The following is a 288,358-nucleotide window of genomic DNA, read 5'->3' on the forward strand; positions in this document are numbered from 1 at the left end:
GAAAGGGATGCAAAACTATCTGAAATACTCGAAATTATCTGCCACAAATGAAAGCGAAGTGAATACTGCCATGAGGGTAGAAAAGTCACCTGTATGGCATCTGAAGGGATGGGTCCTGAAAGATCTGAAGGGATGTACGCAAAAAGACTGTTGTAAAACACAGCTACTTTTTGTTTCAGAAGAAATCCTGAGCCTCTCGGATCTTTAATAACTTCTTACTGATTAATCATAAGTTCAACTTAGTCTTTCTTCCTTGAAAGAAAAGGTCAGCAACAGTAAATTCTATATGTATGAGAAGAAAAATCATACATATACACAAGGGGAAAAAGTCAGGTAGAAATGAATTTAGAAACCTGTGTAATCAGCCACGTTAACCGGTTAAAAGAAAAAAAGACTGTCTCAATAGATATGAAAATGTATCAGGTAAATTTTAACATTTATTAATGATTAAAAATATTAACAAATTAGGAAGAGAAGGAAACTATCTCAATCTAACAAAGGATAGGTGCAAAGGCAAATAAGTTTCTGTAGGGGAACAGGCACCTCTGCTGTTGCATGTCTGGTGACCTGTAGCATTCTGAGTCTAGGCAGAACGCTTCTGACCTCCTGCCCCCCATGCACCATCCCCACCCCCGCCCCACGGCCCAGAACAGGAGAGGATGGGAGGCCTACAAGAGGCAGCTACCAGGCCATCTCCCACAGTTCCCCTCTCTCCCTTGGAGGCTGTCATGAGAGAGTTTCTCATTGCTGCCTGGATTCTGATGAGGCAGGAGACTTTCAGCCCTACCCATCTCAGAACAGATCTGTAGAATATGAAACCACGTAGGCGCAAATTAGAATGGGCTCCTTAGCAACAGGGCATCCCACAACTCACTGTAGTCATCAGCAATGGTTTTGTTTTGGTGTCATCCTTTTTGGCCTGTGGGACAAGAGTCATAGAGAGCTGGCACCTTTGGATCCACTGCCCATGTAAGTGATAAACTGCCTAACCCTGAAGCGTTCACTGTATCTCTACCAGTCAAATCAGTCAGGCCTTGGTCTTGGCCTTGGCCTTGCCTTGTCTTGTGTGTGTGTGCCTGACAACACCATACTTCACAGCGAAGAATTAGCTGCCCCAGCAACCACTGATTTGCCTTTTCTAGAAATTTCATGTAAATAAAATTATAAATGGCAGTTTTTTCCCTTAGCAAAACATTTTTGAGGTTCATTTATGTTGCTAAATGTATCAGTAGTTGTTCCTTCTTATTACTCAGTAGTATTCCATTATATGAATATACTGTATTTTGCTTATCATCTCATCAGTTGATGGACATTTGGATTGCTTCTGAGATTTGCTATTAAGAATAATGTTGCTATGAATATCTGCACATAAGTCTTTGTGTGGACATATGTTTTCATTTCTCTTGGCTAAATACCTGAGTCGAAGGGTTGAGGACACACAGTAAATACATGTTTAATTTAAGAAACTACCAAACTGTTTTCCAAAATGAGTGTAATATTTAACATTCTTACCAACAATGTATAAGAATCTCAGTTTCTCCACATTCTTGCTAATACCTGGTACTTCAATCTTTTGACTTTACCATTCTAGTGGGTATGCAGTGGCATCATACTGTGATTTTAATTTGCATTTTCCTAATGAATAATGATGGTGAGCATCTTTTTCAAGTGCTTACTGCCATCAATATATCTTCTTTGGTGAAGTGCCTATTCAAATCTTTTGCCCATTTTGGGGGGGTGATGTTTATCTTATTTTTTTGTAAGAGTTCTTTAGATATTCTGAATATAAGTCCTTTACCAGATATATGATTTGCAACTATCTTCTCCTGATTTGTCTTTTGTATTTTCTTAATGAATTCTTTTGAAAAGCAAAACTTTCTAATTTTGATAAAAGCCAATTTATCTATATTTTTCTTTTATGAGTCATGTTTTTGGTGTCATATCTAACCCAAGGTCTCAAAGATTCTCCTATGCGGTGAGGCTTGAGGGTCACTTTTTTTTTTTTGCATATTGAGATCTAATTGTTGTAGTACCTTTTGTTGAAAAGTGTATCCTTTCTTCCACTGAATTACCCTCCCACCTTTGTTGAAAATTAATTAACCATATATGTGTGTTTATATCTGGACTCTCTACTTAATTCCATTGATGTCTACATCTGTCTCTATGCTGATACCACTCCTGTTACTGACAATGACAGTCGCTGACAGACAATGAATGTCAAGACATTCCTGGAAAAAAACAAGATGGGGGTGGGAGCACTTACTCTACCAGGTATGAAGACTTACTATAACGCTATAGTAACTAAGACAGTCTGGCACTGGACCAAGATAGAGAAACCAGTAGAACAGAACAGAGAGTCTCCATTTATTACAAAGCAGTTGAAAAAGGAAGGAACTGTCAATAAATGATGCTGAGAAAATCAGGAACCAAACGGGAAAAAAATAAACCTCACAGCATATGCAAAAATCAATTATAGGCAAATCATGGTGCTATATGAGAAAGGTACAGCAACAACACTTCCAGAAAATAACAAAAGAGTAACTTCATGACCTTAGGGTAGGAAAAGATTTCTTAAACAGGACATAAAAAGCACTAACCATATAAAGGAAAATATTAACTGGACTACACTAAAATTAAGAATCCAGTTCTTCAAAAGACACCATTAAGAGAAAACAGCAAACCACAGAGTGGAAATATTCGCAACACAAATAACCAAAGAAGGGCTCATTTCCAAAATACATAACTCCTATAAATTAATTAGAACAAGAAAGAAAATCCATCAGAAAACTGAGCAAGATATCTGAATAAGCACTTCACGAAAGGTTCTCCAAATGACCAAAAGACAGAAAGGTATTTAACCTCATTTGTAACTGGTGAAATACAAATTAAAACTATAAGATACCACTATAAATCAATCCACCAGAATGGCTGAAATTAATAACACTGACAATAATGGCAAGGATACAGAACAAAAGAAACTCTCAAATACTACTTCAGGGCATGTAAGTTTGTACAACTACATAGGAATAGTTGGCACTTACCTAGTAAAATTGCACATACGCATACTCTATCACTGAGCACTTTTATTCCTGGCTATGAAGGCATCAAAAATACATGCACCAAAAGACTTGTGTAAGAACGGCCATAGTGGCATAATTCATAATGCCCCAAAACTGGAAACAACCTAAATATCCATCATTAAAATAATGAATAAGTTGTGATGAACAGAATACTATTTAGCAATGAAGATGACTAAACTACAGCTACACACAACAAATCTAAATCTCACAAAATGTTGAGTCAAAGAAGCCAGACATAAAAGAATATATACAACATGATTCTATGTATATAAAGTTGGAAAACAGATAAAACTAAATAATAGAATTATATGAAGAAAAGCAAGAAAATGATTCCCGTGAAAGGACAGTAGCTACCTTTATGGGGGAAGGAATGGGTTGTGATTGGTAAGGGGCAAAGAAAGTTTTTAGAACGCTGGCAAGGTCCTAATGTTTGACCTAGATGATGGTTATACCAGTGTTTATTCCATAAGTTATCAAGCTATACATTTGTTTTATACACTTTTCTAAATGTGTGTTACATTCAAGAAGGGCTTCAAGAGGGAATTAATTCCTTCAATTGATAAGCTATATTCCCATAATAAAATTATGTTTAAGGTCCAAACTTCTACTTCGTGAAATGTTTTCACAATTTCAGAGATGTTTAACTGAAGTTCAGACAATGAGTTACCTAATTTCCATGAAAAGGGCTTTTAAACAAAAAAGAAAAAAGAAGGAAAAAACGAAAAGAATACATATACACACACATAAAGGGGCTGTCAGATGAAAACCATTGTCTACTCATCTCGCAGCACACCATATTAAAGAAAGCTAAAAGGAATACAAGGTTTAGTTTCATTCTGGGTGAACCACTAAAAATGAGAGTTCACATGGACTTCAGGTGACAGTGATGTGTTAATGAAAGTTCACCAGTTATAATAAATGTCCCACTCTGGTGGGAGACTGATAATGGGGGAGGCTATGCATGGGTGGGGGCAGGGATTCTATGGAAAATCTCTACCTCCACTCAATTTTGCTGAAAACCTAAAGCTGCTCTAAAAAATAAACTTCTTTTTAAAGTGTTCAAGAGTTGCTGTATCTCTAAAGCACAGCTCTGATCATGTGTCTCCTAATTAAACACCTTCAATAGCTAGCAACACAGTATCTCAAGATTGGAAGGAACCTTAAAAATTACTCATTCAATGCCTGGAACACAACAGGGGATGCAGTACCTCATAAAAACATTCACACCATCACTGGACAACAGTGACTTACAAATTCCATAGGGAATAGTAAAATGGAAGGTTGCAGGAGAGGGAAAATCAAGAACACTACATGTATTTCTGGCTTGAACAACTGGTAGTGTCATTTAACAAATTAAGGGACACCAGAAAAGAGAGGAATCATCCATTTAGTTTTGGATGTGCTGAGTGTAAGGGGCATCCAAGTGGAAATACCGGATAACGATAGCCCTTAGACACAGAAGAGAGGTAAAAGCTGAAGACAGAAAAATGAATACTCAGCATACAGATGAAAAATGAAATAGAAAATGAGATGAATACGACCCAACAATCCCACTACTGGGCATATACCCTGAGAAAACCATAATTCAAAAAGAGTCATGTACCACAATGTTCACTGAAGCACTGTTTACAATAGCCAGCTCATGGAAGCAACCTAAATGCCCATCGGCAGATGAATGAATAAAGAAGGTGTGGCATATATATACAATGGAATATATTACTCAGCCATAAAAACAAAATTGAGTTATCTGTAGTGAGGTGGATGGACCTAGAGTCTGTCATACAGAGTGAAGTCAAGTCAGAAAGAGAAAAACAAATACAGTATGCTAACACATATATATGGAATCTAAAAAAAAAAAAGGTTCTGAAGAACCCAGGGGCAGGACAGGAATAAAGACACAGACGTAGAGAATGGACTTGAGGACATGGGGAGGGGGAAGGGTAAGCTGGGACGAAGTGAGAGAGTGGCATGGACATATATACACTACCAAATGTAAAATAGACAGCTAGTGGGAAGCAGCCGCATAGCACAGGGACATCAGCTCGGTGCTCTGTGACCACCTAGAGGGGTGGGATAGGGAGGGTGGGAGGGAGATGCAAGAAGGAGGGGATATGGGGATATATGTATACGTATAGCTGATTCACTTTGTTATAAAGCAGCAACTAACACACCATTGTAAAGCAATTATATTCCAATAAAGATGTTAAAAAAATAAAAATAAAAGTAAAAGGTTTGTACTAAAAAAAAAAAAGAAGAAAGAAAGAAAATGAGATGACCCAGAGAAATTTAAACATTTAATGAATGGTAGAAAAAGATTCAACAAAGGTGACTGGAAAGAGAGCCCAGAGAACCAGGAAGGAGAACAAAAGCATAATCTAAAGATCCCAAAAGAAGTGAGTTTTACAAGAGAAGGAGAAATCAACTGTGTCAAACACAGCTGTAGTGGGTAATCTTAAAAATGGCTCTGAATGATGTCTATCTCTGAGTACTCATGCTCTTGTGGAATCCTCTCTTGCCTGTGCTGGACCTAGTGACCCCCTTCAAATGAACAGGATACAGCAAAAGTGACAGAATGTCACTTCTGAGGTTAGGTCACAAAAAGACTGGCTAGTAACTCCCCTCCTCAATCTCCTTGATAGAGGGCTCGACCCATGTTGTGAGTAATCCTATGCAGAGACCCAAATGGCAAAGAGACCGATTTCTCCATCAAACAGCCAGCAAGGACCTCAGGCCTGCCACGAGCCACATGACGGAGCTGGACTCAGACCCTCCCCCAGCTGAGCTTTGAGATGACCGGTCCTAGTCAACACCTGACTGCAGCCTTATGCGTGACCCTGAATCTCACACACCAAACCCAGATGCCTGCCCAAAGAAACTGCGAAACAATAAATGTTTGTTGTTTTAAGTTTGGGGGTAATTTGTTACATAGCAATAGACAACTAGTACAGATGCTAAGAGGTTATATAAATGGATAGAAAAATAGCCAGTGTATTTAAAGAAAGCCATTAGTAATCCCAGCGAACATTTCAGTGAAATTGTGGCAACAGAAACAAGACAAATAGATTGAGAAGAAAATTACAGGTGAAGAAATGGAAACATAAAGCAAACGTAGACAACTCTCTCAACAAATTTTGGCTGTAAAGCAAAGAGCAAAGCAACTTAAAGCAAAAGGCAAAGAAAGTATGAAGTTGGAGAAGAATCTGTTGTCAAAAATGAGAGACTTTACTTAAAGTTTAAGTGATGATAAAAACAAGCCAGTTGGGGGACTTCCCTGGTGGTCCAGTGGTTAAGACTCCGTGCTCCCAATGCAGGGGGTCCCAGTTCGATCCCTGGTCAGGGAACTAGATCCCGCATGCCACAACTAAGACCTGGCGCAGCCAAATAAGTAAATAAAAAAAAAAAAAAAAAAAAAAGAAGAAGCCAGTTGGGTGGGGAAATACACTCTCAAGGAACTTCATTCCATTACTAAGAAACTCCTCTAAAAGTTCTCAGTACCTCTCTGCCTTCACTGAAAGCTGGCTTTCCCAGGATGCCTCTTCCCATGCAGCCCTTTCAAGTGGAGGCTATGAAGTCTCTCACGTGGCACACCCAATATTGGGAAACGAGGCAGGAACCCTTCTTTCTTCCACTGCCACCTCCAGACCACTATTCCTGAACCCTCATATAAAATCCTGGTTACTCTGATTTTCATGCTACTCAGCAACACAGTCTTCTACCTCCACCTCTTCGCTATCAGCTAGTGATGACCTGGACACCCTCCACACTCAGCGAGGATATGCTGGCAGCTAGTTTACATCGCCACTATCTTCTACGCCACTATCTTCTACGCCACCACTCCTGGATCTTTCCAATACTATAAACCTGGATGAGGCAGCTAACACCAGTTCCTCTAACCCAGAGGTCCCCAACCTTTTTGGCACCAGGGACTGGTTTTGTGGAAGAAAATTCTCCCACGGCCGGGGTGGGGGTCGGGGGGCTGGTGGATGGTTCAGGCGGTGATGCAAGCGGTGGGGAGCGGCAGATGACACTTCGCTCGCTCGCCCGCCTCTCACCTCCTCCTGCCGTGTGGCCCAGGGGTTGGGGACCCCTGCTGTAACCCATCATCTGCAGTAAGCAGCTCTCCATTCTCTGCGGATAGCCACTTACAACTAGTTGTGACTTCACTTAATTGTACCATTCTCCATTCAGTCATCAAATATTTAGTTAGTATCTGTTATTTGCTTAGTAGAGAACACATGACAATCCCTGTTCTCGTGAAATCTAGGACATAATTTTTCATATTTTCCACAAAGACAGCATGAAAAGATCTAACTGAAGTCTAGACACATTACAACTACTAAATTTCCTTTACTTATCAGTCTGGGAACCATGTCAGTTCTAGAAAACTAGAATTATTGTCTGATGTGACCTAGTGAATCCATGCTGTATCCCAGCAATCATCTTTCCCCTGACAAGGCTTCTAAAGCTACTTTTTAACTTTTTAAATAATCTGTTCTAAAATATTGCCATAATTCAATTAGATTCCTCCATCTATAAGTGTGTAACTGTGCTGCCCAAAACAGTAGCCACTAGTCACAGTGGCTATTTAAATTAGTTGCAATAAAATTAATACAGTTTCTCAGTCACACTGGCCACATTTCAAGTGTTCAAAAGGCACATGTAACTAGTGGCTACTGTATTTGATGGTCAAGGATAGAACGTTTCTATCATCACACAAAGTTCTATTAAACAGTGCTGGTCTAAAGTTTTTGGTATTCACTTCCTTCTTCCCCAGAAAAAGTTAAAATGACAGATCATTTTCCAGTCTCCTGAGCACTCTCTGGGGCTCCAAAATATCCTACGGAATTCCATACTTCAGGATCATTATCACCATCATCAAAGTCACCATGATCAAAATCACCACCACCGCCACAATGTCATCACCAGGGCAGCTGATTTTTATTGAGTACTTACTGTATTCCAAGCATTTTATTAAAAGCTTTATGAGCATTAGCTCATTTATTCTACACAACAATCACATCAGACAGGACTATTATTCTCATCTAATGAGAGTTTAACTGAGTTTTAGACAATAAAGTTTCTCATCCAAAGTTATATAGCTAGGAAGTGACAGCAATCCACAATTAGTTTAAGCAAATTAATCATGTAATTATTTTGCCTTTTTAAGACAACACACTTTTTCAACAGAAAGGAGAAGTGATGCCCACACCTCACGCTAGCACGCCACATTCCAGTCAGACCAAACTATCTTCAAATCACTCTACCTGCCCTACAGCTTTCTTGCCTTTGGGTCCTGCACAGGCTGTTCCCTCTGCTTGCATCCTTTTCATCTGGCCAAATACTACTTATCCTTAAGATCTCATCTCAGATCTTCCTACAATCCATCCTATGAGCCGATGTAGAACCCTGTATATCACCTATTGAAGCACTTATCACAGCAAACCACAAAATCCTGTTAACTTTTCCTCTTCTCCCACTAGAGCGAAACTCCTTAAGAACAAGGGACCCTGTCCCTTATGTATCATGGAATCCATCTGGCCTAGCCCAGGACTTGTTGGAACACAAAAGGTACTCAATAAATATTTGATAAAGGAAGGAATAATGAAAACAGGACACTTAGGTAATCAAATCAAAGTATTCATGCAACTAAATAAACCACTAACTAATTTGACTTTTACACAAACCTATGCTTCTATTCAATCAGAGAATATTAAAAGTAACACTAAATGGCTTCACTACCATTTAACTGGAAACAAAGTAATTCACAAACGTTTTCCCCACATAATACGCAAAACAATACTTAACTTAAAAACCAAAGGTCGGGGCCTCCCTGGTGGTGCAGTGGTTAAGAATCCACCTGCCAACTCAGGAGACAAGGGTTCAAGCCCTGGTCTGGGAAGACCCCACATGCCACGGAGCAACTAAGCCCATGCGCCACAACTACCGAGCCTGCGCTCTAGAGCCCACACACTGCAACGAAGAGGAGCCCCTGCTCGCCGCAACTAGAGAAAGCCCACGCGCAGCAACGAAGACCCAACGCAGCCAAAAATTAATTAATTAATTAATTTTTTTTTAAAACAAGAGAGCTTTAAAACCAAAGGTCAGGGGAACGGCTGCTAATGAGTTTGGGGCTTCTTTTTGGGAGGATGAAAATGTTCTAATATTGATCGTGGTGATGAATGTACCAAAAGAATTTAATTGTACACTTTAATGGGTGAATCATATGGTATGTGGATTGTCTCTCAATAAAGCTGTTATTTTTAAAAAAAAAAGGTCTGCAGGTAGCTAGACTTAAATTATAAAAACAAATATTAAGCCTGCAAAAAAAAAATACATAGGGGATAAAAATACTTGTTATATTTATGCAATTTTAAAATAGCTAAATGCCGTGTTATTGCACAAAATTTCACTGGTTAGGAAAAACAACAAATTGGAAACAGTGTCTGCCTTCAGGAGTAACTGGATGGGACAGAAGAGACTTATTTTTTTCCCGTATACCTTTATAACTTCTGATTTGATACATGTATTAAAAAAATAAGTGTACATATAATTAGTAACAACAGTGTCATACCTCTCCTTAGTACAAGGATAAACTCCCAGGTTGCATATTTTGTTCTGAAAAGAATAAAGAATGAAATATATATGTTTTTAAAAATCAGTCGAACGAAGTAAAAAACGGAAAGATTCTTACATTTGTCTCATCTCACACTAAAAAGCATTTAGTCATTTCTCTGTTATTAGACATTATAATCAGGCAGAATTCTTTCTTACCCAACAGTCTGACACATCTTTAAACAATGACACAGTTAACCATTCCCTCCTCCTTGAAAACTTCCTTTCCTTCATTTCTAGTACATCGCACTCTCCTGGTCTTCCTCCTACGTCGATAACCTCTTATTAATCTCCTTTGCTGAATTCCTCTTCATTTCCCAAGGTGTCCAGAAGGTAAGTTCCATGAAGGTGGGAATTTTTGTCAGCTTTGTTCACTACTGTATTCCCAAAGGCTAAAAAAAGTACCCAGAACCATACTCAATAAATAACTGTTGAATGAATAAATGAATGAATCAGCACCTCCAGGCTCACATTTTGAAAAGCCATAGAAGTAAACTATATTCCACATAACCTTTATGCTTAATTTACTTTATTACATTATATTTCTCTGAAAACTGATAATCAATACACTGTTTATTATTTGATTAGCCAAAATACTTCATTTCCTGCTCTTTCTCCATCAATGTGTTTTACACAGTATGTGCAAAACGCACATTTAACAGCTCTTATACTACTTCTAAAAGCATAAACGTAGCATAGAAAAAGAGCAGCTGTTGCTATGGGAATTTTCACTTTTGTTTCTAGTATTAACGTTGAATTAACACAATGACATACTTTAGTAATTAAAAAAAAGGGGAGGACACCCCACTAGACTTAACTAAGATATCACAGTAACGACTAGCAAGCCACATTTCTTGAAAAATAAAACGTACCAGTTTTCTCAGCCTTAAGAAATTCTAAAGAGAAATAGAACACTTCTACCCTACATTTTCCCCAAATCATATGATTGCATTCCAACAAGGAGAAGAATCACATCCCACTGTCAGCCATGGAAATGTCATTTTAGCACTATACAAAGTTTTACCACTATTTTAGTTCACATTTGTCCCCATGTGTACCCCATTAAATCAAAGCATAATTTATAAGCCAAAACCAGATATGTGAACTTTAATCTTTCCTTCTAAGTGACTAATTCAATATCAAAACTATTATTGTACCAACTTATAATTTGACCTGTCAGAATACAATTAAATCTTTAGTTTATAATTAGAAATTGGACCACACCCTTTCTCACTTAATAGCTATTATATCATCTGTTTCCTACAAGTTTCGTCAAGCAGAAATATTTGCTAGAATAGTCTGCTCATTAAGTAGGCATGTTAAAAAAGGCACCTACTGACACTCACTCTGTATATTTTTCTCTCGGGTTATGGGAAAGCACTTCCCTGGCTATGTTCCCAAATAAATTGAGTAAGCCTTTGGAAAGTCACTGCTTAAACTCCATTTCATGACGGTTTCTCTTCCTCCATAAATGAATTACTGAGAGTCATGCCTACTTCCATCCATTACATAACAAATGTCAATCTCAGGGCCTGTTTTCCGAGGAAGAAATAGCTTAAATGATATTAACTGATAGGTAAGGCCAGTGAATACTGTAATTTAATAGGGAGCAGGAATCCAGAAAAGAAGATTCTGATTTAATGTGCTAGGTTGTGAAACACTGAAGTGAAGAACGTTGAACACTGTTAACTCTTAGTAACATCTCCCTATACAATGACAGACACATGCCCCCAGAATGTTACTAAAGAGCATTTTAAAAGCACCTGACTCCAAGAACGTTTCTGAGAAATTGAGGGACCCACCAAAAAAAAAAAAAAAATTATTCCACTTCACTTTTTTTTTTTTTAAGTATTTGTTTATTTATTTATTTATGGCTGTGCTGGGTCTTCGCCTCTGTGCGAGGGCTCTGTCTAGTTGCGGCAAGCGGGGGCCACTCTTCATCGCGGTGCGCGGGCCTCTCACTATCGCGGCCTCTCTTGTTGCAGAGCACAGGCTCCAGACACGCAGGCTCAGTAATTGTGGCTCACGGGCCCAGTTACTCCGCGGCATGTGGGATCCTCCCAGACCAGGGCTCGAACCCGTGTCCCCTGCACTGGCAGGCGGACTCCCAACCACTGCGCCACCAGGGAAGCCCCCACTTCACTTTTAAAGTGTCTAATAAAGACATGTGCAATTGAGAAATTTTAGAAATCTCCAATAATTGTTAATTAAGTGTAAATTTACAACAATTAAACACAAAATAGCTGTCAAGGTTTACTAAAACATGAGTTGCAAAAGACAGTTGCGCTTCAAAACATTTAAGCATGTTTCGCATAATTAGCGCCAACAGAACTGTTCAAATTGTTCATTGTATCCATCCAAAGCAGTCAACCAGAACCACGTGCGACTACTCCTCAGAAACGTGTCTTCCAAAGCAACCACCTGATCCTCAGGCCCTCTCTTAAGGGGCCAGGATAGAGCTCGGAAAACGAGGTGGCACAGAGATCGTTCACGCACAGAAGAAAGACTGGAAGATAACGCCTTTAAGGAACTAAGTGTACTAGGACCTATTCCCCAATGTTGCTGCCAGAAGGAAGTTGTCTAATCCAAGATCTCGCTCTTCTTGAACGGTGTAGAACTCCAAACCCATCCACGCTCACACCACGAGCCAAAAGCAGAGGGATTCTCCCCCGCCCCTCGACGCCCCACCCGCTCTGCCTGGAAGATAAAAAGAAAAAAAGACCCCAAATCCTAAAGTAGAGATGTGAGACCTAGTGCAATAGCTTCTCCAACTGCCTCAAAGGCAACATCCACAGCTCATCTTCCTTCTGGAAGCCAACCCTCCATCTCCTACCTGACCACTTCATAGCAGGAAAAAAACCACAATCCTCGTCTCTTTCAACGCTGTACATCAATACCCAAACCCCAGACCCAGCCGACCGCACCCCAGCCTCCCGGGGCTCCGCGAGGCGTACACCTCCCCACCTCGCGCGCAACATCACGCCTCAGAGGCCGGGCGCCCGCAGCCCCCGCCGCCGCCGCCGCCACCGAGCTCGTCGGTGGGCTGGGTGGGGCCGCCCTCCCGGACGTCCCATCCCCCCCGCAGGGCGCGGAGGGGGAGGGGTCCCCGCGCCTCACCTACGGCTCCGCCCTCCCCGGCAGCACGCTGCCGGGACCCAGCCAGGGCCGTGAGGAGGAGCGGGCGGAGGAGAGCCGAGGGGCCTAGCGCCAGCGACGGGCGGGAAGCTCCAGGCGCCGCCCGACCCCGAGCTGCCGCCACCGCGGCCGTCTCACACTGCTCAGGGCTGCCGCTGCCGCTGCCGTTGCTGCCCGGGCGCCGTCGCCGCCGCCGCCGCCGCCACCACTACCGCCGCCGCCGCCGCCGCCACCACAGCCACAGCTCGGCCCTGGCGCCCGACGTCACCGCGCCCCGCCCCCTGCGCGATTTCCCAGTCCCGCCCCAGGCCGACGTCAGCGCGAGCCCCGCCCCCGCTCCTCCCGGGAGCGCGACTCGGGCGCGCGCGGGCCTCGGGCACTTTCCGGGGGCTGGCGGGCGGGCTGGGCGGCCGTCCCGGTCCTCGGGGGCGGCAGCTGGCCCGGCGTCGGGCTCCCCAGTTTCTGGTACCGAAGCGCAGACGGGTTTCCTTGTCGGAGCCACGCACCGTTAATGTAAGGCCGTAGGTAAGCTATCGCTGCACTAAGAAAGTAAGAGTGATTTGAATTGTGTTTATTCCCGGCTGGCGATTGTTTTATCAGTAACTCTAAACGCCCCTGAGAGCAGTTGAGTCACCGCCAGCGTCCACGCCCTCGTGGCCCCACTGTCACTCTCCCGTCCCTCGTCAGGGTTCTCGTCCCTTCATTCGTCACCTCATCCCCATCCCGCCCAGCGTCCCCCCGCCTGCTGTACAGTCGCCCCGTTCCGTAGGGTGAGCACGCGGCCGCCGCTGTCAGGACCGCTGCCGGGGGACGCTGGGTCCTGCCAAATGAAGCATCCTAAAGTGTTTCATTTTCTCGGGCACCCGACTTCACTCAGGAATAAGCCAGCTTCCTTTGACTGTTTCTCACGATCCTTCTTATCTGACTGCTGATCCGCTCGTTCTGCTGCTCCCCAGCGGTGTGGTGAGATGAAGGGAAAGCAAAGTGGACTCATCTTATCTTTCTGGTTTCCATTCTGCCGGTGTCTACGTGTGTGACCTTGGGAAAGTCCCATTACTCCTGGGTCCTGCTTTTCGTAACTGTAAAAGGGGGTGTGAACGAGATGTCTCAGATCTATCCCATCCCTGAAATGTGGGGATCTGAAGAGTGTGAGGTGCTAAGCCTTGTTATTCATGCACGGGAGTACTGTCAATATCACAGACTCAGAAATTTTTTTGGTTTCTTTTTTGTCATTCCACTGTTCTTTTTTCTTATTTCCTACTCTGCCCCACATATCTTTTTTTAAACCTACACTTAGGATTTTTTTTTTTAAATTAAAACTGGCTGAGTGCATGCATTCGTTGCCTCTTCTTCCTGGAACCCCATTAAAATGCTAATAAAGGAATGAAAAATGATACAAACCCGTACAAAACAGAAAATGGGAAGGGAGCCACCAAGAGTTGTTTTTCTTTTTTTTCCCCTAAATTTACACACAAAGTGAGTGAGGTCTGATTAAACAAAATGGAAGAAACCATAATGTGGAATAGGCATGGGGGGGGGGTACTGTAGGTGAAGAAGGAGGCCTACCTGCCAGAAGTGATTTAGAGAAATTGAAATTTGGAGACACTGACAAGACAGAGCAAGAGTGAGAAGCAGGGCTGAAAACAAGGACACTAAATAAAGGTCTCTATGTAGAACAGCAGAACCCTCCCTATACCTCAGATACAATAGCTAGGCATTTATCCCAGGCTAAGAGTCAAGCTTTTTCATCATCTCTGGGGAGCATTTAATGACTAAGAGTAAAACATTCTTTATTCTGGCACAATAGCCAGTTTCCTACCCACTCACCCTAGAGTGAAGTTGTGCAAGTTGGCAAGACCCTCCCAAGTTCTAAAGATGCGTCATCAGCATCCAACTACTTCATCTTAAATATGAACGGACAACCAGGGACTGTTAGGTGTTTAAGGGAAGTCTCCAACTTGGGGCTGGGGAAGGGAGGGAGAGGATAAGGAGAAAATGTGACCACAGAGGAAAAAGAAACTTCAGAGAACTTAAAAATATGCTCACAAACTTTTATTACAGCTATGAAACAAGGATAATGTACTCAGATAAGTAACAACCCAAGAACAAAAAGTAAGTCTTGAAATTAGAAATAGGAAAATGCCAAAATTATAAATTCACTGGAAGTGTTGAAAGGTAAAGTCCGTGCAATTTTAAGGAGAATAGAAGAAATACGCAAAGAGATGGAAATTGCAAGAGAAAATATAAGAAAAATAAAGAGTCAATCCAACAGGACTAATATTACAAGAGAAAAAGAAAAGAGAGTAAATAAAAGATGGAAAATTACCCCAAAAATAATGGAACAAAATTTCCCAGAGCTGAAAATGTCCATTAGTGGAGAGCAAAGACAACTTTGTGAAATGTTAAAACTCTAAAGCTAAAGAGAAAATCCTGAATTTCCAAAGGAAAAATGTGACCCATAGGGACCTCCCTGGTGGTCCAGTGGTAAAGAATCTGCCTTCCAACGCAGGGGACGCAGGTTCAATCCCTGGTCGGGGAACTAAGATCCCACATGCTGTGGAGCAACTAAGCCGGTGTGCCTCAGCTAGAGCCCACATGCCACAAACTACAGAGCCCACGCGCTCTGGAACCCATGCACCACAACCAGAGAGAGAGAGAAAACCTGCACACCACAACTAGAGAGAAGCCCGCGCACCACAGAAAAAAGCCCGCACACCTAAAGGAAAGATCCCGAGTGCCGCAACTAAGACCCGACGCAGCCAAAAATAAAAAAAAAATAAACAAAAAAAGTGACCCGTAAAAGAGTAAGACTCACACTGCAATTAGAATTCCTACCAGCAACACTAGATATGAGAAGATAACAATGACCTTCAAGTTTCTGAGGGAAATATTTCTTGAACTTCAAATTCTAAGAATTTTTTTATTAAAAAAAACCTCTATTCCTAGCTGAATTATCATTAAGAGAGCAAAATGAAAACATTTTCAGATATGCAGAGACTCATAAAGTCAAACTCCCACATAGGCTTTTTTTCAAAATTTAAAGATGAGGTAGAAATGAGGTTTCTGACAGCATCACTATCCAGGATTCACTAGATCTAATTCAGTAGTAAAGGGAAGTCCCAAGAGCTAGGCTAGATTCGGATGGAAGGATAGGAGTTCTGGGAGAGAATTCAACTGAATAATTACTATGATAAAAAGCTTAGAAAAGGCGGGTTTCTGGTGTTCAACTTTTAGACCAAACCTGTTAATAAATTATAATCTTGCTGTAGTTAAAGCAGAGTTTATAAATTATACCAATGTTGACAACATAAAGGTAAAAATACAGCTGACAGTTTAAGATGTGAAACATAGGAAAGGTAGAGGTAAAGGGAAAAGCACTCAAGAGACGATGTGTGTAGTTGGCAGAATAAGAAGCGGTTGCTAAAGTGTACTGTTAGAAGTAGGAAAAGTGCCCAGTGGAGGAGCAAGGAATTATTAGGCTTACTGAGAGGATAGGAAGACACGAGGTACAGGGTTTATAATTAAGCTAAATCGTCATCAAGAAATAATAGAAGACTTAATATCGTTAAAATAAGCAGTACTTCTCCATTTGTTCTGCACATTCTTTGCAATCCTATCAAAAATCCCAGCTGCCTTTTTTTAGTTCTAGAAATTGACAAGCAGATTCTAAAATTCACATGGCAATGCAAGGGACTCAGAATAGCCAAAAGAATCTTGAAAGAAAAAAGAAAAAAGTTAAAAAACACTCATTCTTCCTGCTTTCAAAACTGACTACAAAACTACAATAATCAAGATAGTGTGTTGTACCAGAATAATGATAGACGTATATATCATGGAAAAGAATTGAGACTTCAGAAATAACCCACACATTTATGGACAGTTGATTCACTGGGAAAATAATAGTCTTTTCAACAAAGGGTGCTGGGACAGTTGTATAACCACATGCAAAAGAATGAAATTGGACCCCTACCTCACAAACGCAAAAATTAATTAAAGGAACTTCCCTGGTGGCGCAGTGGTTAAGAATCCGCCTGCCAAGGCAGGGGACATGGGTTCAACCCATGGTCCAGGAAGACCCCACATGCCACGGAGCAACTAAGCCTGTGCGCCACAACTATTGAGCCTGCGCTCTAGAGCCCACGAGCCACAACTACTGAGCCTGCGTGCCACAACTACTGAAGCCCGCGTGCCTAGAGCCTGTGCTCCGCAACAAGAGAAGCCACCGCATTGAGAAGCCCACGCACCGCACCGAAGAGTACCCCCGCTCACCGCAACTAGAGAAAGCCCGCGCGCAGCAGTGAAGACCCAACGCAGCCAAAATTAATTAACTAATTAAATTTTTAAAAAATTAATTCAAAATGGATCATAGACCTAAATATAAATGCTAAAACTATAATACTCTTAGAAAAAAACAGGTGTAAACCTTCATGACCTTGGATTAGGCAATAGTTTCTTAGCTCTGAAGCCAAAACCGTAAGTGACAAAATTTTAAAATTGGACTCCATCAAAATCGAATATACAAAACTTTTGTATGTTCAGCTTTAAAAAGTATGGTGAGCCTTGAAGACATTATGCCAAATGAAATAACGCAATCACAAAAGGACTGTATATTGTATGATTTCATTTATATGAGGTACCTAGAATAGTAAAATTCATAGAGACAGAAAGCAGAAGGGTGGTTGCCAGGGGTTGGAGGAAGGCAGATGGCCATTTGCAAGCCAACCAAACCTGCCAACACCTTGATCTTGGATGTCCGGCCTCCAGAAATGTGTAAAATAAATTTCTGTTGTTTATGCTGCCCTGTCTGTGATATTTTGTTACGGCAGCCTCACCAGACTAATACAGATTTTGGTACTGAGAAGTGGGGTACTACTGTAACAAATACCTTAAAAATGTGGAAGGGGCTTTGGAAGTGGGTAATGAGTGGAGGGGAAGATTTTTGAGGTGCATGTTAGGAAAAGCCTAGATTGCCTTGAAGAGAGACTCTTGGTAGAAATGTAAACGTTAAAAGGTGACTGTAGTGAGATCTCAGAAATGAGGAGCGTGTTACTGGAAACTGGGGGAAAGGTGACCCTTACTATAAAGTGGCAGAGAACTTGGCCAAACTGTTTCCTAGTGTTCTGTGGAAGGTAGAAATTAAAAGTGATAAACTGTGATATTTAGCTGCAGAGATTTCTAAGCAAAGTGTTGGTGGTGCGGCCTGATTTCTTCTTACTGCTTATAGTATGCAGGAGGTGAGAGATAAATTAAAGGAGTTGTTAAGCATAAGGGAACCAGAACCTAAAGATTTGGAAAATTCTTAGCCTATCTGCAATATTGTAACTTGCAAGAAATATATACTGGTGAGCGTTTTGTAATATGTTTAAATGTCAAATCACTGTGTTGTACACCTGAAACTAACATGTACATATCATACAATACATCAACTATACTTCAATTAAAAAAAAAGAAATATACATTTGGTCATTCAGATGACCAAAATATATCTCATATTTGGTCTTCATCCAAGGTTCTTGACTCACAGCTCCCAAAACCCTTGGAATTTCCTGAGGGATAAGACCAATGGGAACTTCTCTTGTCATAATGTTTGGTCTCTACTCCTCAGTTCCTGAAATCACTTTCAGAGTCATAAAGGTAAAATGGATGTCTCGTTATTTGTAACAAGCCCCTTTCTACCACAACAGGATTTATGTTAATGAGGTGACTTTTGGAAAGCCCTAAGTATGGGGGCTGGTCAGCAAAGAACCCAACCATGAATACAGGATTGGACCTTTCAGTCCCACCCCCTGACCTCCAGTGAGGGAAGAGAGGCTAGAGGTTGAATCAGTTGCCAATGACCAGTGATTTGATCAATCATGTCTATGTAATGAAGACTCCACAACACTCAAAAGGGCAAGGCTCAGAGAGCTTCCGGTTGGTGAACACCTGGATAAGTGGGGAGAGTGACACACCAGGAGAGGGCGTGGAAGCTCTGCGCCCTTTGCCCATACCTTGCCCTATGCATCTCTTCCATCTGGCTCTTCCTTTTATAATATCCTTTTATAACAAACCAGTCGTCCAGTATGTAAAAATGTTTCTCTAAGTTCTATGAGCCACTCTGGGAAATTAATCAAACCCAAGAAGGGGGTCATAAGAACCTTTGATTTATAGCCATCAGTCAGAAGTACAGTTCACAACCTGGGCTTTCAATTGGCATCCTGAGTTGGGAGAGATTGTTGGAACCTCCAGTTTGTGGCCAGATGGTCAGAAGCACAGGTAACAACCTGGCTTGCACCTGGCATCCTGAGAGGGCAAGAGGGGTGTACAGCAGTCTTGTGGGACTGAGCACTTAACCTGCAGAACCTGATGCTGTCTCTGGGTAGATAGTGTCAGAATTCAGCTGAGATGCAGGACACCCAGCTGGTACCCAGAGACTTGCTCCTTGGTGATGTTGGGAAACCACCCCAACTCCTCACGTGTTGGAATTAGGTGTAGAACCCAATTACTATCCATATTACAAAAAAAGAAGAAGTATGTTCTGGAGAATACATCCAGGGTGTAGCTGGACAGTCATTTGATAAAGAGGTCATGGGTGCAACTCATGGATTTAATCAGTCATCTCATAAGTAACCAGGAATAGAAATAAGATTATACCAGTAGAAACACTGCCAGTCTGGACTAAGGGGCATAGAGACAACAAAATGGAGGAATACTGTCAGACTTCTGGGAGTCTACAGGACAGGACAATAGAGCTATCTGGCTGCCAATTCACATCACCCTTCAAGAAAAGTGAGAAATGACACCAAAAGTGATTCAGAGATCAACAGGGCTGCTACTCCAGCCATCAGCCCAGAGAGTACAGGTCTGGGGGGCAAGCTGTCTCCTTGGTTTCAGTGGAGCCTGCTACCAACCAGTGCCTCGGGAATAAAGCTGATGCCCAGGGCTGAGGGGGTGGAGCTACCACCCAGGGCCAAGGGGATGAGGTTGCCACCCCAGTGGGCCTGGAGGGCAGAGCATTGAGCCCAAAAGGATTACTCTTGAGCCTTAAAATCTAATGAAATGTGCCTTGCTGGGTTTTGTACTCGCTTTGGACCCATTTCCCTTTCTTCTTCCTGATTTCTCTCTTTTAGAATAGAATATCTCTCTATGCCTGTCTCACCAGTGTATTTTGGAACCACATAACTTGTCTGATGTCGCAGGCTCACAGCTGGCAAGGCATTTTGCCTTCGAGTGAATCATATCTCAAGTCTCAACCATACCTGATGATATTCAGGTGAGACTTTGCACTTAGAGTTGATGCTGGAATGGGTTAAGACTTTGGGATGTGGGTGAATGTGTTTACCTGTGAGAAGGACAAGAATTTTGGGTATCCAGAGGGCAGAATGTTTTGGACTGAGCTGCGTTCTCGCAAAATTTATGTGTGGAAGCCCTACCCCACAATGTGACTATATTTGGAGACAGGGCTTTTAAAGAGCTGGTTATGGTTAAATGAGGTCATATACAGTCTGTGGTATTTTGTTATGGCAGCCCTAGTAGACTAATTCAGACACCACCAGGAAAGTGAGAAGACAATACACAGAATGGGAAAAAAATTTGCAACCACATATCTGATATTATATCCAGAATATGTAAATAATTCTTACAACTCAACAATAAAAAGACAACCCATTAAAAAATGGGTACAGGATTTGAATAGATATTTCTCCAGAGAAGATATATAAATAGCCAATAAGTACATGAAAAGATGCTCAACATCATCAGTCATTAGGGAAATGCAAATCGAAACCACAGTGAGAAACCACAGCCACTAGGATGGCCATAATCAAAGAGAGTGTAACTGTTAGTGAGGATTTAGAGAAATCAGAACCCTCATACACACCTGGTGGAAATGTAAAATGGTGTAGTCACTTTGTAAAACAGTCTGACAGTTCCTTGAAATGTTAAATATAGAGTTACCATAAGACCCAGCGATTCTACTCCTAGCTCTATACCTAAAAGAATTTAAAATATCCACACAAAACCACAAACTTTTGTATATGAATATTATAGCAGCATTATTCATAATAGCTGGACAGTGGAAACTAAATCATGAATAAGTTCAGAAAAAAAAATAATTTTTAACAAATTGCTGACCTGCAAGAAAGTAAAGGAATTGCCCTCAAAGACTCAGTGGCTTATAAACAGCAAATATTTATTTCTAAGTTAGTTGGGATTTGACAGCTGGAGGGAGGGGCAGTCAGCTGCTGTGCTGTGCTCGAGGTACGAATCAGTTCCACACGTCTCCCATTCAAGGAACCAGACTAAAGGAGCAGTAGTCACCTGGGTTGTATTTTCCTCATGATGGAAAACAAGCATACAAGAGGCTAAGCCACAGAATCACTTGAAGGCTCTGCTCAGGTGTGTCACATGTCCTGTGTGCTCGCACTTCATTAACCAAAGCAAGTCACACAGCCAGGTCCAACATAATGGTGCGGGAAAGTATACTCCTTTCATGGAGTAGAGGAAAGGAAGAAAAAAGGGAAGGAAAAAGACATGCCTTTCCCTTTAAGAAAACTTCCTAAAAAAATTGTGCACACCAGTTCCTTTTATATCCCATGGTAAGAGCTTAGTTCATGGTCATTCCTTGCTGAAGGGCAAATTGGAAATATAGACTTTATTGTGGATGGTCATGTACCCAGTTAAAATTAAGAAGTTATATTACTAACATAAGGAGAAAATGACTATTGAGAGACGACTATCAATCTGCCACAAACTTCTAAAACAATTAACTGATATTTAAAAACTTAACAGGGACTGCCCTGGTGGCGCAGTGGTTAAGAACCTGCCTGCCAATGTAGGGGACACGGGTTCCAGCCCTGGTCCAGGAAGATCCCACATGGTGAGGAGCAACTAAGGCCGTGAGCCACAACTACTGAGCCCACGTGCCACAACTACTGAAGCCCGCGTGCCTATAGCCTGTGCTCTGCAGCAAGAGACGCCACTGCAATGAGAAGCCCGCGCACCGCAACAAAGAGTAGCCCCTGCTCGCCGCAACTAGAGAAAACCCATGCGCAGCAACGAAGACCCAACGCAGCCAAAAATAAACAAATGAAATAAATAAATGTATAAACAAATAAATAAAGACAGGGAGGATAGAAAAGGCAGTCTCCTACTTTAAATCTACTTAGAGTCCCTTAAGGAGAATCTAGAGAAAGGAGGTAAGCATCTGTTCATATAATGGGTTCATATAATGGGTGAGGACTTTCCAAACCAATAAGAGACATAAATCTGTAGATGAGGAATCACTAAGAACAGGACCAGTAAAAAGAAATCCAATCTAGATACAGTGTAGTGAAACCGAGAACATAAAAGGCAACGCATCTTAAAGTCAGTTGCATTAATTTCCCAGGTCTGCTGTAACAAAGTGCCAGAAACTGAATGGCTTAACATCACAGGAATTTATATAGTCTCACAGTTCTAGAGGCTGGAAATCCAAACTCCAGGTTGTCAGCAGGGCCTTGGTCCCTGTGAAGGAGAGGGGAGAACCCTTCCCTCCCCTCCCTAGTTTCTGGTGATTTGCGGCAGTCCTTGGCATTCCTTAGCTTGCATCTGCAGCGCTTCAGTGCCTGCCTCCCCATCACATGGCATTCCCCTTTTGAGTGTCTGTGTCTCTCTTCCTCTTCTGATAAGGCACCCAGTTATATTGGATTAAGGGCCCACCCTTCTCCAGTACGGCCTTATCTTAACTAATGGTGTCCACAGTGACGCTCTTTCAAAATAAGGTCACGTTCTTAGGCACTGGGGATTAGGGCTTTAACCTATCTTTCTGAGGAATACAATTCAACCCATAACATGAGACAAATAAATATCCGCTTACTTACAAAGGAACAGTAATTGACTGACGACAAACTTATGAACACACAAGGGAAGCTGGAAGACAGAATAATCTCTCCAAGTGCTGAGAGACAATAACTGTCATCTCACAATTGTGTACCCAGTAACACTAATTTATAAGATCAAGGACAAAATAAAGACATTTTCAAGTAAACAAAAGCACATGGTTTATTACCAATTGATCTTCATTAAAGGAAAATCTAAATGATACTTCAAAGGAAAATAATCCTGCAGATGAGGATCCAGAGGCATACACAGCTGCAGTCTGTGCCAACAAAAGGGGTACAGGGGGACTTAAAGGGGCCAAAGCTAAAAACAGAATCTGACTACCAAGTGGGAAGCATGTCCGCACTGATAGGAACCCAGGGTTTTTCTTCCCCCTGGGGGTCTCACGATCATTAACCATCTGTGTCAGCAAAATGCAGTCTTCCAGGTTTCATATCAGATGGAGGCAAGGGTAAAAGTTGATAGGAAACTTGCATGACTTGGGTGCATTCCTGTGAGTGGGCTATAGCTCAGTCATGCAAAAAGGGGAGGGGTAGGACTGTGGGCCTAAGACGGGGCTGACAAAATGGATTCAGTGCGGTTCAGCCACACAGCATCACTGGGGACCACGACAAGAGCAGTTTATTCAGGTGGTTGAGTTGAAAGTTTGATTAATTGGTTCAGGAGAGAGTGGGATGGGTGGAAGTACAAGTTGTGAGTATTAGCAATTCTTTAGAGAATTTCTGTTATAAACAGGAGTGGGGAAATATGAGGTCAACATTATGTTCCCCTGTACCTTTCTCCTATTCCCAAATTCCACCTGACGTCATCCACTTCTGGTCACTTCTGGTTTGGGATACTTGTACGTGGAGGCATACTGGCTGGTATAATAGTTTGGGATTCCCCCTTTATTACCTATTTTATTTGTATAATGAGAAGATAACTAAACTTACATATTAAGTGTTAAGTATCTCTTACAGCATTTTAACTCCAAAATTGCAGAGAGGAGTATGAGAATAGTTTTTTCATCATTATTTCACCATACACAATATTATCTAACTTTACCTCTTATATTTGAAGTTTTTTATACCTGATTAATGTCCATATTTATGTGTAGGTGAAAAATAATTTACCACAGTAAGGTTTATAGTTATAGTTTTATGTCAAATTATATAACCACAAATACTAGAAGGCAGTATAGCAGAGTCTCAGGGGCAAGGGCTCTGGAATCTGACTGCGTGGGTTCATATTCTGGCTTAACCTATCCAGGCCCAATTTCCTTATCTAAACTGGAGATAATAATTGTAAAGGTATTATAAGGATTAAATGGGGAAATACATGTAAAATGCTTAGACTAGTAAACACTAAGTATATAGTAAGTCCTTGATAAAGTTAACTAGTGTTATTACTAAGCAGTGAATCAACTGTCAGTAAGAGAAGACCTGACTTACAGTGGCTTAAATAAGAAGGGTTTGTTCTGCTCACACAGCAGGCACCCTGAAGATAGGTGGCTGCTAAAATTTGCTCATTTCTACAATGCCAGGGTTTGGCCTCACTTCAGTTCCCTTGGACTTTTCCCTCATGATTACACCACCACCAATCACCACATTCTCAAACAAAGGCATTCAAAGGCAGAAAGCAGGAGGCAAGGAAACAGAATTTCTGCCCCTGCGCCTTTCTCTTTTTAGGGAGGAAACCACCACTCTGTGTGTTGTGTTGTGTTCTTCAAGATTTTCTTAGTTTGAGAAAGCCCTCTGGCTAAACAATGGAGGTGCTGGCTTTGGGTGGTCAGGCAGTCCTAAGTGCACTGATGTGGTCCACATGAGGGGCACGGATGGGCGAGGCACCAGCTTGCTGCTACAGCTGTCTAAAGGGCATCTGATGTGGTACATATATACCTGGAATACTGCTCAGCCGTAAAAAAGATTGAAATAATGCCATTTCAGCAACATCAATGGACCAAGAGATTATCATACTAAGTGAAGGAAGTCAGACAGAGAAAGACAAATACTATATGATATCACTTATATGTGGAATCTAAAATATGACACAAATGAATTTATCTACAGAACAGAAACAGACTCACAGCCATAGAGAACAGACTTGTGGTTGTCAAGAGGGAGGGGGTTGGGGGAGGGATGGATTGGGAGTTTGGGATTAGCAGATACACACTACTATATATAAAATAGATAAACAACAAAGTCCAACTGTATAGCACAGGGAACTCTATTCAATATCCTATAACAAACCATAAAGGAAAAAAATTTTTTTAATAAAGGGCATCTAAAATCTTACACATTCAAGAACACGCTTCTAATTTCTACCCCCAAACCTGCTCTTCCCACATGTTCCCCATCTCAGTAGGTGGCAGCTCCATCCTTCCTGTTACTCAGACCAAATGTTGGAGTCCTCCTTAATTCCTCTGTCTTACACATCACATTCAATTACACTGTAGTTAATAAATCCTGTCAGATCTGCCTTCAGATTCTGTCCAGAATCCAACCGCTTTCATCACCCCTGTCATCACCATGCTGACCCAACCCACCATCGTTTCTTGCCTGTATGATTTCAGTAGTTTCCTGACTGCTCTCCACTTTCTCCCCCACCATCCTTTTAAAAGCTAGATCATAATTATGTCACCTTCTTGCTCAGAACCCTCCAGTCTCACTCAGAGTAAAAGCCAGTTTCTTCTCATGGCCTGTAACTCCTCTAAGAGATTTGGTCCTCTCCAACTCTGCCCTTGCCTGCTACTCGCCCTCTAGCTCAGGCTGCCCCAACTGCACTGACCTACTTGCTGTTCTTCAGTCATGCCAAGCATGCTCCCACGTCAAGACCTGCCCCTTCTGATGGGCACAGTCTTCTGTCACAGAGCTTCCAGGCTTGATTCCTCACTTCCTTCAAGTCCCCGATGTCACCACCCTGAAGCCATCCCTGCTCCTCTCCGTACTCCCTGCCCTCCTCGCTGTTTTAGTTTTCTCCATCTAACATGCTATACATGTGTATTTATATACATGGATGTACTATGCTTCTTTATTTATTTTCTATCTCCCCCACAGAAATGTAAGTTCTGTGAGGGAAGGGACTTTCTTTTTTTCCCTGTTTTACCCCTAGTGCTTGGAACCTAGTAGGCACTTGGGGGGAAAAATGCTGAATGAGTAAATGAATGAGCAAACAATATTATTAAAAAAAAAAAAAAGCTGACTGCCTGATGACCAGACTGCAGCCGTGACACAAACTGCTCCATCTTTTTTTTTTTTAAACAGAAACCATTCTACGTTTAAACTTTTCCATAAATTTTATAGGAAAGACTAGAAAAATTGATTATTTTTCCATATTTATTTATAACCATCAATAGTACTGTTACTTTTTTCTTTTCAGTTTTATTGAGATATAATTGACATACAGCACTGTATAAGTTTAAAGTGTACAGCATAATGATTTGATTTACATACATCGTGAAATGATTATCACAATAAGTTTAGTGAACATCCATCACCATATGTAGATACAAAAATTAAAGAAAAAGAAAATTTTTTTCCTTTTGATGAGAACATCAATGTATTTTTAAATAAATTAATTAATGTAATATAAATATTACTTTAAAAAATTAAAATCTCACCCACAGGCTTTCTCAGGTTCTTTCACCTTTTTGGTTCTGACCTATCCTTAGCTGACCTTAATTAAAGGTGAACTTAGTAACCTACTTAAGACAATGCTTCCTATGTTCCTCCACTAAGTGTCATACTGGCCTCACAAGTTCTGGATTCTAAGTCCCGTTTATTAGCTTTTATCGTGGTTATAGATTCTCACGCTGGAGGGAAAGGCTGTTTTCTCTGCCTCCATGACTATATGCCCTTTTTAAAACTACCATGCCCCTGTCCGCAATACATTCTCTATCCTCTAATAATATGAATACAAGTATAGCTTATATACGCACACTTGAGTATACTTTATACAGCTGTAAATATTTACATAGAATGAGAGTAGTTATATATAATCATACATGTATTTTTTGTGGTTCAAGATCTCAGCAAGGGATGTACCTGGCTTTGGTTATCGATGAGAAACGTAGCTAATAGAACATTCAAATTACTCTGATACCCCATCCAAAATAACTCGGTTGTTAGTTCACTTTCTTCAGATACCACCTTGTCTCTTGAGCCACCTACTCCCAGATGTTATTCTAAATTACCATTTGCAGTCACTTCTCACAGTGCCCACTCCCAGCTGCCTTTCTAAATCAACATTTCACAGTTCCTGCTTTGTTGCTGTTCTTTCTAGTTGTCATTTTAATCTGAGAGCTAATTATCTTTGTCAACCACCATTCCTCATAGGCCAGACTTTCAAACTGCAAGGCTTTCAGGAAGTCATTTGGTTAAATATTCCCTCATTTTTGGTTATAAATGCCTTGCTTTTTATTTTAAACTATGGAAAGCTTCATGACTGTATTAGATTGTGCTAAATAAGAGTCCAGTGACCACACTAATCAGCAAAATGATTGTGACTCTGGAAACTAAGACTAAATTGCAGTTATATCACTGGAAGTATAGGTGGGATGTATGAAGACCTTTCTCAGTGCTCACTGATGTGACATTTAAGTCAATAGAATGGAGGTAACAGTTCCTAAATTATCATCTATAGATAGATAGATAGATAGATAGATAGATAGATAGATAGATAGATAGATAGATAGATAATTGTGCCTAGTAAACCTTTCTACATAGTTTCTTCATTTTGCCCTTTCGAGATTTTGTACTTCACACTTAATATTGTAAAAACATACTTGTTTTTTGCATTCTTGTAATGCAAATAACATGTTCAATTGTGAATATATATATAAGTGAATATTTTCATGTTTTATCTAACATTTGACATGTATAATTCAATTAGTGCAATCCCACCAAATTCTCATTTAAATAAAATTATTGACCATTTTACTTTTGGTATGAATCAATTCTCATTGTTGGAATGTTAAATGATTCTTTGGTGTTGCTTGGATGCAAAAACAAAACAAAACAAAAAACCCTAAAAGCATGTATTTTTTTTCCTACAAAACTCACTAATTCTTCATTTGTTCAACAACTATTTATTGAATTTCTGCTGTGTGCAAAGTATAGTTCATGATAGTGAGGATATAGTGGACAAACTCTCTGCCCCCACTGAGCTTGTATCCCTATAGGGGTACTATATTACTAGTATATTACCAGTATTTACTATTAATATAGTTATACTATCACTATATTACAAAGCTATAGTAATCAAAACAGTACGGTACTGGCTTTAAGACAGGCACATAGACCAATGGAACAGAATTTGGAGCCCAGAAATAAGCATATACAGTCAACTAATATTTGACTAGGGAGCCAAGAATACTCAACAGGGAAAAGATAGTTTCTTCAATAAACAGTGCCGGGAAAACTGGATATTCACATGCAAATAAATGAAACTATATCCCTATCTTACACCACTCACAAAAATTAACTCAAAGTGGATTAAAGACTTAAATGTAAGACCAGAAACAGTAAAACTCATAGAAGAAAACGTAGGGTAAAAGCTTCTTGACATTGGTCTTGGCAACAATTTTTTGAAACACAAGCAACAAAGCAAAAATCAATAAGTGGGACTATAACTGGGAGCTCCCTGGCAGTCCAGTGGTTAGGACTCAGTGTTTTCACTGCCATGGCCCGGGTTCAATCCCTGGTCAGGGAACTAAGATCCCACAAGCTGCATGGCATGTAAAAAAAAAAAACAGTGGGACTATGACAAACTAAAAAGCTCTGAACAACAAAAGAAACAATCCAAAAAATGAAAAGACAACCTACAGAATGGGAGAAAATATTTGCAAACCACATATCTGATAAGGGCACTAATATCCAAAATATATCAGGAACTCCTACAGCTCAATAGGAAAAAAAACAAATAATCTGATTAAAAATTAGAGAAAGGAGCTAAATAGACATTTTTCTAAAGAAAACATACAAATGGCCAACAGGTACATGAAAAGATGTTCATCAGGAAAATGTAAGTCAAAGTCACGAGATATTGCCTTACAACTGTTAGAATAGCTATTATCAAGAAGACAAGAAATAACACGGTTGGCAAGGATGTGGAGAATGTAAATTGCTACAGCCACTATGGAAAAAAATTAAAAATAGAACTACCATATGATTCAGCAATTCCACTTCTAGGTATTTATCCAAAGGAAAAAAAAACACTAACTTGAAAAGATATGTGCACCCCCATGTTCATTGCAGCATTATTTACAATAGCCAAGATGTGGAAGCAACCTAAGTGTCCATGGATGGATAAATGGATAAAGAAGATGTGGTACATATATACACAATGGTATATTACTCAGCCATAAAAAATTAATGAAATCTTGCCATTTGTGACAACATAGATGGACCTTGAGGGCATTATGCTAAGTGAAATAAGTCAGGCAGAGAAAGAGAAATACTGTATGATCTCACTTATATGTAGAATCTAACAAAACCCTCAAACTCATGGAAACAGAGAGTAGATTGGTGGTTAGGGAGTGGGCGCGGGGAAGGATGTCTGAAAATGGTCAAAGGGTACCAACTTCTAGTTGTAAGATGAATAAGTTCTGGGGGTGTACGTACAGCATGGCAACTGGTTAATACTGCATTGTATACATCAAGTTGCTAAGAGAGTACATACTAAAAATTTTCACCACACACACACGCAAACACACAAAGGTAACAATGTGAGGTGATGGATGGGTTAACTAACATTTTTCTGGTCATCATTTCACAGTACACGTGTATATCAAATCATCACATTATACACCTTAAACTTACATAATGTAATAAAGGGAGAAAAAGAAAAATGTGTAAATATATATTGGTCTCTGTCCCTGCTTCCTGGCACAGAGCTCCTAAAACTCTTGTATCTTCCTAAGTGGTAAGAGTGCTAAGAGCATCTTTTGTTCTAACATTTGGTTGTTGACCCTGGTTCATGACACAGAGATTTAGGAATCCTTTGGCATTTCCTGCATGATAGGAGTGTCTTTTGTTCCATTGAGGTGACTCTGGGTGGGCTTCTAAATAACTTCAGGATGGGGCAGGGGAGGTGCTGGTCACAGGAAAGACCAAGCCATGATTAGAAGGTTGGAACATTTAGTCCACACCCCCCATCCTCTGAGAAGGCAAGAGGGGCTGGAGACTGAGCTAATGATCGATCATGCCTATGTGATGAAGTCTCCATAAAAATCCCAAAATTGGGGTTTGGAGAGCTTATGGTTGGTGAACATATCCATGTATTGGGAGGGTGGCACACCCCAACTCCATGGGGACAGAAGCTCCTGTGCTTGGGACCCTCCTGACCCAGTTCCTACATATCTTCTCATCTGGCTATTCATCTTGTATCCTTTATCATATCCTTTGTTACATAATAAACTGGTAAACCTAAGTAAGTGTTTCCCTGAGTTTTGTGACCTCTTCTAGCAAATGATCAAATCCAAGAAGGCCAGTAGTGGGAACCTCTGATTTGTAGACAACTCAGACAGAATTGGTGGATAGCTTGGGGACCTATTATTTGCAAATGGCGTTTGAAGTGAGGGGCAGTCTTGTGGGACTGAACCCTTAACCCGTGGAGTCTGCCTAACTCCAGTTAGTGTCAGAACTTAATGGCGTTGTAGGACGCCCAGCTGGTGTTGTAGAGAATTGCATATGTGGAAAACCCACACATTTGGTGTTGGAAGAGTGAGTGTGTCAGTATTATGAGAGTAAAGGAGAAATACACAGGAGGAAGAGGGTAGTTTTTCCCTTATACCTTCTCACTCATTTCATTTCGTTCTTTGCAAAGTCACCTTATCAGAGACGCCTTCCCCAAATCATCACTCGCATCTAAACAGTACCACCATTCTCATCATGCTAGCTCCTGCCTCAGTCTTCATCATAGCCCTTTCTTCTACCAGCCATACCGTATATTTGTTTGCTTGCTCACCCTTTCTCTGCCTTCTAGGATACAAGCTCCATGGGAGCCTGGACTTTGTTCTTTGCTCCATCCTCAGTGCCTGCATTGGTGTCTTTCACATAGGAATGGCTTAATAAATATTTATTTGATGAAAGATGAATAAATGAATGAATGAGAAATACTAACCATTTACTGTACTATGGGAACCCTTGACTGGTAAAATATTTTGAAGTGACATGTTATACAGCACTCTACACAAAACAGAAGAAAGCCACACATCTCACATGGAAGCTTAAGACCATTTTAACTACATAAAGGAACACTTTCCTTTAAAAAAAATTGTTCTTCTATGCCCAGCAAAGGAAAACCATCAACAAAATGAAAAGACAACATGTGGAATGGGAGAAAATATTGGCAAATGATGTGACTGACAAGGGGTTAATATCCAAAATATACAAACAGCTCATATAACTCAATATCGAAAAAACAAACAATCCAATCAAAAAATGGGCAGAAGACCTAAATAGACATTTTTGCAAAGAAGACATACAGATGGCCAACAGGCACATGAAAAGATGCTCAACATTGCTAATTATTAGAGAAATGCAAATCAAAACCACAATGAGGACTTCCCTCGTGGCTCAGTGGTTAAGAATCCGCCTGCCAATGCAGGGGACACGGGTTCGAGCCCTGGCCCAGGAAGATCCTACATGCCGCGGAGCAACTAAGCCCGTGCACCACAACTACTGAGCCTGCGCTCTAGAGCCCACGAGCCACAACTACTGAGCCCGTGTGCCACAACTACTGAAGCCCGTGCTCCTAGAGCCCATGCTCCGCAACAAGAGAAGCCACTGCAATGAGAAGCCCACGCACCACAACAAAGAGTAGCCCCCGCTTGCCACAACCAGAGAGAAAACCTGTGCACAACAACGAAGACCCAATGCAGCCTAAATAAATAAATAAATAAGTGTATTTAAAAAAAACCCACACAATGAGGTCAGAATGGCCATCATCAAGAAGTCTCCAAGTAATAAATGCTGGAGAGGGTATGGAGCAAAGGGAACCCTCGTACACTGTTGGTGGGAATAAATTGGTGCAGCCACTATGGAGAACAGCTTGGAGGTTCAGTATAGAGAACAGTATGGAGGTTCCTTATAAAACTAAAAACAGAGCTACCATATGATCCAGCAATCCCACTCCTGGGTATATATCTGGAAAAAGTGAAAACTCTAATTCAAAAAGATACATGCACCCCAATGTTCATAGCAGCACTGCTTACAGTAGCAAAGATATGGAAGCAACTTAAGTGTCCATCAACAGATGAATGGATAAAGAAGATGTGAGATTTTATATATATATATATAAAATTGGGTATTACTCGGCCATAAAAAGGAATGAAATGATGCCATTTGCAGCAATGCAGATGGACCTAGAGAATATTGTGATTAGTGAAATAAGTCAGACAAAGGCAGATACTGTATGATATCACTTATATGTGGAATCTAAAAAATAATACAAATTAATGTATATGCAAAACAGAAACAGACTCACAGATATAGAAAACAAACTAGTGGTTACCAAAGGGGGGTGGGGGGACAAATTAGGGGCATAGGATTAATAGATACAAACTACTGCACATAAAATAGATAAGCAACAAAAATTTGCTATATAGCACCGGGAATTTTACCCAATATCTTGTAATAACCTATAACGGAATATAATCTGCAAAAAAAAAAAAAAAAAAAACCTGAATCACATGCTGCACACCTGAAACTAAGGCAATATTGTAAATCAACTGTACTTTAATAAAAATTAAAATTACAAATTGCTCTTCTGTTTTTGTTAGGGTCTCTCATTCATGCTCTTTAAATCTGGTTTGGTTTCTCCTGCGGACTCTCTCCTTGGCTTCCAGATGGCCACCTTCTCGCTGTGTCCTCACATGGTCTCTGTGCTCCTGCATCCCTGGTGTCTTGCTGTGTGTCTCAGTTTCCTCTTCTTATAAGGACACCAGACAGATTGAATTAGGACCCACCCTAACAGCCTTATTTTAACTTAGTCACCTCTTTAAAGGCCTTGTCTCCAATCACAGTCACATTCTGAGGCACTGGTGTTAGGGCTTCAACATCTAAATTTTGGTGCAACACAAATCAGTTCATAACAAGTAACTTCCTGGCTCTCTTCCTTACCTTACTGGCCATTCTTTCAATTTTCTTTGTTCCTTCTCTTTTGTCTTGCCTCTACATGTTAGAGTGCTCAGGACTCGGCCTTGGGATTCCTTCTCCTTTTTGTCTACACTTTATTCTTATTATCTCATCCACTCCCATGGCTTTAAATATTACCTACATACCAGTGACACCTACATGTACGTGTCTAGCTCTGACCTCTCCCCTGACTCCTACTCTGATACTCCCTACCCTTGCCAATTACCTCACCTCTCTAAAATGCAATTTTCTTAACTGTGAAGTAGCAATAACAGTGCCTAGTTCTTAGAGTATTTTTGAAAATTAAATGAGATAATGCATATTAAACACAGCATGCTGTTTAGTTAACAATTAATGTTAACGTTATTTTGATATCTTTGGAATGTCTCTGTGAAAGGGTTACATCATACTCTTAAATGCTTCTTTCTGTGGTGAGTTGAGTGGCAGTGACTTGATAAGCAGCAGAGCTGCCATCATACAGTAGCCAAGGACAGGAAACAAAGAACACTCTATCCCCTGGAGATCACGGCTGAATTCAAATGAACAGAATGTTATTACTGGATTGAGAACCTAGCTGAGTCACTCACACCAACATAGTGATGCTTGAGGAAAATGCCTCCCAACCTCCAACAGCCAGACTCTATTCTGTCACTGAAGCACCTACTCTCTCCGTTTTTACATAAAGCATTAATAAAAGGACCTGTGAATCACCACACCAGTTCCACACCACCCAGATGGTTCCATTTGCAGCCTGCGTTAAATGTAAAGTACATATAGGCCAACCACTTGCCGACCACGTCATATCCTGTTCCAAGTTTGCTGTGGCAAAAAAAAAAATCAAAGAGGAGAGAACACTTCCCACCTAATTTTATGAGACAAACTTTAACCTGATACCAAAACTAGACAAATATAAGAAAATTTCAGACCAATATCTCTCATGAGTATACATGCAAAAATGTCTAGCAAATTTTAGCAAATCTAGCAAAATAAAAACCATCATGACAAAGTGAGTTTTTTCCCAGGGATGCAAAATTGATATAACATTGGAAAATCAATCAACGTAATTCATGTTAACAGACTAAAAAAGAAAAATCATGTGATCATATTAATATATGCAGAAAAGGCATTTAACAAAATTCAACACCAATTCATGATTAAAACTATAAAAAAAGTAGTAATAGGAAGGAACTTTCTCAATCTGATAGAGTACATCAATTAATAAAAAACAACCTACAGCTAATTTCATGTTTAATGATGAAAGACTAAATGCTTTTCCTCTAAGATTGGGAAAATTTTAAGGGTGTCTGCTCTTACCAATCTTCAGAAGTCTAGTGGGAATCCTAGCCAGGGCAAGAAGACCAAACAAACGACCAGAAAAGCACACTGATTGAAAAGGAAGGCATAAAACAGTCTTTATTCACAGGTGTGACATGATTGTCCTTGTAGAAAATCTAAAGAAAGCTACAAAAAGCTATTAATAAATAAGTTTAACAAAGGAACAGGAAAAAAAGTTCAATTACAATATGTAGACCAGTAACAAAACAATTGGAAACTAAAAAAAAAAAAAAAAGCCATTTCAACAACAGCAAAAATATGAAATAACAGGGATAAATTTAACAAACTTCAAATATTGCTGAGAGAAATTAAAGAATACCTAAATAAATGGAGAGATACACCATATCTATGAACCAAAGGACTCAATATTGTTAAGATATCAATTCTCCCGCAAATAGATCTATAGGTCAACATAATCTCAAGAGACATTCCAGCAGGATTTTTTGTAGAAATTTACATGCTTATCTTAAAATTTATATGAAAATGCCAAGAGCCTAAGATAGGCAAAACAATTTTGAAAAAGAACAAATTGTAGAACTTAAGCTACCTATTTCAGGATTTATTATAAAGCTAGAGTAATCAAGACAGTGTGGTATTGGTATAAAGATAAGCATATAGATCAATAGAACAGAATAGAAAGTCCAGAAATACATTCTCAAGTATCTGGTCAATTGTTTTGTTTTGTTTTGTTTTGGCCATGCCGCGTGGCTTGTTAGATCTTAGCTCCCTGACCAGGGATTGAACCCTCGCCCTCGGCAGTGAAAGCGTGGAGTCCTTACCACTGGACGGCCAGGGAATTTGTTTTTTTAGACAGAGGCGCTAAGGCAATTCAATGGGGAAAGGATAGCCTATTCAATAAATGGTGCTAGAACAAATATGTATATTCAAAGGAAGAATCTTGACATTTATCTCATACTATATATAAAAATTAACTTGAAAAGGTACATAGGAGCTAACACTAAAAGAGTTCTTGAAGAAAGCATAGGAGAAAAATTTTCTGACATTGAGTTAACCAAAGATTTAAAAAACCAAAAAAGCACAAACTTAAAAAAATGATGTTGGGCTTCATCAAAATTTAAAACTATTGTTCCTCAAAAGACAAACCACAGTTTAGGAGAAAATATTTGCAAAACATATCTGATCAAGGAGTTGTAATCAGAATATATAAATAACTCTTACAACTCACTAATAAGACAATCTGATTTTTTTTAAATGAACAAATAATTTTACAGACACTTCACAGAATATATGAGGACAGCAGAGGCACATGAAAAGATGACCATCGTCATTACGGAAAAACAAGTTAAAATCACAATATGGAACAACCGGCTACATCCCTACTAGAATGGCTAAACTTAAAAAGATTGATAATACCCATTGTTTATGAGAATGTGGAACAAGAGTGACTTCAAAATATCGCTAGCAGGAAACCAAAATAGTACAGCCACTCTGGAGAAATAGTTTGGCAGTTTCTTGTAAAGTTACCCATCAACATAGCCATTCCATTCCTAGGTAATTATCCAAGATAAATGAAAAACACATCTACACAAAGACTTGTTTTGGAATGTTTCTGGCAGCCATACTTATAATAGTCAACTGGTAAATGGATAAACAAACTGTGACACATCCATACAATGGAATGCTGCTCAGTGATGTAGAGGGACAAACTCCTGATACATGCAGTAACATGACTGCATCTCAAAAACATGTACATGAAGGAAGCCAGGCACAAAAGACCGTAAATTCCATTTGTTTTCAGTTCTAAAAAGAGCAAAACTGTAGTAATAAAAACTAATCAGTAGTTACCAGGGGCCAGAGGGTGAAGGAGGAGTATAAGGAAACTTATGGGAGTGATGCTTGCAAAGGACATAAAGTAAGTTTGCAGTGATGGAAATTTTCTACGTTTGGATTATGGTAGTGGTTAAATGGTTGCATATAATTTGTCAAAACTCATTGAAACTAATATTTCAAACTGGTAAATTTCCTTGTATGCAAATTACACCTCAATACAGTTGATTAAATAAGCAAATTAAAAATACACAATTTGCAAGAATTTACCAAAAAAGAGATATACATTAAACACATCAAAATGATTGCTGGGGTGGAGGAGGGAAATAAGGGTGGTTTATTTAAAGGGAATAAACAGGGTCTTCCCTGGCGGTCCAGGGGTTAAGACTCCGTGCTTCCACTGTAGGGGGCGCGGGTTCGATCCCTAGTCAGGGATCCCTGCAAGCCACGTAGCCAAAGGGAATAAACAAACAATTAAATAAGAACAAAAGAGACCAATGCTGTTAATGTGTATGAAGTGGAGAGTATGTATGATTAACAGATCATACTATATGATTAACTCAACCTTATACATCTGAGCTTACGAGAAAGAAAAAGAAAAAAAACCACAATTCTTACAGGGCCAGCCTAAATAATTTTGGTAGGCACTTCTAGATGTATAACCAAAACCTATTCTGGCCTTCTTTCTTACTACCAGAATCCTGACTTCATTCAGGATGGTAATATGCCCGGATGGAAATACTCAACTTCCCAGGTAGGGGTGTCCATATGACCTTGTTTTGGCCACTGTGATACAAGTGTAATGCTTCATGGGGTTTCTACAAAAGCTTCTAAAAATCGTCAGACTCAGCTCACATGTCCTTTGCCTTTTTACTGTCTGGAACATGGGTATGAGGCTGAGGTGGGACAGTCACACTGTGATCAAGAGGCCCACATGGGGTGAAAGCCACATGTTAAGATGATGAGTCCAAAAGAGACAAGGAGCCTGAAGAATTCACGACTTTATGAGGATACTGTACCAGCTTTAGACTAGACCTCTAGACTTCTTACTCTGTGAAAAAAATCTAGTTCCACTTGGTTAAAGCCACTGTCGTGGGGTTTCTGGTGTACACAAACAAGTGCAGTCCTAATTGCTAGAATAGCTGTAACATTTCAATGACATAAATCCAGTTGATTCTTTTTCTTTTTATTGAGATAAAATTGCCATATAATATCATGTAAGTTTAAGGTGAACAAGGTGGTGGTTTGATACACTTGTATATTGCAGTATGATTACCACGGGAGCATTAGCTAACAGCTCCATTACATAATTATCATCTTTTTTTTGTGATGAGAGCATTTAAGCTTGAGTCTCTTAGGAACTTTCAAGTATGTAAAACAGTGTTTTAAAAAAATTTTTATTGGAGTATAGTTGATTTAAAATGTTGTGTTAGTTTCTGTTGTACAGCAAAGTGAATCAGCTATACATATACATATATCCACTCTTTTTTAGATTCTTTTTCCCATATAGGTTATTACAGAATATTGAGTAGAGTACCCTGTGCTATACAGTAGGTCCTTATTAGTTATCTATTTTATATAATAGTAATGTGTATATGTCAGTCCCAATCTCCCAATTTATCCCTCCCTGCCCCTGGGTAACCATAAGTTTGTTTTCTACATCTGTGACTCTGTTTCTGTTTTGTAAATAAGTTCATTTGTACCACTTTTTAAGATTCCATATATAAGCAATACCATATGATATTTGTCTTTCTCTTTCTGACTTACTTTACTCAGTATGGGAATCTCTAGTTCCATCCGTGTCACTGCAAATGACATTATTTTTTTCTTTTTTATGGCTGAGTAATATTCTATTGTATATATATGTACCACATCTTCTTTATCCATTCCTGTCGATGGACATTTAGGTTGCTTCTGTGTCCTAGTATTGTTAACTATAACCACAAGACTGTACGTTAGAGCCCCAGAACTTATTCATCTTCTAACTGTAAGTTTTACCCTTCGACCAACATCTCCTCATTTCGTCCAACCCTCCAGCCCTTGGTAACCACCATTCTACTCTGTTTCTACAAATTCAGGTTTTTTAGACTCCACGTGTGATATCGCACAGTGTTTGTCATAGAATAATGCCCTCAAGGTCCATCCATATTGTTGCAAATGGCAGGATTTCTTTGTTTTTTATGGCTGAATAATATTCCATTATATATATGGACTATGTATATATACATTTTTATACACACACACACACACACACACACACACACCCCACATCTTCTTTATCCATTCATCATTCAATGGATACTTAGGTTGTTTCCATATCTTGGCTATTGTGAATAATGCTGCAGTAAACGTCTGAGTGAAGATGTCTTTTTGATATCCTGTTTTCATTTCCTTTGGATATATATCCAGAAATGGAATTGCTGGATTGTATTGTAGTTCTATTTTTAATTTTTTGAGGAACCTCCATACTGTTTTCCATAGTGGCTGCACCAATTTACATCCCCACCAGTAGTACACAAGGGTTCCCTTTTGTCTATACCCTCACCAACACTTGTTATTACTTATTTTTTGGATAATATCCATTTTAACAGGTGTGAGGTGATATCTCATTGTGGTTTTGATTTGCATTTCCCTGGTAATTAGTGACGTTGATCATCTTTTCATGTACCAGTTGGTTGTTTGTATGTCTTCTTTAGAAAAATTTCTATTCAGTTCCTCTGCCCATTTTTTTAAAAATAAATTTATTTATTTATTTTTGGCTACATTGCGTCTTTGTTGCTGTACGTGGGCTTTCTTTAGTTGTGACAAGTGGGGGCCACTCTTCATTGCAGTACGCAGGCTTCTCATTGCAGTGGCTTCTCTTGTTGCAGAGCATGGGCTCTAGGCACGTGGGCTTCAGTAGTTGTGGCACCTGGGCTCAGTAGTTGTGGCTCGCGGGCTCAGTAGTTGTGGCGCCCGGGCTTAGTTGCTCTGCAGCATGTGGGATCTTCCTGGACCAGGGCTCGAACCTGTGTCCCCTGCGTTGGCAGGCGGATATTTAACCACTGCGCCACCAGGGAAGTTCCCTCTGCCCATTTTTAATTGGATCACTGGGGGGTTTTATTCTTCTACTATTGAGTTGTTTGAGTTCTTTATAATTTCGCCTATTAAGCCCTTATCAGATACATGGTATACAAATATTTTCTTCCATTCCATAGGTTACCTTTTCATTTTTTTAATTGTTTCTTTCACTGTTCAGAAGCTTTTAAGTTTGATGTAGTCCCACTTATTTTTGCTTTTATTGCTTGTGCTTTTGAAAGCTGATTCTTTTAAATGAAACATAAAAACTAAGGCATTGAAGGGACAGTTTTTGAGGGCTATCTTAAAGATTCTGGACTGAGAGATAGAAATGCTTACATTGAGTCATTCCCAATACCCTGTTCCCCTGCTCACACAACAGGCATTTATGGGTCTCCTGCTCTGTGCCTAGCATTGTACAAGATGCCTACTAGGAATTCAGTCTTAAGGAGGATGCATACAAGCTAACAGATGAATCATGGTACAGCACAGTGAAAGCCTGACATAGATAAGGAATTTTTCAGCTACGAAGACTGAAGTGATGCCAGGCACAGAGCCCAGATTCTTGCAGATTTCCTTCAGAACTTAAACAAAGGTGCCTAAGTTTTTCTTTCTGCCACTGATATGCAAATTATTTCTTCCAAACTTTCCTTAGCTCAAGAACAATTGCATACAACCAGCTCCTAATTTTACTTGGGAGAGCTGATAGTTCACGGACAATCAAAGTCTACAGGAATTTCCAGATCACCATGAAAGCAATCATGTCAACCTAATCTACCTATTGTTTTACAATGTAAAACAATGTAGCAAAATAAGTTGGAGTTCTGTGCCCCCTTTTTGGCAGAAATATTAGTGAGTTGTGAAAGGACCAAACTAGTCATTCAGAGGTGAAAGGAAGCAGCCTGAGTGATCCAACACTACATAAATAAATAAGGATCACCACCTAATATGTGAAATAGATCAGCTCAACTATAGATTCAAACACAAGAAATTGCTGATATTAGACCATTTTTGACCTGTAAAAAAAAATGACTCTTTCTTATGGTTCAAACTAACACGTCAGGCCGAAGAAAAAACACATCAGAAACAGAGAGGAAGAAAAAGTCCTAGACCAAATTTGCAGAAGTCCTGCCCTCTACCGTCTAGGGTTTGTTCATTCAGTAAATATGATTGAGCACCTACTGTGTGCCAGCCCACATAGTGCAGTCAATTGGCACAGCATCCTGGTTCATCTCTGGGATTATACAAGGACAAGAGGACCAGTTCTCACACCCAAAGCTTTTCTGAATTATTTTTTTTTAATCATGAAATTCCAGTGTTGGAAAGAGACTTGGAGCCCATTTAGTCTCAGGCAGAAAATGCAGAACAAGAGACAATTTTTCAGGATATAGATTTACTGTAATAAATGAGGTAACAAAGTTAGTATTGATCACCGAACCTTCTAAAACAATGAAATCAAAGGGCAATCCTTTTTGACTGTAAAAAGCTTTTTCTCGGAGGAGAAATAGTTGAGTTAATGGATACAGAACTAGACTTATTCTCTGTAGAAGCCACAAAAATGCAGTAAAAATCATTGTTTTACGTTTGTAGAGAGCCCTGTCACTTATAAAGCTCTTTTCAGTAGTAATAACTATGTTTTACATTTGTAGGGAGACTTATAGTTTACAAAGCTCTTTCACTCACAAGATTTTATTTTATTTTCCCCCAAATTCTGTGATGTTCATAGGCAAGTATTATCTATTTTAAAAGCATTTCATTTTAACATAATTTCAGTCTTAAAGAAAAGTTGCAATAGTACAAAGGATTTCCACATACCCTACACTCAAACTCCAACTGTTAACATGTTACCACTTCTGCTTTATAGCTGTCTAACATGTTTTTTTCTGAACAGTTTGAAAATTGCAGTCTTTTACCTCTAAATACTTCAATGTGTGTTTTCTAAAAACAAGTATATTCTTTTACATAACCATCATGTAAATTTCAAAATCAGGTAATTATTATCAATATAATGTTATTAGCTAGTTTACAGATATTATTCAAATTTTGACAATTGTCCCAATACAATCATTTATAGAAACAGAAAATTCCAAATCACAGGTTGCATTCAGTTTTCATGTCTCATTAGTCCTCAGTCTGGAACAGTGCCTTAGGTTTTTCTTATCTTTCATGACCTTGGCATTTTTAATGAGTATAGGCCGGTTATTTTTTAGGATTTCCCTCAATATTAGTTTTTCTGATGTTTTAATTCCATTTAAAAAAAATATTTACTTATTTATTTATTTGGTTGTGCTGGGTCTTAGTTGCGGCAGGCGGGCTCCTTAGTTGTGGCATGTGAACTCTTAGTTGTGGCATGCATGTGGGATCTAGTTCCCTAACCAGGGATTGAATCCGGACCCCCTGCATTGTGAGCATGGAGTCTTAACCACTGGACCACCAGGGAAGTCCCTAATTCCATGTTTAAATTGTGGAAGATAAGACTCAAAGTTTGAAAGATGGACAGTAAATGGCATAGGTAGGACTCAAATATGGGTCTTCTGACCTCAATATGATTGCCCTATACCTTCAAAGTAATAATAATAATGAACTTATATGTATGTATAAGTTACTTTTGTATATATCATAACAATCTATCAGCACAAATGTTCAAAGATGAGCTGCTTGACTATTTGCCAGTTAAGTTGAACCTTTGGATGGGGAGTGGGGACTGATTTTCAGATTGCTCTGCAGAGGTGCTTCAAGCCCAGGAGGGCTGGGCTGCAGGTTCCTGTCCCAGTTTCGCTAGGACAGAACCACTGTGTTTTCTCTGTTGGAGTTATATCTACAGTTTCATTTTTTTTTAAAAGGATACTGCTGCTAAGATTTTGAAAAACATTAAAGGAGATGATCTTTAATTATACTGTTAATCAAGAGAAAGAAAAACAAACAAAAAACCCACCCACAAATGACTACAATTACTCTAGAATAACCAATTTCTAAAAATTCAGTAGACATTAGGGGAATTCCCTGGTGGTCCAGTGGTAAAGAATCTGCCTTCCAATGCAGGGAACATAAGTTCGATCCCTGGTCGGGGAACTAAGATCCTACATGCCACGGGGCAACTAAGCCTGCATGTCACAACTACTGAGCTCCCACGCCTCAGTGAGAGAGCCTGCGTGCCGCAAACTACAGAGCCCACACACTCTGGAGCCTATGCGCCACAACTAGAGAGACAAAGCCCGCATGCCACAACTAGAGAGAAGCCTGCGCACTGCAACGAAGAGCACGCGCGCTGCAACTAAGACCCAACGCAGCCAAAAAAAAAAAAATGAAATAAATAAATACATACATACATACATACATACATACATACATACATACATACCCCAAGGTGATATCTTTAAAAAAAAACTTTAAAATAATATTCCTAGGTTATAACATCAGGTGTAGTATCTATCATTCTACACCCTAGGTTCTGCTATCAGTCCAGATACTGAATTCCAGTTCACCTGTTGTTTCCTCCATGAAGTCTTCCTGATGACTCTTTAGAAGTAACAAATTCATTCATCTAAATTCCATTATCTAGATGTCTCATCACCCACTACTTTTAGTATGTGTTATGTCTGTGTATGTCTTATTTCCCTGCTCTACTGTAAGTTCCTTAAGAGTAGGTGCTGTGTTTTATTCTCTTTGTATTCTCTATACAGGCATAGCTCAGGGATATTGCAGGTTTGGTTCCAGACCACTGCAATAAAGTGAATATTGCAATAAAGTGAATATTGCAATAAAGTGAGTCACATGAATTTTTTTGGTTTTCCCAGTGCATTTAAAAGTTTACACGATACTGTAGTTTATTAAATGTACAAGAGCATTACGTCCTAAAAAACTATATACATACCTTAATTTAAAAATACTTTATTGCTAAAAATGCTAACCATCTGAGACTTCAGCAGGTTGTAAACTTTTTGCTGGTGGCGCTTCTTGCCTCAGTGTTGGTGGCAACTGACTGATGAGGGTGACGGTTGCTGAGGGCTGGGGGGACCACGGCAGGTTCTTGAAATACGGCGACAGTGATGTTTGCCCCATCGATTGACTCCTCCTCTTACAAACAGTTTCTCTGTAGCAGCGATGCTGTTTGACTTCATTTTACCTACAGTAGAGCTTCTTTCAAAATTGGAGTCAGTCCTCTCACACCCTGCTGCTGCTTTCTTTGTTGCCATTTCAAGAGTCTTCACAGCATCCTGACCAGGACTAGATTCCATCTCAAGAAACCGCTTTCTTTGTTCGTCCATAAGAAGCAACTGCTCATCCATTAAAGTTTATCATGGGGTTGCAGCAGTTCAGTCCCATCTGCAGGCTCCGCTTCTAATTCTAGTTCTCTTGCTGTTTTCACCACAATCTGTAGTTACTTCCTCCACTGAAGTCTTGAACCCCTCAAAGTCATCCATGAGGGCTGGAATCAACTTCTTCCAAACTCGTGTTCGTGTTGATATTTTGACCTCTTCCCATGAATCATAAATGTTCTAATGGCATCTAGAATGGTGAATCCTTTCCAGAAGGTTTTCAATTTATTGATACTTTTCCCAGAACCATCAGAAGAATCACTATCTATGGCAGCTATAGCCTTATGAAATGTATTTCTTAAATAATAAGACTTGAAAGTTTAAATTACTCATTGATCCATGAGCTGCAGAATGGATGTTGTGTCAGCAGGCATGAGAACAACATTCATCCCACTGTCCATCTCCATCAGAGCTCTTGGGTGACCAGGTGCATTGTCAATGAGCAGTAATACTTTAAAAGGAATCTTTTTTTTTTCTGAGCAGTAGGTCTCAACAGTGGGCTTAAAATATTCAGTAAACCATGTTATCAACAGATGTGCTGTCATCCAGGCTTTGTTGTTCCGTTTATAGAGCACAGGAGAGTAGATTTAACGTAATTCTTAAGGGCCCTCGGAGTTTTGGATGGTAAATGAGCATTAGCTTCCATTTAAAGCCACCAACTGCATTAACCCCAACATGAGAGTCAGCCTGTCTTTTGAAGTTTTGAAGCCAGGCACTGACTTCTCTTCTCTGGTTAGGAACGTCCTAGATGGCATCTTCTTCCAATATAAGGCTGTTTCGTCTACACTGAAAATCTGTTGTTTGGTGTAGCCACTTTAGCTACACCTTCTGGGTAACTTGCTGCAGCTTCTACTCGGCACTCGCTGCTTCACTCTGCACTTTAATGTTATGCAGGCGGATTCTTTCCTGAAACCTCATGAGTCACCCTCTGCCAGCTTCAGACTTTTCTTCTGCAGCTCCCTCACCTCTCTCAGCCTTCATAGAAGTAAAGAGCGTTAGGGCCTTTCTCTGGATTAGGCTTTGATTACAGGAATGTTGTGGCTGGTTTGATCCTCTATCCAGACCACTCAGACTTTCTCCATATCAGCAATAACGCCGTTTTACTTTCTTATTAATGCTGTGTTCACTGGGGCAGCACTTATAATTTCCTTCAAGAACTTTTCCTTTGCATTCACAACTTGGCTAACTCTTTGGTGTAAGTAGTCTAGCTTTTGGCCTGTCTCGGCTTTTGACATGCCTTCCTCACTAAGCTTAATTCATTTCTAGCTTTTGATTTGAAATAAGAGTGCAACTCTTCCGTTCATTTGAACACTTAGAGGCCAATATAGGGTTATTAATTGTGCCCCATGAATAGGGAGGCTCGAGGAGAGGGAGAGAAGTGGGGAACAATGGGTCAGTAGAGCGGTCAGAACACACATGACATTTATCAGTTAAGTTCAGTATCTTACATGGGCGCAGTCCATGGTGTCTGCAAACAATTACAACAGTAACATCAAAAGTCACAGATCAGGGCTTCCCTGGTGGCGCAGTGGTTGAGAATCTGCCTGCCAATGCAGGGGACACATATTCGAGCCCTGGTCTGGGAAGATCCCACATGCCGCGGAGCAACTAGGCCCGTGAGCCACAACTACTGAGCCTGCGCGTCTGGAGCCTGTGCTCTGCAACAAGAGAGGCCGCGATAGTGAGAGGCCCGCGCACCACGATGAAGAGTGGCCCCCACTCGCCGCAACTGGAGAAAGCCCTCACACAGAAACGAAGACCCAACACAGCCAAAAATAAAAATAATAAATAAATAATAAATAAAAAATTTTTAAAAAAAGTCACAGATCACAGATCACCATAACAAATATAATAATAATGAAAATTTTTCAAATATTGTGAGAATTACCAAAATGTGACACAGGGCCACAAAATGTAACAGCAAATGCTGTTGGAAAAATGGTGTCGATAGACTCGCTCGATGTAGGGTTGCCACAAACCTTCAATTTGTAAAAAGAAAACAAAACCAAACCGCAGTATCCACAAAGCGCAATAAAATGAAGAGCAATCAAATGCGTAGTTCCCTGCCCAGTATTTTGTACCTAGTAAGTGATCAATAAATATTTGAATCAGTTCTTTTTTTATTTGGGAAAATAAAACTAAACCACTGTCATGAGAAAGAGGCATTCAGCTTGTTCTGTGTAGTCCCAAAGCATGGATCAAGAAGTGTAAAACTGATATAGAAGCACTTTCTTCCAGTTACGGTTGTCCAACGATAGATTTACTGACTTGTGAGGTGAGGTTTCCACTAGCAGAAATGGGATGATTATTGAAGAAGCATAGAGTAAAATCTTATTCAGTTCTGAAACTCTCTTAGTGGCGAAAGCAATAACTCTGAAGCCAGACCACCTGAGTTCAAAGTCTGGCTAAGCCACTGAGTGCCTAGGTGGTTTTTGGCAAACAACTAAATCTCTCTGTGCCAGTTTCTGTGTTTGCAAAGTGGGGATGATTTCTTTGACTCTAAGATACAATTATTTTATCTTAACATTTCTGAAATCAGGATGCTTATTACAATCATTGTCAGCCAGATGGCAGTTTTGATATAGTTGTCAGTTCATGTTGTTCATACTTGAAATGAGCTATGTGCAATCTTAGTACATCATGTGTACTGAGTTTGACTTTCTTTTAAAATGTCTTTCGAAAGATTGTGGCATAGATTGGTATTGAAAATAAAACGTTTTTGTGTATGCAGAAAGACAAGGGAACAGCAGTGGGTGTAAATTTCAGATTAGTGAACAGTATTTACTGTTGATTAGAATTTTTTTCTTTTCTTAATGGTAAATTACATAATGGTAAGTCTTGAACTCGACAACGTCTTAGATTCAGTGAATCTGGTATCTCATTGGTTACCTCATGAGGTTATTATAAAGTGTAAGGATTAAATGAGTCAATACCTATCTGGAAACTGCTTAGAACAGGGCCTGGTGCAAAGTTAGCACTGTGTGAGTACTATTGTTATTATATTTTTATATACTTAGACACAGTTGATTTCAACAGTTGCAGCCTCTAATCTAGCTTCTAATGGGGTGCCATAAGCAGTAAGGTTATGGAGATTGCAAAAGGACAATTAGGGGTTTCCCCAAGGTGAAAATATAGCCTTGGGAATTTGGAATCGATGCCACTGAAGTTGAGGAAAGCCTCTGACAATACAGGAAGTTCTTGTAGAACCAGACTCTTTAAACTCTTCTCAGTGAGACTGAATGCAAATGAAAAGACGCTGGAAATAAAAAATCAAGGTTATGGTGGCAGCACCAGCCTTCTCTCTCTCTTACTCTCAACAGTTTCTGTGCTGACCCACATTTCCATCTGCCACGTCACAGCCTGGCAGGAGTTCCACCATTCTGAAGATAAATCACTTATAAAAGACTCACTTTCATTTTGAACGCTGACTGAGTCTGCAGCAACAGGAGGAGGGCCAATGCTTCTCCAAACTTCCTTGCCTGCCACTGCCTCAACTCCAGCAAGACTAACTTTTCCCAGGGAGTAGATTAGTTGGGGAAAGGTGTTTTGCACTGAAGCAAGGTAGTTCTGGTCCCAGCTGGCTCCACCTCCCAACACTTGTTTGGGTGGGTGGGCTTCGTGGAATGATAATTATTGAAAGAATGCAATATGGAGATTTCCATTTGACAACTGCTACTTGTATTCTCAAAGCCTCTTACTCCCTTGTTAAGAAAAAGACAGTAGAATGTACAGGAAACCAAGGGAAATTGTGTGTATTGATTGGGCTGAGACCCACATCTGTATATTAAATGTCTCCTAGTGTGTCAGCTCCTGCTTTTCAACAAACAATAGTTAGCCAATCAACTATTAAGATGTCACCTGTCTTATTCCAAGCACTATGTTCACTTCTGCCTTAACTTCAGTAGGGTCAAGCAATGGGGGGAAGGCTCTAGGATTCGGGGAAGGTGTTGAGGGTCTAGGGAGACATCCTGCCACCTCTCTCGCTCCAGGATACCAATGGACTACCGAAATGAAGGATCAGTAAGCTCTGAAAGCATTTTAGATTGCTACCCACTCTTCTCCAGATCCCTCCTTTCTGGCTCCAAAAGCATGAAGGTATTCACTCATTACACCAGGTTGACAACCCAGGTAAGAAAGATGGATCAATTTTCCAGTATGGCTGATTTAAGTGTGTGCTTGAAGGCAGATTCACAAAAACAATCAGCAGTACTGGAAAAGCCTAGAATTTGCACACCTCACTGCAGTGTGCTCTAAGTTTATGAAATAACGCCCTTGTTTTGAGGTATGACTCAACCTGACCTGTCTCTACCACAGAGAATGAGGCCCAGGATAAAGTATAATTATAAAATCCTGGAGCATCTTAGAAGGAAGTCATTTGATAAACACCAGGTGTTTTAATATTGCTAATTCAGTCATTGTGAGGAAACTTGCAGAAGCTTCAGGCTGTCGATCTGCTCCAGGGTGTAGGTGGTACTGAAAGCGTGTACCAGGAGAAACAAAGAATGCCTCTGCTGCCATATAAACCATATATTTTTTGTGGTCATAAAAAATAATACCTGCTTAACTAATAAGAACCTGCTATATAAAAAAATAATAATACCAGCTTATTATGGAGGGATACAAAAATGTGTAAATTTATAGAAAAAATAAAGTCACCTATATTCCCATTGCCCAGAAAAATTTGATGTTTCCTTTTCACCTTAAAAAGATTAGTAGGGACTTCCCTGGTGGTGCAGTGGTTAAGAATCCCCCTGCCAATGCAGGGGACATGGGTTCGAGCCCTGGTCCGGGAAGATTCCACATGCCGCGGAGCAACTAAGCCTGTGCGCCACAACTACTGAGCCTGCGCTCTAGAGCCCGCGAGCCACAACTACTGAGCCCGTGTGCCTAGAGCCCATGCACCCCAACGAAGCGTAGCCCCCACTAGCCGCAACTAGAGAAAGCCCGCGCACAGCAACGAAGACCCAACGCAGCCATAAATAAATAAATAAATTTATTTTTTAAAAAATAGGACAAGGAATACCTGTATACCCTTTACCCAGATATGCCTTACAGTTAACACTTTACTCCATTTGCTTTATCTGTGTTCTATCTATCTATCTATCTATCTATCTATCTATCTATCTATCTATCCATCCATCTATCTATAATTAAAGGGTGAGTTCCATCCATTGTGGCTCTTTAACCCTAAATACTTCAGTGTGTATTTACTAAGGATAAGGGTTTTTCTCCTCTAACATAACCATAGTTGTCAGCTTTATAAATTCATAAGATTACATTGATTTAAGAATTTAATCTATCATCCATATTCCCATGTGATCAACTGAGCCAAAAATGTCTTTTATGGCATTTTTCCCCTCCAGCACAGGATCCAGTCTAGGGCCGGGTACTACATTTGGTTGTCAAATCTCTTTACCCTCCCTGATCCTGGGACATTTTCATAGCCTTTATCTTTTCTGACACGGACATTTTGAAGAAGGCAGTGTCTACCACCCCTGCGCCTAACACACACTTTTTCCCGTGTAACTGAACGTTCCTCATTCTGCATTTGTCTGATGTTTTTTGTGATTAGACTGAGGTTATGCATTCTCTGCTGGAACGTGGCGAGGGGATGCTCTGTCCTCCTCGGGGTATCGCATCTGGAGACAGTGTCCAGTTTTCCTCACTGGTGATGTTAATTTGATCACCTAGTCAAGGTTTGCCCAATTTCTCCATCGTACTATTACTGTTGGTTTTTTTTTTCCTTCCTCCTTTGCAGTTTATGTCTATGGGGAGACAATTTACGATCATGCCAGTATTCTCCTCATCCAAATTTCCCCTCAGATTTAACATCCATTGATGATGCTTGCCTGATTCAATCTTTACCACGACAGTTGCCAAATGATAATTTTCCAACTCCAGCACCTCCTCAACATTTGCCAGTTGACCCTTGTCATTCTGCTATTTTTTTTTTAATGGGGAAGGACTCATCAATTCTTCTCAGTACAATTTTCCACATATCCAAAAAGTCAGATAATCTCTCAGCACCGTTTTTCCCCCTGTAGACATTCTATCTGGAGCTCTTCGTCCTCTCCTCCACTTCAGACTCGTGGTCCCCTGGCTGCTGCATAGCTGCCTTCCTGAGATTTTCACTTCTTATCATCTAAGGAATTTCATGGCCTTTTTTCTGTGTTGGATCCTGTTTCCTGAATCCTGTGCCTTCCTCTTTCTTAGTTTCCTTTTATGTTTTGAAGAGAAGAGACATTCTTCTCTAGCTTTCTGAGAAAAGGTAGGCAACAAGTTAATTTTCTTTGAGCATATGTGTGTCTAAAAATATCTTTACTTATTCATTCACTTTATTGATAATTTGGGTATTGAATTCTAGGTTAGAAGTTATTTTCCCTTGGAATCTTTAGTGTCTTTTAGCTTCTGTTGCTGCACAGAGGAAGTCCAAATGCAGTCTGATTCCTGATACTTTTGATGTAACCTGATACTTTGTATGTAACATACTTTTTTGGTTTTCATTCCACATATTTTCATTTAAAATATTTCCTCTACCTCTTATGGTATAAAATTTCTCAGTGTAGCTCCTTTTTAATTCATCATTCTGAGCCCTGGGGTGGGACCTTTCAGTATGAAGACCTATGTCTTTCAGGTCTGAAGAGTTTTTTTGTGTTTTCTCTGTGTTAATTTCTTCCAGGTGTTTTCTTATTCTCTCTTTCTGGAATACCTATTTGTCAGATGTTGGACTTGATTGATGCTTTAATTTTCATATTGTTTCTCTTTTATTATCCATCTCTTTGACCAACTTTCTGAGAGATTTTTTTTAACCTTATCTTCCAAACTTATTAGTGAAATTTTTATGTTAGGTATCATATTTTAAATTTCTAAGTGCTTTCTTTATCTAATACATGTTTTTTCTTTTTTCTTAGAGTATACTGTTTTGTGAACCGAATACATATATCTTCTTAGCCTAGAATGTTATTTATGTTTTCTTTGGAAAAATGTTTTTCTGTTTGCCTTCTCTCTTGGGTTCCTTTTTCATTTGTTTTAATAGCTTTTATCTCAAAGATATTCCCTGTGATCCTTTACCGTCTTCATATTTAAGAATGAGGTATTAATCAGCTCATTGGAAGATTTCTGAGCGTATGGAAGTTCTCTGATTTGCCTCATTGTAGGCAAGCTTTTAAAAATTATTTTATTTTAATGAAAAAATTTGAAATTGCAGTAAGATACACATAATATTTACCATCATAATAATTTTCAAGTGTACATTTAAGTGTACATCTCAGTAGTGTTAAGGACATTCACATTGTTGTGCAGCCAACCTCCAGCTCTTTTCCTTTTGCAAAATTGAAATTCAATATTCATTAAAAAACAACTGTCCATTTCCCCCTCCCTCCAGCCCCTGGCAACCACTCTTCTACTTTCTGTCTTTATGAATTTGACTACTTTAGATATCTCCTATAAGTAGAATCATACTGTGTTTATCTTTTTTGACAGGCTTCATAATGTCCTCAAGCTTCATCCATATTGTCCCATGTATCAGAATTTACTTCCTTTTTAAGGCTGAATCATAGTCCATTGTGTGTACACACCACATTTTGTTTATCCATCATCTGTCAATGGACACTGGGGTTGCTTCCCCCTTTTGGCTATTGCAGATAATGCTGCTATGGACATGGATGTGCAAATATCTGTGGGTGTGCTATGGACATGGGTGTCTGTAAAGACTCTGCTTTCAATTCTTTTAGGTATATAACTAGAAGTGGAATTGTTGAATCATATGGTAATTCTATTTTTAATTTTTTTGAAGGCCCACAATTGTATTTGCACCATTTTACATTCCTATCTGTAGTGCACACTATTCCAGTTTTTATACATCTTTGTCAACATTTGGTATTTTCTGTTCTTAAACGGTAGCCATCCTAATGAGTGTGGGTAAGCTGTTTTAAGTGTATAGTTTTGGGCCCTGCTTTTTCCACAGAAAATGATCTTGAAAATTCTTTTTTCCATGTCAGTAGGGTTTTTTTGTTTGTTTTATTTTTAGGCCATGCGGCATGCAGGCCAACCAGGGATCGAACCTGGGCCCCCTGCATTGGGAGTGTGGAGTCTTAACCACTGGACTACCAGGGAAGTCCCCTCAATAGGCATTTTTTTAAACATGATTTTTAATGGCTGTACTATTTAACAGATTCCATAATGTAACATTTTAATTAGTTTCCAGTAATTTTTCAGGGTATAAATAATGTTGTGCAGAATATTCTTATAAAGAAATTTTTGTGTACATCCCTGATATTTTTCTTAGTTGCTAAGGTCCTACAGGTTGAATTCCTGTATCAGAGGGTATATGTTTTTGATATATATTCCCAGATTGCTTTCCTGAAAGGTTGCATCAGTTTGTATTCCTACCAGCAGTATGAAAGTATCATCCACACTGAATATTATCAGACAAAATTATTTCAATGTATGATCATAAATACAAGGTCAGTAAGACTATATACATCAACAGATAACAGTGGTCAACTCTGAGAATAGTTCTGGTTTTGACATATGAGTGGTTATGTAAAATGCTAGATTAATTTTTATTGTTTGTATTTTTCAGTAAGAACATATGTAATAATTATATAAAAATAAATATTTCAATTTCCTAATTTAAAACGGAAATGGTTGAAATTATATACTTATTTTATTTTATTTTTTTTATTTTTATTTTTTAAATTTATTTATTTATTTTTATTTATTTATTTATGGTTGTGCTGGGTCTTCGTTTCTGTGTGAGGGCTTTCTCTAGTTGCGGCAAGCGGGGGCCACTCTTCATCGCGGTGCGCGGACCTCTCACTATCGCGGCCTCTCTTGTTGCAGAGCACAGGCTCCAGATGCGCAGGCTCAGTATTTGTGGCTCACGGGCCCAGCTGCTCCGCGGCATACGGGATCCTCCCAGACCAGGGCTCGAACCCGTGTCCCCTGCATTAGCAGGCACACTCTCAACCACTGCGCCACCAGGGAAGCCCTATTTTATTTTTTTAAATTTTTATTTATTTTTTTAAATTTAAATTATCTATTTCTAAATGACAAGATCGTGTAACTCTAATATGAAATTTTCTCATAACTTTTTCTGAGAGCAGTGCCACTTAAGCAGTGCAAGAAACCTTGAATTTTACCTTATTTTTTTAAATTTTCTTGATTTAATTTTATTAATTTTTTTATACAGCAGGTTCTTATTAGTCATCCATTTTATACACATCAGTGTAGACATGTTAATCCCAATCGCCCAATTCATCACACCACCACCGCCACCCGCCCCCCCCCCAGCCGCTTTCCCCCCTTTGGTGTCCATACGTTTTTTTCTCTACTTCTGTGTCTCAATTTCTGCTCTGCAAACTGGTTCATCTGTACCATTTTCTAGGTTCCACATATATGCGTTAATATACAATATTTGTTTTTCTCTTTCTGACTTACTTCACTCTGTATGACAGTCTCTAGATGCATCCACGTCTCTACAAATGACCAAATTTTTTTCCTTTTTATGGCTGAGTAATATTCCATTGTATATATGTACCACATCTTCTTTATCCATTCATCTGTCGATGGGCATTTAGGTTGCTTCCATGACCTGGCTACTGTAAATAGTGCTGCAATGAACATTGGGGTGCATGTGTCTTTTTGAATTATGGTTTTCTCAGGGTATATGCTCAGTAGTGGGATTGCTGGGTCATATGGTAGTTCTATTTTTAGTTTTTTAAGGAACCTCCATACTGTTCTCCATAGTGGCTGTATCAATTTACATTCCCACTAACAGTGCAAGAGGGTTCCCTTTTCTCCACACCCTCTCCAGCATTTGTTGTTTGTAGATTTTCTGATGATGCCCATTCTAACTGGTGTGAGGTGATACCTCATTGTAGTTTTGATTTGCATTTCTCTAATAATTAGTGATGTTGAGCAGCTTTTCATGTGCTTCTTGGCCATCTGTATGTCTTCTTTGGAGAAATGTCTATTTAGGTCTTCTGCCCATTTTTGGATTGGGTTGTTTGTTTTTTTAATATTGAGCTGCATGAGCTGTTTATATATTTTGGAGTTTAATCCTTTGTCCATTGATTCGTTTGCAAATATTTTCTCCCATTCTGAGGGTTGTCTTTTCGTCTTGTTTATGGTTTCCTTTGCTGTGCAAAAGCTTTTAAGTTTCATTAGGTCCTATTTGTTTATTTTTGTTTTTATTTCCATTACTCTATGAGGTGGATCAAAAAAGATCTTGCTGTGATTTATGTCAAAGAGTGTTCTTACTATGTTTTCCTCGAAGAGTTTAATACTGTCCGGTCTTACATTTAGGTCTCTAATCCATTTTGAGTTTATTTTTGTGTATGGTGTTAGGGAGTGTTCTAATTTCATTCTTTTACATGCAGCTGTCCAGTTTTCCCAGCACCACTTATTGAAGAGACTGTCTTTTCTCCATTGTATATCCTTGCCTCCTTTGTCATAGATTAGTTGACCATAGGTGCGTGGGTTTATCTCTGGGCTTTCTATCCTGTTCCACTGATCAATATTTCTGTTTTTGTGCCAGTACCATATTGTCTTGATTACTGTAGCTTTGTAGTATAGTCTGAAGTCAGGGAGTCTGATTCCTCCAGGTCCATTTTTTTCCCTCAAGACTGCTTTGGCTATTCGGGGTCTTTTGTGTCTCCATACAAATTTTAAGATTCTTTGTTCTAGTTCTGTAAAAAATGCCATTGGTAATTTGATAGGAATTGCATTGAATCTGTAGATTGCTTTGGGTAGTATAGTCATTTTCACAATATTGATTCTTCCAATCCAAGAACATGGTATATCTCTCCATCTGTTGCTATCATCTTTAATTTCTTTCATCAGTGTCTTATAGTTTTCTGCATATAGGTCTTTTGTCTCCCTAGGTAGGTTTATTCCTAGGTATTTTATTCTTTTTGTTGCAATGGTAAATGGGAGTGTTTCCTTAATTTCTCTTTCAGATTTTTCATCATTAGTGTATAGGAATGCAAGAGATTTCTGTGCATTCATTTTGTATCCTGCAACTTTACCAGATTCATTGATTAGCTCTAGTAGTTTTCTGGTGGCGTCTTTAGGATTCTCTATGTATATTATCATGTCATCTGCAAACAGTGACAGTTTTACTTCTTCTTTTCCAATTTGTATTCCTTTTATTTCTTTTTCTTCTCTGATTGTCGTGGCTAGGACTTCCAAAACTATGTTGAATAATAGTGGTGAGAGTGGACATCCTTGTCTCGTTCCTGATATTAGAGGAAATGCTTTCAGTTTTTCACCATTGAGAATGATGTTTGCTGTGGGTTTGTCATATATGGCCTTTATTATGTTGAAGTAGGTTCCCTCTATGCCCACTTTCTGGAGAGTTTTTATCATAAATGAGTGTTGAATTTTGTCAAAAGCTTTTTCTGCATCTATTGAGATGATCATATGGTTTTTCTTCTTCAATTTGTTAATATGGTGTATCACATTGATTGATTTGCGTATATTGAAGAATCCTTGCATCTCTGGGATAAATCCCACTTGATCATGGTGTATGATCCTTTTAATGTGTTGTTGGATTCTGTTTGCCAGTATTTTGTTGAGGATTTTTGCATCTATATTTATATACTTATTTTAATATATATGCTTTTTGGTTTTATTAAAGTTAAACCTTTTTTCCTATTTATCTTTCTCCTTTTGTGAAATATCCACTCACTTCATTTGTCTATATTTCCTGAGTTGTTAGAACTTTTTATATATGAATTCTCTTCACCATACATGTCAATAATATTCCCCCTTTTTTCTTGTTTATTTTCTACTTCCAGAAGCTAAAGAAGTTGAATGTAGGTAGCTACATTTATCCATCTTTTACTTCATTATTACTTTATCAGCTTTTATAGTTAGAAAGCTTTTTTCTCCGTTCTGAGGTCGGATATTCATCTGCATATTTTTTTTACTTTGTTTTATGTGTTTCTGCGTGTATTTAACATTTCACCCTTGAATTCAGCTGTAATTTATTTTAGTGCATATTTTGATAAGGAATCTAACCCCAAACAGTAACTAAGTGTCCCAGCACCATTTGGAAGCCAACATTCCTTTCTTTACCAAATGCACTGGGGATGGGGGGGGGCGGGGGGTGTTCCCGGGAGGAGTGAGCAGTCAGCCCAGCAGGAAGTGACTTGCCCGGGGCTTTGCTGCTCACATCGGGGTCCGCGCGGCTAGAAGGGCGCCGGGGCAACAGCTGGAAAACGCAGGGACTGATTTTGTCGGAGTTTTCCGCAATCAGCTCGGAGTCGCGATGACAACTTTTTAATCTTGCTTTGCTCGGTGACGTCCCGAGCGCAGGTCGCCACGCAGCGTCTCCCTCGACGCGAGCGCCTGGGAGTCCTGCAGACCCGGGGGCGGGGGTGGGGGGGTGTGCGGGGAGGTGGGCGTGTGGGGCGGTGACGGGCGGGCGTGTGCGGGGCGGTGGGCGTGTGCTGGGCGGGAGCGGGCGCGGCCTGGGCCGGCGGGCTCCTCGGCCTGCGATCCAGGCCGCGCTCTGACGACCGGCCTTAGCAGGATGCAGGGGGAACGGTCCTCTCCCGCAGCAGCCTAGGGGCACTGAGCTGCGCCGAGCGGTCCTGCCGCCCCTCGTCGGGCTCGGGCTGCCGGGCTGGGAGCGCTGAGGGCGGCGCCACGAGGCCGAGCGAGTTCGCCGGCCGCCAGGGGCAGCAGAGATTCCCGGCGGCGCAGGGCCCGCGGGAGCCAAGCGGAGGGAGCGGCGGCACTGAGGTCAGGTTCGCGCTGTTAGCTTGCTTTTGCGACTCTCGACAGACGACTCTGCTCCCTCTCCGACTTGACTTGCGGCTCCTCTTCCTGTGCCCGGCAGTGGCCGACACGTTTTCGGTCGGACCTTCTTCCGAGGGCCCTTCCGCGCGTTCAGGCAGTTATGGCCCGGGGTAGAGCGGCCCGGACCTTTTCCCCAGCGTCCTCTGCGCGGTCGTGCCGGAGCGCCCTTCTCCGCGTTCAGCCCACCCCAGCCAGGCGCGCTCTCCGGCCCGGACCTTTTCCCCAGCGTCCTCTGCGCGGTCGTGCCGGAGCGCCCTTCTCTGCGTTCAGCCCACCCCAGCCAGGCGCGCTCTCCCGCCCGGACCTTCTTCCCAGCGTCCTCTGCGCGGCCGTGCCCGAGCGCCCTTTCCTGCGTTCAGTTAGGACGGAGCTCCGTGCGCGCGGCGTGGCGGAGGCGCGTGAGTGGGGTCTCCGCCGGGTGGGGAGCTCGTCTTGAGAGTCCCGGCTCAGTGGTCCCAGGCCCAGTGGCGTGTGCTGAACCGCGAGGGCGCTGCGGCCCGAGGGTGTTGGGACGGGCGGGGCGGGGACTGGGCCGCGGGGTAATCGGCGCCCGCGGGCGGGGACGGAGGGTGTCCGCGGCTGGGCCGCCGGGCGGGAGAGGCTGCGGCGGGGAAGGAGTTAACCGTTTAGGAGGAATTTGACAGGTCAGCGCGTCTTCAGCCTTTCTAGACCTTTCTTTAAAAATTGAGAGAGAATTCACATACGACTAAATTCATCCTTCTAAAGAGACCAGTTGAGTGGTTTTTGGTATAATCAGGTGATTGGGCCGCCATCACCGCTGTCCAATTGGAGAGCGTTTCATCGCCCGGGAAGGAAATCCCGAGCTCGTAGCTGACGCTTCTCCTGTCCCGCTGCCCAGCCCCACCGGGCCGCTTTCTGTCTCTGAGTTTGCGGGGCCAGGATAGTTCACCTCAGTGCAGTCAGACGGCGTTTGTCCTCTCGTGGGCGGCTCCTTGCGCGCGGCACAGCTCCTCGGGGTTCGTCCGCGCTGTTAGCAGTGGTCGGCACTCGCCCCTTTTTACGGCCGAATTATCATTCAGCGGAGGGAGAGACCATGTTGTGTTTCTCCGTCAGTCGATGGGCATTTGGGTTTTTGCACCTTTTGGTTTCTGAGACCTTTTGAGGTCTTTTCCTCCACGGAACTCACAGTCGGAGGCACAGTCAACTTAAAACTCTTCTCCCAACATTGAACTCTGGGATCGGATCAGGTAGTGTTGCAGTGGCGTCGGGTCAGCTGTCTTGCAGGAGAGTTTGCCAGGGTTTCTGTCCTCGGCTCAGCACTTGCTCGGCTGTCGGCTGCGGTGGTCACAGGCAGAGAAGCGTCGGTGTGCGGGTGTCATCAGCGATGCCGGCAAGACCTGTTGGCGCGTGATAGGAACCGGGTGGACTCGGAGATGAGCGCATGAAGAAGGTGGCTGAGAGCTGTGGGAGACGTCTGACCTCCGAGCACGCCCAGCTCATCTCCGTTATTTGCGGATGCACGGCCCGGCTAAAACACGGCACGAGCCGCCAAGTAGATAGCAGGGCCGACGCGCCCGTCCCCAGCTCAGGTCCAGCAAGGCGTCCCCCTGCCTTCTTGTCTCCGCTCACACTGTAAACCTGCGTCCTTGTTGTGGCATGTTTAGTGCCACAGTTTTATGCTTTTCGTTAGTGATTCCACTTTCTTTAACGCATTTTAAAAAATTGAATGAGAGATTCTTTAAATTCTAGAGTTCTTTACAACTTTCAGAAGTACCACTGCCCCGCTCTTGCCCCTCCCTTCTTCCCTCTCCGCACTGGTAACCACTGGTTTGTACTCTATATTTGTAAGTCTGCTTCTTTTTTTGTTTTGTTCACTAGTTTGTTGTGTTTTATAGATTCCACATATAAGTGATATCATACAGTATTTGTCTTTGTCTCTCTGACTTACTTCACTTAGCACAATGCCCTCCAAGTCCATCCATGTTGCTGTGATTTCACGGTTTAGAATGTTCTCCAAGCTTAGTGCTGAAGTGCTGTCTGGTGTTCCTAAGAGCAGGGTGGCTGTGATGTGCCTTACAGAGACACGGCAAGCTTCTCTTAGATGAGCTTTGTTCGGGCCTGAGTTATGTGCTGTTGGCTGTGAGTTCAGTAGTTACGCATCAACAATACATACTAAATAGGGTGCCTTTAATAGAAACAGGCAAAGCAAGCTTTTGTACTGACTGGTCGATGAAAATGTAGTGACTGGAGGCTCGCAGGAACCTAGGCCTGTATTTCTGCTAGGGGTAGTGTCTCGGTATTGGATTATTGAGTGTTCATGGTAACTGTAGAACATGAGTATCATGAATAGTAAGAATGGACTATGTAACCAATTTAATTATTCAAGGGCAGAAAGCCTAGTGGGGATATTGATTCAACTTCTGTGACTTTTAACATTTTTCCACTCAAGGTATTCATTTTTAATAACGTTCTGGCAGTTTTGAAGCGGAGGGGAGCTAAAATAAAGCTAAAATGCTCTTTATTCTGCAAGCTGGGTAGGGACTCTGCTCAGTCCTGGAGATTCGGTAGTTAGTACACGGCCCCGCTGTCCTCCAGCGGCAGAGTGTGGGTTATGCTGTGCTGTGACAAATGTCTAAATGCTATGGGAACATAGGGTTAATTCTGTTGAGAGTGTAGTGAGGTGTGTAAGGCTTCAAGGAAGAGATGACAATTTGAGATCTGTTTCCTTCTTTTTACTTAAATAATTCTTTTTCTACTCTGTTGCTAAATTTTGAAAGAAGTATTACGAACATGAGAGTAGCATGTACATAAATGAAAATAAAGAATTTTGATACCCAGTCCTGTTCATCTTGATCTGCACAGTCAGAACTTCACTGGTCACTGAGCTTGGTCACTTCTGCCTGTGTCGCAAATCCAGAGTCCACCCTTTCTCTCCGTGGCTGTTACCTTGGTTGAGCCTCTGTCGTTTCCTCTCTGGACTGTTGTAACATAGACTCCAGCTGCTCTCTCCATCAGTTATTCACTGCTGACACAGACCTTTGATTCTCAGCCTAAAATTTCCATTGCTCTCCCATGTTTACAAACTAAAGTTTTAAGCTTTTAAAGGTGGCTTATTTAACCCTTCATGATAATGCCCTGCCCTGTCTTTAATAAAGATGAGGTCAGACGAAAGAGGAAACTATCCTTATGTAGCGTGCCTTCTTTCCTCTTTACTCTTTCCTTCCTTTCTCCCTCTCTCCGCATGTAATTAGAAACGCTTTTAGGTGATAAGGAAATAGATAAGAATAAAAACATTTTTGCTAATCTTTTTAATATCTTGAATTCATCAGTTTTGTGCTTACAGCCACTATCCTAGCTCAGGCTCTTACCCCTCACCCCCCAAAAGTCTTTTTTTTTTTTTTTTTGGTCATATGTTTTTATTTCTTTGGGAAAATACCTATCAGAAGAATTCTTGGGTCATATGGCAAATGCATGTTTAATTTCTGAAGAAATGGTCAGATTTGTTTCCAAAATTATAAAACCATAAAGCTTCTAGAAGAAAATATGGAAGAATATCGTCATGATCTGGAGGTGTGCAAAGGTTTCTTAGACAAGACTCAGAAAGCAATAACCACTGGGGGGGAAAAAAAGATAAATTGGATTACATCAAAATTGAAAACTTCTCATTTAAGATAACTCTAAGAAAATGAATAGGCAAGCTCTGACACCTGTTTGACAAGGAACTGATATCCAAGGTATATAAAGAACCATTAGGGTTCAAGGCCTGGGACTAATCCTCTGTGGCCTGCTGCTCTAAACTCTGGAATGCTGGCTTCATCCTCAAGTCATTCTTTTTTCATGAAGGTTACCATGTGTTTATAGCTGAGTAGTTTTATCAGCCTGTTTCCTGCCAACAGTGTATGAGCATTCTGGTTGCTTCACATCCTTGCCAACTTTTGGTGGTGTCAGTTTTTATTTTTAGCCATTCTAGTGGGTGTAGAGTGGTATGTCATTATGGTTGGTTTTAATTTTAGTCCTTGATTACTAATGATGTTGAGCACTTTTTCCTGTGTTTATTGACATTTTTATATCTTCCTTTGTGAAGTGCCTGCTCGAATCTTTTGCCCATTTAAAATTGGGTTAATTGTCTTTTTATTATTGAGTTGTAGGAGTTCTTTATATGTCCTTTTTATATCCTGGATATCAGTCTTTGTGGTTGCCTATTCATTTTCTTAGAGCTGTTTTTGATAAGCAAAGTTTTACATTTTGATGTAGTCATATTTGTCATTTTTTTCTTTTATAATTATTGCTTTCTGAGTCCTAAGTAAGAAATCTTGGCTACCTCCAGGTTGTGACGGTATACTTATGTATTTTCTTGTAGAAATTATATAGTTTTAGCTTTTATGTTTAGGCCTATGATCCATCTCTAGTTTTTGTGAATGGTGTGAAAATTATTTTGTGAAGAATATTAAATGTTCTTCCCATACAGATTTCCAGTTGTTCCAGCATCATTTGTTGAAAATGCCATTGTACTGAATTGGTACCTTTGTTGAAATTCAGATGACTGTATACATGGCAGTTGATTTCTGGACTCTTCTGTTCCATTGATCAGTCCTTATGTCAGTACCACCCTGTTTTAATTATAGTAGGTTTTTTTTTTAATAAATAAATAAATACATTTATTCATTTGTTTATTTATTTTTGGCTGCGTTGGGTCTTCGTTGCTGCGTGTGGGCTTTCTCTAGTTGCGGCTAGTGGGGGCTACTCTTCTTTGCGGTGCACGGGCTTCTCATTGCAGTGGCTTTTCTTGTTGCAGAGCGTGGGCTCTAGGTGCGCGGGCTTCAGTAGTTGTGGTTCGCGGGCTCTAGAGCACAGCCTCAGTAGTTATGGCGCACGGGCTTAGTTGCTCCATGGCATGTAGGATCTTCCCGGACCAGGGCTCAAACCTGTGTCCCCTGCATTGGCAGGTGGATTCTTAACCACTGCGCCACCAGGGAAGCCCTATAGTAAGTCTTGAAGTCGTGCAGTGTAGGTCAACAACTTTGTTGTTTTTCAAGTTTGATTTGGTTAGTTTAGATCCTTTGCATTTTACACATAAATGTTAGAATGTTACCAGTTTCTAAAAAATGTCTCGTAGGATTATGATTGCAATGGCATTGAATCTTTAGATCAATTTGGGAAGAATTAACATATTAACAGTATTGAGTCTTCAAATGTATGAACGTGGTACATCTCCTGTTTAATTTAGGTCTTTAATTTCCTCTGGTACTGTTTTATAGTTTGAAGAGGTCTTATGCATTGTTCATTAAAATTACTCCTAAGTATGTTTTTTTAAATCACAGTGGAGCCATCATTCACGTTGTTACTCTGTATACAGTGTGCCATTTTTTTCTGACTGCTTTAAGGTTTTCTCTTTATTTTTGTTTTTTAGCATTTTACCTGTCGTGTGTCTAGGTGTGATTTCCTTTGTGTTTATCCTGCTTTGAGATTTGCAGATCTTCCTAAATCTATAAACTTATGCCTTTCACCCATTTGGGAAAATTTGAGCCATTATTTAAAAAAATTTTTTATCCCCGTTCTCTTTAACCTTTTCGTTTGGGACTTTGATTATATGTGTTAGCCATTTTGATGTTTTCCCCCAGGACCCTGAGGCTCCTTTGTTATTTTCAATCTTTTTTTTTTCTTCTTCTTCAGATTGTTTAATTTCTTTTGAACTATCTTAAGTTCACTATTGAACTATCTTAAGTTCTTTTTTATATCTAATTTTGCATTTTGTGAACAGGATTGACAGTTTGGGGTGATTTACAAGATTCCTACTTTGAGTATTTCCTATTCTTTTTTTTTTTAGTAATTTTATTATTTATTTATTTTTTGGCTGCGTTGGGTTTTCGTTGCTGGGTCCCGGCTTTCTCTCTAGTGGTGGCAAGCAGGGGCTACTCTTCGTTGCGGTGCGCAGGCTTCTCATTGTGGTGGTTTCTCTTGTTGTGGAGCATGGGCTCTAGGCGCTTGGGCTTCAGTGGTTACAGCACGCAGGCTCAGTAGTTGTGTCTCGTGGGCTCTAAAGCACAGGCTCAGTAGTTGTGGCGCATGGGCTTAGTTGCTCCGCGGCATGTGAGATCTTCCCGGACCAGAGCTCAAACCCGTGTCCCCAGCATTGGCAGGCGGATTCTTAACCACTGAGCCACCAGGGAAGTCCCCTTATTCTTTTGTAAGTGTAGTGAGTATGTTTCTTTATTAGAAGGCATTTGGGGGGAGATGGTTATATATCCTTTGACTTTTAAATGTTCTCTTGTCTTATAGCATCCTAAATTTCCCCCTTTTTGCCCTTCACAGGACAGTCTCAGAGGGCATCCGTCATTCCTTTTTCCTTCTTCTCAGAAGCCCCGCCTTGCCAGTTCTGCCTCACCGAGTTCTACATACACTTGTCTCTTTCTCCATAGGCTGCACTCATCTCCCAGAATGTTTCGTCGGTATCTTCATACTTAGCGTGGGTCTTCTTTTTCCGGGAGTGATTTTAGTTCTATCTTGGGCTCTCCATCGTCGTCTTCTCCCTTCTATGCATTTCTCTTCCCATCTGGGTCCCACCTTGCTCTCCTCAAAAAGTCGAGATGAGAGTTCGAGATCTATCTCCACCAGAAATTGATATATATATTTTTTTACTTCCAGGCAATTTGAAACTTCCATTTTCAGTCTTCTAATTATGTTAGGAGATACAGGATATTTGTGGTTTTATTTGTTCCTTTTGTTGGTGCATATAGTTTTTGGCAGATGTATTGGGATATTTGGATTTATGTAGCTGCCATAACTTTGGCTATCAGGAAGTCTTTCCTAACATTTTTTTTTTCTTTCCTAACATTTTATTTTGAAAAATTTGAAGCCTCTAGGAAAGTTATACAATGAATGCCTGCATATGCTTCACCTAGATTCATAGGTTTGTTACTTTATCTCTTTCTCTCCCTGTATTTACACATGCACACATTTTATTAGTTGAATGATTTGAGAGTAAGTTGCAGAAAACATGACAGTTTATTCTAATACTTCATCATGTATCTCCTAGTAACAAGTTCATTCTCCTATATGACCATGATAGAGTTATCACACTCAGTATCTGTAACAGTGATGCAGAACCATTGTCCAATATGCAGTTCATCATCAGATTTCCCTCATTGCCTTAGTCATGTCCTTTACAGATTTTTTTTTTTTTCTGATCTAAAATCCTATAAAGGGTCACACAGTGTGTTGTCCTGTCTCTTTAGTCTCCTTTAATGTAGAAGAGTTCACTCTCCTTTTTGTTTTGCTTTGTTTTGTTTTTTGAGGCACTGATATTTTTGAAGAGTTCAGGCCTGCTAGATTTCAGCTTGTCTGATTATTTCCTCATGATTAGAGTCATGATTAGATTGGTAGAGATGTTGGTGATATTATTATGTTTGACTGCTTGGTTAAGGTGGCTGCCAGATTTCTCCATTGTAAGGGTGTCTTTTGCCCCCCTCCATTTTTTCTCCTAGTGCAAGTAGTTTATTTGGGGACTGACCTCAGGACATACTGGGAGAACAGAGAGGCAGTGAGAAGGGACAGAAAAGGCAGTCAACAAAAGGTGCAACCCAAGCTGATTCCGCCGGGAACCTGGAGCCAACGCAGAACTCACGGCTTAGCTTACCCCACGGAAGGGGTGAGAAATCTAGGGTCTTTAAACGCCAGCTCGTGTCAGCCACTGTTTGAGGGCTGCTCCCAGGCGTCCGTTCTCTGGTACTTGCGGCTCCCCCTGAACAGGTGCAGAATGGGCCCGATGCCAAAGCAAGCCCGCAGGTAAAGAGATGCAGGTGTTGGCATGTGGAAGTTAGGCTGGGCGTGCGCTGTCGCGGTGAGAGCTGATGGGATAGTCAGCACAGCACCCCTAGTGTCTGCTAGGCCTGGGGACCCCGGGACCTAGAGCTTGAGGCAAAAGCTTATGTGCTGTTATTTTTTAGGAAGTGCAATTCCAGGAAGCAGAAATGAAGGAAAAGGGGATTGAGGAGAGATGGAAGATTAAGTCAGTTCAAGCATGCATTTCCAAGCTGGCCACCCCTTGGTAACAAGGACAGCTGATTGCTTGGTTTCCTTAAGCTGTCTCCCAGGAGGAGGTATAAAGTGCCACACCCCAGGACAGCCGCCTAAATGAGGGGAGGAGAGGATTTACTCTTCAGCGCCTTTGTCTCCCTGGTAAAAGGTTTGCCCCGTGGTACATCAACTCCCCCAGATGTGCAGGTTGTGCGTGTGTGGGCATCAGGTGGGTCCTACGGGTTCTCACACCTCAAATGCAGGAGGGAGGCCAAGGGTGGGAGGAAAGAGGCATCCCTGTGAGCAGGAAGTAGGGGCCATAGCGTTGTGCCCGTGTGCTGCTGGTCGGGACCCTCGCGTATGTGGTCCTCCTAATGGCAGCCAGGGTGGAGACAGTGGTCTGAGGCCTCAGAGACAGGCAGGGCCAAGACTTGAGGTCCCGTGTAAGATATGCCTGATACATTGGGAATCTACTTTGGTTTAACAGATACGCATGTACCTACACATAAAACACACATACACAAGCACAGTCATATGTGAAGAAGATAACAGCTATCTGTTGCTGGTGGGGATCCAGCCACATTTTACTTCTTCCCATATTTTTGATATGTTTAAAGCTTTCTACAATAAAGACATTTTAATTTTATAACAGGAAAATGGTTCGTGGACAGTTTTAGAAAGGGAGGCGGAGCAGTGAACGTTTTTTCCAAAGTTAAAACTGGCATAAAGAATAATTCCAGGGCTTCCCTGGTGGCGCAGTGGTTAAGAATCCACCTGCCAATGCAGGGGACATGGGTTCGAGCCCTGGTCCAGGAAGATCCCACATGCCATGGAGCGACTAAGCCCATGCGCCAGAACTACTGAGCCTGCGCTCTACAGCTTGTGAGTCACAACTACTGAAGCCTGTGTGCCTAGAGCCCGTGCTCCGCAACAAGAGAAGCCACCACAATGAGAAGCCCGCGCACTGCAACGAAGAGTAGCCCCTGCTCGCTGCAGCTAGAGAAAGCACGCGTGCAGCAACAAAGACCCAACGTGGCCAAAAATTAATTAATTAATTAATTAAAAAAAAAAAGAATAATTCCATGTTTTAGTCTGTGGGCAGAGACTAGTTGTCCTTTTTTCAATATATTGAATCTTATAAGATTGTTTAGAAAAGTAGAAGCAAATTGCTTTTTAAATATGAGAAGTGTAACTGTTGCCTTACAAAATTAGTTTCTAGAATTAAAAAATATACTTTGTCTATATATCCTGCATTATGTATTTCTTTCATTCACTGGTGTATCCATTCACTTAATATTCAAACACTTCCCTTCCTGACCACCTACTATGAGCAAGGTACTATGCTAGGCCCTGGGGCTGCCACAGAGAGTCAGGAAGAACCCCCCACCTTCTAGGGGCTTCTACTGGAGTGGGGAGAAATGGATGTGGCAGAGACAGTACTCACCAAATATTTAAATGCCTTCGTACATTTCCCAGCCTCGGGGGCCATGTGACTAGTTCTGTCTAGGGAACTGTGACGGGAGTGATGCATGTCACAGCTAAGGCAGCTATGACTGCTCAGCTCTGCCTACCCCTGCAGCGATGACCTCAGGGGTCACGCATGCCAGACAGCACAGCTGTAGGATGGACAGGGCCGCCAGACTGCATTACATCTTCCAGGAGTGAGAGAGAAATCTCTTCTGTGTTAAGCGATTCCCCTCCTTTTTTTAAAATTGTGGTAAAATGTACATAATGTAAAATTTATCATTTTAACCATTTTTAAGCATGCAATTCAGTGGCATTTAGTACATTTGCAGTGTATACCCTTGTTTTTAACAGATAACCAGATAGGCTCTCATTTGAAACTTTGTGAATATCCTGTTCACCTACAACTTTTTAGTATCCCACTCTGCGACCTATGGGCCAAATCTGCCACCTCTTTTTGTAATAAAGTTTTTGTTTGTTTCTTAGTTTTTATTTTATTTATTTATTTTTGGCCATGCCGTGTGGCACGCAGGATCTTAGTTCCCTGACCAGGGATTGAACCCATGCCCCCTGTAGTGGAAGCGCCGAGTCTTAACCACTGGACCGTCAGGGAAGTCCCTAAATTTTTTTTTTTTTAATTTAAATTTATTTATTTATTTATTTACTTATTTTCAGCTGTGTTGGGTCTTCGTTTCTGTGAGGGCTTTCTCTAGTTGCGGCAAGCGGGGGCCACTCTTCATCGCGGTGCGCGGGCCTCTCACTATCGTGGCCTCTCTTGTTGCGGAGCACAGGCTCCAGACGCGCAGGCTCAGTAGTTGTGGCTCACGGGCCTAGTCGCTCCGCAGCATGTGGAATCTTCCCAGACCAGGGCTCGAACCCGTGTCCCCTGCATTAGCAGGCAGATTCTCAACCACTGCGCCACCAGGGAAGCCCCCCTACATTTTTATTTTATATTGGAGTATAGTTGATGAACAATGTGTTAGTTTCAGGTGTACAGCAAAGTGATTCAGTTATACATATACATGTATTTATTCTTTTTCAATTTCTTTTCCCATTTAGGTTATTACTGAATATTGGGCAGTGTTCCCTGTGCTATACATTAGGTCCTTGTTGGTTATCCATTTTAAACATAGCAGTGTGTATATGTCAGTCCCAAACTCCCAATCTATCCCTGCCCGCCAGCCTTACTCCCTGGTAACCATAAGTTTGTTTTCTAAGTCTGTGAGTCTGTTTCTGTTTTGTAAATAAGTTCATTTGTGTAATAAAGTTTTATTGGGACACAACCACGCCCATTCATTTATGTATTGTCTATGGCTACTTTCACGCTAAAATGCCAAAGTGAAGTAGTGACAGAGACCATATAACCTGCAACACCTAACATATTTACTCTCTGGCCCTTTATGGAAAAAGTTTGCTGACCCCTGCTTTATGGAACAGGTATTTAAGTTTTTATTTTTATTAAAATAATACATGCACATATTTGAAAAGTAAATGGCACTAAAAGTTTTATTTTTAAAAAGGCGAGCCCTGCTGCACTGTTCTTCACACCAGCACCACTCCTGAGAGATGTTTCGTTCTTTTACTTGTCTTTTCTGGCATTTATAGTTCTAACTAATATCCTCATTCCACTATTTCTTGGTTTAACAATTTTAGACACTAACTATTGACTGACCTAGTATAGGCCACTATCCTACTTTTTAGTGCAAGATTATAAATAAATTTACCATTTCTTAGCTGAAAGGTAATGTTTTATGATCATTTAGTTTTCTGCATTTTCATCATAATGTATGTAAGAAAATTAACAAGAACTTAGCAATAACTAACATTTATTTAGTATTTCATACGTGCCAGGCACTCTTCTGATGTAGTTTTTTTTTTAAGTTGAAGTATAGTTGATTTACAATGTTGTGTTAATTACTGCTGTACAGCAAGGTGATTCAGTTTTATATATATATATACACACACACACACACACACAGACACATTCTTTTTTTTATATTCTTTTCCATTATGGTTTATCATAGGATATTGAATGTAGTTCTCTGCTGTACAGTAGGCCCTTGTTGATCCGTTCTGTATATAAAAGCCTACATCTGCTCACCCCAACCTCCCACTCCATCCCTCCCCCAAGCCCCTCCCCCTTGGCAACCACCAGTCTGTTCTCTATGTCTGTGATTATGTTTCTGTTTTGTAGATAGGTTCATTTGTGTCATATTTTAGATTCTACAGATAAGTGATATCATACGGTATTTATCTTTCTCTTTCTGACTTAATTTCATTTAGTATGATAATCTCTAGTTGCATTAATGCAGTTTTTATGCAGTTTCTCATTTAATCTTTACAGAACCCCTGGGAAATGTAGGTACTATTGTTATCTCCATTTTCTAGATGATGAAACGTCATTTAGAGAGATTATGTAATTTTTCTCTTGGTCAAGACCTCGTGGGTGATGGAGCCAGAAATCACCATTTGGAATGTCAGCTCTTAAACACCGTCTTGGAACACTGCGTGGGGAATCATACTTGTTGACATTCATAGATTTGTGGTCCTACTGTGAGCGAACAATCTGAAGATTTATAGCATGCAGATGTGCTGAGGCCCAACTTTGTTGGATCCGAGGCGGGTGGGGTACTCAGGTAGCGGGTCAGCCAGCTGCAGCTGCTTTTTCTGAGGGTAATTCTCTTTTCTAATAGACTGCACACTTGCGTGGTCTCAGTCTAATGCAGTGGCTCTCAAACTGGAGCTTGTGTCAGAATCATGGGGTGGGCTTGGTCCAGCACTCGTTCATGGGCCTCGCCTCTGGTTTTGGATTCAGTGGGTCTGGGGTGGGGCCTGAGAATGTGCATTTGTAACAAGGTCCCAGGTGGTAAAGAAACTGCAGGGACTACTAGTGGTTTAATGCTGTGCTCTTTCTGAACACAGGGTCTTCTGTGCCATCTGGCTCTTCCATTGCGTCATGTCCGTTACACTCCTCCCACCTGCTGGCGTGTTGGCTCCGACAGCAGTTCAGCTACCGTGGCCTGTGTTTCCTCTTCAACCCCACAGAGGTCAGGGTCACGATGCCCATATAGTAGGTGGTTATAAGCTGGTTGTTTGCTCTCCCCTAGCGTGCTTTTGTAATTTTGACTTTTTCAATTACGAACATTGTAATTATAACATACAGTACATTCTTATTGTAAAAATCACCTTTAATAGCATCACCACGCTAGCAAAATTTTAGCAGAAAGGTAGAAGCAGACCCTAAAGGATTTTCAGTGGCTTGTTAGGTGATAGCTAAGCACTGAGGAACTTGGCCCTTGACTGGGTCAGTGTTTAAAGTATGCAAGGAAAGTTACTTCATCTGATTTTTAGTAGAGGCTCTTGCCTTTTACCACTAGCATTCTTTGAGATCATTTTTTTAATCTTCTTTTTATTTAGAGGTCAACCTGAATCAACATGTCTGGGACTGAAGAAGCAATTCTTAGCGGCCGTGACAGCCATTCTGCTGGTGGCAGCTCTGTATTATGCTTTGGTCAGGTACGTGTGTTTTTTTCATACCTGGAAGGAATGAGGTTAAGTGAAAAAGGTATGGGGAAGCCATTGGTAGAGCACCATCATATACATGTAAGCTGTTTTATTGTTTTTTTTTTCATTTAAGTGCATCATTTGGGAGTCTTTGACAAGCCCTGAGGGCATTTTGGAACTTTAGCAGCACTGGGGGTTACATTTAGATTTAAATTTTATTTATTTTTTGGATAGATTACATTTTCATATGCAATAACATTCAAAATGAAACAGACTGTATGTAAAAAGTCTCACTATTTCCTATCACTCTTGCCCACATGTCACCCAGATCTCTTTTTTGGAGGCATCCAAAGTTTCTGGGGTTGTACTCTTTGTGGAGATATTCTGTGCATACAAGGGAGATTCTTGCTTTGTCCCCCCAGATTCTATCTTTGTCTTACCAGAAATCTATTTGTGTGTATTTATTCCATTTAAATAGGGCAAGGGGAAAAGTACTGAGGGGATGAAAATCTAAACAAGTAGGAGTGTATTTCTCTATGTGTAGGATGGGAAATTGTTGAACTAGAGAAGAGGACAAATGGAAGCAAGGCTTCCTGTCATATTTTCTCCTCTCCTACTTCCTTGCCTATATAAATGTCATATAGACTCCGAGGAGAGAAGTTTCAGTTTCCCAGTTCTGGCTCGAGAAAGTTTTGTAGGGATGGTAACATATTAATAACATCTAAGGCAGTGGTTCTCAAAATGTGGGCCAGTGACCCCTGGGGGTCCACAAGACCTTTCAGAGTCTGTGAAATCAAAATTATTTTCATAATAATACTAAAATACTCTGTGCCTTTTTCACTCTCATTCTTTCATGAGTGAGAGTGGAGTTTTCCGGAGACCGTATAATGTGCTGATATCACTGCTCTGATGGTTATTGGAATGTGTGCCTGCAGAGTTTCTCATTTTTAATTCCTAGTATTGATAGATATAACCCACATAAACAAAAGCTCATAGGATCCTCAGTACTTGTGAAGAGTGTAAAGGGGTCTGGAGACCGAAAAGTTGGAGACTTGCTGATAAGTAACGGTGGAAATGCCAGTTTAATTTTCCCTTTCTGGATTACAGTACCGGTACACAGCAGAAGAGTACCAGGCCATCCAGAACGCTCTGAGGCAGAGGCTGGGCCCAGAATACATAAGTAGCCGCACGGCTGGAGGAGGCCAGAAGGTACGAGAGTGTACGTGCCTGAAGAGTGGGCACCCACAATGCCGACCATTTCCGTGAACTTGCCAACTCCTTCTCTGGTCCTCGTGGGTTCAGAAGGTCTCTCATTCACTGTTAGTGGACGTTTACTTGTGTCTTTGGGCGGGGATGGGTTCCAGCCTTCACTGTCATCTGCAGTGGCCCAAGCATGGCCTGGCCCAAGACACTAGTTCTAACTGGCTCCTCTGGAAGATCTTTGAATTAAGTTCACTGAGAAATTCTCTGGAATGTTTAAGGGTGGTTTTGCCAAAAAAGCTGGTAAGGAATAAATTAAGTAAATTTTGATCCACATTTAAGTATGGCAAGGAATTTTAACAAGCTTTTTTTTCTTCTTTAAATTTTTTTTCCAGGTGTGTTACATCGAGGGTCACAGGGTAATTAATCTGGCCAATGAGATGTTTGGCTACAATGGCTGGGCACACTCTATCACACAACAGAACGTGGGTGAGTATGCTTCCTGGCAGTGGCTGCTGCTTCATTTCCCTTCCTCGGCATCGGCTGACTTCTGGCAGGAGTGTTTTGTGGGCAGGGACCTAGGGAAGGTGTGCTCCGTCGCCAGCAGGAGGAATACAGGTGAGGCACAGGGACCAGTATCCTCTTCACCTGGGTCTCTTTCCCACTCCTAGATTTTGTTGACTTTAACAATGGCAAGTTCTCCGTGGGCGTCTGTGCGTTTGTGAGAGTCCAGCTGAAGGTGAGGGTGATGGAGGGGACGTGCTGCCTGCAGGCACTGGGCAGGTGGGAGAGTGAGCAGGTGCGGAGGCCTCTGGGCCCAGAGAGGGGGTGGGGTTCTTCAGACATCCTCCCTCATGTGCCCCTAAGAGAATTTTGAGGAACTCTGTTCTCTTGCACGTTTTTAAGCTGACTCAGTTTTCACCATATATATAAACAGTTGTAAGGGTGTATTTTTTGGCATGTTGTAAAATTTTACATTCTAAAATAAATCTGTTACATCTTTATAACACGTACCAATGTATTCTAAATACCATAGAGGATTAAATGCTGTCATCCATTTAAAAAAATACATGCACAAGCTATTTTTCTTTTTCTTTCTTTCTTTCTTTTTAAATATTTATCTATTTATTTGGTTGCACTGGGCCTTAGTTGTGGCGTGCAGGGTCTTTAGCTGCAGCATGCAGGATCTAGTTCCCCAACCAGGGATCGAACCTGGGCCCCCTGCATTGGGAGCACAGAGCCTTAACCACTGGACCACCAGGGAAGTCCCTTTTTTTCTTTTTTTTTGAGCAAGTTATTCTTCGGTCATCAGATATCTTAACGTTGTTTCTTGTTGAACACGTATTTCCATTGCATTTCCCCTCTGGCTTTTATCCTAATATAAGATATATGATTGAAAATCTTTTATTAATAATAACCTTATTATACTTCTCTCTGTGTGTGTGTGTGTGTGTGTGTGTCTGTGTGTGTGTATGTAAAAGTTTTAGGGGATAAATTTCCAGTGACCTTAAGGCTCTAACTATTGAGAAGTTTCTTCTGGATTGAGTTACTATTGATATTACAGGTGCTATTAATACACAATTTAGTCAGTTGTGTTTATGTTGAAGAGACAACATAACTACATCAAAATATTTATATTTAATAAAATTTTATGGAAAATGCATTTATTGGTAAGATGGATGAGCTGGTTTTTCCTATTCAGTTAGCTTGTACATCCATAGTTAATATTACTTATTCCTAGACTAAACATTTAGCATTAATTCTGTTCTGACTTACTTTTATAAATACTACCGAAAACCTTATTCACATAAACAAACTGAGAATGGAACGAGTTTCGTTATAGTGTCATTCATTTCTTTGACTACTTCTGAGTTATAGATCAGAAATCACAATGCTACCATCAAACATTATACTCAGCTCTCTGTCAGCAAACCGCTTGATCAGGCCCACCTTTACTTTTGGTAGAAGCCGAGAAACAGGTACCACCTGACTTGTGAGAGGATTTGCTATCCAGTCGTTAGAATCTGTTGAATATAATATTTCAAATTTTTGGTTTGGTGCCCCAGAGGTTTTCATAGTGTGGGTAATGTGTCTTAGTAAGATGTGGGGCGGGTCAGGTGTGTGCCTGGTTATGTGACGAGGAAGGAGAATTGTCTTGTGCTTGGAGCACAGGCACGTCTCCAGGCAGATCCGGTCCAGGAAGTAGCCCTGGAAATGGACTCTGGCAACTCCGCCTGTGTTCCAGGCCCTGGGCTCTGTCCAACCAGTCTGAACACTGATGCTTGAGTTAGAGGAGAGCTCTGCAGCTAGGGACGGGGCTGCAGCTCCTCACGTTGGACCCTGAACTCCTTTTCTGCCCCCAGGATGGTTCGTATCATGAGGACGTGGGCTATGGTGTTAGCGAGGGCCTCAAGTCCAAAGCCTTGTCTTTGGAGAAGGCGAGGAAGGAGGCAGTGACCGACGGGCTGAAGCGAGCACTGAGGTAGGCAGATTCTGTTCTTCTCAGCTCTGGGTAATAACACCCACGTGGTTCAAAAGTCGAGATAACGTAAGTCTTCCTCCCACCCTTGGCCCTGTGCGGCCTGTTTTCCTGCTCTCTTCTGTCTTTCCCCAGTGCTTCTTTATGCTGAGGGCCCACTTTTTGGGGAATAAGTGGTAGAATCCTGTGTTCTCTGTTCTGTACGTGACCTTGCCTTTCCCCACCCCTCTCATCAGCAGTGTGTCTTGGAGACCTTTCCACACGAGCACATAGATTGTTTCCTCATTCTCTTTAATACACCTACACAGTTCTTCATTATGTATATGTAACATAGTTAACTTAGTTTCATAGAGCAGGGTTTTTAACCTTTTTTTGGGTCATAGATGCCTTTGAGAATTGAATTACCAGAAAAATACATGTAAAACATGCACTAAAAATTTGCAATACCACAACCCGTGGGGGAATCTGGATATCCCAAGTAAAGAACTTTGGTCACGGAGGCCTGTGCCCCTGAAGTGTGCGTGCTCACTATTACTGGGGAACTGGAGCAGTCCTTGGGGAACAGTCTCTGCTGTGGAAGTTGCGTCCCACGTTGGGAGGTGTAGCTAGTGGGATTTTGTGAGTGCTTGCCCAGTCTTCCTGTGCTCACTGCCTGTCCTGAGGGCAGGGGGTTGTGACTGTTGTGCTCACTGCTGTATTCTCAGAACCTAATGCAGATGCGTAATGAACGTCTTTGAATGCTTATCAGCGTCCGTTTCCTCTGCTGTGTTGAGAAGCAGCTTGTACAAAGGTTGTAGCTCTGTTCTCTGATATTTACATATAACGTTCTCAACCCCGTTCCCCTTTTTTTTCTTACCCTTAGAAGTTTTGGGAATGCACTTGGGAATTGTATTCTGGACAAAGACTATCTGAGGTCACTAAACAAGCTTCCACACCAGGTATGTCAGAAGTGGGGGAATGGGATGTGTGGAGTAAAGGTGGAACTGATGATGCTCTTGTGTCATGAGTGAGTATTTGGTGATGGAGAGAGAAAAAGTGAAGACTTGGCTATTTAGAGTGTCTGGGATGTGTATTTCAGACGTCTTTGAACATAAGAGCCATCAGGAACCAATTACCTTAATGTACCGATGAGGAAATTGAAGCCTGGAGCATTTGTGTTACTTGTCTCTTATGTAGAGAGAACCGTGCTTGGCAGTGGTCTGTGAGACAGAAGGAGCACGGACCCCTCGCAGCACCACTGCCATTTCTTACAAACACTCAGAGCCTCACCTGTTCAACCTTCCTGCTCTTCCTTAGCTCGGGTGTCTTTAAGGTTTAGATCTCCCTTGTTTCTGTAGTTGCCTGTCATGTGATCTGCACATTTGCCTTCGGAGAATGGGGTCTGGAGTGTAGCATGACCTGGGCCAGTCAGGCTCTGGAGCGTTCCTGTTGCCTGGTGGAGTGTGGCTTCGTCTGTGGTTCTTTGGGTCCTTGCAGTGCTGCCACCCTGGGCAGCCTTCCCTCTCTGGTACTTAAGGGGTTCTTTTTCTTGTGCTGCCCCTAATAGAGGTGTGTGTCAATTGGCAGCTGTCAAAACTCCATTTCTTTCCTTTTTCTAAATCCTTTTTACATATTATTGGATTAAGTTTGGTAATATTTTGTTAAGGATTTCTGCACCTATATTTATGAGGGATATTGTAGTTTTTTCTTTTTTTAAAACATTGTGGTAAAAAACTCGTAACATGAAATTTACCATTTTAACCATTGTTAAGTGTACAGTTCAATAGTGAAACACATCTCCAGAACTTACAACATGGAAACCTCTGTACCCATAAAACAACTCCCCTTTTACCCCTTCCTTCAGCCCCTGGCAACCACCATTCTAGTTTCTGTTTCTATGAATTTGACTATTTTAAATACCTCATATAAGTGCAATCTTAACAGTTTATGTCTTTCTGTAGCTGGCTTATGTTACTTAGGATAATGTCCTCAAGGTTCATCTATGTTTTAGCATGTGTCAGAATTTCCTTCCTTTCTAAGGCTGAGTAATATTCCACTGTATGTATATATCACATTTTCTCTGTCCCTTCTTCCATCAATGGATATTTGGGTTGCTTCCATCTCTTGGCTATTGTGAATACTGCTGTAACGACCATGGATGTGTAAATACCTCCTGAGGACTCTGTTTTCAGTTATTTTGGATATATATCCAGCAGTCGGGTTGCTGGATCGTTTGGTTTTTTTAAAAAATTTTTTGAGGAACTTCCATACTGTTTTCTATGATGGCTGCACTATTTTGCAACTCAGCCAACAGTGCACAAGGGTTCTGATTTCTCCACATCCTTACCAACATGGTTATTTTCTGTTTTTTTGATAGTAGCCATCCTAATGGGTGTGATTTGAATTTCTCTGATGATTAGTGATGTTGAACATATTTTCATGTGCTTATTGCCCATTTGTGTATCATCTTTGGAGAAATGTCTACTCAGGTTCTTTGCCCATTTTTTAATTGGGCTATTTGATTTAATTGTTGTCAAGTTGTAGGAGTTCTTTATATATTCTGGCTATTAACTCCTTATCAGAGATATGATTGCAAAGTTTTTTTCCCATTCCATAGCTTGCCTTTTAAGTTTGATATAGCTCCATTTGTATATTTTTGCTTTTTTTGTTGCCTGTATTTTGGTGTCATATCCAAGAAATCATTACCAAATTCAATGTCATGAAATTTTTCCCCTGTGTTTTCTTCTTTGAGTTTTATAGTTTTGGGTCTTATATTTAGGTATTTAATCTATCTTGAATTTATTTTTGTATATGATGTAAGATACAGGTCTAACTTCATTCTTTTGTGTGTGGACATTCAGTTTTTCCAACATCGTTTGTTGAAGAGACTCCTTTCCCCATTGTGTAGTCTTGGCACGCTTGCTGAAGATCATTTGGTCATACATGAGGATTTATCTCTGGGCTTTCTGTATTATTACATTGACCTATGTGCCTGTCTTTATGGCAGTATCATACTGTTTTGAGTATTGAAGCTTTGTAATATGTTTGGAAATCAGGAGGTCCTCCAATTTTGTTCTTTTTTTTTTTTTTTTCAAAATTATTTTTGCTATTTGAGGTCCCTTGAGATTCTTTATAAATTGTAAGATGAATTTTTTTATTTATGCAAAAAATGCCATTGGAATTTTGATAGGGATTACACTGAATCTGTAGATCACTTTGGTAGTATGCATATCTTAACAATATTAAGTCTCCCAGTTCATGAAGATGGGAAGTCTTTCCATCTATTTGTGCCATCTTTAATTTCTTTCAGCAATGTTTCATAGTTTTCAGTGTACAAGTCTTTCACCTTGGTTAGGTTTATTACTAAGTATTTTATTCTTTTTGATGCTATTGTAAATGGAATTGTTGTCTTAATTTTTTGATTGTTCATTATTAGTGTATAGAGACACAACTGTTATTTATATGGATTTTGTATCCTGAAACTTTGCTGATTTGTTTATTAATTCTAACAGTTTTTTTTGTTGAGTCTTTAGGGTTTTCTACATAGAAGATCAAGTAATCTGCAACCAGAGATAATTTTACTTCTTCCTTTCCAATTTGGATTCCTTTTATTTCTTTTCCTTGCCTAATTGCTCTGGCTAGGACTTCCAATATGTTGAGAAGTAGTGAGAGTGGGCATCCTTGCCTTGTTCCTGATCTTCCAGGAAAAGCTTTCAGTCTTCACCATTGAGTATGATGTTAACTGTAGGCTTTTAATATATGGCCTTTATTATGTTGAGGTTGTTTCCTTCTATTCCTAATTTGTTGAATGTTTTTATCATGAAAAAATATTGAATCTTGTCAGACATTTTTTTTTTTTTTTTTTTTTGCATCAGTTTAGACGAGCAGGTGGTTTTGTTCATGGATCACATTGATTGATTTGTGGATGTCGAACCATCTTTGCATTTCAGGAATAAATCTCACTTGGTCATGGTGTATAATACTTTTAATGTGCTGTTAAATTTGGTGAGCCGGTATTTCATTGAGGATTTTTGCATCAGTATTCATCAGGGATATTGGCCTATAGTTTTCTTGCAGTGTCTTTTTTTACACCCTCCTCTTATAGTGTTTTTGTCTGGCTTTGGTATCAGAATAATGCTGGCCTCATAGAATGAACTTGGAAGTGTTCCCTCCTCTTCAGTTTTTTGGAAGGGTTTGACGGTTGGTGTTAATTCTTTAAATGGTTGGTAGAATTTTCCAGTGAAGCCACTTAGTCCTGGGCTTTTGTTGTTGTTGTTGTTAGGTTTTTGTTTACTAATACACTCTTCTACTAGTTACTGGTCTATTTCTGTTTCTTCATGATTCAGTCTTGGTAGGTTGTGTGTTTTAGGAATGTATCCATTTCTTCTAGGCTATCTGATTTGTTGGTGTACAATTGTTCATAGTATTCTCATAATCTTTTTTATTTCAGTGGCATCGATTGCAATGTCCCTTCTTTCACTTCTGATTTTAGTTATTGAGTCTTCTTTTTTTCTTAATCTAGCTAAGGGTTTGTCAATTTTGTTCATCTTTTCAAAAAACTAACTCAGTTTTGTTGATTTTTTTTTTCCTATTGTATTTCTGTTCTCTGTTTCATGTATCTCTGCCCTAAGCTTTATTTCCTATCTTCTCCTAGCTTGTGTCAGCTAGAAACTTCCCTGTTAGTACTGCTTTTGCTGCAAAGTGTAAGTTTTGGTATGCTGTGTTTTCATTTTCATTTGTCTCAAGATATTTTCTAATTTCTCTTGTGATTTATTTGACCCATTGGTTGTCTTAAGAAAATACTAATTTCCACGTTTGTGAAGTTTCCATTTTTCCTTCTGCAGTTGATTTCCAGTTTCATTCCATTGTGATCAGCGAAGATTTTTTTTTTGTATAATTTCTGTCTTCTTCAATTTAAGACTTGTTTTGTAGCCTAACATGTGGTCTCTCCTGGAGAATGTTCCATTTGTATTTGAGGGGAATGTATATTCTGCTGTTGTTGGGTGGAATATTCTCTATATCTCTTAGGTCCATATGGTCTGTAGTGTTCAAATCTTCTGTTTCCTTATTGACCTTCTGTTTGGTTCTGTCCATTACTGAAAGCAGGGTATTGAAGTCTTCTACTATTATTGTCTTGCTGTGTATTTCTCCTTTCAATTCTGTCAAAGTTTGCTTTATATATTTAGGAGCTCTGATGTTTGGTATATAAGTATTTATAACTGTTATAGCTTCACAGTTAATTGACCCTTTTATTATTATAGAATGTCCTCTTTTGTCTCTTGTAACAGTTTTTGACTTAAAGTCTATTTTTTCTTATATTAGTATAGCCTCCCCTGCTCCCTTTTGGTTACCATTTACATGGAATATCTTTTTCCATCCTTTCACCTTCAGCCTGTGTATGTCTTTAGATCTGAAGTGAGTCTAATGTAGGAAGTATGTAGTTGTATCTTGTTTTTTGAATCCATCCAGCCAATCTCTGGCTTTTGGTTGGGGAGTTTGATCCATTTACATTTATTATTGATAGGGAAAGGCTTAGTATTGTCATTTTGTTAATCGTTTTCTGTATGTCCTGTAGCTTAGCTTTTTTTTTTGTCCCTTCTTTCCTCTCTTACTGCTGTCCTTTGTGTTGTGTTGATTTTTTGGTAGTAACATGATTTGATTCCCTTCTTGTTTACTTTTGTGTATATCCTATAGATATTTTCTTCGTGGCTACCATCGCAATTATATAAAACATTTTAAAGTTATAACATTCTATTTTAAACTGATAACTTGAATTGCATACAAAAACTCTAGTCCTTTACAACCCCACTTTGTTATCGATGTTACAGATTACATCTTCATATTATTGTATGTCCACTAACATAGATTTATAGTTACAAAAGTTTTAATGGTTTTTACATTTAATATCTGTATTCATTATATAATTTTAATGGTTTTTTTCATTTAAATTCCATGTACCAAAATTATAGTGATACAGGTTACTGTTTTTGTCCACGTATTTACCTTTACTGGAGAACTTTTTATTTTCATGTTGCTGCCTGGCATCCTTTTGTTTCAGTTCGAAGGACTCCCTTTAGCATTTGTTGTAGAGCAAGTCTAGTGGTAATGAACTCCCTCTGCTTTTGTTTGTTTGCAAAAAATCTTAGTTTCTCCATTTTTGAAGGATACTTTTGCTGGATACACTATTCTTCGCTAAGTTTTTCCTTTCAGGACTTTGAATATATCATCCCACTCCATTTTGGCCTGTAAGAGTTCTGCTGAGAAATCTGATAATCTTAGGCAGGCACTCCAGTATGTGATGATTTGCTTTTCTCTTGCTGTCTTCAAGATTTCTCTGTCTTTGACTTTTATTTAAAAATTGAGATATAATTGACATACAACATTACAGGCGTACCTTGTTTTATAGTGCTTCATTTCATTGCACTTCACAGATAATTGCATTTTTTACAAATTGAAGGTTTGTGGCAAGTGCATTGTCAGGTGATGGTTGGCATTTTTTAGCAATAAATTATTTTTTGATTAAGGTATGTACATTGCTTTTTTTTTGACATAATGCTGTTGTGCACTTAACATACTAGAGTATAGTGTAAACACAACTGTTATATGCACTAAGAAACCAAAAAAATTGTGTGACTCGCTTTATTTCTATATTTGCTTTATTGTGGAGGTCTGGAACCAAACCTGCAATATCTTCGAGGTATGCCTGTATATTAGTTTCAGTTGTACAACATAATGATTCAGTATTTTTATATATTGCAAGATGATCACCACAATAAGTCTAGTTAACATCCATCACCACACATAGGTGAAGTTTTTTTTCTTACGATGAGAACTGTTAAGATCTATTCTTTTAGCAACATTCAAATATACAGTGCAGTGTTATTGACTATAGTCACTATGCTGTACATTACATCCCCAGAGCTTATTTATTTTATAACAGGACGTTTGTACCTTTTGACACCCTTCACCCATTTTGTCCACCCCCCACCCCTGGCAACCACCAGTCTATTCTCTTTATCTATGAGCTCAGTTTTTGTTTGTTTAGATTCCACATAGAAGTGAGATCATATGGTATTTATTTTTCTGTCTGAATTATTTCACTTAGCAAATTGTCCTCAAGATCCATCCATGTTGTTGCAGGTGGCAAGATTTTCTTCTTTATGCCTGAATAATGTTCTGTTGTAGATATATATACTACATTCTTTATCAGTGGACATTTAGGTTGCTTCAATGTCTTGGTTGTTATAAATAATGCTGCAGTGAAAATGGGGGAGCATATCTTTCTGGGTTACTGTTTTTCTTTTCTTTGGATAAATACCCAGAAGTGACACTGCTGCATTATATGGTAGTTCTGTTTTCAATTTATTCAGGAAACTGTTTTCCATAGTTTTTCTCATACAGTCCCACCGGCAGTGCACAAGGGTTCCCTTTTCTCCACATTCTCACCAACACTTGTTGTCTCTTGTCTTTTTGATAATAGCCATTCTGACAGGTGTGAGGTGCTATCTTATTGTGGTTTTGATTTTCATTTCCCTGATGGTGAGTGATGTTGAGTATCTTTTATGTACCTGTTGGGCATCTGTATGTCTTCTTTGAAAGAATATCTATTCAGATCTTCTGCCCATTTTTTAATTGGATTGTTTTGTTTTGGTTTTGCTTTTGAGTTGTATGAGTTCTTTATATGTTTTAAATGTTAATGCTTTATCAGTTGTATCATTTGCAAACTTTTTCTCCCATTCAGTAGGTTGCCTTTTCACTTTGTTAATGGTTTCCTTTGCTGTCAGAAGCTTTTTAGTTTGATATAGTCCCGCTTGTTTATTTTTGCTTTTGTTGTCTTCGCTTTTTGGTGTCAAATACAAAAAAATTACCATCAAGGCCAATGTCAAGGAGCTTACTGCCTGTGTTTTCTTCTAGGAGTTTTATGGTTTCAGGTCTTTAATCCAACATTAATTTTTGTGTATGGTGTAAGTGGTCCATTTTAATTCTTTTGCATGTGACTGTCCAGTTCTTTTGTTTTTGTTTTAATAAATTTATTTATTTATTTATTTTTGGCTGCATTGGGTCTCCGTTGCTGCACACAGGCTTTCTCTAGTTGCGGCGAGCGGGGGCTACTCTTCGTTGAAGTGCGCAGGCTTCTCATTGCGGTGGCTTCTCTTGTTGCGGAGCAGGGCCTCTAGGCACATGGGCTTCAGTAGTTGTGGTCCGCAGGCTCTAGAGCGCAGGGCTCAGTAGTTGTGGCGCATGGGCTTACTTGCTCTGCGGCAGGTGGGATCTTCCTGGACCAGGGCTCGAACCCGTGTCCCCTGCATTGGCAGGTGGATTCTTAACCACTGCGCCACCAGGGAAGTCCCTACTCTCCAGTTTCTTACAGTTTTGTTGAATAGACTGTCATTTCCCCATTGTATATTTTTGGCTCCTTTGTCATAAATTAATTGACCATGTATGCGTGGGTTTATTTCTGGGCTCTCTATTCTGTTCCATTGATCTATGTCTGTTTTTGTGCCGATACCATTCTGTTAATTACTAGAGCTTTGTAAGGTAGTTTGAAATCAGGAGGTGTGATGCCTCCAGCTTTGTTCTTCTTTCTCGGGATTGCTTTGGTTACTCAGGGTCTTTTGTGGTTCCATACAAATTTTAGGATTGTTTGTTCTATTTGTGTGAAAAATGCCTTTGGAATTTTGATATGGATTGCACTGAATTTGTAGATTGCTTCGGGTATGGACATTTTTATAATACTGATTCTTGCAATTCATGAGTATGGAATATCTTTCCATTTATTTGTATCCACCTCTTTATCAGTGTCTTCTAGTTTTCTGAGTACAGGTCTTTCATCTCTTTGGTTAAATTTATTCCTAGGTGTTTTATTCTTTTTGATGCAATTGTAAGTAGGATTGTTTTCTTAATTTCTCTTTCTGATAGTTCATTGTTGTACCGTCTTTGACTTTTGACATTTTGATTATAATATGCCTTGTTCTCTTTGGGCTCATCCTAGATGTAGTTCTTTGAGCTTCTTGAATTTAGACATCTTTTCTTTCCTCAGATTTTGGAAGTTTTTCACCAGTAATCTCTCTTCTCCTAAGACTTTTAAAAAATATGTAGCATGATAGTGCCCTTATAAGTCCTTTAAGCTCTCATTTTTCTTCATTCTTCTTTTTGCTTCTCTGAATAGATGATTTCAAATGACCTGTCTTCAAGTTGGCTGATTCTTTCTTCTGCCTGATCACATCTGCTTGTAGAATGCCTCTAGTGAATTTTTCAGCTCCAGAATTTGCTTGCTTCTTTGTTGTCATTTTTCTTTGTTGATATCTCATTTTGTATATACATCATCATTTTCCTGATTTCATTGAGTTGTCTATCTGTGATCTCCTAGTTCACTGAGCATCCTTGAGTTATTTTAGTTTCTTTGTCAGGCAGCTTATAGCTCTTCATTTCTTCAGGGTCAGTTTTTTTAGTTTCATTTTGTTCCTTTGACTGGGCCATGTCTCCCTGTTTCTTTATATGTGATCTTTTGCTGAGATCTGGGCATTTGAAAAAACAACCACCTCTCCCAGTCTTTCTGTACTGGCTTTGTGCAGGGGAAGATCTGTGACAGTCAGCCCAGCTGGAGGTTCTAGGACCTCTCAAGTCTTTTACAGTCTCCTTCTCCTTCTGGCATCTGACTGCAGAACTGCAGCTCTTATGTGCTGTGGCGCTCACCTCTTGTTTTTAGTGACTTTCAAACTCTGCTCCTGATTCTGTCAGCATTTCGTCGGGTGAGACAGAAACCAGTGCCTTGGGCAGCCTCCAGACAAGCCCCCAGAACTTCAGATGCACAGTCCACTCTTTCGTTTCCATCCAGAGGGAAGCGCCCCAGTGTGGGAGGTTTCCTCTGTTTGTACTGCTCTGTGCCAGACAGGGGCAGGGGCATGGCCATGGGCAGGCAGGCATGCAGAATGCCGTGAACTTTGCTCCCTCCTTTGCTGGAATCTTGTCTTGGTTTTAGGTTGGCCTGAGTGCTGTAGCCTCTCACCTGGCCACTGGGGTTCTTACAGAGGTATCTGGTCTGTGTACTGCTGTCAGCTTGGTATCTCTGTGAGAGAGACTTGGAGCTTCTGGTCTGCTGTGTGCTGACGTCACTCTCCATTTCTTTGTCACTTTTTTCTTTTAATGAATTTTTTAAACAAAGTGCAACCTATATATATAGAAAACTGCATACATCGTAATGGCACAGCCTGATTTCTAGAAGTGAACACAGCTATTTACATCCCAGACAGGGAAACAGAATATTATCAGCACTCCAGGACTCCATTTTGCCCCCTCCCATTCACTACCTTGATTTTATCTTTTCAAAAGTAACTACTGTCCTGACTTTTTTATTCTGACTTCTAGTCTCAGATTTATTCCTGTTTTTGAACTTTATATAATGAGATTGTACAGTTTATGCTTTATAAAAAGTGACTGAAGTGTTAAAAAGTACATACAGACATGCAGACAAGGCACACATCGTAAATGTTCAGCTTGATGAATTCTAAGACCAGACACACCCACATAACCAGCCTCTGAGTCACGGTGGAGCATCCCCATGTCCCAGAATGTCTCAATTGTGTGTCCCTTGCAGTTGCTGCCAACCCCTCCCCTTCTCATCATTACCGAGGAAAACCACTTTTGACGACATAGGTTAGTTTTGACTGTTCTGTACTTTTTGGGATCAAATAGTACGAACTGTTTTGTGTCTGGCTTTCATTCCACATGTGTGTGAGATTCATTCTTGTTGCATGTAGTAGCATTTTCACTGTGGTATCTTCTCTGTTGCATGAGTCTACCACAGTTGACTTTCCCACCCTGACTTGATAGACATTTGAGGTTTTCATAGCCTTTGGTTGTTTTGCATACAGGGCTGCTGTTAGCGTTCCTGTGTGCCTCTTGGTGCACATACTCACCCATTTACCTTGGGAACTACTGGGTCGGCTCAGAGGGCTGGGCATATGCCTAGTTTTAGTAGATTCTTCCAGTTTCCAGTATGGTTGTACAAACTCCCACTCCCACCTGGCAGTGTATGAGTTCCAATTATTCTATACATTCAATAGCACTTAGCATCATCAGTCTTTTAAAATTTTTTCAGCGCTCATTTTTTCCCCCAATTTCTTTTATTGTGGTAAAACATACATAACACAATGTACCATCTTAGACATTGTAAGGGTACAGTTCAGGGGTACTAAATACATTCAGAATGTGGGATACTCATCACCACCATCCATCTCTGTAGCTCTTTTCTCTTCTAACTGAAACTCTAGCCCCATTAAACATGATGCCAGCACCCCTCTCCACACAGCCCTGGGCACCATCTACTTTGTCTCTTTGGTCTGGCTACTCTAAGGGCCTCGTGTCAGTGGAGTCATCTCTTGTCTGTCCTTTTGTGACTGGCCTGTTTCACTGAGCAGAATGTCCTCAAGGTTCATCCATGTCGTAGCATAAACCCATTTCTCTTTTTTTTGTTTCTTTTTTTTCCGGCAGTGCCATGTGGCTTGCAGGATGATCTCAGTTCCCTGGCCAGGGATTGAATGAACCTGGCCACGGCAATGAAAGCCCAGAATCCTAACCACTAGGCCACCAGGGTTTAACTTATTTACTTCTCAATATCAGTACGAAATTTCACAGTATAATTTTCATTTTCAGGTTATCTTTATGCAAAATGTAGTCCTCTCACTCCCTCATACTCCTTTATTCTATCAGCATCATATTATTAATTGAGAGAGAAGTTCTCCCAACTGAAAGATCTCTGGGTTTCTGTAGTGTGATGATGTGTGATCATTTCCATTAAAAAAAAAGTAGACAGCCTCAGATCCGGTTGCCAAGAAAAGATTCAAATTAGATTTTACAGAGCATTTACCCTAAATAAAAACTGAAGTATGATTCCTCCTTATCAAAACTTCATTAATACAGAATGGCATAGGTGGAAAATGAAATTGTTTTATTCCTCATATAATTAAAATGACTTGAACTTATGGATCCCTTGTCCCAGCTTCTTAGGACCTAGAAGGAATGATGGATAGAGGATTGTGAAATGCCATTTTTCAGGTATCTAGATCCTTGAGGAAGGGGAAGAGCAGTTGGAAGAAGTTTTCTCCCCTTTTTTCCCTCATTAGCTGCCTCTTGAAGTGGACTTAACTAAAGCAAAGAGACAAGACTTTGAACCATCTGTGGAACAAGCCAGATACAGCAGCTGCCGACAGAACCTGGCTCTGGGACCCCCCAAACCACAGGAGGTGACGTCCCCTTGCAGACCAAGCCACCATGTTGTGATGCCGGGGACGAGGACAGCAGCTCCGAGTGTGGGCCGCGTGCCCTCCCTGCCCCTGCTCCTTCCCAGGTGTCTCCCCCCACCCGCCCACTCCTGCCTTCACTTCAGAGCCAGCACACTGGCTGGCCTGTGTGCTCCCTTGGGAACTGTGTGTTGCTGCTCACCAGTTAACTCAGGAACTCACCTCCCTGTTGCTCTCCTGATGCAGAAGCCCGACCTCTGCTGCCGCAGAGAGCGATGCCACGTACCAGCGGAAGCTCCGGCAAAGACAGCTGCAGCAGCGGTTCCGGGAGCAGATGGAGAAACAGCACCAGGAACCCCCGTCTGGCCCACCTGCCGAGAAGCAGGGTCCCGGTGAGAGGACGGAGCGCGGGCTCTGGGGGCGACTCTGCTCCCCACCTCTGCAGCAGGTCGGGTCCGCGCACAGCACAGAGGCGGCCAAGGGCTCAAATCGTCACATCCTGCCTTGCGTTTCCCCGTGACTAAAGGAAGACACTGGTCTTTTGGGGGAAGGAGACGGGCCCTCACATAACCTGAAACTAGATGTCTCAGGGGACAGAGCTTTTTTTGGCCTCAGTTACTTTGGCCACGTGTACATGAGAAAGCCTTTCTGGGCTTTTTTTTTTTTTTTTTTAAATAAATTTATTTATTTATTTATTTAATTTTTGGCTGCATTGGGTCTTTGTTGCTGCACGTGGGCTTTCTCTAGTTATGGCGAGTGGGGGCTACTCTTCGTTGCGGTGCACGGGCTTCTCATTGTGGTGGCTTCTCTTGTGGAGCACGGGCTCTAGGTGCCTGGGCTTCAGTAGTTGTGGCTGGCGGGCTCTAGAGCGCAGGCTCAGTAGTTGTGGCGCACGGGCTTACCTGCTCCGCGGCATGTGGGATCTTCCCAGACCAGGGCTTGAACCCGTGTCCCCTCCAGTGGCAGGTGGATTCTTAACCACTGCGCCAGCAGGGAAGCCCCTGAGCTGTCTCTGAACATAAAGCAAAGTTGGGTTCGAAGAGAATGGGTTTTTGGCAATTCTTTATCCGTGAACTTTCATTTATTTCAGAGTCCAGGTTCAGTGGGAGTAGTAGATGCAGATTATTTTGGAGTCTTTCTCAGAGACTAGAAACAAAGAAAGACCAAGTGGATTTTTGCCCAGCTTCTCCCTAAAAATTACGAAGAAGGCTCAGAGGACTTGCTTCATGTTTAGTTCTTTATAATTCCCCTCAGCACTGGCAGGCTGAGGTTAATGTAGGGGAAAAAAACCCAAAAAACTTACTGTGCTGGGGATGTTCTTAATAAGAATTATTACTCTAGGTCTTTACCTTCCAAACCATTGCGGAAGCTCTGGGGGTCAGAGGTGGAGGAGGCGTCATCTCCAGGACTTCCCCCACCCCGAATCACACAGTCATCATCTTGGTTTTACATATTCATTTCTGCTTAAGATTTTGTTTGTTTGAACAAGGGTTATAGCTTCAAATAGTAAAAATTGGACAAGACGGCTTATAATAACTCTTCCGTTTCTGCTGCTAAAGGAGAAACAAGCTTTTCAGGTTTTTTCCGCAGTTTGATGAGAAGAAAGACTATAGTATCGTCAGTCCTATTTTATATAGATCTGTAGGTAGGACCAGGATGCAGGGTCCCGAGTTCTACTGCTGGCCGGCCGTGCCGACGAGTGTAACCCCAGGCGGCTTTGCACGCACTTCCAAGGCCGCCCCCGGCCCAGCTTGGTTACGTGGTTTTGTCCTTTTTTCTCTGCAGCAGCGCTGCCACCAGTGCCACCTGCCGGAACTGCTGCTTCAGAGCCGCTCACCCAGATAGACGTGCTTCCAGGTCAGGAGGGCTAAAGGAATGACTTCAGTCCTAATCAGTAAATACCTATCAAGTGTCTGTAAGTTACTGTGCTGTATACTTTCCGTCGTCACAAATACATGTCAAAAGAGTCATAAATATCTTCATTTCCATTGGTTTTGTAGAAAGTGCTGACTGATAGCACATAGGCAGCTCCTCTCCCGTCCTGACCCGAGAGAGGCTTTGGTGCACTTTCATGGGTCGGGGAAAGAGAAATTCCCAACGCCATCATATAGAGCTCTCATGATACAGCATTTCTCACGACCTGTTATTTTTCCAGCACCTCGTTTGTTGATGCTGCATTTGATTGTGACCTCTGTCCTTGCAGACAGTCTTGAAATGTGGGACATGGCTCTAGATGCAGGGGACGATGTGGTCAAGCCCTTGTCTAAACCAGAACCACCACAGGCCCCTGCCACCTCCGTCCTGAAGAACGAGATGGAGACCTGGAACAGGACCCCACAGAGCCTTTGCCACCAGAATCCACAGGCAAAATCTGGACCCTGGCACCTTCAAACTTACCACCTTAACCAACACATAACAGGTAGCAAAGTGTTTTAGGAGCAGAAATGGAAGGGAGAACCTGGGTATAATCCTATGAATCTTAAAGAAAGAATGACATTCCATTTTAAGAAGTCAGAGGGGACTCATGCCAGAGCAGGAGCAGTCTAAGAAAATGCAGTGTAACTGAATTGAGAGTCTCAAGTCTTCCTTGGGGTCCTGACTTGAGGTGCAGCTCTTTCTAGCTGATAGTAGTGGGACATTGAGGCATGGCTGCATTAAGAGCTTTCCTGTTAAAAGCAGGCCTGTCACGATCTCTGCTGCAGCTTGGTCCAGCGTTAATAGAGGGACCTGTCCCCCTCATAACAATTTTCATTCTTGGCCTTTAAAGTAGGACAGTTAACTAATACGATTCAAAAGTTATTAGCTGTCAGTCAGTTTACTCCTTATTTTTAAATCATGGCAGCTGTATGTGAAAAATTTTCTCTTCCATAGGAGACTGTGATTCACATAGGAAGAACCAGGACACGAAGAAAAGGAAATTGGATCCATCTTGACCAAGGCTCAGGTCACCTCACTGGATTCTGTCACAAAGGGACTTTCAAAAACTGCTTCTTGGTCATGAAATGACTCATCATTCCTAGGGAATGAGCTTTACCTCCAGGGATTTACCTTGCTTCATGCTCAACTTCGCCAGAGGATTTCACTATTGGAACCTGACGCAGATCAAGCTGGGCAGGTTGGGAAGCCCTGCGGAGATTAAACAAACAAACAAACACCTTTTCTTTGGCTCTTCACTATTTATTCCTAAGCTTTTATGTTAATAAAGGTAGAAATTCTAGGAATCACAGTGGCCACCTTCCCCGTGCACCAACCTCGACAGCGGCCTGCGGTATCTCACTCTGTGTGACCTCTGACCCCTTTCGCTGCCACTCATCTACAACAATCTGTCATTTATAGGCTCATTGTGAAACTACCTCCATTTTTTCCTAATAAGGAAATAAAATCTAAGACCAAAGAAAAGGCATTTTAAGAAAGCAAAATAAAATCCTACTTTGTAACAAAGTAACAGGCATGCCTCTTTCTTTTTATCGCGCGCTTCGCAGATTTTTTTTTTTTTAAACAAATTGAAGGTTTTTGGCAACCCGGTGTTGAGCATTTTCCCAACAGCATTTTAAAGTATATATTGTTTCAGGGACTTCCCTGGTGGTCCAGTGGCTAAGACTCCACACTCCCAAGGCCGGGGTCCCGGGTTCGATCCATGGCCAGTGGAACTAGATCCTGCATGCCACAACCAAGACCCAGTGCAGCCAAGTAAATAAATAAATATTCTTTAAAAATATATTCTTAAAAAAAAAGGTATATATTGTTTTAGATATAATGCTATTGCAGACATAACAGGCTATAGTGTAAACAACGTTTATATGTACTGGAAAACCACAAAAATCTGCGTGACATAAGCAGCTGTTTAGCTGTTTCGGATGTGCGATTATCACCCACCTTAACATAAATTCTTTTAGTGTTTGGATGTTTCATAATCCTTTCCCCCAACTAATGAGTGTGCAGTTTTACTTTTTAAGGGCATTTTGGGCTGGGCCTTGTACCCAGTCTTGAGTTTGTTGTTGGAGCACAGGCCCATCTGTGGGAAGGTGTGCCCCTAGGCCACCGCCACGCCTCTGGAAGATGAGCAGGGGACTTTCCCTGACCTCCCTCCACCTCACCTGAGCTGCACAGCTTTGGGCATAGATTCATCTTCTGATTTTGATATCCTTACCATGGTCTTCAGAAAATATATCTTGCCTGTCTGCAGCATCTTAGTTCAGGTCAGAACTGCTGTTAAAAAAAAAGGTCCTGGAGATAGGAATCCAGTTATAAATTGCACACAAGTCAAATCAGAGCTAATGAGATCATGAAAAAGGCATGTGCTGAAAATGAAACCCCACAGCTCAAGAAAAGCAAGTTTGGTTTATTTGAATGGTTTCATCTACAAAGGTAACAAACGGAAGCAGAAAGCGCGACCCCCCGGGGGTTTATCCCAAACGCACGGGTTGACCGGCTACCGAGTATCCCCAAGGTTTGAATTTAGTTTGTTTTTTTTTTTAAAACAGTGTACACTGTTAAATAATGTAAGGAAAACATTTATAATTCAGAAAGAATTTTTTTAATGTGGAAAAAGATACTCAAAGTGTACTATTAACACAAAAATAATTTAAACAGTTCAGTAGCACTAGGTTCATTCCTCTAGGCTTCAGTTATTTCATCCACAGGAGGGGGAAAAAAATCAACAGTAAATAAAAGCAGTTCTTACTTTCCACGTGTGAGTGAAGAGATCTCAAAATGATTAAACCAAAGAAACAAAATAGTCACGTGCTGCACTCTGGCTCCTCTTTCCTCTGCTGCAAAGCCCTGCCTCCTTGCCCAGGGGTCCGTTCCCCACTTCCTTGGCGCTTCTTGTTCTGTCCTTACTCTTGTCATCTCCCGAGGATTATAAGCAGAGAAAAAGTAAGTAAACAGTTGCGAAGCAAAGCTTGGAACGCCTGCCCTTTTCATTTCTACCTTCCTAAAACCTTCAGCTCTCATCTGCGTCTTTGGGGTCTCGGCCAACTTAACAAAGAAAATGACCAACGGAGGACAGCACAGCCATCCAGGCTCTTCCTGTCAAGGGGATTCCTGGGATGTGCCACTGAGGTGGGTAAGAGGTTGGAAATAGGTCAGTTTCCCAGCTCAAGAGTCAAGACAAGAAGCACCCCAAAATTAAGAGTCCTGGCTTCTTTCCCCACCTTCTGGGAGAACAGAGATCCCAAACTCAGGCAATGAGGAGAGTATCTCCTGAAAGTTCTGAAAGTAACAGAACTGCCCATTACAACTAGGCACAGCACTAAATAATACTGGTTGGTTGCAGTTATTATTACTTCAGGGGAATATCTGTTTACAGAGAACGTGAGAATATCAGCTGTAATTCTAGAAATAAGGTGGCGCAAGAGATTATGATCCTGCAACCATTTGGACATTATATAGGAAGTTGGTAGGAATAAGCATTCTTTCCTACAATGCTTAATTCAGATGTGGGTCCACTTTCCACAAACTACAGTACCCCAAGCTGAGAAATACACGGTACATTTGCACCAAAAGGGAAGCAATCCAAATGATTTTTCTTAGAACAACTTTCTCCATCTGTGACATTTCACTATCACATTTCCCAGCTTAAAAACTAGCGCCCCCCGTGCCCTTCCCTTTATATTCAGCCATTTCTTCCAGGTCTCCTCTGCTCAAGCCCAGCTCAGGTAAGTAAGGCTTATGGCAGCCACTGGACAAGCATCACCTATCTTCAAAACAAGTCTGTTCTCCCATCCTGTAGTCTTTCTTTTTCTTTCATCACTTATTGCACACCACGCTCAATCTTGTAAATTGCCCGATTTTGTGACAACACCCCTCCTCACCTGTCCTGAAACAGAGTTTTCTGCTTTTAACCACTACTGTCAACTTCTCACCTGCTCATCTTACACCTGCTCTAGACAAAATTGTTAAATGACTTGAAAAAAAATACTCTTTCAATTTCCTTATTGCATAATCCACTGCTGGGTCACATGGACCCAAGGTTCCCTTCCATGTGCCCTGTGCTGACTGGGGTCTGATGAGCAGTTGGTGTTAACGGCAGAAGCGATAGAAGTCCAAGGCACTAAGACATCCAGCAAGCAATACTGGGAGAACAGAAGTATTCAAGTACAGTAATTTATACAATTTTACATTCACATTTATTTATCTAATACAATGCAAATACAAAGGAGAAAGTAAAGTCTCAATAGGTAAAGGACAGAGCTAGCTTTTTTCAACTTTTTAAACCTTTCATATTTTACTCTTTAAACTACTGTTGTCCAACAACATTTATATATCACAGTGTTTCCACATCAAAACTGATGGCAAAGTTACATGTCCGCAGGGAACTTAATTTTTTTTTTCCTAATGGCTAATGCTGCAGTCAAAGCTGCGAATATCATTTGCTTAAAGCACTAATGACCTATCGTAAGAAAGGGTTGAAACCTCAGTCCCCTGGTGTTTTCACTGGGTTCTAAAGATTGGCTGGGGTGGGGACAGGGTAGGAGAGAGCCCAATAGTTTAATTTTTTTGTCTTGCGGTTTATGTTCTTGAGGGGATAAGGGACTTGGGGTGGGTACCAAGATTAAGAGCCCCACTACTTGAGAACGCAGATGGGCTTTGCTTTTCCACTGAGCTCTCGAGAAGCTTTCTGATCAACACGATTCTCTTTCCGAGCGCTCACTGTTGGGGAGAGATAACAAAGCATACACAAGGAACCTGCTCTTTCTTTCCTTCTCATCCCACTCCAATAAATGGTGAAAGCAGAGGGAGATTCTCCACTCTGAGGGCTCTAAGCGGTATTAAACACATTCCTGTCTGGCAAGAAATAACCAGTTAAACGCAGCGCTAGTAGTTAGTATATAGGCTACTTTCCCATCCCCCTCCCACCTGCCCCTCACCATTCCACCTCCTGCCCCCAAATCGACTCCGTTAACGCCTCTAGGTCTAAGTGGTCCTCAGGTTGGAACCTGGGGGGTTGCTGATGGACTTCTGCAAGTTGCTGATGTTGAAGTTCTGTAAGGAGGCAGTTCCCACAGGTTGGAACTGGCTAAGTGGCTGTGTTGCTGGGCCGCCCGTGCCGCTCCACTGCGTGCCAAAGGGGGGGGCTGGGAAACCGTACTGCTGTGGGGGGCACATGGGCTTGGGGAAGTGGCCTAGAGAGGTAGCTGATGCTGCAGAGATGGGGGCGGAGCCACCCAGGGTTGAGGTCATGGAGACGCACAGCTGACCAGGTGCGGAGAACTTCCTTGCCATGCCAGGGCCCTGAGGAGAGAACAACGCCCTGTGAAGCTGGTGTGGGTGTGAAATGGGTGGGACTGAGACAGAATTCCAGAAGCGGGCTGCTTTCATCTTGCAGGGGACAGTGAAAACAACACCCAGACAACCTTCCATCATAATTATTGGCTCTTTATATTTACCAAATACTTGTTCTGATTGGAGGTGGGTGGTGTCGTGTGTGTGTAGTTCAGAGTGTGAAAGGAAAAGGGAAGAAAACACTGGGCTGACCATACAGAGCTCGGGATTCAGGGCAGGAAAACTAAAAGGGGACCTGGGGTGATTTTTGTCTTGTTTTTAAAAAAGTGTTAAAACTCATGAGCTACTGAAGAAGGTCCCTGACATGAGCGAGACACATGCTCAGTGATACTCTGATGGATCCGGAAAACGGCAAAAGGGGCAGACTGACCTCGTAACTCATGTGTCCTTTGCTTCCTCTCCTGCCTGAGAGATTCATGGCGTCTCGGGCCCAGTTGTCCACCAGCTTGTGCAGGTCATCTGTGAACGTGCCCTTCCTGCTGGACGCCATGGCAGGAGGCTGAGCCTGGGCGGCCTGGCTGTTCACGGTCCCCCCAACGGTGTTCGTGCTGCTGGTCCCTAAAGTGAGAAGAAGCAACAGAGCACAACCATTAAAAGCGGCTTGGGCTGTAATTTCAGGGAGAGGAAAAACTTCCAAGGATGATGAATGGCAAACCACAGAATGGGGAGGATGAAGTGGGAAGCCATGCAAGAAAAGGAAGGTTCTAGGGTCTTATGTAGCCAAATGCTCTGGCATCACAGGGTAATGAAAACAGGTTCTCTTCAGGAGCTCCAGACGAGGCTGAACAACTCCGGATGAGGGAAGGCACAGAGGGCGGGGACCTCCTCCTGCCCATTCTCATGGCATCCTGGAGCACGGACACTCGCTGCTGGGCCTCTATGCCCAGCGTCACCTGGGGGAGAGGAGGGCTGTGCAGTGTGGCCAGTGAGGCTGGCTGCTCTAGAATGCTGCAGAACAGGGCAAGAGAAGGGGATCCCTGGAGCACTGGGCAGGGTTCATGGAGGAGTTAAAGGAAAGCAAAGACAAGCCCCAGGAAAGATGGGCTCCCAAACCATGTGGGGACCATCATGGTCTTCAGCCATTCTTTCACAGAAAGGGGCGACAAGAGAAAGCATGCTCTGGTCGGAAACCTTTTCCACCTGGACCCATAAACGTGAATTGCAAACGCAAACTTGCGAGAGTTAAGGCTTCAACGTCTCCCCATTTCCTTTGAGTAAAGAACCATGAGCGCTCAGGAGGAAGGCTCTCTACGGTGTGCCTGAGTCTTTCAGCTCCAGGAAGGCGTGGCTTCCCGAAGATGACCTCAGTTCCACTGCTTCAAGGCCTCTACAGCCCCCACTCCCCAGAAGAGCAAGCACTGTCATGCGCGCCCGGCTGAGGCAGGGGTGCGGAGGGGGAGGACGCTTCGGGGCTGTGATGAAGGAATTCTATTTCTACGGTTTGATGAGAAAGAAAGGAGTCTGTGTCCTGCCTGATTTCGGCTCTGCTGGAGGGCACACTGGCGATTATTCGAAGAGGCGAGTTTTAGGGAAGAGGGAAAGAAGAGTCACGTCTTGTGTTTTCCCGTCACCCCCCGCTTTCTTACCAGATCTTGCATATTTGCTGCAGAATAAATGAAAGCTGCCGCGGTAGGCTGTGAGCCACCAGGACTTAAGATCCCCAAATACTGCCGGGGCTAGATATTTAAATGCATGCATCTTCCTGCTTTCAAGATCCAAGCGGCACCAGAGCACAGCAGCACACTGGAAGCAACTCTGCCATGTAGAATAGAAGCCCCCTGTAATCCACTGCTGCTCTCGAGGCCGGCTTGCACCCTGCCACCCGGGAATGGCACACCCGAGCACGCGCGTCCTAGAGGAACAGCTATTCTGAGGTGAAGCTGCAGAGTGCGAGGGGCACGTGCTTCTTATCACCAAGGCAAGACAACCCGGGACGACCGCACATGTTGTCAAGCTCACTCCCAGTGCCCGCCAGAGCCACGGGGGCTGCTACCACACACACCGTGCGAAGGGAAGAGTAAGCTCCCTGTGGAACAGGAGGCCCAGGTGCAAAGTGGAAAAGCACAGGAGACAGCGTTCCTCGAACGGCAGCAGTGAGACAGCGCTGGGGTGGGAAGCGCAGGCGGCGAGGATGGCGGTCGTGCTGATGGCGAGATCCCGAGAGCAAGCACATCACATGCACGAGGACCACCATCCTCCTTGAATGACAGCTGCTTCGCAAGCTTGATGGTGAGCGAGACGATGAAAACAAAACATAACCACAAGTGAGCAGAGCTGTCAAACGCCAAATTCAGAAGCTTGCAGAGCTGAGCACTGCTGGCCACAAACTGCTGGCGCTAGAACCACACCCTCTGGTCTCATGCCCGTCGCCTCTGACGCTGAGGCCCCTTTATGGCCTCATCTCGTTACACGACTCTGGATTCTGAACGTGGGGCTTACGCCACGGGGGAGAGTCAGCCTCCCAGTTCACCTTCTCATTCTGGCTTCTGAAAACAGCTTTCCCATTAAAGAAGGACACAGACAAACACACACATCCCTTTCTGACCAGGAATGAACTCCCGGGAAGAGCTGACTTGGCTAATAAAACCCAGGAGAATGGGGAGTGCGTCTGGCCCGCTGTAGCAGTAAAGCGCTGAAGAGCACCGGTAAAGCGGGTATTTCTGAGGACGTTGCTTGCCTTCCCGAGAGGATACTGACTATCCTTTGAACCTTTTTCAGTTCTGCTGAAAGCTCTAAAAGTCGTGCATCCTTTACCACCAGAAATTCACTTTCTGATGTTCTCCTGCCGTAATACATGCCCCCAGCCCACCCCCGCCCCACCGCCGGATCCTGGTAACAACGCCTCCTATGAGGCACAGCGCACTGCCCCGTCTCCCCAGCACAGAGTTTTCTGCAGGGGCCTCTCGGCGGCTGCTGGGCTGCCGAACTGTCCTCGCTCTCACGAGAAGCCTCCTGTCTACACAGGGTGCCCCTGCCCTCAGCAGCCCAGCAGCCGCTCCCACTGCGATGTGAGGGCCCGGGCTCTCGCAGGCCGCGACCCCGGCTGAATCCCCGTGGGCGCACAGCGGCGGGCGCACGTTTCTGACTACAGGACTCTCTCCTGAGGAGCCAGGCCTCCCCGAGGCCCCTAAGCACATCCGCAGGCGCCTCCACCCACAGCTGTCACAGAAACGGGGCACGGGGCCGTCACTGAGAGCACTATGAGGCGACCCTGAATCTGGAAGGACAGCCAGTGGCAGCAACTGAGCATGTTAAAGGCGACACCAGAAAAGGGTGCAGGACTAGCCGGACGGGAGCTGGGAGTCCGAGAGTCGTGAGGCTTCGGGATTCAAAGAACTCAAGGGCAACAGGCTTTGCAATCAAGGGCCGGGAGTAACAGAAAGAAAGGATAATTACTACAGAGCTGGTTGCAAGGACAGACTTTTTTCACCATCTTCCCTGAAGCACAAAGAGAGAGCAATGTGTTAAAGATAAGGAAACATCAGTGTGTAAAATATTTAGAATCTCCAAACAGCACACAAAGTCCCAGCAAGAGAGCGCAGGAGGGGAGACAGACGGGAGGGACCCGGGAGCCCTGCCACAGATGCCGTTCTGTATGATGGACCCTCCTGGCTGTTGGTTCCCGGCTGGCAGAAGTGAGTTTCCACACCCAGTCTCTGTACCTAGAAGAGCGATGCCCTGCACCAAGGTTCGGGATGGGGAGGAACCCCAGTCTCTCTCTCTGGGTCTCACTGCTTGAATTTCAAACACCCAAGCAGTCTCTCCACCGACCCTGTCCCCCGCTCCTGCTTCTCTTGCTGGGTTGTTAACAAAGCACTCAATTAAATGCATTAACAATTCTACCACAGGAGGCTGACAGATGGTACCATTGTTACAGTTTTAATTTAAATTGGCTAATACTATATTTCCACATCTTAGACATACAATACTAACCCTTTCCCTCCTAGAAAAATCTTTAAAAATATGTGGAAAAAAAAAATGTGGAAAACAAGCAACTTTTGAACATAAATAAAGCATTAAGCCAAGCCGTGCTTCCAAACCATTATCTATTTTGAAAGTATAGAGTAAAGCATCGGAGACTAGTTAAGACCCCATGCCTGTGAGCCCCGGATCTCTTTCCATATTTGCTTTTTTTTTTTTTTTTTTGGCCTCGCTGTGTGGCTTCCAGGATGGGATCTTAGTTCCCTGACCAGGGATTGAACCTGGGGCCACGGCAGTGAAATCGCCGAGTCCTAACCATGGGCCCTCCATATTTGCTTTAAACCTGCCTCTTGTGATTTGTTCATCAAGGCTTACGTGATGTACACTGACATGCCTTCAACAGAGTTAGGGCCTCTCATTTTAAGACCCAAAAGGAAGTGATAAAATTTAATACTTCTAACCACTTTCACCTGAACAACAGTGTAATACCACCTACCTTTAAGAGTGTGATGAGAATTTACTGAATTAATTAATCTGAAGTGGTACCTGTCACACTACACTTCCTTCACAAAAAAGCCTTGGTTCTCTTTCTTCCCTCTTAGACATTTCAGGCTACATAACACAGGCCTGACACATCACATTTTACTTCAAAACACTTGTCTCCTACTGTTAATGTCTTTTCCTCTTTCTAGCTGGACATATAAATTAAATGCTTACTTAAGTGTCAAGGAGCTAATATTCTTGGTCCATCCTAGCCTTGCCAGAAAAGCTATTGATCTCAGTGCTCAAAAACCTACCAAATGGGGTAAGCCTTCCACCTCCCTCTTTGTTAAACAGCCCTAGACCAGTGCCCAAGGACCTGTGAACCATACTCAGAAACAACGATGGTCCGAGCACATGCATTTAAAAAGCACTTCAATAAACCACATCAGAAGTTTGAGGCCTTAGCAGAGATCTTTACCTGAGCTCTAACAAAGGTTTTCTACTTGAGCCTTATTTTTGTTTAAAAAATTTTTATTTCAACATACGTTTACCGACTACCTGCTATGTGCCAGGTAGGTGTGGTTTAATCAGAGAGAAATAATGTCTTGTGCATGGGATCTTATCTGATTTGTGTAGGACCACCTTCATTCCATACATGGGGAGATGGGCTGGAGAGGCTGGGTGACTTGCTATTGTGCCTTGTTTGGGGGAAGAAAGCTGAGAAATCCCAGCATTCTTGTTAAAAAGCCCATTTTTGCTTGCATGTGCTGGCCCTTCGGTCTTTAGTAAGCCTTATAAGAAGAACTACACTGAAACCCTTTCTGAAATTCTGATTTTATGGAGTTACAGGGTAGTGGTGGTGAAAACATCCAATGAAGAGATTCTAGCATCTTTTCAATTGATAGATGATTATGCTTAATTGAGGGGGGAAAAAAAAAAGATTCCGACCTACTCTGAAGAAGAAGAGAAAAACAGAGTGTAACTTTTCCCGGTACCAGTGGCCAAGATGCTTTCTGTGGCTTCTAACGCCACAGCCGGGGGCAGTGCTAAGCAGGGCTGTGAGCCCAGGCTTCGCGTCCTGAGCGACCCCGTGCCCTCTGTCGTGGGCCTAGGAAGAGGCAATTCTTCCAGAAACTTATTTTGACGTTCACAGAAAGCTATTGTTATTTCTACATCTTTTATCATAATTAACAGAGACCCAAACTTCTGAGGGTAATAGTAGTTCAGCCAAGACAAATGCACATGGACTGCGTGAAAGAACAGATCCAAGCGGCAGAAACACAAGGACAAGGAAGGAGTAAAGGTGTTACACACAAAGAGCCAAGCAGGGCGTACTCAGAAATCGGGTCCTCCTGCCACCAGGTTTGAACGTCACCTGCTCAGACGCACAGTTAAACTTCGCACAGCCTGTGAGAGGGGAAGAACGGGGAAGAACGGGGAGAGAAGAGACAGAACACAGCTACGAGACGTTAGAACCCGAGGCTGGAGAGTGAGATGCGCTAGGACAGCACACAGAGGAACGAGCTTCCAGGACAGGCCCGGACGTGGGGCAGGAGGGTCAGGCCGCAGTCCCGCCACCTGCCCAGACCGAGCGCCTCCCCCAAGTACACTCATCCTGCTGGTAGGCAGCCTAATGCCTAACTTCTGTGGCGCTGTGGCAAAAGCACCTACTTCACTATCTAGATTCCTGATTTCACTCTTCTCCACCCACATGCCCAACTCCTTTCAGCTTCTGTTCTAATGTTACCAGAAGGTCTTTCCTCTACAGAAATGTTCTGAGTGATCATTTTATTAAACATTTGCTTATTAACCTATATTAGGGGAGTAGATTGTAGGTAAAAACTTGAATGGACTTGAATTCATTTTAGTATGTGTCTCTCATACTTAGAAATTTTAAAAGTCTACACTGGCTAATCAAATGCATTAACTTTCAGAAATGGCTGAAACTCCTTAGAATGTGGTCCAGGAAATCCCAGTCTAGTATTAAAGCATAAGCTCCAAATCCCAAAGGAGTCATTCACTTCACTGAGGCTTCACAGGGGCACAGATGTCACTTTTTACTGTAGTCCCTTGAAAAAACCTATTTCCACCCGACGGGAGCAGTGACCCCCACCTCATCTAGTCGTCACCCACTCCCCTTACAGCCCAAGGAGCCATGTGGGTACCATGCGGCTGGTTCCTGGTCAGCTGCTCCTCCAACCCACCTGAACAGGTTCCTCACCAGGCTTTTGTCCCACATATGGCAATATCTCCATTTTAATGTTCTTGGAAGATGCTGGCTGCTTTGATTTCTTACCTTGACCTGGAGCAGAAAGGCTTGGTACTGAAATGGCACCATCACTGGTGAAGGCTGAATACAGGTTGTCACTGGAGGGAGATGGCTTAAGGGGCTGTAACAGCTGATTCTGCCCCGTCTCTGGGATGTTGCCAGGAGCGGGGAGGGTCTGCTGGGGGTGCAAGACTGAAGCTGCACTCTGGCCAGACAGGTTACCTGCCAAAAGACACAGCGGCATGAGGGAATGTGCACAGCCTTCCAACCGCACCTGACAGGCACTGTTTTTCCTCCAATGTGTCCCACTGAGGGATTAATAATGGGCCAAAAACTACAGGAGATCAAAGAGCAAGGGTCTCACTGACAGGAGGGGAAGTGAGACGTAGCAGGAGACTCAACAGGCAACAGGGCTACAGGACCCCAGCCCTGAAGATGCTGAGCCGTCGACAACCTGGATGATTCCAAGTCTGAGCTGAGTAAGAAGACTAGCACGGGCAGTGGGCATGAGAGAATTCCATTTTGCAATCTCAGCATTGCCTTTTTTACCCTCTTATAAACACTGAGTTGGATCATGAAACAAACTGGTTCCAGAGACAGTCTCTGCTTAGTCTTTCTGTACATGTGTCAGATCAAGTACAAAAGAGGTGTCAAAAATGACGTAAGGATTAGAGAGTAATGCATATTTAAAATTATTCTTAAAAGGTGGCTTCCCATCATTAGCCAGGTGGCCTGAAATGGACTCACTTCTCTCTTCCTTAGCAGCTAGTGGACTAGGCGTCCACGCAAAAAGAAGGTCGAAACTGGGCTCAGAACCTAAATTAGCGGCTACTGCTTATAATCACGTCTCCTAATGAACTGGTTCTCGTGTGCTAGAGAAAAGGTTTGGGTCTCTGAAAGCTTCCAGAGGATGGAAAGCTGTTAAGTTTACAACTGCTTTCCAACACATTTATATTAGAACTGAAGAGCAAGTATGAGGTATAAACTTATTTTAGCTGCTTTTACTTTTCAACTAGTTATCTGTTAACATTACCATAATTTCACCAAAGGGTAAAAACTCGCTATCATAATAAAAAATAGGCAAACTACAATTCATTTCCAGAGATTATGATTTAACTATTTTTTTATTATAAACACTAGCAAGTTCTTTATCCCAATATAGATAAATAAAAAAAAAACTTTAGCCAAGGAAATTATCATATGACATACCCAAAATACCTATATGAAATTTACATTCATCCCAGTTGTAATTATGACCAATTCATTCATTAAAAAGGAAGAATCTACCTGGACTTTACTAAACAGAGAACAATGTATTTTCTCTCAACTGCCTACGAGCTTGGTGAAATGTGAGCTCCATGAGTTAGCAGGCAAAGCTAAGTGTTTTATCCTCAACAACGACTATAAACGGAGGCAATATGGATTACAAAGGAATAGGTCATAGCACTGACCTGTCTTCCATAAACTCAAAAGACGTTCTATAAATATGGGGAGTAGACAAGGCAAGGAAGCAAGCATATTAGGAAAGTCAAACGCCTTCGAAATTTAACAAATGTTCCGTAGGTTACATGCACGTTTGGAGACAAAAACAAAAGATGGGACAGCCATGGCTGACCTGGTCCAGGGCTTTTATTCCCCAAGGAGCTGCTGCGACTAGACTTGCTGCCTTTGCTTTTGGTGGGTCGCCTTCTTCTCCCTGCAAGGGGGGCAGCTGGGGGAATGATGACGGCAGGAGGAACCTTGCCCAGTTTGGTATACAAAGATTCAATTTCATGCTTCTGGCGACTCTGCAGGTCTTGAATCTCTTTAAGATGTCTACGAAAGATAACCAAGCATAATTCAAAAACAGTATAACCACCTTCGTTCAAACAAGAATTAACAACATTACTTAGCCCCCATTCACGTATTTACTCATCAATGAGCCCTTCCCCCAACGCACTGAATCTAATTGCTGTCACCTTGCGATTCTGGCGTGTCAGCTCCTCTTGCTGGTCTCCATTACCCAAGCCAAACTCCAGCAAGCTCCTAGCCAACCACAAGTGGTTGGTGATGTGTTAGGAGAAAGAGATTTCCTGACTTGGAAGCTCTACACAGGAATACTGAACTTGCGAATCGGACCCAGTTCTTCAAATGTGACCAAGAAAACCTGCTATGGTAATCTATATCCCAGTGCCATTACCAGATTCACCTGGTAGACCAATAACAGCTAAGATGAGGTTCACAACGCAAAAGAGCCACTGACAACAATAACACGCTAAGAGTAATGCCAAGGTGCTGAAGCAGTTCTGTAAGAACTACACTCAGACAGCCAGCTCTTGTACACCGCCCCCTCTAGCTCTGGGAGCCGGCCCTCCATACAGCTCTGCCGGTACCCTTTCACAGGAGAAACGCACGTACTTTTCCCGTAGCCGCCGCAGCTCTAACTTCAAGTCCTCATCCTCAATATCTGATTCATTGTCGCTGCTCATGTAAGAGGAGTTGAAGGAATGACTCAGGCCCTGGACAGGGAGGCTCTTTGAGCTCAGCTGCGGGGAGTGCGGACTCCCTGAGCCATCGTCCACATCCCGACCGAGGAAGGCAGCCTCCAGGTCAGAGGACGGCCCGTTCAGATGTGAAGACTCTGACAGTTCGGGCTTCTCTTTCTTTGGTATCACAGCAGGAAGAACATCATGTCCCAAATCTAGAAAAGGAGGAGATACCACTGGTCCCTCCTTCTTTGCCTCAGTAATCTCGTCTTCGGTTCTTGAAACGGAGAAACGACCGACTTTGCTTGCTGTAGTTGTCACCTGAAAACGTCCAACCTTGGAAGGCTGCCCAGTTTCTGACGTTGCTTCTGAGGCAGGAGTTTTACGGGTGCTATCCAGCGTATCTGAAGAGACGCCACGGACGGCTATTCCACTGGGCTCTGGCTTCACCAGGGTACTCTCTGGACTACTGCTTGATAGCACTGAGGACTCTGAAGTACTGGATTCAAAATGAACAGACTTTACATCTTCTGACTTATTTTTACCCTCTTTCTGGGGATCATCCACTGCAACTGAAACCTGATGGAAGAGACCAAAAGTGAATCACTTTACTTCCCAGTCTGAGTAGGCTGATTGTTTACATAGCCCCTCCATCTCTGACTGTGAAAATAAACTGAATACCATTCACTGTAGAGCATGACATATCTATACTGAGATGTACAGATTAGATGTAGATTCTGAGCAGCTGGCTAAGCTAACTAAGTAAATTATCTACTTTCACATCTCACGTTGTGCACAGGACTCAGATTACATCTTAATGAAAATATCAATAACAACAGGTCATGGAATACTGAAGGTTGCTTCTGAACAAGAAAAACTACAAAGATTAAATCTAATAAATGTTAAATGCCAGCTAAGCTTCAAGAATCAGCACAACTAGCTGGTGCTAAAAGAAGGATCTAGATTGTTGTCCTAGTTCGACAATGTATTATAAATACAAACTCAGGGTGGCGACAAACTCTGAGAACCTCAGTTTACAAATGAGAAAAATATGACCTAATATCCCCAACTTCAAGTGCTATCATGAGAATAATTAGAAAGCAGGTGTGAAAACAGAAAAAGAAAAAAAAAAGATTTTCAAAGCTTGTATAGCCCTATGTACTAAGCCAGAAAATGTTCACTTGTTTCCCAACTGGGAAAATACAATTAGATGGTATTATTTGATGATGACTCAGTATTTTCACTTTGGAAATTAATCCTAAGAAAATTATCCTAAACATGGAAAATGTTTTTATATACAAAGATGTTCACTGTTACTTTACTTACTATGTTGGAAAAATTAGAAACAACCTAATGACTGAAAATAGGAAAATGGTTAGATAAACCTACTACTAGATGGGAAAAAGCTACAAAGTGTCAATATCATTCAGAGGAGAAGCAGGGCCAATTTTAGATACACACATGTACAGAGCAAAAGGAATAGAAAGAAACACACCCCAAAAAGTAATCCCAGGGGTTGGGTGGAAGGATGGGCAGACATTGTGACTATCTACTGTTTCTCTACTGTTCTAAATATTCTTTATTTTCTTTAATTAGCATGTATTATTTTTAAGAGGGGAAAATGATAAAGAGCTAAAAAGTGCTTTATATAAAAGAAATATATCATTGATGGCAATTAGGTCCCAAAACGTAGATAATAATTTTATCATATACACACTCCCCCCAAATTGGGAATCCCTTTTTTATTATATACACAATCCCTCAGCAGTGACTGTCTTACCTGAAATCGCCCCATCTTAAAAACACCAGTTCCTGAAGTGGGTGCTAGGATAGGACCTTCTGTGACTTGAGACACTGAAACAAGTACATGGAGGAGGAAAAGAACTTAAATCAGCATCTCTTTTTAGTTGGCTTCTTTTTGCTTCAGCCAGAAACACAGCAAAATGAGACTACGTATCAGAAGAAGAAAGTTGTTACAGGCAAGGGAGACTTCCTTACCTCCCTTTCCCTGACCCTGTCCAACAAGGGGAAACAGTTACTGTTTGCTTTCCTACTAGACACCTTGAGTGTGAAAGACTGTATCGTTGTGAAACCCTCTACCTTCCCTTGTACACTCGCACAGAGGACATGGCACTGTTTGGAGGGATAAAAGTCACACAGCAACAAGGCGGCTTCACGGCGTAACTCAAACATGAAGAGATACTATAAAAACTAAGGCTAACAGGCAATGACACCACAATTTCATCCTATAATTCAAAGACAGAAATAAATGAAGCGAACAATAAGATTTTACCTAGGATACTAAAGACCCACTTTTAAATGAAAACCAGCTATGGCAAACTGGTTTAGGCAACACTTAAGCAAAATCCTAGAACAGGACAGTGTTAAGTGGCAGAATCACTGGTAAGTAGTTTTGAGCAACTTTAAAGCCACCGAGGTCCTCCTCTTCAGGGACAATCACTTGTTTGAGTTTCTTTCTAGAGATAATTAATATATACTAGCATTTTCTTTATTTTATACAACTAGTAGAATATTGATTTTGATATTTTCATTTAATGATGTAACTTAGAGATCTTTCCATATCAGTCTCATTCTTTTTAATGGCTGCATAGTGTTGTAGTGTATGTATATGTTATATACATATGAAAAATTTAAAAATGTACCATATTTTATCCAGTCTTCAACTGATGGAAATTTAACTTATTCCGAACTTCCTGTTACTATAAAAGTGCTCTAATATGTATATTCTTATAGATCTGTGAAATAAATACCTAAAAATAGACGTACTGGGTTGGCCAAAAAGTTCATTTAGGAACCCGAACAAACTTTTTGGCCAACCCAATACTGAATCGCTGTCATTTAAAACGCTGACAGACATAAACTGATCTCCAAAAAGGCTGTACCAAGTCACCAGTGGCTTTTAAACTTCTGAATTTACCAAGGACAGGTGAGAAATACGATCACTTGTAGTTTTATTCTGCATTTCTGTTACATGAAGGAAGTTAAATATCTTCATGTCTAAGTTTCTTTTTTTTCTGTATCTTTTATTTCTTGGTCCATGCCAAATTTACAGAAATTCTTTATATTAACAAAAGTAGTCCTTTTTGTGATACGAATATACAACACACACATTTCCCAGTTTTCCATTTATCTTTGGACAGAACAGTACTTTTCTTCCCCATGCAGAAATTTAAAATCTATTAATGCTTCTGGGTTGGGTATTAAATGTAATAATAACATCTTTCTCTATATCAGGGAGCAGCAAACTATGATCTGTGGACCAAATTTAGCCCACTGCTTGTTTTTATAAATAAATTTTATTGGAACACAGTTAAACTCCTTCCTTTATTATCTATTGCTCCTTTTAGGCTACAATATGTTGGATACTTGAGTAGCTATGACAGAGACTATATGGCCAGCAAAACCTAAAATATTCCCTTCCTGGCCTTTTACAGAACAAGTTTGTCAACCCTGCTCTAGACAGTTGGAAAAAAAAAAAAGATTCCTTTTGTTTTCGTACAGTCCTATTTTATGACATCATTTTCCATCTTTGTTCCATTTTGAATTTACTTTGGCCTAGGCTAGTGATCTATCTTTACTTTTTTCCAGATGGCTGTCCAGTTGTCCCAAACCATTTACTGAAATATCCCCTCTTTTCTCACTGATTTGAAAGGCCACCTTTTTCATTTTCTACATTCCATTTTAGTTTGTCCATTTCTAGACTTTCTAATCTGTTCCACTGATTTTCAAGTCACTTCTTTTAAAATGAGAGCCAATTCAGATTGTGACTGCCTTGAAAATAATTTACTTTAGAAAGGTTTTAAGTGAAATTTAGCACTTAAGGAAGACAGGAAGAAGTAAGAGCATTCAGGTAATCTTATTAATAGTTACACAGGGAATTACACTTATGTCAGGTGGTGTTGAGGAGAATGGATATAATAAAAAGGGAAAATATTATTAAGCATGTGCTATATAAAATTACATTAAGCATATCTCATTCAATTATTTTCACTTTTGATTATAAATGATTCTGAAGGAAAAGGCAACAAAAAATAAGTGTTACACTTCCCAGGTTCTGTGGGACTGATGGTGAAAAGAGATTTACAACAAAACTTTACAGCACTAGTAGTTGATAATGAACTTATGACTAAGCACATGGTGATAAAAGTTCTAAGAAAACACTTAAGTTGTTGGTATGGACAATTTTTACAAAGTTAAGTTGGAAATGTGCCTTTTTAAAAAAGATTATATTTATGGACAGGCCAATTCTAAAGACTCCAGAAATAGATAAAAACGCTTGGGGGCTTCCCTGGTGGCACAGTGGTTAAGAATCCGCCTGCCAACGCAGGGGACACAGGTTCAAGCCCTGGTCGGGGAAGATCCCACATGCCGCGGAGCAACCAAGCCCGTGAGCCACAACTACTGAGCCTGCGCTCTAGAGCCCACGAGCCACAACTACTGAGCCTGTGTGCCACAACTACTGAAGCCCACATGCCACAACTACTGAAGCCCGCACGCCTAGAGCCCGTGCTCTGCAATAAGAGAAGCCACCGCAATGAGCAGCCCGCGCACCACAACAAAGAGTAGCCCCCGCTCGCCGCAACTAGAAAGCCCACGCACAGCAATGAGGACACAACACAGCCAAAAAAAAATAATAATAATGTTTAAACTGATGATCTGAAATCTTACATTTGTATTTCTACCATCCATGCTGCTCAAACTTATCTATATTTCTATATATCTCAAAAGCCAAGAGGTGGCCAATAAATTAACTTTATAAATATGCTTGAATTTCCTTGTATCTCTTAGCAAGGATTTGGCTGAGCTAATAATAACAAAGGGTCTTATGCTAAGAAACTATCATTACTCCCTGGCATGCTACCCCTCAAAAAAAAAAGTAAAAAATTCATAACTCTGCTGATATTACATGCTCTCAATATTAGTATCAATGCTCCTCAATCATGAAATACATAAAAATGTTGTTCAACACAGTCTCAAGTTCACCTACGAACTCTCGAGAATGTGTCTCTGAAATAGTAACCTCTACCATCAATTACAGGAAGGTCTGGAAGTGGGAATACAGAGGAAGAAGGATGCTTTCTCACCATCCTTCTGAAGCTGGGCTCCTGCTTCCACAACTGCTGTTGGAGCCACCACGGACACGGGCTGCAAACACACACAGATACACACGTCTTTAGCATCAGTGACTTAAAAAGAGTGACTTTATAACCTAAAAATAAGTCTGATGTAAAGAAAGACAGGCATTTTAGAGATTTTTAAAAGAAATTTTGAGTATTAACCTTTCCAAACTGCTTTCTTAATTTTTCTCATGGAATGCTCAAAAGTATAACTTGGATATTCACAGAAAAAGTAGTTTTAATCAGAACATTATTGTGTCACAAGCCTAAAAGGAAGAAGTTAAGACTTCAAACTTAAAGTATATAGCCTCCTCCAAAGCATAAACACAAAGTCCATAGAGCTGATCTGTGGTATGATTCTAACCACAGTAAGACAAGAAAAGTGTCTCCCGAATCAAATTGTTTCCATAGTTACACTACCGGGTCAGTGTTACTCTCTCATTCATTGTCTCATTTCTGTCAACTGGAACAAGCAAAGACTCTGATTAGGTGTTAAAGGCATTAATAATGGTCTAGGTTACAGCTTATATTCCAGGAATATAATATCTTAGGGTTGTGGGGAGATTTTATCAGAACTCACACCAACTGCAGGCGTCAGCACAACGGTCTCTGGACTGAGCGTTCTTCTCAGCTGAGCGTCCAGATCTCCCAAGGGCTGCTGGGGCTGAAGGACACAACACGGTTAGCACAGCCCCGGGCACAGCCAGAGCCAGCTTACACAGGGCACACCGCTTCCTGCTTCAGGGCCACACAGCATAACACGCGTCTGCTCACTCAACATCAAGCTCAATATCCTAAGTTCAACTTAGTTGTACTGCTTGAATGAATTACAAGCTCTCAAAATTTTACTGTCAAGTTCTCAAGCCACAGAAAAACTCAGTTATATTTATGTTTTTACAGTTTTGAAGTCTTCTTTCTTACCTTCTATGTTTGATGTTACTTAGAAATAGTAAAGTTAACTATTTGTCCTCTCCTTAAAAATATATTCTGAAAAATGTATCAAGATTGGTAGATTAACTGTATTGTTCCCTATTTTCTTTTTCAGTTGGGTGCATCTTTCTGAAAGCCTGTCCTTATGAATAAAAGATGGTATTAACATACTCTGTCACTATCTTGGCTTCTATCAACCTATGCCTCTCCAGCCTTCATCTATGCTTCTCCCTCTATATGCAGCACCATCCACTTATCCTCACCCACTACGTATCTAATTTGCAGTTTCTCATCACATTTTGGGCCCTCTTAGGAACTGGAATACATGTTTTTAATGAGAAAATAGGTTCAAGACTTTCACAATGCTTTTTTTTTTCAAAATTTAGCAGCTGATGGAATGGGTTCTCTATTGGAGTTATTACTTTATTATGGCAAGTTCCTTAAATTATGTTTTACTGTACATCTGGGATTAAAGAAGTAGGGTAAATTCAGACTTCAAGTTAGCAATTTACCATGTTTTTCTTATATCTTATTCTAAAGTAAATTCCTAATTTATTTCCAATGTTTACTAGTTTGTCCCATGTCAGAAGTTTTTTCATAGTTACAATGGGATCATACCAAGTACTTTATTTATGGGAATTCAACTAATGTGTAGGGTGGGGGGTAGGGTGGGAAAGGGAAATAATAATTTAAATATTGCAGGCAATTCTGACCCGTAGTGAGCAGAACTGTGAGATGGGACTCTCACATTCACGTCACTGGTCTCAGTTCTTCTCGGAGCAGTCTCATGTGAGCTGAGCTGTGTGGTTTTTGTACTTTAAGATATAATACCTGTTTTTCATAAACATGACCCTTACACCCAATTACTTCATTAGGTGGTCACTGAAAAAAAAGGTCAAACATTCAAGAAAAAACAGGTTGTACTGAACTCATAGAAAAAGGGCGTTAGCAGTTATCAGGGTGGTACCCTTTCCTCAGGAACTTTCAGTTAATTTTGATGACATGTAAGTTTTTACTTCCACAATGGTCTAATCTTTCACTGTTCTACAAAAGTATGAATGACAGAGGAATTATATTTCTTTTGGCAAACTGTCACGTTTGCTATTTTCTTTTTTCGTAAGATATGACAAAATATTAATATCAAATGATTTTTAGATGACTTGCTTCTTACTTTAAGTAGGGCCTGTATCATCAGCTATGGTGTTTTAAAAGAAAGTTGTTACTAAGTCAAAATCAAATAGAAGCCAGAAGGCAAGATCATGCAATGGAGAATTTAAATAAGCTTTGTGAAAGGAAGGAGAGGCACAAAAAGAAATCTGCCAAGTCTTGGGGCACCTGCGTTAGTGAAGGTCCTGGAAAAGGTGGCAGCTGCTCGCTGGGTGGAGTACCAGCTGGAAGTTCAGTACCCACTGGCAGCACCTACAGACACGAAGGGAAATTCAAGTCCATGAGACACTAAGAGTAAAGACTGCATACTGGAGAGCAAACCAACTAATTCAAATGCAGAAGCATAAGAATAAAATGTATCTAGTTAAGGCAAGTTTGTCACCTGGGTTACACTCTGGTATCTACCTTAAATAAAGGACATTATAAACATGATACTATTACAGGGGTTACCATGACATACCAATAAAACGAACAGAAACGTTTAGTAAAAGGCTATCCCCTAGGGAAAGCAGAGAGAACAAAGGCTGTTTAGACACAAGAGGCACAGTCCAGATACTCCTGAGCTTCTTATTTGGTACAGTGTTATCAGGCTTTCCTGGGAAAACAAAACAGTTCAGAAATAACCATGGGGCAGGTCTGATAACAAAAGGCATCAGAAATCTAATACTATCAAGTAATTTGTATTTTGTCTGAGTGAAGCCTCTATATTACCCTGCTGTAAAAAGAATCTCACATCAATGGCAATGCAGAAAGATGGGCGAAGCGTACAATACAGTAGGAGAAACACAGCCTTGTTATTTGGAGAAGATGAGAGACTGAATATGGCAGAATGAGAGGAAGCCACCATAGCAGAACCAGAAAACACATTCTAGTTATTTTATCCCTAGCATTAGATTCATTTCTCCTCCTCCACATCAAAGTCATCACCAACTTCCAACTTTTTATAACCCTCCAATTGCGCATGTACGGAATCTGAGCAAGGCAGAAAACATGCTTCGTTCTCACGGCAACAGGGCTGTGAGCTACTGTTACTGTGCACAGCCGCCAGCAGGAACACTCAGCTCCCTTTTGGGAACCGGCTTTCTTCAGTCTGTACCAATTCAGAGATAATGCCCGTATTTTACCTGACTGTTACACACCCTCAGAAAATCTTACAACATAATTAACCCCCAATCCTGCCGTATTTCATAAAAAAAAAAAAAAATCTCATGTTCAATGTACATACATCCTAAAATCACCTTCGATCAATTTATTTAATAAATACCGAGTACCTACCACAAGCTAGGCATCTTTATAACTATACTGCAAGGCTGAATTGAAAAACGTGTACTTTTGGGGGAGGGGGAGAAGAGTGATCATATTTTTCAAACTATTTCAAAACAAGAAGCTTACTGGAGGCTTAGTTAAAGGTGGCTTTGGTGCAGCAGTTCCAGGTTTCACTCCTGGCACAGTGCTGACTGGGGTGGAAACTTGCCCAGGAGTGACCGCTGGTATAACTGATGAACCAGTTGTTCCTAAGGGCAAACTGGTTGGTGGTAAGCAAGTACTTGTAGTGGAAGTCATGAGTTTGCTTGGTGCAACAGCAGTGGTTGGGAGGCCTGGTGTGACAGTGGTCTCCATGACGAGTGACGTGTCCAGCGAGACAGAAGCATGCTGAGCTCCAGATGAGCTGTGCTCACTGAAGAGAGAGCGCAGCTTTTCCTCTAAAGTCTTTATGTCATCAATCCCAGGAGCTTTGGGTTGAGTATCAGCATCTATTTCAGGACAGTGAGTATGGGGCTGGTTGGGAAGCAAAGCTGGTTGAGGTTGACTATGAATTAGTGTCTGCTGTACAGCAGGCACATTGGCAACAGGTTGTACCAAAGGTGGGATACTAGCTACTTGGGGTAGTAAAGGTGAGGAAGTAGGTCCTGCCTGGGAAAGGGCAGAAGTAGAAGCTACAGCTGATGGGATGACCAAAGGATGAGCCACACCAGGCTGAGAAACAGCACTAGATAGCCCTGCTCCCAGGGAGGGAGAGGAAGATGACGCGGGGAGGGACAAAGCCAATCCGGTCATGCTGCTATGAGATATCTTATCCAGTGCGTGCGCACTAACCACCACAGTCTCCGCTCGAGTGAGAGCAGGGGTGCTGCTGCTGAGTGGAAGGGACGGCTGTGCAGCTAGGCTTGGGGCCGGAGCGGTGGCCGACACGGATGTTAGCGAGGCTGCCCCGGCCATGCTGCCCGCCACCTGCTGCGACGATACAGGTGAAGGCTTAGCGCCTGGGGCAGCAGCACTGCTCACTGCAGAGGCTGCCGCCACTGAGACTGGTACAGGGGGGAATGTGCCTGTACTGGAAACAGCGCTCCCAGATGTGGGAGCCTGCACTGACTGGAATGTCACTGATACTGAGACGACTGCAGGCACTGTGATGCTTGACACCACACTGGAAAGTATCGGGGATTCAGATGCAGGTGGTACAGGGAGACCACTGGAGGGTATTACACCTGTGCAGGTGGCAACTCCAGCAATCCCCTTTTCAGCGGGCACTGCAACCTCAGACTGAGTGGCTGATGTGGGAGCGTCACTAAGAGGGCAGCCCGTGGCAGGGGCTGATGCCGAGGGTACTGCTGCCGCTCCAGCAGGGCTGATCACGGGAGGGGGCGCTGCTGGGAACGCCGGCCCCGACGGACGGAAGTTGGCAGGTGCTGTGCTCGGCCCTTCTGCCATTTGCGCACGTCTAAGTTCAGAAAAGGCCTGCTGTAGACTAAGGGACGAAGCAGAGTGAGACAAGCTCATTCCAGCGCCAGCAGATGTAGAAGCAGCAACTGCAAAGGAAAATAAAAACTCAGAATCAGTTCTTTTTAAAAAGGTGGGTTCAAAAGACTGTCTTAACAATCTACTTTTGGGATTCCCAACAATGCCACATACCAACAAGGTATAAAACCTCCCCCAAGGACACGATAGGCTCTAAAACGGCAAAGTGGTATAGCAGTTCCAGCAAAAGAATGATCTCGTATGAATATCTATTTCTGAAAAAACACGGAGTAACCTCAAACGATATACAGCAGCACTAAATGGAGATACAAACACGCAGTGCTGAATCTACACAGTATCAATCACACGGGCTGTATCTAGTATGGCCACCCTTCTGTGCCCTTTTGCTGAAATCCTCTCTATTCATCACCTATTTCCCTGTCTCCAAATGTTTATCTGTTGGTCAGTCTCAATTTTCTACTATTCTTTATTGTCTATGTCATCATTTGAACTACTGCTTGATGACCAAGCTTCCAATAAAGGAGAGACACAGGATTTATATATGTATGTGGTAGAAGCAATTCCTTACCTGTATCTGATACTTCACTGAAAATTTTTGATTCTCGTAATCGACTTTCTGGCACAGGACTTACTATAAACCGTCTTCCGGCAGAATGAACAACTTGAGTTAAAGAACTGGTAGGAAGGCCTGCTTAAAAAGAAACAAACCATTTAATCGCATTATTATTATTATATACATTGTCACTAACACAAAGCTTCAAGATTCCATTATTAGCACATAACTTCTTAGGTCAAAGGTAAGAACAAACGATGGAAAGAAAAAAATTCACCTATTTGCTGTGGCATGGAAGATGCAGGTATTGGTTGTTTGAACTCTCCTTCCAATTTCTACAACAAACAAAAGTGATTAAATTCATTCTCTCACTCAATCTTAATGAGCAGGCAAAGCAAATCACCACATGCAACAAGAACATAAATGTTGATAATCTCAGTTACAGGTGTAATGTGGTACCGCTGGACATCGTGCAAGGCAAATTTAGCAAATATTTAACATAAACGAAGCTTCACTACGGGAACGGTGAACCTACTTGAGAGCCTGCAAAGCCATAGTCATCCTTTCCCTGGAGACTCTCCAATCCCTGGTCACCCTCTGGCTCCACACTGACGTCCTCACTGAGCATTTCATCAGCTTTTTCAATAATATCCCGCACTTGTTCCACAAATGCCTCTCTCTCCATTGCCAGAATAAAGTCATTGTTCACCTGTAAAAGAAACGTGACATTAGCTTAATTAGTCCAGTGTTTCCCAAGCTTTAGGTCATTTAATCACCACTTTCATGACTTCTGTCCTATCTGCATACCACCTGTATTATTATTTAGTTAATATGTAAGTTAGTTCTTCAAAGCCTAGTTAGACATGCCCTACACAAAAGCACCTCTAAATCACAGGTTTGGCGTGCTAGTTATATTCACATTGAAATAAATATTTAACTGTCAAAATAGTTTACAAAATATTGCATATTTGCCTAGGGCAGTGGATATGAAGATAAAGTATGAAGGAAGAATTTGGAACTCCGAAAACAGACATACCATAATTGCTGCTATCTCCTCAGGGTTGTCACCATCTAAATCAAATTTGAATGTAACCATTTTCCGATTGTGAGTCTCTAATTGACATTCTACTACCCGGTCTCCTTTATTTGAAACCTGAAAAGAAAAAAGAAAGAAGAAAAGGTACTTCATATCTCAGAAGAACCATGCTCAGATCTGTTACTGAATGTGACGAAGTAATATAGGTTATCACTTGAACTTAAGCTGAATGTTACCACTATTCCTTGAAGCACTGCTACTTTGCCTCTTAAACTAGGAGCAAGAAAACCTTAAGAAAATATCAGCCTTTCAGCTACTTACACATCTTCCACTGAAGGGTCTGGTAAGAATGTTAAGATCTTTGTTTTACAAACAAAAACTCTCTATTTTTTTTTTTTTTAGAAATATGGAATTTAACAATATCATTTGGGTGATACAAGATCCTAAACTTTCATCAATACACCCAAACGTCAGAAATATTTAAATGGTATGAACTAACTATATGAAACCCAGAAGTCAGCAATACTTACATTCAAAATTCTCAATTTTGGGCGTGAAGTCTTTTCATGACGAGAGCGACTTCTTACAGATTTTCGATAATGCCGTTTTGTAGTTCTCCCTTCATGCCTTCCACTGGATGACGGGACATTCTCATTGCCGTCACTCATACCTGAAGCAACATCTGAATGTGCACTTCGGAAAAAAAAGTCCAGTTTATGATGAGATTTAAAGGTGAGACATTTTAAAGTTTCCTACCATCCTATCTACCAGTCAAGAAAGGAGAACTGTACTGTCACATACCTGTCTATAGAAGAGACCAATGTAGCAGGCTGGGTAGGTTGTGGCTGAGCCACTGGAACTGGCTCTGGAGGAGCCACCTGAGAGACGCCCTGAGTGCTCTGTAAACAGAAAGGATAATTCACACCTCAGCAGTAATACAGTTTATTTATTGTCGACCATCCCCAATAAGCTACTCTTCCTTTTCCTTATCCCTCCCCTAAGTCCTAGAAGCACTACATTTACTAATAATTCTTAATATTCAGCATCTACAGACAGTCATCTTAAAATTGCAAAGGAAATTTCTAAAGCTAGTCTCTGGTACAGACTGCACGGTGTGTCATCAGCCAAAACAGCTGCTAGGTAGTGAGAAACTACAACCTGCCATGCAGCCAGCATCTCACCAGAATGTGCAACAGGGCAGGCAGAGCAAAGTGCAAAGACAGCTCAGAACTTTCTCTGAGCGGGGCAAAAATGACCACCGGGAGCACAGCAGGGTAAGGTATTCTGGTGACTGCCAATGGCAGGAGTTTGTGAAAGGATAAGAACAACGGCTGAAGGGCTAGCTAGAGAAGTGAAGTGCTAGCAGGGTTATCTCCTCCAAGGTACACTCACTTCCCAACAGAACAGCCAGTGGCAACAAGGCCCCACACTGGCATTTCACTCGGCTGCAAGAAGAAGTCATTCAGAAGTTAGTTCGCAATAGTTTCCAAGTGCATTCTAAACCAGGGGGGAACCTATGTTTCTCCTTTGTCATTTTTATCCCATTATACATATAGTTTAGACATAAACATGCAGGAATTCCATTTACCTCCAGAGCTGCTTGCTGGGAGGATGTAGTGGGGGCTTGTGCTAAACTCACTGGTGGCTGGGACACTTGAACCTGTCCTCCTATACTGCCCACAGGAACCAAAAGGCTTGATTCCACATAAGGCTGCACCACTGTAGGAAAGTAACCTGGTGCAGCCAGTGCTTCTGCCGGCATGGGAGGGGACAGGACTGTAGAAGGAATGCACACAGAAGCCACGCTGGAAGAGGGAGCAAGATTTGAGTCTCCTGGGTACTGTGGTGGCAGTCGAGGTGGGAAGCCCTGTGACAGAAATGAGGAAGGGGAATTAGTGCAGGTTGGGTCATCAAATGAGCAAAACAGCAAGACAAGCAAGAAAAAAAAAGAAAAAAAAAGGGAACATAGCGAAGAAAAGTAGCCTGATCTCCTTCTAATAATTTAAAGAAGATTCTTGAAAAGAAATGGTTAACTGATTTCAATTTAGGGGACAGGACTGCACACAACTATACTTTTAAGTTGCTATTTTTTTCCCTCCTGGAGACTATTTAAAATAGGAGGAATAGACATAATTCCTTCTAGAAAAATACCTACTTTCTACCCAGTCAAACAGGAGAATGCAAAAACTCTTCAAGGTATCAGTCATTCCAGTCATATAATGACTTGTTAATATTCTAAATCTAAACCCTGAAGCTTTTTACTGATACCATGTTGGCTACCCATATTTACTCTTCCCATTAAAAAAAGTAGCCTGATATATTCTATTATTAGCCGTATCTAGCTTTCAATCAGCTTACACTGAATATTGAGAGAACCATTTTTCTCCCAAGAGATGTCTTGAGGAAAATGGAAATGAGTCATCAGACATCATCGCCCTGTCCTTTCTCAGAATTTTACTATTTTAGCATCTCTGGTTGAGATCAGCAACTTTTGTTATTGCTAGTTATTCTGATATTCAGTTATTAGGTTTTTAAGTCCTTGATGTTCTATCATTAGAACCAAACCCTCTGGTGCCCTCCTTCTCACCAGCCAACACGGTACCTGGTAGAGAACATCTCCAGAGGGGAGTGGAGCCTCAGCAGGCTGCCCGAGGTTAGCGGCTCTCCCCACGGACTGAACTGCTGGCTGCAGGAGCTGCGGGTGAGCCTGACTCGGCAGCTGAGTCACAGGCTGCAGGAGGGGGGGAAGCTGACTGGGGACCACGGCGGGGCCCCCTGGGACTGCAGCTGCTGGAGCAGAGGAAGCCAAGGTGAGCAGAGGCTGATTAACGCCAGCTGCCACGGTGACAGGAAGTGGGGAGAAAGCTGGCTGAGGCGCTGAGGGCATCTGAGAGACCTGGTACTGGGGGAGTGAGGAGGGCGGGAGTGGCTGTCCCACAGGGAGGAAGTGAGCACCAGAATGGACTGGAACAACTGAGGGCTGTGTCGCAACTGGGATCTGAGGTTCGCCTTGGATAGCTGGTACTGGCTGGGAAACTGGAAGCTGGGAAGGTAAAGAAAAACAAAACAGACAGACTTTAAAAAAAAAAAGCAAGGCTGCCAAAAGCAAGACTTACGTATTAGCCAAAAAGAAAGAAAATTAAAACAAACACCAAACCCCTGCATACATTAGTGTAAGTTAACGTGCCACATAAGAGCAGGGAGAGGACAACAGGAGACAGGGAGGCTGACAGACTGGCTGCTGGTCCACATCTTTCGTGGTAGAAAATCTTGCTCACGCTTCCTCGTTCAACAAGAAAGAGAACCCTTCCACAGGAAAGGCTGTTTTCTTTACAGCCTGGCTGAGATGTGTTTCACATACCATAATCCACTGGCATGTTTGCTGCCACAAAATCTACAACTGATACTACAGTGATTACTGAAATGCAAAGGACTTCCTTCCCAGTGGAGTTAGAGCTCACCCATAGTGCTTCCACAATTCTTAAGTCTAACACAGGCCTGTAAAAGTAGGTCTAATTACTATATTTCACTGATTGTATGATGCAATCATCCCTTTCCACCACCTGGTCATTTTAACATTTATGACATTAAGATATATCTTACAATTAATGGTATGTCAGTTCTCAGTGTTACATAAAATAATGGTGCATTTTACAATTGACAGTACCTCAGATGTGATGAAATATAACAGAAACAATACAAGCACAACAAGCCCCACTGTTAAAGCTGAAAAAAGGTCATTCAGAAGAGCTTATCTTCTACAGGGTTACTTTTCTTTCCTTTTTTTTTTTTTTTTAAAATATTTATTTATTATTTATTTGGCTGTGCCGGGTCTTAGTTGCAACATGCAGGATCTTTAGTTACAGCATGCGGGATCTAGTTCTCTGACCAGGGATCGAACCTGGGCCCCCTGCATTGGGAGCACGGAGTCTTAGCCACTGGACCACCAGGGAAGTCCCCAGGGTTACTTTTCAAGTGACTAGAAGGATAACTTAGAAAAAAAAATCGTTCCATATAAGGGTTTTTTATGACTTCAGAAGGCAATGAGGGAAGGAAACAATGCATAAATCTACGTGAAAACACAGCATAATTGCAAACCTAGAATGATAGGTACAACTGACAATTCTAGAAAATGTCATAGGTTCAATTACTACAGCACCTTTATCAGTTCGATACCTGTCAAACTGATTTTAGGCTGATAAACCTAAAAGTTAAACATTTTTGGATTATCGCTGCTGTATATACCCATTTACATTAACCAATGCATATACACAAAAGAAGCAAATTTCACTTCATTTTTGCAGTGAAAATAACCAATTTTCACCATTAGGGAAGGTAGAAGTCATGTGGCACTCCCTCCTAGAAGTTAAGCGTTCACCTGTTTTCCTGCTGACACACGCGACAAGGACTGTGGAGGTTGAGGCTGACTTGCGGGCTGTGCGGTCATGGCCTCGCTGGAGGCTGACGTCTGGGGAAGTGAATACTGCGCTGTCTGCTGAGAGGGGGCTGTCTGCTGCACTCCCTGCTGCTGAGAAGAAAACCATCACTCAGTTTTATTTCAAGTCATTAACAGCATGTTTCTAAGGAAGTATGTTTGCCTATCAGTGTCTGTAAAAGATGGCAATTTTAGTAATCAAGACATGCACAAACCCAAATTCACCAATTCCCCTTTTTACACATCTTTCTTTTTCATCTGGTGTTCTTTATTTGTGATGGTACAGCCAAGAACTAACCCATGTTTCAAAGTTTGAGTCACCACTGGTTCTTCACCTAACAGGCTCCTTGCCCCAGTAGCAGCTCAGGTATTTACAAACACCTTCAGACACCATGTCCAAACAGACCCTCTCTCCTCCAAATTCCTCCCTCTTTGTTCCCATTTCTTGATAGCAGCTCTCACTTTGGTCCTATGTTAAACTAATCCAATCTCTTTCCCTTAATCTATCAATATTTCATCAACTGTGTAATTAATTTGCTTAAAGAATAGCTTTGATAATGGCTACAAAATGGGAGAAAAGCATTGAATTTTGAACTTTAGCTTTACCATTTGCTAGCTGTGATACCTTAGAGATTGCTCATTTTACTGCCAAAATGAGGTTTCCTTCTTTGAAAACAAGGACACTATCACTCAACTCAAAGTACGGCAAAGGGAATGTCACCTGGAAATCAAGCATGTGCTAGGCACTCTGGTATAATACACCTAAACTTGATGAATGGCATGTAATTGTACCCAAACACTAAAGTTTGCAATAAAATTAATGGCCCCTCTAGCCTAACAAAAATCTGCACTTCATAGCTGACTTTCAAGACTCTGTAATACCTATAACTAATTTAAAATTTTTAATTTTTAAATACAAAAACAACTGTTTGTAATAAAAATTTTAAGCAATATATTAGATTAATAGAGTTAAATGAAAATACCCAACCTCATTTCTCCACAGGCAATCACAATTAGTGGTTTGGTGCATCGACTTTATGGATTTCCTTCTATGCATAAGTGGTCATTTACACACAAGTTGATTTTGTTTTTAAAAACAAAACAGAAACACACCCGTTTTATAAATACTGTTCTCTGACATGCCATTTTCATTTTATTTATCAATGGCACTGATATCCTAATGATGAACACTTCGGTTGATTGAATTTTTTGTTACTTAAAATAATGCTACAACCAATGATAGCCTTTTACATATGCCCTGGTCCATATAACTAATTAGCTACTGCTGGTATAAAGATAAGGTATGTGTATGTATCTTAACTGAGATATAACTGACATGTAACATAATGATTTGATATATGTCTAGTTAACATCCATCACCACACGTAATTACAAATTTTTTTCTTGTGATGAGAACTTTTACAGTCTACTCTTAGCAGCCTTCAAACATATAATACAGTATTATCAACTACAGTCACTATGCTGTACATTGCATCCCCAGGACTTATTTTTGTTTTTATGTCTATTATGCATCTACCCACCTTAACAAGCATCCTAGATTTCGTTAGGTGATAATCTGCAAATAATATTTTTGCTTTCCTGATATTTATTCCTCATTTCTTTCTTATTATACCAATTAAAACCATCAAAAGAATCCTGAAATGTAATAGTGACAGTAGTCATGTTTGTTTTATCCTTATTTATTTCTGATAATGTATTCTTAACTTAAAAAAAAATTAGGAACAAATGGCTGTTGAATTATATAAAATATATTTTCAGCCAACTAAGATGTATCATATGTATCCAACTATAAGGCAGCTCTGAACATAAGACAATTTTGCCCATTTTCCCACTAAGAAAGAAGAACCAAGAAAGTAGAAAACCTTTTTGGTTAACTTGAATGTATTTAAACTTTAAGGAATTCACCTTGAACTATCTACAGTTATCTAAGTCATTAATTTTCATACCTAAATAAGATTGTCTTTTATATAAATATACTAATTCAGAAATGTTGCTCCCCTTGCTTCATTCAAATTCTTCACATGTAATTATACATCAGCATTTTCATCTTCAGGGAAGCTACACTATGAATGATCTCGCTTTTCTGGCGCATAACATAGTACTTTTTCTTTAAGTTATGTCTTGAGGTAAAATCTGCAGTGACAAGCATCTGCTTGATTATTAGTATTAGGACAGTTCTTTTGTTTTTGCAATTGTCTTACAGGTGTATATTCATGTAACCTTTAAGTGATCTTTAAATGTTATTTACAATGAACCTGGAACAGTGAAGTTGTTCCCCTAAGAATAAGGACAAAATCTATGTTTAATGTCTTGGCGGATATAAAACCAATTCTGTCAGAAATTGCCTATAAACATTTCCAACTACATACACCATTTAAGGGCCTTACAGGCACACTTGTTCTCAACAGTTTCACTTTATTCCATTAATATTTTTTTGTGTTACTGTTCAAAGCAAAGACCAGTAAGAGCCCCGTGATGTGAGCCTGATGAAGATTTGACTATGTGGTGATCCCCCTTCTTCGTAAGATTTCAATCTGAGCAAACCCCCCCCCCTTATATTTGGGTGCACGATTACCTCTCTCCCGCACCCCCATCAACGCAGACCCTTGCTTACATCACGATTTGGACTCAATCAGCTCTTTCTTGAACTCACAACTTCACTTATTTGTTTGTTTGTTGTGTTTTAGGCCGTGCCACGTGGCATGTAGGATCTTAGTTCCCTGACCAGGGATCAAACTAGTGCCCCCTGCATTGGGAGCACGGAGTCCTAACCATAAGTCCTGACTTATCTGTATTCTAGCTACACTGAACCCAAGGTTTATTTGTTTCTGTCTCACAGCTTTCTACCTTTGTGCCTTCTACCTTGCTTATACTGCCCCCCTGCCCTTTTCTTTGGGCCTAGAATATTCCTCATCCTTCATCTGAATCTAACTCATAATCAGAGTCCAGTTCAAATGCTCTTTCATACACCTACTGATATCCCCCTCCCTGCTCAGAAGAGATATAGTCTCCTCCTTTCACGGAGTCAGACTACTTGGATTTAAATTCTTTCTATCTTTTAGAAGCTGTGTAAGTTTGGGTAAAGTACTCAGCTTCTCCAGATCTCGTTTCAGCTTTCCCATCTGTACAACGGAAATAATGATAGTACCTATATTTATAGGGTTCATAGAAGGATTAAATAAAAATACAGGTAGATTGCTTTGCACCCTGTATATATAATGTTAGCTATTATGCTTACTCGTTTTGTAGGAGTTGACGTATATGTTTACCAGATTATTCAGGCTCCCTGAAAGTAGCCTTATATGATCCATCTTGGTAGTCCATCAGTGCCTAGCACATGGTCCTTCAGAGCATGAACTCAGTTAGGAAAAAACTGTTTAATTAGTTGGGTGTGTGTGTGTGTGTGTGTGTGTGTGTGTGTGTGTGTGTGAACTGTTTAATTAGTTGGGTGTGTGTGTGTGTACTGTCAAAAATGAGCAGTTTTACAAACATATACCCTCACTCCTTGCTTAGAATAATTGAGGGTGTGTGTGTGTGTGTGTGTGTGTTTGTGTGAACTGTCAAAAATGAGCAGTTTTATAAACATATACCCTCACTCCTTGCTTAGAATAATTGAGAGGCATGTATGCCAGTTATACATTAAAGCATTTATAGAGAAGTGGCACCTCTGGATAGGACAGGAGTATATGGTGTGTGGTTTTTTTTTTTGCACGATCACACTGGCTAATAATCAACACTTTAGCCAAACAAGTACTGTTTAGCATAGCAGCTTGGCATCATGCTTTGCATAAAACTGCCTCTTGAATACAGCCTGTACTGACCATGTACTATCTGTTGGACAAGGGTGCTTGAAAAAAATGTTCATGAGCCTTAGTTGAACAAAAAGTAAGAGATACCTACAGACTCTACATGTGCCCTATGGAAGAAATTATTAAGGAAGCAGGGTAGCTCATGACCTTTCATGGCAGCAAAATACTCAGATTTCCAGTAGGAGAAAGCTATTTCTGGTACCTCATTAAGACACGATATACCACTAGAAGAGATTCTTGATAAAAACGTGAAAAGAAGCAATCCTTTATTCACTATATTTCAGAAACACAAGAAATAAAGTAAATTTCGGCTGAAGTTCATCTCTTTCCTCACACTAGTAAAATTAGAGAGATGGTTTCCTAAGGTGGTGTTGGGGCGTGACGGTATGCAAAACGAAAATCAGATCTAAAAACAGACTCTAACTGTACAGTACAGAAAGTTTACAATCTTTCTTTTCTATATGTGGAACCCCAGAAGATAAAACAAACAAATACAGCTCCTTGGGCACCTTTGCAGAATCATGAGTCCCTGTAGAACTTTAATGCAGAAAAAAGAAAACTACTGTAGAAATCTTGGATTCTGGTTTGTAATGTTTAGTTCTATCTATCTATTGGTTATGCAACCCTGGAAAAGTTAAATATTCTAGACGGCATACACTTATTTAGATTGAGGGCTCAATTTTATGATTCTACTTAACTCATCCTATATTTAAAATAACTCACAAAATAGAACTATCTGAAAAAAGCATCACTGAAACGGGAATTTTTGTTTGTACTGTAGAGATAGCCATTTAGTCATATCTTTTCCCAGAAGAGTCAAGCACCTGATTCTTTTAACCTGACATTTGTGGAGCTGCCCCCCACCCCCCAACTGTGCATACTTTCATCACCATTAAACTCAATGGCTTATTTCACTGCTTCATAACAAATTCCTTTGGAAAAGGAAAAACAGAGCATACACTTAAATCTGCACATTTTATTGCTATTGGCCTGTGTCCAAAGATAAGCGAATTAGGAGACTGGTATCCATGATAGCATTTCTGTCCTCACTCAGCTTTATGTAACTTTTAATTTGCATTCTTATCAGGGATTGTTAATGTAATTAAACCTGTTACGGTCGGCAAAAATGTGACTACTTGAACGGAACAATAATTATATATAGATTCAGACACTTGTCTGGAAGAAAGGGCAGGAGCAAGACAAAACATGTAATTCCCAGCCCTTCCATTCTATAAGATAGAGGTGTCGGCCACAGAGAAAACGTATATACAGGCACCTCGGAGATATTACAGGTTTGGTTCAGATCACTGCAATAAAGTGAATATTGCAATAATCCAAGCACATGAATTTTTTGTTTCCTAGTGCATATACCTCACTGTAGTCTATTAAGTGTGAAACAGCATCATGACTGAAAAGACAATGTGCGTACCTTAATTTAAAAATGCTTTATTGTTAATAGATGCTAACCATCATCTGAGCCTTCAGCAAGTCATAATCCTTTTGCAATAGTAATATCAAAGATCACTGATCACAGATCACCATAACAAATATAATAATAATGACGAAGTTTGAAATAAGTGTGGAAATTAGCAAAACGTGACACAGAGACACGAAATGAGCAAATGCTGTTGGAAAAATGGTGCCAACAGACTTGCTTGAAGCAGGGTTAACACAAATCTTCAATTTGTAAAAAAAAAAAAAAGAAAAAAAAAAGTAGTACCTACGAAGCACAAGCAAGCGAAGCCCAGTAAAACGAGGTTTGCCTGTATAACCAAACTAATCTCGTACAAGGAACATCTAATCGTAAACTAGCATCAAACGACTCCACGATCACATGCTGGACTGCGAGCAGGCCATTTGTAATGAGAATTAAAAACTTAGTTTCAAAACTTAATAGAAACAAGCCAATTTAGAATTTGGTGGTTTGAAAACACACTGCATAGGGAACTATCAACAAGATACTTCACTGGGAAGTTTTTATGACACATGTAGTGGCTATAAATTTTATTTGAAACAGATAATAAATATTCGATTGTGCCCCCAAAGCATTATTTCCATGTAAATAATTACTGTTAACTAATATCAGTGATGCACTACAGATATTTAATTTTACAATTACCAGTTTTGCTGTTGAATACATCAGCATTATACTAATCCCTTGAGTTCTCTGAAACTTTGGGAACAAATTCCCCAAATCAGAAGTTTAAAACATTTTTTTAAAGTTCCTGAAGTAGTTGTTCTTAGGCTTTCATTCATTTTAGCATAAAATCTGATGCCCCACCCCACAGATGAGAAATAATTAAAAAGGAGCGGAGCATTACTAGAGTCAAGCACAATGAAAGCAATGGTAAGATGCTCACAAAAGGACAAATCGTGAAATACATACACACAAAATTGATATTCTTCGTACAGTTGATCCTCGAATAACACAGGTTTGAACGGCGTGGGTTCACTTATATGTTAATTTTTTTCAATAAATACACACTTCAGTGCTATGCGATCCAAGATTGGTTTAATCTGTCGATGTGTAACTTCAGAGAGGGAGGACCCACCATAAAGTTATGCACAGATTTTTCGACTGTGCAGAAGGCCTGTGCCCCTAACCCCCTGTGCTGTTCAAGGGTCAACCGTATTGTTAAAACAGTGTAGAATCATCTGTTTAAGAAGGCACATAAACTATGTCAGTAAAATAATTCTTTGAATTTCAATATATGTCTAATCTAATAGACAATTCAAAAATACATTAAACAAAAGATTTTCTAAAACGTTACTGAAGACAGGAGATGCTACGCCTCTGGATTTTCCTTTCAAAAACTTAGCAAGCCATTTACATCAGGAATCCAATTCATGAAAGACGTAAAACAGTGTTTTGGCTATTGCTTATCCATAAAATGTAGCAATGAGTTGCTCTCACCTGCTGAGAATGTTGTATGGGTTGGGAGGATGAAACCCCTGTTAAACTACTTGAAGATTGCTGACCCTGGCTCTGCCCCTGTGCCTGAAGGAGAGAAGTGAATACAAAAAATTAGAGAAGCCCAAAGGTACGTTTATACAGAGGTCAGGATTTTGCAATAAATATGTGAGCTCCTGAGAGTTTGCCTGAGCAAGATGAAACATTCGCTTGATTAAGTATGTAGGGAGAGACCGCTGGGGCATGTTTTTAAAGAGAAGGTTAGAGAAGGATCATATTACAGAACATACTCTGATTCCATGCAAAAACCACTGATGGTTAAAACCTAACCTACCCCGCTGCTCAGGCTGTATTTTTTGCCAAAATAGTTAAGATTCAAAATAAAATTATTATTGAAAATAATCAGGAAAAATAATAAGACTATCAACGTGAAAAAACTATCCAAACAATTGAAGAAAAAAGGGTATTTAATAATGCTATTTGGTTCCTTTTGCTATTTCTTGTAGTGCTATAGTGACTTTTGTCAAAAATGTAAAAAAAATTGTTATCATCATTACCTGCCAAGTACCTAGAGCAATGGCTCTCAACCAGGGGCACTCTGGGAACCCCATGCCCCTTCCCAAGGACGTCTGGCAGCGTCTGGGGCTAGTTTTGGTCGTCACAACTGCTGCTGGTACTTGGTGGGGGGAGGCCAGGGATGCCGCTGAACACTCTACAAATGCACAGGGCAGCCCTCACAGCAAAGAGCCATCTCACCTAAAACGTCCATACGGTTGGAATTTGAGAAACCCTCACCTAGAAGAGATCTTAAGTTAAAATAAATTAGGTGAGAACTGAATGCAGGACTTGATAATAGGTGAGCTAAGAAAACGAAAAGGCCCACCTTTGCTGTTTCATTTCAATCTAGAGGGGCTTCTCTGAAGCTTACTTGGATAGAACATCACATGCTACTGCATCTTAACCACTGTGAGTATACACTCTTTCTGCACCCTTTCTGTAAACTACCTGATGTTTGAAATTGCATTTTGGAGAGTTTAAAGGAGCAAGGCTGGCAGTGCACACGCGTTCACAGTATGGGCTGGCAACCAGTGTGTTCATGTGAGCGTACCGTACCGCATGTGCACACAGCACAGATTTTCAAGTTTCTGGATCTTTCTGCTTCTTAGTACTGCTCTAGGTAACTGATACTTTATGTATATCTTTGGGGTTATTTATGCCCCTGATGGGGGAAGAACATAGAACGAAAGTACAAAGAAGAACATATAGTACTTTATAAAAGAGTGGGATATTTAAAACATCCAAATGATATCTTGAATATATAATTGCAAAGTTTCCTATTTAACTGCATAGTCTCCTACATAAATTTTATAAGACTTATACATTTGACAAAATGTATCAAAGGAATAATATATGAAATAGTCAATACTGACTCCACTTCTTGAATGCTATTACGTCCATCACTTTGTCTTTATTTGCAAGAGGGTGCATATGCTCATATTCATAAACAACAAAATCTAAATTTGTTGAGGAAAAATCTAAGAACTGAGGTATCTAATGGTCTTTACCTTGCAACATGTACCACAAATCCCTAAAACAAAACAAAAAAACCCCCGTCACCCACACTAGATTCTAACTTAGTTGCTAAAAATTAGAATCAGTCAATTTTGTGGATTAACATTTTATTTGAACATATAATACATAGTGACCTGTTTGACTAATGCCATTTTTAAAAGGCATCCTCATTTGTTAAGACAAATTCCTAAGATGTTTCCTCTCTGTCTTTTAAGATCCTTCCATACTAATGAAAACTCTGTATATTCCTAACACTACTTAAAAAAGAAAAAGAAAGATTCTCTATTTTCCATTCTTTGCATTTTACAGGAAAAGAAATGTTATCTTCTCTATTTTTTTAAAAACTATCCATGTTTGTTTCTAGGGAGAAAGAAATACTTCACATTAGTATTTGTAAATAATCAATGCTCAGTCAACTTTACAGACATTTATGTGTTCACTACTAGTTGAAAGCTCTGTCCACTCTACATATGGACAGAAGTAACTGATTTTGATGAGTAACTAAAATTCTAAGTTTTTGTGCTCTCTTTTCCAAGGGTGTACACATGTTATAGGTAAATCGGGCAGCTTCTGTCTCATATTTTGCTCTTAAATACAAGTAGTTTAAAATCACCCCCCCAATGGAGAAACTCCATAATAAAATTAAACAATATCCCTCATGAATGGAAAGGAGGGATAGAAAACTTATACGTAATGGTGCACAGTAGGGTAGTGTAAAAGAACCGTGGAAGTTTTCCTATAACCTGTGGATGGAGTGCAGATCCTCCTGAAGAAAATGAGGCAGATAAAACCTGCGGAGATGTGGCTCCTTGGGGGAAACAGAAGAAAAGTGGGGATTCTTGTAACACTGTCTGAGGCAGACGGATAAAGGGTAATGAGACGTCAGAGCCAAAAGGTGCAGCTGCTCCCCCTGTAGGGGGAGGTGATTGAAAATCACTGGGGTCTGAAGAAGTGATTTGTGAGGAATCACTGGAATATTCTGGGCTTCCTATGGGCCAGCTCTGTCCGGTGGGCTCTACCACAGAGACGGTCAGTTCTGGGGCCTGGAAATCATGCTGTTCTTCAGTCACAGGCTGCAGGCGGGCCGTGTAATCCTGTGGATTGAGGAGGTGGGTTCTTCCTGATTCAAGTCCACAGCAACCTGTCGATTTCGTAAATGCGCTGAGGTAAAACTCCTCCTCCTCCTTCTCCTGAAGAGGAGCTTGGAGTATGAGCATGAAACTCAAATACACAATTGCTTCTGCTCTCACTGTTATGAGTTAACACGGCAGGTGCAGAATGAGGAACAAAGACAGGGTGAAATTTCAAGCCTGTAGCATCTGTACTGATAGGTGCAGAAATGCTAGAGAGGGGAGATCCTGGGCTCAGTCCAGAATCTAATCTTAAATTCTGGAGGTGTCCTACCACGAAAGCCTGTCCGGATGGAAATTCAAAGACAGAACTTGAGGTAGGGCCCCCTTGCCCTGGCTTCTGTTCAGGTGTCTGTCTCATAGGACTTGACAGGACTGGTGAGCTGTATGGAACACCCTCAAACTGTTCTGCCACCTGGGCCTGGTACTGTACCCCAGCTAGATACACTGCTTCCTGAGGAATAAAGTAGTGAGCTTCTTCCGGAAGTACCAGTCCAGGTCTATAGTCACTGTAAACTTGAGTTGGTTCAAACATAGGCTGGACCTGTATCTCACATGGCTCTCCAGTGACTCTACTGGCTGCAGTACCCAACATAACTACAGCCTCTGGTGTCCAGTTAGTTGGGCTGCTACCAGGTGGAAGAAGATTTTGGCCAACAGTCCTCAGCAGGGGTTGGAGGTGGTGAGTTTGGGCTTCCAGGAAGGAGGTGCTCTTACGCCGCTGGGAAATGGCCACCTTCGGTGGACAGGTGGGAGGTGGTGAAAAAGAAACTGGACGTTCATGAATAGTTGGGAAAAATATCTGTGATTCTGGGTATGTTGGGGTCCCCCCACGCGGATGCGCCATGGACTGAGGCTGTATCAACATGAATAAGACAAGTAATTCATACATTCATATGTGAAATTACATTGACATGCACAATTGGGTAACTCTGTGTAATGCTATGAAACGGTTATACCAAATTTATAATTAATAAAGAAATAACAATGCTTTTGGAAATTATGTGCATAGTAAAAATCCATTAAATACATCCAGGGTCAATAAAACTATTCTGTGGGACTCTTTGCATTAGATAAGAGCTGCTTTTCCACAACTTTCCCCTCTCAAAGGAAATGGAAGAATTTAACCTTCTAAGTGATTATTCTGCTTTTACCTACAATTTATATGTTCACTTATAACTGTACCAAGTCTTCCTACTCTGAAGCCTTATTGTCTGCTGGTGTGTTAGAGGCTCCAGGGTTCATTTTTGATCAATTAACAGTATGTCTTCTGACTAGAAATCAGAAGAGATTTTTGGTGGATAGTAAAATATACACAACTTGGCTAGTGACTGTCGTGTCTTTCCCCTGTCTGCCCCAAACCAGATGCAGTTAATTTTACTACACGAAACATGTCACAGATGCCAAATCATTGAATGTCCACTTTTCTGATTCTAGTTAAGTGTTGACTAATTCGGTGTTCAAATCAGGTGAAAAGGATAATTTAAATAAAAGCCAACTTGATTTAATAGCACTTTTTTGTCACAGGGGCAGTTCTAGATTAAAAACTCTAAAGTTAGAATCGTACCCTGTCAAATGCAAACAGTACACACTGTAATAATTCACTTTCACGGACTCTTTTTTTAAAAGGGTAGATCAGTTTCATTCTTTCAATAGGGAAGACCCCTATCAAATTGGCAAAATGGCTCCACTGTTACTTCTTCAACAACAGCTAAAAGGAGGTTTCTGTTTTGACTCAGAATGCTCCATTTTACTGTTGTTTATGCAAAGAGTATCCCAAAGCCATAAAACACTATACAGTTAATCATTCTCCTAGGTAAAAATCTCAAGATTTGGGGGTTGCTAGATCAGAATGTTAACTAAATTCTCTATCTGGAAAAGCAGCAGCAAAGTACCACAGTGTTTAAAACAACTCTGAAAGACAGACTTTCTATAGACATTAATGGAGCCAAAGAAAATCACATGTACTATATGTGTATCTAATGTATTCCATTAGAGTCAAGATCCCACCTTATTCAAAGAAAAAAAATTTCCAAGAGGGAACATTATGTGGCCTTTTAGTTTGCTGACACCTCATTTTAAACAGCTAACAAATTAAAAGCAACTTTCCCTCTTCAATTATTCTTCACTCACTATTGGAAAAAAATGGACTCATCCAGTGTCATTAGTGTCTCTTTGGAATAAAGTGAGGAGAAAACATGTTTGGGTAATGTTTGATAAAGAGAAAATTTGCTTTTGATTAAGCCAACGAGTTTAAAATTAAATAAGACACACATTCTTTGCTAAGATATGAAAATGCAAGGATCTGAATACGTTGGTGGGGGATAGGAGAATATAACAAAAGCTCAATTTTATGGCTCCCCGCTGATAGATGCCAAGGGTGTTAGAAGCATTCTCTCACGGCCCCCTTGCTTTTCTCCCCCTTAAAGCCTTACATAACAAAAAGTTATGGGAAACCACAGGAAAAACTGGTAACGTAAAAGCATAATTAATATATTACTAAGTCTAGCCCTGTTCTTTACTTAATTTGTACTAAAATTCTTGATGCCTGGATGTATTCACTGGTAACAAGTTTTGTCAGGAAGTTTATGTTACATACAGTACTGACAAAGAGGGAAGGCAGGCTGGAGCGTCGGTGCTTGCGCTGAAAGGCAGAGTGCATAGGCAGGACACTCTCCAATGCTTTAGAAAGCTTTTCGGCAAAGATTTCCTCAGGGGCAGTCCGAAGGAGGGAAGGAGAAAGAGGTGCAGACAGCACTGGTGGTGGGGTGGAAGGAGCACTGGGAGAGATGCGGGACAGAGAGGGAACAGCAGAAAGATGGGGGACACAAACTGACATGCTACGGCCACGACGAGGCTAAACAGAAAACAAACACGCACATGAAAAACACAGCACTCTGAAAACAGGATAACCAAACGTACAATGGTAACAGGGCATACTTGACGTAAAGAAATGTTCCATCCTCCCCAATTCCACAAAGCCGTTTTTTGAGGAGAGACGGAATCCCGCAAAGCACACTTGGCAGATCGTAACTATTCTCTCTACACTGTTGGTCACGTATGAACAACCACAACAATGACCAAGTATCTTCCTAAACATTCTGCAATAACATTAATTGTTATCAGTGTGCGAGTAAGAATGACCGACTGACTGAGGCAGCAGAACAGACAGGGAAAATGATGAATGTTGGCTTGCAGCTTCTGCAAACTTATTAAGATTAAACAAGAATGAATTCTATTAGTTTCACGTACGTTACAAGATGTAGAAGATTTTAAGCCTGGATCGCTTTGCAGGAGCTCTAGAAACCTCAGACATAAAAGATTTCTCAGTTCTATTTTAGAAGGCATTAGACAAAAAAGTTGTTGGCTCACAGTATTTTACTTATTACACTTGCCTATCTTTATCTATAAAGCTAAAAAGTCATTTTCTACTAGGAAGAGCATTAGCTTTCTAGACATAATTCATAATAGATACAGGAAACATTCTGTATTTTTATTAAAGTAGTCAATGGAAAAATATCTGAAATGTGAATCTCTAAAGAATAACTTTAAATTTTTTTCAGCCACATCAGAGGTTCAACTTTAGTTTACAAAGTTAGAAAGTTTGAAGCATCTTAACATAAAGGTTTTAATATAGCTACAAAGCAGTAAATCTAATGCTGCAAGGCTGTCCTGAGCAAGTTTGTTATTTCCTTTTAGATATTGTGAACTGTGTAATTGATTACATTTTCTTTTTTTCCCACTCTTGCTTCTCTTTTATTTTATTTTTAATTCCACTTATAATTGATACATACTGTTGCAAGCCACAGTAATTTTTCTCTGGAATTAGAAAGGAATAATTATAAAAGTTTTGAAAAATCCTCAATATTTAATAACTCTTCATGATACTTCCACAGAATATTGTCATTAAAAGGCAAGACTGTCATTTCATTAAAGTCTGCTTTTAGAGCATCAAATGTAGCTATATTTGTGGCGCAAATATTTAACATCTTCATAAATGATCAGTCCATTTCCTTTTCTAAAACAGAGACCCAAAGTTCATAAACCCTGTGATGAGGGAAGCCAAGAGATTAAAAATAGTTTAAAAAAAATCTATAGTTATGATGATCCAGAAGAAATCAACAAGAGTAGAAAGTGACAAGAAATGCTGACAAATAATATTTGTTAGATCACAGAAATACACCTGTACAGTCTGTTTAAAGCTCTTCTACCCTACCTACTTATTTTAAAGGTCAGAGAAGTAGGTTGTTAGAACATTAGTACATTGGAAGTTTCCTTTCTGTTACTGTGGCCATCCATCTTGAGACCTAGCCAAACATATTTTATTCCAAGCTGTAGGATAAGAGACCACAACAAGCAGAAGTATTTTCTTACCAGAAAAAGATAGAGTTTCATTTAATGAAGAGCAAGGGTTCCACGAATTCAGATAAAAAGCTTTCTGAGAAAGAGGGACAATCTATCTGCCTAAAGATCTCACTAAACAAGGGCCCTACAGTGACCAGTAATTCTCAGTTCCTTCCTGAGGCAGAAAATGCATCTTATTCACCTCTGAAGACTTCACGGAGGGTCAACAAAAGACATGGGGTATTATCTAATGATCTATTTGAACATTCTCTATATGAGAAGCAAGAGTGGCTAATGTAAAACATGGGTAATAATGTGTGTATATGTGTGTGTATGTATGTGTATATATGCATAGGTATAAATGTATAAAATATTTCAGGATATAATTTCTATAAGTTGACGCTGAAAATAAATCAGTCATAAAACAGATACCAAAATAAAGGGAAAAAGCAAATGAACATATACTGGGGAAGGAACTCGCGTCCAACACAGACTTTAAGGCGAGAACACGCATAGCAACTGATGATTGAACACAAGCGCTAAATTAAATGGTCATTCCTTCACTATAGAGTACTCACATGCAGCATTCTATCATAGCCTGAAGGTCTTACCTGTGTTTTATACATTAAGACACCTTACAGAAAACACTCAGTAATTCTTTTAAGTAACTTCTGAAAAACTCTCCTTGCCCCCGCCCCCAAACCACTTGTGTGCCCGTCTTACACTGCTTGGAACAGTTTCAACACTGAAGGGCTAAAGAGAGCATTATCTTTAATCAAACGCAGATCGGTTTAAATCTTGTAAACAGTGTCTTCACACATTAATGTAGGTGTCCTCCCCTGCCTGAACGACTCCTATTATACTCTATGAAGAGCATCCTCCTTTGGAAATGCGCCATTTGTACTTTTTACTCTGGACTCATGCTGTTACTCATTTGGCAGAAGAGTCTGAACTGAACACACTATAGGCTTACACTCTCTTGCACGGCTACTCACCATACTTGAGGGTGGATATACCCCAAGGGGCTGAGCCTGTGCCTGAACAGCAGACGCGGTGTGCCCTGGGAGGGTGCCAGTGGGATGTGCCTGCTCATGCTGGGAACCATACGAAACTGTCTGTTGGCTGCTCACTCGAGACTCTGTGAAGACAGAAGATCCCTGACCACTGTCAACCGTCCCGTCAGCTGAAGGAGAAATAAAGTGCCAAAAAACAAGACAAAGAGACAAATCATGAAAAGAAGGTTCACATTTTCCCATCACAAACCCCTGATTTTAGGGTTAATTGGGTTTTTTCTTTGCACAGACCTGAACTAAATAAAAAATAAATTCTAATTTTACTAAGTAGATTTCCATGTTTAAATGAGGGATCCATACAGAAAAAAGTTCTGTCTTAAAAAAAAAAAAAATTCCCTGGCTATCGCAGTATTTTCCCACCTGAAGAACAAGGGGAATAAAACAGAATGTTATTAGTCAGCCTGAAGTTTGACACAGCTTCCAAAGTCTTAACTGTGGAGACCAGTGGGTTCTTAGTATTAAGAAGGTAGTTCAAAATACTAACTAGCAGTCTCATTAGTTTCTAGTTTATACGTTATTCAGCTTTGCTAAAAGAGCTGAACTGGATTAGTGGGTTCAAAAATAAGCAGCTAAGATAAACTTGCCATTTTTCACTACTAATTATATTTTAAGGAATTATAAAAAGTAGAGATCTACAAATTAGAACTTTCAAGATGTTGGAACCTGTAGAATTGTTTTATATTCTAATCCTATTTCCTCACTGTCCCATCCATACTCTATTAGCTATGGACGTAAGAAAGGTAGATGGCAACCATTTCAAACTTCTTATTTACACATTAGATTTCTAGTTCAAAACCAAGAGGCCAGTGTGAAATGATGACCGAGAAGATAAAAAGTCAACTAGGAGTATCGTTAGCAACCCTGCCCGCTTCCCCCAGGACTCACACAACACAGACACACCAGGTGGCTGGTGCTGCAGCTGTTGGTGCTGATCTGCCTCGGGCTCCTCCGGCTCTACTTGTGTGGAAACAGAAGCTGAAGTGGTAGAGGCAGCAGGTCCGCCAGTGCACGTGGAAGGGGGCTGCTGGGCTCCGGCCTGGGAAGCACTGGCCTGCTGCTCCCCCTGCTGTTTGAGGCTGCTCTCTTCCTGCTTTCTTTTTTCTTGCTCCTCCCGCACCAACTGACGCTGTTCTCGCTTTCTCTTAATTAATGACACTCTATCTTTGATAGCTTTTGCCATGGTCTTGTGATCACCTTCACAGACATACCCAGAGTCTACCTGAAGGATAAAAGGGTACATTAGGAAGCAGCAGGATATCAAAAGAAAACAAACCAAACACAAAAAAAGGTACTTTGGGGAGAAAAGTAGAGAAGAAGGGGAAGAAAGAACTCTCTAAGGACTGGTCTTAACCAAACTGCGAAACTACTGGTCTGCATTATGCACTTCGCCACCATTTTTTGAGATACTCATGGGGTGGGTGCTATTATCTTTGTAGAAATTCATGGGGTACATGTACCTTCACTAACTAAAACAACAAAACAATGGGGAACCTAAACCTCAAAGTTTTTATTTATTTATTTTTATTTTTTTATTTTAAATTTTTATTTATTTAATTTATCTTGGTTGCACCAGGTCTTAGTTGCAGCATGGGTGCTCTTTAGTTGCGGCATGCATGTGGGATCTAGTTCCCTGACCAGGGATCGAACCCGAGTCCCCTGCATTGGAAGCACGGAGTCTTATCCACTGGACCGCCAGGGAAGTCCCAACATCAAAGTTTTTAAACCAAAAGGCTCATTCTATTACATTCACTCTATTTCCCGCTCACATGTAACCATCAATATTAATATTAACCTGTGTTGCTTTTACTTCCTTTCACTAGACAACCACTTAACCAGATAAAACAACTGTGGTAAATATATGAAGGTTAAAAATAAAAACCTCAAACAGTATAAAAACCTGACAATTAAAAATAAGTACCTCTTTCATACCTGACCCCTTCTCAGAGGTAAGTAGTACTGAATGGGTCTAACACATTCCAGCAGAGACAGTCTGTGAGTATCTCTGCACAGTAAATGGCTATTTAGGCACCATGGCAAGCCTAAGATGGGTGAAGAGTTTCCTTTTTGAACAGTGATCTTTTAGACATACTTCAAAAATGACTCACCAAGGGCTGCCTACTAGTAATTGATCTTGAAAACTCCCTTTGAAGTAAAAACAATGTGTGATCTATTTATAGGGTTTATCCAGATGACTGATCAAAGGCTACTGTATCAGTATTTAGAAAACATACCTTGTCATTCTAACTAAATAGGTTATACTAATTAGGAGTCAGTCAACCTTACAGACTTTCAAAATTACTTCAGAATGCTTTCTGGTTCGTTCTGTCTCTCTTCCTGTATGTCTGTCTGCCCGCCTGCCTGTCTGTCCATCCATCCATCCTTATACGTATCTATGTCTATACACATCTCCTAAAATACACGTATCTATGTCTATACATGTCTCCTAAAATAAAAATAACTTTTAGGGCCATTAATCAACACAATTTTATATCAATGGAATATGCCATACACACTGCTTCATAAACTGCTTTTCTGCTCAACAGTATCAATGTATATAAGTCTACATCAATTTTTCAGTGGCTGATTAGTGTTAATTTACCATTTCTTGAGCAACCTCTTCTGGCACATCTCTCTCCAAGTCAAAGGAAAACTCAATAGCTTCATTGTCTTTGTACTTCCCCTTTAATTTCTTAATATCTTCAATACGTAGCCATAATTTAATGGCTATCTTTTCGCCATCATCTTCTTCTGCTAATTCTACCCGTACCCCTGTTTCCTCCTGGAAGAAGGCATGGTTCAAAAGGTCTTTGATAGAGTATCTTCAAAAGAGAGGGGAAAGAAACAAAAAACAAAATGCCATTAGATTTAAAAGATACTTTTCAAGTATGGCTGATTATTGCTATTGGAATGATGAAAACAGACTGCAAAAAGGAGAACAAGGGAAATTCTGTAACTCATTCTACATTGCTCCATTTGAACAGTGATTATAGTTATATTCAAGTTACAGAACATCAGAACAATCTCATTTATGAATAAGAGCTCAAAGTGATGCTTTTAAAATCTAATGATCTAATCTCATCTTAGTTAATAGTGTACTAATAATAGCGAGTAATACATAGAATATCATAGCTTCAAAATACCACATAATCATTTACATAGTGCTTATAGTTAACAAAAAATTCTCGTATGCATGATCTCATCTGATCCTTGACCAACATCCAATGAAATATCATTTCCTGATTATTAGGAAATGGATCCTCAGAGAGACTGACAATCTTGCTCAGTTATAAAAGTCATAAATGGTGGGATCAAAACTCGAAAATCTTTTTATTTCTAGTACATTACCTTCTACTACAGCAACCTTTATTTACTCCAATAAATCCTCTCAATTCTTTGTTCAACACCTTGTGTACTAGGCAAGCAGAAGTCTGATTGTGGAACAATTTTCTCTAGATAAATGGTCTCAAAATACCAGTAATCTAGTAAACTGTTCCATCCAGAAAAGAAACAAGAGTAACACACTCTAAGACTGGAGACAAATATTCCTTTATTTATAGTTTTTAAAAAAGTTCTTAAAGAGATTAAAGACTCTCCTTTTCAATCAGTGTATATGAAAATAGAAACCCAACTAAATTTCTACTAAAAAGCCTTGAAGATCATGATGTTAAGTTCTTCCAAAGAACAAAGTTATGAAAAGAATATGAGACTGGAGAAGTGCAGATATGGAATCTTTTAATTTGGTTGATGTACCTGGTCACTCGCATTCTTCAGGAGGTAGATTATGCTCAATTTACAATTTCTAACTGCACTACCTGGTCTACTTTTTCTTCTTTGGAGGGTGAGGGGGGATGGTGAAAGTAGTTTATTTTTCAAAAACAGACATTGGACCTTCGCCATGCCTAACGGGTGATGAATCAGCTATATGGCAGATCAGATACTTGCCCCTCCTCTGAGAAAAGTCCTCTGCAAGCATAAATGACTAAGCCAGATCTCCTCCCAAGCTCTGGGTGAAGTTGTCTCTTTTTACTCAAAGGAATTTTGACATTTTGCTCTTCTTCAGTTCTGGCATAGTAACAGCAAATCAAGACCTGCATAGCTGAGTTGATTTTAAAGAGCCAATATTTTATTTCATCTTTTAGAATTCAATGGGTAAAGGACTAAGGAACAGATCTGCTGCGTTAAGGACAGAACCCTACTGAGTTTTACAAATCATGTTGATGCTGTAAGTAGTTCTTACTGAATGCAGCAGCTATGTTTAAGGTGGTTTTGGTTTAATTAAACTCTACCAAACCACATTCTTACAACATTTCAGTATACCAAATCTGAATATTACCTTCAATGGACAGAACTCTAGTTTTAAAGATATTACAAGACATAAACAGAGAAACTAATCACAAGTAAATTATTAAATACACCTTAGATTGAGTGTTCTATTGAGAGCCTATTACACTTGAAGTTTTTGTTTAAGCAATACCCAGGTCAAAAGAGGCAACTTACCTTTCATCTTTGTTTTGCCGTATGCATCCTTCAATAATTTCCTTCACTTCAGGAATTGCTACTTTGTCAAAACTGGCTGGCTTCACCCCCTGAAAATCATAAAAATAGCGAAAGAAACACGTTAACAAAGACAGGGACTTTGAATTTTAATTTTTACTTGCCTCTTAAGGTTCTACTAGATTCCTTCTTACCATCCTGGCTTTTTTCTGATTTGCCTGCAGGATCTAGTCCATGCAGGGTCAGAGCTTGGAAGTGGCAATTTAGCCCCTACGAGATAACAATAGGGAATAGTTAAGATAGTGGAGTCACTTACTTCCATGGCTTCATATGGCTAGCAAAAAATTTAGGCTGTTGTTAACATCTTTTGCTGCGTTTCAGGTAATGGAAGTTACTGGCTAAAAAGAAGGCCAAGTGTTCTAATTGGCTAGAAGATCTTCTGTTCAACCTCGTTCCCTAACGCATTAATCAACATAACATTTATGGGCATGAATTCGCACGCTTAGTTTGGCAGGTATTCTATTATTATAGTATACCTTAACAAACTCAACCAGAAGTTAAGAATTTGGATCGGTTTGGCATGATAACTGAAGAGCAAATTGTCTTGTACATATGAAACATAAAATGACAAGTGATACATCAGACCCATATGAAAGACAAGCTCTCCAATTAATTTCCGAAGAAAATTCAATATCACTATTATATATAATACTAAACAGCATCACAGTAGTATTTTAGAATCTTCACAAAGTGTAAATTCTTTGCAAATAAAACTTCAGCAGTGTGTGGAAAATATATATAAGAAAGAATAACAAACTACTCCTGTCTGAAAGGTGGTGTGGAGAAAAACATCTCATTATCTATTCTTGCCTCATCTAAGTAACCAGATGGATTGATATGAAGTAGCAACATGGATATGCTGTCCAAGTGGCACTGTAAGTCTATAACCACATAACACACAGGGAGTAGGAAACAGGAGACAGGACTAGAAAAGTTAGAATATATTATAAATTATAATCAGCTACTGTCTTAGTGATGATATATATTAGAATTAGTGATATAATTTGATAAATCACAGAAATGAGTGTAATCTCTCACAGATTAAAATGAAATATATCAAATGGTTAGCTCTAAAGTCTTTAAATACTGGAGTTTGTGGTGGGATAATTCTCATCAATTACTCACTACATTATTCAAAAGTCCTAAAAATAAATAAATAATCAATCAATAAATTAATTAAAAAAGGGGAAGGGACTTCCCTGGTGGCGCAGTGGTTAAGAATTGGCCTGCCAATGCAGGGGACACGGGTTTGAGCCCTGGTCCGGGAAGACCCCACATGCTGCGGAGCAACTAAGCCCATGTGCCACAACTACTGAGCCCGCGCGCCTAGAGCCCATGCTCTGCAACAAGAGAAGCCACCACAGTGAGAAGCCCGCGCACCGCAACAAAGAGTAGCCCCCACTCGCTGCAACTAGAGAAAGCACGCACACAGCTACAAAGACCCAACACAGCCAAAAATAAATTAATTGATTAATTAATTAATTAATCAATCAATTTTTTTTTTTAAGTCCTGATTTGGAGGATTCTCCCTCTAGGGCTAACTTTCCACAACACGAAACTGTCTAATAAGGCTGACCTTAAAGTTAAAAGTCCATGTATTTAAAATGTTTGTTTCTAAGTAATGACTACAAAGGTAAGTATTTGTATTTTCCTCAATCTTTTTATTTTTCAAGACCAGCTAAGTTTTCCAACTAGTCTTTGTCTTCACATAATCTTTCTAATGAAAACAAAAAATGCTGCTGCTGAAGCAAAAGTCTGCTTTAACTGAGCAAGCTGGTACGGTATTTCAAATTAAAGCTAAAGAAAACAGCAACTGTTTTAAGGAAAAAAGGATGATGCTCACTGAAAGTTCTCTGGTAGCAGAAACACTGGAGATTTTGTTTTATATTTGTTTTTCTACAATAAACACGTAAAAGTGTATAAAAGCAAACTTTTAAGATGCTATTTATAAGTATAATGGGAAAAACAATCTAAAATACCATATATTAAGTTCTTAGAACATTCACTATTGGCAGAAAATTATCTGAAGGACTGTTCTTTGCTAAAATTGGACATTAATACACAGTTGGCCTTTGCATGTAAGGACATTCCATATGTTACAGGGAAGTAGTTAAAAGAGGACATAGACTATGATTAGAAAAAATGTTCCTACTTCCATAAACACATACACTTTAGAGGAATGTAGTTTAGCCTTCTGGCAATAAAACTCTACATACTGAGTTAATAAATCACACCTATACTGACTATATTAAAAGACTCTTCTGTTTCAATTTAGCATAGGCATATTGGAAAGATCAAAGGATGTGACAGAAGACTGGAATTCACTGTGAACTGGACAAGCAGAAGCTGCTCTTGGCTTCAGAGTCCCTGTCTAGCAAACGGGGATAACACCTGTCCAACTATATTCATGGGAACTAGAATCATATGTGATTATCTAGGTTGAAATCTCTTTGAATTATTAAGTTTGCTGACCTAAGGCACACCTTTGACTTCAAAGGCCATCACCAAAGATAATAAAGCTTACAGTTAAAAGGGAGCAAAGAATTCTCTTCGAAAAATAATCACCAAGATCCACAGTGAACCTGCTTTCATCCTTGGTTATCCTTAAAAATAACCCTCTTGTTAATCCTACCTATGCAGACATACATACATGCATGACTTTACAAACAGGAATTCCTATTTACAAGTAGAAATGCTAGTTGAACAAATGAGATATAAGGTCATAATGACAAAACCAGCAACTATGCATCATATAACACGTTGACTCTACTAGGTTAAGCTGCTTTCTCAACGTATAGCCAAGATTTAGGTACAGAAAATTCCATACCAATGCTACACAACATATTCAGATGCCACTGCTGCCTTAAAAAATGTTGCAGGTGCCAAGACAGCCAATAAAATGGAGACAGTCCAGCAGCTGGTATTAAAACATTACCCACTGAGATAATGAAAAAGACAAGAAGAAATCTCGGCAACCATCAAGAAACCAGAATTATCAAAATATCTAACAGAAGTATTCTGAATCATTTGCAAAGAAGCAAGCATATATAGGGATTATATACTAAAAATGACCAAAAAAAAAAAAAAAAAAAGTAACAATGAGCATGAAACGTCAATGACCCCGAAAGTGACCTACAGAAAATGCATCTGGGACACATGATGGAAAGCTGCTTAAAATAAACAAGCACAGGTTTCAATACACAGCACTCATCATACTTAGAGGCTTCTTGTTCTTAAGAGATAAGAGAACTCTAATATGTATAAAATGGATAACTAGTAAGAACCCGCTGTGTAAAAAAATAAATATAATAAAATTCAAAAATTAAAAAAGATAAGAGAACTCTATTTTTTTATAATTGATGATTTTTTTAAATTAAAAAGTTGGTTTAAGATTATTCTAAAACACGATTTAAGCACCAGACAGAACAAAATAATGATAAGAAAATGTTTTAATGACAATATTTCATCTTTTTTCCTTTTAATTTATGTATTTCAACAAAGATAATCAACTTAGAGTCTGAAAATCCTTCAAATGTCACCTCTTTTCTATACTGTCTGATTTAGCCCCAGAGAGTCCTATTCTAGTCCTGTTCTGACCAGCAGAAGCCAAGTTTTGCTCACCTATCCTGAATGAGGTTCAAAAATACAAAACAGAAAAGTGCTAAGGCAGATAAATTGGGCTAATGTTTTACATATAAGAAAAATTAAGTTAGTTAAAGACATGCACCCTGTCACTCCATCCTTCCAGAGCTAGCAACCTGCCAGCTCTAGAAATATTCTTCCTTACTGTTGTAATTCACAGGATCTCTCTTAAGGGAGCAGTGCCATATTATGTTTTTTGACATGGGACAGTAGCATGTTTCTCTGCATTAAACAAAAGTACTTTTTGAACAGCAAACGTACATTCATTTAAGACACTTGCGATTATATAAAATTATACATTCTCTTAAACAAAAAAACAAAGGTGACTCTTGTGCAGTCTTAAATGGAGTACAAAAAGAAAACAATAACAACAATTGTGACGCTCCAAGGGCACACCAAGAGTTGATATTTAAAAAAAAAAAAAAAGAGTTGATAAAAACGTTTATAAAATATGTTGCTTTACTTAAACTAAGAAAAATCCCAAACACATACATGCATCTTACAGACTAAGTTTTTCTATCAATTCTCTATACTTACAGTTTGCAACTAATCTGCTGGAATAATAAAAGTGAGTCATAATAAAAATATAAGTGAGTCATAATATAGTATTCTCTGGTTCAATCTTCTAGCTCTTAAAAAGTGTCAGCACTTGCTTCTTAAAAACTTAAGTTTCAAATGTGTTAGGGTAACATTTTCCTTTTCATAAGAGCAAAACTTTTGCTAATCATTCAGAATTGAGAAAAGTCTCCTTCCTCCTCATACAAAATGTTGTGTAACTTAACTAAACTACAAAACTAGATTATTTTAAAAAGCATTCTGAACTAAACACTCTCAATACTTTAACTGAAACTTTCCACACGTATCATCAAATGGCTACAACATACCTTTTGTATACATTGGAAATTCTTACCCACCTCATTTACACAATCCTTTTGAGGACAGCAGCAGCAATGAGAATTTACGATGACAAACACTGAGCAAAAATCTCTCTTTGTAAAATCCATCAGAAAAGGCAAAATAGACTTGTTACAGTTAGAGGAAAATGAGGGGGGAAATATATAAGATGTAAATTAACAGAGTAACTTAGCCCACAGCATAAGCAAGGCAGACATCAAAATCAGGCTGAAGTTTAGCTTCTTGTTTAACACTAGCCATGCTTCCCCAACTCTCAGACATAAGTTTGCTCTGAGCCAACAATCTACTTATTCTAGATCGGCCCTTTAAACAAAACTACATGCCAAAGAGCAGGGAAACTTAGTCTGTTACTCCTCCCTCCTGCTTCTCCTCCAACAGCAGCAGATCCCTAAACAAGCAAAATAAGATTTTCTTACTTGCTTGAAGCTCCACCCATTATGTCCACAGGTTCTGCCTCCTTGACATCAAAACCTACACCAGAAATCTGTTTATCTAAACACTCCCTTCCCCTTAATCATGTTGAAACTATGCTTTAAAAGAAAATGGAGAACGAATTCAATAACCAAAATGTAAACTAAGAATATATAGCCAAAACAACACTGGACAAGGAAATCCCAATACTGGGAATAAGTTCCTAGTTCAACCTCTCATGCACCAAGTTTGTGTGACCTGGGCCATATTCCTTAAACTCACTTGAAAAGTAAGCATAATAGTTCTTGTTAACCTAATTTAAAAAGTGGTGACATTAAGGTAAACTGCCTTACCACTGTCTCATGGTACATTAAAAAAAAATTAAATAGCTGTGAACAGCTTATCACCCAGAAGTGATAAGAATTTATCCTTCTCCGTTCCCCCCTATTATTAAAAGCCTCAATATGAAGATCTACCTAAAGACATTTCTATTTGCCAGGAAGATCTCATGGACCCAAATGACTACTACTTTGATTTTAGTGATTAAGGAAAGGTGTTTCTTCATGCCATTAACAAAGATGGTAGAAAAAGCACTGTTCATTGCAATATTATAATGGCTAACATAACAAAGTGCTATCCCTTGTAATTTGGTAAGCCTGAATCCCTATCAAGACAGTGGGTACTAAGGCTTTAATTACTCAGTAACAGGAGGATAAGGGCTTAGAAGTTATTTGGTAGGATTATTTCTACTCTAAAGGCTAGAAATGACTATTATTTCTAACAAGCTATCTCAAAGTAGTTGCCACAGATCTCTTGCTCAACACAATTTGTCACTACAAAGTACACTAAGTAGGCAGTGTAGGATGCCAGCTATTGCTCATAAATACAGCAATGCGGTCCACCAATGCCTCTGACTTAGGTGTCTGACCAAAGCTGCTTAGGACTATGCTAAGCTAAATGAAAACGGAAGAGCCAGAAAACCGGCACCACGCTCCCTGCTTCAGAGGTTCATCAGACATAAACACGTGAGTAGGTTTTTAAACTTTACTGTGCAACAAACAAAACCAAAAATGAGGTAGCTTTTTTGGACAATGGTATAATGCAGGCACAAATATCTAGATCTATGAAGACGAGCCTTTTTTTATATATCAAAATAAAAGTTTTCAATATATACAATAAAAATACCATTCACATACATGTAACAGTTTATATGTCTAAACTCTACTGCTTCCTTCTCTTCAAGTCAGTGCCTTTCTCTGGATTTCCTCCATTTCTTTCAATGGTATCATTATTTCCAGAATAGAAACCTTAGTCTTCTTGGATGCTTCTTCTCCCACAATATTTAAGTACTATTATTCTCTAGGAGCTCTTTAAACAATGAGAAATGTTTAAAACAGCGCATATATAGTTCTCCTGCTAGTACTCCTACTGCCCCTCCAAGAGCCAAAGATCTCTGGTTGGACAAAATGAGATTTTTACTAGCTTGTTACTTCTCAAAATCACTGCTTCTTCTGCATAACAATTGTGACCACCAAAATCCAGATTATCAGCATCTCACCTCTTTAAACTTAGACCAATTTAAGATGGGTCTCACTGTCTCTGTTCTCTCCAATTGGCAGTTTACATTGTGGCCAGCTCTCAATCATCTGGCTTCATCTAATCATCTGACATTTAACCATTTCCAATCATCTGACAGCATTTAACTCACAACACATTACTCAAACATGGTTAACAGTTCTCCACACCTACGAGATGACCACAGGATCACAGATCTAGAAAGAATCTGAGTTAGAGTCCCAACTTTTCAAATGAGAAAACTGCAGATAAAAGAGATTAATGCCATGTCAAAGATGGAATTAATTCATTAATTCACCGGCATCTATGAGGTGCCATGTCCAGTCTAGTCTAGTATGTATAAGACACCTACTAGATATACTGCATTACCTTCAGCACCTAGAATACACCAAATAGAGCCTATATTCTAGTGGGTAAGGGCCTAGTCAATGGCAAAGCAAAAACTAGAATCCAGATTCAACAATGTCTAGTTCAGTGTTACTTCTAGCCCACATTATAGTGCTTTTAATTTCCTTAATCTGGGGTGAAAAGCCCTCACAAGTCAACTTCTACCTACTTCTCTACTCCGACCTCCTCCCAGATAAGTCCAGCCAAATTAGTTACTTTTTCACTGAATACTTAATGCACATTTTCACAAGAATATTCTTTCTACTGCCCCCTTTTTCAGTCAACTGAGTCCTACCCTTCTTTCAAGGTATACCTCAAATCACACATAGAGAGAAGGCGGCAACTACAAAGTATTTGTATGAATCTTCTGGCATATAAATTATTTACAAGATACCAAGAAACTCAATACTATTATAATTTACTTAAACACAGTAGAAACCATCTCTCTATATCCTATCAGTTTTTATTCTGTAGTCTAATGCTGTGTGAATTATAGATCAACATTCAGTTGGGATAAGTAAAACTAGCTTTTCTGAGAAATTCTGAAATAGGGATTTCACAATTGTTTTTTTTTTTTAATTTTTTTTTTTTTTAAACTTTGGGTTTATTTATTTATTTATTTTTATGGCTGTGTTGGGTCTCCGTTTCTGTGTGAGGGCTTTCTCTAGTTGTGGCAAGTGGGGGCCACTCTTCATCGCAGTGCGCGGGCCCCTCATTATCGCGGCCTCTCTTGTTGCGGAGCACAGGCTCCAGACGCGCAGGCTCAGTAATTGTGGCTCACGGGCCCAGTTGCTCCGCGGCACGTGGGATCCTCCCAGACCAGGGCTCGAACCCGTATTCTCTGCACTGGCAGGCAGACTCTCAACCACTGTGCCACCAGGGAAGCCCCACAATTGTTCTTTAGCACCTAAAATGTTGGGAATGATACCCAACTATATGGTTTAAGATTAATGGTCTGATTAAGACCCTTTAATATTAATCAAATCACAGGACAGCAATAGAATGACTTTGAAAATCATGCAAAATGTTCCTAAAATACACCCTATGATACACCAAGTTTTCTCTTATGTGTATAATTTAAATTTATTGGATGGAAATAGGAATAAAATTTATAAAGGAATCATTTCAGCTAATTCCAGTGGATTCAGATCTCTGGGATATCAAACACACACAAAAAAATCCAACTGCTAAAGAAAAAAATACAAAGTTTTTCCCAACTTTTCAAACCCTATCTATAATCAGGAATCAGCTTCACTTGTTTCTGTAAAAAAGTAGGGTGAAATGCAATCTGTTATATAAAAGCCGAAAGGAATTTCACCCCAACTGCTTTGATTCTGTTTTTCCCAGACAGAATGTTCAAACCCTGCAATCCAAAGGCTAATGGAATCAGTGACAAAGTCAAATTACACAAACAAAGTAATTAAAAATCCCCATTATTTCTAACTTGGTTGTTATGAGGCTGGATTCAGCCAGATTCTTACTGGTATGAACCATTAGTTTACAGGAATTTGAACATACCTTATGATCCCATTGGAAAACAAGCCTCTTCAAACCTCCCTACCAAATCCAGCTAGCTCTATCCAAGGAAATTAGTTGACCTCATGATTCCCCAAGGCTCATTACTCTCTGGATACATGAAAGCTTGTGTACTGCTTCAATCTCAAATGCACTGTCCTCCATATAAAAAACTGATGCCACTGCTTACCGTAGTTTCTATTCTTTTAATAGCAGACAAAAATTGTGCTAAGTACATTACTACTCTTATTTGGATCTTTTCATTGCCAATGGTAGAAAACTTCAAGATAAGTTTTTCTCTTTTGAACAGGGATCATGAACCCTGTTAAACAGGGGCTCAAACTTGTGATACCAATCTTAGACTTATGCTACCCATGTACCCTAAATTTTTTTTCCCTTGAAATCTAGAGAAAAAAGTTTAGAAAACAGAAACAGGAAAAGGAAAACATTTTAAGGTTTGTATTAGTGTTACGTTAGAGATGCTTGATTTCTGACCCTACTATTAGTATTTCTCCTTCATGTCCTTGGGCAAAATGCTTAACCTCTGAATCTATCTTCTCACCTGTAAAATGAAGGTATTATCTACTTATCAGAATACAAAAGATTAAAATAAGATAGTATATGTAAAGCACTTTGCAAGGTGATTGGCAAGAAGCAAGATGATAAATAAATGTGAGCTCATTTTCACTCATTTAAAACTTGGCTTTATTTTAAGTTCATTAAACACATTTTAAACACTGCTATTTGTTGAATGTTGCTAGGTAAAAGAATAGAACAAGAGACAACTTATTTCACTACTAAGCATGTCATAATGATGTTAATGGTAATAATGGCAATACCTATAAGTACTGACTGCTAACTGATTTAGGCACTTTTCTCATTTAATCCTCATTACCAGCTTAGGCTCAGAGAAGTTAATTAACTTGCCCAAGGTATCAGCTAGGAAATGACATTGCTGGGATCTGAACTCAAGCAGACCCAACTCCAGAGCCCATTTCCTCCACAGGCAACATTGTGTTTCACTCCTTATAGTTCTGTATTCATGTATTCATCTCGCAAACACTGACTGAGTGCCTATTACCTGCCAGGCTCTAAGCACTAGGAAAACAGCCAAGAACAACTCAAATAAAACCTCCAACCCATAGAATTTATATTCTAATTGGGGCTTTAGATAAACACTGTAAGGTTGTGATAAAAGCCATGAAGAAAAATAAAACCATAGGGGATAGAAGTAAAGTGTGTGCACACGTAAGACTGTTTTAGATGGATGGGCAGGAAAGGCCTCTCCGAGACCTGAATGAAATGCATGTGCAGAACAATGACACACAACAGTTCTTTATCAGTGCACCACAGAATATAGTTATTAAACTGGTAAATTACACATTTACCCCTTCACATTGGCACTTACACAGACAGGTTTAAATGCCCTCAGGTCACAGACTGACACTATACTAGACATTTATGAATTCAGTACAGAATTTTGACATGAGCAGGGGACCTGGAATCAGAATAACAGAATAACTCTTATTTTCTAGATATGTAATCATGGGCTAGCCATCCTGGGCTTCAGACTTTTTATTTTAAAGTATAGACAACAGTTCTAGTAAACCACCCCCAATGAGGGTTGTTGGAAGAATTAAATTACATAATATATGCAAAGTGTTTAATGCAATGTCTGAGACATAGGATGTATATGTGTTAATATTTACACTGCTATCATCTGCTATTTACATGGCAGTTGTACCACTGCAAGGCCAGACATGTAGCAGTGAACTGGTCTACAGAGGAAAAAAAAACCCTGTTCTTGGGCTTCCCTGGTGGCGCAGTGGTTGATAATCTGCCTGCCGGTGCGGAGGACACGGGTTTGGGCCCTGGCTGGGAGGATCCCACATGCCGCGGAGCAGCTGGGCCCGTGAGCCACAACTGCTGAGCCTGCGCGTCTGGAGCCTGTGCTCAGCAACAACAGAGGCCGCAATAGTGAGAGGCCCACGCACCGCGATGAGGAGTGGCCCCCGCTTGCCGCAACTAGAGAAAGCCCTCGCACAGAGATGAAGACCCAACACAGCAAAAATAAATAAATAAATAAATTTATTAAAAAAAAAAAACCCTGTCCTTGAGAGGCTCAGTTCTCATGGGGGGGGGGGACAACAGTTAATATCAATATAATTATCATTATAGTATATTAATAAGACAGGTTGAGTATGATGGAAACACTGAAGGGGCAACAATATTGGCATGACTTTCTTCAAGAATCCTAGGACTTCCCTGGTGGCACAGTGGTTAAGAATCCACCTGCCAATGCAGGGGACACGGATTTGATCCCTGGTCCAGGAAGATCCCACATGACGCGGAGCAACTAAGCCCATGTGCCACGGCTCCTGAACCTGTGCACCACAACTACTGAAGCCCACGCTCCCTAGAGCCTGCGCGCTGCAACTACTAAAGCCCATGCTCTGCAATAAGAGAAGCCACCACAATGAGAAGCCCGCACACCGCAGCGAAGAGTAACCCCTGCTCGCCACAACTAGAGAAAGCCCATGTGCAGCAACGAAGACCCAACGCAGCCAAAAAAAATAAAAATAAAAAAAAGAACCCTAGAAATATTTCTGGTAAAGAGCTCCAGATGACTGGGGCTACTGGCTCATTCCTTCATACAGCTCTGCCTTAGCATCCCTGACACAGGCCAATAAAGCTCTCATTTTAAACCAACTTTCTCAGGAATACTGTCTCTGACTATCTCAATGAGATCAAAACCCCGTACCTCATTATGTCTATAAAATCCATGTGCTTTATTATATTTACTACTTCAATGTTTACCTTCCCTACAAGAAGGTGAAAGAACATTGAAGCATGTATCTTGTTCACTGCTGTATCCTCAACCTGGCACACAGAAGACACCTAACTAATGGCTGTTAAATAAGTGAATAATCGTTAAAATAAATTGAAAAGAAACTGAGAACTAGAGTTTATGGTTCAACTGACTAGAGTTCTGTGATCTTCAAACCTAAAAAAGTAATCCTGAGCTGTTAAACACTCTTCTTTGTATCCCATTTCTAAGATAGTGCCAAACCCATAGGAGGCCTTGTGAGTTCAGGAGGGGGCAGTTCACTGACTACTATTGGTAAACAGGGGGTGCGTAGTAGATCTGGGATGGAAACCAGGAATCTGGAGTGGCAGGGGGCAGTTTGCATTAGGGAGTTTGATGATCTCTTGATGGATAACCAAACATGTTTCCTTAATAAATGTGCAAGCGTTAGGCAGACTAATGCTGACATATCCTTTAAAAAATTAGTTAAATTTACACCCAAAGCAAACTTAAGGGAAAGTACAATACTTCAAGGTGTATTTCAATAGAGTCACCACTATTGCTTATACAATCATATAAACCATTGTATAATCAAGGTAAACTCCCCACACATTTATCTCAGCACCCAAAACATGAGAAAAACTTTAGAAAATTAAAAAAGGACATAGCCCTTTTTATTCTTCATTGGAAGCCAGAAGATGGGAATGGAGGTTAGTGAAACCAAGACAGAGTTTCCCAGATAAGAAATATAATAACTGAAGTACAGAATAACAGACTGTAGATAATACAGAGCTCAGTTTTCACAGCTGAGAGGAAAAACAAAGAACAAGTAAATGCCTGCAGTATCCTCAGAGACCAAGGGTTCCAAAAGTTCCAACTGACTTATTAACTCCTCAAGCTTTTTATTCCAGCTTTTCCACGGCTTGGCTTGACTTACTATTTTGCGTTTTTAAAAAGCAACTCCTGAATAGGCAGAAAAAAATGCAATTAAATAAGGTTAGATTTCTAAGTCAACTTGGTTACTTATAATGCTAGTAAAAAGGTTCCATGAACAATGGAACAAAAATTTATTCAAATAATGCTTGATACTACAATATTTAGTCTAATTTTTTTTTTTTTAATTTAACCAAAAATAAGGTATACAGAACTGGAAGGGACCTGAGGTGATCACTGTTGTAGCTCACACTTCTTAAACTTTAATGTATACACAAATCATCTTTGGATCTTGTAAAATGCTGGTTTTGACTCAATCCGTCTGGGACGGGGCCAAAATTTTACATTTTTATAATAACAAGTGTCCTAGGATGCCAATTCTGCTGGTTGTGGGGACTGCACTTTGCACAGCAAAGATCTCAATAGTGATTTGAGAATTGATGGAAGAGCATGTAAATAGATGACTTTTTCAAATGCCTTTCTAGTCCTGGAATTTTGACTCTATTAAAGTTACTGTTTTCTGCTCTAGTTGTACCAAATAGCTTTTCCCACTCTACAAAAATATATTGTATATGTACATATATAAAGTGTATCAGTTTCTACTTGCTACTATTCAATTCCACGTTAGTAGGATAATTTAAGTATTTCTAAGGTGACCTTATTTTGCAGGGTAAACTCAACTGTCCCAAACTGACATAGTGTCTAACTTGACTATATCTGGGATTCCTTTAATTGAATCATTTATTCTTCAAAATATCACTGAGTGCCTACAATGTACCATATGCTATGCTACAAACACAAAACTATAAACAAAGATTTAATAAATTGGGCTCTAGGACAACACCTTTTAAAACACTGTATATTTCATCCTTCCTGTTCCCAATTCCTCTCCCGAGGTGAGGGTGGCTATAGGGTCAAACAGTTTAAACAATGAGAAAAGGAGGAAGAAACTACAGAAATAGAAGGAAATAAAACCTGTTGAACATTAAAAATGTGATACATTCATACAATGCAATATTATTCAGCTACAAAAAGGACTGAAGTACTGGTTCATGCTAAAACATGGATAAACCTTAAAAATGTTACGCTAAATCAAAGCATAACACAAAAACAAAGTGTAACTCAAAAGGCCATATATTTTATGATTCTATTCGTATGAAATGTCCACAACAGGCAAATCAAATCCATAAGGACAGAAAGTAGATTAGTGCTTGCCAGGGGCTGGGTGGAAGAGGAATGCAGAGTGACTGCTAACAGGTGGGGGGTTTCTTTTTTGGGGAGATGGAGTGGCATTAGTGGTGATGATTGCAGAACACTGTAAATACACTAAAACCCACTGATTTTTACACCTTCAAATGATTTAAATGGAGAATTTCATGGTATGTGAACTTTATCTTAAAAAAAAAAACAAACACACAACCCACTGAAAAACTGAAAAAAGGGTAAATACTACACTAAGACTATGGAAACAGTGATATTGGTCTTTCTAGGGTCTATTAAACTAACGCCAAACACTTTTTTCATTTGAGAAGGGGATTTTCTTCTCAACTGAGCTGGAGTTTGCATTTGCAAATAAAGATTCATTTATTGATTAGACAGTGTCTCAAATGCATTATCTTAAAAATCAAATTAATTTGTTTTCTTTACTTTTATCAAATAATTGCTTATATAAACTTTTATCTGATTTTATGGCAGTGCTGTGCCTGACAGTCTGAAGCCAAAGAACATTGCTTTTAGCCCTGAGCCTCTGGTGAGTAGATTTAATCAATAGGGTTTACACTATTTTTCACCTACTCATCCTACACAGTCATTATTTTTAACCAGTTAAACATATTTGGTGGGTAAGGTATAGAACAAGGTAGAATTTAATACAGGTCACCCATAAATTCTGCATTAAAAAAAAAACAGTCCTACCATATAATTTATAACTCTATTTCTTTAAATAGCAGAGTTATTTTTTAGACTTCATTTTAGATAAAGAAACTAAAATTCCATGATCCCTCGAGATATTTTAAGTACCAACCTTTATTTGTTTAGAGAAATAATCAGGAATTGAATTCACAAGATTAATTAGAGACACCTATCACTAGACAACTCGGTAATGCCTAGGCAGTGTCTCTAACAGCAAAGCACTGTCTGATGGTTCATAACAAAATCTACCAAGTTTCAAAGTAGAAATATTGCAAGACCCACAAAGAAGGCTGGTGGTTGAGAGACAGCAGAGAATGTTTAAATATATGGGTATCTGATGGATACTTCATTCTTCTGGTCTATTCACTATCAAAACATTCAGTACTGCTGGAAGGTAAATAAAAGATATTTGTTAATAACTCTTTGTGTTTAAAATCCAGAATGATCACCTCAAGCAGTAGTACTGGGTTTAAGATGCTATTTATTCTTAGGCAATAGAAAGAATAAATATGGCCAGTGAAAAATGGGTGTTACATTAAAACCTCTTATGTTTTCGCCACAGAATTAAAGTGATAGTTCTACTCTTACCAGAGAGAAAAGACTGCCCACAAATTATCAGAGCTAATAATTTAAATAACTACTTGCTCACACTGAGATTCTCCTGCCTACTCCAAGTACAGAGGCTAATAGCATTCTAATAGAACATTATCACCACTTCTGCAGATTAGAAATTATTTACAGAACTCTTCAGAGGAGAATTTTTTAAGAAGTTCTGGTGTCATGTGTTTATTTTGATTTTGTTTTGAATTTTTGAATTTTATTTTATTTATTTTTTTATACAGCAGGTTCTTATTAGTTATCCATTTTATACATATTAGTGTATACATGTCAATCCCAATCTCCCAATTCATCCCACCCCACCCTGCCACTTTCCCCCCTTGGTGTCCATACGTTTGCTCTCTACATCTGTGTCTCTATTTCTGTCCTGCAAACCGGTTCATTTGTACCATTTTTCTAGGTTCCACATATATGTGTTAATATATGATATTTGTTTTTCTCTTTCTGGTGCCATGTGTTTAGAATCAGAGTCAGCAACTTTCTCCGTTAAGAGCCAAACAGTACATAATTTAGGATTTTTGAACCATAGAGTCTGTTGCAATTGCTCAACTCTGCCATTGTAATATGTGAAAACAGACATAGATAATACAGAAACAAATAAGTGGCTGTGTCATTACTTTCTTCATGGTCACTGAAATTTGAATTTCATATAATTTTCATAGGTCATCACATATTATTCTTCTTTTGGTTTCCCTCTCAACCATTTAGGAATGTAAAAAGAATTCTTAGCTCATGGGCTGTACAAAAATGGGTAGGAGGCTGGATTTGGCCCATGGATCATAGTTTGCTAATCCCTGGTTTAGAGTGTGATGGAGTGAAGAAGTTATAGACAGTAAGTTAGTAAATAAATTACACAAACCATTTTACATACAAATTGTAAATTTTATAGTCCTAAAATTTAATGTATTTAACCTCTTAATCAGGTTTAATATTCAGTTTGATCTCCTTAAGAAGATATGTATTTACAAAGGGTATTTTCACATTATTTGTTTTCATAAATATTAGGTGGAAAAGAACACCTTAGCTCAACTGAATTCAAATTCATAAAGAAAATCAATCTCTTGTCCATCCACTTTGGCCATCTCCACTTTAACTCCTTATTTCAGTCTATCGGTTATTCCTTCAGATTAGTGCAACAGCCACTTAACTGGGTTTTCAGCTTTCAGTGTTTCCTCATAAATCCATCCTCCACTCTGCAGCCAGAATAATCTTTTAAAAATTTAAGTCTGATCTTATGACACCTACCAAGTCTTTTTTTTTTTGGGCTGCACCTCGTGGCCTGTGGGATCTTAGCTCCCCGACCAGGGATTGAACTCAGGCCCTTGGCAGTGAAGGCACGGAGTCCTAACCACTGGACCGCCAGGGAATTCCCACGACACCTACCAAGTCTTATAGTGGCTGCAATCGTTCCCCCAGTGCTCAAGTATAGTCTAAACTTTCACTTTCCTCCCTTATCCCTTGTCTCTTCTTTTTCCTATTTTCAAACTGTAGACATACAAAGATTTTTCACATGCAACTCTTAGTCTTTCCCTATTTATTTAACATAATTTTCCTAACCTGTCCAAACTCAATTAGGCACTACTTCTACGTGCTTCTGTTACGTACCTATCCCTAGAATAACTGCTTTTATACCCTATGGTAACTGTCTGGTTTACTTGTTTGTTCTCCTTCGCCTAGTAATAAGTTCTTGAGAGACAGGTTTGTGTTTTACTTAACTATAATATTCAATACCTAGGATCTAGAAAGAAGTCTGGAACATAATAGAGACTTAAATATTTGTTGGATGAAGCCATGAACTGTTACGGGTTGAACTGCGTCCCCTGCACGCCCCCCTACAAAAGATATATTAAAATTCTGATCCTCAGTTTCTCAGAATGTGACCTTATTTGGAAATAGGATCACTGCAGGTATAATTAGTTAGAATGAGGTCAACCTGGAGTTGGGTGACCACAACTCAATCTGACCAGTCCTTATAAGAAGAGGAGACACGAGACACAGACAGATGAGGGGTGAACTCCATGTGATGCTTTCTAGTGTTGTTCCCTTTTGCATGGTTTGATGTTATACAGCTTCTTAGATGTGGCCTAAGATCACCAGTCAGTTAGGACAAGACTTACACTGGTCACTCGACGGTAGATCTGCGCAGCATTTTGGCACTCGGAGTAAGGGTATTCAGATGTGGCCATCTCAAGCATGCACATCCCAAAAGCATAAACGTCAACGGATTCATCATATTTCTCCTCATACATCTCAGGGGCCATGAACTCTGGGGTACCTTAAATTAAAAGAATGATTCAGACTCAATGTGAGGAGAAGCTGCAGATGTAATTCATGGGGAGGGGAACAGCAGAGGGGTTGACCTGTGAGAGAGAAGAAAGTGGAAGGGGGGGTAAGAGGTGAGGGAGGAAAAGGAAAGAAAGGTAGGTAGGTGGTGGGGGGAGAGGAAAGAAATCATCTTAGTATGTTCCATCAAATATGTTATAGATCTTACACTACAACTCCTTTATAAAAAACTGGCACAGGATCAAGTGTCTGTTATTTACTGTTTCAAATGGATTAGTGTTACACAATGTCAAAATAGAGCCTTGCACAAAAGATAAACTGATATAACTCATACTGAAAACAAATGGAAGGAAAAGGGAAGAGACTACCAAGGAATAAAGTAGATATAATGGCATCTACCTGTAAGATAGGATGATGGGTTAAAAAAGATCAAAATACTTGTCTGCCCCCTACTGTACGGTAGCTGTAAGGTTAACATTCATATAATAGCTAGTCTCTTGCCATTAACATTCCATCTGATCAGTTCCACTTTTAAGGCGGCTTTTCAGTACAAAAAAACCTGATATTCAATACATTTTCAAAATGATAAAATAAACTGTAATCGTCTATAAAGGTCACTCACCAGAGCCCTTTTCTTCACACGCTTACCACCCCCCTGCAGTACACAAACCTACTGCAGATGTAAGAAGTGTAGTGAGGCACATCCTATAGACACACACAAATAATTCGGTCTGCACTTCAGTTCTCAGACTGAATTATGAGCATAGAGTGTATGATTCCACACACCAGGTTTCCAATGTTTCCAAAGAAATTAAGCCCGAATACCTCAAACTATAGGACATTTCTAAGAACAGGCTTGCACACTATGGTTTAAACAAAAAAGGAAAGAAGAAAAAACCCTCTTGGGACAGAGATTAAGATGCCAAAGACAATCAAAGAACTGTTTCCTATAAGAAGGGCAAAAAGGAAATTCATCTTTAAATAAGTCTTTTCCCAGGAACACTATTTTGTAAGGATGTGCAAATTACTGGTGTTCAATGTTTTTCTTATTAAAGCATAGGATTCTAGCCCACTTAAAAATGAATGGCTGGGGCTTCCCTGGTGGCGCAGTAGTTGACAGTCTGCCTGCCAATGCAGGGGACACGGGTTCGAGCCCTGGTCTGGGAAGATCCCACATCCCCCGGAGCAACTAGGCCCGTGAGCCACAATTACTGAGCCTGCGCGTCTGGAGCCTGTGCTCTGGAACAAGAGACGCCACGATAGTGAGAGGCCCGCGCACCGCGATGAAGAGTGGCCCCCGCTTGCCGCAACTAGAGAAAGCCCTCGCACAGAAACGAAGACCCAACACAGCCAAAAATAAACAAATAAATAAATAAATAATTTTAAAAAAAAATTTAAAAATAAAAAAAAAATTAAAAAAAAAAAAGAATGGCTTTCTTGTTGTTATTGTTGTCACCTTTTGGGAGAGTAGAGTGTTTGTGAAGATTTCAAGTTTTCAAACTGTCATACCCTCTTCAGAAAGTGAAAGCTTATAAAATAATCAGCATTAAATTATTTTCCCAGCTGCAACTCTCTAACATACAGTTAAAGGCTGAAAGGACAGACTTGTTGTGTAGATCAGTGATTCTCAAGAAGGACGATTTGCCCTACAGGGGACATCTCGCAACCTCCAGAGACATTTTTGGTTGTTAACAACTGGGGGGAAGTGGGCAAGGGGCGTGCTACTGGCATCCAGTGAGTAGGACCAGGGGTGCTGCTAAATCATCTTACAGTGAACAGACAGTCCTTACAACGAAGAGCTGTCCGACCCAAAACGTCAATAGTACTGAGGCTGAAAACTGTTTCAGGTATATCTTCTGAAGAGTAGGAGTAAGAAAAAAGTTGATAATGAACTATATTTTTCACATTTTAAAATAAAGTTTTAATAGGCAGATATTTTTGAATATACATATATCCAACAGACTTCTTCAGAAACTAAATTATATATAAATTCAATTTCTTTTATGGGGAAAGTAACATACTTTATCTGTTATATAAATAAGTATATGATACTAAGTATCAATGAAATGACTCAGTAAGGTTAACAATTATTATATAATGTTTTGTCAGCAAAGTTAACCTTACTTCTCTTCATATAACTTTATAAAACAACAATGGTCTTCAAGATGATTCTAGAGGCAAAGAAATAGAGGACTCCACATCACTTCCGGGGTTCAAGCTCTGAATTTCTGAAGGTTTATTTCACATAATAAAAGCTCTGACAAGGTCAGGTTTCTAAATAAAAGGAATGTCAGAAAGCCAGTGAGACTGCAAGGTACACCTGAAACATACCTATCACGCTCTTGGCAAAAGAAGCCCGCTTCAGGGTTGCCAGACCTAGGTCTCCAATCTTGACTGAGCCTGTAGGACCAGTGATAAAGATGTTGTCACACTTAAGATCCCGGTGAATAATAGGTGGAGTTCGAGTATGAAGAAACTGAAGTCCTTTAAGAATCTGACGGCACCAGCTTCTCAGAACTTTGATCTTCATCACCTTAAACCTTTTCAGGTACCTAGAAAAGGCAAGGTACACCAAACAGGTTATCAATGATATGCATTTATTACTTTGAAGAATTCCATTAAATTCTAGCATTATCTGAGATGGGAATATCAAGTTCAGAATATTAAGATTCAGTAAGCTTAGGTTAGTGCTACTTTTAGTAAGGTTAAAGGGGATAGGATAATAAGTAGTTGGCAAGCAAACTCTGATAACAAAGCACAAAAAATAAATTCCTTAAAATTAGATCACTGCTAAAATGATTTAAAAGTTAAGAGGCAGAGTTCGACTTCTGGTAATGGTGAAGCAACTCTTATTGGATGCAGATATAATTATAAACTCTAGTAAATACACACACACACACACACACAACTACTAGAAAGCTCTGGAGGAATCAAAATTAGGCATAAACTGGAAGGGAGTACACACGAGGGAAAAGGGAAAGCACTAGTCTGTGGGGGTCGCTCAAACCTGGACTGAAACCTGGAGCTTTATTGGCTGAGGAATGAATATGAGGATAGAGTTCAAGATTACCGCAGGGTCTAGAACAATGCTACTCAACAGAACTTTCTACGATGACAGTCTGTCCAATACAATATTCACTAGACAAATAAGAATATTCGTATTTAAATGAATTCATTAAAATAAAAAATTTTCATTTCCAGTCGCACTAGTCACATTTCAAGTGCTCAACAACTGCATTGTATCAAGTGGCTACCATTTTGGATGGTGCAGATTACAGAACATTTCCATCACCACGGAAAGTTCTGTTGGACAGCAGAGATCTAGAAAGTAAAGGAGGCAGGGCGGGGGGTTGGAGGGTGGGGTTGGTGTGTAATCCCAGAAAGGAGGTACGGGGGCTTCCCTGGTGGCGCAGTGGTTAAGAATCCGCCTGCCAATGCAGGGGACACAGTTCGAGCCCTGGTCCGGGAAGATCCCACATGACGCGAGCAACTAAGCCCGTGAGCCACAACTACTGAGCCTGTGCTCTAGAGCCCGCGAGCCACAACTACTGAGCCCACGCACCGTAACTACTGAAGCCCGAGCGTCTAGAGCTGGTCTGGTGCTCTGCAACAAGAGAAGCCACCGCAATGAGAAGCCCGCGCACCGCAACAAAGAGTAGCCCCCGCTCGCCGCAACTAGAGAAAGCCCGTGTACAGCAATGAAGACCCAACGCAGCCAAAAGATAAAATTTTTTTAAAAAAAGGAGGTATAGAAGGGGAGCTCCAAATTCTGCATATTCACTCTGCCTAAATCTCTGGCTGACCTCTGAAATATGTGTATGTGTAGCAGAGTCCAAGCAGCCCAGCTAATGCTAAAAGAACAGGACAGAGATTTCTGATGAACTGAGTTCAGATGCTATTTTATCTGGAAATATTCAGGGAAAAAATGAAGAGCACTGATGGTACATATAAAAGACTACATTTTCCTATTACTATCTTTATGTTACATATGACTACTTAAAGGAAAATTTATAACACTGTATTACAGGATCTATACAATAAATGTAACGTATGAAAATTATACCATAAAGTGTAAGTACTAGAAATACATGGGCCTATATTTTTGCAAGTTTCCTTTATTTTACATGAAATTGTACAGTATCAACCCTAAGCATGTTGTGAAAGTTAAAGATATAAATGCAGTATCTAAAGCAACCACTAAAAAAGATATATCAAATGCGCGCGTGCGCACACACACACACACACACACGGAGTTTAACCAAAAGGCTAATACAGAAACTAATATGAAATCTTAAAAATAAATTAAAAAATGAAATTCTGCTTCACTTGGGTAGGATATGAGGTAATTAAAGAAAACTAATGGTGAAAGTTGGTTTTATGGTTTAAAAAATATATATAAAAACAGAGTTACTTCTGGAGGGTGAGGAAAGGGCTGCCTGGAAAGGGCTACCTAGGAAGAGGTTTAAGGGCATGTATTGAGATGATGGAAATGTTCTATATCTTAACGGTTTCGATTACATGAGTGAGGTATCACATTAATAGGACAAAGGGGAAAACAACATGATCATTTCAATTCGTGCAGAAAAGGCATCAGACAAAATCCAACACCTTTCCATGATAAAAAAAAAAAAATAATCAAACTAAGAATAGCAGAGAATATATTCAACATGATAAAGAGCATTTATGAAAAACCCACAGCTATACTACAGTGATGAAACACTGAAAGCTTTCCCATTAAGACTGGGAATAAGACAAGAATAACCACGGCTCTTCAGTGTTGTACTAGAAACTCTAGCCAGATTAATTAGGCAAAAAAAAGAAAGGTACCCATATTGGAAAGGAGGAAGTAAAACTCCCTCTATTTGCAGATAACATGATCCTATATATAGAAAATTCTAAAGAATACATACAGACATGCACACACGACTAGAGTTAATAAAAGAATTCAGCAAAATTGCCAGAGTACAAGATCAACACACACAAATGAGTTGTGTTGTACACCCCAACAATTAACAACCTGAAAAGGAAAGCAAGAAAACAATTCCATTTGCAACAGCATCCAAAAGAATAAAAATACTTAGGAATAAATTTAACCAAGGAAATGAAAGATTTATACACTAAAAACTAGAAAACACTGTTGAAAGAAATTAAAGGACACCTAAATAAAATGGAGAGATGGGTTCATGGACTGGAAAACTTAATATAGTGCAGATGGCAATATTAGCCAAAGTGACCCACAGATTCGATGTATCTACAGATGGATTTGATTATATCTACAGATGCAATCAAAATTCTAACAGCCTTTTTGCAGAAATGGAAAGCTAATCCTCAGGTTCATACGGAATTACAAGGGGCACCAAATAGCCAAAACAATATCAAAAAAGAAGAACAAAATTGGAGAACTCACTTTTTCCAATTTCAAAACATATCACAAAGCTAGGTTTTGTAGTATTAAAACAGTGTGGTACTGTCATAAGGATAGATACATAGAACAGTGGAATAGTATGGAGGGTCCAGAAATAAACCCATGCACCTATGGTTAAATGATTTTTGACAAGGGTGTCAAGATCATTCAACAGGGAAAGAATAGTCTCTTCAACAAACGGTGCTGGGACAACTGGATATCCACATGCAACGGAATGGAGTTGGATCCCACACCTTACACATAAACAAATGTTAACTCAAAAAATGGAATGATCTAAATAAAAGAGTTAAACCTATAAAACTCTTAATAGAAGAGAATAGAAGAAAAGTTAGGGGTAAATCTGCATGACCTTGGTTTTGGCAATGGATTCTTAGATATAACCCTAAAGGCACAAGCAACAAGGGAAAAAAAAACAGATAAACTGGACTTAATCAAAATTTAAAACTTTGTGCATCACATGACGTCATTAAGGAGTGAAAAGAATACATAGAATGGGAAAAATATATTTGCAAATCATGTACCTGATAAGGGTTTAGCTTACAGAATATATAAAGAACTCTTACAACTCAACAAAAAGACAAACAACCCAATTTAAAAATGGACGAAGTGGGCAAAGAGTTGAATAGACATTTCTCCAAAGATGTATAACATGCACATGATAAGGTGCTCAACATCATTACTCTCTAGGGAAATGCAAACCAAATGAGATACCATGTCACAGCTAGCAAGATGGTTATTAAAAAACCAAAAACAAACAAAAAAACCAAGTGTTGGCAAGAATATGGAAAAATCGGAACCCTTATACATTGCTAGTGGGAATGTAAACTGGTTCAGCCATTGTGGAAAACAGTTTGGTGGTTCCTCAAAAAGTTAAACACAGAATTACCATATGACTCAGCAATTCTACTCAAAGGTATATATGTATCTAAAAGGCATGAAAACGGGTACTCAAATAAGCACTTGTACACAAATGTTCATGGTGGAAACAGCCCAAATGTCTATCAATAAGTGAGTGGATAAACAAATTGTGGTATATCCACGAAATATTATTTAGTCATAAAAAGGAATGAAGTACTGATACATGCTACAACATGAACCTTGAAAACATGGTAAGTGAAAGTAGCAAAACACAAACATGTATTTTATATTCCATTTATATGAAATACCTTGATCAGATAAATCCTTAGAGACAGAAAACAGTTGGTGGTTGCCAAAGGCTGGGGTAAAGGAAGAAAGGGGAATTGTTTAATGGGTTTTAGTTTTGCAAGATGAAGAATTCTCGAGATTGGTTACACAGCAACATGAATATATTTAACTAAACTGTACACTTAAAAATGATTAAGGGCTTCCCTGGTGGCACAGTGGTTAAGAATCCGCCTGCCAATGCAGGGGACATGGGTTCGATCCCTGGTCTGGGATGATCCCACACGCTGCGGAGCAACTAAGCCCGTGTGCCACAACTTCTGAGCCTGCGTGCCACAGCTACTGAGGCCCGCGCTCCTAGAGCTGGTGCTGCGCAACAAGAGAAGCCACGGCAATGAGAAGCCCACGCACCGCAACGAAGAGTAGCCCTCACTCGCCGCAACTAGAGAAAGCCCGCGTGCAGCAACAAAGACCCAACACAGCCAAAAATAAGTATAAATAAAATAAATTTTAAAAATATGATTAAGATGGTAAATTTTATATGTTTTTACCAGAGTAAAAAAAAAAAGCCCATCTATAAATACTAGAGATCAGCTAGTCCAACCACTTATTTTACACATGGAGAACTGAGGGCCAGAGAAGGGGATCTACTTGCCCTAAATCACAGCTGGTCAAAGTCAGAGCAGAGAGCAGACTCCTACTCTAAGTCTAGTGCTTTCTACTTTACCTCTTGCTGTATTTGCTTTGAGGCTCAGAAACTGAAACAAACAATGATGGGGAAAAAAGAACTTTAAACTTAAAAGAAAAATGGTTAAAAACTTAGATCATGTGCAATTAAAGAGAAAATATACTAGTGGGAAGGGTAATGGGAGTAGTAACTGCTTAATGGGTATGGGGTGTTCTTTTAAGGTGATGAAAATGTTTACGAACTTGACAGATGTGGTTACACAACATTGTAAATGTAATAAATGTCACTGAGTTGTACACTTTAAAAAGGTTAATTTTATGTTATATGAATTTCATCAAAAATTAAAAAAAAAAAAACTAACTTTATATCTTTCTACTGACAACCCACTAAGTATTCAAACCAGAAAAAGAATCTCAAGATGCAGATATACAAACAACTACTGCCACAGAATTTTCCTTAATTCATTCAAATATTTATCAAGTTCCAGGCATAGTGCTAGGGAGCACAGTCTAGGAAAAGAAACAGACATGTGAATAACAAGAAGCGTGGATGACTAGGATAGAGATGTTGCCATAAATATTAGAAAAGTTGGATGGGAAAACTAGAATGTGCAGGAGGGAAATAATCTGTTGGCTTTCAACATGTTAATTTTGAGCATCCAAGAGCAACCGGGATTTTGTACATCCAGGAAATACAAGACTATGTTTCAAAGATCTGGGATTAATCAGCTCAGTAGCATTAACTACGGAAGGTTATAAAGAATAAATACACACTACAGAGACAATTTTTAACAATCCAATTCTTCACAAAAATTTACACCATAAAGTTACTCTAGTTTCCTCTCTGAGTACAAATAGATACTCTAAGAGACATGGGTCGCCAAAGGCATACAGGGAATTTCTGCATTTGACCTATCCATATTCCTGAAAGGAATGATAGGTCTAGATGTTTTGGCTTCAATTTCTGATGCTTTGGGAAATGAAATTATCTAGTGATAAATGTCACAATACAATTTGCATTTGATACAATATGTGCATAGTTGTAGCAAAAACTGCCCAATATGAGGTGATAAAATAAATGGGTAAAGCTTGTCAGTAAGCTTCAATTTCATTTTAACCACTAGAGGGCTACCTTGTCATTTGATTTCTGATCTCTTAGGCCACTCAATTTAGAAATGCCAATCACCATTAACTTAAAGCAACTAGGTTTATTCTGCAACAATTTCTCATTTAAATACTTATCAATACATAATTATCAAACCACTTTATACACCAGAGGACCTTGCGGGCAGGAAAATGTGCTCATATACTAACATTTGGAGTGACTATTCATTCCCTCCTTAGTATAACGGGTAACAACAGAAGAACTGATAAGGCCTGAAATAAGAAAATTCAAGTTCTCTCATACTTCTTGGTCAGCTTTTATAATACCGATGAACTTACGTTTTAAGTGTTCCAGATGTCATAAGTTCAGTCACCAAAACGATGCACTTCTTTCCCTTTACTGTGGATTCCCAGGAATCATAGAATCGGACAATATTGGGATGCTGAAGACCCTTTAACATTTCAGCCTCTTCTTTAAATCTCTGCCTCTCAGACTTTGTTAACTTTCGATCCTAAAATCAAAAAGCAAGACAGAATACAGTTCAAGATTGGGAGTTTGGGACTGACATGTACACACTACTATATTTAAGACAGATAAACAACAAGGACCTACTGTACAGCACAGGGAACTCTTGCTCAATATTCTGTAATAACCTAAAAGGGAAAAGAATTTGAAAAAGAACAGATACATGTATATGTATAACTGAATCACTTTGCTGTACACCTAAAACAAAAATAAAGGAAAAAAAAAACAGAATATGCTTTTAAGATAATAAAACACCAAGTCACATAGTTACACTTAGATGCTAAACATGTATTAAATTATAATGACCAATACTGTTAAAATATAACATCCTAACACTGAAGTTACTAATAATTAATAATTTCATCAGCCCATTATATGAGTGTGAGAACAGGCTAAAGTGTATTTAAGAAAACTCTTGATTATAAAGTCATGCTTGAGGGACTTCCCTGGTGGCGCAGTGGTTAAGAATCCGCCTGGCAATGCAGGGGACATGGGTTCGAGCCCTGGTCCGGGAAGATCCCACATACCATGGAGCAACTAAGCCTGTGCGCCACAGCTACTAGCCCGCAGGCCACCACTACTGAAGCTCGCACACCTGGAGCCCGTGCTCTGCAACAAGAGAAGCCACCGCAATGAGAAGCCCGCGCACCACAACGAAGAGCAGCCCCTGCTCACCACAACTAGAGACAGCCTGCGTGCAGTAACGAAGACCCAACGCAGCCAAAAAATAAATAAATCAATTACTTAATAAAATAAAGTCATGCTTGAGATTATTTTAGTATCTTTACTGTTAATGTGTGCTTCAGATACACATTTTTTAGGTACAGTTAATTTACCACTTCCAAAATAAGTCACCTATTGACAGAGATATGCAATTTAATAATGGAACAAGTATGGGTTTTGGAAGTGGTGACATCTAAATATAAATTCTGTCTTTGCTTCAACTAAAATTTCCTTCATGAATAAAGTCAAGTCCTCCGTATTCATGAGTTCACATACCCAGATTCAGCCAACTGCAAATCAAAAATGCTGGGGGTGGGTGGGGGGTGTTGGGGGGATCAGAAAATACCAAAAAGCAAAACTTGAATAGTCTGCCCACATGCTGGCTACTATTTACATAGCATTTACATTGTATTAGCTATTATAAGTAATCTAGAGATGATTTAAAAGTATATGGGAAGATATGCAAATACTGTGCCATTTTATAAAAGGGACTTGAGCACCCACAGGGGTGGAGGGTGGGGTCCTGGAACCAATTCCCACCACCCCCCGGGGATATTGAGGGATGACTGTGTATACCTTCACCTCATAGGACTCTTGTAAGAATTAAATAATCTACTAGATAGATTTCATTTAATTTAGTCTACTAGGTAGATTTATTTAAAGTGCCTGGTAGGGGGCTTCCCTGGTGGCGCAGTGGTTGAGAATCTGCCTGCCAATGCAGGGGACACGGGTTCGCGCCCTGGTCTGGGAGGATCCCACATGCCGCGGAGCGACTGAGCCCGTGAGCCACAGCTGCTGAGCCTGCGCGGCTGGAGCCTGTGCTCCGCAGCGGGAGAGGCTGCGATAGTGAGAGGCCCGCGCACCGCGATGAAGAGTGGCCCCCGCTTGCCGCAACTGAAGAAAGCCCTCACACAGAAACGAAGACCCAACACGGCCATAAATAAATAAATAAATAAAGTGCCTGGTACTTCATAGGTTAATTCACTTCTTATCTGAGATAACTGGAGAAAAGCACTTAATCTGTTGTTCTTCCCTTAACAGAGTCCCATACACACAAACTCTGTACTGTCCTGTAAATTAAAATTGAAACTGTCATATAATATTCTATCAAAGCATATAATACATATTTTAACGAAATAGTCCAGGCATATAATAACATAATGTGTCTATGATACAGTTAAATAATTAAACATTAAAGACATAATTTAAACCTTCCTATGTAACTAGATGGCCTTTCCCATAACTATTCCTCACCCTTGAATAACAACCACTACCCTGATCGGATATACCATTCCCACATGGGTTTTTACACTTTAGGTGAAATGTTAGGATTTCACAAAAAGAAGTTATAGAACATGTACTATTTGGAAGGTGGCTATTTTCCACTCAACATTGTTTGAACTCACCCATGATGGTATAAGGAGACGTTACAAGATATCTACCATATTACTGTCACTCCATTCATTATCACTGCTATGCAGTTATCCACTGTCTGAATACACCACAATTTATATATAACCTCCTACTGATCAATCTTTAGGCGCTTCCCCATTTTTTTGCTATTACAATATGGCAAAGGTTTTGCAGTGTTAATCTCTAGGATGCAGGCTCTTATCTTGGAGTCTATAAACCCCTTTAAGGCAGGTTTGTGAACGTGTGTGAAAACAAATATATCTTTATTTTTCATTAACCTTGAATTGAAACTTAATATTTCCTTGAATGAATGTATGTACCTAATGGCATTCAGCAGTACCTGTGATTTGTCACCAACAGACCTAGGTATTTTCATATCACGTAACAGTGGTTGCAGATTATCTCAAAATACCACAGTAGGCATTACTTTGAAATTATGATAGCTATTAGATCTTCCAGTAGATCTTATTAATACACACTAATAATGCATACTATATCACAAATTTAAAAGTTTTGATAACTATTTTAATATAATTTGTTTCCAATATAATCCTATGTATTTTACTATATGGACTTAAAACAAAACATTTTTCTAGCCTTCACTAGCCTTCTGGGGCACAAAAAAAAGAAGTACACCTATTAGGATATATAGCTAGTGGTAGAAGTGCATAGGGAATAGGCATCTTCAGTCTTCATAGGTATCAACAAATTGCTTTTCAAAGGGACTGTACCAACTGAGTTTCCTAATAGCTTTGCATGAAGGTTCCCACTGCAGTACATGGTCACTAGCAACTGGTATTATCAGACATTAACTTTCGTCAATTTGATGGGTGTAAAGTCATGTTCTATAGTTTAATTTACATTTTCAGAGTCACTAAAAAGTGTGAGAAACTTTGTTTTCTTTGCAGACTACTTAAGACCCCTCTTCTGCAAGGAACTGATGCTTTATCTTACTTGTAGCAGTTCTTAATAGATTATGGATGCTAATCCTTTATTGGTTTTATGAGTTACAAATACCTTTTCTCAATTTGCGGGTTGTATTTTCACCTTGTTTATGATGTCTTGATTTACAGATGTTTTTATTTCACTGTATTTCAATTCATCTATCTTTTACTTTGTGGTAGGTGGATTTTATGACTTCAGTAATTTTTCCAGACACTAAGGTCATAAGTTTTTTTCTTTTCCTTTTTAAAATATAAGTTTGTTTTGTTTGCCACATCTGGGAATTGTTGAGGAATTTATTTGGTTGGGTAAAAGAAGGGCTGACTGTTATTTCTGTTCTGTATCAACCAATGGCCCCAATACCATTTAATGAACGATCCATCCTTTCCACAGAAGTACAGTTCTGTCTCTGGATTCTACACTCTATTCCATGGTCTGTCTAGTCCTGCGCTAATACCATACTTTCTTAATTGCTATCACTCTTGAATGATAGTTTAGATGGATGTAGAATTCTAGGTTGGTTTTCTTTCAGCACTTTCAAGATACTGTTTCATGGTACTCTGGCATCTACTGTAGCCCTCAGTATACATGTCCTCCTTTGTAGGTTATCTGTATTTTCTCCCTGGTTACTCTAAAGACTTCTAAAAACAATTGTGCTCTGCACATTCACTACCATGCATCTAAGTTTTATTTTATACATAATGGGGCTAATTGTGCTTTTTAAGCCCAAAGTTTCAGGTATTTGTCTTCGCATCAGGAAAATTCTCAACGATTACCTTTTTGAATACTGCCTCCTTCCATTCTCCATTCTCTTCTAAGATTTTCTATGTATGTCTGTATGTGTTATGTGTAAGGGTGTGTGCGCGTGGAACCTTACTCAATCCTTCATATCTTTTAACTTCTCTCTCATTTTCCATTTCTTTCTCTCTGCTGCCTTCTGGGCAGTGTTCTCAGATCTCCCTTCTTGTTCATGAATTCTCTCAAGTTATTATCATGTCCAACCTGCTTATTACCTTAAAAAAAATTTTTTTTAATTAATCAAACTTTAAAGTCTAAAGGAGGCAGAGATGCAAAGGACATGTGGCAAGGTCTCAGTCCCTGCTCCAGAAATACGAGATGAACACAAACTAGACACTTGCAACTAGCCATACACGTCTTGAAGGGCTGGGTATACCGGTGAGTCAGACATATATTTGGACATCCATACAGAAAATAAAACGAGGTCAAGCAGTCAGTCTGTCACCAAAAGTACCCACCAGAGGGTCTGATAAAGGCAATTCAGTCACTCCTTCAGTGCCTACTTTCCCAGCTAGCATCAAAAACAAAGCAAGGTGGGAAAAAAGGGGAAAAAAAGAAAATGAAAAAGAAAAAAAGTTGGGCACTAACTAAAGACTTCAGTGGAGAAGGAATTCTCCTGCCACTTCTCTAGGCCCAATGCCTGGGGGAGGGATTTGTCCCCACTCAGTGGTTAACCCCACATGTGGGGTGTTGAATGAGAAATGGTAACTGGTGGCTCAATTTGCAATGATCCCCACCAACCTCCACCCCATTCCCTGCTTCATGAACAGACAAGTTTTCCCAGCATCCTCCTTGGAATTTCCTCCCTCTCAGGGTTCATCTCCAAAATTATTTCCATCTCCAAATCATCACTGCAAGATTGCCTTCTCTCAAAGTTCTATAAAAGCCCACTTTCACAGCCCAGTATCACTTTTATTTCCACTCCTAACCTGAAGCTGCAACCATCCACAAAGTCACATACCTTGTCCACTGAGACTCAGATCCATAGCAGCAGAGCTGTTTTATCTTGGGCTATCTTCCTAAACCGTTCCTTTCCCAAAGAACAGACGGCCAAAGGGCCAAAGGACAAGTCGAAGTATCTGGGGCCAGATGACTGAGGAAAGTGGCACTTGTTACTTAGTTTTTAATTGCAATACATTTTCATTTCTTGAAGCTCTTTTTGGATCTTTATCAAATCAGTCATTCACTGCCCCCTCCAATACCATCGTGATGTTTTTGTGGTTTTAGTTTTTAATCCTTTAATTAAAATAATGTGCTTTAGAGGCTCAATTCAATAACACTTTTATCTGAGTTACTGGGGATCTAATTTTGCCTAGTGTTTTGGCTGCTGACATTCATTCATGGTGGTTTGTTTCTTCACATGATTAACAATAGTGGATAATATGGTTATCTTAAACTGTGATTTGCCTGTTGGAATATCCTCAGTTGTGTGTGTATTGCTGTGGACAGGCTCTGAGTTTATTTATGCCTAGTGCTGCAGGGATATTACTAGTCTTGGTGATGCCTGCATGTAATCAGTTCAAATTTGAATCTCATACTTGTATGAATACAGGTTCCTGATTATGTATTCTCCGGGTGAACTTTTTTCAGCTGACTTGGGAAAAACTGTCTTTTCCCTGACTCAGAAACTGAAATTTTCTCTAGTCTGTCTTTATATTAAAGGTTTTGTTCCCTTTTAAGGAACAAGTTTATTGGATCTCAGTTCCAATACCTGCTGGGGCTTAAGACTTCATCTATCCTTGGGGAGACAGTAAAACCGTGTGTCTTAGTTAACAAGATTGAAATTGTCCCAAGAAAAACCCTAGTGTCAATTCACACTTTTCCTACTCTGGTTTCTAGTTTCTTCTTAGTTTTTAGACCTTGGAAATTATCCTGACAGCCTTATAAGCTCAGCTATGCATTTAAAAGGATAGGTTTCTGTAGTTCCTCTCATCAAAATTTTCAAAATGTCTGGTATTTTACAGTGGGAAGAGTTTTCAGCTTGTTTGGTTTTCTATTTACTGACAATAGGGTTCCCCAATATATGTTTTAAAAAAAATATTGTTTACCATATATTCTTAAATGTTCCTCATTTAAGGAAACTTTATTCAAAAAATGAAGGAAAATCTAGATCACTTGCTGACTCTCTTATACATTACTGTTGAATTACAAAAACTTACTTTAAAGAAATTGTGAAAAGTTAAGCTATTCTCAAAACAATCAGAAGACAGTAATCACATGAGCCAAATGAAATATAATATTCTACCTACCATTAAGTGATATTTAATTTTTATATTTTAATATATAGTCTACCTGATTGTCTTGATAACTACTCTTATTTTCTGTAGCATGCAACATTCATTTCAGTTTTAGCAATTAATGTATATCTTTATATATGTTTAATTAAATTTTAACAAATGCTTGAGTACCCTGTGTCAGACAACAGGACAGGACAAACATTAGAGACAAGGTTCCTGCTATTCTAGACCTTACAATGTAAGAGGCAGAGGCATTAATTTTATTAGGTATTATAAAGAGAAAAAACTGAGTGCTTTGAGAGTATATCACAAAAGACCCAATTCTGTGTGCACAAGCTAGTGTTAGCCCCCCATATCAGCAGGTTACCCTAAGGGCTGAGATCATGAGCATGAAAGTACCCACAGTTCTAGTTTTACAATACTTGAAATGCTTAAGACCACAAGAGTCTGTAAAAACTGCTAAAGGCAAACTTCGAAATGCAGGATAGACTAGAGGCGACGAGACTCAAAACTTTAATAACAGTGAGCTACAGAATTTAAATTTATTTATTTAAATTTGTTTATTCACCCAGAGTTTAGAGCTTCTGGAAAGTATATCACTTACAGTAGACCACTGTAGCTGAAACTTGGAATATACATTATACAGGATAAGGTAGTATACAGTACTTAATAGCCAATGAAATGTTTTCTCCCAACTGGTATATAACTTTAGCCAGAAACCGTCACTAGACGTTAACCAAAACTGTAGCCTAATCATTCTACATTGTTACTTAAATTTTAATTTTAATTTAAAATCTACTTAAAGACTGTTTCTTTCACATCTACAATTCCAAGTTTTCAAAACTGCTTTAAAGTACACAAGGCTTGTAAACCTTTTCTGCAGAAACTCAAACCAAAAGTAATTCACTCGTGTCTGTCTCTACTACCACCACCCTATTTCAAGCCGTCACAGTCTCCTCTGGATTTCTGCAATAACCTACTAGCTGTTTCCACACGGCTAAACATCTCCCTGTACAATGTGTTTTTTCACTCTGTCCAAATACAACCAGAATATTTTAAGGTCAACTTAATCAATTCTGCGGTATGCGTACTTTATTAATTCTTAGAAATATCGTTTCTTCCACATTTAAACATCTCTGAAATTAGAATGTATCACATAATTGAAATCTTAGACTCAGTGAAGTACTGTATGTCCTAATCCTGTTAGGATAAAGGTGGAAAATCACTGTGACCAATGAGGTCCCACACAATGCAATCCTTGCCCACTTTTCAAGCCTAATTTCTTGTCACTCTCATGTGCCTTTCTCAGACATGTCATGCTTCTTCCCACTCAGGTCCTTCACACACGCTGTTCCCTCCATACAGGATGCCCTTCCATCAACCTTTTTTCCCTGGTTAATGCCCAGCCATCCTTCAAAGATCTGTCATTTCCACAGGGATACCTTCCTTGGCTGTCCCTCACTCTAGGTTAAATCACCCCCTGCCATATATATGTATAGTTTCATGAACTATGTATATGCCTCTTTCAGAGCTCTTAATCACAAGTAATATACTGAGATTTACTCTAAAAGCAGTGACAAAATGCCTTTTTCAGTGTTCTATCTTTAGCATCTGACAACCTAGCACTGTTCAATTGCCATGTGTTGAACGAATCCATGAATGTGCTTTCCAAAAAAAGGTGTGTGTGTACATTTTTCACAAGTAGTTAGCATTTCCCCAGGAATAGAAGAAATTCCTATGACTTAAAAGCAAGGTGAGGATTGAAATTGGGCCCCTGAGACTCAGTAAACTTAAACACAACTCAAACACTATGACCAACCTGCAATGGTCAATGCTGCCACCATTTGATTTTAAAAAGTATTTGTTAAAAGCCATTGTAAAAAATCTGCCAACTACTTATTTATAGCAAAGTATAAATAAGGGTGGGCGGGGGGACCAAACAGGGACTTCTTCCTTCTTCCAAAAACCTACAATCAATTTTCTTCTGAAGAATAAATACACTGAATGGCAACCTTAAAATTCTATGGGATTATTGTGTTTAACTTTTATCTAATTTTGCCTAGAAGTCATCTATACTGTAAACAGAGGCTATTTTATATGTCTATTATAGATTTTTATCCTCCCTGAAAGCTATTGATGATTTATTTTAAGGGGTCTGAGAACCTCACTTTAAACCTTTAACAGTAGAAATATGACTACAGGGACTTCCCTGGTAGCACAGTGGTTAAGAATCCTCCTGACAATGCAGGGGACACGGGTTCGAGCCCTGGTCCGGGAAGATCCCACATGCCGCGGAGCAACTAAGCCTGTGAGCCACAACTACTGAGCCCGTGTGCCACAACTACTGAAGCCCGTGTGCCTAGAGCCTGTGCTCTGCAATGAGAAGCCACGGCAATGAGAAGCCTGCGCACCGCAACAAAGAGTAGCCCCCGCTCACTGGCAACTAGAGAAAGCCCGTGCGCAGCAAGGAAGATTCAACGCAGCCAAAAATAAATAATAAAATAAATTTAAAAAGAAGAAAGAAAGAATATGAGTACAGATCCTCAACTAAGTAGGGAAAAAACCCAAACAAATAATTTGGTGCTTCTTTCAATAATCTGTCAACTTGTTCTATCTATAAGCCTTCTATTCTTTAAATCTAGGATCATTTCGTATCTCAGAGAACTATACTATTTCAGCATCCAAAAGAATTTGTTAAGACAAAGTAAAATAGATCAAAACTAACATAAGCAAATAGACCTGTAAGAACAGCTGGGGTTTTAAAAATAATATTTGTTGGGTGTTTGCTATTTACACTAACTGGTTGTTTTACTTCTGTTCTCATTCTCAGAAAACCCTTGTGAGATATTAGGAAATATTACTTTATTTTAACAGATGAACAGACTCAGAGAAATTTAATATCTTCCTCCAATTCACAATGAAAAGCAGAACCATGAACTAACTGAAAATTTGATTCACAGCTCATGTTCCATTCACTATACTAGACAAACATTTAATTTCTTCTAGGACATTTTTCAGAAAAGCCACGTTGATATTTCTGCTATTAACCAGGGATCACTGAAAAGAACTAGGCACTTTACTAAATTATAAATTATAGTTGAAGGTAAAATAAGAGGAGTATATATTGTTTAAACATTATCAACTGTCAAATACAACAAAAAAGCGGACTCACAGGTATATATATAGAACACACTAGTGGTTACCAGTGGGGGAGGGGGCCAATCTAGGGGATGGGGGAGTGGGAGGTACAAACTACAGGGTGTACCATAGGCTACAAGGATGTATTGTACAACACAGGAAATACAGCCAATATTTTGTAACAACTGTAAATGGACTGTAACCTTTAAAAAAACTGTATCAAAAATTAAAGACTTCAACACTTAAAAAAGCATTACCAAGTGTTAAATTACCGTGACAATGATAAAATTTATTTTTTATTTTCAGTATCAAATGAGATTTAGAACAGATTAGCACAACTGCTGCTTTTTGGTGCCTTCTCTCCAGCATTATCAAACTGGATATTCCTGGGGGCTTGATATACCATCCCAATTGCAACATTCATTACCTTCAGTGCAAACGAGAGCTGACGCAGCTAACCCGCTCTATTCATTTCATTCATTTCTTTCCACCTACATAAAATTGTTTTGACAGGCTAAATGAACAAAACCAAGGATCACTGTCACATGACCTCCCATAACATGCACAGCTCCCAGAGGCTAAGGGGTGGAGGTGGGGGCCCAGCAACAACTGAAACAATTGTTCATCTCAGTACCATCCAAATAACAGTGCTCAGTAGATTATTTGCTGATGCAATTTCTTCTTGGGTGAGTGAGAAACACAATGTTAGTATTTGGTACAATGGCCTTACAGCAATTTTACATCTTCAGTTCCTTGCTTTGTACAAAGTTATTTTATTTTAAATATCCTCTAGCGGCATCTTCTCTTTATCCCTAAATTTCGGTATTTTCTGAAGTAGCAATCCTATGCCTTCCTATTGCTTATTTTATCAGCCCCAGAAGCAAACCTTCCAAATAAATTGTGCAACTGCAACAGTGAGCTTGATTTTCATTAAATTAAACCAGAAATAGTCACTTTATTAGCTAATATCTGTACCCCCAGAAAATTTGGCCCTCTAGACTTATTAACATTTAAACTTCTATTGCATTTTATTTTTAGCAATATTCAAAGTTTTACTACTAAATTAAGACCACATGTGATAAGTCTACATATCACAACATGGGTGGAGAGAAGTATCTGGAATTCCTTGATTAGAATATTTTAGGTCAATATTGGAGTCCTCCCTACTTATCATTTTCTGCACCACACTGACTTAGCAAAGACCTGGGCATCTATTCCATTTTTTAAAGTGATACTAATTGTTGGGTGTTGGAATATGGAAATAAAAACTTGTCTTCAGGCAGAGAGAACAGCAGTTTGAAACATTGCTTTCCAATGCACCATGGGTTCCAGTTAACATTTACCAAAAATTTTTAAAATTATTCTGTATTTTGAAAGAAGAAATCACATAACTGACTATTTAGTCTGGCATACCTCTCTCTCATAGGCCTACATGGTCTCATAACAATTCAAAGACTGCAGAAAAGTATTTTGTACTCTAAATACTTCTATCTACTAAATACTTTGCCCTATTCTTCTTGAAAACTCCAAAATAATTAGACACTGAAGGCCTGGGGAAAGGTCGGAAAAATAACTCCTAGAAGCAGAATAATGATGCTCATGCAAAAACTCTTAACTGTTAATTAACAACAACGACAAAGATTAATAAGGCTTTTAAGGTGTTTTGAAATACAATATGAGAAGTAAACCTGGATTTTATGTAGCCAAATCTAGAGTAAACTCCTACTACAAATTTCATTATGACCTTCCAGTCTGATACCCTTAGAGAGGAACAGGGTCTATCCCATAGAGAAGAGAGTCTATTTGAATTTTCCTCAATAGGTCAATAGATATGATAATTACAGGTCAGGGGCAGGGAGCAGATGGACATTTAAAAAATGACATTGTGTCCCTTGCTTCTCCCTAGCATCCTCTAAGAACTATTCTGAAATAGTCCCAGTTTCATAAAGACAGAAAAAAAGGTCATCAAAAGAATAGCAAAAAAGAACCTGGCTGTTCTATCTAACTCCTCCTCCACTGATCCCTTCTTCCTCTGGCTCATCTTTATTTGCATTTTTAAAAATTTATTTATAAAAAGGTTCTCTGTATCAAAGCAGGAAGAAAAAATAATTACTTACACAAGAACATCTACAGTGCTTTCTCAAACCAGATGTGTGCCAATTTATATAGTTCTACCACTAAGCATCCTCTACTTCACCCCCAAACCTGGGCCACAAATATATAAATCTGGGGCCTGAGATTCTCTTCACCCCTCTCTTTTCAGGGACACAAAAACCAAATGGAACTCAAAAATATCTAGAGCCTGGCACATACAGAAAGTTTTATGTTAATGCTAAAAATATAGCAGATACTTTTAAGAGCTGAAACACAAAAATGTAAACACATTTAGTCCTATTAGAAAACAGCAAACTACTTTCACTAAATGACTTAAAATATCCATTGTATATAATACAGCAAAATTCAGAACACTACCCCAGCCATTCTCATAAATTTTAAAAGGTTTTATTGAGATAAATTAGATTCATTTGAATGTGAAGGCAATTAACTGACAGGGCTAAATTTCAATTGTTATAGGTAGGGCCTTATACTAAAACTTTCCAAAGAGAACAAAAAGGCCAAGGTGGGGACAAGAAGGGGAGATGAATGTGGGCACAAAGATCCAAAAATTCTTGCTTATTACAGGAAGAAAATTTTACACTTCAGAGACAAATGTTACTCTGCAATGGATATAGAAAACAGTGTCCAAAGTTTTTTTAAATGGGGTAATGAAGAGTTGCCAAAGGGGGAGACCAAGAAAGCAAAAACTTAGTGGGTCATCCTGTTAAGAATCTGCCACCATAGGAAAGCAAACGTGGTGGGCACACATCACAAAAACAGCAAGAATCTCATCACAGAATTCAGAGCCTGATATCCAAACTTGTTTCATTTTGTTCAGGAAAGAAATCAGTAAAATAAAGTCCAGTATATAAGAACACAATGTATTAGCTTTTCAGTGTGCATGACAAAATATTCATCTAAGAAAATAAGAACGCAAAAAAAATTTTTTAATTAGAAATAAAAAAAGGAGGGAGGACTCCTTAACATACCTGTTCATGTAACTTTAAATACTCCTATGTTATCTTTTCTTCTAGAACCCTCTCATCAACTCAGTCTTAACCTCTCTCTCTTTACCATACCACTTGAGGGGCATGGAATAAATATTTCAGCTTTCCAAGGAAACCCAGAAGTGCAGAAAGCAGTAAGATTTGAAGAGTAAGGAAAAAACAACAAACAAAAAAAAAACCTGAAAGCCTGATTTGCACAAGCACATCTGCCTTAACAGAGTTTTATACTGAGAATAAATACTTGATATCCTCATGCTTACCAAGGTCGGACTATTTTACTGTAATGTTTTACTAATTCTGGAGTTCAAATTAATATTTACAAACGTCTACTGCACATTTTACGACCAAAAAGACTCCATATACCTCCAAGCCTACAAAGTTTCTTCCACAAATCAGCTTATCCACTTCAATTTCCCTGTTTCTCTTTGTCTTCCCAAGCAGTAAAGTTGGAATCTCTTTTAATCCCTGAAATTCCATCATTTTCCACATCTCATTTACATTACTGCAACCTAGTAAAAGGTACAACTACCTCCTATCAAAATAACTATTGCCTAATTACTCTTTTCCTGCTTCAATCTCTTAGATGCAGATGATCTCCAAAACACTTTTTAATCATACCAAGTCCCCTGCTCTGAAACCGTGAGTGTAAAATTAGCCAATCAATTTCGCCCAATTACAAGAATCTTCTGGGGTGCTGGTTAACCAAGGATTCTAGGGCATTACCTAGTGAATCAACCAACAGGAGAAAGAACTTGTTATGAACCAGTAAGTGTGGGAAATCCTCTATTACATCAAATCCATATTCCAAAGCCACTCAGATCCACCTTCTTTTTCAACACTTTCCAAAACAACCCACCACAGGCAGGAGGGAATCCTATATTCTCACATGGCATACTCATCGCTTCTTCTACATGCCTATAACTAAAGAAACTGACATAAGTTTCTCTTTGTTGTAAAATGGAAACACCATCTTTCTTGACTAGCTAAGAGTTATTTTCAGGATTCAACATACTGCATGTGAGCTTTTAAGACTGTGAAAATAATTATACAAAGAACATAATTTTTATGTCAGATACTCCATTCATAGCGATTTATTCCTCTATACGTACTCCTGAATATAATTCACACATTTGGCCGTTTTTACACTGCAGTGGAACAGACTACCTGAAGAAGTCATCGGAGAAGTTAGCATTTTCTTAATTTGGGACTACAGACATATCAGGGGTGGGTAAAAGAATTCTGTGCTCTAACTTAGACAATTAATTACAAATTTATATATGTATATTCTGACTCAACTAATTGACCAAAGGTTTCTTTCACAAGGCAGTTTGCTTTTTTAATTACATTAGCAACCAAATGATAACCTAAGTGGCAAATTATAAATTCAATGTATTAATTGTTAATTTCATTAATAAATTAATGCTGGCTGCAAGCAGGTTGGGCACACATGCCCTAATGTCAGCAAATTTCCCCATTAGTTACTCAGAAGTCCTTTACCAGTTAAAGATAATATTTCTGCAGTTATAATTTGTAATTGAAAAAGACATTCTCATAAGAATAAGTTATTTAAAAAGGAAGACTGCAACAACTTGGTTTAGACTGGCAAGTAAACATTAATTTGATTTTAGTTGGTTTTAATTTGCATTAAACTGAAAGTCTGTTTTGATTTTATAGTTGTATAAGATCTATAAAGCACAGGGTGTATATATTTTTTCTTCTACTTATACAAGTAATATTTTAATAATTTAAGTCACGCTAAGTGTCATAATTTTTTTTCCTTTAAAACATGTCTAACAATGAGATAGAACTTCAAATCCATTAGGAGGCTACTGTTAAAAACAAAAAACAAAAACAAAAAAACTTAGAGACTAACAAGTGTTAGCAAAGATACAGAGAAACTAGAACCCTTGTGCATTATTGGTAGGAATATAAAATGGTGCAGCCACTGTGGAAAAGTTTGGCATTTACTCAAAAAGCTAAACACAGAATTACCATATAACCCAGCAATTCCACCCCTAGGTTTATACCCAAAAGAACTGAAGCAGAGACTAAAACAGATAACTTGTACACCAATGTTCACTGCAACAGTATTCACAGTAGCCAAAGGGTGGAAACAGCCCAACTGCCCAACAGCAGATGAATGGACAATAAAACCTGGTAAATATGTAAAATGAATATTATTCTGCCTTAAAAAAGAAGTTCTGATACATGCTATAATATGGATGAAACATGAAGACATTATGCTAAGTGAAATAATACAGACACAAAAGGACAAATACATGACTCCACTTATATGAGATTCCTAGAATAGGCAAATTCAGAGACAGAAAGTAGGAAAGAGGTCTTCAGAGGCTGGGGGAAGTGGAGAATGGGGAGGTAAGTATTCAATAAGTTCAGACTCAGTCTGGGAGGATGAAAAAGTTCTGAATATAGATGGTGGTGATGACTGCATGACACACTGTTAATGAACTTAACAATTGTATGTACACTTACAAAATGGTACATTTTAGTAAACTGATGTCTATATCCAACCCCCTACAAGTCTAAACATTACTGGATTTTGTGGAACCCTGTTCTTGACACTTAAGAAAATGAGATACAAAATTCAATTCAGGGTAGGGTAGGCAGGGGGATGCTACTGGGGGGAAGCCCACTGAGAACTTCAAAAAGTATAAACAATGTTTCTACTTCCTATACTAGATAAGTACTTGATGTATATGTTGAAATATATGAGATATTGTATATAGTTCTTTTACACTTAAGAGAAAAATAATGTCTACTGATCACCTTTATCAACTCCCTAAATAAGAGAAAAATAAGTTGTAAATTTCACATCTTCTTATTTTCAAGGCAAGTAAATAATTCTACCTCAATACCGATCTCTTCATAAGTTTAACTAGGAACTAGACTAGTTTTTGCATTAATATTATTATTATTATAACCTAATCCAACTGTCATTTCACCCAATGAATTGATTTTAATGTATCTCTTTTTTAAAAAAATCACTGTTAATAACATGATCAGTGGGTATACAGGGAATTTAAATATTTTAAAACTTTACATAAACTTTTTAAAGAATACAGAAATGTAGAACATACATATATCTATGTATGCACCTTCTGTATTTGTCACATCTTAATGTTTTGCCATATTTGCTTTAGATTAATTGTAAGAAATAAAAATACTGTTCTTCCCTCCCCCTCCACATAGCTAGCCACTGTCTGGAATACGGCATTTATCATGCCAATGTATACTTTTATAGTTTTACAACATATGTACACATTCATGAATGATATACTGTACTGTTTTATATATTCTGATTTTTTTTTTTGGCAGCATGCAGGATCTTAGTTCCCTGACCAGGGATCGAACCCGCGCCCTGTGCAGTGGAGGCGCAGAGTCCCAGCCACTGGACCGCCAGAGAAGTCCCTTGATTTTTATATAAATGTTACTACCTCTGAACCTTTTCTAAATCTTACTTTTTTTGGCTGATCTTCTAAAATGAACTAATTTCCTACCCCAACAGAGTGTACCAGACTAAATAAAACACATACCCTTTGTCAAATTAGTACCAATAACTATGGATTTTCAAAGTAAGCATTATGTATCTAACTATAGTTTGCAATACAGAAAACTAACCTTTGAATTAGCATGCTTTAGAAGCTGCTCCTTAATCAGAGGGAAAAGAATATGCATGTTTCCTTTTAGTTAAATCTTGTTCATAATTTTCAAAATATGGATACTATGGAAGACAGATCTTATTTACTGAACATATCCACCTAACTTTAAAAGTTAGATCTGACTGCATTTTATATTTGGCCTTCAGCTGGCTTGAAAGTTTTTCTGGCAAAAAGGAAATTAGTTGCTGCTTTAAAACTATCTTATTTACTACCCATCTTGACAATGAAGTTTTAGTTTATGTAGAAACATAATTCTTTCATTTAGAAACAAATATAATTCCTCAGTCTTAACCTTTAAACTCTGACATGAGAGATCAGTTCCAATCCCCTACATGTCCAGACTTATATTCAAAGAGTAACTGAAAATTAAGTAAAGGTTTTTTACCATTGCCTTCTTTTATTTCTAGAAGAGGAAAAAAAAAAATTGAAACAAAATCAGATTTGTTTCGTATCGTGGCTTTAGCAACATGTTAAAGGCATCTCTATAATCAATCATAATGGAACTCTAGTATCAACCAATATGTTATTCATCCTAATGTCAGCTCTGCAATTCTTACTGAAATTATATACAGGGTTATTAAGTACCATGCTAAAGCACAAACAATCCAAAGTATAAGAAGGGGAGACACCTGCAATTGAGAAACTTAAAGGGGGATGGGATGGGGGCGCTCCAGGATAAAAAAAAAAATTGCTGAATACAATTAACCATATAATAAGACTGAACCAAATAAAACTGTCATGTTTGTCAGTCATAATGATTGAATATAGACCAATGATTCAACCCAACACATGACTGAATTATTTTCCTTTCATTTCTTCTCCCAGTGGTTTGGAAGATACCCTTATTTAATTCTATCGGTGCTTACTTTTAGTTGCCCAACAACATTCTTTAACTTATATCTCGACTCAGGATCTTTAGAGTGCCTTACAATTGAGTTTAAAACATGTTTACCACCTTCCTTACCTACTTCTTGCTGAAGTTATCTGGAGATTGATTATTGCTTGCTTTTTGATTTCAGAGATTGTTCATCATAAATGCCCCTTACAGCCATGCTTACATTTTTAACAATTTCATATATATTGTCAGTCATTATAAATAAAATGGCTTCAATTCTTGATGCCTTAATTCTTGTTTCAATACTCCAGTTCCTTTAAACACAGTACATGCCATGGTCTTCTGGCATCTAATTATTGGAGTGAAGAGTCTGATTTTAGATCTTTAGTAAGTAACAGTATTTCTCTACATGGATATTTATAAGCTGCCCTTCTCCCAATCTTTAAAGTTCAATTATTTTGCTAGATTCTTTGTGTAAGATGTGGGTCTCTTCTTGGTTTTTGACTAGAATGAAGTGAGTTCTGTCTGTCTGTATACAAATAACTTTTTTGTTTTTAACTCAGAAGAGTCTTCTTCTAGTCTATCAGTTATTGGTCTCTTAGAAATCTCAATTATCCATAAATTGTTTCTCTCTTCTCTGAATTCACTTCCTATTATTATTGTCTTTCTTCTTTCATCTGCATTCTGAAAGTAACCTCCTTGTCACTAATTTGATTTTCCATGGCATCAGTTTTTTGTTTTTTGTTTTTTTTACCAAGTTCAATGTGGTTTTATATTCTGCTATTGTTTTCTTGAATTGCTTTCTCTAGCCCTCCTTAAAATATTCTGATTTTCTTTCTCTCGTGCCAAAAGCCAAGTCTCCATGTATCTTACTGAATATGTTGGCATTTTAACTTATACTTTTGGATCCTGCATGGTTCTTCTGGATTCTCTTCTTACACCCATGCTTTTTTCTTTTGGCTCTTTCTTGAACAAGGATAGATCTTCCAAACTTGTGTTTATAGCCCCACTGTATGCCACACATGTGGGAGGCACGTGACTGGGTGGGAAAATTGACAGCCACCCAGCAAGAAACCTGAATGCTAGAGAAAAGCTGAATGATTTTATTACTCTCTCTCCATACAATGCCACAAATTCATTGCCAAATGAAAAGGTGATCGAAGAAGATGAAGCCAAAAATGCAGGGTGGGGGGAAAGGATTTAAAACTATGTCAGATAGTTACTAAAAAATTTTTCCCCTGGATTTTGTGATAATTTTTGGTAATTAGATCTTTTAAGTTTGTAACTTGTGATTTCTTCTCTCATTTCATGTAAATATATATTTTCATAATTTCTTTTAAAAAAATTTTTTTAGAGTACATTAACAAATATTGTGACTATAAAACAGTAAAACTGGAAGTGAAAGGGCAGGGAACTAGAAGTAACTCTTAGAAATTAAAGATATGCTCATCGAAATAAAAATTCAATGAACGCTTGCAAAAATAAATGCCAAATCAAAATAGCAGACAAGGAGGACTTCTCTGGTGGTCGGTCCACTGGTTAAGACTCCGCCTTCTAACACAGGGGACATGGGTTCGATCCCTGGTCGGGGAAATAAGATCCCACATGCTGCGCGGCAACGAAGATCCCACGTGCCGCAACTAAGACTCAGCCAAAAAAAATAGCAGATAAGGGGTTGGTGGCAGAGATAAGGAGGTGGGGGTGGGGGAGGAGCAGAGTCATTACACGAGTTTCAACATACAAATAAATATGCCCCAGAAAAAAGAGAACAGAGAAAAATAGGAGTAGAAATTAGAACATTCCCCAAAGCAGAGAAACATTTCAAGGGTCCATTAACAAACAACCCAACACAATGGATGGTGAGAAAAAGTAAAAACAAAACAAACAGAAAGGACACCCATTCCTGTAAGTTTACAAAACCAAAAAATATCCAGAGGGTGGGGAGGAATATCAGCAGTACCAAGGAGAAAAAAATGATATTAACAGAATCCTAAACAAACCCAGAATTCAAAGTTTACCATAATGCATACTTTTTTACTAGCAAACTTATTACCATACTTCCTTCTATTTGTCTTACACTGACAAATATTAAAAAAAGAGAGAGGAACACAAGGGATTCAGGAAACATATTCAATCCATTAAGGAAAACAAACAAAAGCCACACATAGTTATGCAGCATGCTTAGAGAGCACCAAGTCCAGAACAGGGGTATAGAAAACTCTGAAAGGAAGACTCAATGTATCGGGTAGGACAATGTAAAGAAGACTTTGAAAATGTGCTAAGAAAAACACCAAGGCAACTGGAAACTACATGAAAAACAAAGCAGTACAAATTAGTACAAAAAGGAACTGTATCCATACTACATGGCTCAGAGATAGATATGGACAGTCATAAATACTTGATTTTCACTTTTAGACATTTTTAAAGCACAGAGACAGGATATTAATATTACTCATCTTGATCATTTAAAATACATATAATGAAGGTTAGATAGTAGAATTGAAGAGAAGATGGTGCGGGTGGTATTATCTTCATCTTACAAAGTAGAATAGAAACTGCCTTTGACAGGACAATAACTACGCGTGTGGCGTGGGCAGATTATCTAAAGTTGCCACTGAAACCATTTAAACTCTGATCATTTCCATACCACCATTAGGGCTGTGGCTGTATTATCACCAACTTTTTTTCTTTTAACCTAATGTTCCCTCAAAAATCCATCTTCTTATAAAACTTAAATTTATAGTTAAAAGAAATCTTATATTACTACTCTGAATAAGATCCAGTGATCTGAGGTTTGCACATCCATTCAAGGCTAAAATTAAAAAGATACACAAAAACAAATGCTGACAAAGACACAGAGAAAGTGGAACCCTAATTCACTGCTGATAAGAATGTAAAATGGTGCTACCACTTTGGAAAACGGACTGACAGTTCCTCAAAAGATTCAATATTGAGTTACTTTATGACCTAGCAATTCCAATCTTCAGTATCAGCCCAAGAGAAACAAAGTATATGTCCATACAAAAACTAGTGGCATTAATGTTCATAGCCGCATTATTCATAATAACCAAAAAAGTGGAAACAACACAAATATCAGTGATGAATGGATAAACAAAATGTCGCATATTTTTAAATATTACTCATTGTATGGATATTACATAAAAAAGAATGACATACTGATACGTGAAGTACTGATTCATCCATACAACATGGATTGAAAACATTATGCTAAGTAGAAGCCAGTCACAAAAGGCCACATATTGTATTATTTCATTTATATAAAATGTCCAGAACAGGCAAATCTTTGGAGATAGAAAGTAGGTTAGTAGTTGCCCACAGCTGGAGGGTTGGAGAGAAAAGAGGTTTCTTTTGGGGGTGATGAAAATGTTCGAAAATTGACTGTTATGATGGTTGCACAACTCTGTGAATATATTAAAAACCACTTTATTTTATACTTTAAATGGGTGAATTGTATGGTACGTGAGTTATCTCAAAGCTGTTTTTAAAAAATGCAAATGGCAAATTAATAAAATAATAACACAAACCATCATCAAATGGATTTAAAAACTGCCATATTTAGTCAAACCTATGGTCTGTCTAATCCAGTGCTCTGTCTCCGATAGTGCCAAAAAACAACAACAAACCATATATATAGTAAGAAGAAATGGTCCATTTCCTTTAGAAAAGATTATGGAGAGAGTTCTAAAGCCATACTATCACTCATCTAAATCCTTTAAAGAACTGTTATCAGCCTCTCTTTGTACTTGCAATGATTAGTTCCAATGTTTACTAGCCACTGAACAGAGAAATACTATCCTTATTTTTATCCTAAATTTACTATTTAGTTCTTTTGTGCATGTGTCATTTTAATAGATGACAGGGAGTCCAATATAATAATATATTCTCCCTCATAATTTTATATAGACTTTTCAGGTCATCCAACTTTGGTAACATCTGCTTTACAAAGCTCTTCCATAGACAGCTAACAATTTGGTATCTCAATGATTCTAAAAACCACAAAGAAAAGGTCTGATTCGTTCTTCATGACACAGCCCTTTAACCATTTGGCAAAAGCCATCATTGCTAGACCCCCTAGAGATTTTATTCTTTAGATGCAGAGGGTTGACTGTGCTCTACTGCTACAAGTTTATTTCTTAGCGAAAGAAGGATGATACAGAAGTGTCCTGGCCTTATTTCTTAATAATAGTAGCTACTATATGTTAGTATACCAAGAACTAGTTACCATGCTAGAGAGACCATACGTAGTCTCATTTAGTATTTGTAATAACCCTAAAAGGTACATGCTATCATTATCCTCATCTTAACAAACGAAGAAAACAGAGGCTTTAATGGCTTAGCTGGTAGTTGAATCCAAACTGTGTCTCTTTTCCTCAAGAGTTCCACAGAACCTCCATGAGTTAAAGTTAAGGATAAAAAAGCAAGTCACAGAACAATATGTTTACAATTTTTTTAAAAAATGTGAATATATATTTGTGTAAAGGCATGGAGAACTGGAAGCACATGAAAATATATGAAATATAAGGTTGCCTCTGGGCAAAGGAGTGAAAGCAGGAAGGCAGGGGCAAGAAGAAACTTTCAGGTTCTGCTATAAACATTTACATATAGCTTAAATATTAAACAATGTAAATGTATTCCTATTTGTATGTTTTTTTCTTACAAGAGTAACAAAATTACAAAAATAGAAAAAAAGAGTTTTATTAACCAGAACTAAGACTACTATAGTTTGGCACCAAGCTCTTCGACCTTTAGATCTTTGCTCTTCCTCAGCCTATACCCTACGTTTTTCCCTCCAGGGCTTTCGTGTGGCTAATTTCTTCCTCCAGAAAACTTCCTTGACAAACTCTCTCACTTTTGGGGGGTAGGAAGCAGCAGTGTTTCAGTATTACCGAGATAGTTAAGAAAGTTCCTGTCCTTAGGCCTCAGTGGCGAAAAAGCAGACAGACAGTTTAGTGTAATGGGAAATCCCATAATTCTTCTCTTCTGTTGTGCTCAGTCTGGCTAAAAGTCCCGAGCAGAATGAAACTGCTATTCCTCACTGAAGCCCCGAAGTGGGATATTATGATGTGTATTTAAACCTGGACTAATAATTGACTCTTGTATTGCCATATGTATAAAAAATACAAAGACTGAAAACAACAAACATTCTCCCAATTTAAAATTAGAAATGGAGAGAAAATTATCAGGAAAGGACATCAATCATATTAACAGTTAATGTTATATACTTAAGTACAATGCTCTGTGCTAAATAAACTACAAAAACAGACAATTTTATCTGCCCTCCTCAGTATCTTTCACAAAGTAAATCATTAATAAATACCTGACAAACTAAAATGGCTCACCATTTTATGGCAAGTTATGCATGAAATGTACCTTTTTAAAAAAAAAAGAAGAAGAAGCCCTCTCAAGCAAATAGAAACTCTTGCTTGAGAGTTTACTTGCTTGGCCAAATATAAACTTAAACCAGGAACTACACAAAAGCACAGATCTAGGTTTTAGGTAAATTAAGGACTGTGTTGTACAAGAAGTTCTTATCACATAAGTGTTACAAAGAACCAAGATTTATAAGAGCATCCTGGTACTGCTAAAATTTTGTATATACACATAAAAATTTCTAGATGGGCCTCAATATTCATGCAGTAATTGCCTCTTTTTCTCTCAGATACAAGAAAGACCTTTTTTATATGTTCATAATTTTTTTAAAAACATAGTAAAATTCTATTACTGACATTTCTAGATTTCTTTTCCAAGTTTGACACTTAATTACTATATACTGTGCTACTACGACATCCACAAAATTTATAATAACCCACCAACCCCAACAGAAACAATTTTAATCCCTTCTAAACATATCAGACTCTATAGGGTTTAAAAAGATCAAAGACAATTGTCCCAGCATCTTAACAGCACATTTTCCTTAGTTTTCCACTACAGCTGCAACTCATTTCCCTAAACAACCCCGCTTCTAAACCTAGCTCTACAGGCCAAATAATATCAAGCACATCATTTAAACCTTTTTGGACTTCTACATCTTCACCTCTAAAATTAGAAGGACAAGATCAGGCAGAACCAAAAGATGGTACTTAAGTTCCATTCCAAAAAAAAGAGAGAGAGACAGAGAGAGAAAGGAAGAAAATGAAGATAAGGGAAAAGAAAGAAGGAAAGGGGAGTGAGGGAGGGAAGGGAGAGACAAAAGTATCATTTAGGCTGTAAACTCTATCTCCCAAAGTTAAAAAAAAAGTTAATACTGAAGTATGGGACATGAAAAGATTTTTGTCATTTTAAAACAGTGATTAGCAGTTTCCTACAAGGCCTTTATCTCACAGAACACGTTTCATTCAACTAAACCAGTTGCTACATGTTCCTTTTAATAGAAGGTGAAGACAAATTCCTACGGAAATATGTTAAACATGTTTACTATTCTTAAAAAAAGAAAAGACAAGCAGCAATGAGGATAGCTTAGAAGGATAAGGGAAAGTCTTCCTACTAATCTCCCCCTGTCCACAAAACTCAGTTTAGAAACCACTTTATCCAAAAGTGGTTTCCTTCTACTCTAACTTCCTCCCCATCACTCAAGACTGAGTTAAGTAGCAGGTATTGTCAGCTGTCTACCAGCCATTCCCAAACTCCCTTCTTCCTGCTAACAATATTCACTTATTTGGTTCAAGTATCTATCCTGTGACAGAAGAAAAGGAGGACCTATCTCCAGTCCAAGGGAATGAATCATGGTTGGCCTAAACCAATCTCAGAGGTCCCATTTCCAGTACTTGATTTAGGCATAGGCATGTGACCACAACTCTGGCTAGTGAAACATTAGACAATCTGAAAGAAACTGTTTCTGGGACTTCCCTGGTGGTCCAGTGGGTAAGACTCCACTCTCCCAATGCAGGGGGCCCAGGTTCAATCCCTGGTGGGGAAACTAGATCCCACATGCCGCAACGAAGATCCTGCGTGCTGCAGCTAAGACACGGTGCAGCCTAAATAAATAAATAAATCTTTTAAAAAAAAAAAATAGAAACTGTTTCTTCTGCTGCTGAATACTGTCCAGGACGCATATGATGCTCAAGGCTGGGGCCATAAGGGGCACTGGTCTGAGAGTTGCAAAGAGATCTTTGATGACATAACTGAATCAACCTACCTGGAAATGCCCTACCTCTTATGAAAGATTATAAATCTTTATTCACTAAAGTAGGCCTTTCTGCTACTTGCTACCAGAAACATCCTGAAAACTCTCAGCATTTTCAGAAGACACTTTATCAAAGTAGAGTATCTAAAAATACTATCACAGGACTTTTCACAAAGACTACTTGCAACTTAGAATGGCTTCTTGATCTTTGCAGTGTCTGGGCTGAGAGTATATCCTCAGTATGTGTCCCGTGAATGACTGTGCTGGTGTAGGTGTGTAAGGTAGGAAAGAGATGAAGCTAAAAATGTCGGCTGCAGCAAAAACCTGACCAAGCTAAGGAATTTAAACTTATCTTGTAAAAGCCCATGATTTCCCCAAATGGTGTCACACAGAACACTGTTCTGACACATTACAAGACATACCAAGAAAGAGTACCAAATGCATTTGGGAAATGTTGGTAAACCTAAGTTAAACAGGTTTCTTTAATGCAGGACTTCTTATGAATCTACAATACGCAACATGCACTCTTAACTCCCAAATGTTAGTCAGGAAAAAGCAATTTTAGGCAATGGAAAGTAACATGAAATATCAAGTTTGTTTCATAAAAACAAGTCTGGTGGCAGCGCAGAAACAAAAGATTTTTATGTATGATTGGGTGGGGTGGTAGTATGGGGGTACATGTAAGGGGTGACGCAGGTGAATGCTGACTAGATTATCAAACCATCAGGATGAGATGATGGCCTAACTTAAGGCAACGGAGAGGGGAAAAGTAGAACAGAAAGAGAGAATAGGTAGGGTTTAATTAAATGGGAAGAGAAGAAACAAGAGTGGTTGAAATTATAACCACACAGTTTCTACCTCAGGAAATGTTGAACCAATTACCTGAAGCACTGAATAGAGAAAGAAGGGATAATATAGGTAGTAAAAATTGGGGGAACAGAATCTAAATTTTTGACTAGTAGGGCACATTATTTACCACACATATATATGGTTAAAAGTTATGCTCTAATTTTAATAGCCAAAACCATTCTGGGGCTTTTTATTTTATTCTTTAATATTAACTGTCTATATATAGTACACTGTCACGCTTCTCAATAACTACAATGAAAAACCATTGGGATTTTGTGCTACATCTTTTTTCCGATTTATGATTCTTATTATAAAACAGCAGCCCTGTTTGGTGCCATCAACAAAAAAGGACCCTCTCCCAAAGTGATAGGCTGCCTATGAATCTTAGCCCCTCACCCCCCAATCTATTTCTATTCCAGTCCCTACCCTTTCCTTCACCCCTGGTTTCACCAACAAAGATGTAATGTAAGCTTGGTATCCTCTTTCATTAATGCCTTAGTTGAAGTGAGCATGTGGTCTTCATATCTGAGCATTAAACTATTAAGTATTTCCACAAAAAGTGTGATAAACAGAGGTTAAAGTCTAAACAACTTTTAAAGTTACCGGTAACCAAGCAGATAAATGGATAGCATTTAATGTTGTTCTCTTCCATTTTTAAATAGGTTTCTCTTGCATACGTAACATATTTCAGACAATGTGTGGCTATCAGCTTTTGCTGGCTATTCCAGGAACAATCATTTCTAGTACTGGCATTACAGGCCTTTTTCACTTAAAAGTCAACAAATGGCCCATAAACTTTTAAAGTATGACCTCATGTTAGCACTGTATACCTCTAAAATTATATTTTACTAAAAATCTGGATAATGATTAATTTCCATGTAGTATTACATATAGTAACTTTTTTCTTTTTTAATTTCAAGAGGCTGATGGGCAAGGACAATCTATCCTGAAACTATATGTCCGTCTATGACGCTTTAATGTGTTGACTTGGCTACAGTCCCCACTTATTCAAATGAACACTAATCTAGGTGTTGCTGTAAAGTTATTTCGTAGACGTAGTTAATACCTAAAATCAGTTAACTTTAAGTAAAGGAGACTATCCTCAATAATGTGAGTGGGTCTCATCCCATCATTTGAAAGGCAGTAAGAGCAAAACTGATATTTCCTGAGGAAGAAGAAATTCTGCCTCAAGACTGCAGAATCAGGTTCTCCAAGAGCTTCCAACTTGGTGGCCTGCCCTGCCCTGTGGATTTCAGACTTGCCAGCTCCAACAATCATATAAGCTAATTCCTTGAAATGAAATAAACCTATAATATGTGATATTGTGATTTATATTAATATACATTTGGTCTTCATTCCTATTCCTGGCACAGAGCTCCTAAAAGCCTTGGAATTTCCAAAGTAATTTTTAAAGTGTCTTTTGTTATGTTAAAAAAGTGATGTTTAGAAAGCCTTTGGGTAACCTAAGGATGGGGGCTGACTGCTAGGGGAACCACCCATGTGATTAGAAGGCGGGAACTTTCAGTGCCACCCCTGACCTCCTGGGGAGGACACAGGGGCAGGAGATTAAGATTAATCACCAGTGGCCAAAGATTTGATCAATCATTCCTACGTACTGATAACAGAGCCTCCATAAGCCTCCAAAAGGACATGGTTGGAAAGCTTCTGGGTGTGTAAACATGTAGCGATCTGGGGAGAGTGGCATGCTTGGAGAGGGCATGGAAGATCCATGCCCCTTCCCATATACCTTGCCCTATGCACCTCTTCCATCTGCTGCTCCTGAGTTACATCCTTTTATAATAAACCAGATATAAACCAACACTGTAGTAACCAAAACATTTTCTTAAGTTCTGTGAACTGCTCTGGCAGATTAATTGAACTGGGGAGGGGGTTGTTGGAAACCTCTGATTTATAGCCAGCTGGTCAGAAAAGCAAAGGGTAACAACCCTGGAGTGGGAGCAGTCTTGTGGGACTGAGCCCTTAACCTGTGGGATCTGACACTACCATCAGGTAGACAGTATCTGAACTGAGTTAAATTTGTGGGACACCCAGCTGGGTGTTGAAGAATTGCTTGGCAGTGTGGGAAAAACACACACAGTAAATAATCTATTAGTTCTATTTCTCTGGAGAACCCTGACTGATACACTACCTCTCACACCCAAAGTACACTTACACACACACACACACACACACCATGTAATTAAAGCATTTAGATACCCATGACACCATCCAAGATGTTAATATTTTTGGTCGAACCTATCCAGAAGGTGGAAGAGGGGATAAAAGGGAGAAAGAGAGGGAATAAACAGATAGTGGCCAAAATAAAAAAATAAATAAAAGTAGAAAACTCAGCTGAACAGAAGACAGACTTGAGTCTTTACTAGAGAGCACCCAACACACAATTACAGAATAATAAACATGCAATTGTAAAAAGCATGAAGATGAATTTCTTAAACATACAGAAAGCAAATACGGATTAAGGACCAGGTATGCATCAACAAACGGGACCCACAAGAACTATGCTAGTTAACACAGGTTCAAGCTTTTGTTAATAACTGACATCTAATAATGATAATAACTAACAGTTATCAAGTCCTTACAATATGCCAGGCCCTGTTCTGTGTTTTATATATATTAACACATTTAAACTTAGCAACGTCCCAGTGAGGTATGTACTGTTATTATTCTCTAAGGATGGAGAAATGGAGGCACAAATGGGTCACAGTCAAAAAGTAGCAAAGCCAAGCCAAGATCCAAACACAAGCTGTCTTGATCTAGAGGCTGTGCATTTTTTCGTTATACCCAAGAAATAAGAGAAACAGTATCATTTAAAAAATTAAAAAATTGTAATTAGTACTAAAATGTTATATTTCAACACAAATTTTAGGGTTATCAGTTGGATAATGAAAATATATAAAACATATAGACCACGAGGGATAAAAATGCATCAAAGAAAATCAGGCTAAAGAAAGGAAAGGCAGGGGGCTTCCCTGGTGGCGCAGTGGTTGAGAATCCACCTGCCAATGCAGGGGACACGGGTTCGAGCCCTGGTCTGGGAAGATTCCACATGCCGCGGAGCAACTGGGCCCGTGAGCCACAACTACTGAGCCTGCGCGTCTGGAGCCTGTGTTCCGCAACGAGAGGCCGCGACAGTGAGAGGCCCGCGCACCGCGATGAAGAGTGGCCCCCGCTCGCCGCAACTAGAGAAAGCCCTCGCACAGAAACGAAGACCCAACACAGCCAAAAATAAAAAAAATTTAAAAAAAAAAGACATTCAAAATGTTTATTAAAAAAAAAAAACAGTGAAGTTATAAAAAAAAAAGAGAAAGGAAAGGCAGAAATAAAATGCATAGAAGGCAGGAAGAAGACCAACTCCAAACATATCAATTACCACTATATATGTGAATAAGTTAAAGTTCTCTATTTTAAGAGAGAACTTTGGTGGGACTTCCCTGGTGGTCCCCTCCCAATGCAGGGGGGCCCAGGTTCGATCCCTGGTCAGGGAACTAGATCCCACATGCCGCAACTAAGAGTTCGTATGCCGCAACTAAAGATCTCGTGTGCCGCAACTAAGACATAGCACAGCCAAATAAATTAAAAATATATTTTTTTTAAAAATTAAGAGAGACCTTTGGGACAGGCGCCTAAAAAACAAATCTACCTAAATGTTGTTTATAAGAAGCACATCTTGGGCTTCCCTGGTGGCGCAGTGGTTAAGAATCCCACTGCCAATGCAGGGGACACGGATTCGAGGCCTGTCCAGGAAGATCCCACGTGCCGCGGAGCAACTAAGCCCGTTGCACCACAACTACTGAGCCCGCGTGCCACAATTACTGAAGCCACGCGCCTAGACCCTGTGTTCCGCAACAAGAGAAGCCACCGCAATAAGAAGCTGCACATTGCAACGAACGGTAGCCCTCGCTCACCGCAACTAGAGAAAGCCTGCACGCAGCAACCAAGACCCAGTGCAGCCAAAAATAAATAATAAATTTAAAAATAATACAAAATAAAAACACTGCAACAGAAATATTCATGTTTAAAGTTGAATTATGTAAGACACTCATAATCCATTGAAAAACAAAATAAACAAAACCATAAGAAAAACCTACACAACACAGCATATGAAAATTCACTACAATATTACCAGTATTATTTCTGGATGGCTGAAACTCAGGTAGTTTTTATTTTGAGTTAAAACTGGCATATAACACTATATCAGTTCAGGATAACAACATAATGATTTGATTGTATATACTGAGAAATGGTCACCACAGTAAGTCTAGTTAATACCCTCACCATACACAGTTACAAACACCTTTTTTTCTGGTGATGAGAACTTTTAAGATCTACTCTTAGTAATATTCAAATATGCAATGCAGTATTATTAACTACGGTCACCATGCTGTACATTAAATCCCATTACTTTTTTATAACTGGAAGTCAGTACCTTTTGACCCCCCTGTATATGTTTTCGCCCCCTCGCCCCACCCTGACTCTTTCAACTACCAATCTGTTCTATCTATGAGCTCAATTCTGCTGTTGTTGTGTTGTTTTTAAGACCCTACATATAAATGAGATCATATGGTATTTGACTTTCTCTCTTTGATTTATTTCATTTAGCATAATGCCTGCAAGGTCCATCCATGGTGTCACAAATGTCAAGATTTAATTCTTTTTCATGGCTGAATATTTCAACTGTTCGTAAGTAACACAGGTAGTTTTTCTTTTCACCTCTAGATCTTCCAAAATGTGCATACGAGAGAGTATTAATAGTCCTAATAATGAAAAATATTTAAAATAAATAAACGTTTTCTTCAACTTGAAACTGAGAACTCAGGAGAATCAGATTTCACCTATGCCAGCAACCATAGCCTCACTACTGATACAGCATAATCTAAAACTTTTATCACCAACTTCTTGAGATGGTGGGATAAGTTTGGCTCAAGAACAGTTTAACAAGAGGTCCCTCAGGATTCAGGAGTAAAAAAAAATTGGAAACCTCAGAACTGAGCTGTCCAATGATGGTAGCCACTAGATAAATATGGCTAGTAAAATACTTCTTTGAAATGTTTGCTGGGAGGGAACTATACTCAATATCTTGTAATACCTATAATGGAAGAGAATGTAAAAAAATATATATACTTATATATATATATATGTATAACTGAATCACTTTGCTGTACATCTGAAATTAACACTGTAAATCAACTATATATCAATAAAAATATTTTAAAAAAGAAATGTTCCTTAAAAAACTAAAAATAGAACTACCATACGACCCAGCAATCCCACTACTGGGCATATACCCTGAGAAAACCATAATTCAAAAGGAGTCATGTAGCACAATGTTCATTGCAGCTCTATTTACAATAGCCAGGACATGGAAGCAACCTAAGTGTCCATCGACAGATGAATGGATAAAGAAGATGTGGCACATATATACAATGGAATATTACTCAGCCATAAAAAGAAATGAAATTGAGTTATTTGTAGTGAGGTGGATGGACCCAGAGACTGTCATACAGAGTGAAGTAAGCGAGAAAGAGAAAATTAAATACCGTATGCTAACACATATATATGGAATCTAAAAAAAAACAAAAAAAACAAAAACATGGTTCTGAAGAACCTAGGGGCAGGACAAAAATAAAGACGCAGATGTAGAGAATGGACTTGAGGACACAGGGAGGGGGAAGGGTAAGCTGGGAAGAAGTGAGAGAGTAGCACTGACATATATACACTACCAAATGTAAAATAGATAGCTAGTGGGAAGCAGCCGCATAGCACAGGGAGATGAGCTTGGTGCTTTGTGACCACCTAGAGGGGTGGGGTAGGGAGGGAGGGTGGGAGGGAGACACAAGAGGGAGGAGATATGGGGATATATGTATACGTATAGCTGATTCACTTTGCTATAAAGCAGAAACTTAACACACCATTGTAAAGCAATTATACTCCAATAAAGATGTTAAACAAAAAAAATGTTGCTGGTGTGAACTGAGATATGTTAAGTGTAAACTATATACTGGATTTTGAAGATTTAATAGAAAAAAGGAATATAAAATATCTTTATAACTTTTAGAGACTACATGTTATAATGATATTTAGATATACTTGGTTATATAAAATATATTATTAAAATTAATTCTACCTCTTTCTTATCTTCTTTTAACATGGCTACCAGAAAATTTAAACTACATATGTGGTACTCATTATATTTCTATTGGACAGTGCTGATTTAGGGCATTAATTTTTTTTTTTAATGGTGAATACAGAGAGATGTCAGAGGAGCTAGTTAGAGTAGCAAATATTAAATTTATTTATTTGTTTGTTTATGGCTGTGTTGGGTCTTCGTTTCTGTGCGAGGGCTTTCTCTAGTTGCGGCAAGCGGGGGCCACTCTTCATCGCGGTGCGCGGGCCTCTCACTATCGCGGCCTCTCTTGCTGCGGAGCACAGGCTACAGACGCGCAGGCTCAGTAACTGTGGCTCACGGGCCCAGTTGCTCCGCGGCATGTGGGATCTTCCCAGACCAGGGCTCGAACCCGTGTCCCCTGCATTGGCAGGCAGACTCTCAACCACTGCGCCACCAGGGAAGCCCCAGGGCACTAATTTTTTAAACCTACTTAATTAGTCAGGAAGTCTCTCACTACAATTTTATTTCCACCTTGTTTTCCTTTAATTTCACTTAGATTTCTAAACTCTAATCAATTTCATTGACTTAGGAACCCCATAGTGATATATTCAATGATATATTTACAACAAAGCCCCATGGGAGGATCCTCAATTTTAGAAACATTATTCCACCAAATAGTTCCCTTGGTTTTCTCATCTATAAAATAGGAATGACAACATACTATATACAGGGTTACTGAGAGAACTGAATGAAATGATGTATTACAGGACAAGTAAGTGGCACTGTTATAGACTTGCTAGATTAAATAGTCAGCTATGTTAACTGCTACTATACAATTTTCTCTCAGAATTCAGGATTCAAATTCAAGACTCAATGAAATGAAAATTAGGTCATGAACGTTCAGGGTCACTTCAGGCCAAAAACCTCCAGAAGTTAATATCCAAAGACTATGATAATGACTTATAATTACATAAAATTTCACACTGTACTGTGAGTATACTGCATTTTGGATTATTTCTTTAAATAAATTTATTTATTTATTTAAAATAACCCAGTCAAGTACATAAATTATCATTTTGAGATGAGGAAAAAGGCTTAGAATTTAAGGGAGTGAGAGGTCCAGGGTCACAAATATTAAGTATTATTCCAAGAAAACTTTATTTTAATCCTTACATTAAAAAAGTAAGCTACAAATTTCATAAGAACTCAAACCTGGGGACAGGGGAGGCCTGTGGGGAGATAAAGGAATCTGATAGAACTAAAAGATTGCCAAGTTTGAGTTAAATATCTCTTTCTCTCCATATATAGATAGATAGATAGATCTATCTATCTATCTATCTATCTATCTATATATCTCTTGAGGGTTAGAACACAAAAGCAAAGAACTTATTTAAAATAACAGCACATGTATGCCTTAAAATTAAATCTGTATTTTCTACAAGATACCTTTAAAAACTCAAATCCAAAAAGGTGAAGATTTTTTGTGCCACCGGTTTGTGTCATAGCTAATGCCAGTATTGTGTCTATTAATAAGGGACTAAATAAAAAGCAGAAATAAAACTAACAGATCATTAAATTATCTACATTGAAGACTAAGCATATGCCTAACTTCGGCTGTTAGGAAAAATCATTATCATTTGTTCCTTCCTGAGAATGAACACCATGTTCAGAGCTTGTGTTCTTGTTGACATTGTTAACAAACAATGGCAGGAGCTAAAATTCATATAGCCACTACATGTTCACTTTGTGGAAAATACTTACCAACAACTTACTGCTTGATTTAACTAGTTTAGAAAAAAAAAAAAAAAAGGACCCAGCTTCAAGTTTATACTCTAAATGGAGGGTTTTTCAAAGAGTAGAGTGTAGATCACCTTGTAAAAAAAAAATGAAATAGAAAACGTAAGTATTCTGTGAAACTTCTGTCATTTAAAATGTGTATGTGCTAGGTCATAATGTAAAATGTATTTCTTAGAATGAGGCTCAGTTAAAAAGGTTTGAAAGCCACTGCAAAGTAGTCTGTCTATAGCAAAGCTACTATACATTAAGTAACTGGAGAAGTGTTGGGGAAATCAGGCTGAATCAAAGTAAAAATCTTCCTTTTTGACTGTTCAAGAGGACACAAAGCATATTTAAGGCAACAGACTAAAGTTGAAAGGATCCTTAAACAATTCTACCACTCATTTTATCAGTAAGACAACATACTTACCCAAGGTCATTCTTCTACAGTTAGCATTAGAACCAAGTTTCCCATTTTAATTCTCTTTGCACTAAATTAGGCTGCAAAAAGCCACTTTAAAAAACGTTATCAGCATTTAAGGGATAATTCTGAATTTCCTATTTTGGTTTCTAATAACCAAAAGAAACTGCAGTTTAACACATGCAACCATTTCCTCAAGTACTCTTCTACTAGATTAATGACCACATCAGCTCAGCCATTTAAAGCTTTTCCCAGCTAGTTACTTGGTACTTAGCTTTTTATGGCACTTTTCTTTTCCCATTATGCTCAGTAGTGCATGCAACACACCAAGTTTAGGAATGCAACACACTGCTTTTGAAAATGCATGGCCGGGACCACAATATAAATGAAAATTTCCTAAACTATATTCTGTCCAAATTTTAGAAGCAAAGTGCTACAAAATGTAATTAAATCAGATGGGTTTTTTTGGTACTCTGTGTACCTCACTCAAAATGAAATATTATAAATATTTTAAGTGGTCTCATTCACAACAATAAATCTGGGTATATATGCAAAATGCTTCATTCTCATCTCCTGACAAATAAATCTTCACCAATAACTGAGTCAGTAAGAAAAGAAAAGAAACATGTAATGACTGAAGTCTAAAGAGAGGTGATCTCTCTACAAAGAGCAAGAAAGATTAAACATTGCAAGTGGTGGGCAGATTATCACCATTCCATTCCACAAGCAATGGTTTATTTCTATATCCTTTCTCCTAATATCCATAATAAAGTCATAGTATTATTGGCAAAGAACCCCCAAAAAAGATGCCTCAAATTATTTCTATAAAGAACATTAATTGTTCACCCATAAACAATTGTTAATGATTACCAACAAAATTCCAGATTTAAAAAATTGCTAAACACTGGGAATGGCTGAGATATGAAGTTATTTCTTCTGACTTCTGAGCCTTATGCTGAGTAGTCAAACCAAGGTAGTACACAGAAATTTCAAACAAATGCACGGAAGAGGAAATGGAAGCTGATTGAGGTAGTGTCCTTCACACCCAAACATAAGAAAATGTCTTAGTTATTCTTTATTTCTCAAACCTTCAGTATAGTGGGAGAGATATTTTTTAAAAACCAGTATTTTTATTCCAGTCCAGTCAATTCACAAGACTGTATATGAATTTTTCTCTTAGAAGATTAAAGGAAAGGGAATTTATATAAATATATGTGTGTATGTGTATATTTTAAAGTTATACTCACAGCAACATATCTTAGATTATTTTCCCAGCAGGGAATTCTAAATCTGAAAGCAAGTACCACTCACATGCAAACAGAAGAGCTGCCAAAGTTCACTCACTCATTTTTCTAAAATATAACAAAAATAAATATATTATTCAACTCTTTTGAGAGAGTAGACAATATGATCATCATTGTTAGGAGAAATACATAATCAGTGGCAGTTTTAACAGAAGAGAATGCTATCCTTCTGAATGTGTAAGGGAAAAAAAAAAAACTCAGACAATCCATTTTCCATTTTAGAGTAGTAAAATAAGCAAAACTGCAAACTCCCATTCCTCCAACACCATTCCCCATAGTTGCTTACTCCTCCCATGTTTATTCCTCCTTCAGTTCCAAGATTTTCTTAAAATTGAGCTTCCTGGCAATATGTGATTTTGATAATATTTTTAGAACCCCACCCTGGCCCTGTGGTGGGGTTCACCATGTTACCAGGGAGAAGTCATACCTATTACTAGACTACTACCAGTATTACTAAGAAGAATTTAACATTTTTGTTCTACAGTTTAAAATATATATTCCTAGTGGTTTTTTCTTAAAATCTTTCATTTTTCCATAGCTTGGTTATGTTAATCTCTTTGCAAAGTTGGTATGCCCTGTCCTATATTATTAAGTCATTCATAATCTTAAGCCCTAATCACAATGAGCATTAGCACCATGAGTGTTTCCTTCCAATTTCCAAAACTCACTTTTTAATAACAAATTACTCACCTAGTATGATAATCAAGTAGTCATAATATGTCAACTTTTCTAGGTTTATATTATATTTATATTTCATTAAAATATCTTACCATTAGCATTTCTACACAAATTTTAATGTCTTTATAAAATTTTTTAAAAACTCAAGCACCAAATCATAATCACAGGTATGAAAAATCTAAATATTAAATACTATAAGACAACAGCTCTCTTCTGGTTTCTCACAGGTTAAGTAAACAGTTTAAACACAATTTAGCCTTAATTATAAGCAAAAATGTGAAATCACTTAGGTTGCAAGATAATTCCCCTTAGGTGAAAATATTATAATTGAAATCATTAAGAAACCAGGAGCCAGCTACTACTACTTACAGATTTCTAGCTGGGCACTAAATAAGAAGTGAGGCTTGAAATCCATCTATAGCCACTAACAAGGTATCCGTCGCCAAAAGTTCTGAATTATGTTTCAGTCACATTTCCCTGTGGCTACAATTCAAAATTAAATACCACTCAAAGCTTAACTTTAACAGTACAATTCTGCCATATCTCAACAGGACACAAAGACAGATGAAAAATATTGTAAATTTTTGGATGCCAATCATTCTAAAGTGTCCCGAGCCTGTGGTAAACTGTTGTTTAAAATAGCTACCATGTAATATTAATATTTGTTTCATTGAGCAACTACAGTGAACTTTGATACTGAATGTTTGATACCATCTGTCATTTCAAAAGAAACCCTGAGAAAACCATAATTCAAAAAGAGACATGTACCACAATGTTCACTGCAGCACTATTTACAATAGCCAGGACATGGAAGTAACCTAAATGTCCATCGACAGATGAATGGATAAAGAAGATGTGTCACATATATACAATGGAATATTACTCAGCCATAAAAAGAAACGAAACTGAGTTATTGTAGTGAGGTGGATGGACCTAGAGTCTGTCATACAGAGTGAAGTAAGTCAGAAAGAGAAAAACAAATACCATATGCTAACGCATATACATGGAATCTAAAAAAAAAAAAAAAAAATGGTACTGATGAACCCAGTTGCAGGGCAGAAATAAAGACACAGACATAGAGAATGGACGTGAGGACACGGGGTGGGAGGGGGAAGCTGGGGCGAAGTGAGAGTAGCATCGACATATATACACTACTGAATGTAAAATAGTGAGCTACTGGGAAGCAGCAGCATAGCACAGGGAGATCAGCTCCATCCTTTGCGCTGACCTAGAGGGGTGGGATAGAGAGGATGGGAGGGAGGCTCCAGAGGGAGGGGATATGGGGACATGTGTATGCATATGGCTGATTCACTTTGGTGTACAACAGAAACTAACACAACATTGTGAAGCAATTATTCTCCAATAAAGATCTATTTTAAAAAAAAAGAAACAAAGAAATAGCGCACTTACAGCAAGCTTTGCTTTCCCTCTCTTCGAATGCTTCCCATAGTATCACAATACTTGAGAAATTACGCAGCTGGGTAAAAGTTCCACAGTAGATCATATCTAGCTCTATGTCAAAATTCTAGCAGGCTACATTTGTCTCAAAGTAACACAAGCATCTAACTCTATGACAAAATCTTGATTTCACACAGAATCTAACTCCTTAGCTATTTCAAAACAGCAAATGAAAACCACAGATACTGATTTTATCCAATGAAAACAGTGACCAAAAGTAACAATGTACATCATGGAATGGGTTTAACATATGCACATAATTCTCAATAAATCACAGAACAGTAGTGTCAACTGAAAAAAAATGAGAACTGAGAATTCCACAGTAGCAATAAAAGGGACTATGGTCATGAAGTCCAGTCCTTTATCTTCCAAACTTCTTCTGGATGAGCACCTACTTCTGTGACTAGGTCTTTGTAAACATTCTAGTCAACAATTATGACTCAAATAGAGGATTACTGACCAATTTTCAATAGTTCATATTCTTTTCTAAATCCCATTTTCTTTTACTGCCTCTTAGAAGTCCTTGGAAAACCAAGTAACTTCTCTCCGAAAGCACCAGCCCCATTACAAATGCCATACAAAGAAGAACATATTGAGATTCAATTTTAACTTCATGTACTTAAGACATAACATCAAATGTCAGATTAAAAACTGAAATATTACCAATTTGGTCTTTGGGTCACACATAGACAACCTAAACTATTCATTTTAATGTACACTACTAGGTAATTATAAAGTTTGAAAAGAAGCATGCTGGCTTTTAAAAGAAGAACTTGGGACTTCCCTGGCGGTCCAGTGGTTAAGACTCTGCACTTCCACTGCAAGGGGCACAGGGTTGATCCCTGGTCCAGGAACTAAGATGCCACATGCTGCGCAGCCCGGCCAAAAACAAACAAAAACCATAAAACAAGAATGAAAAGGCAAAAAATAGAAAAAAACAAGAATGATTTGAGCTCAACTCCCACCTCTACCATTTGCTAGTTGTGATCTGGGCAAAACATTTAATTTCAGCCTCTTCACCTGTAAAATGGTGATTGATCTCTGTGTCACAAGAATTAAATGAGAATGTATGTAAAACACAGTGCCTGGTCCATAAACAGTACCAAATCCTCACCCCTCTCCCAAGTCCCTTAAACAGAAACATACACTTCAAACTTTCTATCAGATTTCACATTAGGCCCTAGAAGGAGTTGCTAATGAAAACACAACTTGTCATAATAAGACAGAAATTTAAAGCAAACTGAATGAAAAATCATTCTGTGTCACAAAAAACAGTATTACTTGATATGCCGTTTACCTCATCACATTAAGTAATGCCTTAATTTACTCTCTAAATGCTAATAAGGAAAACAGAAATGAGGGAATAACAACTAATGTGACTGCAAAAGTAAAATTTTAAACACTGACGAGAAGCTATACATTTGTTAAAAATCTGTTTCTGTATATAGAGTTAAAATTTGAATCTTAATACTATAGCATTAATATGTCCACAATGACAAAACAATTTTTTAACACCAAGATCAGAAAAATAAGAAATTAGAATCTTACTTATCAACTTTAGAGGGAAGACTCACTATAACGAAAAAGTAATGAAGAAAACAGAATCAAAGACAATACGAAAGAATTAGAAAAAAGCCAGAGATTACAAAAAAAAAAAATTAGCAAGGAATAAACTGTTATCCAAAATATACAAACTCTTAAAAAACTCAACAATAAGAAAACAAACAATCTGATATAAAAATGGGCCAAAGACTTAACAGACACATCATCAAAGAAGATAAACAACTGGCAAATAAGCATATGAAAAACCCACATATGTCATCAGGGAAATGCAAATTAAAAAAATAATGAGATACCACTACACACCTATGGCCAAAACCTGGATCACCAACACAAATGCTGATCAGGACGTGGGGCAACAGGAACTCTCATTCATTACTAGAGGGAATGCAAAATGGTACTTTGGAGGACAGTTTGGCAGTTTCATAACAAAACTAAACATTTCTTGCCATACAATCCAGCAATCATGCTACTTGGTATTTACCCCAAGGAGATGAAAACTTTGATCCACATAAAAACCTGCATAGAGATGTTTACAGCAGTTTATTCATAATTGCCAAAACTTGGAAGCAACGGAGATGCCCTTTAGAGGTGAATGGATAAACAAACTGATATATACAAACAATGGAATATTATTCAGCACTAAAAAGAAATGAGCTATCAAGCCATGAAAAGACAGAGGAATCTTACATGCATGTTACTAAGTGAAAAAAGCCAACCTGAAAAGGCTGCGTGTACTGCATGATTCTGACTACATGATTTTCTGGAAAATGGAAAACTATGAAGACAGTAAAAAGATTAGTGGTTGCCAGAGGTGAGGATGGGAAAGAGATGAATAGACAGAGCACAGAAGATTTTCAGGAAGTGAAAATACTCTGTATGATATAATAAATACAATATGTAATTATACATTCATCCAGATCCACAGAATATATAACACCAAAACTGTGATTCTGATGTGTAGGTTTGTCCTTGGTTTAAAAAAAAAAAAAAAAAAAAAAGTACCATTCTGCATTCTGGTGAGTGATGCTGATAATAGGGGAGGGTATGTATGTGTGGGGGGAAAGGGGTGTATTGAGAAATCTCTTTATCTCCCTTTCAAGTTTTGCTGTAAACCTAAAACTGCTCTATAAAAATAAGTCTTATGAAGAAAAAAAAAAAAAGAATATTGTACCACTGACACTTAATTCCCAGCACTGGAAAAGATTTGCTGAAAATCTAATTAATATTAATTTTAATAATATTAATTTGATTTGAAGAATTTATGAAAATTGATTAGGGGAGAAAAGCACTTGAAAGTAGGCAAAATATACCAAAAGACAAAAGAGGGAATACAATTTGTTATCAAGCATATGGCGACAAGTCCTGAAGACATAAAATATAAAGCAATGAGAAAGTTTTAAGATAATATATTGATAAATGGGCAGTGAAAATAAGAACTCTCACTTGGGTCACCGTATCTATTCTGGAAAACAATCTCGCAATATGTAGAAAGTACTTAAATGTTCATACTCTTAGAAACAATAATTCCATTTCTGAATTTAACACTAAGAAAATAGTTCTCACAGTGAAATCGGAGGTATTAATTTGTGTTTTGTTCACAAGGCAATAGGTAAATTCCTTTCCCCTATTCCAAACCTTTGAAGTCCTTAGCCTCAGGGTCTTTTGTGTTATTTTAGAACCAGTAATTAGAAGACAATCCCCTCAGCTGGCTTCTGTTTGAGAAAGCCCAGGCCCAAAGAGAGTAACCAGAGAGAGTGGGGATGAAAGGAATGAGGAGGAGTTTGAGGAGGAGGAAACTGGAGGGAAAGAAGGGGATTAGAGGATTCACCCAGACCAAGATCAGTACCCTCAGCCCCACAGGGAGGTGAGCAGGTAATGGAGAGACAATGACGGTAAGAACTTTGTTTTAGAAAGTTCTAGAGAAGATCCTATTACCCCAATAGTCTCTCTAACTTGGCCTTCAAAAGAACCTTCCAGGCTTAACATAAACAAGCATGTCAATGACAAGCAGTGTAGGCAGAAGACTAGAAAGGCCTTTCCTAATAAGGTTCTGGACTATATGAAGCTATCCAAGGATTGGGGGAAGGAGGAGGTGTACAGCAGAATAACAACCGACTAAATTAGGTGAGGACACAACACAGATGAATTTTAGTAAAATGGGAATATGATATTTCATAGGTACAACCTATAGAATAAGACTCATGCCTACTGTATTTATAATCAAAAATATAATAACCCTGGGGGCAAACTATGCTGTGTCCACATAAGGAACTATCATACAGCTGTTAAAAATATTTATACTAATTCTTATGTTACAATGAATTACAAAATTATCATAGTATAAAATTAGTGGGCCAAACATTCTAATTGATTTTGTCTTATTGAGAATTTAAAAGAAATAATACATACTCAGATAGGAATTCAAGTGTTGTACATACTAACTTAAGATCAAAATGCCAGTTCTGAAACTGATGTCACAACTGCATGTGCAGTAGTACTAAGTATCAAAAACAATTATAACAGTGCACAAACAACACCTTTTTTTAAATCTAAATATATATGATCACATACACACATACCTATGATCCCAGTAGAACATGAGTTCCATGAGGGCAGGGTTTTTCCTCTATTTGCCAACTAAGTACCTGGCACATAGGAGTTCAATAAATACTTGCTGAACAAGTATAAAACCCACCTTGAGGGGTAGGGAGCAACAAAAGGAATATATTCCAAAATGATACATCAGCATTGTCTTTTAGTGATGGAAATTTAGAGGGGCTGTTTTGGTTTCTATTTTTCCCTGTCCTCTAAGATGTCTCTGCGTATACATACCTTCTATAATGGAAAAAAACAATTAGGAAGCAGTCCACTTTAAATGCATTAAGAATTTCCTATATTTTCAAAACATCTCTGTAGAGTTCTATAGCAGCTCTAGAGTACACTTAGCTGAAAATTTAAATAAAGGAAGCAGATTTAAGTTATCTGCAGTGGGTAGGAAGTAGAAAAAGCACACTAAGGCTTTTTTCCCCTTGTAGGTTAATCAATATACAAAACTAAACTTCCTCAAAGAACTTTTAATGTACCATAATTAAAGCCCCTAATACTCAACTTTTATAAACCTTTCAACCACAGTAACTGTTCTAGAAGCAAACTACTGATTTAAAATATTCTGACCATGCCCAAAATCATAAGAGGCAGTGAATGAACTCTCTGCTAACCTCTCAACAAAGGCTGGAAGTGAAAAAACTAATCAGCTTTGCAATATACCAACCATGACTTTTAAACTTCTGTTCAGAGTAATCAAATGCATCAATGATCAGTTTCCAAGATTTAGCTGAAAGTAAATGTTGGCATTTGTGAGCCAAACATTCTAACTGATTTTCTCTGAGAATTAAAAAGAAATAATACATACTCAAGTAGGAATTCAAGTGTTGTACATACTAACTTAAGAGCAAAATGTTAGTTCTGAAACTGATGTCATAACTGCATGTGCAGTGGTAAAAAGTCAAAACCAATTATGGTAACAGTGCACAAATACTTATTATTTTTATCTAAATACTTAGTACTTTTTAATCTAAAATTTCAAATTTTTAACATGAGAAATACCTTTTTCTATGAGGTAAGTCAAGCAAATTATGCCACCTTAATAGCATAATCACAGCTATATTAACACACACACACCAATTATGACTGTAAACAGTATTTGTTGGTTTTGATCTAAAAACCTCAAAATTTTTTTTAATTTATTTTTTGAATTTTATTTTTATACAGCAGGTTCTTATTAGTTATCTATTTTATACATATTAGTGTATATATGTCAATCCCAATCTCCCAATTCATCCACCCTCAAACCCCACCACCACTTTCCCCCCTTGGTGTCCATATGTTTGTTCTCTACATCTGTGTCTCTATTTCTGCCCTGCAAACCGGTTCATCTGTACCATTTTTCTAGATTCCACATATATGCGTTAATATACGATATTTGTTTTTCTCTTTCTGACTTACTTCTCTCTGTATGACAGTCTCTAGATCCATCCACGTCTCTACAAATGACCCAATTTCATTCCTTTTCATGGCTGAGTAATATTCCATTGTATATATGTACCACAACTTCTTTATCCATTCGTCTGTCGATGGGCATTTAGGTTGCTTCCATGACCTGGGTACTGTAAATAGTGCTTCACTGAACATTGGGGTACATGTGTCTTTTTGAATTATGGTTTTCCCTGGGTATATGCCCAGTAGTGGGATTGCTGGGTCATATGGTAATTCTATTTTTAGTTTTTTAAGGAACCTCCATACTGTTCTCCATAGTGGCTGTATCAATTTACATTCCCACCAACAGTGCAAGAGGGTTCCCTTTTCTCCACACCCTCTCCAGCATTTGTTGTTTGTAGATTTTCTGACGATGCTCATTCTAACTGGTGCAAGGTGATACCTCATTGTAGTTTTGATTTGCATTTCTCTAATAATTAGTGATGTTGAGCAGCTTTTCATGTGCTTCTTGGCCATCTGTATGTCTTCTTTGGAGAAATGTCTATTTAGGTCTTCTGCCCGTTTTTTGAGTGGGTTGTTTGTTTTTTACATATTGAGCTGCATGAGCTGTTTATATATTTTGGAGATGTTCCTTGTTGATTCATTTGGAAATATTTTCTCCCATTCTGAGGGCTGTCTTTTCATCTTGTTTGTAGTCTCCTTTGCTCTGCAAAAGCTTTTAAGTTTAATTAGGTCCCATTTGTTTATTTTTGTTTTTCTTTCCCTTACTCTAGGAGGTGGGTCAAAAAGGATCTTGCTGTGATTTATGTCAAAGAGTGCTCTTCCTATGTTTTCCTCTAAGAGTTTTATAGTGTCTGGTCTTACATTTAGGCCTCTAATCCATTTTGAGTTTATTTTTGTATATGGTGTTAGGGAGTGTTCTAATTTCATTCTTTTACATGTAGCTGTCTAGTTTTCCCAGCACCACTTATTGAAGAGGACTGTCTTTTCTCCATTGTATATCCTTGCCTCTTTGTCACAGATTAGTTGACCACAGGTGTGTGGGTTTATCTCTGGGCTTTCTATCCTGTTCCATTGATCTATATTTCTGTTTTTGTGCCAGTACCATATTGTCTTGATTACTGTTGCTTTGTAGTATAGTCTGAAGTCAGGGAGTCTGATTCCTCCAGCTCCGTTTTTTTTCCCTCAAGATTTGCTTTGGCTATGCGGGGTCTTTTGTCTCCACACAAATTTTAAGATTTTTGTTCTAGTTCTGTAAAAAATGCCACTGGTAATTTGACAGGACTGCATTGAATCTGTAGATTGCTTTGGGTAGTACAGTCATCTTTACAATATTGATTCTTCTAATTCAAGAACATGGTATATCTCTCCATCTGTTTGTGTCATCATTGATTTCTTCCATCAGTGTCTTATAGTTTTCTGAGTACAGATCTTTTACCTCCTCAGGTAGGTTTATTCCTAGGTATTTTATTCTTTGTGTTGCAATGGTGAATGGGATTGTTTCCTTAATTTCTCTTTCTGATCTTTCGTTGTTAGTGTATAAGGAATGCAAGAGATTTCTGTGCATTCATTTTGTATACTGCAACTTTACCAAATCCATTGATTAGCTCTAGTAGTTTTCTGGTGGCATCTTTAGGATTCTCTATGTATAGTACCATGTCATTTGCAAACAGTGACAGTTTTACTTCTTCTTTTCCAACTTGTATTCCTTTTATTTCTTTTTCTTCTCTGATTGCCATGGCTAGGACTTCCAAAACTATGTTGAATAATAGTGGCGAGAGTGGACATCCTTGTCTTGTTCCTGATCTTAGAGGAAATGCTTTCAGTTTTTCACCATTGAGAATGATGTTTGCTGTGGGTTTGTTGTATATGGCCTTTATTATGTTGAGGTAGGTTCCCTCTATGCTCACTTTCTGAAGAGTTTTTATCATAAATGGGTGTTGAATTTTGTCAAAAGCTTTTTCTGCATCTATTGAGATGATCATATGGTTTTTCTTCTTCAATTTGTTAATATGGTATATCACATTGATTGATTTGCGTATATTGAAGAATCCTTGCATCCCCAAGATAAATCCCACTTGATCATTGTGTATGATCCTTTTAATGTGTTGTTGGATTCTGTAAAAACCTCAAATTTTTAAATGGGAAAATGTTTTTGCTATGCAGTAAAACAAGCAAACTGTACCACCATACAGTATGATCACAACTATAAAAAGAAAAACACACAGAAATTATGTTAACAATGCTTATCTCTGGATGAAGAGATACATTCCAGGTAATTTTTATTTCCTTTTTCCCTATAATTCACTAAGTTTTATAATGAGAATGTGTTACTTTTATAAAATTTTCTTATAAATCTTTTTTTGTGTGTGATTATAAAAACTATGGTAGAAATAAATGAAGCTTATAATTCAGATAATTGAGTCAAAATCAAATTAACATGTAGCTCTAAAAAATGACTATCAAAAGGTCCTTATACAAAAGGAAAATAGGTTTCTGGGGTCATTAAATTACCATATAGAGTTTGAAAAGCGTTGTCTTGGCATCTCAAATATTTTACAACTTTATTAAAGCAGTTAGCTACATTTTCAGTAATCTTTTCATCCTTATTTATTGTACAGGGAACAGCTAGTCAAAAAATTAACTATTCTGGAAAAACAACGCAAGTAAGTTGTTGAACTATAAATAATGTCTCTTTCTAGGAGCAAAAGACACCAAAAATCAATGAGAACTATTTCTCGACATCATGAAAACAGGAATATGGGCACTAAATTGGTCAACCAGGTTAAGGAGCCACAGTGGCCAGTAATGATCAAAGAATATAAATAAAGCAGCAAGTTTACACGTTCAATATATATCCAAACATGCATTAGCAGTTTATTTGAAATAGACAAAAGTGTTTACAAGTATTTCAAAATATTTGCCAAAAAAACTGACTTCTAACATTCTCTTGGCAACAACTAAAGTACCCAAAGAATAAGACCATAAGAAATATTTCTGATACAGACATGCTGGAAAACAACAAAAGATAAAATTTTAAAGAACTGGATGCCAATTTTCATAATAATCAGGTATTAAAAGCACCACAAACCAAAAAGAAAAGACTTTAAAAACCCAAATTTCAGTACTTCCCTGGTGGTCCCGTGGGTAAGACTCCACGCTCCCAATGCAGGGGGCTCGGGTCCAATCCCTGGTCAGGGAACTAGATCCCCCATACACGTCGCAACTAAGACCCAGGGCAGCCTAAATAAATAAATAAATATTAAAAAAAAAAAAAGAAAAAACACCAAATTTCTATGTTCAGCAACAGCAAAAGAATTATGGTTTGCAAAGGGTGCTAATGAAAGAAACCACAAAAAGGAAGGTGCTAAGATATCTTTTAAAAGGAAGTAGTAAACTTAATTTACTGCAGCATCAGCTCTCTTACAACATTTTATTTTAACAGAATAGTCTAGGTCAGTGGTGGCCAACAGAAACATAATGTGAACCACACACGCAATTTTAAATTTTCAGGCAGCCACATTAAAAAATGTAAAAAGAAACAGATGAAAATAATAATATATTTATTTACCCAATACATCCAAACATTATCATTTTAACATGTACAATTTTTTAATTGGAATATTTTAACTTTAAAAAAAATACTAAGTCTTCAAAATCCAATGTGTCTTTTTTATACACAGTGTGTCTTAATCTGGATGCTAAATTTTCATCAGAAAAAACTTAGAAAACACTAATTATGAATACTTTTGATACTAAGATTCATAGAAGTTATCTGTATTTATAGCAAATTCATGGCAGTTCATGTCACCTGTTTTCCTGTAAGGCTTAAAAAGAAAAAAGAAAAAAGCTGCATCATATCCCCAAAAGCAGCAACAGACAGAATGTAAAAGGACAGAAAATAAATTAATTTTAAAAGAGTACTGCTGCCAAGATATAGAGAACAAATGTATGGACACCAAGGGGGGAAAGTGGTGGGGGTGGCGGTGGGATGAACTGGGAGATTGGAATTGACATGTATACACTAATATGTATAAAATAGATGACTAATAAGAACCTGCTGTATAAAAAATAAATAAAATAAAATTCAAAAATTAAAAAAAAAAAAAAAAATTACTGCCGCCAGAGAAGATGTGAGAGGGAGAAGGGATGGTAGCCCCACTGCAGTGAGAAGGGTGCCTGAGGGACACCAGTCCAGAGGAGCTAAGAGAATGGCTACTCTGAACTGTTTGTACTCTCAACACCCTGACACCAATGGCATGGTGTTTCTCATGCCACCAACAAATTTTCAGCTCTCTGGTCCCCAACTGGGTGTCCTACGGATTCAATTCATTTCTGACACTAACCACCTGGAGTAAGCATGGACTCCGCAGATTAAGGGCTCAGTCCTACAACAGTGTCTCCACTTCAGATGCTTGCAAGTCCCAGGTTGCCACCTATACTTCTGACCAATGAACAATAAATCCGGGGTTTCCATGACCCCCTCCTCAGGTTTGACAACTTGCCAGAGTGGCTCAAAGAACTCAGGAACAGCCAAATGGAAGAGATGCATAGGGCAAGGTATAGGAGGAGGAGGGCCACAGAGCTTCCATGCCCTCCCTCTCTGGTGTACCCGCTCCTAGCACCTTGAAGTGCTCATGAACCCAGAAGCTCTCTAACCCCTGTTGATTAGGGGTTTTTATGGAGGTTTTACTACATATGCTTGGTTGAGTAAACCACTGGCCATCAGCGAGCAGCTCAATCTCCAGCGCTTCTTCCCCTCCTCCCACAGAGGTGGAGGTGGGAATAATGCTGAAAGCTACAACCCTCTAATCATGGCAGGGTCTTTCTGGTGACCAGCCCCTACCCTGAAGCCATCTAAGGGCCAGCCAGTCAAGAGTCACCTCATTAGAGCAAAAGATACTCCCATCCCTCTGGAACTTCCAAGGCATTTAGGAGCTCTGTCAGGAATCAGGGGTAAAAATCACATAAATTATTTCTAGATTATGCCAATTCATACATACATTTAGGATAATGAGAAGCAAGTCTGTCACTCTCAGAGAAGTGGGGTGTACATATATGGAAAAGGGGGAAAGCTAGAATGAACTCTGTGTTGAATGAGCATTAGAGATATCAACGTGAACTCATGGTTTTCAATAGATACAGATGTATACACACACACAGAGGCAAAAACACATGCATACACATAAATATTTCCTAACTCTTCACTAGAAGAGTCTGGAAACGGCGATGCCCCAGGGGCCTTGTGCACACTTGACCCCCAGATCTCATTTTCTGAATTCTGTTCTACCATAAAAGGAACCAGCCTCCTTGGAGAAATGGCTGGTCCACTGCTGGGATGCAGAAAGAGGAAGAAGAACCTGGAATATCTTGTACAAAAAATAAGATTATTATCAAAAAATGATTAAGATCATGTTAATTAAAAGGACACAGGAAGCAGCTTCTGGCCAGATGTGGGACAACTGCTATGTTTGAAAGTATTTCACAGTAAAAAGTTTTTTAAAAAGTATTACTATATCTGTCCATCATGTGAAGAGGGAAAAAATTATATTGTGTAACATTTAGTTAAGTACTGGTTGTTAAAGAAGTCATCTTTAGTCACTGTAGAGGGTAAGGATGATAGATGTTTAAAATATTAAACTAATAAGGTATTCAAACCAAGTGAATACTCAGTAAGATCTATGAAAACCTGTAAGGGTGGTATTTATGGGAAGTATAGCAGTTTCACTTCTGTCCTTGTAAGAGGAATGGAAAACAGTCAAGAGTCTCAGCACAGAAATCAAAGCTATGCTTTAGCCATAAGATGCTCACCAGCAAAATATCACTAACCCTCCCCTCTCCACTTATGTCCAAGAAAAAAAAAATCTGTAGAGACAAAAACTACTGGTACAAATGCAACACAGACAGTTTGTTCACGAAAAGTAAAATCTAAACTAGCACCTCTATGTAGTAGAGTGCTTGGTTAGGCAGAACCAATATTTAAATTGAGAGTCTAATATTTAAAAATTGCTGGTGGTTTGTGTTTTTTTTTTGTCCAGGCAAAAAAGAGCAATGTACATTGGAGTCGTCATCTTTTTTCTGGAAGAACCACTTGAGTGGACCTTCTCAGTTTGTAACTGAAGCAAATTCTCTGGACCAAGAGAAAGGGTACACAGCAGACTCTATTCTGACTTGATAAAAGCTATCCCTATGAATAATATTAAATAGTCCTGAAATAAGATAAAGTGTGTAGAAAGTATGCAAAAAAAGGCCAGAAAGTGTTCTGGTAAGCAACTAAGACTCCAAGGCGTTCCCTTTTAAGTTTACTGTTATTAGAAATTATCCGACTGACTTAAATGGCCCTGAATGAGGTCCACTGGCAGCAAAGTTTCCCCCATGTTATACATACACAATGACGCAACTTACCTTGAAATAAAGGAGAATGAAAATCTAACCCTATGCCTGGGGATGAAAGAGGGAGGGGCGATTTGCACAGTGTGTAGCTGAAGCTGAAAACCCTTAGAGGCCCAGCTACTCTAACCACAACAGTAATATTCTGTAAATCTGTCATATTTTGAGGTGACATCTTGTGTGCCCCAAGTATGGTTACCCCTGGTGTAACGGTATAGGATTGTCTGACTTCAAAGAACCATTTTAGCCTAAAGAATATCCAGGAATCCAGGCCTATGGGATGATATGCTTATTATTCTGTGCTGGTGGGTAGGTATATAAGCAAATACCACTAATGCACTTTAAGAGTATTACCAAACTTAATACAAAGTCTTGCTACTTGGAGAAGAAAACTTCACTTACCTGGAAATCTTACTGGAGATGAGGTAACATCTTATTTCCATAACAATGCTGAATAAATTAAACGTTCCAGAGGATTTCAAAACATAATTATGTAAGTTATACAAGATTTCTATTTGGAGTTCATAGAAACACGAGAGCCAAATACTTCTCAATAGTATATATAAAATGTCAAAGTAAACAGTGAAGAGACGGAAAAAAAAGAGGTAAGATTAAAAAAAAAAATCAGGGGAAAAAAGTCAATTCATACTGTCAGTATCAAGAACTAAAGCTACAAACTATAACCTCAATCTCCAAAGTAAATAAAACTAAGTCCTATGGAAATTATATAATAGCAATTAACATGTTGATCTATTCATTGTAGATCCAATATCCTTAAGTCTGCTTTCCTGGTGAGTAAAAGGTAGCCTTGATACAATTTTAGGAACTTATAAGTCTAATTAATTATTACTAACAGTGTAAAACTTGAAAATGAGCAATCTGTATCCAAAGAAGTCATCTAAAGACCACTGACCAAAATCTGTACTACTAACACTATAACCTTTCAATTTGTCTCTATTAGGTAGAAATTTGATACACATAGAACACTAGAAATAATATTCCTTCTCCTTAAAGATTTAAGTCTAAAAAGAACATTCTAGGGACCTCCCTGGTGGTCCGGTGGTTAAGACTTCACGCTTCCACTGCAGGGGGCGCAGGTTCCATCCCTGGTCGGGGAACTAGGATCCCGCATGTTGAGCGGCCAAATAAATAAATAAAATTAATAAAAATAAATAAACAGAACGTTCTATATCATAACCAATGTAAATAGCATCTAAAAAACCTTGGACACACCAAGAAGTTAATAAAACAAACACGCCATCTCCCTCCTTATAGCATCTATATATGTACACTGGCTAAAAGGCCACTGAAGTGGAGAGTTATTTCATGAACTCAAAGTATAAAAGGTACATGTTGCTCAACGACAAATTATAATTGCTAAACAGAGCAAAAGGACTTAGAATTCCACTAGAACTCAAACTTCTTCCTGGTTTAACTGAAGTATTTTGCAGTGGAAAAAACAAGGACTCAGATAGCCCATGTGATCTTAAACAAGTTGTTAAACCTGAGTTAGCTTCCTCAAATATAAAAGTAAGAACATATCTGCCTTGTACCGTTGTTGTGAGAATAACAAAAAATATGATATGGTCATAGCACTGTGCCTGTCACAATAAAAAAAAAAGGCCTATTAGGTAGGTATTAGTAATTATTAATACTTTTCAGATTAATTAGCAAGGAACACTCTTCAAAAAGACAAGGGCTAGGGCTTCCCTGGTGGCGCAGTGGTTAAGAATCCGCCTGCCATTGCAGGGGACATGGGTTCAAGCCCTGGTCCAGGAAGATCCCACATGCCGTGGAGCAACTAAGCCTGTGCGCCACAACTACTGAGCCTGCGCGCCACAACTACTGAAGCCTGCGAGCTACAACTACTGAAGCCTGCACGCCTAGAGACTGTGCTCCGCAACAAGAGAAGCCACTGCAATGAGAAGTCCGCACACCGCAACGAAGAGTAGTCCCCGCTCGCCTCAACTAGATAAAGCCCGCGTGCAGCAACGAAGACCCAACGCAGCCAAAAATAATAAATAAATAAAATAAACAAATTTTTTAAAAAAAGACAAGGGCTAAAGAAAGTATATGCAGTTATTTAGGCTTTTTGTTGTAAAAAAGTCCATTTTGACCACATCCTAGAAACAGTATAATAATTAAGAATCTTTCTCGTAATGGAGTTTCATTTGAGATCTGTTTCCTCAAGTGACACACAAAGACGGTCATTTTAGATGCTGCACTAATAAAGTATGTATCACAGGACTAACACGCAAAGGTAGCATTAATGCCAGGAGAGAAACAAACTGTTTAAGAATCAGCACGCACATCACTCCCAACGACTGAGCATTCTGGAAACTAGTTGATAAATGGCATATGAAGTATGAAAACTCTTTAGATTGAATTTAACCATTCATAAAGAATAACCAAAACTAAAACAGTAACTGGCTTAGAATAGACTCTTACGATAGATACTGAGGCAGAGAAAGCAGACAAAATATTATATTTCAATGCTTCAACTTTTTAAACCTTTCCTTGATCATCTATCCATGTCATCCTTGATCACGCCTTCTACTTACCCAATCTTTCTTGCCCCATATTTGTTCAAACTTGTCTAAAGAAATGGCCTACTATTTTTATCTCTACTTCTTAACCTCCCTCCGCCACTCTTTGAACCCACTGCAAAGTTTCCACTCTTCTGAAACTGTTAAGATCACCAAATATCTGGAGCAAATGTGACATAATGTTAATTTTTGTTAATTCTGCATGTATATGTGAGTTTGTGATAACATCGTTTGTATATCTTTTCCAAAAAAGGAAGTACTATTTTATTAATAGAGAGAGGATACATTTTTTAAAAATATTTAACACTTCAGTTATAAAAGCACCACACTATATGTTCTTTGTGGTGTGACTTATATCTCAATAAAGCTATTTCTTTTCTAAAGCACAACTTAACACACGATCTAGTTACAGCACATTCCAACAGAACCTTCTGCCATGATGGAAATGTTCTATATGCGCCATCCAGTATGGTAGCCACACATGGCTTCTGACCACTTGAAATGTGGCCAGTACAACTGAAGGATTAAGTTTAAATTTTTTATTTCATTTTAATTAATTTAAATTTAAATAGCCACCTAAGGCTTTATAGATAGAGAACTTTATTGGACAGTGACCAGCCCAGAAATCTAGGATATTAGCATAGACTTATACATCTACTTATGTGCTCCTCCCTTATGCAACCTCCCCTCTCATGTAGGTAATCTTGAATGTTGTTGGTTAATGACTTAATAGCCAAATGCAATAAACAACTTCAACTGCCTAATCTCTACACTTTTTTTCTATGCCTTCTAACATCCATTATCCACAACTACTACTATGCAAATTGGACTTCTCTGCTATATTCCTTCCTGGAATTTTATTCCCCTGATATTACCATTCTCCTAGTGTTCTACTTAGCCTAACCCCTGGGCTCCTTTTTCCTTTGCCCACCCATCAGTTATTCCTATTTTGCCCTAGGCCCATTATTCTCCCCTGTCTCTTCCTCTACTTCTCTCTTCATATATATCCTCTCCTTAGATGATTCCATTTACTTCCATTATTTCAGCTATGACTAATATAAACAGCCTCTGTTTCTACCTCAGACCCATTCTTTGAGCTTCATGAATGTATCCAACAGTCTGGCTGAACTTCCTGGAGGTTTCACAAGTATCTCAAAGTCAACATGTCAAACTGAATACATCTTCATACCCCTTCCTCTCTCAAAAAAACAAAACTCCTATTCTTTCTTATTCCCTCCCTCAGTTGACAGAACCATCATCTATCCCCACCCATCCTCTTACCCATGCTTCATTTTTCCTCCAAACTCCACTTAATCACACTAAACTCTGCATATTTTATCTACTAAATATTTAAAGATTCCAATCCTCTATTACTGTCCTAGTTCAGGCCCTAGAAATCTCTTACCCATACATAAAACTAAACTCTACATATCCCTTGTACTCCTTAAATCCATCCTCCACAATTACTACTATGCAAATCTGCCAAGTAACTTCTCTGCTTAAAATTCTCTCCACCACCTACAGCTGAGCATTTGTGTGGGAAGGGTGTGAGGACAGTTGGAAAACCATGTAAATATGATAATGTCTAGGAACTCTTCAACATGTTAAAGAGATAATGTGTTGTATTTCCCAAACTTACCTTAATCCACAATGATCTACCAGTCCAAGTAAAAAGGATATCCACAAAGAGATGAATACAGTCGTCCACCAGGGACTGGTTCCAGGGATGCTCCCCAACCCCCACCCCATGGATACCGAAATCCACGGACATTCAAGTCTCTTCTATAAAACAGTGCTGTATTTGCATATAACTTATACACATCCTCCTGTATACTTTAAATCATCTCTAGATTATTTATAATACCTAACACAATGTGAATACTAATATAAATAGTTGTAAACACGATGTAAGTGCTATGCACACAGTTGCTACAAGTGCAGCAAATTCAACTTTTGCTTTTTGGAACTTCCTGGCATTTCTTTTTCCTGATTATTTTCTATCTACAGTTGGCTGAATCTGTGGATGCGGAACCTGCAGATATGGAGGGCAACTGCATATCATGTTATTTAGCTCAAAACTATTAGCCATGAAGATGATTCTATCATTATCCCAAACAACCTGTTTACTTCTATCGACTAATAGAGAAAATGTGTACATCAATAATGATATGATTCACTAATTCACCTCACCTCTGTTTGGTTTATATATTAGTGTTTGATTAACACAAGACCATTCACCATGTACATAATGACCAAAACACAGATCATCTGGGACTGAGAAACTGAATCCTGCCTGCACGAAAGGCATCTACAGAAACAGTGATTTTACTTAACTAACCTGAATATGACGACTATACCAAGTAGATTTCCAAACATTTTCTTAAATTATTCTTAAAGTCTTAAATTTCTTAAGATTTCTTAAATTCCAGGGAAAACTGTATTTGCTTGTGATGACAAACAGCTTATCTGATGATTCTTTTCTAAAAATCATTAAGCACATTAATGTAGCACAGCACATTTAATATGTCAATCTTGCAATGCCAAGACTCAAGTCACAACATCAAAAACTAAATTCTTAATGAACGCCCACCTGAAAAATCTAAATTAATACAAATTAAGGTGGACATTATACAATCAATTAAGTCAACCACAAAACCAAGCAAATACTAAAGTTTCTCCTCTTCTGTGGAACATATCAATAACCAATCTTTTTAAAGCTACACACAAAATAAAGCCTGCCACCTGTCAAAGGCATAATTCTCTTCCAAATAAAAACACTCTTAAGAAAAGCTTCTGGCAATTTCTCTTCACTCTGAAAAACTACTCCCCTTCTTCTTAAGATTTAATAAAATCCCTAAACTGACAGAACAAAAAGCTCCTAAAACCCAACTTTAACTAAGAAGTTTAAAATAATTAATTTGTAACAAGTGATAACTTAGAGCCTTCAAAATGGATTTTTTTAAAAGCATCATCGTTTACATTTTTCAAAGTACCTTCACATAGTATTTCAGTTGCTTCTCAGCAATCCTGTGAAGTCAGTAAGACATGTCACTAATAATTCAGTGTTACAGATTAAGTTAATTACTCAGGGTCAGGTAATTGGGTAACAAAGTTTTCTGCCTTTGAGTTGGTTTCCGTTATACAGTGTTGTATTATACCAGAGTCAATCTCCAAATACAAGATTAGAGAATCTGCTGTGGACCAATGAAAGGCAAGGAATATGGATGAAACAACCCCGAGATCTACAACTATTTCTAACTTAATAACATAAAAAATGTAATATTTATCAAAGTATATTGAGCATCTATCGATACTTGTATCTTCAAAAAGCCCAAAGACTAGTGGAGTAGACAAAGAATGTAAATGATTTTTAATCAATGTGAAGAAAACTATAAGAATGATCCCAAGAGGAAAGATCCTAGTAAATTCAGGAAGCTAGTAATTCAGAAAGGCTGCCATTTGGGAAGGTGACAGGTCATGAAATTAGAAAGTTAGGCAGAGGACAGCTAAAGCTAAGGAATTTGAAAACACTGATGACACCATGTTCAACTCCAACATTTCTCCGATAAGTATGGTAGCCAAATTAAGAGTTCTGCTACATTTTTCAAGCATAAATGTAAACAAATCAAAATTTTCATCAGTACCCTCAAAAAGATAGCCTAAAAAAGATGCTGCATCATCACAGTTAATATTTATGTGCCAGGCTCTGTCCTAAATGTTTTTTATATATACTAATTCATTTAATCATCACAATTGTAAAATAAGTGCTCTTATTACATTCCATTTTACAGATAAAAAACTAGCACAGAAGTTTACCCAAGGTTACACAATCATTAGCTGAGCCAGGATCTGAATTGAAAGTCAGGCATTTTAAGTTCTTAATCACTGTGTTACACTGCAGAAAAATAGTGCCTTCTCCAAATTCAGGTCATGCTAAGTCTCACCTATTCCTGCACACTTGATTGACTTTTTTTTAACACGGGACGAAACAAAATGCAAGATGCTAACAATAAGTAAATATAAAGAACTGGTAGAGCAAAACCTGATAACTAATTATAGTGAATTTTTCCCTGGTATATGAACATTTTCAGAAATTTTAATTTGAACATAACCACTCTTGCTGTTTTTACAGCTTTATCTAAAAAATTTAGAAGTTACCAGAAAACACAAATAACAGGTTTAAGATGATTTCTGAAAATGAGAGCCCCGTTTTAGTTGAACGTTTCCACAGGGATTAACTAGGATGACTTTCAAATGACCAGGATCTTGCACTAGCATCCAAATGTCAAAGAGTGAACTGAGTCACCAGGCAACAAAAGATTCCCAATTTGTTTTACACAAAAACAATCTCTTGGGCATCCCTGGTGGCGCAGTGGCTAAGAATCTGCCTGCCAATGCAGGGGACACGGGTTCAAGCCCTGGTCTGGGAAGATCCCACATGCCACAGAGCAGCTAAGCCCGTGTGCCACAACTGCTGAGCCTGCGCTCTAGAGCCCATGAGCCACAACTACTGAGCCTGTGCTCCAGAGCCCATGAACCACAACTACTGAGCCTGTGAGCCACAACTACTGAAGCCCAGGTGCCTACAGCCCGTGCTCTGCAACAAGAGAAGCCACCACACCACAACAAAGAGCAGCCCCCATCACTGCAACCAAAGCCCGTGTGTAGCAATGAAAACCCAACGCAGCCATAAATCAATCAATCTATATTTAAAAAATGGTCATCAAAAAAAAATCTTAAAAAAAAAAACCAAAAAAACCCTCTCTTTCCAAGTTCTTACGCTAGAAACAACTGTGATACTAAAGGTAAATAAGAGAAAAGGAAAACATTTAAGTCCTTAAGACTAAGTAAGAACTAACTATATCATTTAAAAAAAAAAAAATCAACCTAAACGTAATTCTTTTTCCTGTGCCATGAAGTTACTTCTTAAGGCAATAAATCTACATATATTTTAAATTAAATCTTACCTACCCAAAATTACCCTGTCCTTAATTCTATTCTGTCCTGTTTAGAAGGGACAACGGATTACTTCGAACAAGTCACCAATCATTCTTTAATTTGCATAGCAGCTACCCTTGAGTTACCTGAATCCTGCCCATACTCCAACAAATCAGTGACTCGGGGAATTTAAAAACAAACAAGAAAAACTCCAAAGACTATTCCCTGAAATTTAGTTCCTGAAACTAAAAGTTACTGCAGGTTCCTAAAAACAAGAAATGTGGCACAAATTTTAAAAATACAGGTAAGAAAAATCCTCAATATTCAAATGGGAAGATACAGTTCAATGAATTATTTTAAGAACTATAGCAAAAAAATGTTATGGTTTCTTAACCACAGAACCACATCCAATTTCTGCAGCACTGATAAACTTTTCATAAAACGTTAATATCATATACTCATGATGAGACATGAGCTTTAACTTGCGAAAAGCCAGAGAAAAGTAGACAGTATTTTGGAGCTTAATCAAAATTTATGATTTGACCTCTCCTTTCAGGTAGGTCTGGAAACAATCTCATCAATATTATCAAGTGAACTCAGTATTTAGAAGTAGCATGGGGAGAAAAGTGCTTAGAGTAAAACAACCATTCTTGAATCTCCATGTTTTCTTCAAGCAAACTATGCTATGCTTCTTTAAAACAAAAAACAAAAAAGAACCCTCCCTAAAAAAGCAATGTAAATTCTGCAAAGTCCAGCAATAACATTTTCTGACCAAGCCAACATAGAAGTAAAATTAAAGCACAGCCTACCTAATAAAACCAGGTAAAGAAATTTTCATCTTAAAAGATCTGTTATCTCTTAAAATCCTGTGGTATCAAAGTATTACCTATATATTATTTATTAAGAGTCAATATTTGTTTTACTAAGTAACTATGCATATTGTGACTCTAAAAATAAGCTTGATGTAAACAAATTTGACTTATATACCACACTCACCCATTCTCCACCCCAAAAAGCCTATTTATTTCTCCATTTGAAGTGATAAAATCAACACCCAAATCAGAAGTCTGGAATTTCCCATGGTTACAGGATAGGATTTCTCCAAAAATCTGACAGTAACTTCCACGCCAAAACAGAACTGCTTCATTTGAGATTTACTAATTAACCATCTACTGCACTACAAATGCTTTAACATTTCTCAAATTATTAGATCCTAACCAGTTTAATTTCCGTTCTTTATCAACCCAAGCAAGTCATTTACCTGCTGCATGACTTCAGGTTCTTTATTTATCAAATAAGCAGCTGGGAAGAATAACCTAAGATGTCTTCCAGTTTTAATACACAAGATTTTTAACTCAACAACTGAACACAATATTTCTCCAGTCCTCCTACAGAAAAATATGCATATTAATAAATATACATTTAGTGAAAAAAGCTTTCCTTTTTTCCCAGTGATTTAGTAATCCCTTGGCTTGTCCTTCAGTTTATATCCAAAGACAAAAACCCAAACACTAACCTACTGAATAGGTTATTAGGCAAAAGTTCTGCCCAAAAAATCATAAACACTGTCCAACTACTGCTATAAAGGATCCTGGAGCTAAGATAATCACATTTTAAAAACCAAAAAGAAAAACTGTAGAAGTACAGTCAAATGACATGTATGGAAGGTTCCAAACCAGGGTACCACTCAATGAACTAGGATTCATTTGGTTCTCCAGCCAAACCCTGAACTAACATAAAAATAATATGGCAATATTATTGTAATATATGTAAAGATAGCAGATATTCTTTTGTTTAACCATGACCATGCCTAGGTAGAGAACAAAAATCAAAAAAGTCAACAGTTCCAGGAAAAACTGAGAAGCTTAGACAAAATTCTTATTCTGACATTAGACAAATTGAGGGTTTTTTCCCCACTGTATCATTAGTTTCAGGATAATAAACTATCAGAAAATTCCAAGTGACAAAAAAGGAAAACACACACATTACATCCATAAAGTGCTCAACATTTACTTGGGTCTAGTCTTAAGAGAGTAAGATAACTAATTAAGGAAAAAAAAAAAAACTGTTAAAAAAGCACCTATTCAAATATGAAACTACAGAAGAATAAAATCCAGGACCAGTAGCAATAAGCACCCGAGGTACAAAAAAGAAACAGGTGTCTGCCTGTAAACCAAAAGAAATCAGACCTAAGTTTTTGAGTATGACTGACCAACCAGAATAAAGTTATAGTTTCACAATTTATTTTAAAAAAAGGTCTGCTACCTTCCCAACTCTAAAACACTATAAAATTGAGTAGGTTTTATTTCACAGTGCCTTAGAAGTTCTATATCACTAACTATAAAACTTAAGAAATTACATTCCTAAAAAACCTGTCAGTTTTGAAGTTTACTTCCTTCCACATGTTAATTTCCCTTCACACTTGATATAGCCTTGGTCATTTGGAAGGTGACATTCAAACGGTTAAGTGTTAACATATTAGTTCATGGATAATAGATAAATTCCTAGATCATTCAGGTACTTTCATATCCTAATTCAGCTTGGTCCATTTTCTTGGCAAGAAGAATATGGATACTGGCATTTTTCATGTATAATGTAAGTGGCTTTTTCATTCAGTTCAACTCTGCTTCTTCCAATAACCTATGTATGTTCACTTCCCGGTGAGGACAACAGTCAATCAAGCTGCTACAGGTCAAGCAATAAGTAGCCCAAACCCAGCTATTTAAACCTAGAATATCCTTGTCAACCAGGATGACACACCATGAAAATCATTTCATTTACACCATGAAAATCTCCCAGAGAGGTGAAAAAGGAAGCTTTGTGACTCCTTTGTACTCCTGGGAAAGTTTGGCTTAAAAACTTTTTACAACAAAGTTAAAACAACGATAATGACATGACGACTCTCAAAGCACATATACAATTTTACATAAGCTCCTGTACTACCCACAGTATAGTGAATGGGCTGAAGACATACTAGTTTTAATTAACAACGTCATAAGGTTTATGCATCATTAGGTGAAACATTACCAAACACTTACTATATCTTTCTGGTCCCAAATTATCCAGAGAAGGAAGCCCTTCTTATAGTTTATTAGATGCCTGTGTGATCACCAACTAAGATATATCCAAAGGAAAGCCAGTCAGGAGGAACAAGGTCGTTCTTAATTTAAAAGGACAGCCTGATCTCAGGAACGGAAACACGCACCTAACACACAAGCAGCTCATCACTGCAGACCCCCTGAGGAGCACAAGGCAAGAAGACTGTACTTTCCTAACCCAAAAACTTCCCCACTGATTCCGTTTCCTGCCAGACGAGTAAAACAATGACGAATAGGCAATGCATTTGTATCAGGATGACTTTCATCACTCCTCCCTAGGAACAAATCTCTTTGGCTACCAATACTAACTCCTATCCTATCCAAACACCTAGGTGCATGCCCCAAATTCTGGTTTCTCTTCCAAAAGGTGGCCTCCCCCCTTTTCGGAGCAAACAATCAGAGAAAGACATGCAAAGGGCGAACTCGGGAAACTGGCCGAACCGAGCCAAATCGGGAATCCAAACCACCGAGAAATAAAGAAGTAGGTGGGGCATACCTGCAGTTCACACCAGGCGACCTCCACGGTGGTTTCGGTGTCCAGACCTTTGTAGACCGTCTTAAAGGAGCCCCTGCCGATCTCGATGTCAAACTTGAGAAAGCGGCCATCATTGGACATTCCCACGGCCTTGGTCTCCAGCTCTTCGATGTCATCCTGCTGCTGGCTCCGTTCCTCCTGGGGTTCCTTGGCGCTGCCGCCGCCGCTGCCACTTCTCGATGACGGGGGCTCCTCTTTGCTCCCCGCGTGGCCGGGCTGGGCAACCTGGCGGTCTCTGCCGGCGCTGCCCGGGGCCGAGGCAGCGGCTGGGCCCGCGGCGACCGGCTCCCCGGGGGCGGGGGCGGCGGCGGCGGCGGCGGGCGGCTGCTGGGCCACATGGGCGGCAGCGGGGGTCAGGGTCTCCTCGCGCTGGGGCTCCGGGGGGCTCCTCTGCGGGACCACAGCGGCCGCGCTCGTCTGGGGCAGTGCGAGGGGGAGGCCGGGCAGCTCCAGCGCCGTGGCGTTGGAGTCACAGATGACGCTGCGGCGGAAGAAGCGGTGCTCCGTGGTGGTGGTCGCGGCCGCACCCCGGCTGTCCTTGTCCATGGTGTGGCGGCGACGCCGGTACTCCTCCGTCCTGCCGGCTCCGGCGTCGGCCGCCGCGGCGCCCAGTTTCTCTCCCACTGAGGAGTCCGAACTGGAGCCATTCTTTGGGGGAGGCGCCGGCGGCGAGAGGAACAGGGAGCCCGGCGCGCTGCTCTGCTGGTCGGCGGCGCCGCCAGACATGGTGGGAGCGGGAGCGAGGCGGGCGGCTCGAATTCGCGGAAGAAGGGGGCCGGCCCGGGGCGGCGAGGCTGCGGGCCGACGGCCCCTCACTCGGCACTGACTCGGCGGCCCGAGCGGGAGGCGGGGCCGCGGGCCCGGTTGCGGCGGCCGCTGCGGCTCTCGAAGCGCGCTGGTCGGGGGCGGCGGCGGGGCGGAGGCACGGGGGCTGGCGCCTCACGGGCCGCAGCCATCGTGCGGCAAGCGGCTGCCGGGCGGGCTGGAGCGGCGGGGGCGCGCGGTCATGGGGGCGGCGCGGCGGCCCGCACAGAGTCCAGACGGAGGCGGCCCGGCTGCCCGCCGCCGCCGCGGCCCGGGGCGGGCTGGGCCCTGGGGCGGTGGCGCGCGCGGACCCCCAAGCGGCGGCGGCTCGGCGCGGAGGCAGGGGAGGCCGCGCCGGGGCTCGCGGCCAGGCGGGCGGCCGCTCCTCCTCCCCGCCCTGCTGGACGGCCTCACAGGCCGCCCATCGCCCGACGCGAGGGGCCGACGCGCGACGCGGAGGAGCTGCCCCCCGCCCCGGGCCTCGCCGCCCGCCCCGGGCCGGGCGGACCCCGTCCTCTCTGGGCCGGGGCCGGGGGCTGACGGAGGGAGGGCTGGCGTGGGAGGGCCCGAGCCTGCTGCTCCTCCGGGCCGAGGAGGGCCGGGAGAAGAAGGGCAGTCACCCGGTTGGGCACCTTCTGTCACGAAGACGGGTGCAGAGACGCCGCGGGAGAAACGCGCCGTCCGCGGGCGAAACTCGGCGCTAAATGGCGCCGGGCGTCTGAAGCCTCCACACAGCCCGCTCGGGCCCCGCCCCCCGCTGCCCGGGGCGCCCCACCCCCACCCCGCTCGCGGGGCTCTCGCGCAGGCGTGCCCGCCCCGAGGCCCACTGGGACTTGTAGTTGGCGCCTTGAGGAATGAACGGGACAGAGGAGGAAGGCGCCTACGACTCCCGTGATGCCCTGCGGTGGCTTAGGCTGATGCCTGACGGGAGCTGTAGTTCTCTCTGAAACCGCCCCTTCTGGAAGGCGGATGGGAGCGTCACCGTGAGTCGCTAAGCCCCATCCTTCAGTGGGCGCTAGCTAGGAAAATCATGACTTAGGCATTAATTGTGGAAGGAGGGGAGGCAGAAGAAAAGGAGAGGGAGGCAGAACAAGGGGAGAGACTCCCACCATGCTGTGCTGAGGGGAGAGCGAGCTCTTGGGGTTGCCATGGATGGAAAAAGAGCTGCTGTTCCTGTTTAATGCGGAGCGGCGTTGGTGCCGCGAGCGGGGCGTGGGCGGAGAGCCGGGGGAGCTGGACCCCTTTTCTGGGGCGACAGACTTTGTGCATAACATTGATTGGATAGGTGGGGGAACCTCCCTTCCATGGCACTTAAGGCCGCATCCTCGGCTGCAGCCCAGGACAGATATTCTGACTCTCAAGAGACGGGCCGCCCCACTGCAGTCAAGGGTCACAGCGAACTCCGCCCGGAAAAAGCGCGCAGCGCGCGCGGGAGGGGGCGGATTCAAGAAGAGACGGGGTCTAACGTATCTTTGCGGCTTTTACCACAAACTTGAGAGAGCCGAGTTGACTCGGATGAAACTTAATGTCCGCCTGTGTTTGTGTTTGCTTGGTGCTTAGTAAAACAGCATCCAGCTTCCTCTAGAGGTGCCTGCATGTACCCGTGTGATTGACACCACGGCTTTGGACGTGCGGCTTTCTCGAAAGCATCCTTGGGCTCCCGGGACCTTTGCTCCTCGCAGCCACTCAAGATGGTGCAGGTGATGAGCACCAGGGGGCGCCCGACGGAGGAGGAAGCCAAACCCAGATGGCGGTTGAAAGTCTAGCCCAACGGTAGGAGCGGGAAGCGCTGAAACGTGCGCAACCGCGCCGAGCGCGCGCGCTGCGCTCCGGCTCCGGCCCCCGAGCCCTCTGGGCACCCGCTCCGGAGCGCAAGGCCCGCGCGGCCGCACAGGGAGGACAGCGGTTGGAAGCAGCCGGACGGAAGATTCCTTAGCGCTTAGTTTCCTAGCAAATGCCCAAACGGGCTGCATGAGCTCCACTTGGAGAAGTTTGTCTTTACGATTAATAGCAATTCATCTGATACGTAGAATAGTTTATTTCTCAATTTTTTATCAAAAGCTACCCTTTGAGGTATACAAAAAAAGTTGCTTTAAAACCGATGGTTGTTAGGTTTTATGAAGGTGGAAGATTATGAACATTTTAAAATGCGAGTTTAGTAGGGGCCACTAGAGTCTTCAAATATTAGAGTTCCATTTTTTAAAGAATATCCCCTTCACTCATTTGCTATGGTAACGGCAAATATCATTATGGTATATGTATTAAGTGGTTTGTCTCAACCGTAAACTCGGTGCAAAGCAAGGGGAGAAATGTCTTCAAAGTACATTTGTATGGTACTTCTTGAGGCAGCTTCTTAGAACTTGCACAACTGTTGCTTTACTAGGAAAAGTAGTCTACTTTAAAACATGAGACAACTAATTATAAATTGATGAGTTAAAGGGAGATCAGTAAATCACAATGTTCTTGTTTTGGCACCATAAAAAAAATGAGGATATTTCTGTGTGAATGGTCATTAAAAGCCTTTATTACTACCTGGCCCTGCTTACTGGGCCATGAACCTTTGGCCACACTGCATTGGACACAAGTCCCATGACAACCACCATGCCCTACTGACATGTTATTTCAGCAGGGAACAACTAAATTCATTGTAAATAATTTAATTGTTGACTTAAAACTAGGCTTGCCCATGTGACAGCTTTTCCTACTTGTGTTATGTTAGCTTCACCAGGAAAACAGGTACAATGTTAGATTTAAAGCTTAAACTGTTTATGTGAATATTTTACTACGGACACTTATTTGTTCAGCTCCCTTTTCAACACTTACCCACTTTCAGTCAGCATGGTATTTTCTAATACTCATTACTATTATATCCCTAATAGTTATTTTCCTTTCTCTGTCACTTTAATTATCAAGTAAAGAATTGACCTCTCTGTAATTCATGTAAAACATCAAGAGGTAGGAGAAAGAACCCAGGACACCATGGATGCACTAAGCTCAGAGATTTGACTTCCTGGTGGGTAGGTCCATACGAAGAATACAAGTATTTTATTTTCTCTCACCATGTTCTTAATTCACTTTAGTCCTTATTCATTTTCTCACGTTGATTCATGTTTCTTTCTAGTTCCCATCCATTCACATTTTATGTTTACGTGGTCCCTGCCATTGGTAACTGGCCAGCAATGAAAGCCAGAGATACCTTTGATTTAGACGGTGGCTGAATACACAAAATCTATTTTATTTTGTATGTGGCATAATTCATAGGGTAGCACCTTGAAGTGTAGAGAGAAAAAATACCATCTTAAGAAAATTCCTCTTTTTTTGTCTCTTTTCCCTCATTTCTCATGCTCTTTTGTCTTGTCTATAATACTTCTTATTTTACCTCCTTGTTATTTGCAACTTAAGGAAGAAGGGAGAATCAGACAGTTAAACAATGAAGAATAGATTTTTAAACCTTTTTTAATTATAAATGAAATAAAGGGGGATGAGACTTGCCCTATATCAAAGCAAATTGGAAAACCATAGGATTAAATCTGTATGGTACTGAGATAAGCATAGATAATGGAGAGAATACAGAAACATGTGTGTTGAGAGTTCCATGTGTGTATGAGCATGCCATAAATGAGAAATACGGCGTTTCAAGTCAGTGGGGGGAAAGGTTAGTAAACAGTGCTTGATCAATTAGGTATTAATTTGAAAAACAAATTAGGTTAGATGTCTGCCTCACACCATTTACAAAATTAATATCCACACAGTTTAAAGAGCTATTTTTTTTAAAGAGCTGTAAGAATTTTTAAAATATAAGGGAACATGGGATAGGAAAGGACTTCAAAGAACAACCCAAGAGCCATAAAGAAAAACATTTGACTATTATCAAAGTTGACAATTCTGGTCAATAAAGCACAAATGATGAGCTGGCAGAAAAACTTAGAACCTATGTAACAAAAGCCTAATAACCAAAATACATAAATAACACCTTAAACCACAAAGAAAAAGACATCTATATAGAAAAGGGGGAAGAAGATAGGAAAAGACAATTGAGACAGTAGGAAATGCAAATGACTGAAAAAATTCTGGAATCCAGTAACTAGGGAAGTGCAAGCTAAAATAAGATATATATTTTTTCTTCAAAAAAATTAGCAAAATTTTTAAGGATTTATAATATCAAGTGTTGGCAGGGGTGTGGAGAAACTCATGTGCTATTAATGATAACATAAATTAGTACAACTTTTTTTGAGGGCAATTTGTTAGTTAAAATGTACAATGTGCACAGCCGTTGATCCAGCAGTCTCCCTTTCTGGTACCTACCTGAGAGAAATACTTGCGCATGTGCACGAAAAATAAGAAGGTCCACTACAGCTTTGTAACCAAAAAGTGAAACAATCCACATGTATGTTGACAAGAAAATAAACTATGGTATACTTAATTTTGACAACACCATGCAGCAGTAGAAGAGCAGGAAGTAAATATATATGTGGTCACATAAAAATAGTAAAAAACTCAAGTTGCAGAAAAATAGGTATTAGATCATATGTTATATTTTTAAATTATGTGTCTATATGTATTTAAATGCACAGAGAAAAAGTCTGGGCAATACCCACCAAAATGAAAAGGGAAGTTAATTCCTGGGAGTACTCATGTCTGTATAGCATGAATTTCTTAATATATTCTCATTTATTGCAGACAGTTTGAAAAATACAGAAGAAAATATGAAAGTGAAAATCACCAGCAACTCTACTAGCCAGAGATATCAGCCTTTGGTACTTAGGTGTCCTTCTTTCCAGACTGGTAGAAAAATGTTTATAGTTATGTTATAAGCATTTCCAATGTCATTAAATATTCTTTAGAAACATAACTTTTAATGGCTGCATAATATTCCATCATATGACATTACCAAGTATAAGTTTATTAGATCATCTAGAAAGAACATTGGGGAAAATATTTTATTTTATTTTATTTTATTTTATTTTATTTTATTTTATTTCATTTTATTTCATTTCATTTCATTTATTTTTTTGGCTGCACCGTGCAGCATGCAGGATCTTAGTTCCCTGAACAGGGATCGAATCCATGCCCCCTGCAGTGGAAGCACGGAGTCCTAACCACTGGATTGCCAGGCAATTCCCAGGATTCAAAGTATTTCTTTAAATTTTTATTTATTTTTTTTAGCCCCACTGCACAGCTTGCAGGGTCTTAGTTCCGTGGGGGGCAGGGATTGAACCTGGGCCCTTGGTAGTGAAAGCATGGAGTCCTAACCACTGGACTGCCAGAGAATTCCCTGGGGAAAATATTTTAAAATGGGAATCCATACCATCTTCCAGGCCTTAACAAGTTCTCACAAGAAGAGATTTATCAGAATTACCTAGGAAGCTATTACAAAATACACCTGTTGGAGCGTTTCACCACCACCACCTCACCCAACCTGGGTGTATTTTTGGTGAAAGAATTCATTGCAAGCAGACCTGCACTACAATAAAAGTGGGGTTTTTTTTTAAGTTCTTTAGGAAAAGAAAATGTTAGTAGATGGATTAGTAAATTAGGATTTAAACAGGGAATGAGAAACACTGGAAAAAATAAATTTGTTGGGAAATAGAAAAGCATCCTTTTAAATCACATTAAAAGATAAATATCAATTTAAAGAAAACATAATAATAATGTATATAATTTACCTTTATAAATTTATAAATTACTTTTATCTATAAAAGAAAATGGGTAACAGTTACAGCACAAAGGAAAGATGGGGGTAATGGAAGAATACCATTATAAAGTTCTTAACACTATATGTGAAATGGCATAATATTATTTGAGGGTAAATTATAATAAGTTAAAAATATATACAGTAAACACTAAATCACTAAAATTATAAAACAAAGTTATAATTAATAAGCCAATAGAGATAAAATTGAATCATTAAAAAAATACTTAAAAGAAGGCAGAAAAAGAAGAAAAATAAAACACATGGAGCAACTAGAAAACAGAAAGCAACAGGAAAATTTCAATCCAACCATACTGACAGTATCAATAAATGTAAATGGTTTAAACTCTTCTAAACTCTATAATTAAAAGGAAGATATTGACAGAGTGGATAAAAAAAGCAACATCCAACCATATGCTACCTATTTTTTTAAAAAAAAAACACTTTAAATATCAAGACAGATTAGAAGTAAAAGGATGAAAAAAGATACATCATGCAAATACTAATCAAAGGAAAACAAGAGTGGCTATATTAATACTAAAAAGGACTATTAACAGGGATAGAAAGGAATATCTCATAATGATAAAGGGTCAACTCATCAAGAAGACATTTCAGTCCTAAATATGTATGCACCTAATAACAAGACTTCAAACTACATGACGCAAAAACTCTGAAGAGAAAAAGTAGACTAAGTCCGTAACTATGGTAGGATATTTCAAAATTCTTCATTCATTATAGAGCAAGTAGACAACATCATTACGGATATATGGTACAAGGTAAAAATTTGCAGGATAAAGCTAAAGCAGTGCTTAGAGGGAAATGTACAACATTAAATGGTTATACTGGAAAAGAAGAAAGATCTAAAATCAACTTCTCAAGATTCTATCCTAAAAAATCAAAAAGAAAATGGGAAATTAGCTCAGAGTAAGCAGAAAGAAGAAAATATTAAATGAAGAGTGGAAATCAGTGAAATAGAAAGTGGAAAAACAGTAGCTCATATCAATGAAACCTCCAAGTTTCTTTGAAAAGATTGATAAATTTGATAAACCTCTAGCCAGATTAATCACAAATAGAGAAAAGTCAACTTACCAATGTCAGGAATGCAAGTGGGGACATCATAGTATATCCTGCAGAATTAAAAGGGTAATTGGAGAACATGCTGAACTACTTTATGTCAATATATTGACAAATAAGATGAACAAATATCTTAAAACACAAACTATTAATGTTCACTCAAGAAAAAAGAAAACTTAGTGGCCCTATATCAAGGAAATTGAATTTATAGTTAATCTTCTCACAGAGAAAACTCCAGGCCCAATGACTTCATTGGTGAATTATACCAAGCACATAAGGAAATATAATCATGTAATACAAACTGTATGCAAACTTTTCAGAAAACAGAGTAGAAACAATTCCCAGCTCATACTATCAGGCTAGCATTACCCAGTTACCAAAACCAGACAAAGATACTACACAAAAAGAAAACTACAGTTTAATATCTATCATGAACATGATACAAAAATCCTGAACAAAATTTTAGTAAATAAAAACCAGTGATATTTTTTAAAAAAGGATAATACATCATGTTCAAGTTGGGTTTTTCTCAAGATATAATAATAAACATAATATAATACAAAAATAATCAGTGTGACTGGCCATATCAGCAAACAAAAAAACATATGATCATCTCAATAGATGCATAAAAATCACTTGACATAACTCAACAATTATTCATTATTAAAAAAATCCTTCCACTGACTATAAATAAAAGGGAACTTTTTCAATGTGATAAAGTTCATCTACAAAAAACCTAGAGCTAACATCATGCTTAATGGTGGAAGAACAAATGCTTTCTCTCTAAGATGGCAGACAAGGTAAGAATATTCACTCCCACTACTTTATAGAACATGGTACTGGCAGTCCTGCCCAATGCAACAAGAGAGGATAAAAGATGAGAGGCATGCAGACTATAAAGAAAGAAGTAAAACTGCCTTTATTCACAGATAGCCTAAGGAATGTAAAAAAAAAAAAAATAGCACTACTAGAACTAAGAAGTGATTTAACAAGGACACTGGATACAAGGTCAATATACAAAAATCAATTGCATTTCTATATACAAGCAATGGACAATCTAAAATTTAAATATATCGCTTGGCTTTCAGACTTCAGCAAGTTTCTAGTGATTGTCCCCTCACAGAAACATCAATTTGAACGAATATCCACATGCAAAAATACCTTCACAAGAGCTAAGGATTCCAGGTGGGTATTAGAGCACCTGGGTGGAGCACAGAAGTAAGAAAAGATGCATTGAGGAGGGAAGGAAAGACAGTTTCACATTATCTCTGTCACCCTTTCCCCAACCCCAGGCAGCCCAGTGTGAAGAGAGACACCCTCCCAGTGGGAGAAAGAGAATGAAATGAACACTTGACTTTACTGAAGCCCCAGGACCAGGCCTACCCCAATGCCAGACTGACCCCTGTGGCCCCAGGCTCCAGCAGAACCAGAGCCCCGGCCTGCCCCAGCAGACCTCAGCACTGGGCCAGCCCCCATGGAACCAGGCTTGATGCCTAATATTACAGTCCTAGACACCAGGCCTGCCTCTGTGGACTCAGGTCTTCAGCCTACCACCACAGCCTTAGGTACCAGACCCGCCCCATGGATCCAAGTGCCAAGCTCAACCCAGTGGACCCAGGCTTCAGGCCCACCCCATGACGGACTGAGGCATTAGGCCTGCCCACCTGTTGACCCAGGCACCAGACTCGCTTGCTGAAGGGCTCCAGAGCAAGCCTGGAGATAACCAACAGATGTGCAACCCAGAATCTCTGGATGGGCTGCCTGGTGAAGGGCTTTCCCTGTCGAAATCAGTCTGTAAAGACTAGAAGAGGTGCCTACTTCTTCAAGTGTACATACATCAACACGAGGCCACAAGGATCACAAATAATCAAGTAAACATGGCATCACCAAAGTAAAATAATAGAGCTCCAATAACTGATCCTAAAGTAATGGAGATCTATGAACTGTCCGACCAAAAATTGAGAATAATCCTCTTAAAGAAATTCAGTGAAATACAAGAAAATACAAACAACTAAATGAAACTAGTGATTTCCTGGGTATTACACCAAAAGCACAAGCAACAAAAGCAAAAATAAACAAGTGGGACTACATCAAACTAAAAAGCTTCCACAATGCAAAGGAAGTAATCAAAAAAATGAAAAGGCAACCTACAGAATGGGAGAAAATTTTTGCAAACCATAGAGCTGATATGGGATTAATATCTAAAATATGTAAGGAACTCATACAACTCGACAGCAAAAAAACAAATAACCTGATTTAAGAATGAGCAAAGGACCGGAATAGATATTTTTCAGAAGAAGACATCTAAACAGCCAACAGGTATATGAAAAAGTGCTCAGTGTCACGAATCATCAAGGAAATGCAAGTCAAAACCTCAATGAGATAACACCTCACACCAGTTAGAATGACTGTCACCAAAAAGACAAGAAATAAGTGTTGGCAAGGATGTGGAGAAAAGGGGACCCTTGTGCACTGTTGGTGGGAATGTCACTTAGTGCAGCCACTATGGAAAACAGTATGGAGGTTCCTCAAGAAAGTAAAAATAGAACTACTATATGATCCAGCAATTCTACCTCTGGGTATTTATTTGAAGGAAATGAAAACACTAACTCGGAAAGATATGTGCACTCCCATGTTTGTAGTAGCATTATTTACAGTAGCCAAGACATGGAAGCAACCTAAGTGTCCATCAATGGATGAATGGATAAAGAAGGTGAGGTATATATACAAAATGGAATATTATTCAGCCATGAGGTAAAAGAAAATCCTGCCATTTGTGGCAACATGGATGAACCTTGAAAACATTATGCTAAGTGAAATAAGCCAGATGGAGAAAGACAAATACTATATGATCTCACTTACATATGGAATCTGGGGAAAAAAATGATTGAATTCATAGAAGCAAAGAATAAGAATGGGCGGGGGCAGTGGCAGTGGAGGAAACAAGGAGATGTTGGTCAAAGGGTACAAAACTGCAGTCATGTAGGATGAATAAGTCCAGAGATCTAATTACAGGCATGATGACTATACCTAATAATACTGTATTGAACACTGAAAATATGCTAAGAGAGTAGATTTCAGGCAAACTCATCACATCCAAAAATGGTAATTATCTGAGAAGATGATACGTTAATTAGCTTTACTATACTAATAATTTCATTATGGATATGTATATCAAATCATCAAAAACATATACAATTTTTATTTTAAAAAATATAAATAAATTTAATATTAATTAAAATAGTGTCAAGAACATGCTATACTTAGGAATAAATTTAGCAAACTATGCACAAGATTTATATACTAAAAGCCACAAAATATTACTGAGAGAAATTAAAGACCTAAATAAATGGGAAGATATATCCTGTTTTGGATCAGAACACTCAATAGTGTTAAGATGTCAGTTCTCCCAAAATTGATCTATAGATTCAATGCAACCTCAATCAAAATCCCAGCAGACTTTTTAAAAATGAAAATTGACAGGGACTTCTCTGGTGGTCCAGTAGTAAAGAATCCGCCTTCCAATGCAGGGGACGCAGGTTCGATCCCTGGTGGGGAACTAAGATCCCACATGCCGTGGGGCAAGTAAGCCCACGCGCCACAACTACTGAGCTCGTGTGCCTCAACAAGAGAGGCTGCATGCTGAAAACTACAGAGCCCATGTGCTCTGGAGCCTGCGCCACAACTAGAGAGAAGCCAGCACGCCACAGAAGAGCCCATGGCCGCAACGAAAGATCCCGCGTTCCACAACTAAGACCCAACGCAGCCAAAAAAAAAAAAGAAAAGAAAACTGCTCTGATTTTTTCAATACCTACGTGTAAAAGAGACTAGGAAAATATAGCCACCGTAATACTTTAAGACAGCATATAATGGAGGAGTCTAAAAAAAAAAATTAGACAGACTGATTCTAAATTTACATAGAAATAAAAGGACCTGATATAGCAGAAACAATTTTGAAAAAGAACAAAGTTGAAAGACTTACACTACCTGATTTCAAGACTCACTATAAAGCTGCAGTCATCCAAACAGTGTGGTCCTGACATAAAGACTGACGAATGATCAGTTGATCAGAATAGTGAGTGCCAAAATACAAATAGACAAAGGTGCCAAAGTAATTCAAAGTAGAAAGGGTAGCCTTTACAACAAATAATGCTGGAACAATTGGGTGGCCAATCCTTTCCTCACACAGTACATAAAACTTTACTTGAGTTGGGTCATACATTTAAATATAAGAGTTAAAACTGTAAAACTTCCAGAAGAAAATGTAGGAGAAAATCTTTGTGATCTTGGGTTAGGCACAGAATTTTTGGACACAAAATGCACATAAAGAAAAAATTGTTAAACTGGACTTCATAAAAATTTTTTAAATTTGTTTTTTAAAAGAAATGTTATAAAAATGAAAAGGCCACAGAATAAACATTGCGAAACAAATATCTGGAAAAATATTTGTAAACAAAATATGTAGGGAACTCTTACAACTCAACATTAAGATAAATAGTGCAATTTTTAAAAAGTGTGCAAAAGATTTGAACAGATACTTTACCAAAGAAGATAAATGGATGACAAATAGGCACATGAACAGAGGTATTGCATCATAATTAGTCATTGATGTAGTGAAAATTAAAACCACAGTGTAATATTACCACATACTTACTAGAATGACTAAAGGAGACAGAGAATACCAAGTGTTGACAAGGATGCAGAGCACCTGGTTCTAGAATCACAAAGCTCATAAAAGTATACACAATACAAGGAAACAATCGGGGCAGGTGATGAAGGAAGAGGAACCTGGGCCATCTAGGGCTGTAGTGATGAGACTAGCAGAACCGGGCCCTTCGCTGAACCGAATTCATAATCAGTTGGTTTTCCTTTGTCAGAGTGGCAAGTTACTTCAGCCTACTCCCTTTGGGACTTCCGGTGAAGTTTCTTTATAATTTCTCTAGAAAAATCCTGAAATGATTACTTCTTTCCCCCTCCACTACTTTCATTCTCTCACCCTCTCCTAAAACTTCTCAATTTCTTTTGTGTGAATTTCTAGACCACTGGAGAGGAAGCATGTCTGATTTCACATTTTATATGCAGTAATGATTTTAATTCTTGAATAAGGGTGCTTAAACACTAACACAAGTCGCGGTGCTAATAAGAGCCAGGTTAGGGATGTGCGTGCGGAATCTAAGTCTGGAACGCGGGGGTTCCCTAGAGAAAGACAAGGCGGTGCTGCCTCACAGCTTAGTGCACCTTGGGAGCAGCTTGTCACAGTAGACCTTTCCTACTGCCAGGCTGACTTCAGCTCTCCATCCGTGCATCTCTGCAGCTCTTATCCCCAAGCTTCAACAGAGGTATTAAGCTATGACAGAATAGGATTGGGGAATCTTATCACTTATCTCTGCCTGTAACAAACCAGGACAGATTGAAGTGCTGGATCAGCTACCCAAGAATCAGAACATAAGGGCTAGACCTTGGTTAGAAAAAATAGTCACAGGTAGTAATTAGAAGGGGTCCAAAAGGCTGAACCCTGGCCCAAAGAGAAATTTAAAGCCCTTGTAGAGCCTTAGCCCCTATCTTATTGCCAAATCAACTTTGGTTCAATTTTTTTATAAACGGGAAAAAAATCTTACCTCTGCAGATTCCTGTGACACACGGTTATTACCTAAAGACAGATAACATTCCAAAAAAGACTGACTAAGATGTTTTCAAGTGGACAGGTCCTCTCAAGAAGCATCTTCTGGTCATCAAATTACATGAATGGAACATCATGTAATGACTTGTGGAAAAACCTATCAGCTTGCTATGGGGATTGTTATTGACTTTTCCACGTTTAAGCCTTTTTTCCACATCTGATGTAGGCCTTCTGTAAACAAGGTCTGTGCCTCATAACAACTGTGTCCTCTGCAATACCTGGGAAGGGGCCCTGGTCATAGCAGATGTCAACCATGTGATTAATTTAAAATGTTAAATTTAACTCTGTGTATCCAAGATCACCCCCCCCCAACACACACACACACACACACACACACACACACACACACATTCATACATACACACAACAAACTAGGTCTATAATAAATTCTGTTCATCAGAACAGCAAAAGATATACTTTAAAAAATTACATTATTTTATCTCTATAAAGGCCAGAAAACCATTTTATTTGTTAACGCTCTTTAAAAACTAACCTTCATTGTTTTATTCTTCCAGGAGTATACATTTTATATTTAGAAAATTTACAAAATAGAGATAAGCAAAAAAAAAAAGTGTAAAAACCACTCATAATTCTACCACAGAGATAACCATATTAACATTTTGATATATTTCCTTCCAATATTTTTCTATGCTCTTACTTTTATATATGTTTCTTCCTTTCTTTTTTTTTTTTACTTCATGAACATGTTTTATTTTTTAACCTAACACTATAATCATATTTCCATATTTCCATCAAAATTATCACTAATTTTTAAATATACAATATTATTTTAAGTGACAGCATAATCTTTCATCACATGGCTGAACTAAAACTTATTTAAACACTACTTCAGTTGGGACTTTTAAGTTGTTACTAATATTTCACTACTAGATACAAGATGCTTGTGGAAGATCTGTCTCTATCCCCAGGCCTATGAGTGGAAGTTATGTGCAGTGGGGAACAGAGAAAGGGTAAAAATGTGAGCTGTCTCCACTATGACAGAGACATCCTTCTTCTCTTCCAGGCCTGGCACATCAACAGACTTCCCCTAAGAAAGATCTTTTAAATTATCATTATTTAAATACTAAATATAGGACATAGAGCTTCAATTTCTTTACCTCTGCATCCCAGCGTGGCTCACCCAGTCATCCAATTTGCCCTAACTCATATTTATATTCATTCCTCCTTTCCAAAAATTGGTTTCTGTCTTCACTAATACTAATGACAGTTTACTTCATGAGAAGAACGCTTCAAACTTTATGCAATCCGATAATCCTGCTGCATTGTAATCACATGTAGAAAATACATAATTAGACTGGATATTATCACTAGCGCGTTCTCTTGAGGAGCTGGGGGGAGGACCAAAACGCACTTCTTAATGAGATTCTGTTTGTCGGTACAAGCTTGTATTAGAGCCTTTAATTCTTACTGTTAGAGGCTCTGTAATGAGCCCGATTAGAAGTAGTTCAGTTAAGAGATGTTAACTAGACTTATTGCCGTGATCATTTTGAAATATATACAAATACCAAATCACTACATTGGACACCTGAAACTGATATAATGTTGTATGTCAATTATACTTTAACTAAAAAAAAACAAGGAAGAAGAGAAATAGTTCAGTCAAGGAGGAGAGATAATGTGACAAAAACAACACAGGCTGGCAGGTTAAGTCCCTCAAACTAACATATTTTTTTTTTCCGTGATCACTGAGAATAACAAGAGTTGACAATGGGGAAAAAGTGGGGAAGGAAATAAGTAGGAAATCGTGACAAATAGACATGAGAGCCAAGCTCCATTTAAAGGTCAACAAATCCATTTAGATATTACGATACCTGTCAGCTTCTAACACACTATAATCTTTAAGTATTTATTATTAACCAGAGGTTTTTTTTAAAGGCCTTCCTTTATTTTTTTTTCAGGTAAAAATAAGGCACCAGGGACAGTCAATGTTGTGTCGAATAAAGTCTGACCTGCTTAATCCTGACAAGAGTCCACTGCACAGTTAAAAATTGACAGTAGTCGCCGAACTTGCAGTGGCAATTTGAGTGACTGAATCTAAACGAGGCCAGCAGTCCTAATCCTCACATTTAATTTAGGATTAAACAGTTTTCTAGCTGGGTCTGCATGTCTGTGTGTTTGAAAGGTGATGCAATGACATACTCAAACTGGTTATTTTACTGTAGTTTTAATTCTTAAAATGTGTTAATTGGTCTTTAATGGTTATTGTTCAGAACAGATCCACTCTAATAGCATCCTGTATTTTCCTAGTATCTTTCAAACTAAAAGCTTTTCACATAGTTGTACTCTTATTTTCATTTTCCCACACTCCCTCTGAGGAAGGGAGGGGTATGGGATAAAACAGGTGGGAAAACAAAGACACAGAAAGGGAAGCGTGTGGCCCTGGTCACCCAGCCAGTGACTAAACTAGATCAGTGGATTCTCTTACATCCAAATTATCAAGTCCAGCTAGACCAAGGCATTGGATCTTACAGATTTCTTCCCCCTCGTATTTGCTGGTGAGAAAGAAATTTCCTATCTGAAAGTATACCTTTCTGGGCAAATAGCAAGTGCTAAGGGTGCTCTTTCGTTCTCTTTGACTGATATGCAATCTGGAACCAGGGCAGAAATCCTGAGAGAGGAAACTAAATTTGCAGATGATGATCCAAGAGTTTTCCTTACACTGAATTTGGGATATATATTTTTTAAATTTATTTATTTATTTTTGGCTGCACTGGGTCTTTGTTGCTGTGTGTAGGCTTTCTCTCGTTGCGGCGAGCGGGGGCTACTCTTCGTTGCAGTGCACAGGCTTCTCACTGTGGTGGCCTCTCCTGTTGGGGAGCATGGGCTCTAGGTGCATGGGCTTCAGTAGTTGTGGCACGCGGGCTCAGTAGTTGTGGCACACAGGCCCAGCCGCTCCGCAGCATGTGGGATCTTCTCGGACCAGGGATCAAACCTGTGTCCCCTGCATTGGCAGGTGGATTCTTAACCACTGCGCTGCCAGGGAAGTCCAAGAATTTGGGATTTTTAAAACACAAAGCTGTATAAGCACATGTATTCTCTAGACAAACTAACTGGGTGTCTCCAAAGGGCAGACTGGGAGAAGTTACAAGGAGACATATTTTAGCTTAATGTAAGCAAGAATTAATGTAATTAATGTAATCAAGAATTAATGTAAGCACTCACACTTTCTGATTTCAAAAACATACTACAAAGCTACAGTAATAAAGGTAAGGTGGTACTGGGATACAGATAAACAGATCAATGGAATAGAATTGAGAGTCTAGAAATAATCCCTCACATTTGTGATAAGTTGATTTTCAACAAGAATGCCAAGACCACTCAATGGGAAAAAATAGTCTTTTCAACAAATGGTGCTGGGACAACTGGATAGCCACAGACAAAAAAAAGAAAGTGAATGCCTACTTCATACCATACACAAAAATTAACTCAAAATGAATCACAGATCCAAATGTAAGAGCAAAACTTATAAAACACCTAGAAGAAAACCTAGGAGTGAATCTTTGTGAGCTTTAGCTAGGCTATGATTTCTTAGATACGACACCAAAAGCACAAGCAACAACAACAAAAAATAGATTCACTGGACTTCACTGTTGTTAGGAATGTAAAGCGGTGCAGCTGCTTTGGAAAACAGTCTGGCACTTCCTCAAAAGGTTAAACACAGGATTACCATGCAATTCCAGCAACTCCAGCTGGAATTATGCTATTTATATATTTGATAAATGGAGATAAGAGGATAAAAAAGCTTAGGAAAATTCCACTCCAAAGTACATACCCAAGAGAAATAAAACATGTCCAAACAAAAAATTGTACATGAATGTTCATAGCAGCATTATTCATAATAGCCAAAAAGTGGAAACAACTCAAATGTCCATCAACCAATGAATGGATAAATAAATTGTGGTATATCCATACAATGGAATATAATTCAGGCATGAAAATGAATGAAGTACTAACACATGCTACAACATGGATGGACTTTGAAAACATTATGAATAATCTGCTGTTAATCCCATCCAGTATACTCATTATCTCAGACATTACAGTTTTTATTTCTAGAAGTTGATTTTGGGTCTTTTAAAAATATCTTCCACATCTCTACTTAATGTAGTCAATCCTTCCTTGAGCCTCTGAAGCTAAGGAACAGAGTTATAATAGCTATTTTAATGTCTTTGCCTGCTAATTCTAATATCTGCATCAGTTCTGAGTCAGTTTGTTTACTTTCCTCATTACGGGTCATATTTCCCAGTATGCCCAGTAAATTTTCATTAATTCCATTCACTGTGAATTTACCTTGCTGAGTGCTGGATATTTTTGTAGTCCCAATTCTTGAGTTTGTTCTGGGGCACAGTTGTTTGGAAACAATTTGATCCTTTCAAGTCTTTTTTTTTTTTTTTTTTTTTTTTTTTAGGCAGGACCAGAGCGGCATTTAGTCGACAGCCAATTTTGCCCCACAACTGAGGCAAAATCCTTCTGAGTACTTTGCCTAATGACTTGTGAATTATAAGATTTCTGGTCTGGCTAGTGGGAACAGGCACTATTCAGGCCCTGTATGAGTTCTTGTTACTGTTCCCGTAATACTTTCAGGTGGTTCTTTCCCTGACCTTGAACAGTTTCCTCACATTCATGTGCTGGTGAGTATTCTACTGAATACCTAAGGGGGACCCTCTGAAGATCTCTAGATTTTTGTTGTTGTCATTTTTCTCTCTGTGTGTAGCTCTCTCCTATCTGGTATTCTGTCTTGCAAACTCTAGCTGTCTTGGTCTCTCTGGACTCTAGCTTCAGCTCCTCACCTCAGGGAATCTTCGAGGCTCTACCCAGATTCCACCTTTCCATGCCACCATCTGGAAAATCTCTCAAGGCAGTAGGCTGGGCACTCACAGGGCTTACCTCATTTGTTTCCTATTTCATCAGGCCTGATGTCCAATATCTCGAAAATGGCTATTTAAAAAAAATATTTTGTCTAGATTTTTAGTTGTTTCTGGTGGGTGGGTAAATTTGGCCCCTTTTACTCCATCTTGATAGAAGTGGAAGTCCAAGCTCATGCTAAATTTAGCAAAAAAGTAGAATTAACTGGGTCACAAAACCACAGAAAGGAAGAAAGTATACTGGCCTTAAAGTTGACTGGATTTATTGACTCAAGTTTCACCAGAACACTTTCTCTTTCTCTCTCCCTCTGTCTGTCTGTCTCATTTCTACTTCTATATTTTGGCCACATTCGAGTGGAGGTCACAGCCGCTGTCAGCTCTAGAGCCCACCCTGACAGCCAGCATGCCAAGGACAAAGACAGAACTCCTTTTCCATCTCCAACTTGGATAATTTGGTGGAAGGAGGGGCCTGACTTGGATGTATCCCATGTCTATGCGCCAACCACTAAGCCCTAGAGGGTATGTTAAAAGACTGACCCAAGAAGCAACAATCAAAAATGTGTATCATCTACCTTACTATTGTACACGTAGGTTTGGGCATTTGTAAGTATTTTCTCATAATAACTTCCTGTAAATTGCTGTGTCAAAGGTTTTAGACAAAGCTTTTTTCATATTGTCAACTGTTCCACTGAAAAGTTGATACCACTTCACCCTCCCACCCACAGTGGGTAATTGGTACATTTCCCCTCACCATTACCAACACCAGGTACTTTTTTTTTTTTTCAGTGTTACAAAGCTGGCCAGTGAAAACAATTTATTTCACTGTTATTTTAATTTGCAGTTCTTTATTATTCCTGAAATCAAATGTTTTTCATAGACATTCATTCACACAGTGGGTATTTACTGAGTGCCCGCTATGTGACAGTCACTATTCTAGACACTAAAGGGTATATTAGCCTTTTGTATTTTTTATTTTGTGACTTTCCTATCATTTGGTCATTTTTCTACTGAGGCATTTGTCTTTTTCTTATTGATCTGTGAGAATTTCTTATGTACAGATGGCATCAACTCTGTCACACACGTAGCAAAATTTTAAAACTTAAGTCATTTGTCTTTAATTTTGTTTTTTATAATATTTTGGTGTACAACTGTTTAATATGTCAAATCCTTTAGATCCCTGCCCTTGACGTTGATGTAGTCTTGTCACTTTTAAGCTGGTCACATCTGGCATGTTAGCCAGTTTCTGTTTGAGATTCACCAAGTCGTATGTAAAAATCAGCTTTCGGAGTGTGCCCCTCCTAGAGCTTAATCTACTCTTGCTCCTTATAAGACTCCTGGGGCTGCAGGCAGTGATTCAAAACAGGTTTTCTCCCAAAAGGCTAATTAAGAGAGGGAAGACTTCTGCTGTGTTTACCAAGTTCATCACAGACTTGGGTTATAAACAAATATTCTAGGTGATAATGTTATCTGCTTATCAATTTAGGAAAATCTATGAATAATGAGACTATTAAGTCAAATAACAACACATTTATTTTTCATTTAGAACTCTTTAAATTTTGACTTGCTCTGATCTGACAGCTGACATTTCCTGGTAGTCCCAGGAGAAAAGCAGGACAACAGCGTCCACAAACGTAGGTTTGCAGGAGCTGCTTCTCTCATACAGGCTCATTTATCTGGAACAAATATCCTGCATATTCAGTAAAAGTAACAGACCGAAACATGAAGAATGTGGCTTCTTGGCTATGTTAGAAGGGGTCTTCTAGGCTCCAAATACATATTTTTTTAATGTGTAAAATACACAAAACTTTCCTGCTATCGTTTGCTTGGCAAAGTTAGTGTCCAATAAAACTTTATGCAATGATAGAAATGTTCTATATCTGTGCTGTTCAAGATGGGAACCATTAGCCACATATGTGGCTACAGAGCTCTTGAAATGTGGCCAGTGAGGCTGAGAAAATAAATTTTAAATTTTTTATTACATTTCAATTAATTTAAGTTTAGATAGCCACGTGTGTAGGGTTACCAGATTTAGCAAATGAAAATATAGGCTGCTCAGTTAATTATTAATTTCAGATAAGCAACAGATAATTTTGTAGTTTAAGTATATCCCAAATATTGCATGGGACACATTTACACTACAAATTTATTCTTTATTTATCTGAAATTCAAATTTAACTGGGTGTCCTATATTTTATCTAGCAACCTTATATATGTGGCTAGTGTCTACCATATTGGACAATGCAGGTTTGAAGAACTCACAAAGTTCTTCACAATTACTCAAAGACTCTTGCAGGATTAAATCAAGGAGGAAAAATGGTTATGGTCCTATCTTGGCAAGAAAAAGTAGCCTGAATTCTGAAAGAAAGCCATTAGATGCCAGGGCCAGGACACCAAACCAATGAAATTCAATCCAACAGTCGTTTATTGGAAGCCTTCTATGTGCAGAAAACATACTCAGCTGTATACACCAGTGTGGCTGTACAAATTGCCAAGACCAGTGTCCATTTGATTTGGTTGGTTCCTGTTCTGTACTGGGTGTTAACTATCTTGAATATCATCCCTGACTGTGAAGAAAACAAGGCAGGATGTCTGGAGATCCTCCTCTCCAGGCATTTACAACCTGATAGAACAGCAGCTTTAAAAACAAACAAAATCAAGAAGCCCTTTAACAAAAGATAGATGCTAAGTGAGATATACAAGGAAAATGCTATGGGAATGTAAAGTGTCAGCCACGGAGGGAACCACAGGTGGATGAGGTTGCTTGCTCAGTTGTGGTGTTTTGTTTGTTTTGTTTTCCAAGGTCTAATAAACTCATCTTCTTACCTTTTCTTCCTCGAGCTTGACACACTTTATGAACAAGACTTGTCTACCCCCATACGATTAAATCAAGGTGGACATACTGGTGCAGGTATACTCCAAGAAAAATTCCCCCACTTTCTGCAAAGACAGCCAATGGATCCCTCAGTCAGAAACGCCAAACCAGTGAAATGCTATTCAATGCAAAAAGACATGCATAGAGTACCTGCTCTGATTCTGGGCTATGGGGTTAAGTTTCCAGGTGCAGCAGTCCAGTTATTCTACTTCCTTAATTTCTGCAGTCGAGAAGAAAAACACAGACTTCTCCGTCAAGCCACAGACATAGCTGGCTTGTATCAGGCCATCTAGGCCTGGCTCTGGCCCATCTCCACTGCAGAAAACTGCCAATCACACGATGGCCCTTTCTCCTCCCCTTCCCAAATCTCAGCTCCTAGATGAAATCTAGGACAGTTGTCCGTCTGAAATCTGTCTGTCGTGTCTGACATCATGGCAGTTCAACATTTTCCCTAGATTTTGAACTCTGAATGTGGCTCACAGCTGCACGGCAGGTTAGAGCAGGTTATAGCAGCTGCAGTGTTGGCTGTTGGTGGTTCACAGCTGAGCTCCCTCTGAAGGGCCCTTGGCGAGGGAGCTGCCTTGGCCAAGGTTCCACCCCTCCCTGGGGCCACCAGCATCAAATGGCTGGTCACTGGGGATGTGAGGCCACACCTCGTTTTATTGGGGACAACTCTGCACCGTTATCCAGCCTCCACGGGCTCAGCTGAGGCCCCTGGTGCCACAGCATCGAAGTTCACCTTCTCCCTCTGCCCAATTCTGCTTCCCTTACTGCCGTACACGTGTCATTCCTAAGAATATACTCCACCTCCAAAAAACACACACAAAAAACAAAATAACCCCAACACCCTGTATGCATGTCTCCATCTAGGAGTCTGTTTCAGGGGAGACTTACCGAAGACATAGGTTCTTGAAATACCTCTTAAGTAAACTTCCAGCTTCTTAGGACAAACTTCTCGCTTTGTTGAGACTGGTTTTTTCTATTGCTTGGGAAAAACATGGCCTGAACTGCCTTTTTCCAGACAGATGGGCAAACTTCACAGAGGCGGGAGACTGAGCAGTTTCTGCAACGAGAGGAACCTTCCAGTGTTGGTTATATTACATGGGATGAGCAGACAGGTGCCTGCAATTAATCTTCCTATTCCTCAGTAAAGTGCCGAGGACCCAGCGAGATATATAGATTGCTAAATACCCCTGAGCTAATCCAATCCTGCCCAGCAAAATAGTCACTTATTACAGGGAAGGCCTCCCAAGAACCAATTTCACGCTCTGCTGCGAATAACTACCTCCTCCTTCTTCCAGGAGACCTCTCACTTGTCCCTCTCCTGACTAACTTTTCTTGCAAGAATAAAAGCTGCTCTTTGGAGTCTTGGAAGTGGACTTTGCCACCTCTGATTCACAGCCAATTTCTCTTGTGGAATTTGACCAACATGTCTCTTATTGCCAGCTGTCATCCATTCATCTTTCCTCTGGCTTTGTGCCTTCTTTCGGCTTAGCTGCAAAGTGGGAAACGAGGGTGGAGTGGAGGGCGGTGCTTACACGTATGGAGTTCCTACTGTGCACCAAGCACTGTGCTGGGCACTTCACATTATCTCATTAAACCTCACAATAAACCTGGAAGATATATAATATATGTGTGTGTGTGTGTATATACGTATATATATATGTGTGTACGTATATTACACATACAATATATATGCCCTTACCCCACCCTCCAAACACACACAACAACAAGGTTCAAAGAGTTACATAATTTAGTTCTTTAAGATGTGTAACCTCTCCTCTTTAGGAAGTTATCAGTCTTAGCTAGGTTTCCGTATGATTGTGAAGCAGCGTCCTAGGCTAATTCTAATGCAACTTATGTCCGTATTGGTCAAACGTGGTCTGGAGGCAGATATAGCCCTTCAATAACCCCTAATTTTACTCCTAAATCCTTTACAGTCTAAACTGTCCTAATGCTGTAGGTCGGAGGAGGCATCAGAAACTGGGAGGATCTCCTACCAGCTGACCAACCTTCTTGTTGTATAACGGATTAATGAACTCATTTAACAAGTATTTACTGCACTGTTACTGCCTACCATGTGCAGGAAGCATGGTTGGGGGACGCTGAGGCCCAGGAACAAACAGCATGGACTCGGGTCAGACTGCTTGAGTGTGAATCCAGGCTCCATCACTTAGGAGCAGCGTGACCTATTAAAGATCTACTCTACTAGATACTAGATATTAATCTACTATACTAGATATTGTTAACCTCTTGGGTCCTCAGGTTTTTCACTTGTAAAGTAGAGATAAAGCACCTATGTCATGGGGTGGTGGGTAGTTGTGAGGTTTAAATAGGATTGTCTGTGTAAAAACAATCAGGATCCTGATTCAGGAAACACATGGTTTGGGAGGGGAGACAAGATGTGTGTGTAAATAACTTAATACAAATTTAGAAAGTGATGGATGCTATGATGGTAGAAATCATGCATGGTGAAATTTAGAGGAAGGAAAGATTACTTCTAGGTGAGGAAATCAGAGAAGACTTCTTGCATAAAATAGCATTCAAGTTGATGGATGATATTTACACTAACCAGTAATAAACCTGTGAGTGGCAACCCTCTTGTCAACCAGTAAGTACCATCTAAAGTTTAAAACAGCACCAAGGGACTTCCCTGGTGGCACAGTGGTTAAGAATCCACCTGCCAATGCAGGGGACACAGGTTCGAGCCCTGGTCGGGGAAGATCCCACATGCCGTGGAGCAACTAAGCCCGTGCGCCACAACTACTGAGCCCACACACCACAACTACTGAAGCCTGCACGCCTAGAGCCCGTGCTCTGCAACAAGAGAAGCCACCACAATGAGAAGCCCGCGCACCGCAACAAAGAGTAGCCCCCGCTTGCCTCAACTAGAGAAAGCCCGCGCGCAGCAATAAAGACCCAACACAGCCAAAAAAAATAAATTCATTTTAAAAAAAAGCACCAAGTAACCGAGCCCTGGAATACAGCATCATGAGGCTGGGTGCCCAATGGGGATGATGAACGTGCCTATGAGATCAGGAGAGGGTAACACATGTCCAACCCACAGATTCTACTTTCCAGGCGGCTCCACAGGGTCATTCTGACCCAGGCAAGGTTTTTCCTGCCCAGGTGACTTTAGTCTGGGAAACACTCCAAATTAATGACTGTCGGCAAGAGTTTATAAAGCACACACCATGAGCCCTGAGCCAAGGTATGGGAAAGGATATCAAAAAGAGAGAGAGAGGGACTTACCTGGTGGTCCAGTGGTTAAGACTTCGCCTTCCAATGCAGCGGGTACGGGTTTGATCCCTGGTCCGGGAGCTAAGATCCCACATGCCTCGTGGCCAAAAAACCAAAACATAAAACAGAAGCAATATTGTAACAAATTCAATAAAGACTTTACAAATGGTCCACATAAAAAAAAAAAATCTTTAAAAAAAAAAGGATTTCCCTGGTGGCACAGTGGTTAAGAATCTGCCTGCCAACGCAGGGGACACGGGTTCGAGCCCTGGTCCAGGAAGATCCCACATGCCGCGGAGCAACTAAGCCCATGCACCACAACTACTGAGCCTGTGCTCTAGAGCCCATGAGCCAGAACTACTGAGCCCACGTGCCACAACTACTGAAGCCCGCTCACCAAGAGCCCGTGCTCCACTACAAGAGAAGCCACTGCAATGAGCCCGCACACTGCAACGAAGAGTAGCCCCCACTCGCCATAACTAGAGAAAGCCCACGTGCAGCAACAAAGACCCAACGCAGCCAAAAATAAATAAATAAAATAAATAAATTTAAAAAAATTTTTTAAAAAGAGAGAGAGAGAAAGAGAAGAAGGAGAAGAAGAAGAAGAAGGAAAAGAAAAATATGTGACCTCTCTTTCAGGGAGTTTATATGGTCTAGTTAGGAAGATAAGATTAACATACAAAATGGTTTTTATAACATTTATTGTTCTTTCTCTTGTCTAGAAAAGCAATACAATTTCACTGTGGAAAATTTAGAAAATTAAATAGAAGAAAAGCAAAACCATTGCAAATCTCATTACCCGAGATTAACCACAGTTAACAGCGTGAAGTGTGAAGTTTTCCAGCCCATCCTCCCCACGCTTGCAGACAGCGCACTGTCCCTACCCTCACCTCACACTTGCTCATGGGAGGGGGTTCCCGGGTATCATAAATCCTCCCGTTTCCTCTTTCCCTTCTGGAGATGTCTGCCTGGGAATGTGATTTGGCTTAAAGCACACAGAAGGGTTTTTTTAAGCCTCTTCAGGCTCTCAGTGTAGCCATCAATCAACGACAGCTCTGTGGAAGATGATTCCCAGGCAGATGGGCCTCTTGTAAGGTGAGGACAAAGGAAGTGGCTGCCACAGCTCTGCACCAAAACTCTAAGGCTATTCCCACTTGGGTCAGAAAGCATCATGTTGTTTATGGGGAAATGGTTTCTTCTGTAAGGCTGCTCCGGAGAGCACCGTACTGGAGAGTTAATATTAGTCGTGTGTGTGCGTGTGTGAGTCTGCTTGTGTGTGATTCTGGATGACTAGGAAGAAACCCTAATTCTGCATCTCTCAATGGCAGTGAGAGCTTAAAAGGACGCAGGCCCACTTTGAGCAGACCTGCTTAAGGCAAGGCTCCCTGTGGCGGGCGTCTAGACTACAGGTCCTCAGCTAGGAGCCCCATGCAGTGTCGGACGGTACTGCGCTTACAACTGAAATTAGTATTCAACGGGAAACCACCAGGAAGTACCGTATACATTTTTGGATTTTCAGCTTTTATTGAAAGAAAGAGAAAGAGAAAGAAAGAAAGGAGGGAGGGAGGGAGGGAAGGAAGGAGGGAAGGAGGGAAGGAGGGCGGGAAGGAAGGTCTGATAATCAAGGGCTCTTTTTTTTTTTAATTAAGGAAATTAGCCCTTTGGGTGTCATATTTTTTCCTGGTGTGCTGTCTTTTTAATTTTGGGGGGCTTTTAATTGTTGTCATTTGTTTTTATTTCTGTGCAGAAATTTTAAATTATTATGTAGTCAAATTTATCATTTCTTCTATGACTTCTGAATTTCATATCTTGCTCAGAAAGATTTTAGTCACCTGTATGAGTTTGCAAACCTGCCATAACAGAGTACCACAGACAGGGTGGCTTAAACAACAGAAATTTATTTCCTCTCAGTTCTGGAGGCTGGAGGTCCAAATCAAGGTGTCGTCAGGGTTGGTTTCTTCTGAGGCCTCTCTCCTTGGCTTTAGACAGCTGTCTTCTCCCTGTGTCTTCTCTCTGTGCCTGTCTGTGTCCTAATCTCTTCTTACATGGACACCAGTCATATCGGATTAGGGCCCACTGCTATGACCTTATTTTAAATTTAACTACCTTCCCTATCTCCAAAGGCAGTCACATTCTGAGATACTGGGGGTTAGGACTTCAACATATGAATTTTGAGGGAACACAATTCAGCCCCTAACATCATCCAAGATTATTTCCTTAAATTCTCCAACTGTTTTACTTTTATGGTTTTATTTTTAACATCCAAATATTTGATCCATCTGGAATTTGTTTTGGTATTAGGAATGAGGTAGGGATCTAATTTTTTTTTCTAGATAGTAAGTTAAATGTTTCAACTCCATTTATTAATAATTTTCCCCAAAAAATCTTGACATTCTACCTTTTTCTTTTTTTTTAATTTATTTATTTTATTTTTGGCTGCGTTGGGTCTTTGTTGCTGTGCGCGGGGTTTCTCTAGTTGCAGCGAGCGGGGGCTACTCTTTGTTGCGGTGCGTGGGCTTCTCATTGTGGTGGCCTCTTTTGCTGCGGAGCATGGGCTCTAGGCGTGTGGGCTTCAGTAGCTGTGGCGCGTGGGCTCAGTAGTTGTGGCCCACGGGCATTGTTGCTCCATGGCATGTGGGATCTTCCCAGACCAGCGATCGAACCTGTGTCCCCTGCCTTGGCAGGTGGATTCTTAACCACTGAGCCACCAGGGAAGCCCTCTACCTTTTTCTTATACACATTTCTCATGTATATTTGGGTCTATTTCTGGATACTATTTTATACCACTAATCTGTCAATTCCTGTGCCACTGGCAAACTTTTAATTATGGTAATTTTATAATATATTTCAATCTTCTAGGGCTAATCTTACCGTTATTTTTCCTTTTCAGAATTTTATCACAATTTTTGCACGCTTACCTTTCAGCATTTACTTTAGCATTGCCTTGTCTAGTTCTAGAAAAGTTCTGATGGCATTTTTGGGGGGATAGGGTCAAATATATAGATGAATTTAAGAAGACTTTACATGTTTGTATAATTGGGACTCTACATGTCAATATCATTTCTTAGCATTGTTTACCCTTTTGTACCGCTTGACTTTTTAACCATGTCCATGTCTTATTTTTTGAGACCAGGAAAAAGCGCGTTTCCATTCAAATAAAAAACAGAAAAAGTAAAAGAATGCAGCAGAGGTAAACAACGATTAGCAGAGATAAATTTATCTAGAGGAGCCATTTTGGAGCTCCTTAAATTCTCAACCCCACAATTACATCTTCTGTTTACGGTAAGTCTTGCTTTCTCACGGTTGGAGCAAAATAGATTCAGCAACACATTCTGACACAGTCTGCACGCTGCACCAATGAGAAATGTTAGTTCTCCCCTCTGCCCCCTCTCATCTGTGCAAGTTCAAAAGAGACGCGCCTCTCTCAAAGATTGTCCAGGCTGAGAGAGGCCGACGGTAGACGTAGCCGGTTTCCCCAAACCTCCCGGGCCACGGCCATCACTGTGTGACCGCACCCAGGAGGGTCAGCTTCCCAGCGACAAAGAAGCTGCTCCAGGACCTCCTGCAGCCTCACCAGCGATCAGCTGCTCTTGTCACGCGAGCTCCAGCGTCCTGCCTGCCCTCCCGGAGCACAGCCCAGGCCCCGTGCGCGGGCGCCCCGGCCTATAGCACACGGAGAAGGTGAATCCGGAGCCACACTTCTGAAGAGGCGGTTTCCAGCGTTGTTGCTTGGGTGCCAAGTGAAGGCCTGCTAGCTCTCCCCTTTTCTTTCTTGCTTCGTGCATTCTCATTCCGCACACGTGTGGGAGGATCCTTTTGAAACGCAAGTCAGCACCGTGTCACTCCTGGGCTCACAGCCCTCCGCTGACCTGCCACCTCGCCCAGAGAGAGAACCCGAGTCTTCACAGCGGCCGACATCTGGTTCCCCGCGATGCGCCCGCCCATCCCAAAGCCTGTGACCTCACTCCAGCTCCTCTCCCTGCTCTTCACTCTCCTCCAGCCACGCTGGCCTCCTCACTGTCCCCTTAGCCCCAGGAGCCCTCTCACCTCAGACGGCCCCACGGGCCAGTCCCTCACCTCCTTCAGATCTTTATGCAAATGTCACCGTCTCAGGGAGGTGTTTTCTGGTCATCCTGCCTAACACTATAAGCCCTGTGCTCCTCACCCCCATTCCTGACTTTATTTTTCTTGCCAGAAATAACAGCATACTTAGTTTCTTAATTAGCATCTGTCTCCCCTCACTAGAATGTAGGCAGGGATTTTCGTCTGTTTGGTTGAGCGCTGTAGCCCCAGAGCCTAGCACAGTGCCTGCTGTAAAGGTGTTCACAGGCTCACAGACATCTGCTGAATGAATGAACCGGTGACGAATCCCTCTGGCTGGCATCAAGGAGATCCACCATCTCCCATCTCCCCAGAGCCACCCAGACTTTGAAGTCCCTGGCTCTGGCTCACAGAGTAACAGCTTCACTTTCATGGAGCCATTTGACTGAGATCTGGGACACCTAGAGGCACCGCTCCCCTTAGTTTTTCAAGGAAACTGCCTTGTTTGCAGAGTGAATAATTAAGATCTCTTCAAAGATAAACCAAATCTAATTTTGCCTATAGTCAAACCTTCCTTGTTTAATAGGCAGGAAGCTCTGCCGGCCATGATGCATTTACTCATTGTGCATTTATTGTAATTTGATGCACAGCATTACTGAAATAAATCTGTTTGCTAGTTCCCTTAGAGAGGGGAGAGAGGGTGCTCAGATATTCATTTACTGAGTGCCAACTAGAGCCAGGATCTCATACGGCGCTGGAGATAACTCCCGCCTCCATGAAATTCACGGTCTCCTGGGGGAGACACACAATAAACTGACTAGTAAACATACAGTTACAAACTGGAAGAAGCACTATGAAGGTAACAGGGAGAATACTGCGACGGATGATAACGGAGATGGACCCTCTTCGATACGGGCAAGGAAGGCCCGTCTGAGGAGAAAAGTATTTAAGCTGAAATTTGAGGGTGAGGAAGAGTCAGCCACGGCACACGCGGACACGGAGATCTGGTGTGTTCTCAGAGCTGACAGGAGGCCGAGGCAGCTGGGGCAAAGCCAACGACACGAAGAAGGCCTTGAGGATGTTGGGGATGTTGGCAAGACGAGGCCAGACCGTGCGTCCCCTTGCAGGTCTCCGTGCACCGTGCCGCCGCTGAGGAGTTACTAAGCGGGTGATGACCTAATCCAACTCGCTCGTTAAAAACTCACCCTGACTCTTGTATGGGTATGACAGCTACCAGCCACACGTGGCCACTGAGCACTTGAAATACGGCACGGCAGAGCTGAAGTGTACTGTAAGTGTACGGTATACATGGCTTGGTGTATTTAAAGTGACATTAAAAATGTAAAGTGTCTCATTAGTAATGTTTATACTGATGACACATTGAAATGATATTTTGAATATATTAGGTTAATAGAATGTATGATTAAAATTAATTTCACCAGTTTTGTTTTGTTTTGTTTTAAAGTGGCTACTGGAAGAATTTTGTTTACACACGCGGTCCTGTTCTATTTCTGTGGACACTGCTGCTCTTGCTGTTTACGAAAAACAGATTTGAGGGACTTCCCTAGTGGTCTAGTGGTTAGGATTCGGCGCGTTCACGGCTGTGGTCCGGGTTCAATCCCTGGTTGGGGAACTGAGATCCCGCAAGCTGTGCGGTGTGGACAGAGAGAAAAAGAAAAGCAGATCTGAGAGGGAGCAATGGGGGAAGGGAGCTGACCAGTGATGAGGCTCTCGCTGGAATTTAGAAACGATGGACTAGTTATCATGACGGCGAGGGTGTCAGCATGGAAAATGGATAATAAATACATTTGCGGTCTGGTTTTTGGCGGTGATGGGGGATGGATCTGTAGGATTTACTGATGAATCAAGGATGACTCCCACATTTCTGACTTGAGCAGCCGGTTACATGGAAGTGCTGTTACTGGGATGAGTTAAACCAGGGGAGGGGTGGGAAGGGAATCCCAAGCCCGGTGTTGGACATACTGAGATAGCCCCTCCTAAAGGAGGTGTCAAGCTGGCAGCTCTGAGGCCAGAGCTCAGAGGAGAGGTTTGGACTAGACTAGGGAGAAAATTTTGAGCACATAAGAGGTACATGGGGTTAGGGAGATGGTGTAGAGAAAAAGAGAAGAGGGCTGGAGCACGGGGCCCCGGTGGGCCAGTTAGTTCATGCGCCATAAAGACAAGGGCCCGCAAAGGTTAGCAAAGGAACAGAGACCTAAGAGGGACACAGGGGAGTCGTGGTGCCACAGAACCAAGGGAGGAGCCTGAGAAAGAGCGTTCCCAGCGCTGACAACTAGCCGGAGAGTCCAACGGAGAAGCACCGACAGAGTCCACAGGTCCCAGGTACATGGGGCCGGATTCAGCGCTGAACCCGACGAGGCCACTTGTCGGCGCAGGAAGGGAGGGAGATGGCGGCAGATGGAGGGGCAGTCCGCGGTGAAGACTTAACCCTTCCAAGAAGTTTGGCTCGAGGAGGGCACCTGGAGAGAGAAGAAGAGTGCGGGAACGGTGATAGCCGGGTGGGATTAAGGACACGGGACGGGACAGGCATGAGCGAAGGGACATAGCCCTCAAGTGGTGGAGGAGAGGAGATGGGCCACGGGGGCGGGAAGCTCCAGCCTCAGGGCTCCTCCCTGCCTGCGGCCCTTTCAAGGCTTAGTTTCGATTTGTAATTTTGTGTTCTTTTTCTTAAAGAGGGCCCCCAAGTTACATAGGCTGCGGGCCCGCGCAAAACCTGGCTCTTCTACACACACGCCCCCAGCGTGGAGGGACTGATTTTTGATAAGAGGAGAGATGGCCCAGGGTTTCTCGAACTTGAGTGATGACAGTAAATGAAAAAGCCTCAAGACATGAAACATTTTGTCAGAGGGACCCAGGAATTTGGGTCCCCAGCTTGAGAGTCACTGACCTGCTGGAGGCGTTCACACACCGGACTCGGGACGGGAACCCGAGGCCAGGCTGGCTTCACGGAGTGTGGCCTGCGTGGCCTCAGAGGCTCAGAAGGACCCCGGGCTCGGTTTAGGGGTCTGCTGTCACCACCTTCAAGTTCCTCGTAGTATCTGAACAAGGGGCCGCACATTTTCATTCTGTACTGGGCCCTGCAAGTTATGCACAGGTCCTGGCCAAACGTTGATATTTGACTTTTTGAAAATTGAGATACAATTCACATGCTGTCGTCCCTGACCCAGTGGTGCCTCCGTTTCCTCATCTTCAAGTCACCGTGATGAAGCCCCTCTGAGGTGGGTGATGGGACAACGAATGTGAGTTCCGTGGGCTCCTCCGACCGGGTGACTCTTCCCACGGAGTAAGCCCTCGGCTGCGTCTGGGGCATCACTGCTCGGCGTGCCCTGGTTTCCCGCAGCTGAGGCTTTCTGTTCTTAACCCCACCGATGGGATCTTTTTCTTCGGTTTCCCACGAGGGTTAAATATATCGATCGCATCATTCTCTCTCCCAAGCTGTCTCTGCTAGGGCTTGGGTCCATCAGTGACTGCCCCGTGCAGGAGGTACAGGCAGATGCGGATGCAGGACTGGGCTGGGAAGAGCTAGCGCTTTCGGTCCCCTTCCTCCTGTGAGGGGGCCTGAGACAACATATCCGCAGAGTTAGCGAGGGAAGGAAAAAGAGAGGCAGGTCTGTTTCTGGCGTTTGCAGGGCTCAAGGCACAAATACAGACAAAGAAGCACACTACAGAGTTAATATTTAAAATTTAAAACTTAGGCTAACAAGCTGTTAAAATCTTATATGCTTCTACTTTGACAAACATATTTTCATAACGCTGGCTTGGTTTAAAGTTGGAGTTTTTGCTGGAACGTGACAGCGTGAAGTGAGCCGGCCTCCGGTCCTCTCCACGTCTCTCCCCATTCGCGGCTGAAAACGTTTCGGAGGCGACGAAGCGGTAGCCACAGAGGGACGGAGGGCACTGGGGACAGAGAACTTCCAAATCTTGCCCTGGAGCCAAGCTGGGCTTGTGAGGACGTCCTGGTTTTAGGGTCACGATGGGGATTCAGTCCTCAGTATCGGGGAAGATGCAGGAAAGCTGGCATCAACTGAGGACGGCACTCAGGTGCACGCCGTCACCCGCGCCCTGCACACCTGGGGGTTCACTCCCCAGCCTCTCAAGGTCCTCTCCATGAGTGATTGCCCGGCAGTACCAGGTGCCTTCCCACGGACTTGATGAGCGCAGCAAAGGTGCACGTAGAGAAGGAAAGGCGCGGCAGGAAGTCTTGAAGAACAGGTCCCCAGACACCATGTTTTCCAGCCTTTCCGCAGCTGATCTCAGCCTGTGTCCTTGACAAGAACAGGATGAGGCACTTGCTCTCACACAGGAGGTGCGGGGGTAGGGGGGCTAGGCAAGGATGTCCACAGGAAGTCGTGGTGAGGAGAGCAGACCGTGGATGGATGTCCAAGGTCTCCCCCCGAGAAGGATAAGCTTCAGCCCGATGTGAGGCCACCACGGTCACCAGCGCGACGGTAAACGGAATTTAGCCAAGCTCCTGGTAGTTGCCTTGCTTTCCAGTATTTATGTCACAGAGATAATGAGAAGCAGATGGAGCTGCCAGGGGACGTCATACTGCCAGGTGGAAAGAATCTTTCTGAGAATAAAGTCAAGACAGAAGAAAAGAGAGTCCACAAACTCGGGGAGATGGCAGACGTGAGCAACCCATCTGATGACAGTGGACCCAGCCTTGCCGAAGATGAGGACTTGACCATCTTGGCTATAGGCCAAGAAATTGCTCCTCTGCTTTTTTTTTTTTTTTTTTCCCCACGAGTAAGTTTAAATTGGTTTTCTGTCACTTGTGGATGAAAGAGTCCCGATTAATGCCTGGAGCAAAGCTCTATAATGTGCATGGGTGGAGAGTTGGGATGAGTTGATGGCACAGAGACGATCCTTCCAAATGTGAGTGTGGTATAAACTAGACACATCACTTTGAATGAGAACCGATCAACATTCTCCGGGGATCTGTACAAGCACGTGACCAGAAGAAGCCACTCCTTCTAACTCCACTCCTCTTAACTACCACCCAACTACCATCACCACACTCTGTCCGTTCCCACAACATACACACACCAGCCACTGCCTGACATTTCCAGTGTGGAGAGCAAAGAAGCAAAGAAAGCCATATATATGTCCACCAACCGACAGTAAGACTGTTTTTGCTACTGACTCCCAGGGTAAAGGGCGTATTGTCGTAATGACATGATCACACACAAATACTGAGTTCCTACTAGGTGTAAGGCATTAGGATAAATACTGTGGCAGGTTCAGGGGAGTGGAAAACACTGGTCCTTCCTTCAAAGAGTTTATAAAGTTAGTGGGGAGATAAAGCTTAAATAGTGTATATAGAAAGTTTAAAAAAAATACAAGTGTTTGGGAAACAGTTTGGCAGTTCCTAAAACAGTTAAACATGGAGTTACCATTTGATTCTACTCCTAGGTATGTACCCAAGTTTTGTCCACACAAAACTTGTATATGAATGTTCTGTTCACATCAGTACTATTCACAATAGCCAAAAGGCAGAAACAACCCAAATGTCTCTCAACCGAGGAATGGATAAACAAAATGTGGTATATCCATACAGTGGAATACTATTCAGCCATAACAAGGAATAAAGTATTATGGAACAATAAAAAATATATATCTAGTCTCTGTCCTTGGTTTCTGGCACAGAGCTCCTAAAACCCTTGGAATTTCCTAAGTAATAGGAGAGTCTTTTGTTATGCATAACAAGCCCCTTTCAACCACACTGAGTTTAGCTAATGAATTGGCTCTTGGTGGGCCCCTAGAAGGCTTCAGGTTGGTAGCTGGTTGCAAGAAAGACCAATCCATGATTAGAAAGTTGGACCTTTCAGCTCTATCCCCAACATCCAGGGAGGGAAGAGGGGCAGGAGATTGAGTTCAATCACCAACGGCTATTGATTTAATCAACCATGTAATGAAACTCCATAGAACCCCCTAAATAGTGGGGCTCAGAGAGCTTCTGGGTTGATGAACACATCAAAGTGCTGGGAGGGTGGTGTGCCCTGAGAAGGCTTCAAGCTCTGGGCCTCCCCTCACCAAGCTTGGCCCCATGCACCTCTTCCATTGCCTGGTCCTGAGCTGGAGCCTTTATAATAAACTGGTTACTCTAAGTGAAGTGCTTTCCTCAGTTCTGTGAGTCAGAGTCATTCTAGTGAATTATCAAACTTAAGGGGGGAGTGGTCATGGGAACCCCTGAATTTGTAGTTTCCTGGGCAGAAATGTGGGTAGCCTGGGCACCCCATTTGCAGTTGGTGTCTGAAGTGGGAGCAGTCTCGTGGAACTGAGCCCTTAATCTGTGGGGTCTGGGGCTCACTCCAGGAGTTAGTGGAAAAACTGAATTGAACTGCAGGGCACCCAGCTGGTGGCAAAGAATTGGCTGGTGTCAGGAAGAAAGAACTCAGAAGTACTGACACAGGCTACAACATGGATGAACCCTGAAGCCATTACGCTAAGTGAAAGAATCCAGACACAAAAGGTCATGTATTGTATGATTCCATTAATATTAAATGTCCAGAATGGGCCAGTTTCTAGAGAGAGAAGGCAGATTAGTGGTTCGTGGGGACCTGGAGGAGGGGAGAACTGGGAGTGACGGTTAGTGAATACGGGTTTCTGTTTGGAGCGATGAAAAGGTTTGGGCGTTAGATGGTGGGGATGATTGTACAACTTTGTGACTATACTGAAAACCACTGAATTGTACACTTTAAAAACAAATTAGTAAATAAACCTTTGATTAAAAAAGCAAAAGGAAGGCGTGTGACCCAGCTACACAGGAGAAGTTGTCACACTGGCGGTCCCTGCACAAAACAATGCACTGTGAAGAGCTATAATGACAGGCAGGAGAAATGATAGCTTCCAGTCAACTGACAGTGACTTCAAGATAGCTGATTCCATAATAGTGGCTATTTTCAGGCTATTGCTTTTGCTTAGCCTAATACAGAAACCAAGTATTTCTATCTTAACCACATAGCCAAATCCTTCCTTGCTGACTCTTAACATTTATTTTCCTTTTATCTTATATCGCTGGTCACAAGAAATCATTTGTTATTTTTGACTAAAAAAAAAAAAAAGAAGAGATATCAAAAGACTAAGGTTGCTGTATTAGCCTGTGTTCTTCCTGGAAAGCAAGGATTGAGACCAAGGCTTGAGTAAAAGCGTTGGAGCTGGCGGGGGCTAGGTGGGCAGTAATCTCATGGAACTGGGGAAAGTAAAACAGGAAAGGAGGGAAAACCAGTACAAAGGTGTGTTTTCAGAAGGGTTGTTGTAGGAAACTGAGTCTCCGTCTCTGTAGGACTTTTTGAGGAGCCATGTTGAATGGCCTCAGAATTATCCACCTTAGATCGGGAAGGACTGGTTCCTGATCCCATTGGTCAAGCTTCTCCCCACAGGGCACTGACTCCCCTGCACTTCTGGGTTGTGAGTGCGTGAGTTCTGAGTGGATTCTGCAGGTATACCTCACCTCAGTCTCTGAGTTCTGGGGCAGAAGACAAGAATTGCGCCCAAGAAAAGTTGGTGGCTTCTCCATGGGACTTACACCATTGGCTCCCCTGGGTCTCAGGACTTCAGGTTTGGACTGGAGCTGCATCACCAGCTCTCCATGGCCTCCATCTTGCTGACAGCAGATTGTGAGACTTCTCAGCCTGACATTGCATCAGAGGACATTGGATGCATGTAAAATCATGCCTAACGTAGATGCTTAACCTGACATTAAGAGAGTCATAATGAGCTGTGCAGCTACCGAGAGATCATAGGAGCCCCTTCCTTGGTCTCCTAGACTGCTCCTCTGGGGACAGCTAAGTACCATGTTGTGAGGACACTCAAGCAGCCCTACAGAGAAAACCTAAGAAGATCTAAGGCTTCCTGCCAACAGCCAGTACCAATTTGCTGAGAAGGTGTAGCTATAGAGAAGGTGTAGTCTAGGAAATAAGCCCTCACCAAACACTGTGAAAAATAAGTTTATGTAGTTTGTGAGAAAGAAAGTTGGGAGGCTGGAGTAAAAGGTAGCCAATTAATAATTTTTTAAAAATTATAACACCTTAACTTTACACAGTGTTAATGTCAAATACATTTCAATTTAAAAATGCATGCAAAAGGACTTCCCTGGTGGCACAGTGGTTAAGAATCTGCCTGCCAATGCAGGGGACACAGGTTCAATCCCTGGTCTGGGAGGATCCCACATGCCATGGATCAACTAAGCCCGTGTGCCACAACTACTGAGCCTGCGCTCTAGAGCCCACGTGCCACAACTACTGAGCCTGCGCTCTAGAGCCCACGTGCCACAACTACTGAAGCCCACGCGCCTAGAGCCCATGCTCTGCAACAAGAGAAGACACTGCAATGAGAAGCCCGCGCACCGCAGTGAAGAGTAGCCCCTGCTCACCACAACTAGAGAAAGCCCGCACGCAGCAACGAAGACCCAACGCAGCCAAAAATAAATAAATAAAATTTTTTTAAATGCATGAAAAAAAATATAGGCAATGAAAGTTAAGAGATCAATACAAGATGGAATTGTTTCAGGCTGAAGAAGTAGGGAATCATGAAAGAGGCAAAACTTAGACTTGTAATATTAACATAGCTCCATATAATATCTGGTTTCATTATTGTATTTACTTAAATATATTTTGTTTATATATTGCTTACAATTTAAGTAATTCTCACTTTCCTTATCTTAGCAGGAAACTTAAAAACATGTAAACATAAAAGAAAATAAGACTGGGGAAAGATAGTCTTTTCAACAAATGGTGCTGGGAAAACTAGATATTCACATGCATGAAGTTGGATCCTTACTTCACACCATACACAAAAACTAACTTGAAATGGATGAAAGACCTAAACATAAGTACTAAAACTATAATGCTCTTAGAAGAAAACATAGGGAAAATTTTCATGACATTGGATTCAGCAATGATTTGGCACCTGACAACAAAAGTACAGGCAAGAAAAGAAAAAGTAAATAAATTGGACTTGAACAAAATTCAAAACATTTGTGCATCCAAGAATACTACCAAGAGAGTGAAAAGACAGCCTATAGAATGCGGGAAAATATTTGCAGATCATATATCAGATAAGGAATTAGTATCCAGAATATATAAAGAACTCCTACATTTCAATAACCAAAAAAACACACTACTCAATAAAAAAATGGGCAAAAGACTTGCATAGACATCTCTTCAAAGCAGATATTCAGATGGCCAATAAGCGCATAAAAAGATGATCAACATCACCAGTCATTAGGAAAAAGCAAGTCAAGACCACAATGAGATACCACTTCACATCCATTAGAATGGCTATTATACATATTTTTTAAAAAAAACGAAAGTGACAAATGTTGGTAAGGATGTGGAGAAATTGAAACCCTAGTGCACTGCTGATGGGAATGTAAAATAGTGCAGCCACTATGGAAAACAGTTTGACAGTTCCTCAAAAGCTAAACATAGTATTACCATATGATCTAGCAATTCCACTTCTGGGTATACACCCAAAGGAATTGAAAGCAGGAACTGAGATATTTTACACCCATGTTCATAGAAGAATCATTCACCACAGTCAAAAGGTAGACACAACCACAAGTTCCAAGGATGAATGGATAAAAAAAAGTGGTCCATCCATGCACTGGAATATTATTCAGTCCTAAAAAGAAAGGAAATTCTGACGCATGCTACAACATGGATGAACCTTGAAGACATTATACTATGTGAACTAAGCCAGACACAAAAGAACAAATGCCGTATGATTCTGCTTATATGAGGTACCTAGAATAGGCACATTCATAGGGACAGAAAGCAGATCCAAGGTTACCAAGGTCTGGGGCGGGAGGTATGTGGTTATTGTTTAGTGGGTACAGAGTTTCTGCGTGGGGTCACAAAAAAGTTTTGGAAACAGATATTGGTGATGGTTGCACAACACTGTGAATGTAATTAATTACCACTGAATTACATATTAAAAATTGTTAAAATGGTAAATTTTATGTTACATGTATTTTGCCACAATAAAAAAAAAAGTGCCAAAAGGAAGGAAGGAAGAGAGGGAGGGAGGGAGGAAGGAAGGAAGGAACAGAATGATGTCAAAAGTTCTTCAAAGGGACCCCTTCAGCAACATCAAGGGCAAATTGGTAACGTCTTAAATTAATAACACCATTTTTAGGGGCCTCTGGAATAGGCAATAAGGCAAACTGGATGAGCAGGACAGGTGACTGTCACCTGTGTGTCAAGTGGGGCATCTCTAGCTGCCGTGCCTGGTAGTGACAATGCTTTGAGAAAAGCAGCTTCAGGTTGGGCGGTTGGCTAGGGTTACTCTGAAATCGAACCCCTTCGAGGTTGAGCTTTCCTCTTGACCTCTTTGTTTGGCTGCTCTTTCGTTGCAATGAGCCAAGGCCAAGGCCAGATCGCCACCTGGCAGCCAGGATTCAGGAGTGTCTCTTCAGCTTCTGCCACGGCTGCTATTGATCCTGCTGTGTTATCTTTGCTTTTAAAACGTCAGTCTTTGAGCCCTTCTAGGCACTTTTCACCAGAGGTGCTGAATGGGCTTCAGAACCGTTGTTCTTGTTCTTCCTGTTTTGCACCTGCTATTGTGACTGCCCTCCGAGAGTCACAGCAAATGGGCCTTCCTTGCAGTTTCCTTTGACCGTGGCGTACGACCTGCTCCAGCTGGTGTGCGGCCAGGAATCCAGGCGTTCTCTCCACTCTCTTCCGCATTCTGCCTTCAGACTACCTTTGTTGGACACAAGAAGCGCCTGTCCTCACAGCCACCACACGTCCAGCCCCGTGGTGGGCACTCCTGCCTGTGGCACTGTTTTCCCTGAGAACTTCCTGCTTGCTCTTTTCCGTGATTCTTCAAGGCTTTGTCTTTCGTATCCTGTGGGGGGATTTAGCTCTCTCTTTCAAAGGCTTATGCTGGGCAGCATCAGATCTATGACCATTTTCAGAGAACTGTGTGCATGGGAAAAAGTCTGAGAAATGCTCTCTTAAATGCTCTCTTGATGAAATTTAATTTTGACATTTTGCCACATGAAAGTTTTCTTTTTTTAATTGTGGTAAAAAACACCAAACATAAAATTTACCATCTTAAGCATTTTTAAGTGTGCAGTTCAGCAGTGTTGAGTATATTCACATTGTTGTGCAACCAACCCCCAGAACCCTTTTCGTCTTGTAAAACTGAAACTCTGTCCCCATTGAACAGAAACTCCCCTTCCCCCTCCTCCACCCAGCCCCTGGTACCACCATCCTACTTTCAGTCTCTGTGAATCTGACTAGTCTGTACCTCATGTAAGTGGAATCGTGCAATAATTGTCTTTTGGTGTCTGGCTTATTTCACTTAGCATAACACTTTCAAGGTTTATCCATGTTGTAGCATGTGTAAGAATCTCCTTCCTTTTTAAGGCTGAATAATATTCCATTGTGCATATACACCACATTTTGCTTATCTATTCATCCATTGATGGATTTTGGGTTGTTTCCACCTTTTGGCTGTCATGAACAATGCTGCTATGAACATGGGTGTATAAATACTTTTCATTGCTTTTGGGTATATACCCAGAAGCAGGATTGCTGGATCATATGGTAATTCTATTTTTAATTTTTTTTAGGAACTGCTATACTGTTACATAAAAGTTTTAGAGGATAACAAAGTCACCCAGAAATGATCAATGGAGGAGACTGGATTAAAGTAATGCAAGATGATATCTTTGGCATCTTTAAAATTCATCATCAATATTTTCTTTGTCCTTGGCTTTTCCTTAGACCACTTTCTTGCCTTTCATTTTAGCCTACAGAGTGAAGATGGTACAGTTCTCTGAGTACCCGAGGCCTCTGGTAACAGTCTCAGTTTGTTGGAGAGTGCCTTTGGGATCCACAGCAGAGGAGGAAGGAGGAGTGAGTAGAAGGAGGAGTTGAGCTGCCATGCAGGCGTGATGGCAGGCGTGACGGCAGCCTCACCCAGGCCCACAGGGCGCTCAGGCTCCAAAATGGCTCATCATGTAATTCCGTGTCGGGCCGAAACAGCGGAGTCTTTATACCCTCCTTAGTCACTGAATATGGGCTGCCTTGGAAAGGACACAGCGTTGAGCTAGGGAACCCTCTGCAGCTGAGACGGGTTCTGGAGCCAGCAGCTGTCAGCCACATTCCAGCAGCTGGGGCCACACGTCCATCCTTGAAGGGGAGTCGTGTGGCAGATCACCATGTCCACCACAGTAGTTTCTGGGAAAGACTACTGAGGAAAGCTTCAGAAGTATAGAAGGTCTTGGTCCACGGGTACCAGCGGGAATGTGGCCATGCTACCATATGATATCACTTATATGTGGAATCTAAAACATGACACAAATGAACTTATCTATGAAACAGACCCACAGACATAGAGAACAGACTTGTGCTTGCCAAGCGGGGAGTGGAGGGGTTGGGGGAGGGAAGGGTTGGGAGCTTGGGATTAGCAGATGAAAACTATTATATATAGAATGGATAAAAAACAAGGTCTTACTGTATAGCACAGGGAACTATGTTCAATATCCTGTGATAAACCATAATGGAAAAGAATATGAAAAAGAATGAATATATATATGTATAACTGAATCACTTTGCTGTGCAGAAGAAATTAACGCAACATTGTAAATCAACTCTACCTCAATAAAAATACATTTTTGAAAATGTGGCCGTGTTAGTACAAAGCAGGTCATTCGCTGTGAGTAGGAGGGTCTGTGTGTGGTGGTGAAGAGCACAGACCACCTGGGTGGGAATCCTTGGTTCTGTCCTTCCCAGCTGGGTGACCTTGGTCAGGTTATTAACCTCCTGTGCTTTAGTTTCCTCCTGTGACGAGGGGTCATACTAGAATCTGTCTCATATAAGTGCTTACCATCGTGTCACACCCATAACAAGCACCGTATGTGTAACTATTTTCACAGATATACGGAGTTTCATAACAACTCTGAATGAAGATAGGGGCTTTAGAAACTATAGAATCCGCGGTAAACTGGAAGGAAGGTGAGGATTCAGAGAGCCAGGTGCAAAATGAACAATGAAAATGAACAAGGCAGGGACTTCCCTGGTGGCTCAGTGGTTAAGAATCCGCCTGCCACTGCAGGGGACACGGGTTCGAGCCCTGGTCTGGGAAGATCCCACATGCCGCGGAGCAACTAAGTCCGAGAGCCACAACTACTGAGCCTGCGCTCTAGAGCCTGCGAGCCACAACTACTAAAGCCTACATGCCACAACTACCGAAGCCCGTGCGCCTAGAGCCCGTGCTCCGCAACAAGAGAAGCCACCGCAATGAGAAGCCCACGCACCACAACGAGGAGTAGCCCCTGCTCACCACAACTAGAGAAAGCCCGCATGCAGCAACGAAGACCCAACGCAGCCAAAAATTAATTAATTAATTAATTTTAAGACAATGAACAAGGCAGCACAGCACTAGTGAGAAATGAGACACACAGAGAAAATAATAAAAATGGCTGGGAAAAGAGTGTCCAAGTGAACCTGAAAATCAAAGGGCAACAAATTAAACAATTTGAAAACACGACAGGGAGTTGGTTCTCTGAATATTTAGAGGATCTTACTTGTAGCAAAATTGTGACTCCCACTCCCTTTCCTCTTTCCGGTCACCCCACTACTTTTCATCTTCCTCCTCCTCCTCAAGACCCAACCCCTCCCTAGGAACTGCCCCTGTAGGCACATCCACTACAAGCACAAATGCAGTAGGACTTGGATGCTGCCGTGAAGCAGGTTAAGGAGACGATGAGACAAGAAGACCGATACACAATGTGTATAAAAGTCACGAACATTTCAAGCTAGAACATAAAGCAAAACAAAAGAAACAAAAATGAGAGCGCCTTCATACACTTGACTGACAAATGATCTTTAATTTTTCTGACTTGAATGGAGTCCTGCACCATCCCATGCACGTGAGTTGGACCTCTCCCCCTAGACGTCTTACTCCTGCTTCGCTCAGGATCGTAGGAGTCTGCAGAGCTAAGCCCACCCAAACCTGCGAGAAGGGCCTCCTCTGGGCTAAGTGTGGTCTGAGTTCTGGTGTGTGTGTGCTCGGCGTTGTATTGGATACTGGATTTCCCCCCGACTTCCCAGCATAACAGCACATCTTAGAAAAGCGGCTAAGCTCCTGAGAAAACTCCGGACGAAAGGAGAGAGCATGCAGGGATCCCCACGCTCAGAGCCCCCCTTTAGCCACCGCGCCAACAACGGAGCATTACTCTCCTCCCTCCGTCAGCAGGACGCATTGTTCTCGGGCTGCAACACGAGTGGGATAAACAGCAGCTGTGAGGCCCCTGCCCCTCCGCCTCGGAGGCCCCGCTGCGGAATGTGAGAAGCCCCGCCTCAGTACAGCCGGTTCTGACAGCTCTCCAAAGACAGAGTTCATGGAGATGGGGACACCAGACCACTCGTTACGCACAAAATACCACCTGCAAGGAAACGGTAGGAGGAGGCTGAGCCGTTAGCACTAATATTTTCCTATATTCTGCATATGCAATAGCTAGAGAAACAACATAGTTTTGCATAATTTATATACATATATTTGCATCTGCCAAGCCTTATGTAATCTCTGAGTCAATTTTCAAGTTTTTCTACTTTTTTTTCTTAACTTTTATGGTGCTTTCCTGCACCGCCATCCCTCGGATTCCTTAGATATGTAGTGAATTTGCACTTTCCAGGGTAGGTATGTTCTCTGAAGTCGCTGCAGGTTAGGGCCCTGCACATCTCTGGCCACGTTTTCGTTGACTGAAGTCATTACCACTGAACTTAGGGCCCACAGCACGTAACTTGTGCTCACCGGGAGCGCTAGTTTCTCTGTGAGGCACAGCGCAGGCTTCTGCACTTAAGACCACGAGGCAGCACTTCAGCACGATGCCCGGAGGCCATTGTCTACAGCAAAAACACCAACGAAAAGTACAAAACTGCGAAAATGTGGCACAGCGTGGACCTCTTGTTTAAGAGTGAATAAGACACTTGTTTCCAAAAGGAGCAGAACCAAGAAGGCGAGCATTGCTTCCACCCACCAGAGCCGGGAACACGCGGGCGCTTGGGCTCTGCGCCTGTCTGCATGTCCTCGGAAGCCCTGCCAGCTCTGACTCTGGGGTTACAAATACATTGTAGCAAGCAGACAAATTCACAAATACAGAACCCTGTAACTGTACAAAGTAGAGAATGCGAATGTTGTGTGGGTGAAATCTTGCATGTAACCAGAAATCAAGAAAACGTGCTTCTTCAGCTTTCAGAACGTGGAGAATTCTATTCCAAGTACACTTTGGGATGCACTAGCCTTCGTGCATAGAAGTGACAGTGCCACGTTCCCTAACTCCACTGTCATTAGACCACATATTGGGAGGTGGTTTTCTGTTATTGGCCATGTACTAGCTGGAAGCCAGCGCTTCTCAAAGTATGGCCCTGGATGGAACTGTTAGAAATGAAAATTCTCTAGCAGATGCAAACTATTACATATAGAACGGGTAAACAACAAGGTCCCATTCTATAGCACAGGGAACTGTGTTCAATATCCTGTGATAAACCATAATGGAAGAGAATATGAAAAAGAATGTGTGTGTGTATATATATACATATATGCACAACTGAGTCACTGTGCTGTACACCTGAAACTGACACAACATTGTAAGTCAACTACACTTCAATTTAAAAAAATAAAAGAAATGTAAATTCTCAGGCCCTACTCAGATCTACAGGATCAGAATCTCTGGCGATGGATCCAGCAATCTGGGTTTTAAAAAGCCCTCCAGGAGATTGTGCTGTGCCCGCAAGTTTGACAACACTGCTCTAAGCCATGCAACTCAGCTGGTCCCCCTGGTGGCTATTGGCCTGTGGTGGGCCTGCTTTGCTGTCCTTCCCTGTGGAAAGAGCCAGGGCTTCAAAGTCAGAATTGGGGTCAAATCCCACTTCTGCCTTTTGTAACGGGGAGACCTTAAATGACTGAGATACTCTGACCTTACGGTTTCCTCATCTGTGAAAATGCGGAGATTAAAAGAAATAGTAGATGAGAGGCCCTCAGGAAATGTTAGCATTCTTTTATTTCCCTCCCTTTCATTATTCATTCCTGAATGAAACATGATGGGTGATGGAAAAAAACCCCAGAGAGACAGTGTTCTTTCTTTAGAATAGAACAGAGCTTGGGGTTTATCTCAGAGAAAACAATTACTATTTTCATCACTCTCTCCCTCCCCTTCCATTCCCCCCCCCACTTCTCTCTCTCTCTCTCTCTCTCTCTCTGTAAGGAAAGCTGAGACTCTGCTCTCAGTGTAGCTAGAGGGGGGGAAACACACTGATGTCCTTTAAAGAGAACTCAGACTGTTGCACTGAGCTCCTTTACCTTCATAAACAGTCAAAAAGTAAGCCCCTGGACTCCTTACATGCCTCCTATTTCCCTTCTGTCTTCTGCCTCTGCCCAGCCACTCATTCTGCTCTCCTTTAGCCTAAGGCACTAGGAATTCCTTGCAGTTGGCTTGCGAGGATCCTTGAGGGCTTTATTTGAAAACTGGGTCAGTACAGTCTACTGCCAACGCCTCCCCTGCCGCCCCCCCCCCCAGATGGAGCTGAGGGAGAATCCAGGTCGCAACTTGCCAGCCCTTATCCTGAGCCACACAGTCACTAAAATCAAAACAGAGCCCAGCAAGGTGCTGTGTTCATAGAACGTAATTCTGCGTATTGGAAATTGCCTTTTTTGGTTCCTCCTAGGATTGCAGTTGATCTTCTTTGGCTGCCTGCAGTGACACTACCTTCCTGTAGACCTGCTACTGCTGCCAGCGTATAAAATAGTTTGCCACAGTCTTGATTCCTTGCCCCCGAGCATTGGTAACGCATTATGCTCGGTTAGCATTCAGCAGGCTAACCGACATTTACAGTGAGGAAGAGAGGGTTGCAGTCTTGGAATTTTACTGGTAAAAACCAACAGGAATTTAATGGTAAAAACCAACTGCCCTGTTCTGAGCCAGGGAAATTCCTTAATACAGGTTTCGAGATATCTCACCAGCCCTCCTCACCTTAATTTTTTTATGCTTCAACTCAGACTCTGCTTCAGCTGGACACACCTATTACCATCTCCTTCCCCATGCAATTTCCTTCTCTAAAAAACAGCTGGAGGAAGCTGAGACCCAGAAAAGAGAGGTGATTGACCCAGATCACATTTGGGTCCAGGGCTCCTTCTCCAGCCTCACGTCTCTCTTTCCGACTCCTAAGCCATTATCTCGGGCCTTCCCTATAATTCCAAACCTTGCTTTCTCCTTTCTACCAAAGCCTGCCCTCAAACCTGTCAAATGTCTCTTGAAAATTCATCTTCTTTGAGAAATCAGACCTTTCTGATCCTCACCTGACTCAGATCACCCCATTTACTCTGAGATCCTCTTTCTCTTTCAAGCAAAGAATTATAGACCGTAGGACCACAGCCATTTCTGACTTAGAGGATTATCCCAATGTTTATAGATAAGGACCCCAACTAGCTAAGTCATTTGTCTGAGGTCCCTAAACTGGTTAAGGAACAAAGCCATGTCCAGAACTCAAGTCTTTGAGTCCGTAGTTCAAGATTTTCTGCTTTTACTGCATGGAAGTCTCTACCTGTGCTTCTTTTCTCAGTCAATATTCTTATGTCTTTACATGAGGTCCCATCTTCTAATTTCCTTTGTCACCATTACCATCATCATAATGTCAATCAACATCACGACTCAGCAGCTCCCCAGAGCACCCTGCATGGTGCCACTGCGTACTCTGTAACCATTACTGATGGCCCAGCCCCTTAACTCTTTTTCCTTATATCCCAAATGATTCCAGCTTTATCACCCAATGAGTGTCCATCACCCTCAAAACTCAAGGAGACCAGAGTTGGTACAATGAAAGACACATTGCTACTGATGCAGGAAATCCGCTCCTTTATTTGAAACACCAAATATCAAAATACAACTTGCTGAACTGAAAGAGCCTGATAGATAGGGCTCATATGGGACATAATATCAGGGAAGTTGACCCAAGTCCTGTCTAGTAGGACTCACAGGACCTGATACCAACTAGTGTGAAGGTGCTGGATTTCAGAAGAGCCTGTTATACCCTGGCTACAATGTACTGGCAGCAAGGAACGCCTGACTCAAGCTGGGCCAATCCGACTCTCTAATGGCAATTTAGAATTGAGATCTAACACACTGGTATGTGTCCTTTGGAGGCTAGAATTGTGCAGTGATGTAAACCTAGGGTCCAGATGGCCATGCCTGATGAAGCTGTGAAAGAGAAAATGAAGCAGAATGAATCTCAGAGAAGCAGAGGTGAGACACTCAAAGAAACAGACAGTGATCTTGGGTCCTGATTCCCACTCCTGGTTTCAGCTCTTTGTGGTCTGTAGGAAACCCAATAAATCCACCAAGCCCTCTCTATTCCCCTTTCTTCCTTTTTTTCCCTTTGGCCTGAACGAGTTGAGTGGGTTTCCTTTGCAACCAGGAAGTCTTAAGTAAGACCCTCCCCTTCTTCCCAGAGCTGAAAGGTGAATGGGGCAGCTGCCCCTGGCTGGGAGGTCAGGGAGAGGCTTGCCAAGGACTGGAAGGCAGTGATTGTTTCCGTCTCTGTAGGTGGTAGTGCTGGTCAGGCTGTGATTTTCTGTGAATCAGAGCTCTCAACCACAGGTGTTTCCCTTGGGCCCACCCCCATCCAGGTAAACACAGCAACTGTTGCCAGCCTTCAGCACTCACACAATTTAATTGCCTCTCATGCACTTCTTTCTGAAGCACCTGGAGGACACTTTTGTTTGGTTGGGGACAGAAATAAGCTCAAAGCCTTATTAAAGTGAATCTAACTGGTCTTGGCTTTTTGCCTCTAATCTCTGTTGGGAAGTAGAGATTCTCCAACTTTAGTCACTAGCGCTGCTTTTAGGATTTTTGACATTTCTACATACCACCTGGACTATAATTTTCTTACTATTTAAAAATATATGTATTTTTAAATTTTTGTTTCTCCTAACCTATAATATTCATTAATGAAACCATAGGCTTGTAATGCATATTATATTTTTTCTAACGAATATTAAAATGCAAAACTATTACCAAAAAAAAAAAAACAACATATTTTTTACCACCTAAGATCATTGTGTGTGCACCACCTCAGGAAACACTAGTATAATGTGGGTTTTGGAGTCAGGCCTGGTTAAGCACTGCCGCTTACTACGTATATGACCTTGGACAAGTCACTTAATCTCTCTAAACTTCAATTTTGTCATATGAAGTGTCTTCCTCGGGATTTTGGTGAGGATTAAACGGGATAACGTTACGTATAGTGTATTTCATCTGTGTAGCACAATGCCTAGCACACAGGACATACTCGGTAGATGTTAACTACCATCGCTGTTGGTACTGTACCCTCTACTCCTTCACTTTGTTCGCTCCTCTTTATTTCCTTTCTTCTCTTCTCAGTCGAGGTTTGAAACAGGCACCAGCATGAAACGGGTTTGCTTACTGAAGTGTATGGAATTCACACAAATCCCGTCAGTGGCCAGGATAGAAAGCTAAGCATGCAGCCTCTGCTTGGTCCAGATCTGTGGTATCTAATGATGTGACTTACTGCTCTGTCTGCGGCAGTGGCTGAGACAATGACATTGTTTCCATAGAACCTAGTTCCTAAGGTGTTCAAAGCCCCACGGACATTGTCTAACTCGTCCCTACTGAGGGGGGACAAGCGTTATCTTCCTCGTTTTTCAGGTGGGGGAATCAAGACCCTAACAGGCCTGGTCTGGTTATCAGCAACTCTGTGACAGAGCCGCACAAAAGCGTCCAGGACCCCCGGTTCAGAGGCCACGACACCGCCTTAGTGCACCACTTCCCATGTGGCGTGGGCTGTCATGCGAGTCTTCCAGAAGTGAGCAGGAAGAGTGTTCCGGCTCAAATAAAATGGGAACGCTGGATTAAACACAGTTAAGACAGGCTTCTTTTCTGCAGCACTTCAACCTTTCACCTGCCAATGTGCATTAGGATTCACCAACAGAAAGACAGAGAATACTTACTTTTGCAGATGTGACCACAGCCCTACCTCCTTAGCAATTCTTAAGATAGTTTTCCTCAGAGCACTAGTTTAGAAGCAGGGCCTGAGTTGAGGATACTGGTATGAATTCTACTCAGCTGATTCCTTTCCATTATAAATTCAAGCTGCTCTTGGAATGCAGAAAAATAACCATGTCTGAAGTTATTCTACTCCCGCATCCCTCTGGTCCCACCCTGGAGACTAAGATCTCATTCCTGTATCACAAGTCATTACACACGCGGGGAGCTGATTCCCTCCACGGCTTGCCTTGGTCACACACTTGCTAATGTGCAATATTTCAGCTCTTTATTTCGTCCTTTTTAAAATTAACAAGGGGACTTCCCTGGTGGTGCAGTGGTTAAGAATCCGCCTGCCAATGCAGGGGACACGGGTTCGAGCCCTGGTCCAGGAAGATCCCATATGCCGCGGAGCAACTAAGCCCATGCGCCACAACTACTGAGCCTGTGCTCTAGACCCCGTGAGCCACAACTACTGAAGCCCGCGCGTCTAGAGCCCGTGCTCCACAACAAGAGAAGCCACTGCAATGAGAAGCCCGCGCACCGCAACCAAGAGTAGCCCCCGCTCGCCGCAACTAGAGAAAGCCTGCGCGCAACGAAGACCCAATGTAGCCAAAAAATTAATTAATTAAATTAAATAAACTTTTTTAAAAAAAGACCACAGCACTCCTAGAAACAGAAGTGAAGTATCCTGTCTCCTGGCTCAAGGCCGGTTTTCACTACTGAAGTGATTCCTTGGCTTAAGTGTGCAGGTTAGGCATATGACTGAGCCCTTTGAATTATCCAGATTCTGTGTTTCTCATTTGGATGTTTAGCATGAAATACTGTGTGGGGAGGGAAGGAAGAGACAGTCGTGGACACATCTGCTTTAGAAATATAAAGTGGACCCAACAATATATCTCCACAGGGGAACCCCCTCGTTACACGGAGAACCAATCCCGGGTAGAGCGTCGCCTTGGTTACGTCAGGCGCTTCCTTAGTTTAGTGGTCCTGCTAAGGATGGACGAGCAGCATGCCCACCCCCGGAGCTGGGGCTCCCGACGCTGCAGGAGAAATGGAGCGCAGTCACCAGACAGAGCCTGAAAAGGAGGTCACGTGACAGAGGATTCATGCTCTATGCACTTGTGTTTTCTGAAGAGGTTTGAGACAGCTTGAAGAAGGACATGCACACCATAAAGTATCAGGATTGTTGAAAGTCAGAGGAAGCAAAGCAGAAAGCCCACCATACATACTGAGGATACATTTGTCTCTGAGCTTTCCGGCAACCACAACAAAAAGGGAAACATGTTATAAAGAAAGGTGGATGCCTACCAATTATCCACAATAGAAAAAGAGTTTCCTGGAACTAGATTCTTTAAAAAATTTTTTTCACCTAAGACCTTATTTTAGGGGCTACTGTGCAATATAATGGACAATGTCCTGGACAGTGGTTTTATAATAAATGCAGAAATTTTCAATCCAAGCTTGTTTCCTGTAAACAAGCTACGGCATCAGACTGGTCTCTGATGAAGAGCAAGATACTTACTATTTCTAGGCCTCAGTTTCCTCTCCTATAAAATGAAGGAATTGCCTTTTAGATCAGAGAAGAGGTAGGAAAACCTATCAAATTCATCTGCGAGTTTATTCAAAATACACGTTTTTTACATTCTCCCTACCACCTGCATATCAAATGCTTTGTGAAAAATCATTCCAGATGACTTAACAGTAATGAGGGTAACATAACACTCATGTACTACTCTCCACTTGAAATGAACAACTGTTAACATTTAGTCGTATGTTCTTTAGACCTTAAAAGTAAAAAGAAGGAATAAAACATTACAGATAAAGATGAAGTCCCTGTATCAGTTAGGATGGGCTAGGCTCTACTGCAGTAACAGACATAGAGTTCCATCATCTTAGGGGCTGAAAACAGCAAAGGTCTGTTTCTCGATCACGCTTCAGGTTCACTGTGGGGCATTTGGGGACTTTGTTGTGCGCTGTCCTCACTCCAGGACCCAGGCTGAAGAAGTAGCCTGAAACATCGCTAGTCACTACAGCAAAAGGAAAAAGGCACAGTAAATTGTGCATGTGGTTCTTTTTAATTTTTTTTTACATTTTTTAAATTGAAGTATAGTTGATTTACAATGTTGTGTTAGTTTCTGCTGTATGGCAAAGTGATTCAATTATATATATATATATTTTAATATTCTTTTCCATTATGGTTTATCACAGGAAATTGAATATAGTTCCCCGTGCTTCTTTTTTTTTTTTTTTTAATTAATTTATTTATTTTTGGCTTCATTGGGTTTTCATTGCTGTGTGCAGGCTTTCTCTAGTTGTGGCGAGCAGGGGCTACTCTTCGTTGTGGTGCGTGGGCTTCTCATTGCGGTGGCTTCTCTTGTTGTGCAGCACAGGCTGTAAGCGTGTGGGCTTCAGTAGTTGTGGCTCACGGGCTCTAGAGCGCAGGCTCAGTAGTTGTGGCGCACGGGCTTAGCTGCTCCGCGGCATGTGGGATCTTCCCGGGCCAGGGCTCAAACCTGTGTCCCCTGCATTGGCAGGCTGATTCTTAACTACTGCGCCACCAGGGAAGTCCTCCCCGTGCTTCTTAAATCTTCCACCCAGAAGTAACACCTCTACTCACATTCTTCTGGCTAAGGTAAGTCACAGGGCCATTCCTACCTGCTGAGACTGTGAGGAAGTACAGTCCTACCGTGCCATTGAGGAAAGCCAGAATGTTCATGAACAGACCCAACGATGTCCCCTGTGCTTCTCTCCCCAGATAAGAGTTTCCTTTCTATTCAGCCGCTACCATGAACTAGGTACATATCTAGACCCTATTTTATATTTTTACTGCAAAGAAGCATTTATAAATAATATATACCATCAATTTGTGTGTTTCACAAAACATTTGTTAATGATATGTTAACACTTTTATGTTATCCTACAATTTTTTAAATGAACATTTTGTTTTCAGGATTTATTTATGATGAGTCATATTGATTTGGCTCATTTACTTAATCTGCTGCATAGAATTCCATACCATCAATAGACTGTGACTTATTTATCCATCCTCTACAGATGAACAAACTGTTTCTAACTTTTTATAATTACTGGTAGTGTGTATTGTAAATATGTTTGGGAGTATCCCCTGGCAGTCTTTCTCAACTGGGTTTAACAAGACGAATGTCAAAATGCAACCACTGTATGTAATGAATTAACTTCCCTCCTAAGCACCTAGAATAATACCAGTATGAACGATCCTTGGGCGAGTTGAGAAAGTAGTCACTCAAATAATTGTCTGTGTTCCGTGGTTCATATGAAGAACCCATATGAGAATTTGCTGAGAGTATAACATAGAAGTAGATGGCAAGGTTTTAAAATATGGACATTTTCGGACTTCCCTGGTGGCGCAGTGGTTAAGAATCCGCCTGCCAATGCAGGTGACACAGGTTCGAGCCCTGGTCCGGGAAGATCCCACATGCCGCGGAGCAACTAAGCCCGAGAGCCACAACTACTGAGCCTGTGCTCTAGAGCCCGTGAGCCACAACTACTGAGCCCACGTGCCACAACTACTGAAGCCCACGCGCCTAGAGCCCGTGCTCCGCAACAAGAGAAGCCACCGCAATGAGAAGCACGCGCACTGCAACGGAGAGTAGCCCCTGCTCGCCGCAACTAGAGAGAGCCCGTGCGCAGCAACGAAGACCCAACGCAATAAAAAATAAATAAATAAATAAAATTTAAAATATGGACATTTTCAACTTTTCTATGTATTGCCAGATTATTCTCCAAAAATTGTAATTCCCATCAGATGTGAATGAGTTCTCTTTTTCTGACACCTTTACCAACATTTGTTATTTTTTTTTAATTTAAAAAAAAGTTTTACTGAAGTATAGTTGATTTACAATGTTGTGTTAATTTCTTCTGCACAGCAAAGTGACTCAGTTATACATATATATATTCTTTTTCATATTCTTTTCCATTATGGTTTACCACAGGATACTGACCATAGTTCCCTGTGTTATACGGTAGGACCTTGTTGTTTACCCATCCTATATATAATAGTTTGCATCTGCTAATCCCAAACCCCCAAACTTTCCCTCCCCCATCTCCCTCCCACTTGGTAACCATAAACCATGTTCTCTAAGTCTGTGAGTCTGTTTCTTTTTCGTAGATAAGTTCATTTGTGTTGTATTTTAGATTCCACATATACGTGATATCACATGGTATTTGTCTTTCTCTTTCTGACTTACCTCACTTAGTATGATAATCTCTAGGTCCATCCATGTTGCTGCAAATGGCATTATTTCATTCTTTTTTATGGCTGAGTAATATTCCATTGTATATATATACCTCATCTTCTTTATCCATTTATCTGTCAATGGACATTTAGGTTGTTTGTCTTGGCTATTGTAAATAGTGCTGCTATGTACATAGGGGTGCACGTATCTAGTTTTGTCTGGGTATATACCCAGGAGTGGGATGCTGGATCATATGTCAATGCTTGCTATTGTCAGACATTCTACTTCTGGCCAATCCCATGAGTGGGAAATAGCATCTCATTGTTTTAGGTCATGTGCCCCTGATTACCAGTGAAATTAGCATTTTTTCATAGTTAGCAGTTGCATTTCTTTTTCTGTGCAACACTGTTCAAATTCCTTGCCCATTTCTCTTCTGGGTTGTTTATGTTTTTCCTGTGGATTTGTAGTAGTTGTTATACATTTTGAATCTAATGATTCATCTGTTACTATGTGGCCATCTCCAGGCGATTCTGGTACCTCCTCCACCTACACATCACCCGCCACTAAAGTCATTACTTTTTTTTTTTTTTTTTTTTTTTTTTGCCTGTGTTGGGTTTTCGTTGCTGAGCGCGGGCTTTCTCTAGTTGCGGCGAGCGGGGGCTACTCTTCGTTGCGGTGCACGGGCTTCTCTTGCTGCAGAGCGCGGGCTCTAGGCATGCGGGCTTCAGTAGTTGCAGCACACAGGCTCAGTAGTTGTGGTGTGCACAGGCTCGGTAGTTGTGGCACACGGGCTTAGTTGCTCTGCGGCATGTGGGATCTTCCTGGACCAGAGATCGAACCAGTGTCACCTGCATTGGCAGGCGGATTCTCAACCACTGCACCAACCAGGGAAGTCCCTCTTTTTTTTTTTTTTTAACATCATTTTAATCTCTAACATTTTATGTATCCATGTCATGACTTGATACAGATACATATATACACCCAAACCAAGGACATTTTAAACCAAGCTACAAAGAGTTCTACTAAATATACAGATGCATTTTATATATTCCTTCTATCCCTAAGTAACCTCTTCCCTGAACAGAGGACATATTCTGGATTTGCCTAAATTACAAAGAACTTTGGAATGGCCAGATCTGGACACAGCTGTGTTTGTTACACACAGTTACTGTTACCTGAAGATCAGCCAGTCCAAATGCCCTCTTCACAGAGGACTTCTCTGACCTCGTGGGCAAAAGAACTGTTTAAAATAAGCTGACCAGTCCTTTAAATGAAACTGGATTTGTGGTTACTCTCTAACAGACCAAGGCAGAGCAGTCAACGGTGCCCTGTGCTCATGCACTGTCAATAGTGTCTTGAAAAGGGAACATTAGCTTAAAAGACATTCTAAGGGCAAGATTACTGTGGTGAATATAGCAGTAAGCGGAGATTCAAATTTTTCCTAAAACCTCGTCATTATTAAAGTTGACTCTGTGCAGCAGTGTATTAGGATCATGACGTTTTTATGGTATTTTTTTCTTTTTCTCTAGTCCCCAAACATCCTATAATAGACTTATACTATATTAATAATTCAAAAATCATAACGAGAAACAAAACCAAAATGTAACCCACTGCGATTACAAGGATTCTCAGTTTCTCAATTAGGCGTTTACTTCAAGTGGAGGGAGAAATCAAAGAAAAGCATAAGGGCCTTTCTCATTTGTAAGTTTTTCAAAGTCAATGTGAAAGTGCTAGAAACCTGCAGGCTCACCCAGGATGGGGGAGGAAGTGGCCCAAATGCTGTGACTGAAGGTGCCGAGAAAAAGTGCTGTGATGGAGGGGGAGGACCAGAATGGAGCGAGGAGGCAAAGTTCATGGGGGTCCTGGAAGAGGTTTTCACGCCTGGCTAGCAAGGCAGCAGGTACGGGGAAAGAAGGCCAGGAGATCTGGTGCACAAAAAGTGTGAGCCGGGGCTCTGACTGCCCGTGGGCAGGTCACTCAACCTCGCCTGTGAAATACAGGTCACACCCAGGGCTGTCATGAGCCCCACAGGCAACAACGTCTGTGAAAGCACTTGGTAAACGCTGAAGTTCCCTTTAATAACTCAGGTGAGTTATTACTAGTGAGAAAAGGGTGCCAGTGCTTTTGCAAACAGCGGAGAGAAAAACAGCTCCAAGCCGGGGGCAGGGCGGGAAGGTTGCCCACGACAGAGAGCGGTGCACACAACACGGGGACCAATCCATGCCTGTCCCCGCCTTCTTCTGTGACTGACCTGGGGCCATCTTCCAGGGGGCACGCTCAGGACACGGCGATTTGGGGGAAGAACACGTTGCACGCGCATTGTGTCTACCTAAAGTCTAATGATGTTATTCCTCATCAGATCTCCTTGTACAACATCGGGTTCAGAGTGCTTGCCGGCAAAGGGTTCCACGTCATCTAGGTCTACCCCAGTGCCCTTCACCTTCGGGGTTGGGGGAGGGGATGGCATCGCCGGATACTGTTATCGAAGAAACTGGCCTCAGGCTGGTGTCCCTGACTCAGCTGCTTCAGCTCCCCAAGATTCGGTTGACTCCAGGGAGTGACAACTGCCACGACATGTGTGTTCTTTCCCTCACGCACCCCTAAGGCTGCATTTTGTAATTTTTCTTTCCCCTAAAAGGTTAATTGTACACTGTCTTCCTTTAAACCACAGTTCACCAGAAAAAAAAAAAAAAATCGTGGCGTGTGTGACGTATAGGAGGAGGCCTTCAGGCCCACCCCGCCCCCCAGTCCCCAGTTCCTGATCCCTGGGACCACAAATATGGTGGCAGTTTTCACTGAGGAACTAAGGCCTCCAAAGAAATTCTAATTTGCAGTGACTTAAGCTTGGCTCTTGGCTTAGAAACCCCTAGCTTTGGGAAAGGCCTACCTATTAGGACCTTTCCTCGTTACACTGTTGGAGGAGCTCTTATGGGCTCCATGTTACAGATGTGGCTACTGAGACTTAGAGAGATTACGTTTCCCAGAGTCTGGAATGGTGTATGGTAAGGTTTTTAATATTAGTTTCAGAACTGGTTCTTTTTACACGTAGCTCAGTGATTGCCAAGGGGGAGAAGGTAAGTGCACACCTCCTACAGGGATATTTGAGCATGTGTGCATGCGTGCGTGCGTGTGTAGGTGTGTCTCCAAGGGGAAGGCTGAAATTATATTCAATATAATAATTTTATGTGTGGTTGGAAAACAAACCCTATTGATTTCCTTTGGCAAATTGTAGAAAGTAAAATTTGACAACTATCTTCTTGGCTATTGAGGATATGCAAAGATATCTTCCTTAATATGGAGGACATTCTGAGCAGGGAGAGTGAGATGTTTATGGTCTACTTATCAGATGGGGGATGTAGGTTCAGTCTCCACTGGCTACATATTCCTGCTTTGGATCATTCATGCTTTGTATTTAATATCATCTTGCAGTGGAATTATTCTCAGTGTTGTGCATCTGGAACTTCACTATTTGTCACAAATAGCCACTTCTAATTTTCTCCTGTATTTAATGACATAGTCTATGGTCTGAATGTCTTTGTCCCCTACCAAATTCACATGTTGAAATCCTAACCCCCAAAGGTAATGTTATTAAGCGGAGCCTTGGAAGGTGATTAGTTCACAAGGATGGAGCCCTTCTGAATGGGATTAGTGCTCTTATAAAAGCTCGAAGGCCCCTGGCCCCTTCTACCACGTGAGGTTACAAAGAGAGGTCTGTAGCCTGGAAGACGGCCCTCACCCAGCCACGCTGGCACCCTGATCTCGGACCTCCAGCCTCCAGAACAGGGAGCAATAAATTTCTGTTGTTCATAAGCTACCCAGTCTGTGGTACTTTCTTACAGCAGTCCGAACCAACTAAGACACGTTAGGAAAAAAGTACTCATGGTATAAAATGGAAAGAATGCAAGGTTTTACATATAGTATAATCTCAATTTGATGAAAATTTTTTTTTACTGATTTATAAGTTAGTATGAGAGGCAGTGTGCCATAGTTGGAGAAAGCATGGACCTGCAGTCAGAAAAACTAAGGTGTGAATATGGTCTCCGCTGCTTACTACCTGTATAAACTCTCTGCTGCCCTGTTGTCTTATCTGCAAAATGGAGAGGGTGGGGAAAGAACAACATTTATTTCAGGAAAGTTGAATTAAATTAGAACTAATTTAAGTGAAACACTTGACACATAGAAAGCACTCAATAAATGATCTTATTATTATTTTGAGGAGGGACTAGAAAGAGCCAGCCTCATAGGCATATGACTGTGGCCACATGGGACCTGGTACTTGGAAGGGCTCCGAACTTGGTTTAATGCTATGCTGCTGCCATCTTAAAATTTGTAATAATTTTTTACCTTTGAGTGATTTTTATTTTATTGCTTATCCTTCTGTGTATTCTACATTTTCTGTAATGAACATATATTACTTTTTTAATCAAGAAAAAAAAATGAATACATGTTCCTTTATAAAATTGTTCTCCCCATTTTGCAGATGAGTAAAACCAAGATAACAGATAGGAAATGACTCACCTAAGGCCACATTCTGACATGTGAGTAGGAAACTGGGCTTCTAGTTCTGCACCCCTCTCTCGGGTCTGAGTTACCCAGTGTTTCCAACAAGAGTCTCTTTGGGCCTCTGACTTGGTTTGGGAGCCAGCACCACACTCTGCAGAAGGACCCGTCAGAAGCCTGCGATCACGGCCCTGTGTGCACCCACTCGGGCTGACTGCTCTGGGAGCTTCAGAAGCAGAAGCCACGGTCCTGTTCTCCAAGGGTTTCCAGACTAGCTGTACACAAGATGGTGAAGTAAATACTGCCGTGCGCACTCTACCTGCTGCGAGAACAGCGGCGGAGGAACTGGCTGTCAGAAGAGCAACTGAGAGCATTTAGCACAAAGCCTTTTCAGTAAGGCTGCTCACCAGGAAAACAGGAGGGATGCTGGAGTTGGCTCCTTTGAATGCCCCCCACCCCGCTCCCCCCTGAGAAGGTATCCAGAGGTGAGCAGAGGGAAGGAGTGGGGTATAAACGCGCAGGATAATCCCGTTTGTATTTTCCACAGTTCGCGGCATTAAAGGTCTCTGACAAAATCCCACCGAGGTTTCTGTATTTCACACTCACAGAGCCCAAGCAGCAGCCCCGCCCTCTGACTTCCCCTCCTGCGCTTCCTCTTCCCCTCCTGCTTCTCTTGGTGAGCATCCAAATCCGAACTTTTGGTGCTGTTCCCCCACCCTGCCACCACGAATGTCCCGTGAAGGTCCGCACGCTTTATCCCGCTTAACCCAAACTGCATCCTCCAAGCACCAGACCTTCGTACACCAGCATCTTTAAAGACCTTTAGAACTCATCTCCGGCAGAATTTTCTAGGCTCAGACTCGAGGCTCTGGGCTGAGATGAAAACAGGGGAAGCTCTCAGGAAAGTTAAACAGCCAGGCTCACGCCGGTGATCCTCAAATGAAAATTATCGTTAGCTCCATTATGGAGTTCTTCTTACTCCGTGCCAGGCAGGTAGTTTGCTTTACGTCCATGATCGGATTTAGTTTCATCCTCACAATGATCTTGATAAATCAGGCACTGTGGTCCCCGCTTTTACCAGGTGAAAGGAAGCAAAGTCACTTGCTCAACACAGCTAGTCAAAACCCATAGAACGTATGACACCAAGAGCGAACCCTAATGTACGCCTAGGACTTTGGGTGATCATGACATGTGATGTAGGTTTCCTGACTGTAACAGAGGTACCCCTGTGGCGGGGATGTGACAGTGGAGGAGACTGTGCACGTGGGGGGGTGTCTACAGGGACCCTCTATGCTATGTGCTCAACTGTGCCGTGAGCCTAAAGCTGCTCTACAAAATAAAGTCCATCTCACACACACACACACACACACACACACACACACACACACACACACTAGTAAATAGCAGGACCAGGGGTTAAAACTAGGTCTGTGTCCTTAGGTGATGGTGAGATACTGTCTTCAAAAACCCGAGCTCTACTGCACAGGTAGCAATAATGATAGAGTGTGTGTGTGCCTGTGTGTGTGTGTGCGTGAGACATCCTACTGTAGATCACACTGGTGTGTCTCTGCGTGTGTTAAGCACTCACCCATGGAGAAAACAGAAAGAACTGGAAAGAAGACATCTTAGAACGAGGCTTGCCTCCATCACCTGGAAGTTGCCTGATCCTGGGCTGGTCACTTTGGTTTCAGTTTCCTCATCTGTAAATTGCAACTGGGTCACTGGGAGGGTCAAATGAAATAAAGTATGTACAGAGTTCTTTGAAATCATAAGCAACTCTCCCCGTATTAGCTGCGTCACACACAAGTGCACACACACATACACAAACACACACACTCACATGTACACGTCCACGGGATTAAAGGGGTAACAAGGAACCTTGGCTTCCAACTCTCGAATTCCACGTTCACCACTAAGCCGCCCGCCACCTGTAAGATGCAGTGGCTGGACCGGTACCTCGGCCTCGGTCTCTGGGCTCTGATTTCCGCGCTCTGCTCAGAACTCCACAGCAGCACCGCCTGAGCCCCGCCCTTCCCGCCAGTCCTGGGGCCACGTGCACAGCCCCTCTCCCACCTGCTCCTCGCGGCACCTGCTGGCCTCCATCCTCCCCACACCCAAGCCCAAGTCCTGGTGCCACAGTGACACTCAGACTTCACTGTCTGGGGACACTCTGTCAGCAAAGAGGCTCTGTGGACCAGCATCGACCTGCTGCTGGGGTAAACGGCCATAATTCTGACTGTGCTTTTAAAATGTTCTTCTTCCTGTTCTTTTTTCCCCCTAATATGTCATTTCAAGACTTGAAAAACTCCGCACGATTTTGTGTGACTTGTGATCACCCAGCCCCGACACACCCAAAGGCCCTTAGAGGCTTATGAACCACGCTACCTGCTCAGAATTTGAGGGGTTCCCAGGATGTACCTTAAGGGATAACTTGAGAAATAGAGGATGGGACAGGTGAGGCGGGAGTGATGTGACTCCAGGGTCCCAGCAGCTTCACTTTAACCTGCTTTATAGTAATATCTGTACAAGATTTCATCTAAGAAACGGTTCCCTTGCTTTGAAAAGTTTGCAGTCTCTCTCTCCTACTACTAAGAAGACATCAGCTATTACTCTCCCTTAAGCCCCCAAGAGAGTGCCAGGCACCTTTTAATCACAGAGGTGAGAGGTGTTTCGTACCAACACGAGGAGGCCCTGTTATTAATCATTCAGAGAACTGTGAGTCACAGTTAAAATCCCCGTCCTCTGAATGCAAAAGAGCACAGGGGAATTTTACTTACCACCACCAAGAGCATCCCTGGGCTTCGTGGGGCATTCCCGTGAGAGCTGTGTGCCCTGAGTTCCTATTCATGTCAAATCACCCTTTGCCTACCGAACATGCATCGACAGATGCACGTCCATGGTGGGAATGTTTAATACGTGGTGGCCACTGCTCAGCAATGCTTTGAATATACGAATTTTGGTTTAGAACTTCACTGTCCAATATGGTAGCTACTGGCTATTTAAACGTAAACATACTGAAATTAAATAAAATTTAAAATTCAGATTCTGTCACACTAGCCACATTTCATGTGCTCAATTCCTCCATGTGACTAATGGTTGTTTTGCCAAACAGTGAAGATGGAAATGTTCTGTTGGAAAGTGCCAGAGTCACCCAACCTCATTCTTAATGATCCCTTTGGCCAACTGGGCTCCTTATCAGTCCCTGCACTGGTAGCTCTCTCCAAAGATCCCCCCAAAAGTTTCCCTTTCCCATCCATCCTAGCTCTAGGATTCCTGGAGCAGTGACTTTGGAAGTGGCTGAATTAATGTGTAAGTGAGCATAAATGAGTTTGTAAGTATGTTCTGAAGTTTGCCTTTACTCTCACTTCTGTATCTTGTTTGTTGTATGTCTGCCCCGTCTCCACTAGCAGAGGTAACAGATAGGGGTAATTTTTCCTAAAATTTGTCTAATTACATAAAGACTCCTTGAGAAATCCTTAACTTTTACTTACTAAAATTCAGACCTGGATCTGAGATCTTATACTGTTACACAAGAAGTGTTTAATATAAACACACATTAGAAACAGAATTTAAGAGCTGAAGGGATTTAGGAATCATCTTTTTTGACAGCATCACTTTTCACGAAGGAGAATATAAGACCCAGAGAGGTTCAGTGATGTGCCTGAGAACCTACAGTGACTCAGAACACACAGGATCCCAGGTCACCCGGTTTTCACCCCAGGGCTTCTCTCACAATTCAGCATTAAGGGGTCTTCTTACTGCTGGCTTCTGTAGGACCCGACAGCTCTTTGCTCCTCCTACATAGCAAGACAGCCCTCAGGTCTCACAGTAGGCCCCCTATCCCATGACCACTTCCTGAGTTGCTCTGAGTGTTTACTTATCTATAAGTTCAAGCATATTAAAAATAAAAATTCATACTTCCCAAGAGGCAGTTTCCCTAAAAATGTCCCTTGGGCTTCCCACTGCAGAAGTCACCCTAGCAGTAAAGAGAAACAGACTGAAGAGCCTCCTTGTAGGTATAGTTTCAGTATTACAGCCAAAGGTCAGAAGCACTCTCCACTAGAGCTTAACTTTCCATGCATGTGTCTCATAAGGGCATGTATTTTTTATTTTATGTCATATTATCCTTGCAGTGGGAGCTCAGCTGTCGCCTCTCAAGTGGGAATAAGACTTGAAAGACGTGGTCTGGCATAGAAAACAAACTTATGGTTACCAATGGGGATAGTGGCGGGGGGAGCAGGGGGGATAAATTAGGAGTTTGGGATTGACATATACACACTACTATATATAAAATATATAAACAACAAGGACCTACTATTTAGCACAGGGAACCATATTCAATATTTTGTAATAACCTATAATGGAAAAGAATCTGAAAAAGAACATATATATATATATATATATACACACACACACACACATGTACAACATATATGTAAATATATGCACACACACACATATATACACACACATATAACTGAATCACTTTGCTGTACACCTGAAACTAACACAACATTATAAATTAACTATCCTTCAATTTTTAAAAAAAGGTTATAAAAAATAAGATAAATTTTTAAAAAAGGACCTGGTCTGGGAGCTTGGACATGGCTGTGATAATGAAGACTCCAGATCCTCTTTCTGTTTAGAAACAGAAGTCAGCAGACTATGACCTGTAGGGCCTAACTGGGTCCACTATCTGTTTTTGTAAATAAAGTTTTATTGAAACATGGCAACAGTCCCTTATTTACATATTGTCTATGGCTGCTTTCAGGCTGCAAAAGCAGAGTTGAGTAGTTGCAACAGAAACCAGATGGCCTAAAAGGCTAAAAAATATCTGTTCTCTGTCCCTTTACAGAAAAAGTTTGCCGAGCCCTGGTCCAGAGTCACAGAAGATAAACCACTTTCTAAATCCTGCTTGCTATTTACTTCCAAATGATGCTTATGAGGTGGGGAAAGGCCCAAATCCAGGAAAATCTTGCCAAACTAAAACCATTATTATAGCCAATTACAGCTGTTTCCTTTTAAAACCAATGTGGTTATTAATAAGGATTTGGGGGGTGAATATATTCAGGTGATTTTCTCTTTTGAATTTTCATGTTCTGATTTCCCCTCTATTTAGCCAGGCGCATCCATATTGTCTACAGGATGATTGGGATTGTTACAGATAGAACTGCAAGGAGAAATTAATAGCTGATATTTTGCTTCTGACATCCAAAATAAGGTTTTGCAGCAAGACGATATTTTTGATAGCCAGGTTTTGTCGAGAACGAGGATTTTCTAAATTTCTTTATTTCCTTTTTGGATTATTATCACAGAGTCCCACATAAGGCAAGTCCCAACCAAACAGAAAAAAGAAGACAAAGCCCACCTTTTCTGATCCTAGATTATGTGGATTGTGGGAAGAAGGAAAGCAGAGGAAGAGAAAGCAGGTATTCTGACATGGGTGTCCATCTCCCCTCTCTGAGCCAAAATCATGGGTAAGAGCATGACTCTGAATCCAGACTGCCTGGGTTAAAATCTTGGTTCAACCCTGGGCAATTTAACCTCTTTGTGTTTCTGTTTCCTCATCTGTAAAACAGGGGTAATGGTATTACCTTCCTTGCAGAATTGTTATGAGAACAGAGTGAGTGAGTGTTGAAGAGCTTAGAAGAGTGTTTGTTTACTTAGTGGCATTGTGGTGGAGGATGCAGGGGATGGATGTTACGGTAGATCTTGGAAGGAACGCTGAGAAGAGGGTGGGCTCTATCTCTCACTCCCATTTTGGGGTCTGGAAGGAGATCACCCTAAAGGCTGCCCCTGCACCAACCTGGAGCAGCCCCATCAAAGCAAATTCTTCACCAGAAGTGGGGCTGAGCTTGTCCTTCTCCAGAGACTCAGGACCAAGAGCCGAGTGTCCGGTAGGAGGGTTTCCAGAGGGAATCGTCTTGGTGGGGGGGGGGGGGGCGGCGAGGAGACCACTGAGCTGGGACCACTAGGATGGGACCACTGGGAGGGCATCTGAGTCATAGCAGGTCTCAGATGGTCCAGTCACCACCAGAGCCCAGATGGGGCAGAGTCAGCAAGGGAGCCCACCACGTCCCTAAGAGCAAAGAGAGAAGGACCACGAGTTATCCTGGCCACAGCCATGAGCCACCGACGCCAGCAGGAGGCCCAGGAGCAGGCCCAGCCTCACCCCAGCAGTCACCAATCCAGTGGGGGCCTGGCCCCTGCCAACAACTCCAGAGTAGAAGCCAGCAGAGATGGACAGGGCACCACCCCTCCACCACCAAGCATTTGGAAACCACACCCCTCTCCTGTGCGGAAGAGGGGTGGAAACTGGAAAGACTGTGCATTCTATCTAAACTGGACTGTTTACTATTTAAATTAAATCCAAGTATGTTCAGACTTCCCTGGTGGCACAGTGGTTAAGAATCCGCCTGCCACTGCAGGGGACACGGGTTCGATCCCTGGTCTGGGAAGATCCCACATGCCGCGGAGCAGCTAAGCCCGTGCACCACAACTACTGAGCCTGTGCTCTAGGGCCCGCGAACCACAACTACTGAGCCCATGTGCTGCAACTAAAGAAGCCCGCGCGCCTAGAGCCCACGCTCCGCAACAAGAGAAACCACCACAATGAGAAACCCGTGCACAGCAACCAAGAGTAGCCCCCGCTCGCCGCAACTAGAGAAAGCCTGCGCGCAGCAACGAAGACCCAATGCAGCCAAAAATAAATAAAATAAATAAATAACTCTTTTTAAAAAAATCCAAGTGTGTTTATTAGATTAGGTTGAAATATAGTCCTCACCTCACGGTCCAGCCCTCCCTCTCACCACTTGTCCAGCAGGATGGGCACTTATAAACATATTAGATCATTCAGTAGAAATAAAGAAATTGCCCTTTTTATTGTTGCACATTTGAGGGTGGCGGGAGTACATTTGTGACTCTGCCACTCTCCCCCCACCTTTAAACTGGATTACACGCTTAACGTCGCCTCTCACGCCCACACATGCACAAGCTGGTGTCTAAAACCAGCTTCAGGAACAAGCCCGAGGAGTTTTCGGCTCTAAGGTAAACAAGAGAAAGAAAACCTTTCCAAAAAAAAAGACTCATTCCTGGTAGCTTTATTTTAAAAGCAGGGAAAATGCAACTCCTTGCATAAACAGAATTTGAAAGCACAACTTTTTTCTGCTCTCTTTCTAGCTAATCAAGGGAGAAAATGACAACCAACCTGTCAATAAAAATGTATTGTTCACTCACTTTGTAGAATAAGGCTTATGCTTTGGGTCTATTAGGTAAACTACAATTTTTTTTTTTAACTTTTAGGGACAGAGGGAACAAAGGAAAGAGCAGAAATCCCTAAGCCTGTCTTGGGAATATGCTGGAGGCCACCCACCCTTGGTGACTGGAGACCCCACTCAGTTCCACCAGCGTGAAGTCAGACAGTGTCCTCAGGCTGTTCCTCAATTTCCAGGATAAATCCACAGGGTTTAGTAAAGCTCTAGCTCAAAGCAGACTGGGTGACCTCAGACGGCTCCTCTCGGGCAGGAGGGGCGTTGGGGCCACTGGGGGGGGTAAACAATGCTGTCACCACCAACTCAAAAGGCCACCTGTCAACCTGCCACATGCCACTGCCTGGAGCGTGCACACGTGGGCACACACACACACATACACACACGTGTATGCACGTGTACACTCCCCAGGGGCCGAGGCCAGGACGGCATCCCACATCAGATGGGTGGATAGCAGGTCTGTCCCGCCAGCCGGGAGCTCTCTCCCACCCAGAGAATACAGCAGAGACCAGAAGGCAGAGCCTGGGCAGCCCACGCAGTCTGACCAACACTGGACTGTGAAGGCAGCAGGATGGAACCAGAAAGCGGAATCATCGACCTTCCAGTAAGTTCTCTGTGGGAGAAAGGGGAGTGGAGACGGGGAGCAGAGGTGAAGTTGGGGAGGAAGGATGAATGTTTTGGTCACTTGATATTCTCCCCTTGCGTCTATTCCCTTTGTCTCTGCTTCCCTGCCTGGTCCTCCACTTGTTCTGAAATATGTGAGAAATGTACTGTTTAAATCCCTCTTGGCCTCTGCTTCCTCCTGTCAAAGAGTTAATTACGCTGGTATTACCAGAAAACCATTTCACATTCCGCACGGTGCTTTTCCCCAAACCCCAGGACTTATTTGAGGGCTGCCACGCAGTTCTCCAGAGAGGGGGAAAGATAGGAGTTTGGGGTTAGGGAGGGGGCAGCTGGCCAGCTCTGCATTTCACAGCTGGGAAAAAACTGGAGCCATTCCCCAAATCTCCCCACAGGACAGAGCGTCTCATTTGAACAGGGCAAGGGAAGGACATCAGGGTAATTGACCAGGAGGAAGCAGAGACCTGTGCTCCCCTCCCTGGGACAGGTGCGGCGGCACCCGAAGGTCCAGTCCAGCATCGCAGTAGGCAGAGGAGGGTTCCGGTGGGAGGGGGTCAGGTCGCTGGGATCAGTACTTTCTGACTCTGTCTACTGAACAGGGTCGACCCTCCTAATTTAGAGACCACAGAGGTTGATGAGAAACTTTCAGAGTCGAACAGCTGAAGGATGGAGAAGGACTCTGGAGATCAAGCATTTTTGATCACAGAATCTGTTCTTCAAGCACAATCTTAAGCAGCACCCCATACATGCTTCAGATCGAAGGGGAGCTGCTGGGTGTGTGGGGCAGGGTGGTGGGAGCCTCTGCCTCGGCCCCTCCACCCCTGGGACAAAACCAGGGAGGTTCTAGGATTGCTTGGAGACCTGTGTCCAAACCATTGGTGCAGTATGACCACATCTCAGTGTGGCTTCCCTTGTCATCCAGCCCCAAACGTGCTCCCACCTCGTTTGCTGGTCCCTCCACCTGGAATGCTCTTTTGTTGCCTGGTCTCCTCTAACACATTCAGGTCTTGGCTGGAATGCCACTGCCTCGGGGAGACCTTCCCTCCCC

General features: G+C 40.4%; 3 protein-coding genes and 1 long non-coding RNA gene across 16 annotated transcripts; 2 read left to right on the forward strand and 2 right to left on the reverse strand.

The window, feature by feature from the left end:
• Nucleotides 1-12,809: 12,809 nt before the first annotated feature.
• On the forward strand, nucleotides 12,810-88,382 carry RAD52 (RAD52 homolog, DNA repair protein). 13 transcript variants are annotated; one of them, XM_036866388.1, is made up of 13 exons: nucleotides 12,810-13,352; nucleotides 68,470-68,594; nucleotides 68,965-69,063; nucleotides 70,159-70,260; nucleotides 70,647-70,740; nucleotides 70,923-71,050; nucleotides 72,615-72,733; nucleotides 73,593-73,668; nucleotides 84,835-85,058; nucleotides 85,198-85,343; nucleotides 86,737-86,808; nucleotides 87,155-87,370; nucleotides 87,823-88,382. In XM_036866388.1, exons 3-13 carry the CDS (start codon nucleotides 68,983-68,985, stop codon nucleotides 87,882-87,884), a joined length of 1,320 nt encoding a protein of 439 aa, XP_036722283.1. In that variant the 5' UTR covers nucleotides 12,810-13,352; nucleotides 68,470-68,594; nucleotides 68,965-68,982; the 3' UTR covers nucleotides 87,885-88,382. The 13 variants fall into 13 exon arrangements, with proteins under 13 accessions (XP_036722283.1, XP_036722286.1, XP_036722289.1 ...); XM_036866394.1 differs by lacking the exon at nucleotides 12,810-13,352 and adding an exon at nucleotides 55,696-56,049; XM_036866392.1 differs by lacking the exon at nucleotides 12,810-13,352 and adding an exon at nucleotides 56,064-56,504.
• An 891-nt stretch (nucleotides 88,383-89,273) lies between these two features.
• WNK1 (WNK lysine deficient protein kinase 1) lies at nucleotides 89,274-223,447 on the reverse strand. The gene is given in 31 exon segments (XM_036866518.1): nucleotides 89,274-92,187; nucleotides 92,609-92,796; nucleotides 98,939-99,133; nucleotides 100,527-100,726; nucleotides 101,309-101,955; nucleotides 103,157-103,230; nucleotides 106,482-106,542; nucleotides 107,095-107,178; nucleotides 108,780-108,863; nucleotides 110,004-111,421; nucleotides 111,940-112,059; nucleotides 112,202-112,259; nucleotides 112,460-112,633; nucleotides 112,961-113,077; nucleotides 113,491-113,653; nucleotides 113,762-113,859; nucleotides 114,549-114,827; nucleotides 117,339-117,488; nucleotides 124,140-124,223; nucleotides 126,452-126,790; nucleotides 126,792-126,821; nucleotides 126,823-126,860; nucleotides 126,863-127,694; nucleotides 132,178-132,365; nucleotides 133,141-133,474; nucleotides 134,855-135,074; nucleotides 136,753-136,841; nucleotides 153,640-153,797; nucleotides 156,137-156,357; nucleotides 162,504-162,676; nucleotides 222,345-223,447. Coding segments are annotated over 31 exon segments (7,899 nt in total). The 5' UTR covers nucleotides 223,110-223,447; the 3' UTR covers nucleotides 89,274-91,869.
• On the forward strand, nucleotides 223,390-224,082 carry LOC118901981 (myosin IC heavy chain-like). Its single transcript, XM_036865820.1, has one exon. The coding sequence runs from the start codon at nucleotides 223,390-223,392 to the stop codon at nucleotides 224,080-224,082; it is 693 nt and encodes a 230-aa protein (XP_036721715.1).
• Nucleotides 224,083-242,923: 18,841 nt separating this feature from the next.
• LOC118902284 lies at nucleotides 242,924-246,682 on the reverse strand. Its single transcript, XR_005021542.1, has 3 exons — nucleotides 246,644-246,682; nucleotides 244,286-244,454; nucleotides 242,924-243,456 (listed from the first exon to the last, which is right to left on the reverse strand). It is a non-coding gene; the product is annotated as an uncharacterized LOC118902284 (long non-coding RNA).
• Between the last annotated feature and the right edge of the window lie 41,676 nt (nucleotides 246,683-288,358).

The sequence above is a fragment of the Balaenoptera musculus genome, chromosome 10 (genome assembly GCF_009873245.2).
Source record: "Balaenoptera musculus isolate JJ_BM4_2016_0621 chromosome 10, mBalMus1.pri.v3, whole genome shotgun sequence".
NCBI lineage: Eukaryota > Metazoa > Chordata > Mammalia > Artiodactyla > Balaenopteridae > Balaenoptera > Balaenoptera musculus.

Excerpts from the sequence above, each read along its gene's own strand:
- LOC118901981 (XM_036865820.1), top strand. The coding sequence starts at position 223,390 with ATGGGGGCGGCGCGGCGGCCCGCACAGAGTCCAGACGGAGGCGGCCCG.
- RAD52 (XM_036866388.1), top strand. The coding sequence starts at position 68,983 with ATGTCTGGGACTGAAGAAGCAATTCTTAGCGGCCGTGACAGCCATTCT. Across the intron at positions 69,064-70,158 it reads CTGTATTATGCTTTGGTCAG|TACCGGTACACAGCAGAAGA; the intron begins GTACGTGTGTTT and ends TCTGGATTACAG. Across the intron at positions 73,669-84,834 it reads TAAACAAGCTTCCACACCAG|CTGCCTCTTGAAGTGGACTT; the intron begins GTATGTCAGAAG and ends TTCCCTCATTAG.